This window comes from Pogona vitticeps, chromosome 2, assembly GCF_051106095.1.
Source record: "Pogona vitticeps strain Pit_001003342236 chromosome 2, PviZW2.1, whole genome shotgun sequence".
NCBI classification, from domain to species: domain Eukaryota; kingdom Metazoa; phylum Chordata; class Lepidosauria; order Squamata; family Agamidae; genus Pogona; species Pogona vitticeps.
Genome location: NC_135784.1, coordinates 70,957,594 through 71,231,624, shown reverse-complemented (window position 1 = coordinate 71,231,624; position 274,031 = coordinate 70,957,594). Strand labels below are relative to the sequence as shown.

General features: G+C 39.8%; 2 protein-coding genes and 2 pseudogenes across 7 annotated transcripts; 2 read left to right on the top strand and 2 right to left on the bottom strand.

The window, feature by feature from the left end:
- Positions 1-1,218: 1,218 nt before the first annotated feature.
- Positions 1,219-7,405, bottom strand: LOC144586712 (uncharacterized). Its single transcript, XM_078385361.1, has 2 exons — positions 6,263-7,405; positions 1,219-6,169 (listed from the first exon to the last, which is right to left on the bottom strand). Exons 1-2 carry the CDS (start codon positions 6,448-6,450, stop codon positions 1,912-1,914), a joined length of 4,446 nt encoding a protein of 1,481 aa, XP_078241487.1. The 5' UTR covers positions 6,451-7,405; the 3' UTR covers positions 1,219-1,911.
- A 26,830-nt stretch (positions 7,406-34,235) lies between these two features.
- On the bottom strand, positions 34,236-157,824 carry NUP210 (nucleoporin 210). 6 transcript variants are annotated; one of them, XM_072989672.2, is made up of 41 exons: positions 157,515-157,810; positions 142,171-142,307; positions 139,704-139,835; positions 136,667-136,763; positions 126,951-127,101; positions 119,009-119,141; positions 115,629-115,785; positions 113,902-113,972; positions 110,017-110,123; positions 109,273-109,413; positions 106,418-106,555; positions 102,486-102,641; positions 94,354-94,552; positions 93,963-94,108; positions 91,209-91,430; positions 86,223-86,396; positions 85,536-85,728; positions 85,139-85,245; positions 83,160-83,264; positions 82,916-83,017; positions 79,468-79,596; positions 78,667-78,794; positions 76,988-77,123; positions 75,591-75,653; positions 74,806-74,985; positions 71,342-71,422; positions 70,997-71,128; positions 68,878-69,036; positions 66,110-66,195; positions 62,426-62,600; positions 53,246-53,421; positions 52,355-52,572; positions 50,312-50,448; positions 49,621-49,744; positions 47,072-47,218; positions 42,991-43,241; positions 40,480-40,696; positions 39,642-39,737; positions 39,463-39,543; positions 37,013-37,035; positions 34,236-35,205 (listed from the first exon to the last, which is right to left on the bottom strand). In XM_072989672.2, the coding sequence occupies exons 1-41, from the start codon at positions 157,676-157,678 to the stop codon at positions 35,113-35,115; spliced, it is 5,664 nt and encodes a 1,887-aa protein (XP_072845773.2). In that variant the 5' UTR covers positions 157,679-157,810; the 3' UTR covers positions 34,236-35,112. The 6 variants fall into 6 exon arrangements, 5 of the variants coding, with proteins under 5 accessions (XP_072845773.2, XP_078241486.1, XP_072845774.2 ...); XM_078385360.1 differs by lacking the exon at positions 119,009-119,141 and having other exon boundaries at positions 157,515-157,824; XM_072989673.2 differs by lacking the exon at positions 37,013-37,035.
- A 13,963-nt stretch (positions 157,825-171,787) lies between these two features.
- Positions 171,788-179,252, top strand: LOC144586224 (protein FAM200C-like; annotated as a pseudogene).
- Positions 179,194-179,831, top strand: LOC144586223 (protein FAM200C-like; annotated as a pseudogene).
- Positions 179,832-274,031: the final 94,200 nt, after the last annotated feature.

Here is a 274,031-nt window from a genome sequence, read left to right as displayed (position 1 = left end):
CAAAGTTTTGCTATTAGCAACATTTATTTCCTGGGCATATCCTAGCTTTTAAGCAAGACTTCAAACAGAAGACGGCAAGAACCAACAGATTTGAATAATTTAGCTGACATTTCTTAATACATGGCCGAGGACTAGGTTTGCTGTACCTGAAAGAACAGAGCATGCCAAGTTTTCATTAAATGTTGTTGTCATGTCTTCTACAAGCAGTTAAGGCTTTGCTGTTAAGAAAATGTCAGCAATTTCCCTTTGAATCTACCATAAAATTAAAATTGTAAAGAATTTTTTTTACATAATAAGTGAAAGACAAGGAACAAGGGGGTGTGGGGGAGTAAATACCAACTTCACTACTGAGTAGCTGAAGGGCTTTACAATTTAGTTTTATCATCAAAGATTCTGCTTTTGTATAGTTTTAGATATACTTGGGGGGGGGGAATGGTTTTGACCTTTAGACATATTTTTGGTTGCAGTATTTTGATTCAGCATAAATCCAGGTGACCTTTATGGTCATGTTGCTCCATGAATCTTTTACTTCAAATGTCTTCTCCTGAGGTTGTACTTCAACTTTCTGGGTTCTTCTTTGGAATTAGCCAGAAGACAAGAAAGAGAAACCGATAACCAAAGCTTATAACAGTTGCTTTTTGGGATTAGAACTCCCAGAACTTCCCACCCAGCAGGGGCCAATGAACTTCTAAAACATATCAGTGTACCTCCTTCATTCTATGTATGCTGAAAATCTATATGGCATGTTTGAAGTCACACAGTAGCTCTGTTAAATACCTACAGTAGGCAAATGCATTACAGAGGACAGAAACAGACATTACAAATAAGCTGTTATTGAAGGAGAAAAACCCTCAATGACGGATTATGTGTGGGAGTCACAGCAGGAGCTTTTCTAACAGATTGTGCAAATTTGATTGCTTTACAATTAGTTTTCAGAACATAAACCATGGGATTCCTTTGAAGACTTATTACTGTATTTCTAAAACACAAAAGTGTGCCAGAATCACATTTCTCCAACACAGTGACTCCAAAGTTTCTTATTTTTATTCTTGAAAAAGGTTGAGGATATTTTCACCCTGTTTTTCATAATGAAAGTAGAGTCAATATATTTAGTAATGTTGGGGTAATTGTGACAAACCCAGACCTACTGGGACCTGTCACACAGTTACACTAAGCTGCCACCAACCATTCCCTATAATAAGTCACACAGACCAGGGATGGATTTTCAAACCATAAAAGAATAAGGTTTATTTTAAATACAAACAGGGTAAATAAAACAATTAGGTGAATAACATAAAGTAACGTGGCTTATTCTCACTCATACAAGCATACAGTTTGGTTCACCCAGAACCTTAACTTAAAGCCCAGACCCTGAACCTATCAGTTCTGGCTAACCAACAGACACCTGAACCTATCAGGTTGGTACTCTGACACACAGTAGTACCCTGTCTGACACACAGACTCCCACACCAACTCCTTCTTCCCAGCTGCTGCTTCGTCTGCTTAGCTTCTCCACACACGCATCACATATTTATACAGTACAGCCCCTCCTCCTGATGTCCCGCCTTCCACTCCCCATAGGATGGAACTTTCCCTCCAAACCCATGACAGACAGGTAACATCAGTGCTGTATGTAACACCTCCCCTCTTTAAAAGTTGTTTTGTAGGGGGAAAGCTAAGGTGCTTTTCACCAAAAAACAACCTGTATAAAATACACAAAAACAGTTATACATACCATATTATACTTACTCATACTTACACTCCAAGTTAACCATAGCAAATATGCATTTAAACATTTTACCATATACAGTACATCAATTTACCTTTATTAATACAAACCAAATTCAAAACCAGGTACATTTTACTTTTTATCAGCATTATATACACATAGTCCATGTTCTTTCGCCGTCTTCATTCTTCAGGTCTTCTTGATAAGGCGTCAGCAACACAGTTCACTGACCCTCTGACCACCTTCACTTCAAAGTCATAGTCCTGTAGGTTTAAAGCCCACCTCATAAGTTTGCTATTGTGGGTTTTCATTGTCTTTAACCATTGCAATGGTGAATGGTCAGTACACAGAATAAAATGTCTTCCCCAGATGTAAGGCTTGGCCTTCTGGATCGCGTAGACTATGGCCAAACACTCCTTCTCCACGGTTGCCAAATGTCTCTCACCTTTTTGAAGTTTCCTACTCAGGTAGGACACTGGATGCTGGTCACCATTCTCATCCTCCTGGCACAGAACTGCTCCTACCCCGCTGTTAGACGCATCGGTGTAGATGATGAACTCCCGGTCGAAGTCTGGAGCCCGCAGGACTGGATAGTTGATTAACGCCTCCTTCAACCTCTGGAACGCCGCCTCACAGTCACTGGTCCACGGGATGCGGTCATCAGCCGTCTTCCTCGTCAGATCGGTCAGCGGAGCCGCAATCTCGCTAAATCTCGGGATGAACTTTCTGTAGTAGCCCACCAACCCAAGAAATGATTTGACTTTTTTCTTGGTGTTGGGTCTAGGCCAATCACGAACAGCTTCTATTTTGGCCTCCAGGGGTTTTATCACTCCTCCCCCTACCATGTGACCCAAGTATTTTATTTCAGGGCTACCCAGCTGACACTTGCTGGCCTTTACTGTTAGCCCTGCTGCACTTAACCTCTGCAGCACTAACTCCAGGTGTATCAGGTGATCTTCCCAGGTATTACTGAAGATCCCTATGTCGTCAATGTAGGCCACTGTAAAGTCACTGAGCCCTGCCAAGGTCTGGTCCATCAGCCTTTGGAATGTGGCTGGTGCATTTCTGAGACCAAAGCTCAGGACTCGAAACTCATAGAGACCAAAAGGGCTGCAAAAGGCAGTCTTTTCTTGATCCCTGGGATCAATTCTTAATTGCCAATATCCCTTTACCAGGTCCAATGATGAGATGAACCGACAACCCCCTATGGTTTCAATCAGGTTGTCTAGCCTGGGCATTGGGTAGGCATCAGGAGTGGTTACACGGTTTAATTTCCTGTAATCGACACAAAACCTAATGCTCCCATCAGGCTTGTCCACAAGGACTATCGGAGAGGACCAAGGACTAGAAGAGGGGACGATTATGTTCTCCCTCAGCATTTCGTCCAGCTCCTTCCGCACCTTGTCCCTATAGGGTCCCGTTACTCGGTATGGGGATACTGCCTGCGGGGGTGCATCCCCTGTGTGGATCCGATGCATCACTCCCTTCACTATCCCCGGCTTGTTGGAAAACACCTGTTGATATTTACTGAGCAGCATTTTTAGTTCTTGCTGCTGGTCTTGGGTGAGTGCAGGACTAATCTTTACCTCCTCTGGGTTGTATTTTACTTCCCCTCTACCCTCCCAGAAGGGTAATTCAGCTTCCTCACTCTCAGCTGCTTTTATCGCGAATAAAACCCTCTGTTCCCCTCTGTAGTAGGGTTTTAGGGCATTCACATGAACCACCCTCCTTGCTTGGTTCTCCTCCTGCTCTATAAGGTAGTTCAGGTCTGACATCTTGGAAATGACCCTATATGGTCCTGCCCATTTGAGCTGCAGCTTATTCTCTCTGCAGGGCCTAAGCCAAAGCACTTCCTCCCCTGGGTCAAAGTGCCTCTCTCTAGCTTTGTGGTCATACCATGTTTTCTGTCTGACCTTCTGAGCTTGCAGGTTTTCTGCTGCCAGCTCTAGATTTCTCCTTAGGTCATTCATCAAGGTGTCTATGTAAGTCACAACGTCTTGTGGGTCATCCTGGGTGATCTGCTCCCAATTTTGTTTGATCAAATCAAGGGGCCCTTTCACCCTTCTCCCAAATAAAAGTTCAAATGGACTGAACCCGGTACTGGCTTGTGGCACTGATCGATAAGCAAACAAAAGGGATTGCAGCTTCTGGTCCCAATTGTTTGGATTCTCTGCCAAGTAAGCCCTAATCATGCGCATTAGAGTCCCATTGAACTTCTCAGTTAACCCATTACTTTCCGGATGATAGGCAGTGGTTTCCTTGTGCTTAATTCCACAGATTTGCCATAAGCGTTTCATGAGCTTTGATGTGAACGATGCGCCCAAATCTGTGATTATCTCTGAGGCAAATCCCATCCTGGACATATACCCCACCAAAGCATCGGCCACTGTGTTAGTTTCGATGTTAGTCAAGGGTATGGCTTCAGGATATCTTGTGGCATGGTCCACAATTGTTAGAATGAACCTATTCCCCCTCTTTGTGGCCTTGGGCAAAGGTCCCACAATATCCACCCCTATGCATTTGAATGGAGTGTCAATCACAGGCAACGGGCACAACTTTGCTTTGGTCCTGTCGCGGTTATTCCCCTGCCTTTGACACACATCACATTGTTTACAGAACTCCCTGATCTGCTTCCCTATGTCAGGCCAGTAGAAATTCTGTGTGATTCTCTGCTGTGTTTTGTTCACCCCTAAGTGTGCAGCAAACATGTCAGAGTGACCCCTTTGTAAGATCATGGGGCGATACTTTTCAGGTACCACCAGCTGACTTCTGATCCCATCTCCCCCTTTTGAGATATTCCTCAGGGTCTCTCTATATAAAATCCCCTTTTTCTCCAGGAATCTCACTGGGGTTTCAGGTGTTAGCTGGGCGTCAGTCACCTGTTCAAAACACTTTTGGAGAGTGGCGTCTGCCTTTTGCTCCTGTCCAAATCTGCTGTCTGTGGTTAAGGTTTCCACCACAGCTTCTGAACTCCCCTCTGCTACCGTCTCTGGCTCATCATTACCCCCCTGAACTGTCCCTGTGGTGGCTTGTGAGCGTGTAATCACTAGCACCCGTTTCACATGTTCAGCCAGGTCATTTCCCACGAGCACGGCTGCTGGCAGAGTCGATGAAATCGCTATCCGCCAATCTCCCCTCCAGCCTTGAAAGTGGACAGGTACCTCTGCTACTGGCAGAGAGATTACCTGCCCCTCAATCCCTGCCACCTTTATGCTCTCATTTGGGATTATAAACTCCCGAGGAATAATATCTGGATGGCACAGGGTTACCTGGGAACAAGTGTCCCGCAGCCCCCTATACTGACGGTCAAGTATTCCTACGTCCACCCCGGCTGTCTCAAACAACTGGGAATCTGTTTTCACCAACAAGCAGCGCTTTACCTCCACAAGAGGACCATTTTCCTCAGCCTGATCAGCAGAGGTAGCTGTTCCAGACTGAGTAGCCATGGCAACAGGCTCCCTCAGTGACACTGAGCTTTGCTCTTTCTGGACACAGAACACAGCTTTTGGCTTGGTCCCACTAGAATTCTGAGGCACCATTCCTTTTAGCTGCTTTAATTTCTCACACTCTGAGATTAGATGACCCTTTCCCTGACAGAAATAACATTTTCTGGTGTATTTTGATTCTCTCTCATCTTGTTTTGGTTTTCCCTCCAAAATCTGAGGTCTTTGTTTCATGTCTGAGGGCTTCCCTTCACCATGGGCCCCTCCCCCTTGCTGGCTTTTCCCTGGTCCCTGAGAGTACTTGCTGTAGGCTTCTTTGGGTTTACCTACAGATTTCCCCTCACCCAAGGGCTTTCTTATTTGGGAAATAAAATCTGCGATCTCTGCGGCTGCTGCCACAGATTTCGGTTTCCTTTCCCTCACTTGGAATTTCAATTCCCCATGCAGGACTGAATAGAACTGTTCCAGTGCTATCAAGTCTTTAAGCTGCTCATAGGTCTCTGTTCCCTCCTGCGATAGCCATTTCTCAAGCAGCCTCACCAATTGGGCCCCCACTTGGGTAAAAGTCTGTTCTGGTTTCTTGGTGAGGGACCTGAATCTTTGTCTCAGCTGCTCCGCATTTATCCCATGTCTGGCAAACACCAGTTTTTTAAACTCTGCAAAATCTTTCATCAGTTCCTCAGGCATCTCGGCATAAACCTCAGCCAGGCTACCACTGATTAAAGACCGCATGATGGTCATCTTCTCAGTTTCCCTCACTGAGAAGTCCACAAACGCTCTTTCCACTAAGGAAAAGAACACCTCAGGACAATCTCCCTTGTGGTACACAGGGAATTTCTTCAGGTCAGCTTTAGACAGTTGGCCTCCCTCAGAATCCCTATTATTATTATTGTTCTGGTTCATCAGTTCCAGTTTTTTTAATTCAAAGGCCATTCTTTCTTTTTCCAGAGCAATTTTCTCTCTCTCCCTCTCCATTTCCATTCTCTCTCTCTCCAATCTTTCCTCCCTCTCCATTCTCTCTCTCTCTCTCTCTAATTCAAATTGCCGTTGTTTCTCTCTTTCCCTTTCCTCCATTTTTTCTCTCTCTAACCTTTCCTCCACTTCAAATTGCCTCATCCTCAGTTCATGCTGTTGGGCTATGAGCAATTTTCTAAGTTCTGGGTTCTGCTCTCCTGTTCTGTCACCCTGCACTGAGCCAAATTCATCCTCAGAACCTTGATCAATCTGGGGGTCTTTCACTTCACTCATGTCTGCTATCTGGCTTCGAGTCAAGGGCATAATCCCCCCTCAGAACAGGCTGCTTTAAAAGTCAAGCCTCAAAATAAAACGACCACTTTTTTCCTTCTTGCCTCAGAACCAGCTCTCCCTAGAGATTGCTGCTGTTCTTCAGCACTAAACTTGCAACAGTATCGAGTCAGAGCCTACCCCCCTCTGCTGGGCCTCTCAGCTGGCAAGCTAGATCGCTGTTGCTACGCAGTTTTTCCTCAGCTTTTTCCCGCCAAAACTAGGCTGCCTCAGAGCACCTTAATCTAAGTCTCCCCAGTTGGCACGTTCTTCTACTAGCGCACCTCCCCGTGAGGTACACCTAGAAGATTACCTACGCGCCTCAGACTGTCCCTGACTAGACCCCCCTTGCTCTGGGCACACTTGCCAAGGCTTTGCTGGACCGCTGGACAACTGGACCAGTCGTATCCCACACGCTGGACACCAATCAATGTGACAAACCCAGACCTACTGGGACCTGTCACACAGTTACACTAAGCTGCCACCAACCATTCCCTATAATAAGTCACACAGACCAGGGATGGATTTTCAAACCATAAAAGAATAAGGTTTATTTTAAATACAAACAGGGTAAATAAAACAATTAGGTGAATAACATAAAGTAACGTGGCTTATTCTCACTCATACAAGCATACAGTTTGGTTCACCCAGAACCTTAACTTAAAGCCCAGACCCTGAACCTATCAGTTCTGGCTAACCAACAGACACCTGAACCTATCAGGTTGGTACTCTGACACACAGTAGTACCCTGTCTGACACACAGACTCCCACACCAACTCCTTCTTCCCAGCTGCTGCTTCGTCTGCTTAGCTTCTCCACACACGCATCACATATTTATACAGTACAGCCCCTCCTCCTGATGTCCCGCCTTCCACTCCCCATAGGATGGAACTTTCCCTCCAAACCCATGACAGACAGGTAACATCAGTGCTGTATGTAACAGTAATCACTCAACTTATGTAAAAGATGTTGCAGAGTTTTGAATTTTTGGTTAAATTCCTGTAGCTATACAGGAGACGTGCAGCGATCCATCGAGCAGAATAGCTTTAAGTTCCCCAGTGTATTCCATCCTTTTCCACATTAACTGGCACTTACAGTCTCAACAACTCACTCTGGGACAAGAATAGTAGGGAAAGTTATTTACTTACAGTTGTGAACAGATCAAGCAACAAACAAACAAACAAACAACAAACTGACTGTTTTCAGCAATAGACTTCAACAGACTCAAGAGAGAGAGAGAGAGAAAGTGAGCAGAGACACGTGACTCTCTTCGAATTCAAAGGCAAGGAAGGAATGATCAGTTAGTGCTGGATAATCTATCACCCTAACCTAGGAAAGGTCCCTCCCAGCCAAATCTACTAGAAACAGAATGTGAGGTTGCAAAAACTCCAACAAAAGAAAAAGCACAAACTATTAAGTATTTCATTCATGCTTGAATTGGATGCAGAATGAACAATTTCTGTATTGGACAGGCAGCTACAAGAGCTAGTTTAGAGATGTGACCAAGAAATTGTAAGCAAAGTAATATATTTTCCCTGGATGTATGAATCAATGAGCTTCTAGTACCTTCTTAGCCCAAGAGCCATAAAATATATACTAGGGCAACTAGGGGAGTGTTCTGACCTACATGCATGTGCCATTAAAGATCGGGATGTTCCTACATAGCAGACTTAGTGCTAAACAGCGGATGTTGAGCAAAGGCTGCCAACGTGCCAGACGATATTCTTTGATGGGGTCGCCAACAACCTGTCCCTTGAAGTGTGGCTAGAGCACATGTTACTTTAAACACCAACTTTCTTCATGTAGAAGAGTTAACATATATCACTGCCTTCTGAAACTATGTAAAGGGACCAAGAAGTGCCTGATAATGTCACCCACTGAGAGCACTGCATCATACATTGCTTCCAGTGTGCATTTTTGGGCTGAGGGTCTGCTAATATATAGTACACTCATGTAACAGGCCGTCTGCTTGAGGCCTCCTATGAGAGAGGTGCTAAGGATCTGGTAAACACAGAATCCTGAACTTATGGGACACTGTGTTTTTGTGCTACGCTAAATCTTTGAGTCTGCTTTCTTTCTAAACTTGTTTGATACTTGCCTTATTTTCCTCAAATCTTTTACAGTAAAGAAATGAATTTAAATCTGAGCTCAGAGTGATCATTTATGATTTTATATTCCTGAAGAAGCCCATACCCTGATTAAGTGCATTGGTAAAGCCTTTCAGGGCAGCTCTTAGAAAAGGGGATTTAAGTATGCTGAGTTATCTGCCCAGCATAGAGCTGGCTAAATACAGATGGCATATTTTGAGTCATTCTAAGGTATACAATTTGTCACAACTAACGTGCTTTCATCTATCAAGTTGGTTTGTCTGTGTCTGCCCTCAGCTGGTTTACAGTTCATGCTGTGTTGAACAAGACTGGAACTGGAAGAATTTGTTTATTTACTTATTTAAAATATATTTTCCCCATCTTTCTCCTTAGAAAAGGACTTAAGGTGGCTTACAGCATTTAAAGACAATATTTAAGAACAAAACAATGAGTATGCAAAGTTGGCATACATCATTAAAAGGAAATATTTAAAGCTAAAAAACACCAAGTATAGAAATATTAAAAAGGAACAAACAAAATACCCCTCTTAGAAATAGGAAACACAAGCAGTACTAAAAACACAGTCAAAGCAGAGATGCATAAATCCATCTAAAATGATCATGCTCAGGCAGCCAGTCATTGAGAGAAAGCTTGCCTGAAGAGAAAGGTATTCACTTGCTTACAGATAGACAACAAAGATGGGGCCAGGCCGGCCTCCTGTGGGAGGGAGTTCCAAAGACTTGGAGCAGTGACAGAGAGGACCCCCTCTTGTGTCTCCACCAAATGCACATGTGAAGGTGGTGGGATCAAGAGAAAAGCTCCCCCTGATGATCTTAGTACCTAAGCAGGTTCATAATGGGAGACATGGTCTTTGAGGTAGATTGAACCCAAGCCATTAGAGATTTATAGGTTAAAAATAGCACTTTTAATTGTGCCTAGAAACAGATTAGAAGTCTGCAGAACTGTTGAATAAGGAGGATTATGTGATCCCTGTAACACACCCCAGTCAGCAGTCTGGCTGCTGCATTTTGGACCCACTAAAATTTCCTGACACTTTTGACAGGTGGTCCCAAAGAGGACGCATTATAGGAATCCAGCTGGGATGTAATTAAGGCATGTGTCATCGTGGCCAGATCAGATTGCTCAAGAAATGGTCACAGTTGGCACACTAGTTTTAGTTGTGCAAATACATTCCAGGCCACCGCCCTAACCTGAGCATCTAAGCTCAGAGATGAATCCAGGAGCACCTGCGTTTTCAGAGGGAGTGCATCCTCTTCCAGTACAGGTTGCATCCGTATTCTTTGATCTGCCTTTTGACTGACTAGTACTTCTGTCTTGTCTGGGTTAAGTTTTAGTTTATTCATCCTCATCCAGTCCACAATTGATACCAAGCACTGATCTAGAGCTGAAACAGCTTCCTCAGATTTGCGTGGCAAGGAGAGATAAAGATGGATGTCATCTGCATAGTGGTGATATCAAACCCTAAAACCCCAGAAAATCTCTCCCAGTGGTTTCATGTAGATATTAAATAACATGACACATGGTAACGGACAAAATAAAGCAGATTACAGTTTCCGAGGACTAGAACCAGATGGGAAGGCCAACTCATTTATCAGTCTAACATTTATTGGTCAAAATCCTGTTGCTCAGTGCAATACACCACACTAGAGTAGGCCTATTGAATCAATAGGGATTTGGTAAGTCAGCATCTCTCAAAGTCCTTTTGATTCAAATGGGCCAACTCTTAACTGCAACTCACTGAGCTAATATGAGTTGTAATTAGAGTAGGCCCATTTTAATCAATGAAACTTGTGGAGGAGTTGACTCATCAATTGATTCAATGGGACTACTCAAGAGCAACTTACTATTAGTAAGCAACTGAGTAAGCACAGCTTAGCAACAAGATTTTGGCTAACATATCAAGGAAACCACTTTGACTGAAAGAGACCAGGGACAATATGAAAGATGTGGATCACTCACAGGAGATGTGTGTTTTGCTGTGCTGAGCAAATCAAAGGCATTTGTACTGATAGCCTTGAGCATCTCCAGCAGGCCATCTGGCCCTGCCCGCAAGCCCATTGGCTCCTGGGACAGAGTAAGTCTCCCAGGCCCTTGGCCAATGAGGACGTGCCACTGCAGGTGGAGGAAGGGCCACTGCCTGATGCAGGAGAGCTGGAGAGGGTGCAACACCAGGAATAAGAAGGCTGGAGCTGCAGGGATCATGATTGTCATTGTCAGCCATGTTGGGAGGAAGGGGAGAAGCAGGAAGAGGCAATCGAGCACTGGGACCCCATCATCTGCGGAAGTGCAAACAGCAATAGAGGGCAAGTGGAACCACCTCCTTCTGGACAGCCTGTTCGGCAAAGGAAAAGGTTGAGGAACTTTGGCTCTGGCAACACTGCCCTCAACTGGTCCAGCACCATCCCAGCCTTGGCAACCATGCCACCCAACAGGCTCCATGGCACATACCCCAACCCATCTTCATTGCTGGAGAGGCAGTGGGGAGCCAGGAGGAGCAACATTGCAGAGCCTGATCCCTATCACTCGACACCCTTCCATAAAAAGACTGTGCCGCTGCTCGGAACTCATATTTCCCAGCCACTTGTCCAGACTTGGACTCAGCTGGGGTCCCAGTCAGACCAACTGCAACCAGGGGGGGTTGGTGCTGGAACCTCAATCCCCTGGGAACATTGGGGAAGGGCAATAGGGCCTGACACTGTACCTTTAGTAATAGCTTCTGTGAATAACAAAACGAGGCTAGAGCCCATGGAACTTTTGTCTGGGGATTCCTCAGCTGCTGGACCCCTGGGAGGACCAGTGGGACTCACATCTTGTTGGACTATTGCTAACAGATGTCATACTCTTTCTTCCTAACCTGTAAAAGACATGGGTCTTGAATATTCTAAAGACCATCTTGCTCTACGTGCACTCGTATCAGAAGATGCATTGTTGTTTAGAGTTGTAGAACCCATTATGAGCCCCTACCCCCAGAATTGCCACCCTGGACAGTATTCCTTCATGGGAAGCTGCAGGAATTACACGGCACCAGGTGTGCTAATGTCAATTGCTTTCCGCACCTCCTAGAGAGCACAAGGGGCATTAAAAAGATGGTGGGGCATTAAAAAGATGCTATAGTTCTGGGGGCTGCAGTATGCTATTCATCGGCGACACTTTGGCCACCCTTGAGGTAGATCTTTAGAACTTTGAATGGGAACATGAGGGATTATTATTGTTTATAAAATAATAATATATCAAAGGGCATACATGTTAGGGTGCTGTGTGATGCTGGAAAATACAAATGGAGCACAGTTTAGAAACTGACCTTTAAGAAGACTGAATATGATGAGAAGCTGAAGCTATTCATAACTGAGCAGTGGTGCTCGGTCTCAGAGAATCATGCTTCTACTACTCAGTTAAAGATGGCTGCAGCATGCCATTATATTCATTCTTAAATGTATTCTCCTGGGCTCTGAAGGAAAGATGGCAGTTTTTGGACTCATCACATGTAACCAATCATAACCATTACTATTTTCCCTTGTGCTACTACTATACAGGGAGTACGTGGTAATGGGCACCATCCCACGTGTAGCTGGCAGGGCATTTCTCTTACTCTTCAGAATGGAAAGGAGTCCCTCTTCTTCCCCCCCCCCCATTTCCTGTTCAAAGGTTTACTACAATAAAACAAGTGGTATTAATAATGTAGAAACATAACAGGAAATGCTACGGCAGCATCAAGAACACCATATTAGAGTTAAAGTAGAAGGAAGTGGGCCCATTCTTGACAGCTGGATTTATTTATAGCTTCTGGTCATTTGAATTATCCGCACAGCCTGAAATCCAAAGCCTTATTGCACCTCACAGTCATACTGAATTTTATCCAGCTGAGATACAGTGAAGTCAAAGTGGCATAATAAAACTCTAATCATGTGCAATATTACATGACAGTAAATCCTGGATTCTGCTGTGTGCTGTTGGCCTTTTGTGTCTCCACTTGTGCCCTCCTTACAAGTCCTGTTGAATAATTTTTGACATAATATTATTCAAGTGGCCTTTGCAATTAATATATGGGGATCTAAATGTCTGTCTACTTTTTAAAAAAAATCTTACCTTGAAAGCATAGGTAACTTTTTAAACTGTACCTTTCCCCTGAGCTGTAGGATTCAAAATGAGCCTGCAGTTATTTGTAGGACAGCAACATGGGGAATGTGCAGTGAGTCCATCAAGCAGTCTCTGGGATGAGTTTCTGGTTCACTGTTTTGTCAGTCCCATGTTCCTGTAGCATCCTTCCCAGGGGAACAGTACGCTGTGTGTTTCGATTGTAACCACAGTGTTTGTTGCTATGTTTCGGTTGTAACCAAGGTGAATGAAGCATGCTTTATTGTTAAACACTGAAATGTAATTATATCTGTTGAACAATCCTCTTCACTAAAAAAGAAGAAGAAAAGTGGTGTAAATCTATTTCATAATGAAGTTGCTAAAAGGGTATGGTTTATTTTGGACATAACACTAGGCCACTGTTGAATGCTGCATAAGGAGGTGGTTCAAGTCTCAGGCTTAACAGCTAGCTCTTCTTCCTTCTCACATTGACATGTACCAGAAAATGATAGGAAGGGTTGGTTTCAGGATTGACCATGGTTGTTGTTGCAGCCAACACACACACACACACACACACACACACACACACACACACACACACACACACACACACACACACACACACACACACACACACACACACACACACACACACACACTCACTCACCAATCTGTGGTGAATATTAAACTGTGGTCTGCTTAAACAAGGTCTAATCAAACTGTGTTTTCTGATCTTGTCTTGTTCAATCGATTCATAAGCTAACCACAGATCATGGTGCAGACGAAATTAAAAACTGATTAGTTTAAAATAGAAATCTTTCCAATCTCTGTCTAGTACCTGTACTGGAGGGAGGGAAAGCACCTGAGCACAAGTCTTGAAATGGCTCAGTTATATTAATAGTGAACTATGCTTCAACATTGCATATGAATTAGGTAACAAACTGCCCAACTGGGTAGGAAACAGGCACTCCCAAGAGTCGTTTGAGGGCACAATTTACCATCTACAACTAATCCTTCTTTAGGGCTTAAAAACTTTTTTATAAACAGGAAATGAATAGTTGATCTCTTCTGGTTTTTAAAAAAGGTCTAAAATGGCTCTCGGGGCTGTGTGTCAGAGGTGGGTATGCCAGGCAAATCGTGCTCCTCACATGCTGTAGGGGTGTGACTTATGGGTTTTTGGTTGTTTACTGGGCTTGGAAAACTTGCAGGAGTTGCATGCAGTCATAATTCATCCGAACTGTAAGTTTAAATTGTATTAACTCCTGAAACGCCAGGAAGATACACATTTTTGAGGAATTTCTGGGGGTGGGTGGGGCAGGCCTTTTCATTTCTTGCAACAAGAGTCAAGAGTTTGGTGTCACCTTTAAGACTAACAAGACTCTTCATTGTTTTACAATGTCTGGGAAAACTGTCATAAATTTTATGGCACTTAAAGCAATTTAAAATGTTATTGTAATTTTAATTGCGATGCAGCTGTGCCACACGTGTCAAAGGGCAGGCCAGCATACCGAATTAACAGTGAAAAAATGCAGAAAAATCTATTAACTGAAGTACAGTTAACCTTGAATGTCACTTTAAACTTACACCTGAATCTGAAAGCAGAAAAAAGGGTGATGGGGGTTGTTCCTGTGACTTCAAGCATATACGGAATTGATAACCCATCTTCTTTCAAATGGGCTCACAGTGGCATTTTTCTTCTTCTGATTATTATTATTATTACCAGTTTTATATATTGACTGCCTCTCTCCCAATAAGGGGACTCAAAGCAGCTCACAGTATAAAAAAGAATAGAATTAAAAACACAGTGAGATATACATTTTTTTTAAAAAAAATAAAGCTATAAAATTGATCAAAATACATTGAATAAGTAAAACAGGCAAAACATTAAAAACTATCTTAACTAAAAAAAATGGCATTCATGATTGTTAAAGGCTTGCCTGAAAAGGTGGGTCTTCAGCTGTTCATGGAAGGATAGAAGGGCGGGAACCAACCTTAGCTCCCGAGGGAGAACATTCCATAACTTGGGAGCAGCCACAGAGAAGGCCCTCTCTCATGTCTCCATCTAAACATGCCTGTGCTGGCAATGGGACTAAGAGGAGGGCCTTCTCTGATGATCTTAAGTGCCAAGAAGGCTCATATGGGGAGATACGGTCCTTCTGGTAGCCAGGACCCAAGCCATGTAGGGTTTTATAGTTAATGAGCAGCACCTTGAATTGGGCCCGGAAATGGACTGGTAGCCAGTGCAGTTCTCCTCCCTGCTTTCTCCACTCAACCATCTTGTACAGTAAATGTTAGGCTGAGAGAGTATGACTGGCCTATAGGCACCCATTGAATTTCATGGCCATGTAGAGGTTTGAACCATGGCTCCTTAGACCTAGTCTAATACTTTAGCCACTGTACCGCAAATGTTTTCTAAGTGAATAAAATTAATTGATAAAGAGGTGCCTATGCCTTAGGCAATTTTGTATATCTTGATTCAACCATCAATCCAAATGGAGACTGTATCCAAGAAACTAGGAAAAGAATTAGACTCAGATGGGCAGCAATGAAAGAACTAGAAAAGATTGTCACGTGTGAGGATGTGTCACTGGAGACCAAAACCAAGACCATCCACACTCTTATATTTCCAGTCAAAATGCAGGAGTGTGAAAACTAGACAGTGAAGAAAGCTGACCCAAAGAAAATTTATTCGTTTAAAATGTGGTGCTGGAGGACAGTTTTGTGTGTATACCGTGGATGAAAGGTGAACAGGTGGGCCCTAGATGAAATCAAGCCTAAAATATCTCTAGAGGCCTGCCCACTGAAAAATAAAAAATGTCACAATTGCATTCTAATACAATCTGTCTGAAGAGTATACAGAATTAAAGAGAAGGGTGCAGTTCTACTAAGCAATATATGAATTAAGAACAGTTTAATGCTATGCTATTACACCCTTGGACTTGTTTCTATAAAAGACCCTGTCAGAATTTTTTTCCTTCTGCTCTCTTGTTATATCTTCTCATATGCAAAACACAAACTGCACTGTAGGCAGTATTGCATAGAACCTGCTCTCTATACCACTATTGTGATTGTTTACAATGTACACCGAGGACCTCTCCTTCCTGCTTTAGAAGAAAAACATTCAGTTGCCCATGATTCTATTGGCTTGGATGATAAAGTCTATTATTTTTACTGTGAATCTTCACATTTGGATGATACTTTTGTCTCCTGAAATCAATTCTGTTTTAATGCTGTTTTAATGCCAGTTAATAAGTACAACAAAACCTTCACTGCATTGCACTTTTGGTGGCCTTTAAATGTGGGTCTCCGTTGTGAGCATTTAAGTTAAAATGGGGCTCCTCATTGTGTTCTTTTCTTTTAGGACACTCAAAAGAGATAAATGATCAGAAAGAAGACAGCATATACCTATCCTAGACCAGTCTCAGTCAGGAATCGTGTATTGTGCCTATGTATTGTTCGCAGTCTAGTGCTTCTCTTACTGTGTTCTACCTAGGCTCCTAAACAATGCTCTCCATATGATTTGTTCCTATAGATCTAGGCTGTTTCCACTTGACGAGAAACCTCAGTGAGGATGTTTAAGGTTGTGCAAGAGTCCTTGCTTGCCAGCAGGAGTGTGAGACAAGAAGGGCTGTCTTTGCTTGTCAAGGTCTCCTTCATCAAACTAATATCCTTTCTCTTGGAGAAGCAAATATACATACAAAGCAAGCACAGGGTGGCAAGGTGTTTGTTTAAAAGGATGCAAACAACTCCTCTGATGCATCTTATCCTTCCTAATCCACGTGACAAAGTGGCAGCCATCAGCTTTATGCACATTTTGTGTTATTTACTTTAAAGGACTGGCCCTGATGCCTGGTTTACCATCAGAGTAAAATATGGTGATAGGCAAAGCTACTAGGGAAGAATAGAGAAAAGAGGTTAGTATACTAGTCCTGTTTGAGGCACCGGAGGTCAGACCTGTCACCTGCACCTGGGATAGCAGAAGTAATTCAGGAGGCAGGCCTCTCTAGTTGGAGGTTTGCCTGGGTCTCGTTAAATATATGTATTTATAGCTCCAAAACTCTCATGTAGCTATGAAAATAGCATGTCTTTTAGAAACAAATTCCTTCAAGAAACAGCTGTAGATAATAACAGTTGCAAACTGAACCACGCAGTTCAATAAGCAACAGATAATGTCTACAGTGATTTCAAAACTTCAAGCAGTTTACCTCCAAAGGTTACACCGTTTATGTCCTGCCACCATAACTATTCAAAACGATTTGGGCTTCTGTGTTTAGCGTGCACCTACTTTCCTGTCCTGTGTCTTGTGACAAATTGTCAAAATTTATATATATTTATATAAATTTCAAATTACAGGACTTATAGTATACGCTGTTATACGGCAGCAGCCATACTCCATAAAAGTGCACTTAAAAACAGATCTAAAATACCTGGCAGTTTGTATCTGCTACGAGCAAGAGAAGAACACTTGCTACTGGGCAAAACTATCAATGGGCAGTTGATCAGAGGTGAGGACCCATCTCTGGTCAAGATTCATATCAATTTATTTGTGATGGGAAATCCCTCAGGAGCTCTCCTGACCCTCCAAATCTTCCCTGGAGGTTTGGAACATCATAAAGGTGGGGGCTTCTGATAGAGGGAGAGAAGGGCCCTATATCGCTCCCTTCTTTTTCTCTCATCAGCAGAGAACACTGGTTTGAGACCACCCAAATCCTTCATAAAGGATTCAGTTTGTGCAATGGGAATATCCAGTGAGTTTCTTACTTTAATGTTTTCCCATTATAGCTTGGTATAGTATGGTGCTGTTTATTTTGATGATCCATTTAGGCCTTTATGGAAGGTAATTAAAACTTTGTCTTGCTGAGTTATTGAATGGGTTGTTTACAACTTTATTTTTATAACATCTCTGAAGGCACAATAATAGCACACACCACTGCCTCCGATGGCTGTGCTGTCTGCCTTCTTTGCCTTTTGTGTAAGCAAATGAACACTAAATTAGAATGCTCTCTTCTTTGGTGATAAAAAGAGCCATATCTGCTTAACCCTTTGCCTTTTTTTCTTGATGTCCATTTGTTGGTTCCAACACAATACTTCAAAAGCCTCCAAGAAATGGGGAATGCTTCAAGAATCAGCTGGAAATCCCCTCTGCTGTCTTAGACCTTGGCGATCCTGAGCATATTGTCTGTGTCACATTTCCTTTGTGCTTCCTGCCTTACCTATTGAGTCCAGAGATGCCACATAAGAGCAATTCTTGTTTTAGTGTTAGAGAAACAAAATGAAATGAAATGAAAAGACAATAATTTAAAAAGAGGAGGGTGGGGGGAGATCCCGATGGTATCTTTAAGGCTAACAGATTGATTTTTAGCATGAGCTTTTGTGGATTACAATCCAGTTCTTCAGATGCATGTTTGTTTTAAAGTAACATTGACTTCAGATGTAGCTTCTTCTTAAAGCCTACAGCCCTAAGAAGGACATGTATTTGAATTTCATTGTGATGAATAGTGGTAATTATCAAGTAATTGCTGTGATGCTGTCAAGAATTTTATTTGGCTGAGTCTCCCAAGTCACTCAGATGTTCTCTGCTTTTCACCAAGATTTGATCACCATAGAAAGCATGTGGAAATCAAGGAAATTTTGTGACAGGTGCTGGTCAGATTCTCTGCTGCACTGGTAACATCTGGATGAATGCAAAGTGACTCTTAAACTTATTGTCTCAGTAGTGAACACTTAAATCTCACCATAAATGCTCAATATTGCTGATAATAAAGGCCAAATCGAACTACTGGTCAGTCCCAGTTTAGAGCAGACCTGTTGAGTCAACTGCTGGATGGTGCATCAGCACATAGGCAAATCCCTGCTCTAGCTGGCGCTGGCAATTGGAGTATTTTAGAATCTTAGAACTGCACAGCTGGAAGGGACCCTCTGGATCATTGAGTCCGGAACCTGTCAAGGAATCACAGTGGGGAATTGAACACCCAGTCTCTGACTCCGCAGTCAGAGACCTAAGCCATGACACCTTTTTGTATAGGATATCCCATACAAAGAAAAAACAAGGCTCATCTCCCCTTTAAATGCAGATTTATTTAAAATAATATGTTTATTAAATGATCATTTTGTTTTTCAGATGGCTACATAGTTTGCTGACCTATCTTTCCATGCGTCTGAATTATTTTGGTAATGAAAATTGAGCAAGTAATTAATGATTAAAATATTAGTTTTAAAAGAGAAGCCACCCAAAATACTATTCTTACATAGGGTGAAACTACACTGGAGAAAAAAAATGCAGGAAATGTTGCCATTTTTGGTCAGGCTGATTCACATTTTTTCCCTATTGGCCACATTATTCAAAGAGAAATACAAATCACCCCAAATGTTTGCTTCTCAGTCTGTAGAAGGCACCACTGGGGCTTTTTTTTAAAAATGGATCAATTCTTATTGGTCTGCATATGTGACCACTTGAAATGATGCAGGAAACCCATCAAGCCAACACACACTTGGGGAATTGATAGCAAAGCCCATTGGCAAGATTTTTCTTTTCTTTTTTTGAAAATAAACTAAAGTCTCTCTCTCTTTTTAATCTGAGAGGAGGAAGCAAATACACATGTGCAAAACCTGTTGGAAAGATTTTCTCTTTTTTCTTTTCCTTTAAAACAAATAAGGGTTAGTGAAACTTCTTTTCCCCTCCCAACAACCTACAACAAAAGGAACAAAAGGAGGAAACCTTGTTTACAACTTATTAGGCAATTCCTTTTTAACCACTGAGCTCTGACTAGAGCTATGAACAGAGTAGCAAACTTCTGCAAACAATGCTTCCCCCCCCCCCGTGACCAGTTAATGCAAAGATCCAGGAAAGCATTTCCAGTGAGTGAGTGTGAGTGATTTCACATTTCTCTTGCTGTCACATCCATATCCACTCAAGGAAGTTACTCTTTCTTACTACTTTTTGCAGTTTACGTAGAACGCACTGCAGTGTGCTTTAGAAAAAAAAGCTACTATCATAAAGCTACACACATAATAATACAGTGCTACACACAGATATGATAAAACTTAAATCCAAGGAAGTGTTCATGTGAGCAATTTCCTTTTTTTTTTGTTTGAAATATTATTTGAGACAAAAAATGGAAATCGCCCACATGAACACTTACCGTGGTAATTTCACTACATACAGAGCCTGTGTAGAAAAAGTCACTGATAAATTATCTACAAACTGTTTATTAAATGATAAAGTGTGTCAAACAAAATAGAAGAGGAATGTGAAGAGATGGAATATGACTGCAGAGGCAAGATCAGCAAACTTGGGTTTGAAGATGATTACTCAGACTGGATCTTTGCCAGGAAGTAGCCAGGCTGAAAGTCAAGTGCCCTGTATAATTAAAATAGCTGACATTGTCAGCTACGAACAATGGGAAAAGCATTGCTGTCAGCAGAAATCTCAAAAGTACTGAACAGAACAGCACTGTTCCATAGGTGACGGTATCCAAATGTCTATTTGGCATGAAATACCAGGAATATTAGGCATTATTATGGCAAGATTTACTTGTTGCACAATGTGGGATTTCAAATATTTATTTCCTCACTTTTTAGAACTAAAGTAAAATCAGCAACTCCTAGCTCCCAAAATAACAATCAGAAATCTTAATTGCTATCCCTGCCTCTATTTTTGGATATATTTTTATTTGTTTTGAATAGTCAACTATATTACATTTACTTAAGAAATAACATTTTACAGGGTAAGTGTAAAAACACATCTGCTCCAATGGAAGCCCCATCTTTGTTATCCTTCTGCACGTAGGCAAAGACCTTTCTCTTCAGGCATGCTTTTCCTTAATAACTAGTGGTTTTTAAATTGATTGTTGTGCTCTGTTGTTTTAACTGTGTTTCAGTATTGCTTTTATTTGCTGTTTTTAATATAATTCTTGATTAATTCTTTAAAAATATTTATATATTTACTCTTTTTATCTTTTAAATATTTTCTTTTTGATGAACTAAGCCTCCTTGTGTCCTTTTTAAGGAGAAAGGTGGGGTAAAATATTTTAAATAAAGAAGTAAATAATAAGCATGTGTGATAAACTCTAAAACACTTTAAATAAAGATGATATAGACCTTTCCCACTCATTGAATCCAGATCTTTCCACCAAGGGTCCATGGAATCGTCATCTATTTTTGGGAATCTTTGTCAACTGCTAGCAATCCCAGGTGTAATTTATACCATACTGTCCTTTCTCAGAGTATGACTACATTGGCAAATAATGTGGGGAATGCTCCAGGACTGGGATAGTTTGCTGTGCATTATTTTCTGTTGGCCATGGATCACGTGTGATTTGTGTGAAGAAATTAGCATCACTCTTTTGGCTTAACCTGTGAATCCTTGGAGAATCTCTCTCCCCCCCCCCCCCATGGCTTAGAAGATGGTTCCCAAGTGAATGTGCTTGCTTATCTATCAATGTGATTGGCCAAGGTCACTTGAAGAAGTGTGCTGGTTGGAAAGTTAGTGTTGCTGGGGGTCCTGTGAGACCACAGCTGCCAGAGTTTCAGACAGTTCTAGCTTTTGTGGCTTTTGAGCGGTGCTGGATTTCATCTGTGTTTTTATGGGACATTGCTATAAAAAGCATGTGAAATTATCTGGTGTTCACAGTGGGTAAAACTACACCCTTGCTCTCCTTGGTGCTATCCTGTTACACTGTATATGCTTTGTTTCTGTTTGCTGACTCCTGCCCGATGAGGTTCATTACTGTTGTGTAACTATAGCTTAGGACATTAGCATCCTTATTTTGTTTGTGTTCTCAAAGTGAGTCTCTAACCCAACTCTTTTTTTCCTTTGTATTATTTGGTGCCTCCCTCTCTATCATTTTTTCTTTTTCTTTTTTTTAAAAAAAAATCCTCAAGAGCGTGTGTGTGTTTGTGTGTGTGCATGTGTGATGCTCATATCTTCTGTACTAGTAGGTGCAGCTCATCTGTGTTTGGTAACTGGATGGCAGTTGTATCTGGGATAGTTCCTACATCTCTCCTTGCTATTGTGATACTATATAACCCATGAGGCTGAAGAACAAGCCCCCCCTCCAAGGGATAGGTGACAGAAGATTAATTGAGCAACTGCACACAAGTTGAGCTGAGGGAGGTTTAAAGCCATTCATGCACTCAGCTGGAGTTTTAATATGCTAACAGAGTCCTAAGGTTTGGACTCAATGGCTGAAACTCTGGCTGAGTGCACTATATTATCACTGCACGAGGGTGCAGTGATATTATTGCAGTAGCAGAGCAAATAAACATTCTTTAAGGTAATTCTAAAAATGTGGGCAGTTCAAAACAAAAATTATAACTTCAGAACTGGACTTGAAATGAGGAACAAATGTGCCACAGAGGTATCAGTTAGTCTGCTTGTGATCTGTGCCAAATTTGGGAAAGGGCTTTAGAATTAGGACTTTTTAAAAGTAAAATTGTTTAAACCCCCACCCATGCAGAAACAAGCGATCTTACATATCCTACAGATTTAAAACAGACCAAATAAATTGAAAAGACCCATCTTGTTTATTTCGATCAAGAATAGTTGGTCCTCCTCACTTAGAAAAAGAGGAAGGAATAAACTACTCACTTCCATTCACACATGTTAAAAAGCCAGCCTGACCATTGCTTTGTGTTTGGGTGAGGAGTGATTAACTGATGGAAGAAAGGAGTAAGCTTCTGGGATTTTCCCTTGCATGGTGTCACTTTATGAATAGTAAAGAAGATATCATGTAGACCATCTTGACTGCTGCCATTGGTGTTGTCAATATTCAGGAGGCCATTTGCTACGCAAAGCTTTGCATCCTTTTTCCTGCTGGCAATGCAGCACAATATTGTGCAGAAATATCAGGCTATTTCCTGGCATTTTGAATTGTGGGTACAGATACCCAATATCTCACATTCATAAACTGGAGGTTTTTAATGAAGAATTTAATTCCTTTTGTTTCACATATGGAAGGAGGAGAAAAGCCGCTTGTACTACTCAGTGTACACTTAACAGGTGCTTCCTGACTCCTTACTTTAGAGAAGTCAATAGAGAGTATTGAATGGATATATTATATCCAGAAAACAAACATCTTAGCAAATAATCCAGTCCCTTTTCTTACTATTGGTTACCTTAAGAATGTATATCTAACTTGAGCCTCGTGGCACAGCAGTTAAACCACTGTACTGCAGCTAAAACTGTGCTCACGACCTGGGGTTCAAATCCCAGGTAGCCGGCTCAAGGTTGACTCAGCCTTCTATCCTTCCGAGGTCGGTAAAATGAGTACCCAGCTCATTGGGGGGGGGGCAATGTGTAGCCTGCATAATTAAATTGTAAACCGGCCAGAGAGTGCTTGAAGCGCTATGGGGCGGTATATAAGCAGCACGCTTTGCTTTTTGCTTTGCTTTTTGGCTACAGGATACCGACTGGAATGTAACTTATTACTTTTTTGAGCTCATATATATAACAACATACCACAGATAGCATTTTGTTAGAAGGCATTCTTTAAGTGTTGAGAATGTCTGATCATTACAGCATACATGTTTCACACCTCCTGGTGTTTGTAATTTAATTTGGTTTGGTTTGTGGTTGGCAGTGTCTGAGGAGAGGTCTGAGTTGACTATGTACCTGAAACACTAATGAATGTCTGCTTCTAATGATGGGCCCTCTGTAAGGTTGACTTCAGTCACAGGGATTAATGTTGGTCAACCCCATTCCTTTCCTTCACTCATCTGCTATATGGAAGAAATGGGCAAAAGCCACTTTGATTAATTTTCATGATCCCATGTTGGTTGATGTATTCTGCACCCTTATGGTCATTCAACACAAGAAAGAGAATGGAAACAGTGCAACAGAGATTTTGTGATGATGGGGAGTCATAACCTTCAAAAGATCAAACAGACCCAAATTCATTAATTCAGATAAATGCATTAAAATATTTTCAGTGCAACATAATCTCAAGATTTTTTTTCTTATATATAACAACAGCTTTGGTTTGCTTTGGTTCACTTCTACAGAGTCAAGAACAGAATATATGCATTCAGATGCCTGCAAAAAAGAGAGATCCTAATGTTTTAAGCATTCCAAAAGGGTTGTTAAAAGATAAATTGTACAGTTGTGCCAGCTTGTCTGACCTCATTACAAGACAAGGGATTTTTATTCAGTAGAGTTAACTTTGCTTAGATCTTTTTTGTCTGATGTCTAGTTAAGGTACAGACAAGCCCTCTGTGGAAAATCATGTCGAGATTCGATTAATTTTGTGATAAGTGTGAAATACATTTACAGCAAGGTCAGTAACAAATGCGTATTTAGAGCACAAGCAAGCTATAAATTCCTCCCTTTGCAGCTTAAGATTCTTGCTATGTTTGTTTCGACGAATGAGCAAGTAGCATCCAGTTTGTATTCAAGTATGGGCAGTACAGATCAGGACTGAATTGCCCTGAAGGATTTTTGGAGATGGTCTGAACCAATTTGTTCTTAAGGTTTGTATATGACATGCATATTTCTGGATGGTAGGGAAACTGTATGGGAAAACAAAGGGCTATGGCCAGGGATGGGTGTGTGCGCATGCTATGTAACATCATCCACTTTGAGATGGTGGTGGCGAGTCAGTGTTCCTTCCTTCCTTCCTTCCTTCCTTCCTTCCTTCCTTCCTTCCTTCCTTCCTTCCTTCCTTCCTTCCTTCCTTCCTTCCTTCCTTCCTTCCTTCCTTCCTTCCTTCCTTCCTTGCTTGCTTGCTTGCTTCCTCCCTCCCTCCCTCCCTCCCTCCCCCCAGTTGTCATACATTTTACAATTTGCCCAGCTCAACCTTAGGTGTGATGAAGACTCAGTATAGTTAGCTACCTATAAGAAAATTCTAGAAAATTGCCAGTCTGGTAAGTGAAGTAGCACTCTCTACTCAACGATCTCTGACATTCCCTAGATGTCGAGCTGAATAAATGCATTGGCAAAGCAGCTACCACATTCTCTAGACTCACGAAGAGAGTATGGCTTAATAAGAAGCTGATGGCATATACCAAGATCCAGGTCTATAGAGCCTGTGTCCTGAGCACACTCCTGTCCTGCAATGAGTCTTGGACCCTTTGTGCATGGCAGGAGAGTAAGTTGAACATGTTCAATATGCGTTGTCTCTGATGCATTTTTGGCATCACCTGGCCGGACAAAGTTTCAAATAGAGCAGTCCTAGAACAAGCTGGAATTCTTAGCATGTACAGTCGTGCCCCGCTTTACGATTATCCCGCATTACGACAAATCTGCTTCATGATGACGTTTTTGCGATCGCAAAATGATGGTCTAAATAGGTTTTTTTCACTTTGCGATAATCGGTTTCCTGCTTTGGGAACTGATTCTTTGCAAAACGATGTTTTTTTTAACAGCTGATCGGTGATTTCAAAATCGTTAAGTGAGGCACCACTGTATACATGACTGAAACAGTGGCATCAACATTGGCTTGGTCATATCGAGAGAATGGCTGATGGTCGGATTCCAAAAGATCTCCTGTATGGAGAATTATTGCAGGGAAATCGCCCCAGAGGGAGACCACAGCTGCAACACAAGGATATCTGCAAGCAGGATCTGAAGGCATTAGGAATGGCCCTCAACTGATGGGAAACCTTGGCATCTGAGTGTTTAGCCTGGAGGCAGGTGGTGCATCATGGCATCTCCCAATTGGAAGAGATACTTGTTCAGTAGGCTGAGGCAAAGAGGCAGTCCCGAAACCAGCAAAATCAGGGAGCTGGATGGGGGACAGATTGTATTTGTCTTCAGTGTGGAAGGGATTGTCACTCTCATATTGACCTTCTCAGCCACACTAGACAATGTTCCAAGACCTCTGTTCAGAGCATGTTACCATAGTCTCTCGAGACTGAAGGATGTCTACATTAACTCTCTGCTTTGCCATGCCAGGATGTCAATGGCTGCTTGTTGGGTGCTAAGGTCCATGTGAATCCTCCCCAGAGGCTCATGGTTGGAGCTTCCAGAAGTTTTGCGTTTTGCAAGAGCTTCAGCTAACCATCTTCTTTCACTTTGACCCTTACATCATTTGCAACTCATATCAATTATTCCACCCCACCCCCAAATTCAACATTTCTTTCTCTCCAAATACTGGAGCAAACCTTAGGAACCTGTAGAGCTGCATGAAGTAATCCACCAAGTGTAACTGGAGGCTTATTGATCCATTCTGCGGTTCAAATAGAAATGCACAAATATCCCTAGGCCATCCCCCATGTGGACCCTCTCCCAATGTGAACATTCTCTGATGGAATCCAGCAGAAACAAGACGGCTCAACCACCCATCTTGACTACATCCCTACTTGTTGATTGTTGCCAAGACGTTTGCCAGCACAGTGTTAGGATTCTTATACTAAGCTTTTCTTCCTCTTTCCCCCTGTAATTATCTGTGATTAAAATAATTTATAAACTGAATCCTTGTTTCCAGGCAATGTCACTACTTTAGCCTAGCACACATGTGATTAGCATATCTCCTCAGTATCTCTGATGGATTTGATATGCTTTGAATAGATGTATATAAAAGCCAGTCTGTGTATAAGTTTCAAAGAAAGATGGTGTGAATCCCACTTCTACTAACACTCTGTAACAAATTGTTGTCTGTCTTTCTGTAATTTGACTATCTATTCCGCTTGTGGGCCAGATATTTTGGCTTAAAATTAAATTGGTGATTCCAACTAGAGTGACACACTGAATAAATGGAATTGATTGACTTACCAATGTCCCATTGATTCAACTAAGTCTATTTGAAATTAGCTGTTGGAATTTTATTTGCAACCTCACATGCTGTCTGTGGTTTGTGTGACTAGGAGGGATTTTCCTGGGCTGGAGTGATTGTTTGTCTGTCCAGCATTAACCAATTGTTCCTACCAGCCTTTGATTTGAAAGAGAGCCCTGCTTCTTTGCTGAGTGCTTTCCCTCTCTCTTTGGTCTGTTGATGGCGTTTGTTTGCTGTTGATCTGTTTAGTAGTTGCAAATATGAATGCAGTGAAGAAAGCAGCTTACACAAACCTGTAATTTTCAAGGAACCACTTGTTAAGACATGCGGATTGTTGCATTCAGACTATATATTTTCCTAGTACTTGGAAACTAATGTACTTGTTCTTCATTGTTAGCAGGAAGTAGTGCATGAGCTCTTCTCCATGATTCGCTATTAGCATATCTCCATGAACAGAAACCAGAAGCTTCTTCATCCATGTTCAGGCTGCTTTTCCTGATTGTACTGAATGGATTTCTTGAAAAATAAAAATAAAACAGAAAAGTATTCTAGTTTTACCTAAATACCATTTTGTGGAATAGTTACTCCTGTTTAATATTAACAGTAAACTCGGTATATGCCAACTCTTCTGGTACATGGGCAAAATCCAGCATCAGATGATCTGATTATTCAGTAGAATTTCTACCTTCTGCCCTCCTTACAGGTTCACACATCCCTACCATTTGCTCAGGGGGGTTGTTCTATCCAGTGGAACAGATACCGAGGCACATAGGATGAAACAATAGGGGGAATCCATTCGCCCCTTCCCATGCTGCTAATGGAAGAGGTTCTGTTAGTGGAAGGGGTTAATTGGGCCACTCAATGACTATATACAGTATAGGCCCATTTACTGATCATCTTCATAGGTTGGGTGAAGGCTTCAGAAGGTCTGCTCCCAGTATTAGCTATATTTGAACATGATCCTCATCCAAAGGTAGAGCTTCATTACTGCTCTTTAATGTATTCCAAAATAATTATTTGTACTTTGACATCAACTATAGCAAAAGAAACTGTTCATTGTGTTTTTCATTACTTTCATTGAAAAGAATAAGGAAACACTAAGTGGGAAAAAGTTGGCTAAGTAGGACATAAAAAGGTTTATGTTACAAATGGAGTGGAGAAAAGTGGATGCATATAATTCTTTTTTATAATACAATAACTTGGGAACATGTGGTGACATTGATTGGCAGTAAATGTAGGGCAGACAAAAGAAAGGTACTTCTTCATAATATTAATTTGCTGCCACAAGATGGCTTAAAAATATTAGATATATTTATGGAAGACAGATCTACAGATGACTATAAGTTATGACAGCTAAATGGAAATTAGGAGTTCAGCAGGAGAAGTGTGCTGTTAAATGTGAAGTGCTAGAGACAAAATATAGGCCTTCTGCCTTCCTGACAAGTGAGAATGCGGATAGCTAGTTTCATAGTTGGAATTAGGTTAAGGGACTTTGGGATTTCTTGGACTTTAGCTTCCAAATACGTCAGGATTTAGCCCCAACCAGAATATTGGAAGCTATTGCTAAGAAATCAAAGTCCTTATCGGAGTTTTGAGTTATGCACAGGTAGATAATGAAGGCTCCATTAACCATTATGCCCCTGTGAAGACAAAAGAGGAAATGGATGGAAGTAAGTAAACTCTGTGAGAGAGCCAAATGGGAGACTAACTACCCCCAAATCCCTTGAAACTCCCATGGAGCTTAACCACTCCCACCCATTTCCATTTTTCTTCCTCACAGATACAAGATGGCTGACAGTGGCTTCATTTCCTTCTTGTGCATAACTGAAAATGTCTGTGAGGACTTTGATTTCATGGCTAAAGTTCCCAGAATTCTGACTGGTGGGGGGAATTCTAGTGAGTTCTGGGGACTGAAGTTCAAGGAATCCAAAAGTACCATGCTTAGTTGAAATAGAAATTCATTAATTTTTAAAATATCATTGGGATTTAGACAAAAGCTACACTTTACTTTTAGACAGGGTCACCAGGTAAGAGCACCCTGAGACTATGGAGTAAGTTACAGTGGTGCCTTGCACAACGAGCGCACCGTAGAGCGATGAATTCGCTCTACGGTGACGCTTTTGCGATCGCTAAAGCGATCGCACAACGATGGCCCCAATGGGTGAAAATCTCAGAGCGAAGGTCGGTAAGCTGCTCGCTTACCGACCTTCGCTTTGCGACCCGCCGATCAGCTGTTCGGCGGGTCAAAAATGGCCGCCGGAACAGCCGAAAGGGGCCGGGGCGCAGCATTTTCACGCCCTTGGTAAGCAAGGGGAGCGCGCGAAAACGCTGCGGAAGCCCCGAAATGGCTGCGCGCAACCATTTCGGGGCTTCCGGCAGCGTTTTCGTGCGCTCCCCTTGCTTACCAAGGGCGCGAAAACGCTGCGCCCCGGCCCCTTTCGGCTGTTCCGGCGGCCATTTTTGACCCGCCGAACAGCTGATGGCAGCCATTTTGGCGCCCTCGTTCTGCGAGGGGAGGGCGCAAAAATGGCTGCCGCCTATGGAGGAACTTCGCTGAACGGTGAGTTTGAAAGCCATAGGAACACAGTGAACAAAGTTCAATGCGTTTCTATGGCTTTTTCCCTCCCGCACAGCGATGTTTCCCACAGCGAACGTTAATCCGGAACGGATTAACCTCGCTGTGCGGGGCACCACTGTATTGTGATGTCACAGGACGGGGGGCTCTGTGATGTCACAAAGATAGGAGAGGCAAGGATTGAGAGGGTACCAAGAAAGACATATATGTTGATCCATATCAACAAGGCTAGTCTAACTGTTTTGATCTTCCTGAGGAGCAGATCTTTTGAAGTCTCCAGCACATTACACAAGCCAAATTCAATTGCTGAGTTTGGGGAAAGTGAATGGATCCCCTCTCAGGCCCTGAATCAAACTGAAGTGAGGAGCCAGTTTGTTATATATTATACAACGTATTAGAAAGGAGGAAAAAGCAAGAGTGGCAATTGCCCTAAAAAACCTCTAACAAAACAAATGGTTCAGTCAGTTTCAGGTTACTCTTAGAACTTTGTAAAGGAAACACGACAACTAATCAGTTTTTGTAGGAGTGGCAACAGGAGGTTTCAGGTCAGTTTTGGCTCAGTTTATAGCTCAGAGCATTCAAAAGGATAGAAGATACAAGTTCCTCTCTTTAATGCACATTTTAGCAAATGTATGTTGCCTCAAGTAAATGGTGCCATCGTTTAGTTCAGGCCACAAATCCTTTGCGACAGATCTGAACCATTTTGCCTAAGGGTCAGACTGAAATCCTGTACACTGATTCTGCCATGGTATGTGCCTGAAAAGCACAGTCAAAACCTGAGGGTAACTTTAATTGGGTGAAACAGAAATTTCAGAAGCATACTGACCCTTTACATATGAAGACTGGGAAAAGGATATCTATTACATCCATTTATATCTGTAGCCTTTTGATTGTCACCTTTCTGGAAATCATTTATTAATGCTGCTCTAGCTGTGTTCTTGACTATATGCCAGATATAAGTCAGTCAGCACCTTCAGCCATATTCCCATGATATTTCCATATGTTTGAGGAAGTAGATGCTTTATACCTATTTTGAAATGACCTATACCCATGTCTCATATTGTGATGTCACTAATGAAAAAATACTACAAAGATCAGACTCGAAACATCTGTTAACAACTGTGAACGAACATTGAATGCAATTTGCTGGCCATATCTTACACATGCCTGAAGACAGGGAGCTGAAAAATGTACTACAGTGGGTATCTCCTGGAGGAAAGAGAAGAGGCCAGTCTCAAAAAAACTGGCATAAAACAAACACTCAAGGAGGATCGCAAAACCATTAATTAATTAATAAATTGCAGGTGATGCCGTCCTGTCCCTCCAGCACTGCCTGGGGCCGTACAGCAGTGGATGCAGGAGAACGGGCTGAGGCTGAACCTGGACAAGATGGAAGTTCTGAGGGTGGGTGGCCCTGTGGATGGTGGCTTGGGAAACTCCCTCATGTTTGGGGGGGGGGTTGGCCCTGGCTGTGAAGAGTGAGGTCCGCAGCCTGGGGGTACACCTGGACCCGATGCTCACCATGGAAACGCAGGTGGCATCAGTAGTCCGCACCGCCTTTTTCCACCTTTGGCGGATTGCCCGGCTGCGACCTTACCTAGACACGGCGGCACTCACTACCTTAGTAGTTGCGCTCGTAATTTCTAGATTAGACTACTGTAACACACTCTACGTGGGCCTTCCTTTGAAGCTGATGCGGAAACTTCAAGTGGTGCAGAATGCGGCGGCCAGACTCCTTACTGAAGTGAGAAAATATCAACATATCCTACTCTGGCCATGCTGCACTGGCTGCCCATCCGTTTCCGCATTGACTTCAAAGTATTAATGCTTACATATAAAGCCCTAAACAGTTTAGGATCTCGATACTTGGCGGAACGCTTACTCCCAACTAGGTCTACCCGTGTCACCTGCGCGAGCCAGGAGGTGAGGCTGAAGAGCCTGACGCTGAGGGAGGCCTGGAAAGAAAGAACTAGAAACCGGGCTTTCTCGGCGGTGGCTCATCTCTGGAATAACCTACAGTACCTCCGGAGAATCACGATGCACCCTCGCTGGGTACTTTTAAGAACCAGCTAAAAACATGGATGTATAGGCAGGCCTTCCCTTCCAGTTAATTCCTGTCCTCTTTCCTTTTTCCCCCTCTTTATTTGATTTATTTTTATTTTTCCCATCTTATAGAATCATTTAATTAATTAATTATTATACTTTTTTTTAGAACTTGTTATCCTTATGTTGTAAGCCGCCTAGAGTGGTTGAAATGACTAGACAGGCGGGGTATAAATACAATAAATAAATAAATAAATAAATTAATGTTCCTTGGAACAATGTCAAAAATGTTACGGATGATTGAGTTCGTTGGAGAACATTTGCTGCCCAATATGCTCTGCACAGGACCTAATGATGATGATGCCCATGTCTCTTTTGCGATCCTTTGTAATGTTCAGTACCAAGTAAATACCATGCCCACAGAAAGCTATTTTTCGCACATGTGGTGGCTTTCATATTTGAATGTTTAAAAAAACAGTTCAGGAGGATGATTTTGGGTTATATGCACAATATCAAAAGAAAAAGATTAATACAGTTTCTTTGGGTTAAATGGACTTTCCAGCTGGAATTCTACCAACACGAGACTATGGAAACTCATGTAGTCCTTTTGAGAATCTGTCACAAGACACAAATGGGATAAATGAATATATATTAAATAGGCCCAAATCCTCTTGGCTAGTTATACTGGCATGACACAAATAGCACAGCTTTTGGAAATGAATGTGCTGTAAGAAATCACCACAGACACGATCTGCTGCATATTGAGTTATGTGACTCAGGACACAATTTACAAAATCCTATTTCACATGTCATAGCATAAAGTTATGCCAGTGGACGTTGATGGGGAGTTATGCCCTGACATTCCATATGTCTGATTGTGCATCTAGTTGCTCAACTGTGCTCACAGAACTGCTACCTGGTTATAACTTCTGACCTGGTTCAAATTTTGCAATGGTTTGTGTAGCTTTGGGTTATACAAGGGTAGCTGTGCAACAGAGTGATTAGTCAGACAGGTACATTCATGCAAGACTATAGTCTCCAGTATCCTTTTGTGTAGCTCTGTTTGTACAATCGGAGTGGCATCCTTGACTACAGCAGATTTCCCCCAATTAAAGAGTTCTTTTGATTTCAGGGTGTGCATGATTTTGTATCATTGTACACAAGCTGTACAGTTTCCTAAATTTGAAACTCTTCAATTAGTAGCAATCCGCTGTGACTGGTGACCTCAAGTGGACTGGGATACTGGCCAGTAGTTGTCATCTGCTATATAAAAAGAAATATTGCTACTGCTCAGCCTTAACCACTAACCTCCTCTCCTTTTCCCTAAATAATGTATCTGATGAGATGGTCATCTTCAAAGATAAAAAATGAACTATTACAACAATAAACTTACAAATCCATTTCAGTAATGAGACCCACCTATTTATTCTTGCCAGTTCATCAAACTTTTGCTGCTAAGACTGATTCTGATTAAACTTTCTGACTTTCTTTTAGGGTTCCTGACAAACTCTGCATCCTTTCAAGGCTCCTGCAAAGGATTATGCATGCTCCCATTCCTAGATATTTCCATTTTAATGGCCCATTTCCGATGCATATGGGTCTAATTTTTGCATCCTTTTTCCAACTGCAATTTAACAATTTTTCCACTGCACATTTTATGTCTAACCAAATGCTAAAATATACCTTGACATTCATCTTGACCTGATAAACTGGAATAAGTGGTTTTAAAATGTGGTTTAAAAGAATGCTATGAGAGGTTTGCTCTGTGGTATTCAAAGAAACAAATCTTGCTGCTGGAAGAAATCAAGAAACAAATTTGGGTACTAATATTCAAATATGAGGACTCATTGAACATTATGATATTTGGAATTTCATTATGTTAGACCCATTACAGGACTGGATAAATCCCAATCCAGAATTAAGATTGCTGGAAGAAATATCAACAACCTCTGATATGCAGATGATACCACTCTGATGGCAGAAAGTGAGGAGGAATTAAAGAACCTCTTAATGAGGGTGAAAGAGGGGAGTGAAAAAAATGGTCTGAAGCTCAACATCAAAAAAACTAAGATCATGGCCACTGGACCCATCACCTCCGGGGAAATAGAAGGGGGAGATATGGAGGCAGTGACAGGTTTTACTTTCTTGGGCTCCATGATCACTGCAGATGGTGACAGCAGCTACGAAATTAAAGGACGTCTGCTTCTTGGGAGGAAAGTGATGACAAACCTAGACAGCATCTTAAAAAGCAGAGACATCACTTTGCCGACAAAGGTCCACATAGCCAAAGCTATGGTTTTTCCAGTAGTGATGGATGGAAGTGAGAGCTGGACATAAAGTAGGCTGACCTCCAAAGAATGGATGGTTTTGAATCATGGTGCTGGAGGAGACTTTTGAGAGTCCCCTGGACTACAAGGAGAACAAACCTATCCATTCTGAAGGAAATCAACCCTGAGTGCTCACTGGAAGGACAGAACCTGAAGCTGAGGCTCCAATACATTGGTCATCTCAAGAGAAGAGAAGACTCCCTGGAAAAGACCCTGATGTTGGGAAAGTGTGAAGGCAAGAGGAGAAGGGGATGACAGAGGACGAGATGGTTGGACAGTGTCACCGAAGCTACCAACATGAATTTGAACAATTCCAGGAGGCAGTGGAAGACAGGAGGGCCTGTCGTGCTCCGGTCCATCGGGTCACGAAGAGTCGGACACAACTTAAGGACTAAACAACAACAACAAGACCCATTACATAGTCCTCTATTAATTTTTTTCATTACGTAAATATATACGTAAATATATTTGTAATTAATGGCCTATGGGTTTGCCAAGCTGGTTGGATAACTCAACAGTTTAGGTATCTGGCTGTGGAAACAGAGTTTGGGAAATCTGATTCCCAACTGTACCTCCTGGGAAAAGAGCCAGGCTGTGTGGCCTTGGGTAAGCTGCGCAGTCCCAGGGCACCCTCAGAAACAGGAAATGGGAAACCGCTTCCGAGTACTGTACTCTCTACCTGAAAAACCCTGAAAAGGGTAGCCGTAGATCAGAATTGACTTGACAGGACACGATGATGTCGATGAGTTTGCCTCCATCTTCATCCCCATGAGGTTAAATCCAAAGAAAAGAAAGAGATGAACGTTCTGATCTTCTAGGTTGTTACTTCCCCTTCCTTCCCTCATCTTTAATTTATACACCACTCTGGTTGGACTTCCATTATGAGAATGTGCAATGTTAAGATGTTCATAGTTACTTCAATAGAGGCACTTTCAAAGTACTCTTTATGTATTGAAAGACATCTTTATTTCTTAAGCATAAGGCAAATAAAATACAGAAAACCAAGTAAAAACATCGCTTTTATAGTAATACAAAAATGTTAAGTTTGACAACTATCTTTTGGTCAGCTTTTTAAATTTCTCATACCTTCATACCTTTAAATAATTCACCATTAAGCAGATTGTTCACAGCCACAACTTCCATAGTATTACAGTAAGGGTATAACCCTAATCTCTTGATGCTGATGACCGGAGTGGGAGAGGATGCCATACTGGTACCTCTGCCAGCCTTCACTTTCAGAAAGCACTACCTTTGTATGGAGGAAGGAGGAGGTTTCTTCTAGCAGTCCCCAGCTGCATTTTGGAGGAAAACTACCACCTGCATTCACCTATTGTCAGCAGCAAGTAGAAAGCTCTGAAGCCAAGACTTTCATGCGCTGGTTTGTGCCACCTTGGAAGCTGCTAGATCCTGTGCTGCTCTTCACTCCCTGATTTGGATGCCCTCAGCTATGCCAGCCTGCAGTTGGCAAAAGAAAATTCTGTTTTTATTTCAACAAATGAAATGGAAAACTTTCTGCTTGGTTAATAAGGGTGAGGCGGGGGCCCCTCACACTTTCTGCATCAATCCACACAGGACAGTTTACAGATGAGATGGTAGAGCTACCTACTCCCTTCCAGCCCTATTCTAGATTAATCTGTCTGATTTGGAGGTTTTCTATGTCCACCATTAGGGTTGGCAGGAAGAAGTATATAATACAGTCTCAAACAGCTGGCATTTTTCACTGCAAATGAGGAAATGTCTTTGTTGTAAGAGCAGGCACTGAGAACTTCCTCATCATAACATAAGACATTTTGAAAACAATTCCAACCTCTGCACACATTCTACTTCTGTATTGTCTTGACAGCCTTGTTTCCTGGTAAGTCAGCAAGCTTGAAATCCTGGATGGGCATGATTCTGCAAATGTATACCTGGAACTTTGAAACAAAAGTTCCACATGAAGTCAAGTTTCTTGTTACTACAACACATGCAAACTGTTGCAGTCGTTAAATGAAATATGCAGCTCCAGGAAACAAGGGCGGGGGAAAAAAAGAAGGTAAGAAAGAGAGAAAAAAGTCTGCAATAAATAATGTTGATAATTCGGATTTAACCAGAAGGCAGCTACAAAGTCAAGGCAATCCAACTTTATACCATACACAGTCACACACAGGCATCCTTTAGTCTCGAGAGACTATGGTAACATGCTCTGAATCGAGGAGTGTCCTCGCCAGAGCACACAGTAACATATCATGATTTAGGAGGTTATGGATGGCCATTATTGATAACATACCTAAGCATTCCTTGTACCAGTTGTATTTATAAATAGGAGAGGCAAGTGGTCTTTTTTGTTCTGTCTGAAATGAACTGTAACTTTATATTAACTTCAGCAGACCTGATTTTGGTATGTACTGCTTGCTGCTTGTGACTTTCAGCAACCCTAATAGGATTTTGAAGGTGCAGGAGATGATCGAGTGGTTTGCCACTGCCACCCCCGGCTCCACTGAATTTTCATGGCTGAGTGGTGATCTGAATGCAGATCTGTGGAGTCCTTTTCTGACACTATGCCACACTACCTCTCATCGGCATGGACGTGTGCTCATAATTACTGAAGAATGCAAAACCAAATAATAACTGTACCACGCTTGCCTTTGAAATCACATTCCAAGGCTATTTAGGCTTGTGCAGTGCTTCAATGATAAGGTTTCCTGAGCTGTGATATAGATGTTGGTCAGTAGATGCACAGGGACATTTATTTTGTCTGAGGTATAACACCTGCTAAGACCTAAAAAACAAGATGCACTTACTTTTATATTAACACATTCTTTCTTAAAAATTGTTTTTAAAAATTCTTCATGTAAAAAAGAGATCTGCATAGTCATATAGTAATAGCTGTCTATAATGGCAGGATCTTTGCTTTTCCAGCAGCATGTAGTGCCATCATACATAGCAATCCTGCTATAGATTCTGCACACACAAAAAGGCACGGCTGTTCCTAGTTATCACAGCACAACTACTTTCTAAATCAGAATATTCAAAGGGTTTATAAGTCTAAATTGTGCAAAAATGTATCAGTGCAGCACATTCCTTCCTGAGTCTGAAAATAAATTAATAAAATCTGAAATTAAACTAACATTTTAAAAAAATATATTCCTTCAAGCTTTGGGCATATGTTTTAATTATTATGACTCTAGTCTTTGATAACATCAGGTCTCATTATCAAACGATAAAAATGTAATTTCCACAGGAAGTAAATGAACAATGCAGTTCAATCCATCTATACTGACAATTAGGAGGTATAGCTGAAATTAACTGATGCATGCAAAAAAAGAAAAAAACAACAACAACTCAAAAGCTAGCTCAGCACAGATTCTGGATGTTATCCAGTGATTCCCCATTACTGTGGTAATACTCAGAATAATGACAGATTGTGCAGGAACAGAGTCTATAAAACCAGGTACTGTAAAGGCATGCACACCAAAATGTATACAAGAAATATGTTGCACCTTTGAAACAATACAATTTTCATATGCCGAACACATTTCTAAGCTTGGACGAACTTCCATTTGGTACTAAATTAGTTGTTAGCAAAGGCACTAGCAATCAGAATCTAAATAAAGAGTCTTTTGATTTTGAAAAAATAAAATGAAATAAAAGCTTTCTTTAATGTGAAGCATAACCAGGACTCCACAACCTGGTGGGAGAGCTGCTTTCACTGCTTGAAGATTTAGGACTGAAGGAACTTACAGATGTAACAGGAAATCCTACATCTGTTAAAAAAAAAGAAATGAAAGAATAGTATGATTATTCGTACCTATGATGTATTTCAGTAATGTTTCCTGTTTTTGTTTCGGGTCCTTGTTAAGGCTCTTTCCAAGGCTGTGGTGGCTTGTTTGAGTACTTAAATAAAAGGTGCAGACACAGAGAAAGCAGTCCCTTCTGCCTCAGAGACATTTATCAAGCACCAACCCTGATTCTTCTGTAGTTAACATGCTAACTTAGCACATTGTTTAGGGAGGCTGATTATGATCCTAATCCACCACAGATGGCAAACTGGCAGCATCAGCATCAATGCAATATTGGCAGTGTCTGTGTAACAGGGTGTGTGAGAATGTGGGTGGAGGGTTGATGAAGAGAGCCCTCAGCATCTTAAAGGAGAGTGAGATGTTATCTGTCTCTTCGGACTCACGGGTTGTTTTCTATCTACGGCAGAGGTTGCCCACCTTGGGTCCCCAAACGTTCTTGGACTACACAGTTAGTGGTGAAGGCTTCCGGGAGTTGTCGTCCAAGAATATCTGGGTTACCCAAAGTTGGAATCACTGATCTAGTGGATTTTCAAAAGGGGTGAAGGGGAAGTCCTGTGATTGCTAGATAGTTTCAGAATGGATTCTGCCAGCTCCAGCAACAGTAAAATTCCAGCAGGGAATGATCAAGTATTCACAACTGTTCCAGGTTCTCCTGAAAATCTCTTTCCTCCTCGTGGTTACCATTCTGACATATATAAGTGAGATGACAATTGTAAATAAATCAGAATATGAAATAACTTTTTTTTTTACATAGGAGGAAACTCACTTCAGCCAATTATTTTGCTTAACTGTGTTCTGTAAAGGAAACACAGGGAACCTTCAATTTCTTGGCCAGTTGGAGATGAAATGTTAAGAAAACTAGTGGCAATTCAAACTCTTGTCTCAACATTCTGGAAGACATCATATCTCAATGAGAATCAGTGCACACTTTCACAATACAGATTCAGTAAACAGCACATTTTTCAGAACTGGAACTTCCAAAGACTGATCCGGGAAAATGAAGGACATGTTAGCTTGACTCCAACTTATTATCTAAACTACAGTAGAGTCATTGCATGAGTGAGACTTACATAAATGTTTGTTTGCCATTTCATTTTCAATTTGTTACTTAGACCTTGCCTTTCTCCCAAAAATCCCAAGATGGCTAACCATACAGCAACTGATTCAGCAGGTCTACCAAATGGTCTTAGGCCATTCTCACATGCTTATTTGAAAGCACAGAATTAATTTACCAAAGCCTAAGGGTGAGTATACAAGGAGTTGAACAATTCCTGGATCAGATCTCAGCCAGATCTGGGCATCCTGTTTGTCTTTAAATGCAGAGACACAGAATTGAGGCAAACCATGGCTGATCCAACCCTATCCTCTCCTGGTGTTTTCCTGTGGTCTTGCCACTCCCATATTGCAACAGGGGCAACCGTGGATTCCTGCCCAACACTGGCCAGTTGGGAGAAAATCAGGGAAAAAGGATGGGTGGTGTTGGTAAGAATGGAATGTGTGACTTTGACTACCTTGTTGGCCACTTTTATTTGTCAGCCGTTTTTCTGAGTTGTATCTTAGCAACCCAAAACAGATGACAATTTGACATTAACTATCAATGTAGGCACTTTATATGTGTATGTGTGGGGGCGACTGTGAATCAGTTTTTAACTACAGAGATTATGCAGTGATTCACTATGTGAAAAGGAATTGAGAAAATAGCATGACGTAAATGACCTGCTGTACATATTTTCACTCTTACACATCTTTTCTTTGTGGAAAATTATGTGTATTGTCATTGTCCTCTGTTTTTATGCACTATTAAAGAAAAGAAAGGAAAAGAATTAAAATATTTGTTCTAGGGCTCATTAGGCATTTACTGACTTTGTATGAAAGTTGCACCATTAACATGACAGAATTTGATTTATAAATGCATCTCATTGTTTTTCCCACTTTATAATATTATTGTTACTATCATTTCCACTCCTATGAAACCAGTGAAGCAATTAAATAAAAAGACTTTACATCGAGTAATATTTGATACATTTTTATGTCCTACAAAATAGTTATGCCATTTACCTCATGGCATTTTCTGTGAGTGAAACACTTGCAGTACTATTCACTTAGAATATGTACTGTATGCTGAAATACTATTTCTTTATTATGCATGCAGAAAGCAAACTACATAACATTCAGTCACTTCTAGCTGGCCATTAACAAGTTGCTGCTAGGATTCTTAGGAGGCATGCATGGTGTGGTGTGCATTTGAGAATACTATCAGGGATTCATTAATTAGGTAGAAGCGACTGAATGTTATGCTGTTTGCCTCCCATGTGTTAACAAAGTAACAGGAGTTCAGCCATAAGATAATTCCCCCCCCCCCCACTTTTTAACTGATTAGCATCTGCTTACGTTGTCTATGCTGAGGACTTGTCCTTGGGATAAAAGCTGGATGAGTTTGTTGTTCTTTCGGTGAGAACACAGCATAGTGCACTGAAAGACATTACAGAATAAATGATAACATTGAATTTCATTGAATATCACAGCAGAAAATGTTGGAGAATCTTGGGATGAACACTTTATGTTCTTACCTATGATCATAACAGCCATTCCTGCCAAAAGGGCAAACAGTGTGAAAAACATGGCTTGATATGAATCAAGGAAGTGCTGGAATGAGCTTGAACCATCTGAGGAACAGATTGAAAAGAATGAATAATGGTATCGGTGATTAAAAACTAACCTAGGTTAGCTTTAAAAGTTGGATCTTTCCAATATGACTTGTTACTTTTTGTTGTGAACATTTATGGGAACTATGTACATATGTATGACACCATCATGGCTGCATTTGGTTATAGTAGAAAACTCCAAAACAATTGTCAAAATATGATCACCAATAAGAGATAAAAATGTATTTCAACATTAACACAAATTGACTTCTAAAGACTCCAAACACCAGTCTTCCTTTAAAAAATTCTATTATCCTAATAATTTAGTTACCAATTTCTCTGAAGTATTATTGATGAATATTATCATTTGAGTTTCTTATGAAATCTATGGTGGCTGAAGAATTAAATTCCCACCTATGCATGGATGCAAGTACACTTATGTCTATTTTGGTTCTTTCATAAATCACAGTGAAAAAATGTAAGGTTTTTAGCTCCTTTTAGGAGCTGTGGAAATGAGAGGTTCCAGAAGCTATCCATGATGCTGATCTTCTGAGACTTCCCAGACTGAGAGTGAGAGGGAAAAAGTCTTTATGCAGCAGAATCTCTATGCTGAAAATGCTACACGCACACATTTAAGAATGATTTAGCTTCCTAGAGAAAAGTTAAGCAAGTCCCACCCTCAGGATATCAAAATCTGTATTAATAACTTTGGTATTAACAAAATGAGGCTTACTCCAATATAAGACAAGAAAGAGAAACTTACATCTCACTGAAGGACTTCTATCTGATACATACATCATTGTCACTGGAATAGCAATGGATTGGTCAGTCGCTGTGCTGGTTATAGTAAGTATGGTAGATAAAGACCCTCTGCTTGCAAGTCTTGGGTCTGATAAGCTGACAGTATATGTCACATAACTTGGCAACCCATAGGATCTGTCCTTTTCCCAGGCCACCACCAAAGGTGACCCAGATTTCACCTTTAAATGTAAAGTATTAGTTACCAAAAGCATCCACTTTTTCCCCCTTTTGGCAAATACAGAATAGTGCCCAAGGAAAAAACTATACTGAAGGCCTTGTCCCGGCTTCCTGTCTGACAGATTTATTCTGTCATTTCAATATAAATTCCCTTTCCTGCTTTAATGCCGTTCCTCCTCCACAAAGAATCTGTTCCATGATGAGAGAGTGCATTCTTAGGGATGTTTCCCAACCACTTGAGACAACATAACATGGCAAACTAGACACATCGGCCTTTTCCTTAGGATGACTTGATTGTGTAATCTATGTATTTTTTTGTATGTGTGTTTTTAAATGTACTTTATAATATTTTATTTTATTGTAATTATGCGTTTTACTCGTGCTTTGGTTTGCTGTGATCAACATCTACACTGGAATACCATGTCTGTCATTATTTTCTTTCTCTGTACCTATTTCTAAAGTTTTAGTGCAGTGTCATAAACCATGGTTTTGTCTCATTGTTTTGTCCCATAACACCTGCAGTTTTCTATGGTGCAACTATAGGCATAAAAGACGTATTCCAGTGTGTCAGCTTTCAGGAATTACCATTTACTTCTTCAGAAATGTGGGCTCCTATCCTGTTGCCTAAGTGCAGAACAGATGGAATCTCATGCAAGTGTTTCCCTAGCCTGGCAGGCACTCAATTGCATGACTGATAATTGCAATCAGTGTTACAACAGGCACATGATGGGCCTGGAGTGGAGGGGATGCTTATGCAATTTCCCTTTCTATTTTGTCCGCAGGCAACAGGACAATGGGCATTGACTGCAATATTTACACTTAGGTTTTTATGCACAGTGTACCTGGTTGTGGATGTGTGTGACACAGAAAACAATAATCTTTTATTAATGTTGGTAATAGGTTTTCAATGAATTGATTACATAAACATTGTGGCAACAGGTAAATGATTAGCTAAAGCTAAATATCTGTAAACTAATACGTAACTATTTTGCTTTTGTCTTTGAAGTGCTGAAGCAATGTGTTCTTCTTTCACCAGCATTAGCTATGTTTAAACCAGTGTCTGTGAAAAAGAAAACATGTTTATGGCTATACACAACACTGTTGAGAAAATCAGAAAACATTGCCTTTATTTAACCCTGTACTTATAGACTGGGATTTATGAATACATCCCAATTCAGTTGTCATCCTTTCAAATCCCCACTGATGATGAATTTCATTTTTTTCCTCCAATGGTCTCTTCTCAGGTCTGTAACAGAGTATCCTGGGTGGTTAAGGTATCCTAATGCTGCCCTTTTTTCCTGTTGCTATTTTTGATATCACATTTGTGTCCATCTATTCTCTTGCGCAGATACCGTTCTGTCTGTTGGATGTAGAATGCACGGGGGAACTGCTAGCAGAGTTGGGCAGGTACCATGTTAGAAGAGGAAGATGTAAATGAGTCCCTAGTGTTCACTCAGGTGACACTGTTAAACCCTGAAATGGCACTGCCACAGTACGTACAGGTTTGGAGGCAGCATCTATGTTCATGGTAGGGTGATGTCGTTGACTCTACATCCACGTTGTATGCTCTGATGCGGGCAAGAGAATGATTATGTTTGCAAGAAAGTTATCTGTAAGGCTTGTCACCCTAAGCATCGGGACAGGGGATTATCATTATTCAGAATGCTGCTCTTATGGCTTGGTGGCTTTTGTGAGTGGTTTCAGTTGAGAGTGGTGTTACTGCTAAAATGCAGCTTAGGTAGGACAGTGAAAAAACAATTATAGTATGACTTTCCCCCCCAAATTTATGAAATAGGTATCTGAAATAGATAACACATACCCGAATATTTGTTTCCTCCAATAACATCTTGAATATCTACTTCATACCCATGAGTATGTTCACATAAAGCTGAAATTTAATTAATCTGATTTCTAATTTTATTAGATTGCTAATACAATTAACTCAAGGCCTATTTGCAATAGTTGGTCTGAAGTCAACCCTATTATTTGAAATTTAAACAGCAATAGTGTGAAACATCTATAGAGGCTGCTGCAGTGTATTTTACTAAAGCCTAATACCATCTAACCAATGATTACTGTATTTTGCCCTAATTTCAGTAACCTCTCTAGTGAATAAAACACATTACAAAGTGCTTGCAATTTTAGTTTAACTTTACATTAAGAGCCTGGCAATATGACTAAGACAACCCACCCCCAACTGCAGCCCAGGCTTCCAGCCCTATTAGGCTGGCATGCCTAGGATCCTCGCTACTAGCTAGCTCAAGACTGCCAAGAGTGAGCACTTGTCATGACTTACTTCAAGATTTTCAAGAATTTCAATGGCTCCAAAGATCTTCACGTCAGAACTTGTGTAATGGTTAGTCAGGACGATTTCAGTCTGATTAGCATAAAATCCTGGATTAAATGGCACTTCGGCACTGATCTCCTCTGTGGAGAAATGGCTGCCCTGGATGGATGCTCTTACGATGACAGACATTTTGCTCATGCTTAGCTGCTTTAGATGCTTCTCAGTCAGCCTATGTGCTGTGATGGAACAAGTGTAATGTCCTAAAAAAAGAGAGAGAGCCCAATCTGAATATTAGCAGCTTCTGCCTCCTCCTCTCATTTTCTAGGATGTGTTCCTGTTGGATGTTCTCTGCTCCAGTCCTCTGTGTGCTTGCTCAGAAATGAGTCCAATTAATGTTGGTACAAAAGCCCCAGCGTGAGAACGTCATGATCAATAACATATTTAGAGTTGTCAGAAGCCCTAGGAAACAGTGCTCTGTGCTTTTAAATGCAAACTGCTTCAGGGGAAGGACTCTTCTGGGTGAAACTCCTCTCCACTATTTTAAGCACTGAGACATGAGCATGTTTGAAGATATTAAAAATCAAACTTGCTATCACCTGCTGTGCTGTCTCCATTTAGCACCATGAATCTAGCCAACCTTCATCATCATCATTAAGCTAACCTGGCACATTTATATCCCCAGCTTGCTCATACCACTATATTACTTATTGACTGGATTATTACTTTTGCTTCTTTGACTCGTTACTTAGCGCTGTGTTAACAGGGCAAATTACAAAACCCCTGCATTGCAGACTGGAGAGCTGTTAGCGAAACTGTCATGCACCTAAAGGCCTAAATCACTTTTCACAAAACAAAACAGCAGAGACACATCCAAAACCAATAGGCACTTGCATGGTAACAGTTAGGAGCACTGATAAGACATTTCTGGAAAGAACAGAAGCCTGAACATAAAACTGAATTTGTGCTTAGTTGGGCTTCTTTTCTTGAAGAGGGTGAATAAACTGAAACTTAATCCGGACAAGATAGAAGTGGTCTTTGTCTGTTGATCACGGAATAGGGATACAGCCTGCGCTGGATGGTGTGACATTACCTTTGAAAACACAGGTGCACAGCTGGGGTGGGGTGGGGTACCTGGATTTGTCTCTGAGTCAGATTTTGGTGTTGGCCAGGAGTGCATCTGCACAATTAAAACCAGTGCTCCAGCTGCTCCCAATCCATGATCAGGCCATAGTGACACCTGCCCTAGTTACATCACGGCTGGACTAAAACGCAGTACCTTGGGCTGCTTATGGAAAGTGGCAGTGGGTCCAAAACGCAGCAGCCAGATTGTGAACTGGGGCTGGTTGTGGGAATCACATAACCCCCCCACTGGCTGCTGATCCACTTCTGGGCACAATTCAAAGGACCTATAAAGCCCTAAAGGGCCTGGGTCCAAGGCATCTCAAGGGCCGTCTCTTCCCTTAGGAGCCTGCTTTAGTGTTAAGATCACCAGGAGAAGCCCTTGGTCCCCTTGGTGCCAAGGGGGCATCTAGTGGGGATGCGGGCAAAGGCCTTCTCTGTGGCTGCTCCCAAACTTTGGAGCTCCCTATCACAAAAGGCTAACCTCATCTTTGCCATCCTTCCACAAGCAGAAAAAGCCTTGAGGGAGGCTTTCCCTGAGTGACTGATTGCTTCTGTGGGGTTATTAAATGGATTGGTGGGCCTCACTGCTTTGAATGTTTTTGGTGTTGTTTTTGTTTACTATGTTGTATTTGTATACTGACAGTTTTTAGGTTTAAATGTTTTCTTTTAATGATGTAAGCTGCCTTGGGGCTTTTTAAAGGAGAAAGTCAAGGTAAAATATTTTTAAAAAAACATACAAACAAATAAATATGTATCTGTATTCCAGTCATTTAATCACATAGATTTCCTAATCACTGTGGCCACTACAATTGTCATAGCTGAGAAAGTGAGAGAATCTTATGTAGTATTTACTACAAAGGCCTGCAGACCACATAATTTGACATCCCTTTGCAGGATTTTCCTGACTAGATTTGAATTGATAAAGAAGTCCAGTATGCACAGCATACAGGTCCTGACAACAAAAGAGACAGTGGAAAAGAGTATGAAATCTCTGCTGAAACCTCTGACACTTTCTTTAAAGCTACATTACATCAGACTAAACAAGCAAGGAAGCAAACAAATATATACAGTGGTGCCTTGCTTAACGATTACCTTGTTAAATAACAAATTCACTTGACAATGAGGTTTTTGCGATTGCTTTTGCGATTGCAAATGTTTTAATGGGTAAAATTTGCTTAACGATGATCAGTTCCCTGCTTCGGGAACTGATTTTTCGCTTATCAAAAACAGCTGATTGGCGGTTCTCAAAATGGCCACCCGCCGTGCAAAATGGCTCCCCCCTGTTTTTAGGACGGATTTTTCGCAAGAGAGGCACCGGAAAATGGCCGCCCTATGGAGGATTTTCGCTGGACGAATAGGCATTTAGCCCACTGGAACGCATTGAGCGGATTTCAATGCTTTTCAATGAGTTTTTTCCCCACTTGATGACGATTTCGCTCTACAGCGATTTTGCTGGAACAGATTAATGTCATTAAGCAAGGCACCACTGTATACTGTACATATGTGCATGGGAACTGTTGGAAGGTGAGAAAAGACCAAAAACGAAGGTAATGACCACTAAGCAGAGGAGAAGCATGAGAAGCCAGGCCTGGGCTGAGTGAGGAAGGAGCTGAAGATATTCATGAAACATGCAAAGCCTTCTTAGCCATCCACTGCCTCACCTGGGTGACAGAACAGAACATTCTCTTCTTCCTGGATCATGTTTTCATGCAGACTAATAAAAAAGGAGAGCACCAATGGCATTCATAAGGAGCATCTTAAAGTACTAAGAAGCATAGGTTACATCTCCTCCAGGGTGAATCTACTGGGCAGAAAGCAACTGGGAACTATATATCCTGTGTGTTCAGAGGCACTTGTTGACATAGGCAGTTTGGTCCTTTAAGCCAAAATGTACATGGCCACTGCCTGTACAATGTTTAGAAATGCAGGTTTTAGGGGGAAAAAATTTACAGCAGGAAGTTCCCCTGTGCCTTATCAATCAGGAGATAGACCTTGACCATGTAAAGTCTGACACATGAAAGCCATGAAGAAAGAGGGGGAAAAAACCAGGAAGAAGGGAAAGAGTAGAAATAATGTGTGTTCAGGTTATGTAGGAGCCATATGGGTAGGGGACAAGAACCAAGAGGTTGTGCCAAAGGCTTAAGAGAAATAATGATGTTGAGAAGGGATCTGAAGGACGTGTATATGTCATTCTATATGACTTGCCTTTACTAACATAAAATATTCATAACTATGAATCTATCTACCACCGCTATAAAAAAACAGGAAAAGACAGCAGAGTTTGTACCATAAAATGGCCAGTCATAAATTCCAAACCACTGCCTGAAGAAGGGACTGAAGCCACACTCTTTTCCCACAAGCTTCTTGCAGATGGCAGGTATCTCCATCTAAGAAGCTACACCTGGCCCCCAACAGTGGCCATGAAACTTTTGGGACTTTAATATAAACATATAATTTGGGAGATACATGTGAGAACTTGGTGCACAGCCTGAGGAAGATGAAGTATTATCGAAAGCTTGCTTATTTTTTTTGTTTTCTGTTTTAGTTTCTTAATGGTCCAATAAAGGTAGCACCTGTTCTTGCAGCTAGAAAATAGTTTAGGTATTAATTTGAAATTATGAGTCAAAATCCAGTGGTGTGCTTCTGTTAGATCCCATGCCTACCATCAACAGAAATAATGCATTCTGCCTAATTCATTCCTCTTTGCACTTTAAACCTGCTAAAGAGGGCTGTGAAATCCTTTTGAGCAGGGTTTTGTTTCTGGCACCATGTCCGGCTGCAGCAGGAGAGAACGGAAAAGGAAGTCTCCATCCTGCTGGCGTCAAATATCAAAACGCAACACCAGATCTTGGATCATGACAGTAGCACTCTAATGGTCTCGTTTCCCTGCACCCTCCATAACATTTCCAGGCTATTGCCATTAGAAATCAAGGTCGTGATCTTGGTCCAAGTGGTGCTTGCACCTTACCTGACGCTCCATCAAACTGAGGTTCCGCAGTAAAAATGTCAGAGGCTGGAAAATCAAAGGCACTGTTGCTGAAATGGAGTTGGCAACTGAGGCTAGACTGGGGTTGCATCTTCTCAATTGCTTCAATCTGGGAAGAAGAACATTCTCCTAAGGAAAAGTGGGTTAAAAGGTTGAGATACCATAAAGAAATCAGTCCAAGAATTAGCTACGGGAAAAAACTTCCCATCAAATTTTGAGATTTTAAACATTTTAAAAATTAGAGTGGTTGATTAAAGCAGTGAGACTTAACACAATTTTTCCCCATGAAAGATCTGAAAGTCTTTAACACTGAAAGCTTTACAGCAGTGATTATTGAGAGTGAATGAGGTATAAAGTGTTGTCAGGTGACAGGTCATACTGAGCTGCATGTGATTTCATTTCATTTAAACTTTGGATCAAGGCCTTGTAACCCAGTAAGCCTGGCTTATTGTGGGAGTCTCACTAATGTGTTTTCCTGAGGTTGTCAAGAAGATAAATTGTGTCATTTATTACTGAATTGAAATGGGACATTAGTTGCCTTGGAAATATATACAATACGTCAGGAACTGCTGAGTGCTCTCCACTGCATTGATAAAATAGACTTGGTTATAAATCATTAAATACTTGTCCCACAGAAACACTATTACTGATGGAACAATTTGAAACGCTCTTCTCTATCATTTAAAGATATATGAATTTTCAGACAAAATCAACTTAAGCTATTATAAAATGATGACAAGAAGTGAATTGGGGAATGACATGTCTGACCAGTTTATATCTTCACCCAGCTGGCAACTGCCCCTCTGTAGTCAAAAGAACAGGTGATCTCCAGTAATCATTTAAAGTCAATACTAAACAAGCACACTTAGACAAAAGACATAGGTAAAATATGCAGAACCCTGATTTTAATCATCAGCATTTTATTGAAGGGGAAAAATCATGCAGTCTGGGCTTCCATCTATGTGGAAACATCTAGTTGACCGATTTATTAATGTTACCACTTCAGCATATGCTATTCTGCTTTCCAAAAAGGCTTACATTGTGTAAGCTGAAACCCTACACCCACTTGCTTGAGTGTAAGCCCTACTGAACTAAATGGGATTGAATTTTCATAGAGTTGGAAGGGGCCTACAGTATAAGTGCCCCTGCTCATTGTAGGAATCCAAGTTATGGTATATCTGACAAAATAAAGATTTTGAATGAATGTATTCTCAAAGGATTTCACGGCCGGGATCTGATGGTTGTTGTGGGTTTTTCAGGCTCTTTGGCCGTGTTCTTCAGGTTTTTCTTCCTAACGTTTCACCAGTCTCTGTGGCCAGAATCTTCAGAGGACAGGAGTCAGAAATCTGTCTGTGCTCTAGTGCAGTTTGTTGGCTAGTTGAGTATTTATAGCTGTGAGATCAGCTTTTGTCCTTTTCAGGAGATTGGGTGATTATGGTGATCAGCATGTTTTTTGTTGTGGGTTTATTGTTGTGATAAGGGGGAGAGGTCGTTAGCTGGTCTTTTGTGTGCAGTGATCACCAGTCCTTGTTACTGGGTAGAGTATGTTGACCTTTTGCAGGCTGTATTTTTCAGTGCTGGGAGCCAGGCTTTGTTGAGTTTTAGACTTTCTTCTTCTTTGTTGAAGCTCTGCTGGTGTTTGTGAATTTCAATGGCTTCCCTGTGCAGTCTAACATAATGATTGCTGGTCTTGTCCAGTACTTCAGTATTTTGAAATAAAATTTCATGTCCAGCTTGTTTTAGGCATGTTCAGCTACTGCTGATTTTTCCGGTTGCTTTAATCTGCAGTGTCTCTCATGTTCTTTGATTCTGGTGTGGATGCTGCATTTTGTGGTTCCAGTATATATACCTGTCCACAACTGCAAGGTATCTGGTATACTTCTGCAGTGGTGAGGGGGTCCCTATTTTCCTTTGCTGACTGTAACATTTGTTGTATTTTTGTGGTGGGCCTGAACACTGTTTGTAGGTTGTATTTTTGAGTGAATCCTTATAGACACATATAAGCACAGGCATCAACAAAATTGCGAGAAACCTATACCAAAAAGGAAGTGGTATATCTACCAACGCTGTAGGCTGTAAAACACAATAATTTAACTATATGAAATGCTTAAAATAGTGTCCCTAGAAACAATGTTCCTATAAATGTGCTTTTTCTGTTCTATTTTATACTGCCCTTGAAGACGGCTGAAAAAGGCCAAACCAAAACACGTCGGGCTTCTATTTTGGAATAAAGTGCATACTTCAGTTTTTACATCCTGAGACTATAGTCTCGCCTTATCAGCAGAATTGTGAAACAGGTGGAAAACATGTTTGCATTGGGGCTGGAATGTTGGCATTTTTCCACAAGACATATTTTACTGCATTAAAACCTACCCAGCTCCCATCAATATAACTGATAGATTATACATACTGTACTCTACAACAATTATTTAGAGTCCTTCGCATAGTGGAACAGATTGATGTTATATAAAAAAAAGAAGACAATGACTTTCTAATGATTTCACAACTACAAAGAAAGCTAATAATAATACCTTTCATATTTTTGTTGCTGTTCCCAATTTTAACTACAACCTTTGAAGATGAAGTATCTTGCAAGCTTGTTTTCATGCCACTTATATGTGTTGCCACAATTCTTTGAGGTACGTTAATTAATACCTTAAAGGAAAAAAGAGATCACAGTGAGGATTGTAATCCTGTGCACGTGAAACCCACAAAACCATCAGGATCATATTTCTGTGCATAAGGACTGGTGATGTAATAGCTGGCAGATGGGTATTTCAGAAAAAAAAATACTGTAGCTTTGTCTCATCAGTATTTCATTTGAGCACACTGTTTCACCCAGAAATAAACAAAATTTAGCCTAAAACAATCAAGCATTTTGGCATGTTCTAGCCAAGCCAATGAGTGAAGTTTGCCACATAAGGATAAATGGATCCTTTCCCACAAAATATCTTAGGTAATATAGTTACTTTAACACAGATGATAGTTACAATCCAGAAAATGCACAGTGCCCACTAATTTTTTAAGAGCTTTTCATTTCAGTAGCTGTTTCTCAAAGTGTTTATAAATACCACATGTCCCCAAAGCACTCCAGTTGTAAGTTTTCAGCATGAAGAACATTGTAGAGATGTTTACAGATTCTAAATTGTATGGAGGGTATGCACAGACCGTACACTCCACCTAGAATAATACTGGGGCAACTAAAATTCAAAAGTATCTCACTTCTCTGTATGTCTTAAGTAGCCCACGAATCTCATAGTATATGGAGACAGTTCCAGAATCCCTTGCTATAGCTGCTCCTGTCTTTGGATCAATCTGCAGAATACTGTTTACAGAGGAACTCCATGTTCCTGACAAACCTAGGGGAGGAAAAGGCAATGTGAAGATACAACCAGATTGGTGTAAATAGAATCAGATTTTGACAGCTGATTTCAGGATACTTGGTGCTTCTTTATGCAGAGATATCTAACATGGAATACATATAGGAGCAAAGAACCAATTATGCTTACTGAATGGTTTCACATAGTAGAACTGGATGGGAATCTATGCCAGAGGGTTAAAAAAATATCCTATGTGTGGTATAGTAGATAGGGTGATGGATTAGGACTATGGAGACCAGAGTTTGTCCTTACTTAGCCATGGAAACTCACTGATGGATAAAAACTGATAAAACCACTCCTTTAATATCTAATTTATCTTGAAAATCCTATTAGGGTCGCATAACAACCTATAAAGATTGGTTCCAACTTGATGGCACACAACAACAACAACAACAACAACAACAACAACAACAACAGCAGCAGCAGCAGCAGCAGCAGCAGCAGCAGCAGCAGCAGCAGCAACAACAACAACATGCCTGCTCATTTGTATTCTTATTTTTGGCAGCATGCAACATTTCCTCTGTACCTTCACCTTTCCTCCTGCACAAAGCCCACTGTCTGGTTTAGTCACAGCAACCACTTTGGCAAAAGCCACAATACATGGCTGCTCTTCAAACCTGCTGCTGCTGTTTATCCAGGAAGCTAAAAGAGGGATTATTGCTAGCCACAAATGATGATGTTCTCTTTCAGGTTGAGCCAAAGGGGATGCTGATCTCAGTCATTTATCTCTTAACAGCAGCTAACATCTTGAGCAGTTTTAGTGGATTGCACACAAGGCAGTCAGCTTTCTTAGAACAGCTTTCATACACACCAGAAAGCTAGTAACCCAATTCTTGCCTTTTTAGGTTGCACTAATAAAAATTAAAAGGGAGGGGTCCAAACAGTATTAATCTTTTTTTATTTAGGATAATTGGTATACTGCTTCTCAATCACAAAAAGGACTTGTCCAAGCTTTAGCACCTAACCACCCTGAAAGACAAATATGGTGAGACTCGAGATAAAAACAGAAGAACTAGGAACACTTTCAAAATCACAATTAACAATTTGCACCCCCAAAGGTAAGGCAGTTCCTGGTAAACCAAGGTGGTTTTCCCACAGCACTGTCACATATCTAGGAGCAAGGACATAGCCATGGTAGGACTATTACCAGGCCATTTTAATTTGCATACTTTTTCAGTGCCTAGGTAAAAGAAAGCTGATGTTGAGTAAGCTATAAACTTCCTTATTTACCACTGACCGATGCACTTTCTTTCTGATACAGGGGGATTGTTCAGCATATTTTTGCTGCTCCCTCCACGTCTGTGTATTGCCTGGCCTTAGGCTACTGCCAGGCAGCCTGAGGAATGGCTGCACAGAGCATCTTTTAGCTCAGCAATCCAGGAGTCATAGCAAACACCACCACCAGCAACAAATAAACACTAACAAATGCTGCCAAACCTGCATGTGAACTCAATTAAAATCTACAGAACATATCTAAAAATACAGACAGTAAATGCTTTGGCTTCCAGAGAAATTTTCCTTCACCCTCATAGTTTACCTCTTCACCTACTTCGCATAAAAACTGGTCACGCTGTCTTTTCACTCACAGGTAACAAAATGCAATTATATTAAATATATTACATTAAGTATATTATTTTAAAGACCAGTGGAAATCACTCTTCACATAAAACGGCACATTGGTTTAATATACTTAAATAAAAAGGAGCCAACTGAATCTGTTCATCTTGTTGGGAAGAATAGCTGCCAACATTTGATAGTGGCAATATAATGAATAATGTATTTGGTGGTTTAGAATACAACAGCCCAAAGTTTCCATGGCAATCTAATGTTGCTGGAGACTCATTTACTCTTATTTAATGTCAATTATTATTCCAGGATTTCTTACCTTCTTGATTTACAAGTGAGGATGAGAAGCAAATGACATCGCCTACAACAATATCTCTGAGCTCTGGGCCAATGATATTTTGTACAGGAAGAGGGACATAATCTGCGATACCGTTGTGCTCCGAGTCCCAAACCTTAAGTAAACTTAGACCTACATTCATTGTTCGGATCATGAAAGTGTTGTTGGTGACTCCTTTCCCAACGTGTACAAAATCATCCCTGTAGGCAGTAATGATGAAAACAAAAATCAGTGGGAGCCGAGGGGTGAGAACAGATCCTTTATCCTTCTGAATGCAATGGCAACCGAAGGATCAAAGAGACAGCTGTTCAAAATTGTCACATGTCTAGCATGCACAGAGAGCTGCATCAACCAACAGAATCCCAATAGGCCAATCTTTTGGATAGTTCTGTAACTCCAGGGTACAGTTTAAGTAGAACTCCCAAGAACATTTCACGGAAAAAAATTATTCTGAACACTTTTAAGGGAAGTATTTGGTAAGTTGCCTTGGATCATTTTAAGGAGAAGGCGGGGTAAAAACATTTTAAAGAAACAAACAAACAAACAAACAAACAGATAGACAAAGGGACTTGCCAACAACACCAGTATTCCATTTTAGATCCAAACTCTTTGGTTTCCTAATCTGTTAATTCTAATTAACAGATTAATCACCTTACATCCAATTGATAGCCCCAACAAGAGTTAGGCTCATTGAATAAACAGGAGTTGCATAAACATTGATTTAACTATTCATTCCATTTAGAACTTACAATTGGTTTTTACCTTCAGTGTATTTATGTTTAAATAGCAGGGCTAACGAGAAAAACAGTTGCCAAGGCTTCAGAATCTTAACTCGGCACACACAGCATACAAAATTAAGCTGATATCCATTACCTGTTGACGGCAAACCCAAGCATAGAATTTTGTGAGTGAAAAATATCCCCAAAGTTGTCATGGAAATGGATGGTCAAAGTCAGTGTCACACCCAGTGGTAACGCCATTAAGGTTTCATGGTTGTGTGTGTGGAAAATGGGGTTCATAGATATTCTCAGGTAGGAAATAGGAGCCACCTGTATGATACATAAGAAAGCAGGCTAAAGTAGAATATGAAATCATTTTTCCTTTTGCAGAAGATGCATACAGGCAGTCACATAGATTCAAGTTCTGGTCCTGACTCCTTATTTGCATTACATGTTTGCACTTTCCCACAATACAGCCTACAGTATTGGTAGTACCAACTAAAGAAGGCTTATTAATTCAATGGGCTTTATACATATGTTGACTTGCCATTCAATATCTGTCTCAATGGGTCTACTTGTAGTCAGGATTAGCATTAGGATTCTTGCCTATTAGAAATTAATCATGCTTTTGTAAGTAATATTTTGGATCATGGCCGGCTCAACATACTGTACTTCTTAAGGAAGAGCAGAACATACCATAATACCCATGCTTTATCTTAGCATCCATGCAAGTCCCTACTCTTACCCGTGAGAGTAAAACTGGAACAATAATCAATCAATCAATCAATCAATAATTCCAAGTCCTTTCTTGAGAAACAAAATCAGCTATGCGATCCTACAAATCACAGAGTTTGTGTTCCATAGACTAGGCTTTCCTTTACTCCTTTTCTTTCTTTAGCCCTGATGCTATCCCCATCTGCTCCTGAAGGTCTGGAGATTCTCAGGAACAGCGCAGGATATTGTGCGTTGGGTTGCACATGTGAATAGGGAGGCAGTTTTAGGATCTAAGCCATTATGTACCAAATTCCAACAACTCCATGATAAAATCCCACATTTCTCTTAAGAATTAAACTATGTAAGAATACCTGTGGATGAAATAATGGGGGAAAAGACTAAATAAAATGGCTACATATTTCACAAAGGGAATGGGAAAGTATCAAAAAGTATATCAAAAAACAGGGTTGGAAATAACAATGGCTTATGTATGCTGGCTGAATAGCTCAGTGGGGTAGGTATCTGACTGAGTATCTATTATTTCAATACACTTCTATATCACTTTTTCTTTAAAACATTCCAAACAAGGTTTGCAATAAAAACAAAAATATACATGTATAGATATGTATAGACTGTCTTACATAAGTTACTTTATAATCATTTGCAACCCCTTTTATCCATGATTTCCACCTAGTATATATATAACATAAATCAACTTTCAAAAGTTTTCAACACTATCTTCAGTAGAACTTCCAACACACTTCATAAAAAGAAAAGGGGAAAAAAACCCACACAACTAAACACCACTGGTGATGGTTTTCCAATATGAAAGTAAAAGGGATCCCTAAGGAGTCTTGGAACCTGAAGCAGGGGAGATAGGAAGTTTTAATTTTAATTAAATTAAAGATTTCCTGATGACATCATCCTCACTGTGCAGTGTAAAGTTATGCAACAGGATTTTAGCCACTAAAAGTCTATACAAATATATATATTTGCCTGGCACAAACAAAAACAAAAACAACACCAACCACCCCCACCCCCCAATAACATTACTCATACCAGGAAGGCTTCTCTGTGGAGGAGTTCCACAAAGTCCCTCCACTAAAAGTTTATCTGGTCACCACTCTGCCTACTTCAGTGGTCAGGAGAGTTCAGTGCCCAGGCAAGGCAGGTATCGGAGCTTTTGTGGGTACCTGTGTCTGCACAATTGCACTCATTTCACACGCTAGCAAGGTTATGCTCAAAATCCTGCAAGGTAGGCTTCAGCAGTATGTGGACCGAGAACTCCCAGAAGTACAAGCTGGATTCCGAAGAGGCAGAGGAACTAGAGACCAAATTGCTAACTTGCGCTGGATTATGGAGAAAGCCAGAGAGTTCCAGAAAGATATCTACTTCTGCTTCATTGACTATGCAAAAGCCTTTGTGTGGACCACAGCAAACTGTGGCAAGTTCTTAAAGAAATGGGAGTGCCTGACCACCTTATTTACCTACTGAGAAACCTATATGTGGGACAGGAAGCAACAGTTAGAACTGGACATGGAACAACCGATTGGTTCAAAATTGGGAAAGGAGTACGACAAGGCTGTATATTGTCCCCCAGTTTATTTAACTTATATGCAGAATACATCATGCGGAAGGCTGGACTGGATGAATCCCAAGCCGGAATTAAGATTGCCGGAAGAAATATCAACAACCTCAGATATGCAGATGATACCACTCTGATGGCAGAAAGTGAGGAGGAATTAAAGAATCTTGTAATGAGAGTGAAAGAGGAGAGTGCAAAAAAACGGTCTGAAACTCAACATCAACAAAACTAAGATCATGACCACTGGTCCCATCACCTCCTGGGTAATAGAAGGGGAAGACATGGAGGCAGTGACAGATTTTATTTTCCTGGGCTCCATGATCACTGCAGATGGAGACAGCAGCCATGAAATTAAAAGACGCCTGCTTCTTGGGAGGAAAGCAATGACAAATCTTGACAGCATCTTAAAAAGCAGAGACATCACAGTGCCAACAAAAGTCCGCATAGTCAAAGCTATGGTTTTTCCTGTAGTGATGTATGGAAGTGAGAGCTGGACCATAAAGAAAGCAGACCGCAGAAGAATTGATGCCTTTTAACTGTGATGCTGGAGGAGGCTCTTGAGAATCCCCTGGACTGCAAGGAGAACAAACCTATCAGTTCTAAAGGAAATCAACCCTGAGTGCTCACTGGAAGGACAGATCCTGAAGCTGAGGCTCCAGTACTTTGGCCATTTCATGAGAAGAAAAGACTCCTTGGGAAAAAACTTGATGTTAGGAAAGTGTGATGGCAAGAGGAGAAGGGGACGACCGAGGATGAGATGGCTGGACAGTGTCTGCGAAGCAACCAACATGAATTTGACACAACTCCGGGAGGCAGTGGAAGATAGACGGGCCTGGCGTGCTCTGGTCCATGGGGTCATGAAGAGTCGGACACGACTAAACGACTAAACGAACGAACGAACGAACGTGTCTGAAACTAAGGATACTTTTAAAGTCTAAAGCAGCACTCTGAAATCACGAGAGATTCTTTCAGTACTGGCAAGAGGTGTCTCACCAAACCATCTCGGGAACTGCTTTTCAAGTTTCTTAATAGTCTCCCAAGGCAGCCTCCTCATCTATCACATTAAAAAATCTTGGAAATTATTAGAGCTTGGATAACCATGGTTGGACTATTTCTCTTCTGGAGAGACCAGAGCTGTGGCACCTAGGCCGGACTGAAAGGCACTCACTAATCACTAATCTGGGAGTATTCCTGAACGATGGATCAGACCATATAAGGCCAGTGCCCTCCAGGTATTTGGGAACACAAATGGCTACTGGCTACTGCTGCTGGCAGATTATAGGAGCTATAGTTAAGAAAGTATTGAGTGCACTACATTAACTTTACCTACTTTAAGGGGAGTACTGCCTCATTTGAAAAAGGCTGACTGTCTTCTCTGAAAATTCAATTGCCTACCTGTAGACTTTTTGTTGTTGTTGTGAAAACTAAGTTTCAACAATGGACTCAATAACCATTTTTCCCCACCTTCTTTCCCTCCCTCCCCCCATTTGCCTGGTACTGGGGGAAAAAAAGGTAAACCATTAATTGCAGGAGTTGGGGTGCCTTTGGTTCAGTGAGCTATGAGCCACACAGGCTTGATCCATCTGCCTCGTCCATATTTCATCCATTTTCTGACATTTTGCACCATAAGCACTATTTAAATCAGCTGCAGAGAATCTAAAAGAACATGCAGCAGTATTAATCTACAGGGAGTAAATGAATTTGCAAAGGGTTTATTATCAATCAAAGTCTGATTTATCTAGGTTAATTTATTAAAAGGGGGGTACACATTTCCTTTAGTACTGATTTGAAAATGAAATGAAGAACATATAAACGACAAACAAAAAACCTACACAACTTCCCCCTCCTTAAGAGTAGTATGGCTAATACTCCTACAAGCCAACCTTGTTACAAAGCCCTTTTCTTCCTTAAGCCTAAAAGGGTATTGATGGAGGTTTAGGTTTTATTTCAAAATGAACATTTGCTCTAAAAAGAATGGATGGGCCTGGCATGAAGCAAGCAGCAATTTGCAGGCTACAAAATGTGGCAAAAATATCGGTATATATAGTGTTCTTTATTACGTGATATTACAAGCTAAGCCAGCAGTACAAATTGCCTTTGATTCGTGGAGATAGTAAAACATGACTTCCCAAGAATGTTCTAAAGTTGGTTTTATATTTAGCTCCGTTGAACAAGTGACAAGTCTGACATTCCTACATCAATATTCCCAAGAACATCCAGATTTTGGGCAATTTTTGGAAATGGCAGAGTGTATCTCTTGCTCTTATTTATTTATTTATTTATTTATTTATTTATTTATTTATTTATTTATTTATTTATTTATTTATTTATTTATTTATTTATTTATTTATTTATTTATTTATTTATTTATTTATTTATTTATTTATTTATTTATTTATTTATTGCATTTATATGCCGCCCATCTAGACACAGTCTAGCTCTTGCCAAGCTGCAACATGATTAATTTTGTTCCTTACTTTTGTTACATTTAAATAAAATTCTATACTAGTGTTCTCAAAATGTCCTATAATTGTGGTATACATTTTCCAAACCAAAATATAAAGCAAACTTGGGGTAATGCACATTATTAGCCTCCAAATAGAAAAGATGTACGGTACTGAAAGAATGAGAGTTATGTAAGTGTTGACAAGTCCCATTAGTTCAGTGAGTCTCCTCTACTAGAAACAACTGGATTTAGTTCTTTATGATTTGAGTACGCCTAAAAGCTGCCACGCCCCAACCCCACAGGGGTAAGTATTGCTGCTTTCTGGAACAAGAGTAAAATGTTTTTAGTATTCAATAAGACAGTCAGAGAAGGGCCCATCTGTTCTTTGTGGTACCAGTATAGCTGAGGACAATCAGAATTATTGTTTGCCACACTTCGAATGATTCAGTGATCCAGACACAGGGTTCCTCTCTTCTTCTACAAGGGTATAAGATGGGTATAAGAAATGGCTAGGGTTGGACCATTGCAGAATTGAGGTGTACACAGGTTGGCAAGATGAGTCAGATGTCAAGAGCTAAGATCTGATCCTGGGTTTCTGAACTGAATGAACACGTGAAAGTTCATCCAGGAAACTCAGTTGCTCAGGTGAAAACTGTAACCCTTTCTATCTAGGAATCTAAGAATATTTTACAGGTTGGACAGATGACCCAACCAGCAATTCTGTGGTTCACAATATACCACTGCTGTACAGAGAATTAGAAGTTTCTAATCCTAGTTCTCGCTGTTTGTGAGAAGCTAGGAGGCTCTTCTTGCGTATATCAGTCTCTTTTCTCCATCTGCAGGTGTTCATCATTCATGGCCTACAACTGTCTCTTTCTCTGCAAGAGAATCTTCTTTTTTTAAAAGAAGGGCAATGATCGGGGAAAACAATACAGGTGGGACCAAGCCTTTTCTGTGTCTCTTGCTGTACCATGCCCCCCACTTCTCGGTACACCAAGCTGTCCTCACAAACTCTACTGTCTTGACTATAGATGAATTTTTTCAGAGCTTCTGAAGCCATGGTGGGGAAGCTTTTCAAAACTTTTTTCATATCAAATCTACTGCTATAGCAATATAAAATGCTTCATTCCTAAGTTATATTAAATTGTACTATTTGGTATTTTATCATTTAAAAACAACCATTTGATTTTGAATACGGAAAATTGTGTATATATGTTAAATTAAATTCTTTTTAAAAACTCCTCCAGTTTATGAATGTGGTATATTGTCATTCTGTACCCATGATTCAAAATGCCAGCAAATGGCCTGATATTGTTACAGGTGGCCATGCCAAGAGAGGTAATGAGGGTGTCCACGAGGAACTGCACCTTCTTGGTGTCACTCTGGAATGATGTCCCATTGGAGATTCATCAGGCGTCCCCTATACAAATCTTTAAGAAGTTAGTAAAAATTGAATTGTTCAAGGAAGACTTTAAGGATATTCCTCCCCTTAGGTAGGGATATTCTGTGTTATAGGATGTTGCCATCATTATAGGATGTTGCCATCATTTTGTTATTAGTTTGAATTTGCTATTTGTGTCATGAGTGCAGCCGAAGATCCGGAACCTGAAGGGTTAACAGTAGTTGAGGAGAATGCTGAGCGATTAGAAATACAAACAGCTGAATTGCCTCCAGATTCTCCTCCCCCAGTAGACAGGCTGAGGGCCAGGCTTCAGGGAAGGTCAGAGGCTCGCTGGAAGGCTGCCCGCAGAAACATCCAATCAACTAGCCCTGAGTTCTAACAGGATGAAAAGGCTTCCAGCAGTTCAAGGACTGTTTTTACTAAATAAACAGCTCTCAGACAGCTGAAAGTCCATGGAAGCAACAAGTCAAAACTTTGGCTTGCATCCATGTTCATGACAACCTTGAATCTTGTTCTCTGGACCCTTGGCTTTGTACTCTGACCCTGGACTACCTTGTGAGTTTTGGCTTTGTACTCTGACCCTGGACTACGTTGTGTGAGTTGGCTTTCGTATTTGGATATCAGCTCTGCATTCTCTGAATTTCTAACATAGGACTGGCTTATCGGACTCTGCTGTTGTAACCCCCGGGAACGTGACAATTTGTTTGGTTTTTAAAATTTGTTTCTGGAGGGTGGCAGTAGGTAGTGAAGGATGGGTTTTGTTTGTAAAACTGCCAAGAGTAGTGGATTTTCACTAAATAGGGTGGTATAAAATGTCATTCATTCATTCATTCATTCATTCATAAATAAATAAATAAACAAACAAACAAACAAATAAATAAATATTGCTGCACAATCGCGTGCCTGTGTTGCCAGTGGGAAAAAAGATCCTGAACTTTACATAGCAAAGAACAGCCTGAATGTTGACAACACCAATGTCAGCAGTCAAGATGGTCTACAGCAGGGGTGTCAAACTCAATTTACCTGGGGGCCGCTGGAGGCAGAGTCTAGGTGAGGCTGGGCCACATCAGATTAAAAAAAATCCCTCACAGAATTGCCTTGCCAAAGGAGAAAAGCCCCCATCGGTACCTGCTAGATTAAACAGAACGGGGCGCCCCCCCAGGTGTGCACACGCGCACGCACACAAACACATGGAGGTCAGCAACCTTCCTCTGAGGGCCCCCCTCAAAAAAAAGGTGCACTCAGCAGCAGCAGTCACTCCCACCACGACAGAGGAGCAAACTTTGTGAGGCGAGCCCAGGCAACCTCCAGAGCCAAGGTGGCTGAAGCAGGACGAAGAGGAGGAGGAGAAGCACTGCTGGGCGCTGAGGCGGCCACTGGCCAGGCTGGTGCTGGGGGTGCTGAAAGAGAAAGACAGCCAGAGAGCTGCTTCCCTGGAAGAGATGGTGGCGGTGGCAGATGCTGTTGGCGGTGCTGTTGGATGTGCTCTTCGAGGATGGGACGGGAGTGAGCTCTGCTGTCGGGCATTGCTCAGTGGTGGCTCAGGTGCTCGGGGAAAAGCCCGGCAGCATGCCTCACTCTCCCCCAAGACAGCGCCTCTTGTGCCCTCCATCCGGAACTGCATCGTGCCCGCCAGCCCGCCTGTCTGCTGGCTGACAGGCTGCAGTTCAGTTTCAGATGGACGGTGCAGGAGGCGCTGTCTTGGGAGAGAGACAGCGAGCGAGGTGAGGCTGTTTTTGACTCTTGACAGCAGAGGATGTGTGGGCACTACGGGAGGGCAGGCAAGGTGGAGGACACAAACTATCATCCGGCGGGCCGCATGTTTGAGACCCCTGGTCTACAGGAAACCCTCATATGCTTACTACCATTCAAAGAGAGCTATCAAGCAGGAGAAAATCCCAGAACCTGACTCCTTTATTTCATCAGTTAACCTCTCACCCAAACAATTGTGTGACAAGCAATTGTCATGGTTGTTTTTCAATAACACATCGTAACTGACTTGCTGATGATAACATATCTAACTTGAAAAAAAATTACAAAGCAATTATATAGTGAAAAGATGGGTGGAATGGTTGAACCACTAATTACCACCTGAAGATTATGACAAGATTCAGGCACCGAAGCTTGCTGACATCAATAAGACTGTCCACAGTCACAAAGGAAAAACAGTAATTTCACAGCTTAAAATAAATGAACTTTCGATTTTTTAAAAAAATATTTTTTACATTTTGAAAAAAATGTATTCATTTAATAGTTTTAAAAATATTCTTTCTCTGCATTTCTTTGCATTTTTATAACCAGACACAGAATCTCCTTGCAAGCACGAATCCCATAAACCTGTTTGAACAGGAAGGAGTTAAAAAGTTAGCTGCAAGTCAGCTAATTGGATCACCTTGTCCTAGGTGTGGAGCCGATTTCCTCTTTTCAAACTTTTAGAGGAGGACTGCTTGATTTCAGAAATCATGAGAGAATGTTTACTGAAAGTGCTAGAACAAACAGAACTGCTGTTTTTCTAACGTAAGGGGAAATATTTAGAATATTCTTTACAAAACTGTATGTTAATTCCCTGAAGGTACATGGCAAAATGTCCCCCTTTTTAACTCTTTAAAGACAAGCTGTCTTTTGACTCTTTCTATGACCTTTAGTTGCCCTGCAATCAATTATTGATTGATTGACTGACTGATTGATTGATTTAAAATATTTATATGCCATCTTTCTCCTGAACGCTCCAAGGTTGCTTACAGTATTAATAGAAAAAATAGTACAATTAAAATAACAAATTATTACAATATTAAAAAAGAATTAAACAAATATATTAAAAACTTACAAGTAACAGCAATATTATAAGTGCGTTAAAATAATAGAAATCCAATAGTCCCTTTATAAATGCACTGTAAGCCTTCTGAAGTGCAAAGATCTATGTCTCAGACATTATTGTCATGATCAAGTGAGATCTTTGCCTAATGCATAATAGTAAAGAAGTACATGCCATCTAATGACATTTATGTTTTGCCATCTTGTTAAAGGAGAATTCATGGGTATATATTGCACTTTATATTTCTGAGACCGAAGGTTCAGTTTCTTTCTCCCATTTAAATAATGAGTAATTACACTTTTAAAATGGTACAAATAGCTTTTATTCTGCTGGCATGCCAACTAAATTGAAAGGAATTGAAAAAAATATTACCTTGACAGTGACCGTAAGGGTCTGGTTGATTCCAAATGGTTCTCGTGAAACTATTTCTAGTGTTGATAGTCCTATCAGAGATCCAGAATTAAGAAGGCCGCTCTCATCAACCTGGACCACAGGGATTCTACCCTGACTATTGAGCACATGATAACTCAGAGAAGCAACTCTGTCCCTTGGAAAAAAAAGAAGTAGATGATTATAAATAAATCTATTGTAAAGCTTTGGAAGTGCAAAGATCTATGCTTCTGGCATTATTTTACATGAAACCATGTTATCGTTTGTCAGCATATCTCTGCTCTGTTATACACTCCAAAAACAGTTCCATCTAAGATTCAAATGTTCTGATTTTCATGCAAGCCTCTATGTAAGGTGCTTTATCTGTGCTTGCGAATATATTACAATCCACTTGCCATCTTGCAACATCATCATTCACTGATACAAAGCTGATTCAGAATACTAATGGTTTAGACTATAAGATGCCTTCAGAAGTATTTTTTTTTTTCAAAAGAGCCTTCAGAAATAGTCTGCCAGGCTTGGTGTTGTATTTATTAGAGATACAGAAAAAGGCATGACTAAGCAGATCTCAGCAGCTTTACAGAAATCATTTGTACACAAGATTGATTTTTTTTTGAAAAAAAAACCATCTCTCCATGGCAATATTGTATTAACAAGTTACAGAATATTAAGTGATGCACAGACTAGCTTTTTTCCTTCAGCTAGATTTTATACATTTAGGTAATTGTCTTCTCCTATGGATAATGTTAATTCTGATGGAAGACAAAGGATGAAGGTATGGAATTTAAGGAAACAAAAGAACAGAGGCTTTTTGCTTGCCACAGAAAGCATGTAACTGTCGGTGTTTTGACCAAAGTTTTACCATATATCTGACTACTATTTGACTTTTTTTTTCAGAATAACTTTTCTTCCTGTTATACATACCAAGCCAACTCATCTACACAGAGAAAAACAGATTCACAGAGTGCCTTGGAAATAAATATATTACTTCTATATTTTTTTAATTTCAAATTGAACACTGAACTAAGAGGGAAGGTAAAAATCAGTCTCAGAAACATTCATAGCCAACATTTGGAGGTATCTACATGTTAAATGTGCTTATCCAAACCACTTTGAGCTCCAGTTTAGGAGAAAGGCAGGGTGTAAATGGATTAAACAGATAAATATTTCAGAGGGGATAAAAATGAGGCAAGAGTAATTTTTTCCCTGGAACCTATAAATAGTTTTGAAGGAATGCAAGTAGAATTGTTACTCATCCATAGATGGCAGACTGCACTAGAATGTAATTTGAGATAATTATGCCTATATTTATTTGTTTGTAACATAAATTCATCTTTTGCAGAGTGCTTCAGCAATGATGTAAAGGTTAAGGTCTGTCTCCCATTTTATATGGTAATATAAATTGTATAAAAAATTTCATCGGGCTACAACCATGCTTAGTCATATTTCAAACAAAGCACGAAATTCAATGAGACTGATTATTAACTACAGTTCTATTAACTCCAGAGGATATAAAATTATGACTAAGTGTGGATTCAGTCTGTAATCAAAAACATAAATAAATGACTTAAAAATATTTCTGAGAATCTGTCCTTGAACAGTGGCTTTAGTAAACACTCATTTTATTTATTATTTCAGAATAGCATGAGAATTATTCAAAAAGCTGTTAATATGAATGAATGAATGAATGAATGAATAAATAAATAAATAAATAAATAAATAACTTTATTGTGGTATAAAGCCATAGGAATGCATCTAGCACAGTTACAGGATAATACCCTGGTTACATAAGGGAACACTTACAGAGAATTCAAAATTTAATTTAGAATTTGAACCTTCTAATTAACCCATCTTCTTAGTATGAAATTTAATCAAATATAAGAAAAAGTTAGCTATTTGTTTAGAAATAAAAGAGTTTTCATCATTTAAAAGTCTTTCCAAACCCTCTTCATTTGCATCTGCTATTTATCTAACCATGTGGTGCAAGGACCAATAGATAAATTATGTATTAAAAAGTATGTTCAGCTGTATTATTTACATTTTTCAGTAACCTTTGTGCAGACTTATGTTCCAATTAATTTAGAAAAGAGCTAAAAATTATAGTGGCTGAAATCCTGTTGCACTATTATGCTAAAGGCATAACCTTTGGAGATGAATTGCCTCAAATTAAGAAACCTCTGTGGACTTTATGCATTCCACACCAAGTCATGCAACTCAATATGCAACAAGTAATGGCTACAGAGATTTCTTAACTTGAGGCAATCCACTCCCAAAAGTTATGCTTTTGGCATGCTACTGCAACAGGATCTCAGCCACTTAAAACTAATTATCTCATTTATATTAAATAATATATATAAAGAAAATTATATCAAATAAATGTTTTATGTTAATTACAGTTTCTCACTCGGTCCCAATGAAATAGAAAGCAGCTTCAAAACAAACCACCATACCATATGAAACCTTGCTTTGATGAGTCATTGTAACAAGAAACTGCAAACCCTATTCAAGTGTTATGTCTAAACTGGTGAAAGCCGAAATGGGTGTTGGACACATGGGGATGCAGCTAATCCCCACCCTCCACATCATCCCCACATCCAGAAGGAAGACAGACCTTTGCATGTTTAAGGGTGAAGGTTTGCAGAGTCACTTGTAAGCATGTTCAGGTGAATGAGCTTACAGAATTCCAGTGACTGAGAGCTGAGCCTTGTCAAGACCTGCTCACAGGACTGCTGTAAGCACATTCATTTCAATGCATATATAATAGATATCCTTAGGCATCCTTCAGTCTCGAGAGACTATGATAATGTGCTCTGTATCGAGGACTTGGAACAGCATCTAGTCTGGCTGAGGAGGCCAATTTGAGAGTGGCAATCCCTTCCACACTGAAGACAAATACAATCTGTCCCCTTTCCAGCTCCCTGATTTTGTTGCTTCCGGGACTGCCCTTTGCCTTGGCCTGCTGGACAAGGGTCTCTTCAAATTGGGAGAGGCCGTGATGCACTGCCTGCCTCCAGGCTGAATGCTCAGATGTCAGGGTTTCCCATCTGTTGAGGTCTATTCCTAAGGCCTTCAGATCCTGCTTGCAGATATCCTTGTATCACAGCTGTGGTCTCCCTCTGGGGCAATTTCCCTGCACTAATTCTCCATACAAAAGATCCTTTGAAATCCGACCATCAGCCATTCTCACGACGTGCCCAAGCCAATGTAGACGTCATTGTTTCAGTAATGTATACATGCTGAAAATTCCAGCTTGATCTAGGACTACTCTATTTGTAGATATCCACACAACAGGAATACCCCTTACCTCCAGGTGGGACATGCATGGGGCTTACCGCCCATTCTATGCCCTTCCAAAATTAGAAATCTTTCACGATTCTATACACCTGAATAAGCCTATTGTTAGTGAAAGAATTCTTGGTTTGTGCACTCCACCCGTGAAAGGACCGGCAATGGGACTAAATGGTCAGCTGTAAGGTGCATTCTTGTCTCAGCTGAGTAAAGTGTGATGTTAACTATGCAAACAAGACCTTTGCTGCTGCTTTTCCAGTGTTTGCTTGCCTTTACTTAGAATTTTGTTACAGATACTGAAGCAAGTCACTGATAGTTCAGGTCATTTACCAGACGCTGCTAGAAAAGTACTGTGTGAAAAATATAACCATCACCTACCTGTTGGTCTGAACTTTAAAAACAGAGTTTGGTGACATTAAGATCTGTTCTACTTCGACTCCCAGAATAACTAGTTTTTCAAATACCTAGAAAATGGAACAATTTGATTTGCACATTTTAAAAAGAAAATTATATTTCATTTTCGAACAATTAAAATGATTCACAAAGAAACATGACATCCTTAATAGAAAAAAACACTTATTTTAACATAGGTTGATGACCTATCTCTATTTCAAAGTTCAGTTCAAAAGGGAACGGAAAGAACTTTCTTTTTGCAAGACAGCAGTTCTCTTATTTGCTAAATATATACAGTCTTTTGTAGGACTAAAATCCATCCTAGATGATTATTAACAGACAAAAGTAATAGTTCTTATTCGATTAACCTCTGTCCCATCAGTGTGATTCACCAGTGTTTTCCATGGCAGAACCTTGAGCAAGGGCAAGGAAAGAAATGTACACATGTTTAGTGAATTCCCCTTTAGGGCTCAATGAAATATTTCTATCCTAAAGGCCCTCTTGGGCTGTATGGTGAGATATAAATACAGCCATTAAAGTTAATGGGAAAGACTAGTCTAAATTTCCTCATGGAGTATTTGGATGCTTGCAATTCCCAAGGAGTGTACATTTGGCATGCAGTACAGAGGAATATATATATTTACAGAACTTGCAGGCTCATATTTCACAATGACTGATGTCCAGTTTTAGAATGTGTAGGCCCTAAAATGCAGTATTGTCATCCAGAGTGCTGTTAATATGGAATATTAAATTACAAGAGGCATTGTTACAAATGAGCAACCTGATTTGTGAGGTTTCCAGCTTTAGCACTATTGCCAATAGGAAAAAAAGAGAGAGCTCAAATTATACTCTAAAGCGGTAGTTCTCAAACTGGGGTCCCCATATGTTCTTAGACTGCAATTCCCATAAACTTTCACCATTTGCTGTGCTGGCCAGGATTTCTGAGATTTGCAGTCCAAGAACATCTGAGGACCCAAGTTTGAGAACCATTCTAGAGCAGTGATTCCCAGCTTTGGATAACCCAGGCGTTCTTGGACTGCAGTTCCCAGAAGCTTTCATCACCAGCTGTGCTGTCCGGGTTTCAGGGACTTGCAGTCCAAGAACACCTCATTTGCCCAACCACTGCTTTAGAACCAGGATGACCTAAAAAATCCCGAAGTGGCAGTTAACACAGACAAAAGTTTTAATGAAATAACCTCTATTTTTTTAAAAAAAATATGCCTTACATAAGTGGAAAGGCAACACAAGTCTTTTTTACTCATCAGCACAACCTGAAATAATTGAATCATAAGTCACATAGGATCTTAGACAGCAGATGTTAAAGCACCAACGACTCAAGAATTCTAAAAGATTATTAAGGCCTTCACTTTACAATTGGATTTTAATCACAGAACAATTGAATGTAAGATGCAATGCAGGGGGGGTTTCATTTCATCCAATGAGTGATTTTGCCTCCTATTATTCTTGCTCCTGGTTTCTAGTTCCTCGGCTATCTTAATCCCCTCTCTAAATACTGTATAAAATTGGAACTACTAGATACAGATACATGAATGCAGATAACTGAGCTTCTTCATGCTCTTTACCAAATAGGAAAGACATCTTACACATCCATATCTTTATTTAGATATAGCTAAGCATTTCACTTATATAATTGCCACTGGGAAAATACCTAGATCATAGACTTAAAATCTGAAGTTTCTAAATGTCTTTCATTTGAGATTTCCAGCATACAGTATGTGCTTAAAGGGATCTCAACCAGTTCTTTTGTCACCTTGAAGCAAGGGACATTCAAGATTAATATTCACATGAGTAAAACACAAATCCATTAACTAATGGACACGTACACAATTCAAAACTAACCCTGATAAATTTGTAGACAAAATGTGCGGACCTTTAAAATGATGGAAGCCACTCAGATTACATTTACACTTCATGACCAACTTTAATTATTTGATTTATTTAGCTCTGTGAAAATGCAATTTCAGATTTGTTCACTGCATTGCATTCCTAAATATAGTTTCTTCAAATTAAGATTCAGTGAAATCAACGGGACCTCTGTTGCAGTCAATGTTTTCAGACTGAGAATCCAGAGTCATCGAAGACTTAGCTGTTGAGTTTAATTTGATTATTATCTGAACAACCAGAAAGCCTCAGAATAAGTACTAAATGCCAATCCGAGGTAGAATTAAAAAGTTAATGTGAAACATCCTAACATAAACACAAACAAATGCAATTCTATACCAAATGTATGTGTTATACATAAAAAAAGGATTGAATAAATAATTCCCTGTCTTTTGCACCAAGTTCCTTTCATTGTATCACAGGGCTGTAGTAAAAAACTAAGTTGATCCTACAAGACATCTGCCCATCCCTGGACTACAGCATGGGTCATGGACAGAAGATTGCTGGCATCCAAGGAATGTCATATTTGGCTTATGAGTCTAAAGTGGAAAAAAGGACTCCATGCCATCAAAGACATTTATATTTCAAATGAGAATAGTGGATTTAAAACCACATACAAATTATGGATCAAATATCTGATCACATCCAGAACTGGTTGAGCAACACTAGCAGGATGAATGAACAGTTGATGGACATTACCTGTTTCTCAGATGGCCCCCCATCCAGTCGAGATCACTGTCAGGCATGTGGAATTAGAAGAACTTTAAAACATTCACAATACTGACAAAGCTATTCTGGTCCTTTCCCAGAACCATATGATTCCTCTGTACAAATTCCGTCATATTAAATACCTGTATTTGGATTTCATCCGATAATTCTCTTGCCATGTGGTAAAACTGCCCAGCTGAAGGATCAAGGGTCTTGACAACAACTTTTAATCCTGTTCTTCCTTTCCCTATACCATAAACATCCATAGCAAAATTATTCTGAGTGGAAAGCTGAAGGGAACCCTGAAAGAGATAACAGCATTCTATATAATAATAATAATAATAATAATAATAATAATAATAATAATAATAATAATAATAATAATAATAATAATAATAATAATAATAATAATAATAATAATAATAATAATAATAATAATAATAATAATAATAATAATAATAATAATAATAATAAAAACTTCTACTCAATATCTTAAATGGATCATTATCTTGATATTTATGTTCACATCCTTCAACTCATTCAAGTTTTATGCCTCAAATTACGACAACAGAATTTTACCATTACTAGAATTTACCATTATTATAGACTGCTAAGTCAGGCACAGCTGGACTCAGGAGACAGCTATCTAGTGGTCTCGTGTGCTCGCAGGGGCATCTGGTGGGACTACTGTGAGATACAGGAAGCTGGACCTGATGGGGCCTTGGCTTGATCCAGCAGGGCTCTTCTTATGTTATTAAGTTACCTCAAAGTCCATCTAGTCCAAACCCCTGCCAATTCAGAACAATCACTACTAGAGCACCCCTTATACTACTGTGTTTCCCCGAAAATGAGACAGGGTCTTATATTAATTTTTGCTCCAAAAACAGCGTTAGGGCTTATTTTCAGGGGATGTTTTATTTTTTTCATGTACAACAATCTACATATATTCAAATACAGTCATGTCGTCTTCTGTTGCTGCACAATGGTGGAGGGCAGGGTTTCACTTAACTAGGGCTTATTTTGGGGGTGGGGCTTATATTACGAGCATCCTAAAAATCATACTAGGGCTTATTTTCAGGTTAGGTCTTATTTTCAGGGAAGCAGGGTAGGTGGCCACTTGGTTCTCTGTCTGGTATTAAGAGTCTCTGCCAAAGGTGAAATTTCACCATTAAGGTGAAATCCAATGCCAACAGGCTAAACAGATCTGATAGCACCTCAATCAGTTACTAGCTTGACCTGTGCAAAATGTCCTAAAATCCTGAAGAAGCCTTGATGTTTTAAAAGCCTACTCTAGCATCTAAATCTCCCTCTCCAGACTATAGCATTGTGACTAGACTCTTTCTTGCATCAGTGCTACATGTGCTGTGATGAGAACAAAGTAGCATAAAACATTTCAAGGATGCTGAATGACTGCACATATGTAGAGAATCCAGGATTGTCAGCTCATCATTCAATTTGCCTCCTGCTACTATTAGTTAAGAGACATCTACTGCTGTGAAGCTGCAGGGACACCTACACCTACAGCCTTCACAGTAATCTTTAGATACCATTTTTGTGAGAATGGCATGCAAGCCAGAGAGTAATTAGGTGAACCTTGCCACAAGATTTTGCTGGCATTTTAGCAATGTTGAGTGACAGTTTAATACTCCAAGTGACTGAGCCATTGTGCCTACATATGTCTTAAAAGCAAACGGAATGTGTGTTCCAGATGTACACCAGGGAATTGATATGGCCTATGAAAACAGAAGGTAAAATAGACACAGTACTATTTGGGAAGGGAAGGGCACAAGATAGAAACTACTATTCAGGGGTTATTGTATCTAGAGTTGTCAGCATGGTTAGAGGCAAGTGGCTAGCCCCCCCACCCCCATTATGTTTTTCTCCAGTGTTTGAGTCCAAAGAGCAAGTTTATTCCTCATGTATAGATTTTCCAAGATTTTTGGTTTCCAGGGTATTCTCTGCATGATGCTGGGAAAAGTATGTTTGAAGAGGAAAGAATGATAGCCTCTGAGAGGAATAATAGTCTCTGGGAAGAAGATACAGTCTACAAGCACACATGAAACACAGGCATGGCTTGATCAATGGAACTGGTATCTTGGCAGGCTTCTTGGAAAATGTGGCTCAAAAGAAATATACTCAGAATCATGGGGTAAGGACACAAAGTATGCAACTCCCCCCCCCATTTTTCTAATTGCTCCCTGCCAAATTTAGTTTCTTCATAAAACTAATAAATGAAAGCATGCGCTGACAATATAAGCTCACCTCACTGAATCTTGATTTCACATCCAGGATATCCCTCTTAGTGACAGACCAGTCAAATGTTAAACCTGGCAGGGCACTGCCCAGTGAAAAAGGAGTCTGACTGCTTGTGATACCCATCACATAAACGGGCATCTAGAAAAAAGAAAAGCTTGGATTTACCTTGTTTTTAAAAAAGAATCAAAATGAAAACCCACCTCTGAAAGAACTTGGAATAAGTTAAAATATGCTAGTAAACAGGTCCCTTAGTCAAGTCACCAACAATACTATGTCAAAGTCCTAGTTTTTTTATTGTTATACACCAGTCAAAACAATGAATGAAATCCCTCAAATAGTAATTTAATTCACCTGAGTGCCAGTTTTCATTCGTGTAATGGGAGCATGGATTCTAACAGCTTCAAGCTGAATTACTTCAACTTCAACTTTATCCTAAAAGAGAAAGGCAGAAAGTCTCAATATCAAATCAATTAGTAGTATTCAAAAATATGTTGTCATTTCACTTCCTTAACTTTTGAGCAAATTATGTCACAGAGAGAAATGCAGAAACTAACTACCTTTAGGATACCAAGTTACCTTATTTTATGTTCTATCCTGCTTCATCCCTTGGGCTCAGGGCAAGTAACAATTATCAATCACTGAGAGAATTTCAAATGAGAAGAAGAATATGTACTTAGAGAAAGTAAACAATTAATATACAAGTTCAGTGCTACTCCTGTCCTCTGAAGATGCCAGCCACAGAGACTGGTGAAATGTTAGGAAGAACAACCTTCAGAACACGGCCAAAGAGCCCAAAAAACCTACAACGACGTTCCATTCAGGATACCTTATCCTTTACTCTGCACACTTTGAAGACTTAATAGGTATAAACTTAGGAAGAGTCATCCTGGCTTATATGAATATAGTGGTTCAGTCTCCCAATTTGTTCTATGTTGAGCAATCCCATTATGCAAAAGTCTAATATAACTGTTGGCCAATGCTGGCACAGAAGCATAACAAAAAAACATTAAATGCTTGGAACCCACATGTTTTAAAAATTACAGAATACTGTTACAAGTGGATCCTGTATACCAGAGAATATGACAATTGTCACTAAAAGGACAGAAGAGACGAGGAACAGAGAAATGCCCTTCATAAAATTTAATAATATAAGTAAGGCTTGCAGCATGATGTGAAATTTATCCCTATCTTCGAAGAGGGCCTCTCTGGTTCACAGCTCTGGGACAAGAGCCTTGTAGTTCCATTCAGGCCTGAGAAGAGGTGGGGAAGCTTCAGCAGGACTAGACGGCCTTCTGAAGCTTTCCCCTGTTGTGCTGGGTAGCACTAGACAGTTCAAAGCTGTGAATGGCTACCAACACCAGACTTCCACAGTATATCTATCTCTCTGTGAAGGGACAAAGCTACCTACAGTACAGGTAGACAAATGTTCTTTTAACCTCATGATCTCCCTAATATAATTTCCATGATACATGGAAGTTGTTTTAGATACATTTCTTCTTCCTTTTTCCCATGCCCTGCTTCAGCAGTCATGTGGACATTCACTAGTTCTCAGAGGCTTATTAAGACTTTATCTTCCTTTGTTTTTAACTTTCAGACAACTACATTTCTGCTCTCTCTCTCTCTCTTTGTAAAATTAATGCCTTTTGTGAAGCTACATTCTCCCCTGGCAGCAAGAATAAAAGGGCAGGCTGATTGGTCACAAAGGCCAAAGACCCCATACCAATATATAAACCAGGATGCACACAATGCAATGGTTACCACAGCTATGAATTTTGCATATTTTCCAAATATGTATGAATACATAAAAATGCAAAAAAATCTCTCAAAGACTGACAGTTCTAAAATAAATATTCTTGTCTCATATGTAAGGATGACTCTTTTGGGCATTTACATCCCTTATTTTTGCTTCATTGTAAGATGGATTTGCTGATTCACAACCTGACTAATAAAGCCACTAAGAGTCAAGGCAAGAATAGAGAAAATAACACTTGTACATTTGACAGCAGTTAATAGACTCCAAAAGAATAAGGCACAATGCAGATAATATCAACAGCCAAAACCAAATCACTTGCTGCCTATGTATCAAAGCCTGTAATATGTACACTGCACTGTAATTCTGATAGGTAAAAAGATGATTCACACAATAACAACATAAAAACCCCAAGCTCTATGTTAGTCATTGGAACAAAGGAGGCAGAAATCTTGATAAAAGTTCATTTTCCCATAATTATAGTTAAATGGAAAATAAGATAGTGTTATAAATCATAATATATAATTATATTTAGCTATTTCTCCCACTGTATTAAAAAACAAACAAATTCACAGTAAACTGGTTTTCAGATGAATTTAGCCTTAACCGGGGTATACCAATTCAGTAGATTAAACTACAGATGTGATATATAAATCAGGATACTATAAAAACTCAATGGCATATCAAAGTCAGCTCACTCTGAAGTACTTGTCCGTAAATGACACATCAGAATCTAGGCAAGGAAAGCAATCCATCAACAGAATGGAACTTACAGTATTTATTATGAAATGACACTTTAAGACTGAAATTCAGTTTCAGGAGCACAGGCTTATATAGGCATTTAATTATTGCTTACCATAAAAATTATATTAAACGGTATTTATGGGACAAAAGAAAGTCACAAAATAAAGATGAGATTCAGGATGGAATCTCAATTTGAGCCAACATAAAACATATCTGAAGTACTGGGTTACGGTCAAATGCTACCATAGTGATGGACTCCCAGGGCGACTTTGTTACAAAATTCCCTAACAATGCAACCTCTAATCCCATTTAAAATGGAATAAATATGACGTAACATATAAGATTGTTACTGAGATAGAAGAAACAATTATTGTTTATCCATGAGTGTATCATTTTATCACAACACTCATTGTCACTTTTTAAAAAATGCATTTTACTATATTTATAATGCAACTTAATTCAAATAACAATCTTGCATTGTGAAATCTATCAAACCATCAAAATCTGCCATCTTCCATATATTTGTTGAACAGATTTGGTGCTTAATATTCTAGTGCGTGTTTAATAATCGAAGCATAACAAGTTGTGAACAGTATGTTGAATGGTGCAAGTATAATCATGTATTTAGAAATGTAACAAAAGGGTAACAAGATTAAATAAGAATCCTGAATGTTATGTAAGTGATACATATGACTAAATCTAACATTAATTCCTTCCACAGATTTTCTGACATCGCCACATAAATAGTGCTTAACAAATTCTGTTTATTCTAAGGGATTTACTTTAGTTTGGATTAACACTGAATTTAGTCCAGAGTAACTATCACCCTCACTGTATTCTGTACTATTTGTTACCCCCTCCAAGCCTTCTGCAAGTTCTGTGACATTCTGCTTCATCATTTACACTAGTCAGAAAGACAGAACTCTCTCTCTCTCCTTTGCATTATGTCAATGAGCGATTCCAAACTTATTTTTATCTTGAACAAGATACTTCATTCCCTTGGGACAGGCCCAATCTAGACTTTTGAGGTATGGCAGCCGGAAACTGGCATAGTCAAAAATATGGAAACCCTACTTTTCCTGTTCCAACTGATGATAACTGGTAGGGCCTAGAATCCTGCAATGGATCTCCTGAGATATGTTCCGCAAGACCATGCCCTATTAAATTAGCAAACATACCAAACTGAAATATGTAGTATGTAAAAAATGTAGAATCCTTCCTTTGCCTACATTGAAAAATTATACTTACATGCAGTTTTAGACAAAAACAAAGAAAAAGCTTTAACTCAGGGTTATAAAATACACATATGGAGAAAAGTTACCTGAGACGCAACCACAACTTGGCCAGTCTCTGCATTAGCAGCTTGAACCATTCCTGTTACAGTACTGTTGCCGACTGAGATGCCTGTTATATGGCCACTGCTGTTTACAGAAGCAATACTGGTGTCACTCATGGAGAAGATTATGTTGGATTGAGGCTGTGGTCCTCCCTCAGAGAAAATCTGTGGTTAGTTATTAAAAAAAATTACCAAGACATCAGTGATAAATCATCTTTCTTTGAATGCTTAACTCAGCATAGGCAACATATCTTTGAAGATTCAGTTGGCTGCACTGCACAACTGAAAGATGATTCAAAGGTTTGCAAACACATTTTAAAGCTGTTTACAACCTTTTAAAAAAAAAGAACATTAAAAAGAACAGTACTTTCTCAGATTTGAAGAACAAATTTTGATTTTTTTTCTTTGCTGATTCTAACAATAAGGCAGTTAGGATCCTGGAAATGGTTATTAGGAATAACCTGGTATTTTTGTTCTAATATACTGCTAACAGAATTCTGTTCATTAGTCCAGTTACTCAGGCAGTAGCACATTTGTTCTAGACTTCCTACCAAGTGGTTGCTTAACCAGTTGCCTAAGACAACTGTCTCATTGCATAACTAGAAACTGTTGGTTTTACTCCACTTGCACATACACTGGGACCCCAAAGTGTGGCAGAATTTCCATTGCTGGAATAACATCACTATGGGGTGGTCAGTTTCTATTCAGTTTACAATATATTTTTTTCTGGAAATAATTCATTCAGTACAATACTCTTCAAACTGGCTCACTTGAATCAATGCGCCAATGAGCAAGGTGACTTTTCTAGGCATCAGTCTAAAAGGAGGAAAGACCTGGAAGCAAAAGGATACCATTAGTTCATCAATAAAATGAAAATAAAATCCATCTTTTCTCAGATTTTACAATGGTTTTCATCACAATAGTTCTACTTGCCCAGATTCTTTTGTACAGTTTTTTAATGTATTCCAGGGTGTGTAACTTGCAGGTATCCAGGGGCCCTTACATTAGATATCTGCAGACATCCTCCAACACTCCTGGTACAATACGTACCTCCTCTCAATTTTTAGCCCCCCCCCACATTTAAACTTCATTCTCTCCCCCCCATCAAGGTATCTGCAAGCACATGTTTCGCCTTATACTACTAATTTCCTGGGCCCCATTTCCTCGACCCTAGAACCCCATTTTCTTTTCAGAAACAGCATTTTAGAAAAGTCCCTTAAGACTTAAAACAGCATGCACATGAGCACATGTGCACACCCACACTCCTACCTAAGGAGGAATTGGTTTAAAGCTCAGATTGCAATGTCCTCTTGGGGACACCATTTGTATTTTCAGGACTGTCAAAAATTCCTATTTGGGTCTGAGGAGTCTTATGGGCAAAATGCTACTCATGGGCAAAACCCTTCCTATCTCTCTCTAGTATTTTTTCTTTCTGCAATATTTGTAATATCTTTCTTGAACATATTAAGCATAGTGCCTTCTCACTTCCTCCAATGTGGTCCTTCTTCTGCTGTCTGGCTTACTCCTTCTCAAAATAACTCCTTCACTGTTTCATTTGTGGTGAGGCAGGTGATAGTGATGTGAGGGAACTTTTCTCCACTGCAAAATTTTCTCATTCTATCTCCTTCTTCCCATACAAGATTCCTCCTTTGAAGTGCAATTCTTTGCAGCTATGCTCTCAGTTTCTTCCCTAAATAGGCTGTCTGATCTTTACTCCAATTCCATATAGCTATAACTCTGAAGTTTCACTGAAGGTCCCTTGTTAATTCTCAATGACTTTCTGTAAGTGTTACCTCGATCTTGTGTTTGTTCCTTGGACACAAGTCAAGCTCCATCTCTCTCTATCTTTGTTCCTTGATTGGTCTTAACCAAATCGAACCAGAGTAGAGCAGGCTATTGTACAGCAGCTGTACTGCTTCCTTTTTGATCATAGAACCTAGACTGCTATTGCTTCTAAAGGATTATTAATGCACAATTCCCCAATGAGAATGCTACAATGCTAGCCAGCACTTCTGCTTAATAGTTTTGATATCTGGTCATTAAAAGTAGCAATATCATTTTCAGATATTTTAATCAACTTGAAGGGTAAGATTTTTTAGAATATAAACAGCCCCTCTCCCTGTAAGTAATCCGGAAACCATTATCTCTTAGCAGTGAAAATGTTTACTTCAATCTGCTGTGGCGCCGAACTGATTCTTTCTCCGTATCTGTCAGTGACAACTGCTGTAAGACTGGTTTGACCTATGGCAATGCCATGAACTAGAAAAGCAGCAGTGTATTCATCAGAAGCTTCCTTCAGAGGTCTGCAGGGAAAAAACAATAACAACATTAATATATATACGTATATATAAAGGGGAAAAACAGGACTTTATCTATCTGGTGTCCAGTCTTTCCTGGAAAAATAATAAATAATCAGGTACTACAAAAAAGCAAAGCAAAGCAAAGCGTGCTGCTTATATACCATCCCATAGCGCTTCAAACACTCTCTGGGCGGTTTACAAGTTAATTATGCAGGCTACACCCCCCCCCCCCCAGCGAGATGGGTACTCATTTTAATGACGTCGGAAGGATACAAGGCTGAGTCAACCTTGAGCTGAATCAACTTGGGATTGAACCCCAGGTCGTGAGCACAGTTTTAGCTGCAGTACAGCAGTTTAACCACTGCACCACGAGGCTCAGTACAAGGGTTGTGGTTCACTGAACATAGAAATGATTTTGTAAAAGTCAGAAGCAGAGAAATTGGTGAACAATTTGCTTCTGCATGTTCCAGAAAGGCCAGACCATTTTCTCTCCTCCCTAATACAACATGGCCAATGTGCAAGATGGTGCAAAAGAGATAAGTGGCATCAGTATTTTCAAATGTACGTGAATTAGTTGTATGGGAAAGTGAAACACAACTTTCTCAGTGATGGTACCAAGATTCTGAAAACCCTTTCCTAATAAGGTCACCTTGTTTCATCTCTGAACAGTGTTCAAAGGCAAGTAAATGCCTTCTATTTCACACATTTCCCTTTAAGCAAATCAGTTACATTGATTAGTTTTAATAAGTGCAATACTGCTTTTATTTAGTAGTTTTTTTTTAAAAAAAGAAATCCATCCCACTGTTTTGTGTGTGTTTTTTAACTTTACCAACTGCAGCTTATTATAAACCTAACACATAAGGCTCCAAATAAATTCATACATAGATACTATTCAACAAAGTTTTAAAGAATCTTTCAAGTCCACCACAATAATATTACTGCTATTATATATATTAGTCTATTAATTAGTCTATTAATTTTATAATTTAAACAATAAGTCAGTGGCTGCAATCATATTTCTTTTTCACATAGGCAGAAGGCAAAAGGTGAAATATTCCAGTTGACAATTAAGTGCCCACTAGGAATATTGAGTGTGCACCCAGCCAGTGGATGGACTCCCCTCAGAATTGAAGCAGTGACTCTTTAATTGGATTGCTGGCTGGAAGCGACTGAATGTTATGCCATTTGTCTTCCATCTGCATAGGATTTCATGAATAAAAATAGAACATTAAATGTAAGCATTATACTAATAGCATTAGTAATGTGTCACAGAAGTATTTATTACTCTTTCCCTCTGAATGAAGATGATTTTGATATCTTCTTTTCACATTTCTTACAGCAGAGGAAGAGAAAGTACAGCCCTCCACATGTTTTTGGATTACAACAACCATCAGTCTTGGCTAGGACATCCAAGGGTGAGAAATGTTGGGGGTTGCAATGCCAACCACCTTTCGAAGGCCACACTTTGCCCTCTGCTGCCTTACAGTGTTATTCCTTTTGTTTCTTCTGCCTATAAAACAGCATAACAAGTTAGAACAGAACTTACATCAAGGAAATAATCTGAGATGCTGCCTGTAGGTTTAAATCCATGAAGGTGAAGTATTTCGCTGCAAAGTATTTCCTAGAAGCATCCAGTACTCTGACATAAGCTTTAACTTTTTTGCCAATTTCCACCTGCAATGCATTTATTTATATTTAGATTTCCTCTGAAAAATATGCTCCTTGCTTACTGTACAGTTGTCATGCTATGAAAGTTGGAACAAAACTAGATTGATGGGGAAAAGAGAGGTAGTAATTATTACTCTTTTGAAGCCATGTTTCCCTCTCACGAGTGAGGTTACCAGCGAGATTCCTGATGATCTGTCCTATAGTTAAAAATATGTGAAGCAGAAAACTATTTCTTCCATATATGGAGCTGAAGCCATAATTTCTTCAAAGCAGGTATTCAGTGGAAACCTCCAAACTGCTCTCAGTCCCAAACTTAATCTCACCAGCAATGCCTCCTGTGTCTAAGACTTTCTGGTGGAGCCTCAGAAATCTTCAGCCTGTTACATGAAAATCCTGGCCAGAGACCTCCCTTCAGTAAGTCTTACTTTTGGGCCAGGTTATGATCTAGATTACAATTTAGTAGATTAGGAAATCATGCACTTGCAATTCGCAATCCAGTTCATAACTCAGTTCTTTATTGATATGCTAGACTAGCTTCTGCATCTCTTAAATTGTGTGTGGTGCACGTAAATCTAACTGAATCATCAACCCACCGTTTGTAATTAATCCATCCTAAAAAGGTTTGTATCCTTACGGAGAAAGTCTTACATTCAACAATATCCTCAAAGTAAATACTCACCTTGTCAACAACTCCAAGATATACTTCTTGTACATCAGAAACATACACCTCAGCTTTAGCAAGAGCATTAGAAGGAAGACACAGGTCACGAATCATTATTGTTACTGCCCCTGGATATAATGGATATATCTAAAATATAAGAAAGGAAAAAGGCACAAAATGTATTTCCTAACAATTTTTAATTTTTCTCATTTAAAATGAAAGTTATTGCTCTTAGAACATACAAACCATGTAACACTGATTTAGTGTACAAAGCAGTTTTACACTAAGATTTTAAAGGGTTTTTAACCCTCCTCCAACTGAAGGGAAAGCTGACTTTTCTAAAATATGCATAAACAGTTTCATGCCACTGAATTACTGCAAACCTATACCATCAACTACATTAACACACTCTAATACACTGAGTAGCCTCTAGTATTCTCCCCTTGGCATCAGGGACACATAGGTCAGACAGAGAAGGAATTGCTTATTTTTTAAAAAAGACCTTATAAAAAAGATGATGCAGATACAGTGGGGTCTTGACTTGAGAACTTAATCCGTATTGGAAGGCGGTTCTCAAGTCAAAAAGTTCTCAAGTCAAATCTGCATTTCCCATAGGAATGCATTGAAAACCATGTAATCCGTATCTGCTTTTTTCCGTCCATAGAAACTAATGGGAAGCTGCTATTCCGCCTTCGACCACTAGAGGGGGATATTTTGTTTCTTTTTTTCTTAGGTCAAGAAAGGTTCAGGGAAGGCAGGGAAAATACAGTCCAGGCAGTACCAGGCAGTCCGAAGACTGTCTCCCAATCCACTCTCTAAACGCTGGGAGGAGTGAGGAAGCAGACAGGCACCCTTTTCACTGGCCAACAGTTAACTGAAAGTTCACATTTTGCACTTTCCCTGCCTCCCACGTGGTTTTTTTTTCAGTTCTTAACTCAAATCTAAGTACTTAAGTCAAGTCAATATTTTCCCATGAGAGTGGTTCTTAAGTCAAAATGTTCTTAACTCAAGCCGTTCTTAAGTCAAGACCCCACTGTAGAATTTCAGGATGAGAAAACTCAAAAACCATTGAACAATATTGCAAATATTCTTCTTGAAGACTCTACATGAATGGACAGCACCTTACTTTAATACAGAAGAATTTAATATTTCAGTAAACAGTGTTAATTGTAATGGAATTTGGAAATGCTTTGCCACATACTATCTTCTGTAATGGCACTAACTCATTTTCTTTTGTTTCACCTGTAACAATATTTGGGCATACCCATTTTAAACCATTTTGTCTGCTGAAGCATATATATCATGTTGAGGTGCTACACTTGGTGAATAGTTCTGTTTAATTTTACTACTAATATTCTGTATGAATTTTGTTGTATGTGTATACTATGTATATACTTACAATGACAATAAATTTATTTGGTTTGATTAAAAGCCAGAGAATATCAAATACAGTATGGATTACCAATCAATACTTATTACTGCATTTTCTCTCACTGAGCAGATAAATACTATCTTTGGAAGCAGATTATACCATTTTTTAATAAACCTGCCCTCAGGCTTTTAAATAAAAATACAAAACCCGCAAGAAGAGGTGAGTGGGAGGGAAGGGAGATCAGTTTTACAATCCCAGAACAAAGTGGTGAGTTTTAAAAGGCAATAATATCTGGTTGGAGTCAGCCTCTTATCCCCTTTTTGCTTGCTTTGTTTGGATAGATGTCCTGCAGCTCACTTTATTGAGCTTCAAATAAAAGAATGCTATCTTAATCCAGATCTTTCATAGAATGTTTCCTCTGAATTTTTAAATTCATTTCATTGTATTAATACTACATAATACTTCTGAAGTATTTTTGAACACATTTTTTCTTTTTTCAATCTTATCATCAGCTAATAAAATAATCAGGATCAGGAAGAATTTTTCAGAACTTAGTACGTTTAGTAAGTTTAGTAACTTATATAGGAGTGAATCAGGGCCCTGGGAACTAAGGAAAAGAAGTGACTTCTTTTAAAAAAATCCAGGCACTTCATATTAGCAAAATTTTGATTTCCACTTCCAAAGTATATGGTATTAGATGCCACATACTTTGGAAAGTGGAAGTCAACTGATGTTAAGAAATGCCTGGACTTTTCTGTGCATGTCACTGAGGCCAAGGACTGTTTTCCACAGAAATGAACCTGGGGAGCTCGGACAAGTTTTACTCCTTACTAGTGCATTTGTTCAAGGAATGGTGGGTCGAATGCATTTTATGTATTTATTTATTCTATTTATATCCAATAAAAAGTTAGGAAACTATAATTCAACACACAATTTAACCACTTATAATATTAAATTACACTTCACTCTTAAATTATAAAAACACATCACTAGAAAAATGCTTAATCGATCTGTTTAAAAACAACAACAACCATTTTTTTGGCAGCCACACAACTGTCCAAAGCCTTCTTAAATAAAAAGGTATTTGTCTTCTACTGGAAAAACAGCAGAGAAGTTCGCCAGCTTAGCAGCCACCACGAAGAAGACTCAGTGTCCAAACTATTGACAATTTAAAAGTACAGTGGTGCCTCGCAAGATGAGCGCCCCATTTGACAAAACTGCATTACGACGAACTTTTTGCTTTACGATGGTTTCAATGGGAGAATTTCGCTTTGCGATGATCAGTTCCCTGCTTCAGGAACCGACTCTCGCAAAACGACGATTTTCGGCCAGCCAGGTAAAAAAAAAGGCTCCCCACTCTTTTCTGGGATGGATTCCTCACTGCACGGGCAGCGAAAATGGCCGCGCTATGGAGGATCTTTGCTGGACGGTGAGTTTCAAGCCCATAGGAACGCATTAATCGGGTTTTAATGCGTTTCTATGGGCTTTTTTATTTCGCATTACGACGTTTTCGTTCTACAGTGATTTCGCTGGAACGAATTAACGTTGTAATGCGAGGCACCACTGTACATCTACATTGCACAGTTATAGGCATTTGATGGCATTACAACTGTCGTGGGATTTACAGTTTGATATGGCTCCTAGCAGACTTCTTAGCTAGAGAGCTCTCACACATGCCTCTGAAGTACAGCACTAGAGCATTCCAGCAGAGACCTGAAATGCCTCACCTAGCCAGAAATCCTAGGATTCCATCCAATGAAGCCAATTTAAAACAGTATCAAACTACTGTGACACTAGGATAGAGTGATAGTTTAGGACTCAGAATATTTGGGTTCAAATTCCCACTCAGCAATGAAAACTGACTAGGGGTGTGAAACTGAAAAGCCCTTGTTAGGGATGCTATACGGTGGTTCCCACTTGATGGTACAGAACAACAAGCACAGATGCACTCTTTGAGTCACCCTCACTGAGATTTTAAAGCCGGTTGACCGAAACATTATTTAATACTTTTCCCCACTCTACTTTACAAAAATCATTGTCTGTTAAAAGATTTCCCCTAAATTGAGCAGAAAATGTTTGCATAATAGTACTTACCACTGCCACACTTTGAGATTCATCATGAACCACTTTTACAATGTTGGCAACACTGGTATTAATTAAAAAATGTCCAGAGCCTTCCTTAATGAACAATTCAGCCTGCCAAAAAGAATATTTATTTATTTATTTAATTAAATTTATACCCCGCCCCTCTAGACCATGTCTACTCGGGGCGGCTATGCATTATATAATGTTTGTTTTCACATAATTTAAAGATAACCCTTCAAAGGGAGTCCTTTACCTTGATGCCCTGGTGATTATAGATGGTGACTTGTTTAGGACTCACGTTTACACCTTCCACAAGCATTAATTCAATGGTTGCAGAAACAGCTGTAAGAGGTCCATACTGCCAGAAATAATGAAGAAAACAAAAGACAGCAGTGTGAGATTCCTGGCAGGCATGATATGAAAAAAAATGTGTTGGAATACAGAAATATATAGATTGGCAAACAGACTATGGACGAAAAAAGTGCAGTGTGTGTCCTTCAAAGAGGAGATGAATCTAGTAACATGCCCATCCATCTTGAATTTCTCTATTTTCGCATACTGAATATATAATGGCAACCATGGAGAGCCAATGTTATTTGGTATGCCTCACTGTGAAAAACCTATTCTTTTGTTCATGTTTAAATCATATAACTTAAATTACATCTAACTGCATTTTCCACCTGAGTTCAAAAAGAAATGTAGACTTTATAAATTCCTTTCATTAGTTCTGCATTCTCAATCCAATTGTCTAACTTCCTCTTCAAGATTGCATCACTCAAGCTTGACTTTCAAAACACTTAGAAATAAATGAATGATATTGTATGATAAAGATGATTAAGGCTCTGCTCTCTAAGTGACAGGAAGAACCACAGGGTGAGATCCTGCTATTAGTTATGCATGTGTAAATCACATAGATTTTCAGAAAGCATATGAATGAGCCCTAGAAGCTGCAAATGACTGACTTACACAATTTGCATGAACACAGAATTGGTTATTAAACCAGAAGTTATACTTGTGATCCTGTTTTCTTGCTTTTATTCTATTAATTGCTAACACATTTAGGCCTACATCTGCCACAGAGTCAGGACACTTAAACTCTCTAATTCAGAGGACTTAAGCGTACCTAATTCTGTAAAGAATTTTTATTTTAGAGCACTCAAATATATTTTGCTAATACATTTACTATTTCGTTTAATAAATGAAATGAAATGACATTAAAAGGCACAGGGAGCTCCACTGTGTGTACATGTAAGTTCAAGAGAAGCTGTAAATCAATACATTTCCATCTATTGCACACCAAAGTCTCCAAGTTAATTTTCTGGAATCTGCAGACATGATGAGGAAGATGCTTGCCTGAGACCTAAGAGAATTATTGCTGTGTTAGGTAGACCAACAGTATGACGTGATATAGGAAATGCTCCTATTCTCCTTTCCTGTGAAAAGTGGATAGTGTTTGACAATAGAGAAGGAATTGTTTTATGATGGGATGGGATAGAGCTGTTTTAAGTGGAAATATAAACAGTGCAGCACACACAATTCTCATCTGGCTTGTCACAATCTGGATACAGGTATCTTAAAGGCAGTACAATTCACTAAATTCTGCAGAGGGACGAGAGGTTGTAAACCCCACTGGTGTCATGAAAAACTTTTGCTAATCCTATCCTGACTTCTAGGTAATAGTCAATGTATTGTGCTTTGGAACTGCATGAGCTGAACCATTCATCCCCCCCCCCCAGTGAAATCATAAATATATTTCCTTTACGTCTGTCTTACTAATGTTTAATATTACGAGCATTCATCATAAAAGAAAATAGAGACCAAATGTTTTTATTTGTGAAAAATCTGAATTCAGGTACTCAAGGAAAGTGTGTAATCAAAGCTCTAGATGTATTCTTGAAGGCTTTCATAGCTGGGATCCGATGGTTGTTGTGGGTTTTCTGGGCTGTTTGACTGTGTTCTTAAGGTTTTTCTTCCTAACGTTTCACAGAAGATGCCGGCCACAGAGACTGGCGAAACGTTAGGAAAAAAAACCTTAAGAACATGGCCAAACAGCCCGGAAAACCCACAACAACCAATTGAATTAGATACTTAAAATGTGTTCACAGGCATTTGAGGTGGGGAAAAGATATTTCAATGGCTCTAATTCTCTAGTACCTCTCCAGTGGATCATGGAAATGGTAATAGCAAATGTACATCACTAGGGCAGTATATCTTAAAGGACAACTGTATTACCGGTGTATTCACTTCATTGGCATTCAGATGAGAATCCTGATATCCAACTGCAGTAGCGGATATAGTTGTCGTTCCAGGTTTCTGATGAACTAAAATAGTTTGTAAACCTAAGAGAATGAGATAGATAAAATTGGAAAGCCAGTGTTTTCTGTATGATCGATCATCAGCACACAGGAACACAGAGATTAACAGTTCTTCAATATTGCATAGCCCCCTTCATTTGCTATATCTTTATACAAGTCTTTTTCCCCTCCAGAAAATCCAGCTTTCCTGTAATTGCATCCCAAGAAGCAATGGGTGGACCAAAAAAGGCTATCTTTTTGGACCTGGCACTAATACCACCAAGCAAAACCAGTCCTCATAAACAAACTGAACACATAAGGAAGTGGACTTGTACCTTGCATTTTTTTCTGATCACTTCCATAATCTCTCAGAGTCAGTTCCATTGGCATATTGGCCCCTATGCTGGCTAATGCATGATTTGTTGTTTCCCACATAATGTGAAGAGAACTAAAGTTGTCAAATTTACGCCCCTGTTGATCATAAACCTCCAGCTCCAACACGGGATTGTGATGAACTGAGACAGGGACCTGGAAGAAAAATAATTTTATTTATATGCACAGTCAAAGACAAGCCATAATAATAATGGCAGAAATCCTTTTTGTAGAGTTATGTGTGGAAAACTGATGGCAGCTGTGGCAGTCTTTCAGGGATCCTTTTCATCATGGAGAAGTCATTGGGAGCGACAGGATGGGAGCCGTGTTTAATTTATGAAAATGCCTCCAGGGGGAATATTTAGATATGAAAGACCTCCATCCATCCCATGATCCCCAACAGCTTCCTCACAGTGAGAGGGATACTACAGAAGCTTCAGGGGGAAAATGGAAATTTTTGAGTTCTGAAAAATCACAGTGTAGCTCAATGAATAGGATTTCAGCTGCTGCATTGTTCTAAGAGCAGTCTTTTAAAAGCCTTCAACTATTTTGTCAGCATTTCCAGATGAAGCAGCCCCTGTTATATCTGAAGGGTACCTAGGCTGCAAAAGCAGAGGTGAGTGTTCTGCCTTCATGTTTTAGACACTTACCCCTTGCTTGTTTTGGTGAAGAAAAGGGCAGGACAGACCCAGCTCAGGATCTGCATATGCAGGTTCCAAAGTGAACCGGGAGGGGCTGGCACAGATCAACTTCATAACAGCAGATTCAGCAGCTGGAAAGGGGTTAGTAAGAGTGGGCTTGTTTCCAATGGTTAATGATATTATCTGCATTAAAAGATAAGAACAATAATGAAAAGATGAAAATAATGCTATTTTTAAGAATGTTGCTTTGCTGATAATAAAAAAAGGGGGGAATCAACATGACTATATGTTCCATTGTAGCCTATACTTCTTATAGATTGTCTTGCAAGAATACTGTCCACTGTTAAATGATCTTAAGACCAAATAGAAGGATCAAATATTATAACCAGGTGGAATTCCATGAACCACTAGATCAGGTTTCACTGGCCAAAATGTAGCAATTTTGTCATCCTGTACTATGCAATCTTTGAGTAAGGACTCTACATCATTTTAAAGAATGGCTTCTTTAATTTTTAAATTTGGTATAAGTGATTTTAATCTGCTGTAAATTGCTACAATGTAGACTTCAGAATACGAAGTTAAAACTGGATTGGAGTCATAGCTTTAAAGATGTTATTTAACAAATAAGTTAAAGACAAAGGGCTAAATCTTTTTTGTTAGTTTCAACTAAAATAGAGCTATTCCATCAATATGTTTGTATAAATGTTGAAATAAAAGTCCCATTTAGCGGTACTATTCTATGAGGGACCAACAAGCAGATACAGCTCAGTTGTTCTTGTGTGTTTGGATAACCACTGAAGTTCCTAATGGATGCTGATTCTTTTTGAGGAGTGAAGGAAATTGCCCATAGATTTAAAAAATGTTGTACTGAACAATTTTATAATAACTTTCCCTAATCGGGTCTATGACCGCATAATAAAACTTTAATTTTAACTAATAACTTTCTCCTATTAAAGTTAGATCAGGTATTATAAGGTCACTGTCGGCATCGTTCAGTCTCGAGAGACTATGGTAACGTGCTCTGGATAAAAGTCTTGGAACAGCATCTAGTGTGGCTGAGAAGGCCAATCTCTTCCACACTGAAGACAAATACAGTCTGTTCCTTGTCCAGCTCCCTGATTTTGCTGGTTTCGGGACTGCCTCTTTGCCTCTTTGCCTGCTGGACAAGAGTCTCTTCAAAAGAGGCCATGATGCACCGCCTGCCTCCAGGCTGAACGCTCAGATGTCAAGGTTTCCCATCTGTTGAGGTCCATTCCTAAGGCCTTCAGATCCCATTTGCAGATATCCTTGTATTGCAGCTGTGGTCTTCCTCTGGGGCGATTTCCCTGCACTAATTCTCCATACAGGAGTGCTCCAGTGCACAGAATCAGAGCACAGAATTCTTAGTACCTCACTAAAGACTATTGTTCCCAGCACTTCACAGGATGAAGCTGTGGCAGATAGTGAAATCAAAATGTGCTCTAGATACATGGAGAGGACTTCTGGTAGACATTGAAAGCGACTGCTTTCTCTTGAGCTCCTTGCTCAGGGGGAGGATTTTTCTCCAAACAGGGGGTCTCAGATGAGACTGAAGACAGCCTGTTGGGCTGTTTAAAGAGAGGTATTTACCTTTGAGTCATGGGGCAAACCAGCAACTTGACTGGCTTGATTCAGAAGTCTACCTCTCCCCAGGAGGAAAGAATGGGATGCGCCATTACGCGTTCCCCTGAAGCTTTTGACACTGGACTAATTAAGGAGAATTGGACATTGGGTCGGAAGGTGTCCAACATACTACTGAGGAAGAGCGGAGGACAAGTACAAGTAGCTCCAGAGCTAATGAAGTGTTTGGGCCAAAGCTGAAAGGACGCTCAGCTGCAGACACTCTTGGAAGTGAAAGGAAAGCCCGATGCTGCAAAGAAACTACTGCATAGGAACCTGGAATGTAAGATCTATGAACCTTGGTAAGCTGGGTGTGGTCCAACAGGAGATGGCAAGAATAAACATTGACATCCTGGGCATCAGTGAACTAAAATGGATGGGAATGAGCAAATTCAATTCAGATAATTATCATATCTACTATGGTGGGCAAGAATCCCGCAGAAGAAATGGAGTAGCCCTCATAGTCAACAAAAGAGCGGGAAAAGCTGTACTGAGATGCAATCTCAAAAATCATAGAATGATTTCAATATGAATCCAAGGCAGTCCTTTCAACGCCACAGTAATCCAAGTTTATGCACCAACCACCGATGCGGAAGATCCTGAAATTGACCAATTCTATGACAACTTACAACACCTTCTAGAACTGACACCAAAGAAAGATGTTCTTGGCATTATAGGGGATTGGAATGCTAAAGTAGGGAGTCAAGAGATAAAAGGAACAACAGGGAAGTTTGGCCTTGTAGTTCAAAACGAAGCAGGGCACAGGCTAATAGAGTTTTGTCAAGAGAACAAGCTGGTCATCACAAACACTCTTTTCCAACAACGTAAGAGGCGACTCTACACATGGACAACACCAGTTGAGCAATACCAAAATCAGATTGATTATGTTCTCTGCAGCCAAAAATGGAGAAGATCTATACAGTCAGCAAAAACATGACATGGAGCTGATTGTGGCTCTGATCATCAGCTTCTTATAGTAAAACTCAAGCTTAAACTGAAGAAAGTAGGAAACACCACTGGGCTAGTCAGGTATAATCTAAACCAAATCTCTTATGAATAGACAGGGGAAGTGAAGAACAGATTTAAGGAACTAGATCTGTTGGACAGAGTGCCTGAAGAACTATGGATGGGGGCTCGTAACACGGTACAGGAGGCAGCAAGAAAAACCATCCCAAAGAAAAGGAAATGCAAGTAAGCAAAGTACAAGGTGGATTTCGAAGGGGCAGTACGGCCTGGATTTCGAAGGGGCAGAGGAACTAGAGACCAAATTGCTAACATGCGATGGATTATGGAGAAAACCAGAGAGTTCCAGAAAAACATCTACTTCTTCTTCATTGATTACGCAAAAGCTTTTACCTCTGTCAACCACAACAAACTATGGCAAGCTCTTAAAGAAATGGGAGTGCCTGACCACCATATCTCTCTCCTGTGAAATGTATATGTGGGACAGGAAGTAACAGTTAGAACTGGATATGGAACAACTTATTGGTTCAAAATTGGGAAAGGAGTATGACAAGGTTGTATATTGTCTCCCTGCTTATTTAACTTCTATGCAGAATACATCATGCGAAAGGCAGGACTGGATGAATCCCACTCTGGAATTAATATTGCTGGAAAAAATATCAACAATCTCAGATATGCAGATGATACCACTCTGATGGCAGAAAGTGAGGAGTAATTAAGGAATCTGTTAATGAGGGTGAAAGAGGAAAGTGCCAAAAATGGTCAAAATAAAAAAAAAAAAACTAAGATCATGCCCACTGGCCCCATCACCTCCTGGCAAATAGAAGGGGAAGATATGAAGGCAATGACAGATCTTACTTTCTTGGGCTCCATGATCACTGCAGATGGTGACAGCAGCCATGAAATTTAAAGTGGGAGGAAAGCAATGACAAACCTAGACAGGTTAAAAAGCAGAGACATCACCTTGCTGATGAAGGTCCACATAGTCAAAGCTATGGTTTTTCCAGTAGTGATCTATGGAAGTGAGAGCTGGACTGTAAAGAAGGCTGACCGCCGAAGTATTGATGTTTTTGAATTGTGGTGCTGGAGACTCCTGAAAGTCCCCTGGACTGCAAAGAGAACAAACCTATCCATTTTGAAGGAAATCAACCCTAAGGGCAGATCCTGAAGCTGAGGCTCCAATACTTTGGCTATCTGATGAGAAGAGAAGACTCCCTGGAAAAGACCCTGACGTTGGGAAAGTGTGAAGGCAAGAGAAGAAGAGGATGACAGAGGACAAGATGGATGGACACTGTCATCAAAGCTACCAAAATGAATTTGACCGAACTCCAGGAGACAGTGGAAGACAGGAGGGCCTGGCGTGCTCTGGTCCATGGGGTCACGAAGAGTCGGACATGATTTTATGATTAAACAACAATAGAATAATTTTGTAATCCAGTTACACCAGACAATTATTAAGAGATCACTATCCATAAGCAAGTACAATCATTTAAGAATAAACCTGGGTACATCTGGTCAGGAAGACTCAGTAAAATGTATACTATTTCCTGTGTAGTGCTGAAAATCTGAGACACTTTTGCAGTTAATCATGCTTAATTGACCTAATGTGGCCACACAAGACAAGATGAACCTCTGGAATATTTAGATGGCCACAACTTATTTCTTTGATTCTTCCTTCTTTCTTTATTCATTTTACAGTCTCGTGCACTTTAAAATTATAGAAGGATATGAAATACAGAAAAAGTTCAAAAATTTTTAAAATGTAAACATGAATAGATTATTTTTTTTACCATACACAGGTTACTTGAATAGCTTTATCTCGGCTGTTTACTATATGTTCTTTAGTACAAGTGGTTGGGCATAAATTGCATGAACATAAATACTCTTATTTGAAATTATAATTGCATGATGTATCTTTGTATTGTTGTACACTTCTTATTTACTTTTTTGTTTTGTTTTCTAACTATGTTTGAAGAATTTTAGAACTCTGAAGAAAACTTCACTCTTGAGAGCGGTAGTAGATGCAAAAGAGCATATGAAAAAAATAAACTATTTAAATGTTCCAGTTTCATTCTGTCTTTTTACTATTTGCAGTGCAAGTCTTTGAAGACTTATCTCCTCAGCTGTCCACTAAAGTTAGTCAAACTAACTTATAGTCACCCTAATAGCGCTTTCAATACAACTGAGATATTCAGGAGTGGTTTTATTAGTTACACACTCCCAATAAGTTTCTATAACCAAGTATGGATTTGAATTCTAATCTCCAGATCCTAACCCATCTTTCTTTTCAATACACCATACTGGGTACCTAACTATTAAATCAGTTTCCCTTAAGTAACTTTGGGCTCAGAAACATGCCCAGCAACAGTTATCATATACATCTTTCTTACTCACTTGTTCTCCAAGGGCTCTGCAAGATGCTGTAAGCCAATGCTGGAAAGGATTCCTAGTTGTAGGTGGTCCTAATATGGATAAACCAACATTCACGGGATATTCAGCACTGCTGTCCCTGAAGAACTTGGATGGCTCTTGAACCCATGGCCTGGGTCCACCTTCGAATAATACATCTTTGGAGGATCCCAAAGTTACCAAGGCTACAGAAACAGGATCAACAGTCTAGGGGGGGAAAGGCCATAATTTGAAATGCCGCAAACAATGCATGATAATAAAAAGCATTTCCTTTATAAAGAAAAATAAAACTGCTGCCCTGTCAATCTTTATGTTTAACCTAAAACAAGAATAGGCATCTTAGGTACTTTGATGAACTTTCTTTACTTTATTTTCTTACTTTATTGTATACAGTATGTGTGTTTATATTGTTTTTAATGTATGCTGTTCTGATTTCTTTATGGAGGATAAACAGAAAAAAATTCAGATATGATATAATGGAATATGGCATGAAATTATTCAAATTATGAAGGGTATATCTTAGAGGTTCTGAACTGTACCTAAATTAATTCAACATAAGTCATTAAGCAGCCACATTCAGTATACAGTCATGCCCTGCTTTACGATTGCCCTGCATTACGACGGAACTGCATTACGATGATGTTTTTGCGATCGTTTTTGCAGTCGAAAAACAATAGTCTGAATAGGCTTTTTTTGCTTCGCGATGATTGGTTCCCTGCTTCGGGAACTGATTCTTTGCAAAACGACGATTTTCCTACAGCTTCTCAGTAGTTTCAAAGTGGCCTCCGGGTAAATAAAATGGCTCCCCGCTGTTTTCTGGGACGGATTCCTCGCAAGACATCCACCAAAAATGGCCGCCCTATGGAGGATCTTCGCTGGACGGTGAGTTTTTAGCCCATTGGAACACATTAAAAGGGTTTTAATGCATTTCAATGGGTTTTTTATTTTCGGATTATGACATTTTCGTTCTACAGCGATTTCGCTGGAACGAATTAACGTTGTAATGCGAGGCACCACTGTAGATCGTTCTCATCAACTGAATGCATATTTAGCAGACACAAACTAAATAATCTTCTGTACTGAACAGCCTGATGTCAATACAAGATTTTATTTTTTTATCATTCTGTCACATCATCAAGTTAATCTGTTTTCCTGTGCTTGCTATGGAATGAGGTCCCTAGAAGTAGGTAATGTTAGCAGCCTCTAATGGAATCCTGGAACAAAACCTACATGGATTTGCTAGTTGTACTACTAAGCAATACTTTTTGGGATGTAAATCAGTACAGTATCTTTTGAGAGTTAACCTCACTGAACATAATAGGATTTACCACAGATAGGGTGACAGGAGAATTCAGTTTCATTGTCATTTTTAAACAAACTGACTCACTGCAAGTTCCTGGAGTGAAGGAGAGTATTTTCATATTATAATCAGGAAAATAAGTAAAAATTGTCTTTTTCTACACTGTTTAATTTTTTATTGAGTAATGCTAATTATTTTGTATTAATATTCCATTCATTCATAGTGTATATTATGTAATGTATACTGTATTTCTTTACACACAGAGATGTGTCAGTATGCTTATATATAGGCAGGATTTGTACTTTTTGAATTTTATTTTCCTCTAATCCTAGCTACATATGCACCCTCACGTTAATGTATAATAATATGGCAACCTGGCAAATTCTTTGCTCTTATCAAGTAGTCCACAACACTTTATGCCAAACAAAAATTTGGTCTTTAAGTGGAAATTTTTTTATTTTTTTAATTCTCTTTTGATGTCACTTGTGAAAATGGATCAATAAAAAAGGGTAGGAATCCACCCAGAGTTTTAGATACAGGTCCAACGTTATGTTTAAAACCAATCCTGTCCATATTGGACAAATGAAGGCTGAAATATGGGACAGATCCACATTCAGGCTCTGGAAATGACAAGCCATTTGCACTTTGTCAATGAGTGGCATACAGTTCGATTAAATATGATCTTGACCAGACTGCTTACATTCATACTAATCTGATCTTAATCACATTTTGGCAGAAGGAAATATGTTCTACTCTGTTTAATAGATGTATCAGGTAAATATGTTTAGAGATATCTGTCTGACTGTCAGGTGCATTCAACATATTTTCCATGTATTCTTTTTTAAAGAACTGTAAGTACAGTAAGACCTCCGTATCTACGGGATCTGTATAGATGGTTTCAGTTATCCACAGTTTACTGCAGCCCTATATACAACATACAAGGGGCAGACCTTGTGGCCTCTGTCTAAAAGTATGTGAAAAGACATTATCTCAAAGATGAAATAATGCTAACTTAGTTGAATTCTTAAAAATTACATACAGGGAGGTGCACCGACACAATTTCCTTTTTCTGAAGAGATGAATCTACATTTAGAAGTAATATGGTATCTATCTATTCAAGCAAATGGCAGCTAGAATTCTGCTCCACAGGAATTCAGGACACAGCAGATCAAACCTAATATGTACAAGGTACACTTATTAAGGACTCTGTATTATATAAACACTGTATCTTTCCAATTATATATTACAGCAACATTAATGAAAAGTATGTTTTATCTCAAAGGTTAGTTGTGGCTCCAACAGGCTGCACATTTCATAATCCTTAAATAATTAAACTAATAAATAAACTAATATAATTCTGAGTGGAAACTAAGAAGTTTTTGCTCAATTCATTATTACCTTGAAAAAAACAACTGAAACTGGAAACAAAAACCACTTACTTTTAATGGCAGGTAGGCAGCTATGGTGATGCTGGCACTGAGGTGTATATGATCATGGATGTAACTAACTATAAGCACTGTGTATCCTTGGGCTTCAGCCTTTACTCTGACCCCACTGCAGAACTCAGCAGTTGGCTTTAGTCTCCCTGTTAAGAAAAGCAAACAAGAACAGGACATTAAGATGTAAGGTGTTTGTGCAATGTTTTTAGAAGTGTGGGAGGGGAACAAGGTCTTTGAGTTCAGGCAGCCTTTCTTGTGTGATAGCTTAGCTCATCACTTATGTCCTATGTTTTTATGCACACTGCACAAGATTTCACACTGCTATAAACAGATATTTTTTAAAAAAAGCATTAACTTTAAAGCCAACATGGATGAATTCCTTTTAAGTCACCTTGTATTGGACTGAACACACCGGGGGTTTCAACATCAACAACGAGATCAAAATGTGAGCAGTCACTCAAGGTGACCACCTGAGTGGTTTCTTCATTCATTAAGCCATTAATCCTCAGAGGCAGCTCCAGTATTTCACCCACACGTGCTTCAACTCGACATGGTGTGAACTCCATGCCACTGGGTTCTGTCACATAGACCTAGAAAACAAGGAGGTAAAATAGAAAGGTCAGACAAGAGAAAATTAACAAAACCTGGATGGAAACATTCACACACTCCAAAACACAAGTTCCTTAGATTATCTCTTTTGAAATTTTTCAAAAAATTTACCTATGTTTCACTAAGTGTGAAAACTCTGTAATAGTCAGACGTGAATATGATACAAGCATCTACAGTTCTGCAGACTCTCAGTTGTACAAACATATGCACACAGCTCTGCTTACAAAGATGCATAATTCTTCTTTGTTCTTATTTATAGTCCAAATTATAGCACAAATGGCAAGTTACCTTTAAGAATATTAAACACAGTGATATATTGAAGTTGTATGTAACTGAGTGGTTGTAGGATGATGCTCTGGGGCTCAGAGCATCATCCCAACACTTTTCAGTTATGGATGGCTTCAGTGTGTCATCATGTTCATTCTTCTTAGAGGTAACTTTGCAAGCTATGAAAAAGGGAACCACAGGAATCTACCCAAAGGCAGATATATGGAATACACATCAGCATGTTTTAATGCACATACTGTACTGTATTAGGTATTTCAGGAAGACTGAGCAGACCATGGAAGAACAATGAATTCCTGAAGAAAGTCCTACTTTTTCCAAATTTTGGCCATAAACTGAAGTTCTACTTCTTTTCTGAGGTACAAAGAAGCAGGTAATAACTCAGTTCCTTTTTCGTCTCTAAATCGTCAGATCAGTATACCACTGACCACTGTTTTACTCTCTGCTTGTACTGATGGACAGTGTTACAGGAATGATAAAATGCTTCTCTTTTTTGACATTTTCCCCAAACCTAGAGTCACCAAAGAATTCCTAGTGGACCTCAATGCATGCCATGAACTCAACAGAATCTAGACACTTTCTTGTAATGTACCGAAAACAAGGATGTTTTCGTTTGTTTGCTATATATTTGGTAGCAACAGTAATATATTTCTGCACTTGTGAGAGTTCTCTGTAATTTAAGAACCTCAAATTTTATTTCTACCTCTAACTTTTCTCAAAATTTAATACAAAATTCCTAAATACTGCATATTAACAATATTATCAATATTTTACACCTTTGCTAATGTAACAGGCTCCCAGGGCTGATTTTCTTCCCAGCAAGATTTTAGTGTTCCCTCTTCTCTCTCTCTCTCTCTCTCTCTCTCTTTTTGCTGGTGTATGTCTTTTTTCATAATATGCTGACTTTGAAGATGCCTATGCTCAATTTCTATAATCAAAAGGAGTAACAGAATAATGTATTTCCGTTGCTTTATTCATCTCAGCTCATTGCTCAGAATGAGATTATGATGTTTTCTAGTAGGACTATGAGTAACACACACACTGATCTCTCTCTCTCTTTCAGAAATGGAAAAAGGAATGAAATATTTTTAAACACCTATGCATTCAGACTTATATAAGTTCTAATTTTGATGGCTTGTGCTCTGAACTGAGGAGTTTGGTCTGCCATTTTGGATGAAATCCCTACCTTATCTGGACAATTTGCTTCCTGGTGCAGAAATGTTGGCATATGATAGTGCGCATACAACCTGCTACTGGGTGTTATGATCTATGAGACAGGAAAGTAATCCCACAAACACAGTACCAGGGGGAAAAGGACAGACAGCAATCAGACTCCTTTCTGGAGCTGTGCAGAGGGAAATGTAAGGATAGTATAACAGCTCCTTGTGAACCGCCACATATCACATAGAAGACGCTAAGCATTTTGGATGCTGTCTATGCAAACTCGAGGCCCACTTATGAGGGCATATAATCTAGTTAACCAGTTTTGGCCAGTGGGGAAAGAAAACTTTAGCTACCAAAAGATCTGATTTCTTCTTTTATTCCTGTTATTTGTTTTAATTGTTTCTATATTTATTATACCTGGCTTTGAGACAGGTGGTATAGCTCAGTTGGTCAAAGCTTCTGGCCGCGGATCTAGGAAGGGAATCTGAATTCCTGCTGTCCCTCCTGGGGAAAAAAACCCATCTGGACCATGTCTAGCTGTTGACCAACCCCTGCCACCTGTGTGGCACCAGGGAAGCTGCAAGGGCCCAGATCACCACCAGGAAGTAAACGACTTGTGAGCACTTTAGAAAACCCTATGAGGGTTTTCTTAACAAGACATAACTAAATTTGGCTTTAAGGAAATCTACACACTAAAATCATAATTAAGATAGTTATTAACTATTATTAACTTTTTTTTTTAGTTTGTATCTTGTCTGTTGCCTCCATGTTGGATTCTTAGGAATGTTGTTCTCCTTTTATATTTTTATATTTGAGGGTTGGGTGGGGGGTGCGTTATTTATATTTATTTTATTGTTGAAAGCCACCCAGAGTAGTGGTAACACCACTAGATGGTATGAGACAGAATTTAAACAAACAAACAAGCAAATGTACAAAACCAGTTTCAAACAAGCAAACGAACCTCAAAACAAAACAAAGCCCGAGGGGAAAATACGTAAGAATACATGGGTGATTCTCAGATTAATCAGGTACATGCTGATGTCAATAGCTAGATCTTTAAAACATATTTAAAAACACACTATGAGAAAGTTAAATTAATTTCCTGAGGGAGATAAGTACAGTTAAGTACTGACAGGTCCACTAGAAATAAGGCCCTTTATTTAGCACCATAAAGTTAGTGAACTATAAACGCATGCCCAGAACAGCTCTTCAGAACAATTACTAATGGCTGGAAAGAACTGTATGAGTATATGTCACCGCTCATATGTGCACACATCTAAGCAAGGACAAAACTGGTGAGTCACATTGAATCCTACTGGTTCTGGCGTTTGCATGACATATACTAACACAAGGACTTTTTCTTCTGGTATAATTGAAAGGGAAAGTATCTGTGGCACTTCAAGGGCCATTAAAGTCCATGAGGATATTTGAGGGCACAGAGGAATTCCTGCACATACCAGTTGCCTGTGGACTGTGGGGAGAACTTCAAGACTGTATTTTCTACTTGAAGAAATACCATCTCAAATATAGGGATAAACAGATGCTTGAATGGTATGTTTGTATTTTATTCCTAAGTTATCATTAAATGAACTATCACAGATGGATAGCAATCATTTCATAACAACTGCTTGATCAAAGATTTCATTTGGCATGTCTAACTTTTCAAGCCATCTGTCTAATGCTTCAGGTTAAATTGAGGGCCATATGGTACGGTGTTAAAATTGTAATCCTCATGAAACTTATAGACTACTTGCATAACCCCTTAATCAAGGTCAGCAGACAGATGCTTGCTTCAAACGCACGATGCAAAGCTTGAGCAAGGGCAGTTAAAATCTTAAATTAAAGGTGCTCATTTCATTTAATGCTCATTCCTGTACACTCCTATTGCTGTGTGCCCTGACTCATGAATCTAAAAGTAAAGTTTTAATTAAACACATCATTTCTGAGCCTCCTGCAGGCAATGATAATTTGCTGAAAATTGACATCTCTGCGACACAGCTACTGTATGGTCCATACATCAGCATGAGACTAGAAAGGAACCATCATCTTGCTTCAATAATGGTTTAAGAAGGAGCAGAATATTATGACTTAATATTTAACCACTATGTTTAAAGTCCATTTAGACTACATTCGGGAAGCCAGATGTACTACTTAAAATAAATTGAGGAAAAGCTGTTATGGATTTCTAAGACTATATGCAACTGCTCTGGAGCAGTTATATTCATTTAGGAAGGTTTTTCCTAAAATTCCCTTTACTCTTTTTTTTAAACACCAAAGATAGCTGTTTAATGGATAATTTTTCATGAAGTTTATATCACATCCCTGAAAAACATACCACAGCAAAATGTTTTTTTAGAAACAAACAAACAAAAACAAACTGTAATACAGACTCTGCAGAATTCAAAGGATTCAAATAATTGACTAGGATGGCAGACAATGTTAATGTAATCATATGACGTTCTGGTATTTATTTATTATTTATTTATTTATTTATTTGATTTGTATCCCGCCCATCTGGTCTATGCAACCACTCTGAGCGGCTAGTAGTTCCTCTATTACCATGGTCCAGAAATGACCATTTTTCTGACAGAGAGATGTGCAGTAATTTACATGGAAAACCTATTTCTATTATTATATACATTAAAAATATAATGGATTCCAGATGCTAAAGAATCAGTTCTATCATGACTCAGCCAAATCTTTGTTTAAAGAAAACTGTACATATTAGAACCCAATCTACGTGAAAATTCAGCTTCTTGGGAAATCATGTGGACATTTGACGGGGGGGGGAGCTCTTTAAACCCCACTGTATGCCAACATCATACATGGGTATTTATCACAAGAGAGCACGTTTCGCAAATATGGTGTTTCACAAACATGGGGAGTTTGCTTGCTTGTGGAGGGATGTTTTCTTATGGGAGGGAGAATAGTGGGGATAGCCAGGAAGCAGAAACTGCAATTGTTCAGGGCAGGGTTAGATACGGTAGAGAACAGCAGCTAAAGCATCATGTGAGAGAGAAGGGTGAAAGGGTATTGGTTGCCACTAAGTTGTCCCTCAGGGATGTGGTGGTGCTGTGGGTTAAACCACAGAGGTGTCTGTGCTGCAAGGTCAGAAGACCAGTGGTCGTAAGATCGAATTCACGTGACAGAGTGAGCTCCCATCACTTGTCCCAGCTCCTGCCAACCTAGCAGTTCGGAAGCATGTAAATGTGAGTAGATAAATAGGTACCACCTCGGTGGGAAGGTAATGGCGTTCCGTGTCTAGTCGCGTCAGCCACGTGACCACGGAAACTGTATTCAGACAAATGTTGGCTCTATGGCTTGGAAACGGGGATGAGCACCGCCCCCTAGAGTCGAACACGACTGGACATTTGTGAAGGGGAACCTTTACCTTTACTTAAGCTGTCCCTCAATTTAAATAGCTAGGATAGCTTGGGTGTCAGAAACCCTGGGTTGAAAATACTGCTGCGAAATGCCAGGTTGGTCAATGGGAAAACAACAGCCATCTAGGACTTGTCCTGGATGAAAGGCTGATCTGGCTTGCATTACAGAGAGTTGGACAAGGCTGGGAGTGTCGCTCTCACTCAGCTTTGTCCACCAGGGATTTCTGTGGAGCAGCAAGCAAGACACATGGGACAGGAAGGTGGAGAATTGTACTGGTCTATCCCTCTCACCAGGGGTCACATCCCCGTTTTCTGGGTCTGAATGTTTGTAATTTAAAGACAGAATAGGAATTCCATTGGTTTACTGCCCACCGTGCTGCACAACAGTCTGCCTTCGTGAACTAGCTAAGCTGGTCTCAGAGGTGGTGTTGGAGTCCCCTCGGCTTATTGTGCTGGGGGACTTCAACATCTATGCTGAGGCAGCTTTGTCAGGAGTGGCTCAGGACTTTACATCCTCCATGACAACCATGGGCCTGTCCCAAATGGTATCTGCCTCCACTCATGCTCCAAGACACACTGGTTTTCTGTACTGGAGTAGATGTTGCTGATATGGGTGTGAAGCAACTCTCTGTAGTTCTGTTGTCATGTAAGATCATCATCTGATAGGGTTTAAACTCACTGGACCTCAGAGCCTCTGCATGGAGGGATGGGACAGATTAAGATGGTCTGCCCCAGGAGGCAGATGGATCCAAACAATGGCTCTTGGGAAAGTTTCCTATTACCTTGGCAAGTGATTCTGTTGAAGCTTTGAATGATTTTTGGAATGGGGAAATGGACAGGGCTGCTGACAGAACTGCTGCTAAGTGTCTCCTCCCATGAAGTAGGGTCAAACTAGCCCCTCGGTTTATTGGGGATGGTGACAAAGTGAAGTGACTAGAGCAACAATGGGAGAAAAATCAATGTTAATCCAATAGAACATGTGCTAGAAGCCCACTGGAAGGCCTTTTCTGTGGCAATAGCGAAGAAGTCATTCTTCTTTGTCACCTTTGTGTCTGCACAGTGTCAAGGGCTTATTATATGCTGGCCCCCAGGAAGATAATGCAGACTGGACTGTAGCTAGCTGTGATGAATTTGCATGGCACTTTGCAGGCAAAACTCCTTGGATCTCTCTGCCTTGATGTTCTAGCTAATACAGGTCCTGTGGATATAACTATAGCTTGTCCTATGTCAATGGATAAGTTTCAATTTCTTCAGCCTGATTATGTGGACAGGACCCTTGGAGAGGTGAAGGCTACCACTTGTCTGTTGGACCCTTGCCCTTTCTGGCTTATAAAAGAAGCCAGAGAGTGACTGGCCAAATGGGTAGGAGGAGAAGTTAATGCCTCCTTGCAGCAGGGTATCATCCCAGCATGCTTAAAAGAGGCAGTAATAAGACCACTATTGGAAAAAAAAACCCTGGACACAATGGAATCAGATAATCACTGGACACTCTCCAATATCCCAGTTCTTGGACAAGGTGCTGGAGTGGCTTTTTCCTTCTCAGCTCTAGGGGTTACTGGCTGAGAGGGATTATTTAGCTCCATTTCAGTCTGCCTTCAGGCCTTAATATGGGATGGAGACAGCTTTGGTCACCTTGGTGAATGATACGCTGGGACCCGAACAGGGGAGTTTGTCCCTGTTCGTTCTGCTGGACCTCTCAGCAGCTTTCAATGGTATTCTTCTGGGCTGTCTCTCTGGGATGGGACTTGGTAGGCACTGTTTTACAGTGGCTCCAGTCCTTCCTAGAGGGGGAGAACTCAGGGTGGTGTTGGGGGATTTCTGCTCAACACCCTGGCCATTATTTGTGGTGTCCCTGAGGGTTCAGCTTTGTCCCTTATGCTATTTAACGTCTACATGAAACTGCTGGGAAAACGGCAGCATGCAGACACCGAACTCTATCTCTTCCCATCTAAATCCAAGGAAGCCATCTCAGTTTTAGATCAGTATCTGATATTAGTAATGGGCCAGATAAGGGTGAATAAACTGAAACTTAATCCAGACAAGACAGAAGTGCTCTTGATCAGTCGAAAGGCAGCTTTGTGTGTGTGTGTTTGCATTTTTCCACTAGAGTATATCCAAGTCTTGCAGAAAGGATACAGAGCTTTAAATAAATAAATAAATAAATAAATAAATAAATAAATAAATAAATAAATAAATAAATAAAAGCAAAGCAAAGCAAAGCAAAGCAAAGCAAAGCAAAGCAAAGCAAAGCATGCTGCGTATATACCGCCATGTAGCGCTTCAAGCACTCTCTGGGTGGTTTACAAGTTAATTATGCAGGCTACACATTGCCGCCCCCCCCCCAGCAAGCTGGGTACTCATTTTACCAACTGCGGAAGGATGGAAGGCTGAGTCAACCTTGAGCCGGCTACCTGGGACTGAACCATGGGTTGTGAGCACAGTTTTGGCTGCAGTGCTGCAGTTTAATCACTGTGCCACGAGGCTCCTTTCAGTATCCTTTCCATTCTTTTCCACTTGGATATAGTAACAGTTAGCATTTACAACAGTGTTTGGAAATGTTGCTGGACTCTTAAGTCCTCTAAGCCCCAGACAGACTAGTGATGAGAGGTGATGGGAGCAGTAATTCATCAACAATCTGCAGGATCCCAGGGCTCCCCTGTAGGGTATACTTATTACAGACCCCAGCTGCTTTCAAAATGCAATTTTAATGTGGCAATCCACTTAACAGTATTTTAATTTTGTAATTTACTATAGATGTTTTTAATTGTATCTATTTTTAAATATTTATGTTGCCATCTGCCTTGGGGTTGTGATTTAGTTTGTTGGTAACATACCAACAAACTAAACCAGACCAAACTAAGTTTTTAGTGAGGTGTAAAGGTCTCAGTCTAGACTGCATCTGCCTTTAAATAAAACTCATGAGGAAGTTCCCTCTTGTGAAAAGAAAGCTACAAATAAAACTCCTTAGAGGCTGAAAAAAACTTAAGAGATCTTCTGCTTCTTGAATGAGAGCAAAGGTGGCCTTCTTTTCCATCCCTCATAATGGCTTCTTGCAAGAGAGAGCAAAGTCAGTCTTATTTACCTTCATTTCCCCGTAATGCAACAGATTCTGGACATCACTGGCACGTATAATGCTGACACCAATCTCACTTCCAGTTGTCATTACACCCTTGACAGTTACCGTAGCAACATTTTGGCTAGATGTAGACCAAGTGAAATTGCCACTTCCGCCGGAAGCCTAGACGACAAAAAACAAAGAAAATCAGAGTGATGAATTTACCTTGGTTGGCAAGATATAGCCTTAATTAGCCACTGTAGAAATAGGTCCAAGACTTCAAATTAGAACTACTAATCAGAAATAGGGAGATAAACATTCTTTGGCTAAACTAGAATCTCAAGATTCCACAGGCTGCTTTGTTTTAACCCCATGTTTCTTTCCATAGAAATCTTTTGCCCCCTTTTATTAAGGCTACAAGGCATCTCTCCAAATCTGGTAGTTCCTCTCCCGCAAAAATGTTTGATACATAAAGGTACTTTAGTGATTAATAGTGGCTGTAGTCAGCAGATCATTTCAAAAGTCAGCACAATAGGAGCCCCACTTGCTAGGATTACTGTATTTTTTTAAACAATTCAGATTAATTTCCTTTTACTGAAGTCTGCAAGACAGCCAACTGAATGAATTTAGGTCTCAGAGCAGCTAACCTGTGCACTCTGAAAGTGTTCCCTAACGATGGGAACTGCTCAGAAGTGTAAACAGCAAAAAAGAAAGAAAAGAGGGAGGGCAGCAGAAAGGCAGGAAATTGATTTCTTGCTGTCACCATGTCTTTATTTTTAGCCTTAAGGGGAGGTCAGCTGCGAATACTCCTGGCTCCAGAAATTCATCACAAGTCAGTCACTGACAACAACGAAGAGTGCCTGTATTCACGAGAATCCTCCCAGAAGTCTGAACAGCTTTGCAGCTTGGCATCTCTACAGATCCAGGAACTGTGTCATTAGGTCTCTTCTTTAAAGTCAAAATGGAGTCAGGAGAATTTTCAGAATGGTAACTTGATTTCACATTTGTGGGTGAAACAAGAAGATACAGTTTGGATTGTTTTTGTAACCACCGACTCTAGGAAGATGAACGGCCTTGAACATTAAGCAGCAGGGTAGCTCTGTATGCTATGGATATGAGACATGTATACCATCTGTTTCAGTTCCATAGTTGCATAAAAATCCAGAAGCACAGAGCTCTCTCCCCACAACAAACAGCATACTGCCAATGTCAACCAGATAGGTATAATTAATTACAGCAAAGACAAAAACAGCAAGAGAACAATCCAATACACCCTACCCCCCCCCCCCCCCGACAAATCCTTCCATTCTATCCATGCACTGCTTCGGTATGCAGATTCATTCTTGTGGGTCTCTTCCTATCCAGCTCACAGTAAGCCAGACAGATGGAAAGGTTGCTGTAGGAGAAGTAATTCTGTGTAGTATTATTCTTAGCAGCATTACATGGCAGGAAAGAGAAGTAGAGCTAAATTCCCTGGACATATTTTCACTATTGAAAGTAAACTTTGTTTTCCAGGTCTGAACTGCCAAATGCATTCCATGAAACTGAAACTATGAATAAAGTTAAAACTATACCTTGCAGGAAGGTTTAGATTATACATTTGACAGATTCTATGACAACCAATTTCTGTAGTACAGTACATTTATTTTTAAAATGAATAAACTCTTCTTTCATTGTAAAGAAGATCTCAAGGAGGTGGACATAAAAATCAGTCATTCAGCCAAATAAAAAGAACATAAAAGCTAAACATCACTACAATAAAACTAAGTAATAAAAACTTTCAACTGGCTGAAATATAAAAATCTGAAATGGAATATAAAAATCCTCTTCAGCTTGATATACTCAGCCAAACTGGGCAACAGGCAAGAATATGGCTAGTTGGTGAATCTCTCCAAACACCTTGAATTACATCTTCATTAGCATAATGATCCTCTGATTAGCATTCATGGTTCAAATACAGTTTACCATCTACATCTTGATTTGAGTTGGAATACATAAAGAGTTCACTGCAATTCAAGCTTCTAAGAAAACATATTTGAGTACAAATGTATTTTTTTTTAATGTCAGTTGTATAGATTGAGTTAGGTGAGCTTGGTATTTGGCTGCAATGGAGGTCAGGAGTTCGATTCTCCGCTGTCCTTCTTGAGGGAAGTCCCAACTTGCATATAGCCTTTGACAAGCTACATAGCCCCAGGCCTTCCTCAGAAGGGACAGAGAGTAGTCTATACCTAGAAAACCCTGGGGAAAGTTGCCATTAGTCTGAATTGACTTGACAACACACAATTATTCAAAAATAAGTCGGGCTGTGCTTCCTCACTCCTCCCAGCATTTAGAGAGTGGATTGGGAGACAGTCTTCGGACTGCCTGGTACTGTACTGCCTGGACTGTATTTTCCCTGCCTTCCCTGAACCTTTCTTGACCTAAGAAAAAAAGAAACAAAATATCCCCCTCTAGTGGTCGAAGGCGGAATAGCAGCTTCCCATTAGTTTCTATGGATGGAAAAGAGCAGATACGGATCAAATGGTTTTCAATGCATTCCTATGGGAAATGCAGATTTGACCTGAGAACTTTTTGACTTGAGAACCGCCTTCCAATACGGATTAAGTTCTCAAGTCAAGACCCCACTGTATGTCAAACAAACAAATAGATTGGCATTTTTCTCCTAAATAAGTGTCATGTATGAAAGAAATAATTTCTATAAAGGATGGACATCTTTGCAAGCAATATTAAAGGTTCATCCCTAGATGGAGTAACCTGTTGCTGTTGTTAAAATGATTCCATAAGAGAATCTGGTTTTCCCAGGAACATTTTATGTAAAAATAGTTCTGCTTGCCCTCCTTCCCATTGCAAATAGGATGCATGAAAATGCAAAACCAAACAAAACAAAACAAAAATGGGTCCAGAATGTGTGTTCTCTCTCTCTCTCTCTCTCTCTCTCTCTCTCTCTCTCTCTCTCTCTCTCTCTCTCTCACACACACACACACACACACACACACACACACACACACACACACACACACACACACACACACACACACACACACACACACACAGCCATGGCTGGAAGACCTGCTGTAAAGAAAACCATAGCCCAAAGACTTCCAGTCACAATATTACAGTATGGCAATTTAGTGTGGGAAAGTGACGTTTGTCATTGCCAGGGCGCCTGGGAGGGGGTAATTTTTCTCCAGAGCATCATCTCAACACTCAGTGGAGCTGCTGCAATTTATGGAGCACCGCATGTGGCAAGCCAGAACTACAGTGGTGCCTCGCTTTACGATCACTTCGTTTAACAACGAAATCACATAACGATGAACTTTTTGCGATTGCTTTTGCGACCGCAAAACAATGTTTCCTATGGGGGAATTTCACTTTGCGATGATCGGTTCCCTGCTTCGGGAACCGATTCTTCGCAAAACAACGATTTTCCAACAGCTGATTGGTGGTTTCAAAATGGCCGCCGGGTAAATAAAATGGCTCCCCGCTGTGTTTAAGAACGGCTTCCTCACAAGACAGGCAGCGAAAATGGCCGCCCTATGGAGGATCTTCATTGGACGATGAGTTTTAAGCCCATCGGAACGCATTAAACAGGTTTTAATGCGTTTCTACGGGCTTTTTAATTTCGCTTTACGATGTTTTCGTTCTACAGCGATTTCGCTGGAACGAATTAACATTGTAATGTGACGCACCACTGTATTTGTACTTGTGTTCCATTCATCTTTTCCTACTGCCGAAATCATGTTCTGCTGTTTTACTTAGTTTAAAAGGAAAGCTCCTTTATCTTAAGAGTTTGCCATAAAACAAAACGCTTCTTTTAACAGCAGGTGTCAAACTGTAGGTGAATGCGAAAGCTCCATTCCCTAATAGAAAGAATGTTGCTTTTGCAAAAGTTAACAATGCACAATAATGCACTCAATAGCCAGGCTGTTTTCCCCATTGAGACAGCTTTCAACTCTTACCTTTATTGTATATTGATAGGCTCCTGCTTTTGGCTGCCATGGAAACGTCAGAATGCTTGGCGAAAGAGAAATGGGAACATAAATGTCCACTTCTTGTTCGTTTTGAACGGGAACAGGTAATGTGTGAACGCCTCCATCCTATTAAAATAAATATGCAACAATTACATTTAGAAAGGTTACTCAGTTTTAAAAGATGCAGTGTTAGGAAAAACATAAGGTTGATTTCATCTGTTCTTTGGTGTACGGAGTAGAGGCATAGGTTTTTCTTAGGCCCTGGAGTCTGCTTTCTTCTGCACATCTGTTGCATATATCCACCCCAGTGGAGACTTCTTCCTTTCAGTGTCAGGTGTACATAAGGGTCTTCTTTGCTGCCACAGCTTATTTCTCATGGTGCCCATTTCCAGGTCCTTTCAAAGGTTATTTGAAGATATATATCTTTAATATCAGACAAATATCTTTCATATCCATCACATGCTTTTATTGGAAGGAACCACCCCCAAAAAACATGAAGATGGAGAGCACATTCAGGCATCTAATGGGCAACAACAGCATCCTGTGAGCTGATCCTTCCACCTTGTTCTGGCATAAACAAAGACAATAACACTTTTATTGCCTCTATTTGCTTTACTCTATACGTTGGTTCAATGTTTTAAATTTTCATGAGATGCAATTAGCATCATGGAAAAATATAAATAATTAGTAATTATTTACTAGCAAGTCTGCTCCAACTTATGGTCATCCTTCAAGGTTCCCCTGGTATAAAATACCTATATATGTTAATATTTTATGTCAAACACACAAAACGTATGAAATGCAGCTGTTATTTTAAAGTGTACTGAAAAAACACATTTGCCTCAACATATGTGTTGTATGTCCCCTTTAGGAGGGCGTATAATATATGTTAGCTCACCTCTTGAGCCTTAACACAGTTTAGGGACTCAGAAAGCAAAGAGCAGGCTACCACAAGAAGGCTAGAACAGCCTGAAACTGATTTACTTGAGAGGACGTCCCACTGAATACAGTGTTACATACTTTCAAGCAACATACTTACAAATATGCTACAAACTTGCAACTATAAAGAAAATAAGTCCTACTGTAATTAATGGGACCTACCTTCAAATATGTCAGTGACTTAGGAGTAGGATATTCTTCACTACTACTAAACAAGCTTTCCTATTTCCTTTGCTGAAGTCTGAATGTCAAATTATTGTATTTGTCATCAGTTAGACAGCATTCAGATCTAAGGCTCCAAGCTGAAGCAAATGCAAGTCATGAACTGTATTCAAGCATCATAGCCAGGGCTTGAAAAATCCACTCGTCCACTTGTCTGTGACGAGTGAAAAAACGCTGCTCGAGTGAAAAAATGAAGCTCGACAAGCCACAGCTCCCTCCGTCCTTGCCTCCTTACCCTCAGTCTCTCTCTCTCTCTCTTTGATCCTGCAGTCCTCCCCTCCCCCTTCCCACTGCAAAAGGAAAAACAGAGCAAAAGCAAAGCGTGCTGCTTATATACTGCCCCATAGTGCTTCAAGCACTCTCTGGGCGGTTTACAAGTTAATTATGCACGCAACACATTGCCCCCCCCCCCCAAGTGAGCTGGGTACTCATTTTACCGACCTCGGAAGGATAGAAGGCTGAGTCAACCTTGAGCTGGCTACCTGGGATTGAACCCTGGTTTGTGAGCACAGTTTTAGCTGTAGTACAGCAGTTTAAACACTGCGCCATGAGGCTCTTACAAATATGTTATAAACTTGCAACTATAAAGTTGCAAGAAGAGAGTTTGAGTGGCACATAGATATATAGCTCTGCAGGAGAATGTAGAGTAGTCCCATGCTGGAGAATATGGAGATTCCCTGCTCCCAATTTCAATCGAACTACCTAGTTCCTTAAGAGGTTGGGCACTTTTGCTTTCAGTTTTATTTTTGCTGTAGACATTCAAAAGAAAGGCATTTAAAATACAAGCTTCATGACCCCACAGGCATGCAGGTAATAAAGAAACTCAATTGTGAAGGTATATTTATTTTGGGTTTGTATGCATTGTCATGTAGAACGTGCCTAGTTTAAATTTAAATTCAAACATAAATTGCAAGGTTATCGTCCAGTCATGCTGACTGGTGAAATTTTTGACTGACTGGTCAAAAATTCTAAAATTTTTCAAGCTCTGATTATAACTGAATACAACTCTAAAAGGTTGGTAGGAACACAAGAACGTTGGTGTAATGGAGGCCAGGCTGGCAGAATGTAAGCTCCAGAAATCTCCCTGAGGTGTCCTGCTTCCCCTGATCTTCACAGACGCTAGGACTGAAACCTGTTTTTCTGGAAACAGTACATTCTTGCAATGCATTTCAGTTATAATGCATAACGTTTTGCTTTGATAGTTCAGAACCATTAAACTGCTTCTCATCTGCATTTTTCAACCTCCTTACAAAGAAACTGACTATGAGGACTATCATAATGGCTACCTGACTTCCAAATGTATCAAGAGACCACTATGCGTGATTCATGTAGATCCCATTTGAGTTCCTTTTACACCTAGAAGTCACCAAGACCTTTACATGAGCAATGGAAAGGTCTGAAGTGGGGACAGGAATGCGCTTATAAAAATACTCATGTGATCTGGAACACTCCCATGTCAAGGCTTCCATTTTCTGAGCACTTTGTGTAAGATGAGCCAGGCACATTTCAAATTTCTACTGCATATCTTCATGCTGCTCACATGAAGGTCCTTGTGACTATGGGTGGGTAGGAGACACAGGGTAGGGTGAACATCCATGTCCCATCTGTTCTTCCAGCCTTGAACATAGTTTCAGGTACAATGTCTGAATAGGGCTAAAGTGTTCATCTTTAAAGAAAAATACCTGATCTACAACAGATGTCAGTGTAGCACTGATAATGGTGTGTCCTTCCTTTATTGCTTTCACATGGTGATATGACCCATTCAGAGAAGACTGCAGGACCTTGAAATATTCGTTTGAGAAGTGTGTATCAATTCTGAGATTCTGAAATCAAGAAGCAAGTGTGATCAATGAACAGGAATAACATTCAGTACATTATTCAGTACACTTTCAGTTTCTGTTTTTCCTGTGAGGATCAATATGGGGCAGAGATTAAAGTACAGGAGAAGGCTTGGCAGACATGTAACTCAATGTACGTTATGGATAGAGTAGTAATAGATGACTTAACAGTAATAGCAGTTGATTATTACTCCTTTCTAAGTAACTAGCTTATCTATGGTTGCTTTCCCTTTTTTAGCCATATTCTGTAGATTTTTAATAATAACTGATACAAGGAAAAACTACATTGGTTAATTAATGTCTTAAAATGTCTTTATTAACATAATTATATTTGAGTCTGTTGTTAAAGACATGGGAGAAAGGCTAGGTAAATAAGATTGCAATCTTAACAAACTGGTAGCAGGGATTTTGGCTTCAAACAGTTTATTACTATCAATCACCAACTTTAAGACCCCCACCTCCACCCCTCACTAATTTTTTATTGTATTCAATCCTAATCTAAAGCAATAGGGAAATCATATTAATTTTGATGTTTCATCACACATGCAAACATATTTAAGAGAACAGGAATACCCATATTTCACTTACATCAGACAAGTAAATCTTATTGCTTGATTTATCGTAGACTTCAATAGTGATTTCATAGAGTTTCTCAGTTTCTAGGGCCCACCTGTCACCTGGACGGATCAAAAATCCTACAAAGCACAAAACCACTGAAAATCATACGTTGCACAATGTACAATATGACAACGTATATTTTATAAACAGCTGTCAGAATAATAACATTCTATTTAAAAGTTTCTCTCTTTCTAAGTATATTTTGTTAATGCTTACCTCCGCTGGCATGGATCCCTGCACTGGAGGGATTATTTGCCTGAGGGAGAGATGGGCAGGTGAAGATTCCTACGGGTGCTTCATATGGGGCAGGGCAGGGGGCAGGACTATGCCGGAGCTTCATCAGGTCTGCCCACCCCCAGCCAGCCCTCTTTCGCAATCGGCAACCCATTTCTATTTAGAAATTTTAGGCCCGTCTTATCAAATTGGCATAAATGGTTGATGGACATACTTTTGCCTATCCCATACCAGCGACCCATGGGTTGTTAAGGGTTGTTTGAGGGTTCGTTGATTTAAATAGGTCACATTGGTGGTATTGTGGAATTGGAAGTCAGTTTCAGTGAGTTCCTATTAGGCCCACAGGATGCTATTATGCACTGTATCTCGGCAACTAGGATCATGAGATTTGCTTGCCATGACAAGGGGTGCTTAGGGGGCCCAAACCAGCCTTTGGATCAATGACTGGATGGCTGGAGGCTGTGGAAGGACTCCCTGTTTTAGCTGGCTGGGTATGAGCTGCCATGGGGACAGCTCGGACCAGGGGTTTGGGACTTGCCTGTTGGGTGTCAGGAAAGCGAAAGTAGGTACCCCTGGAGCCTGCCTCAGGTTTCTGCACTACGTTCAGGCCCCTCTGCAGGTTGGGAGTGGCTAAAATATAATTAATAAAGTGGCCCTTTTAACTCCAACACCTTTGTCCATCTCTTTTTTCCAGGAGTGGGTGGGTAAAACCAAAGACAGGAAATGGATATAGTGTTGGATGAAGCTTTAAGAGATCTATTTGAATTTCCACTTTGTCATGAAATTCATTGGATTGCCTTGAGCAAATCGCACTCTCAAACTGGTGTATTGGGGACTTACCATGAGGATCTATTATGGTAGGTATAGAGGTAGAATATCCAAAGGGTTAATCTTTGCTACCAGCCAGATTGCGAGGCAGGAAGACATGATGATAAAAGAAGGTTGTTTGTATGTTATGTTTTGACTTTATTCAGGTATCTTTTCCAGATGTGTTTTTTCTATGTAAAGTTCAAGACAGAACCAACAAAGAATATAGTCTCACTGAAGAAAAGACCCTGGCTTCAGTTTTGAGACCGATTAGTGACGTTATTGATTGGGTGGACATAAATTCCATCTCGGCACCTACTAGAATGGAGCCTCATGTCAGTGTCCAGTGTACCATTCCTGGACTGCACAGAAGCAAACTCTACCAAGGCAGGGGGGGAATACCTAAGCAGAAGTATGCCTAGGAGGAAAAAGAACTCACAGACAGAAGTCCACGTGAGTCTCAGCCACCTATCTACCAAAAGCTGTCTTGGCGGATTGATATCTGTCAGTTTTAATGGATAAAAACTGAAGGTGCTTTAGTTGGCCACTTTGCAAATCTCTGCAAGGAGGGCACTGGCTGAGAAGGTGTAAAGGTACCTATTTCCCTTGCTCAATGGGCCAATGAACTAAGATTTGTCTTGAGACATTCTTTCCTAATTAGAAGGTGGTGGAAGTAAACAAAAGAGCTTCCAAAAACCCAACTGTTTTAGTCCAGGAGACATATATTTTCAGGTTGTTTCTGAAATCCACTTTACGCCAGGGCTTTTCTGCTAGGCAGCTCTAGCACATTCCCCTAAAACAGCAAAGAGACTTTTGTTCCTCACAAAACTACAAATCCCAGGATTCAATAGGAGGGAAACATGGCAGTTAAAGCAGAATAAAACGGCTTTAATTGTGTAATGCAGCTATATTCTAAGACTCCAGAACATCTAGTCAAACCATAGGGACAAGTAGGAGGTCTTAAAAAGGTTGTGGCAGAAGTTGGGAGGGACAAGGAACAAAGTAAGAAAGGCCAAAGAATCCAAGAACAGTGGAACCAAGTGTTGTTGATGTGACTTCGAGGAATTTACCAGAACCTGCTTGGATAGCTCAGTGAGTTAATTACCTGGCTGTTTGATTCTCTGCTGTGCCTCTTAGAAGAAGAGCCAGCCTGGGCAAGCTATACAGTCCTAAAGCACACCCAGAAGAAGGGAGTGTTAGATGACTTCTAAATTCTGCATGCATAGAAAATCCTGGAGTCACTATAAGTTGGAATCAACCTCATAACATGTAACTAACTAACTAACTAACTAACTAACTAACTAACTAACTAACTAACTAACTAACTAACTAACTAACTAACTAACTAACTAATTAATTAATTAATTTGTTTTTTTATGTTTTTAAGTTTTAATGCTGTACGCCGCCCAGAAGCCTCTGGCAATGGTGCGGCTAAAAATATTGTAAATAAATAAATAAATAAATAAATAAATAAATAAATAAATAAATAAATAAACAAACAAACAAACAAACAAACAAACAAACAAACAAACAAACAAACAAACAAACAAATAATAAAAGTAAATGAGTTAGGCCTCTGGTCCCAAGAGCATGTAAGAAAATTAAATTGTAAGCATAAAAAAGAAGGTTATTTGGGCACTTTTGACTTACGTATAATCTATTGGAGATGGGATATTTGTACTCATTTCTCAAGGGAGATGACTACAAATATCACTACCACAGGTGGCCAGGCCCTTTGGACCCACCCCCCAGAACATGCCAGTCCACTTACCACTCACTGTGCAGTGCTCATGGCAGTTGTCATCTGTCTTGCACCAATCATGCTGGTGGACTTTGCTCCGCCTCCCTGCACTGCTAACCATCCTGGTGAGGAGGCAGGATGAGCTGAGTCTCCCCACTCAGCTGCTGAGCAGTCAGCGCAGGGAGGCAGGGCAGCACCAAAGGACCCAGCCACCTGTGGTGGCAATATTCATATTTGTCTCCCCTGGGAGAGGAATATGAATGTCCCAACCCTACTACCTATACACTGCAAGTCATACTGTCATATCTGAAAACAGAGAGTCAGACAGTTAGAAACATAAGAAACTTAAATGAAGTGAACTAAAAGAAGCTAAAGGACATGAAGTTAAAGGACATTTTGAAACGAATCATGGCTGTGCTACAAATTAGCATCAGGCTCAGATAAATCTCATTTGGGCAAAAAGGACAGTATACATGAAGAAAATCTAGAAAAAGGCTTGAGAAAATGGAAAAGCACAGAATAGACAGGTGGTTCATAGTCAGCTCAATTTTATTACAGTTCATGCATATTTACTGATAATACGGTACCTGGATATTAAATATTTGAGAATTTAACTACGGAACATGACTGTCGATATGCAAACTCCATGGCCACTAATCAGCCACTCACAATTGCAGTAAATACACATCAATATACAGTGGACCCTTGACTTACAGACGGCTTGACTTACAGACTTTTTGAGTTACAGACTTTTCTGGCCACAAAATTTAGGTTTGACTTGCAGACTGAGATTTGACTTACAGACCAGAAAAAAACCAAAATGGAACCAAAACGGCCTGTTACAGGATTAATCGGTTTTCAATGCACTGTAGGTCAATGGAGACTTGACTTACAGACTTTTTGACTTGAGAACCGCCTTCCAATACGGATTAAGTTCTCAAGTCAAGACCCCACTGTATAATATTTATTTGCATCTGGAATTATTTAATGATCGTCACTACAAATGCTAATGAAGTTCTCTCCACACCCCCTTTCTTTTTGGAAAGAAACATGGTTGAATCTCCAGTACTAACCTAAGTATCCTGGCTGCACAACATAAATGGTGCCATTTGGTAACTTTGAAGCACCTTGCATGGAAATACTTGGAATTTAGTCAAGGACCAAAGATTCTGATAAAGATTAGAAGTTTAGTAAGCTACAAAGCAGTGTTAGTCAACTAGAAAATATTGGATAATAGAACTTTCAACAACAGCATTCAGTACCTTGGTCCTTCCTCCCATCCCATAAACGAGAATTAAAACCAGTGAGCAAGAAATCAGAAGCACCTGCCTTCCCTTTTAAATGTTAATATCCAAATCAGCACTGGCAACTGCAGCCCTCCATATGTTAATAGACTACAATTTCCAGCAGCCCTAGCCAGCAAAGGCTGATTGGATATATAGTCCCACAGCAGACTAGAGGCCAACAATGCCAATCCTGATTTGGATATAACAGAGTACTGAGCTTTGTTTTTTTAAAAAAGGAGATGCTTCAAATCTATTCCTCGCAGCTGTATAAAGAGAGAAGTGGTGACTGTGCAAATCTGGGGTTCATTAGGTGACAAATCATGGCTTTTCATTATGCCCAAATATTAGAGATGGGGGATATTCGTATTAGAGATGGGGGGGGTATTCATATTTGCGATCCGCTTGCCACTCTTCGACCTTGCAGCAAGGCTTGTTCTCCTGCCTCCTGCCAGGAGTGGCGAGCGGATTGTGCACTGTGCAGCCATTGGTAGAATTGCACTGTCCGCATCCGTAGCAGTGGACTGTCTGGCCCCATAGGGCTGGAACTCTTGTTAACACCTGTGCAGGGATAGTGGTACTTGTATATGAATACCTCCATCTCTACCAAATATATATATATTATACTAATATTTATCTCTGAAACATCCTGAATTAACAAACAAATGCGGAAGTAGTCTCTATATCTAACAGTACGTCACCTGTGGATGAAAAACAGTAGATACATTGTTGATACTGGTCTTTGCAGAAACATTGTGCTATGTGATGGCACTGTCAGGTTCACAGTAGTAATGCAAAAATAATGGTCTGGGTTTCACACAGGAATCACATCATCACAGTTACATTTATACAGTGGTGCCTCGCTTAATGAGCGCCTCGCTGAGCGATGAAATCGCTTAACGAGGGGCTCTGGGCCATCGCTGGAGCATTCGCTCAGCGATTGCCCCTATGACGTTTTTTCACTTTGCGATATTTGCTAAGCGATTCGCTTAGCGAATATCGCATAACGAAGCGGGGGAGAACAGCTGATCGGCGGTCCCAAAATGGCTGCCGGAAGGTCCGCACCGCATTTTCGCGCCCTGCCCTCGCTTACCGAGGGCGCGAAAATGGCGGCGCTATGGAGGAACATCGCTTAACGGTGAGTTTTAAAGCCATAGGAACGCATTGAACGAAGTTCAATGCGTTTCGATGGCTTTTTAAATTCTGTTTAGCGTTTTTTCGCTATAGCGAAGGTTAATCCGGAATGGATTAACCTCGCTATGCGAGGCACCACTGTACTGGCCTTAGCTATTTGATGGCAGGGGTATTTACTGAAAAGTAGGGGTGACACTGGGGGAGCTGGAAAGGGGCTCTCTGCAGATTGTGGCTTTGTTTCTGACAGCTGCTACAGTCACCAAGAGGCTTCTGAAAATAAGGTGGCCAGTCCTACAGCTCCTATGTAAGCCACACCATGTAATATGATCAAAAAACTAATGAGGAAAACTTTATCTGGAAAACATAATGCAGAAAGGATATTTTTGTGGGTAAGTACGATGTTTGTCTGTCCATGTCGTAACGCTGTAACTGTGGATGTTGCATAGTCCAGTTTGGCAACTGGCCACGCTGAATCTCCCCCAGGGCTGAGTGTGTGGTTCTGAAGCTGCAGTTCATAGTGATCCGATGGCATTATTAATCCTGCACAAAAAGTAAGAAGGTACAAAAAGCAGTGAAAATGAAATTGAAGAGGTGATAATATTTGGATCTTTTATTTTTCTATAAACGTCTATCTTCTATCTTCTATTTTTCTATAAATTTGTGTTTAGCACATGTTCAGTTAGTGGTTATTTAATTCTTTAAAAATAAACAAATGTTTGTGTCACACTTAAGCTTCGCAACTTATTTCACTTAACCAGGTCTTTAGGATAAAGTTCCAGAGCAGAATGGCTTATGAAATGATAGCACAAATTCTTAAGAACTTTTCATAGAGTAGGCATCCTTCAGTCTCGAGAGACTATGGTAACATGCTCTGAATAGAGGTCTTGGAACAGCGTCTATCAAAATTTCCATTGCCAGGCAAATGGCTTTAAAGAAACAGTACAACATAAATAATATCTGTGGGAAGCTCCTGCCCAAAGCCATTAAGTTATTATCTGTTACAGTGAGAGAAACTCTCCTGGTAGAGAAGCAGCAGCAGCTCAGTGGGTGGGGTGACCTCTCATTCTGCCTTTCTGCTTAGAGTTAGGGTGAACTTCAAAGACTTTCTCTGGCCAATCTTAGTGGTGATTAGATAACCAGTATCTTATCTAAATTCTCACAACATACGATGTAGCCCTTGCTAAGTTAATAAAAGAGTTATCAAGGCGTTGCCTTTAGGCTCCGCTGGCTCGGACATCTGCTTGTTGACTTCTTTGCAACCTCTCTAAAGGCTAATGGCCTTCCTATTGTCTGTGATCACCCACATCATTAGCCTTCCTTTTGTTCCGTGATCACCTACAATATCCAGTGTGGTGTAGTGGACAGAGTGATAGACTAGGACTCAGGATTCGAATTCCCGCTCTGCCATGGAAAGTCACTGAGTAGAACTGGCAAAGCCACTCCTTATATATCTCACTTATCTTGAAAGCCCTATTAGAGTCACTATAAATCAGTTCCCACTTGATGGCACAAAACAACGACAAGATTAAATGGACTCACAGGCGATTGATTTAAAACTATCAAAATTAGAATCAACATATTTAAATGTGTTTGCTATGTTCAGATTAAATTTATATTGACTATTTTTTCTAAATTCAGAAAACACTTTGCTTTGGCATGTTTCATTGTCTTTCCCTCTACAATAAAGGCCAGTATCCTAATTAGTATAAGGAGATCCAAATCTGTAAGCTGCTGTGTGATCTGGAGAATTGATGGACATGCGCTTGGACATGTCAGACTGAAACCATGTTAGATAGCTCTGGCAGCTTCCATAGTTGGAGCTTTACATGAATGAGATACAGACCAAAATAAAATAATAGATACTGCTCCTGCATGTGATGAGGTACAAATCTCTCAGGTACTGTTTTATTTGTTGCTTTTATCTAAAGATTGCAGAAATCTTAATCATCTCTCCTGATTATTTCAGAAATGGATTGGAGTCAGATTCTGCTGCTCTTAAGTCCAATTAAGTTCAAAAATAAGTAAGTGAAGTGAGACGGTCAGATTCCAAAAGAAATCCTGTGTGGAGAATTAGGGCAGGGAAGTCTCCCCAGAGGAAGACCACAGCTGCAATACAAGGACATCTGCAAGCGGAATCTGAAGGCCTTAGGAATGGACCTCAACAGATGGGAAACCTTGACACTTGAGCATTCAGCCCGGAGCCAGGCGGTGCATAGTGGCCTCTTTTGAAGAGACCCTTGTCCAGCAGGCCAAGTCAAAGAGGCAGTCCCGAAACCAGCAAAGTCAGGGAGCTGGACAAGGGACAGATTGTATTTGCCTTCATTGTGGAAGGGATTGTCACTCTCCAATTGGCCTTCTCAGCCACACTAGATGCTGTTCCAAGACTTCTATTCAGAGCACGTTACCATAGTCTCTTGAGACTGAACGATGCCGACAGTGCTTCCCTGTGCAGTCTGACGTAATGATTGCTGGTGTTGTCCAATATTTCGGTATTTTGAAATAGAATTTCATGTCCAGTTTGTTTCATGTCCACTTAAAACAAACTGGACATGAAATTCTATTTCAAAATACTGGACAACACCAGCAATCATTATGTCAGACTGCACAGGGAAGCCATTGAAATCCACAAGCACCAGCAGAACTTCAACAAAAAAGAGGAAAGTTTGAAACTCAACAAAACTTGGCTCCCAGCTCTCAAAAATACAGCGTGCAAAAGGTCAACGGACTCTACCCAACAACACAAGGACCGGGGATCACTACACACAAAAGACCAGCTAATGACAACCATCAACCACAGGGACAGATAATCTCTCCTTTTTATCACAACAATACACACAACAACACACTAGTCACCCATCTACAGAAAAAGACAAAAGCCCATCTCACAGCCATAAATACTTTACTCCCAAGCCAACTACACCAGAGCACAGAGTGCTGTCCTCTGAAGATGCCGGCCACAGAGACTGGTGAAACGTTAGGAAGAACAACCTTCAGAACACAGCCAAAGAGCCCGAAAACCCCACAACAACCCTTAGATCCCGGCCGTGAAAGCCTTCGCGAATACAACTGTTGTTTCATGAAGCGCAAACAGCACTTACTATGTGACTTGAATAAATCCTTTGCACAGTGTCACCCACCACACTCGTCTGCTTCTCTCTTGTGTCTGTTCCTCCATGCCTTTCATTCTCTCTCTCTCTCTCTCTCTCTCTCTCTCTCTCTCTCTCACACACACACACACACACACACACACACACACACACACACACACACACACACACACACACACACACCCCAATATATTTTGCCTGCATTCTTCTGTTATATCATTAAAAGAAAGCACAGGAGTTTTGCTGCTAAGACACAGTGGTTGAAATCCAGTAGTAAGTTGCCAATTAGAGTAGGCCACTGAATCAGTGGGGATCCGGAGACTCAACTTCTCCATAAGAGCCACTGATTCAAATGGCTCTACTCTAGTTGTGACTTGCTACTGGATTTCAGTCATCATAAATTTCTTTGTACAGACATGTACATGTTGGCATTTCTAAGAATTCATTGAGACTGACATGATGCCGCCTAATTGAAACCATCTTTTTAGTAACAAGATTTTAAAAGAAAATACTGCCAGACTGAGTATCAAAGGACACATCAAAATCTGACTCATGGACTCTGTACCAGTCTTATTGACTTAAATTGGGTCTAAACCAGCACACAGGTCTATGAAACAGTATAACATCAACGCTGGGGGTTGGGGGGAGAGACAAACCTGTAATTTTCCCTCGCCTTATTTTCTCAACTCTGTATCGCACTGACATTCCTACCAAAAGGTAGATATCATAAGCTGGATTAAGAATTATGTTTTCCAAAATAAACAATCTGACTTCAGCAGCAGGCACATTCTGTTGGTTAAAATGAAAATTTAAATAAAAAAACAGTTATGCACAGGTATTTCTGATGAAATACTGAGCTTCATTGTAAACATTTGTTAAAATAAAACTCTTAAGATTGTACCACCTAGAAATGCTTGTTTTGGAGCAACATTAAATCCATTACATTTTGGGACATGAAAATGAGCAAATCAAAATGATAATAGACAAAATGATGATACACAAAATAATACACAGCCTTCAAGAATACATAATACACAAACTTTGCAAGCCCCCCATTCTATAAATCTATAATAATAATTATTATAAATCTATACATAACAGTAACATAACATAACAGAAATTGCCAGGACTTGGTCAGAAGATAGAAGATAGTATTCTCTTGTTTAATATACAAAAAAAGTACAAAAAACACCTCTACACATAAACACACAATGTAGTTGTTAATACTCTAAAGGTAGCCAGAAGTATAAAACTACAAAGGACAAATTAAGTTGGTTATAAAAAGAGAATCTAATCTTTTCCAAGGTGTACAGTTCAATATTTTCTATTACTTTACAAGTTGGGTAAGGAGTTCTTGAACATATTTATGGGTCCTTTATCAGCCATGTTGCTTTGCTAATGATCCTGAATAGCATGTGAATGATCATATTCTTGTGGCACCTTAAAGACTGACAAGTTTATTTGGTACAAGCCAGAGTGGCCCAGACATTCCCATATTGACCCCAACAAGGGTTGTGGCACCAGCACCTCCTTTGCTTGAGGAGGAAGAGGAGCAAGTGGATCTTGCAGCAACCACACAAAGAGGAGAAAGAAGATGGTGCTTGTGGTGCCATCACTAGCTGTCCAAAAAGGAGGATACCAGGATAGTGGCAGTGACCATAGGGGAATACGTACTTGTGTCGAAGGAGTCCTTGAGCCAAGCACTGTGGGAAGGATGGCTGAGAAACTGCCCTGTGCTGGTGGTTTTCCAAACCATTCTTCCAGCAGTGCCCACCATCAGGACCTTTTGCAACATAGCATTGATATAATATTAATGCTGACCATACAAAGAGACATACAAAGAGACACAATCGGTCTCTGAAGATGGCAAGGGAGCAGCAGCTGGGACTGCCTTTTGTTCCTGCTACCACTTCATTCTCCTGGGGGGGTAGGAGAGAGAAGGGAAGCCGTGCCTGCTGAAACACAAGTGCCGCCCTGGAGATCTCTGCAAAAGAGCAAGGTGGATAGGGCTATGCCAGGGCTGGTTGAGGAGCGGAAAGGTTTTGCTGGGACTAGCAAATGGATAGAGCCTTTGTTCTTTTTTTACTGTTTCCAAAAAGGAAATGTTGCTGGTAATGGCCTGGAATTGTAGTCTTTAAATAGCTTTTTCTTTCTTTCTCTGGGCTTTACTTGCTTTGACTTGCGCTATCCCTCCTTTGAACTTAGATTACAATTGTTATGGTTGCTGACATCACTTCCTTTTCTTTATCTTGTCCCTCCAAGGAGGAGACATCTTCCCTTTGTGTTCCACAGAAGTGGAAAACTTCTCTGGAAGTTCTGTTCCTCCACAGTAGTGGTTCCCAACCTTGGCTAACCCAGGTGTTCTTGAACTGCAGTTCCCAGAAGCCTTTGCCACCAGCTGTACTGGTCAGAGTTTCTGGGAACTGCAGTCTAAAGAACATCTGGATTATCCAAGGTTGGGAACCACTGCTCTACAAGTACATACCCATGCTTTGAGAGCAGTGGATAATCAGCTTCTCACCGTCGTTACTTTCTGCATGGGGAATTTAGCATGTGTCCAGGAAATATGTTCTTGCCTATGTGTAGTCTCTAAACATAAACCAGGTAAAAAATTGAGGTTCTTGCCCATACAAAGAGCTTACATGTGAGCAGGAATGTCTCCACTGCAGCAACATCACATTCTTCGCAAAGGAAGTGTCAATAAAAAAAGAGGGAGAGTAATTCAGTGGAGAGGAGGTGAATGTGTGGAAGAATTAATCTTTTGAGGTTCACCGGTCAATCAAAATGGCGATTGCAGCCAAAAAAAAAATAAAACATTGAATCATGCTAGGTGGCAAAGCAATGATGAGTCTGAATCAAATATGGAAAACTAAGGATATCAGCTTGATGACCAAGTGCAGATTAGTTTGCACTATCATGTTCCCCATAACTACATATGGCTGTGAAAGCTGGCCAGTGAAGAAGATGGACAGAAGGAAAGCTGATTATTTTGAACTATGGTGTTGGGGGAGGCTCTTGTGCCTTCCATGGACTGGAAAGATAATAAAGAAGTGCTGAAGCACATAAAATAGGGCATGTCACTGGAAAGCAAAATAACAAAACTTAGTTATTTTGGCCTTGTCATGCGAACAACATTGTTGGAGAAAGATGTTATGCTCAGGATGGTCAGCGGTAAAAGACAACAAGGACACCAAAGACTACGTTGGTTGTATGTAATCAAAGCAGATACTGGTCAAATTATAAAGTAGCTGAAAGAAGCTGTATAAGATTGGAAATCATGAACATGTATTGCTTAGCTGATGTCTTCCCTGGTCTTGTATGGCTCAATTTTTCCCCTGGTGTCTTCTCATGTAACAACTGGTGAGGTGTCCATGGAAGGTAAAGGTAAAGGGTAAAGGTTCCCCTTGACAATTTTTGTCCAGTCGTGTTCGACTCTAGGGGGCGGTGCTCATCCCCGTTTCCAAGCCATAGAGCCAGCATTTTGTCTGACGACAATCTTCCGTGGTCACATGGCCAGTGCGACTTAGACATGGAATGCTGTTACCTTCCCACCGAGGTGGTCCCTATTAATCTACTTGCATATGCATGCTTTTGAACCGCTAGGTTGGCGGGAGATGGGACAAGTGACGGGCGCTCACTCCGTCACGTGGATTCGATCTTATGACTGCTTGGTCTTCTGACCCTGCAGCACAGGCTTCTGCGGTTTAGCCCACAGCGCCCATGGAAGGTTATTAATCAAATTCCAATACAGTACTGCCTTCTACTTGTTTCTTTATCACACACCAGTATATATGCCACTATAGCAATATATCACTTACAATTTTTTAAAAAATAAAATAAAATGTTAGGGCATCAGGAACTGAGAAAAAGGATAGAAAATGAACCCATTTATATTTGATGGTATATGTAGCCTACAGATTGGTACAAATAGCAAGAAATGCACCAATTTAAGTGACAGTCATGTGAATGGCTCTTGTGTGTGTATGTGTGTGTACACAGTCTGGACCCATTCACATGACTGTCACACCTAGTCAGGTGCTGTTTGTGCGTACACACACACACACACACACACACACACACACACACACACACACACACACACACACACACACACACACACCCTAATTATACATACAAATATATCAATATTAAAAAAGGAGAAAAAAAGAAATGATTCAATTGATTGTGATTAGGCCCTAAGTGGGGCACCTTTATGATGAGAAGGGCAGTAAGTAGAGAATTATTATCCTAACACATCCTTCTCCTCAAGCTCCATCCTGCCCATAAAGTAGCTGTGTTGGACACCGTGTGCAACACATTTGAACAGAGGAAGGTGGGGCACAGAGAAAGTCACTCCCATGGACCACCCTCTCCATCTAAAACAAGCACCTCTCTCTACACCAGGCTGAATAGCACCAGAAATAGCCATCCTCAGCACAGTACTGCTGGAAATGACTGTAAGTAAAGAGATCTTCATATGCAGGTAGTTTAAGTCCATCATTACTGAGAATAAAGGAGATGGGAATGTAATGTTTGTCCAATCACACTAAGATAAAGAAGAAAGAGATGTAGGGCTAAGAAGAGCATCAGAGCAAGCATCAAGTGTATAAAAACTTTCACCTCCATAATAAGACACAAGATTGGGAGTGTAGGTATAAGCCGACTTCAAGCAGATGTTCAGTGATTCATAGTTCATTAAACCTGAATTTTGGACAGCTGCCTAAGGAATTATAAAAAGTGAATCTTGAGATTTTATGCTTATTTCATTTCAATCAGCTTCCAGAATAAAAATGCTTAGTAGAAGTTTTATCTGCATTATACTTCATTCAAATTTGGATGTGAACACCCAAGTGTTTTATTTCTTGAATATGTTAACCTGTAGATAAAATGTCAGAACATCTGCTTAAACAATCTCTGTTCTAGGTTTGACTAAATGAGAACCAAACCATTCCTTTCACTCCTGTGCATTTTCCACTTGAGTTCCCGTTGATTTCTTTCAATTTTTAACAACTGCACATAGCCCATATACAGTATATACAATTCTGCTGATCATGTTCAACCATTGGAGAATTCTGCTGACTTTACCTCACTAGTGTTGGTGCTGCAAAATTCACAGTTGTTATGGATACTTATTTTTAATCTGTCAGGCATCTGAATACCCAGAGGAACTGTAATATGCAGAAAACATAGCATGATTTTGCAACTTTTGATTTCTCCAAAAATAGAAGCCTGTGTATGCTATTACTCACTTCTTTGATGTTCTGTACATAACATAGAGTAATGATAATAAGTAGTGATTAGTGAGCAAAATAATTGAACAGAGTAAAATAGACAGTAGCTCCATGAAGCATTCCTCTAGAACAGGTGTATGTTTCTTCTTGGCAAAAATAAAAAAATAGGGAGGAGGAAGCATCACAGTATTAGAGGTGGCTAGGTAAGCAATCCCCCCCCCCAGTTCCTAGGCAGAACATCTAGAATTAGTGCATTCATAACAGACTGCTTTTCAGCCTCTGCTTGAAGATGTCCAATGAGGAATAACCTGTCATCTTTCTAGGTCTGGGAGAGCAAGCACAGAAGACCAGGGCAAATCTATCTTTCCTTGGGGGAAAGTGGGATTTTCTCAATGGGGTTCAACACCAGAAAAATTTAAAAGCAGTAAATAAACTCCCCAGCCCTGACTCCTATTAAAACAAAGTTCTGAATCATGCTTTACAGATTTCCAGGAATGACAATTCTTTTTGATTCAAACGTTGGTGTGGAGGGGTGAATTCCCTCATCTCTGGCAAGGCACCTGAGAAGGATAGCATCCTGCTGAAGTGCTGTAAAGAGATTATCACCACTGAGCTGTATGAAATCTTTTGTCTTTGCTGGAGGGAAGGTGGAGTACCACAGGACATGAAGGATGCAAACATTGTCACATTGTACAAGAACAAAGGTGACAGGGGGGACTGCAATAACTACCATGGCATCTCTCTTCTCAGCGTTGTAAGGAAGCTGCTTGCCCGTGTTGTGCTGAAGAGACTCCAGGTGCTTGCAGACCTAGTCTATCCAGAATCACAGTGTGGATTCCAAGCTAACAGATCCACCAATGACATGGCATTTTCCCACAGACAGTTGCAAGAGAAATGTAGGGAATGGCAGCCACTCTTTGCGGCCTTCATAGATCTCACAAAGGCCTTTGATTTGGTTAGCAAGGACTGCCTTTTTAAAATACTTTACAAGATTGGATATCCACCTCAGCTCCTTAACATCATCAGACCCTTTCATGAGGAAATGAAGGGCACTGTAGTTTTTGATAGCTCAATATCAGATCCCTTTGACATTCAAATTGGAGTGACACTTTGAATGTCAAAGGGCTGTGTCCTTGTGTGGACTCTGTTTGGGATCATTTTGCTGTCATGCTGAAGCACGCTTTTGGAACTGCAACAGGTGTCTAATCTCCGGACTAGATCAGATGGAAAGCTTTCAAATCTCTCTAGATTGAGAGCAAAGACCAAAGTCCAGCTGAAATACATGTGGGAGTTCCTCTTCGCCGATGATGCAGCTGTTGTTGCCCATTCTGCCAAAGACCTCCAACAACTTATGAATCATTTTAGCAAGGCCTGCCAAGATTTTGGATTAACAATCAACCTGAAGAAAACACAAGTCATGGGGCAGGGTATGGACTCACCTCCCTCTATTACCATCTGCACACAAGAACAGGAGGTTATTCATGATTTCGTGTACCTTGGTTCAACAATCTCTGACATTTTCTCCCTAGATGTCGAGCTGGATAAATGCACTGACAAAGCAGCTACCATGTTCTCTAGACTCACAAAGAAGCTGATGGCATATACCAAGATCCAGGTCTATAGAGCCTGTGTCCTGAGCACACTCCTATCCTGCAGTGAGTCCGAGACCCTATGTGCATGGCAGATGAAGCTGAACACCTTCCATATGCGTTGTCCCCAATGCATTTTTGGCATCACCTGACAGGACAAAGTTTCAAACAGAGTAGCTGGAATGAGCTGGAATTTTTAGCATGTATACGTTGCTGAAACAGTGACGTCTATGTTGGCTTGGGCATGTCGTGAGAATGGCTGATGGTTGGGTTCCAAAAGATCTCCTTTATGGAGAATTAGTGCAGGGAAAGCACCCCAGAGGGAGACCAAAGCTGTGATACAAGGATATCTGCAAGCGATATCTGAAGGCCTTAGGAATGGATCTCAACTGAAAACTTGACATCTCAGTGTTCAGCCTGGAGGCAAGCGGTGCAGGATGGCCTCTCCCAATTTGAAGAGACACTTGTTCATCAGGCCGAGGTGAAGAGGCAGTCCTGAAAGCAGCAAAATCAGAGAGCTGGATAGGGAGCAGACTGTATGTGTCTTCCGTGTGGAAGGGATTGTCACTCTTGAAGTGGCCTTATCAGCCACACTAGATACTGTTCCAAGTCCTCTATTCAGAGCACGTTACCATAGTCTCTTGAGACTGAAGGATGCCTACTGGTTGGCAGGGGTTGGTGGCTAGAGGAGGTCATTCTTGTGGTCTGCAGAGCTTCTTAGCATCTGCACACTATCTGCAGGCTATGCAGTTCATAGCTCTGCCTCTCAGTAGTTGATTCAATTTCTAAGCTGCTTTTACCACTCATACATGTATGTGTAGAAATATCGACAACCATGAAATGGCAAGGGGCATGGTCACAAGCAGATGACAAAAGGACGATCAAGGAAGTGCAAGAAGGAAGGAAGAGCAAGAAGTCTATGGCAACTGGCCAACTTCTAGAGAATAAACAATAAGCCTGCATTAACTCTTGCAAATTAAAGGCTGTGAATTCTTAGCTGAATCAATCAATCCATATTAAGTCTGCTTTTTCATTCTACATTCAACTTTTCCTAGTACTTAGGAAAACCCTCAACTTTTACTAGAAGCCACAGTCACTAAACTGAGGCTACCATACATTTGATATACAATATGAAGACAAGACTTGAAGGGGAAAACATTAAAGTTAAGGAAAGCAGAAGACTTGGGAAAAGAGGAAGTGCTAACATTTGATGGTTAGCTTCCACACAAAAGAAACTATGCTATTTAGTTTGTAAGACCTGAGCAGAACTGGTCATGACAGAACCTTTCCTGTTGAACTGTATTCATTAATTCATTAGATGGACGGAAGCCAGAAACAGCTTGATGGTACATAACAAAACTAATCATATACTGCTTTTGTAGCTTACTTTACAAAACTGTAAAGGATTCTTCTATTCACAGTATCTGTGTCTATGTCCAGGACCCAGCTGTAAATTTCAACCCTGCACAACTGCAAAAGTAGCATCTGAAGAATAGAATACCTTCTAGAAGAGGTTTTTCAGATGCTACAGATGGCTGTCAGAGGGAGGAGAGCAGAACCCTTTGTTATGTTTGAGGATGTACACTAACGAAACCCAGAACATGAAATGTTGTAACCTAGCCTCCATATCCTACCTTTACTCTTTGTCTCATGCACAAAAGCTCATGCCTAAACACTGTTTTAGTCTTTAAAGTGCTTATGCCAAATACAACTTATTAGTCTTTAAGGTGCCAGAAGACCCTCTGTTGTTTTAAAATCACAATTTAAAGGTACCTTACCTTATAAACAGGTTCCTGTATTTTTGCTTTTAATTTTGAGCTCCCTGTTTTCATGCCAGACACTAAAACAATGTCTCCTTGTTTAGCAGCTTTCTCCATGTCTAATATATATGAAGGTGGTGTATATGTTGATTCCGAGAACTTCAGAATACTGAAAAAAAAATTACTAACATGTCATAATTTCATTTTAGTATCAGTAAGAAATAACATTATCTTGGAAATTTGAAGTGCTGATTCTAAAAATTGCTTCAGAACTCACATCATGAAAAAAGATGCAGGCCAGCAGTGGAAGTACATCATCTAAAAAATGCAGAGGGTGGACAGCATTTAAACCTGTCCTCCATGTGGCTACAGTCTCCCTTTCAGATGATGGCCACAGGTAACTTTCCTATGATCTTAAGCCAATTTGACTGAGATACGTACCATCTGGTTGGTCTTGATGGAGTTGTCAATGTCATGTTAATGACTAGGTTACATTACTACAGTGTATTAAAATTGGATTTCATGTATGAAATATGGCAACTTTAATTGTTTCAGAACATGGCAGCACAGTAATCTTGAAGATTAATAAAAATACACACTGGCAGAAGTCGGCTTTCTTTTTGTTTATTTTACTTTACAAAGCCTTAAACAACCTGGTAAATATCAATTTATGTCTGAAATAACAGTCTCCTCCTGTATCAGCTTCCGTGGCCTAAATCCAGCTGTTAGCTACAATAGACCCATTCAATCACTTGCTGAAGCAATCCTTATGTAAAATCCTCCAGCTGAGACAAGCAGAAGGATTTAGTTCCATAGATGTTACACACTTCAAGAAAGTCTTGCTCTGAGTATCTTTACCTTCAAAGGACAGGTAGGTGTTATTAAGAGAAATGTAGATTTTCAAATAAATGGACTTTCCATTTTGTATGGAAAAGCAACACAAAATACAGAGGACTGAATCTGACGTTTCTCCCTTAAAACATGTTATGTAACAGTAATCCAAATTACTGCTGAGCAGTAATCTCAATTAATTTGTCCAACTCTCACATCATGCACACTCTGAACTCCTCTCCACTTTTCCTCCATTTCCCTTCATTTCAAAGTCTGCTACAGTTCCCTACTAATTTCCTTAATCATATTCCTAATAAATATTCGTATGGATATAACATGATGACAAAGTACAATAAAGCTGTTGCACCAGTATAATTGTCCTGATGTATTCTGGAATTATGCTGTTTAAATTGTGTTCTTAAGTGATCCGATAACTCATCAGAAAACGAGGCAACATATAGCTTGGCACGTGGTTGTCTCTTTTTCCAGTTATCCCAGCTGTGGGATAGGCTCTCATTCAAGCATATTCTCTAGTTGCCGATTCTGTCCTTCTTTAGACACCAGACAGTAACACACTTTTTCAACCAAACCTTTAAATATATGACTTTTCCTAACGTTCTTTTAATTCCCATTTTTTACTTCAGTTTCCTTTATTTTACATTATTTTATTGTTCAATGTACTTTTTTTGAGCAGCACTGAAGAACGAATTCTGGTGGTAATTCAAGACAAAAATATACCAAATAAATTGCTCACCTAGATTTAAATACCTTTAAGTCAATGATTTCAGTGCAAGGGAATTCAGCACATGCTTAACTTTCCTACCGAAATGAAACTTAGTACCTAATTTTGGCTGTATCGTCCTTGTTTTGAAATAAAACAGGGGCCTTGAATTGGACTTCATATTTACTGTTCTTTTGTTTCCTGACAAACAATTTATTAATTGTCCATTTGGCCTTAATCTACAAAAGCGGTTTGTATGGGGAAAATTGATTTAGTGTTCTGTGTACTTCTTGAATACAATCAGAAACTTCAAAATGGAACAAAAAGCTACTTTACAAGCTCCTTGAAAATTAAGCAAATGGGATGCCTGCTGTTTCATTTATTATGATGGATAGTAACCAAATGGGGCTACACAAAGAGATTCGGCTTCATTGAAGATCTATTTTCAAAGCGTCAGTATCAATAAGAGAGCTATAGTAAACTTGAGAGACTGTTTCTGGATAGTATTCTGGGTTGATGAATTCTAACCAAAATGGAAACTGAAACACAATATTCTGTCTTAAACCAATGAAGTGCAGCTCCTTTTAGCAAAGTGCAACGGAGATGTGCTTCTACTTTCTGCAGCTTCACTCAGTTTAATGTATACAGACGATAAGGAAGACCATAATCTGCGGTGAGATACCTGAGTCACTGAGGTCAGCAATTCTTGCTGGTTTATTCCAGTTTAAAGCTTATTCTGTAAATGTGTTTAAGCAGACATTGTTTCACATCTTCCAAAGTAATTAAAGGAAATAATTGCTAGCCCTATTTTTGGATTTCTCACCCTGTAGCTCTAATTGGCAATAATAGACTTTATAATTACATGCTTGTAGAAAAACAGGGCCTGTTTTCCAACCCATCATTGCAGAGGCAGCAAAACAGAAGTGCCATGTACGCAAAGTTAATATGGCTTAGATCCTATGTACTGTATCTTAGAGGCTGCTATCTTCCCATATCTCACTGTCATCTCACACATCAATCTGGACTGCTCTCTTGTTTTTATACACTCCGAGTGCCAAGTTCAAACAGGCAGGCATTCTTAATGGCTTTCCTCAGCTTCAGGTTTGTTCCCTTCAGGAATCTGCCTGTATCAGAATCTGAGTACCTTCAAACTATAATAAAAAATAAATAAAACAAAAAGGTTTTCAACTTATAGTATTTTTAAATTTTGAGCCAGCAAGGGTCTTAAGACTATACTGGAGACACTGAAGTATGGAGACTCCTTGGAAAAGCAATGGAATTCCTTTACTAGGAAAAGAAGAATATTGCAATGCATGTTTAAAAAATATTTATACAAAAACACACACACAAACAAAAAGAAAAAAAAAACATTGAAAAAATGAACCTCTAAATATACAGTGCACTCCACCAGGGACCATTTGGGAGTAACATACTACTTATCATTCTGGAGCCCTATCTCCCTTCCGGAACTTTATTGACTCTTCCTAATTTTATTAATACAAATTTTAAAAAATCTCCCCATTTAATTATAAATTCCTCTCTGCTTGTTATTTCCCCCTCTTAACTTTTATATTATTAGAGTTTGGTTTGCAACCTTACATGCTGTCTGTGGTTCTCATGAGTGGAAGTGACTTGTCTGGGCTGGGATGATTTTCTCTGTCCAGCACTAAGCAATAGTTCCATCCAAATTCAAAGAGAGACCCTCCTCTCTGCTAAGTGTTCTTCGGACATTTCCAGAGTGAACATCTCTGAATTACTCTCAATGGAAAGAGTGGTTACAGTTTAATCTCAGAGCTTTAAATGTGCATGGTTGTTTGAAAAACAAAGACCAACAGAAGCACAAGCCAAAGGTAAATGGGAAGATGAAGATTCTATAGGAAAAACAATGATTTCATTAAGCCTCTCAGATAAACGGATGATGCATATTAAAGGCTGCAAAGCTACAATTGAAATGCTAGAAGCACTTCAGGGATCATATCCAGCTCTAAATAACAGACAATTTTTATTAGGGAACCTGTATGGTTCAATCTTAAAACAAACAAGATTGTGAAAAACACATTTCTGCTTTATTAGCAGTGTTTGACAGTTTAAACATACCTAGCTTTGAACTGACTGACAGACATAAAATAGGATTTCTAACAGAATCACTATGTGAATGTTTTGATGCTTTTTTATCTATCTTGTATAGCAAACAAGTAGGTTTCCATGAGTGTTTGTGTTGTCTGAGAGAAGAGTGCATAGACTAAATTTCATGTTGAGTGGGAAAGGCAATAGGAAGGGCATGGCTGACAGCCAATTGTGCAGCTGCTAGAGCTTTGGGAAGATGGGTCATATGGCAAAAGATTGCCCATTCCCAAAAGAATCCTCAACCAATGGGAGATGTACTCATTTTAAATCTGAAGAACAAAGGGATTGCAGAAAATATGTGAAATCTCATTCTAAGAGAAAAACAAAAGGAAAGGCTGGAAAGAGACTTAAAAAGAAAGATGCATGGCCCATAATTTTGAAAAGATATCAAATTACTGTATTTTTCCATGTATAAGATAATACTTTTCTCTAAAACAATTAGATTTAAAATGTAGGTATACATGGAAGTAAGGAGGGGGAGGGATCAAAGTGCTTTGATCCCTGCTTTTCCCCTCCATTTCTTGTGAAGAACATGGAGGGGGAAAGCACTTTCTTGCGAAGAAAGTGGAGGGGAAAAGCAGGAGTCCTCAAAGTGATTCATCAAAGTGATTCCTGCTTTCCCCCCTTCACTTTCTTCCAAAGAAAGTGGAGGGAGAAAGCACTTTCCTTGCTAGAAAGTGAAGGAGAAAAGCAGGAATCAAAGTGCTTTGATGATTCCTAGAAAGTGCTTTCTTGAGAGGGAAGTGGAGGGGGAAAGCAGGAATCATCAAAGTGATTCATAAAACCGATTCCTGCTTGCCCCCTCCACTTTCTAGCAAGGAAAGTGCTTTCCCCTCCACTTTCTTCGGAGAGCTTTGATCCCTGCCTTCCCCCTCCACTTTCTTGTGAATAAAGAAATTCTGGGTTAGAAAAGGGGGCATCTTATATGCGGTGGCCTATTATACATGGAAAAATATGGTACTGATTCATTGACTCAGGGTACACCAGTCATTGTACACATAAAAAAATCTTTATTTTTTATATATGATATACTCTATTTTTAAACTTTTCTTCTTCAGTTTTTTCCAAATTGGTTGGGATATTTATACCTAAATACTTAATAGTCTTTAATGTTAATATCCATTTCTTTTCTATTTTTCCCCTTTTCTTTGTTTTAAATTCCGATTTAATCTAATTGTCAATTTGATTAATCAATTCTGATTTAATCTAATTATCTCTCCAAATTCTTTTATTATGTAGTTTTACTATACTAAATGTGATTCTAAAGTTAATAAGGTATCATCAGTGAATAAACTAATTTTAATCAATAATAATGATGTGTCATAAAGTCAACTCTGACTTATGATGACTCTTTTCCAGGGTTTTCAAGTAAGAGAATACTCAGAAGTGGTTTAACATTCTCTTCTTCTGGGGGTGCACTGAGACTGTGCAGCTTGCCCAAGGCTGCACAGGCTGGCTCTAGTTCCAGTGGGGAATCAAACTCCCAGACTCTGGCTCCATAATCAGATATCTAAACCACTGAGCTAACCAGCCAGCTAAACTAATTTTAGTTCTATAAAAGGTTCCACTTTACAATTTGTCCAGTTGTGTCTGACTCTAGGCGGCAGTGATCATCTCCGTTTCTAACCCACAGAGCTAGTGTTTTGTCCTCAGACAATCCTCCGTGGTCACTTGGCCAGCGCGACTAGACACGGAATGCCGAGGTGGTACCTATTTATCTACTTGAATTTTTTGCATTTTGCATGCTTTCAAACCGTTAGGTTGGCAGGAGCTGGGACAAGCGATGGGGGCTCACTCCATCATGTGGATTCGATCTTATGACTGCAGGTCTTCTGATCTTGCAGCACAGAGGCTTCAGCGGTTTAACCCACAGCACCACTATGTCCCTTTAATTTTAGCTCTATATTTAATACCAATACATAGAATCCTTTATCTTCTCTAATAACATTCACTAATAGTTCTACAAGTAAAAGAAAATACAGGGGAAAGGAAGCATTGTCTAGTACCTCAGCTTAGAGATATTTCTTCCATTATTCCATCATTTATACAGCTGCCGTATTCTCTTAGAATAATTAATCTATTATTCCTTTAAAATGGTTATCAAAGCCTAATACTTTAATTATTATTTTTAATGTTGGCCATTCCACACAATGAAGTGCCTTAAAAATTACTAATGAAAGTATAGTGATGTCTCGACTTATGAACATCCCTACTTACGACCAGCTCCGGCTGCAAAATTTTGCTTCTACTTGCAACCGGAGCTTCCACTTACAAACAGAAAAAGGCAGGGGAAATTAAAATTTCTAACTGTAGGTGTCGACGAGGCTGCTTCTTTGTAGCTCTTTCGCCCCAGCAGTTAGAGAGAATGCGATTGGAGAAGGCTGCCTGCTAAGGTAAGGTAAGGTACTGTTTTCTGCTTTTAAAAAACTGTTCTGGGTGTTTTTGCAGCGTGGTTTAGGGCTGGGGGTTTTATGTTTCTGTGCTGTGAAGGATCTTGTGATTTGTTTGTTTTTCAGTTCCCCACCCCCATTTTTGATGGGTCTTGGGGGTTTGCTTGTTTTTTTGTCCCCCCCATTTCCTATGGGTTTTGGGGGGTTTGTTTGCTTTTTGGAGTGTTTTCCCCCCATTTCCGATGAGTCTTGGGGGTTTGTTTGTTGGTGCTCTGCTCTTTCCCCATTTCTGATCTGTCTTGCATGATTCCTTTGCTTTTTGCATTGCTCTTTCCCCATTTCCAATCTGTCTTGCAATCTTCATTTGCTTTTTGCATTGCTCTTTCCCCATTTCTGATCTGTCTTGCATGCTTCGTTGGCTTTTTGCACTGCTTTTTCTCCATTTCCATCTGTCTTGCATGCTCTGCTTGCTTTTCTTCCCCCCCCCACTTTGGCCGGAAGGGATTAATCACATTTCCGATGGGTCTTGCATTGATTTTTTTCATGATTTTTTTCTTTGGCCAGAACGGATTAATTGCATTTCAATGGGAAAGGTGCTTTGACTTAGGACCATTTCGACTTATGCCCATCTTCCGGAATGGATTAAGTTCGTAAGTCGAGGCACTACTATATACCTGTCTTTACTTTTTGTTTAGCTATTGCATTTATTACATTTAATCTCCTAGTTATGTTTGCGATTTGCCTTCCTGGCATAAAACCACTTGGATCTTCTTTAATATATTTAGTAATGAGAAGTATTCATTCTCTTTGCTAATATCACCATAAATATCTTAGTGTCTTGATTTAGTAGAGAAATAGGTCTAAAAGCTTCAGGGTCAGTAAAGTCTTTGTTCATTTTTAAAATTAATACAATTATCAGTTGCTTCAAGGATAACCAAAGCCTTTCTCTCCCCATTATTTTATTTGATTTCTTAATTATTAGCTCTATCTTCTCTTCTCTTATTGGCTGTTTCATTAAATATCTATCCATTTCTTGAAGCCTTTCTTTTGGTCCCACCACCTTCACAGGTGCATCTGGTAAGGACATGGGAGAGGGCCTTCTCTATTACTGCTTCCAGACTTTGGAACTCCCTCCCACAGGAGGCCAGGCTGGCATACCGCTGGCTATGCAACGCATGTTCTAAAGAATAGAATAATATTAGCAAAGTTATTTCCATAAGTTATTTCCTCACACCTAAGACTGGCAGAAAAATATGTGGAAAGAGCTATTGTATACTTAATATGATGTTTTATAGCTTTACTATCTTAGTTTATATATGTATGTAATTTATATTGGAGGTATGGCATCTGAATATCATAAATAAATAGATGCATAAACCTCATCGGCTATGGCAAACACTTAATTTATTTACTGCTATCTGAGCTTTAAATAAAAGGCAAACTTACAAGGTAAAATCCCTAAAAAAATTTAACTACCCTTTTGTTGTTTATTTTGAAATATTAAAGTGATGAAAACATGTCACAAACTAGGGTTTTCTTGATTTTTAGAGCTCATAGTAATTCCTCAAATAACTAGGGTTATTCATCAACATATCAAAGGAATATGTTTATTGCTACTCTGGGATTAAAGTAACAGACTATGCATTACTAACCTGATTCTACTTTAATTATGGTTAATTTTTAATAGAATACAAGTGTGCTGGGAATACCAAATGGAACATGTAGTGATTATGAATCTAATTTAATTAACTTATACATAGTTTAGATATGTTCACTTTTAATTGCAAATCAACAAGATAAAAGGCTCGTACAAAGTTTGACAGTTGACACCTGCACATTTTATGATCGAGTATCATGAACATAGTCTACCAGCTAAGAGTGCCAGCCCCTCAGTGTCTGTCTGTCTGTCTGTCACTTTGTGTGAGAGAGAGAGGGGGGAGAGGGAGAGAGGACAGACCTGTGTTAGCTATATAATGTGCTGGTTTTGTCAATTTGTCCCTTGTATTTTCAGGCCTCTTTCATCAAAACTGATGGGCAGTAATATTATGGAAGACATTTCACTCTTCACTCGGGAGGTGTCTTGCACCCAACACTGGAACTGAAACATGAAGCAAATATGTACTGATGACTAAATTTAATTTTAAAGAACCAGTATGAAACAACAGGGCCAAATTGCCAGTTAAAATTAGAGGAGCAAAACTGGTGTACCAGCTGCCAATATTACAAAGGTTTTGCATTCTGTTCTCAAATGTCCTGACAGAGTCTCCCTTCCTCTTTGGTACGGAGCTGGAGAGCATATGCTTAGGTGCTCTTGAGAATATAAGGAACCATTGGGCTATATAACAGGTTTGTAGAGAGATTATTAAAAATGTAGTGATATAGGGGGACACAAGAGTAACAATAGCTGCTACCTGAACATAGAATTACAGAACTTTGAGAACCACTTATGTGAAATCAATTATGCTAGCCTTTGAGATATCACAAAGCTCCTTGCTGTTTTTGCATTTTCTCCATGTTGTTCGTAAAATGAGTTCGTAAAATAATGGTTTTGCGCAGTAGCAAAGACTAAGCTTGTCACAGCTCACATTGGTATGTATGTATGTATGTATGTATGTATGTATGTATGTATGTATGTATGTATGTATGTATGTATGTATGTATGTATGTATGTATGTATGTATGTGTTCATTTTGTTTCATTTCTTTGCTGCCTTTCTCCTACTTAACAAACCCAAGGCAGTAATATATGGCTACATGGAGGATAGCAAGAGGTTGTGGCTGAGTGTCCCTCATGGGGAATGGACACTTGGGAGAGGTATGAGGAACAAAGTCAAAGGAAGGATCAGACAGGAGCAATGGACAGAACAAAGAATGAAGCAGGCAGCCTAAATTCTGCAACACTCTGATAGATAGATAGATAGATAGATAGATAGATAGATAGATAGATAGATAGATAGATAGATAGATAGATAGATAGATAGATAGATAGATAGATAGATAGATAGATAGATAGATAGATAGATAGATAGATAGATAGATAGATAGATAGATAGATAGATAGATAGATAGATAGATAGGAAGGAAGGAAGGAAGAAAGAAAGAAAGAAAGAAAGAAAGAAAGAAAGAAAGAAAGAAAGAAAGAAAGAAAGAAAGAAAGAAAGAAAGAAAGAAAGAAAGAAAGAAAGAAAGAAAGAAAGAAAGAAAGAAAGAAAGAAAGAAAGAAAGAAAGAAAGCCCTAGAGACAGCACAGCGAGTATACTGGAAGCTGTAGTTCAAAAAAGTAACTTTTTCAAACACCTGTCTCAGAATGCCTGTTGATTAATCTGCGGTGCTGTGATAACCCTTTTCAGTGTTTTTCTCTTCCCTGGAAATTCTGGGAAATTTTACTTGCCACCTGAAATCTTCATATTTTTAGCATGACTTTTACAGAATAGCTATTTCAAATAGTGTATTGTGAGCTGCAATGTATGTCATTTAAAGACAGCCAAGATATACATCCTCTTTAAAAATGAATGGACTAAAGGAGGCCTTGCAAAACTGTTGAATAGGAAGGTGTGGCAATGCCAACAAGTAACAGAAGCTGATAGACACAACTTTATCTCTTCCTTTAGTTACTACATGCATGAAGCAAGAACTCAAATAACTTAAATAATTTTAATAACTTACCGTAGGGCATTGTGGGCATCTGAGAATCCATTAGTTTCTGGGTCCTTCATGACTGTCCACTCAAAAGCGAGCCCCGCCAAGGTGCTAAAAGTGTTTCCTTTAAATAATTCAAGAAACTAAATATTAAGTGTTAGAATAGCAATCCAATTCTCCTCCCACCTTGGAAACTTTACATAAAGTCAATCCCAAATGCTTTGAAATTCCTAACAGGAAAAAGATAAAAATGAAAATGTAAACATGAAAAAGACTCATGCTTGATTTTCATGAGTCCTAATTTCTCCTTTTGCTTAGCCATCCCAGATCCACTTATACAAAAGATCCACTTATACAAAAGAAGATGGAGTGAATTAAACTCAAAGGAGAAGACACTTTCAACATTACTGTTAACCAATGTATTGAAGGTCTTAGGAGGGGAGATATCAAGTCAGAGCACCATTTACTTACCAGACACAGAGCTTAAAAATTATTCTTTTGTACTACACTTCCCTAGGGAATTCAGAGAATTCTGAGAGGTGTAGTAAATTCCCCCCTGCCCCCCCAAGCTTTGATGAAGCAGCAGGAAGCAATGTGTATTAAAAATCCTGTGATTTTTAACATTCGTGCAGCTGAGCTAATATTCATGTTGGATGTACCTATCAAGGAGCTCAATGCAGATTAAATTTTGAAAAATACAAGAATTGAAATGGCAGGTGAGGTAGTCAGAGCACATATTGGAAACAGAACCCGAATTATGTCTCATTAGTGACATCAGTTCTCATCAATTATAACATTTTAACTGTTTCTTTTTTGCAAGAGAAATCATTATTCAAGACCAACTTCTCATTCACAAACCCATGTTGGATTTGCACAAATGTTACTTCAACAGCTTCCACCAATGTTCGAAGGTACAGCTTTTTAATAAGAAAACATAATACTGCTCACCAGGGATGAACTGCAAAAACTTCTGACCTCCCCTGCCAGTTATGTTATCCCTTTATCATTTGGAATCACAGAGAAGTTTAGAACATGGCTGTGTGGCTCAAATTTTATACAGATGCCTATACACCATGCCACCAGAACCAGAATAAGGGGTGGAGGATAAAAATGGACTATAAGACTAAGGCTGCAATCCATACACAAGCACCTGGGGATTGCTCTCACTGAACTGAAAGGGAGTTGCATCTGAGGAAATGTATCAAAGGCTACTTCCTGTAAATCTAGAAACAAAAGTAAGAAAACTTTCTTGAGTGAGGCAGATCTAGAATATTACTGAATATTCGTAGTCTTTATCAACATTCTTCTGTAGCATTACTTTCTGCTTTCCATGCCAAAAACAGAAGACTCTCAGAGAGTTTCACAATTGATTGATAAATCCAGAAATCTAAGAGGTTTTTCTTAATCTGACAAAACACATGCTTATTTTCTAACTGTTTTAGGGTTTTTTTAAAAAAGCATTCCTGTCTTTTTGTCACTACTGAGAGAGAGAAACAACACATTAATTTCACTGCCCAAACCTTAGAATTAAAATGTTTAAAATGTGCCATTACACAATTCACACAAAATTTAGTCTATCTTTCATCATATTCTCTGGGATTGCACATCCATTTCAGTCCTGAGAGACTAAGACAACATAGAAAATGCTGAGTTGCTTTTCCATCCTTAAGCTTCATGTCTGAAACTACTATGTACCAGCAGAGGAAACAGATTTCATTATCCAAGGGCATGAAGGGTACAAGATGTATAAGCATAATAGGCTGTTTTTATGATACATGATTTTATATTGCAAAGCTAAGAAAAATCTTTTCTCCAGTGTTGTTGAAACAAAACAAAAATAAATCACTTTTTTTTAAGTGTACAAGATTGGAATGGTGCTGAAGCTGCAGGTGTGCAGCGCACATTCAGTAAAGGTTAAATTCCTGTTGTGACATTGGCTCAACATCCTCACAGCACAAGAATTACAAGAACAACATGCTCAGGAGACAGCATGACTCTCCTTGAAATCAAAGCACTGCTCCCTTTTACTTAGCTGATACCAGCATATGCCCATTAGTCTAATCCATCAGCAGAAACTTCTATCCAGGGTAGGCAAATATTGACATTATTGATCAGCTCTGAAAATGTTATTCCTTCCTCCATTTCTTTTTTCTCCTCGTCTTCAAGACAATGCTTCTAAGTAGAGATAGCAGCGCCCTTAATCACTTTCACTGTCTATGTCAGCTGTGAATTTTTCTTGGGAAAGCCAGATTCGGCTGTGGACATTCATGATTTTGTCACCTCTTGGCTAGTTATATGGAAGGTATGTTACTTAGGGCTTTCCTTGAAGACAGCTGAGATGTTTCAGACGATTTAAAATGTAGCTGCTAGGATTCCAACGGAAGCCTTGAACTCATACACTGTAGCAGCATCACAGGTTGCAACTTCATTTCTGGGCCAAATTCAAGGTGCTGCTTTTGAATTTTAAAGGCTCAGACAGCTAGAGACAAAAATATCTTCCAAATAATCCCATTTGAATAGCCCCATCCAATCTTTCATCCATCTGTGAGGCTAGGACGCTTCCTACACCAAACATACAACAGGTAGGCGTCCATGCACATACACTGTCCACCCACCCACCATTTTGCATGAAGCATGCAAGATCTGGAGTAGCACTTCAAGAAGTGTGTGCTTTTCCTAGATATTACTGCTGTCAAGAATTTTATGTGGCTCTTAATCTGTTGTTAACTCTTTTGGAGGTTATTCTTTACTGCTGTTTGTCATGTAATTTTGTTGTTTGTGAGACACCTTGACTGTATTTTTATATCGCAAGGTCTGGTAAATGATGTGAGAAGATGAATTATATAATTCCTACTATCACACATAGTTTCACATTTTTAAAAAAACAGTATGGTTTAAATACCGATCAATTCATGCACAAGCTATTTAGACAGTTTTTTTAAAAATCCAGCCTGCTTCGTGTGCAGCTACATATTTCAGAACAAAAACACAATGTCTGAATAGCAACACAAGGAGCTCTTATATGGATCATAGGGTATATTAAGTAGACAAGAAAGGTTCTCACCTTCAGAATCTAGTGCCTGAATTTTCAGCTGCAGAGGGGAATCCTCCAGATACAACTCTTTTGTGGTGGACACAACGTGAACTTCATGAATGATATCAACTATAGCATCACAACGAAGTACTAGACCCGTTACTTGATGAAATAAAAGAAAATGAATTGTTTGGTCCTACTGACATTTTAGATTTACAGCATTGTATACAGTAGATTAATATCTGATTTTGAGATAACAAGCTGTTACCTCAAAAAAAATGTACAGTAATGTTTTAATTTTCACACAGGAAAGATGTAATTATAATGTAATAGCAGAATGGAGTAAAATGGCATCTTTTTCAATATATATCCAGCAGAGAACGCCTCCTTCACCACCATTTTAGCTCTTTGTACCCAACAAGTGACGTCCTGTGAACATGGCCTTTTACTTACAGGCTTGGATCCAGAGAATCTCCAGTAGAGCTCTAGGGCAGTGATCCCAAACATTGGGCCTACAGATGTTTTTGGACTACAACTCCCAGAAGCCTTCACCACCACCTCTGCCGGCCAGGATTTCTGGGAACATCTGGAGGCCCAGGGTTGGGAACCACTGTTCTAGGGTCTTGCAGAAGGTGCCGTCTGCTGGCAACAATCTTCTTGACTGGAGTGCACTGAGGTATTAAGAGAGAATGCAACCACGAGCTCTGCCTATGAAAGAGATCTACACACATCATTTGCTGATTTCCCCTTAGCCCATAGTTCCACACGTATATCCCCACTATATTGAGGAGTGATCCTGGAGCTCCAGAGGAGGCTTTCTGGAAACGCACTTGAAGAAAGGCAGCATAAGAAATGTAATAAATTAAAAATAAATAAAAATATATAAACCAACTAGCACATGGGGTGAGAAAGTCACTTTATGTCAAGCCCCTTGGCAAGTTCTCCTCTAGATCAAAGCCATTTTGTTTTGTTCCGTTTCGGGGGAGGGGAGATGTCAGGGTTAAAATGTGCTTGGTAACAACACCTTTTGATCTGGAGCAACTTTCTCTCATCCCTGCCATGCAGGACTTATAGCAGTTCATAAGGGAGCAAAAAGTATTCTAAGCCTGCATTTACATTTGTTCATATATACTAAAGAGTTATGCACACAAAAACTGATGCCAAGCATAATTTTAACCCTCTTACTTAAACAGCAGCAATTCACTACAGATAATCATTGCATACGAATAACTCTGTACTTCAACTAATGGATTTATATGTTTTATTAATAACTGAAATAAACTGTGACATGCTTATTGCTTTACTGGAAGAGATCCAAAAGAGAGCATTTTGTGTGCAGAAAATTCCAAGGCCATACATGACGCTTCATTATTATGGCCCTCCAAAGTTGCCCCTAACCAGAACGGACTCATAGACAGATTTATTATAAAGGACTTTCAAGTATGTTAAAATATTGTTGGTATGTTTCCTATACTCCACGGTGTGTACTTTCTGTTGTGATGAGTCTGAGGAACTTTAATATCCCTTTCTACTAATATCTCTTACGCCAAAACGTGTGCATGCTTCCACTGGGATCCACACTTTTCCAAGGGAAGCTCATGCTCATGCTGAAGACATATCTCTACACAAACACAATACTGTTAGGCTGTTATTCTCTGAGCTGCATGTTCGGCACCCACAGTCACAGAATAGGCATTTACCAAGCCTGCCAGCTCTCCATGCTTCAGTCACTAATCAGCAAATCTCTACGAAATTTTTCCCATGTAAATGTAAGCTGTCACTGTCCCAGGACTTCTTCAACAGCAGAAGTTCTATGAGAAGGTTAAAAATGGTTAAATGTAATGTTTAATTATAAATATGCTACACATATTACTGATTTTTCTCTGTAAAATATTATCCCTTTTTCTTTTCATATTTAACCTTGCTTTGAATATATGTTCTTTCACCATCCTGCTTTTTCCCTCACTAAACAAAAGGCACTTTGCTTCTTTCTGCTATGTAGCAATAACCTCTCTGTTTCTCTTCCTCCTGTGTGCATAGATCAAGCCATCTCTATGCTTCCAATTCTATGGGTTTTCTCTATTTGTAGCTGAAAACATACTGTCTGTCTCTCAAAAGGTAAAAAAGTGATGTATTCAGATGCTTCCCCTTTAAAAAAATAGCAATAAAAAACAATAAAAACAATCAATCTACAAAGGAAGTCATGCAAGAATAAATGCCCAGGATGAACAATAAGCCTATTTCTAATTCTAGCTCTTTCAAACTCTGACACAAAAACACACAAGCAGAAGACTGTGTGTCTACCCTTAGAATCCAATCATATAAGCACCTGGGAATAAGCTCCACCAAATCCTTTTGAGCCATCGTGCGCACAATCAGTATATCCATTAAAAGTCTCACGGGTAATGGTGTGAAACACGCGAATGCTATAAAATTCTCAGAATAATAGCCTGTAAAACACATACAAAAGGTGGCAGGGAAGAAATATTGTACTTACAGACTTCTTCAGCCAAAATAACACTTGTAAGGCGTGTTACTTGCGATGATCGGGCTTGGACAATAGCCTTCTGTGAACACTGATGGTTATCCTCCACTAGAGCTTCTATACTAGCGACTTCTGGCCTGGTAGAAGACCTTTAAAGAGAAAGAGAGAGGGAAATATATATATATATTAGATTTTTTTGGAGTACCTGTCAACTATAGAATACCAGACCACTTTTAAACAAATCCATGCTGTTTTTACTTTACAGCATTAACAGCTCCCACCAATTTCAAAATTCTACTGTGAGAAAAATCAACTGTGTATAGACTAATAAAACAGACCAATAAAACTAATAAAAATCACTTGTGTATAGACTAATAAACTTCTGTCAGTTGGAATCCCACTGGTGTTCACATATGGTTTGCGTAATTAGTTATTTGTGACTAATTGATAAGGTGCAGTGGCACATCTCAGTTGTGCAATCAAGAGCATGACCAGACAGATGACTGAGAGGCATCCCTGGAGTTCATCAATTAGCCACAGCTGAATTATTTAAACCATACACAAACACCATTAGAATTCTGGGTGTCACATTTTGCTCATTCTGAAATCTTCAGACGAGCTTCTAAATCCTGTGAGAACTCTACCACAACCAATAATATCCATGCTTTTACAATTTCCCAGTTGGGTTATTGCAATGTGCTTTGTATGGCACTTCCCTTGAAGACAGTCTGAGACTTTAGTTAGTGCAGTGGACAACTGTGTTACTCCTGATGGGACTGAGCATGTTATATATTCTGAAACATTTACACTGGCTGCCAGTGAGTCACCAGGCCTAATTCAAGATGTTAATTCAAGCATGTGAAGCCCAACTGTGTTAATATTAGCATATTTATTCATATTTATTTTATTTATACGATTTTTAGCCGCACAATTACCAGTGGTCTCAATGGAGCTCAAACTTGCTTCTTCAAGTATCTGAAGAATCATTTTCTCCATACTGACCAACCTGAGATTAGAATTCACCTCGAAACCTCTGTTTGTGGTGCTCCAAAACAGTGTGGTTAACAGAGGTAGATTATCCAGCACGATTTTCCTGGTGGCAGCGGCACCAGATGGTGGAAACCTGGTTCTTACACATTCTCCTGTTCTTCAGGTTAAACATGTATCTGTTTGTACAAACTAAGACACAGGGACAAGCAATTGCTTGTCTTTTACCATAGCTTGTCTGTCTGTCTGTATTAATTAATTCATTCATTCAATTTGTATCCTGCTCTCATTAGTGTCAAGGCACTACTCTAATAGAAAACAAAAATAAGGATAAAAACATGAAAAGCAACAGCAATAACCCTAAAAACAGATGGCACTGACTAATCATATAAACCCAGAGTGGATGGAGGAAAAGGAGGGGGAGAAGGGGGAAAGGTGGTCAGTTAGGTGGTGTAGAAAGCATCCCTGATATCAATACTTTTAGACATTTGTAAACCATGATTATAAATATTTGTATCTTCTAATCCCTAGGTTTTGACCATAATCTTCTAGACCCTGAGGTAAATTGCTACCTACTCTGCGCTCTTACAAAGAATGGTGGAGTGGTATGAACAGAATAAGGATTAGGATGAGGGACTAGGACAAAATCAAATATACACATGTTGGAAGACCCTACTTTTAGCACCAAATGAAGCACACAAGGGATGCAAGTAAAATCTCATCCTTTCCTCCTCCTCTTGATCTCTTTGCAATGTGTATGTTTGCTCACTGTAATGCTGGAGCTGGGCTAAGCAGGTAATTAAAACAGAGGTATAAAGAAAGGTAGGGACGTGGTGGCACTGCGGGTTAAACTGCAGAAGCCTCTGTGCTTCAGAGTCAGAAGACCAGCAGTCATAAGATCGAATCCATGCGACGGAGTGAGCTCCCATCGCTTGTCCCAGCTCCTGACAACCTAGCAGTTTGAAAGCATGGAAATGCAAGTAGATAAATAGGTACCACCTCGGTGGGAAGGTAATGGCATTCTGTGTCTAGTTGTGCTGACCACGTGACCACGGAAACTGTCTTCGGAGAAATGTTGTCTCTATGGCTTGGAAACAAGGATGCACATCATGCCCTAGAGTCGGACACGAATGGACTAAATGTCAAGGGGAACCTTTACCTTTATAAAGAAAGGTAAGGCAGGGAGCAGGCACACTCCACTGTAATGTTGTCCTTCATGGGAGGGGAGCTGCCCAAAGAGGACCATTGCTTTGGACATAAAAGTCAGAATCAAAATTTCTTCTGCAATTCAAAGTTAATGGACAAATCAACGAAGTAACTACAAACTACTCTAGCAATACCAATCCCCCAGCAGTCCATCCTGACCTGTCTGCTATCGGATGCTCCTCAAGTCCGGAGATGCGAAGTAGTTACTTCATTGTCCCCATGCAACCCTTCAGAGCGTCAGAATTGTCACCATCTCCGCCCTCTGCCACAGGAGGAGGAGGTCATCCACTGAATCTTTTCTATCTTGGCCTCCAACTGTTGGAATCGATTGAATTCTCTCTTGAATTGCCTCCTCCAGTGCCACAACCAGATGGGAGTTGAGGACATGGGCTGTTTCTGTGGGTGGTTGCTGGCATCTCCTTTGCACAACAGCAGATCCATATCTAAAACTTGGGAAGCTGTGGTTGAGGCTACTCCAGCGCTTGTACTCAGACCTCTTCTTTTTTCCCCTTCCTCCTTCCTTTCGTCTTTTTTGAGCTGCCACTACTAGCAAATCCCTTTACTGCCTTCTCCCCCCCCCCCTCTTTTTTTATAACCTCAGGACTGCATCACTACATATGAAATTTCTTGGCTTTTAAGATCATCAGGGGAAGTACTTCCCTCACTTTTACCACCTTCCCAGGAACCTTTGGAAAGGATACGAGAGTGCCTTCTCAGAGAGTGATCATGGGCTTTCGAATGAGCTGGCTCACGAAAAGAGGTTGCCCCACTTCCTCTTGGCCTTCTCTAATCCATCAAAGACTTTAATTTTCAGGAAGGGTTTTAAGAAAGAAGTGTGTGTTTCAGGAATTTCTATATTTATTGAATGTAATAATTTTTTAATTTTTTAAAAAAATTTAAATTTGTTTTTATTCTGGTTTTAATATTGACTGATGTTTAATTGCTTTTAGTATACTTTTTATGAGGATTTTAAACTCTTCTTATTTGTATGACTGGAAGACTGTGCTTCATTTTGGCTTAAAGCAAGAGTGGGCAAAGTGCAGCCAATGAAGTATGCACTGCTCACTGCACCCACCAACCATTTCCACATAAAAAGACCTCTCGTACCACAAAAGGTGGCAATGTAATCAAATAATCTGCAGATTTGACCTGTTTTATGTTTTGGTGAGAGGTCTTTCCCCAAAACTAAAAGAGACATTCTGTCACTTCTGGCCTTGAAAAAACAACAGACCTAAAATGGGGGGTGTTGGTGTTGTCACAGCGGTGGCAAAACTTCCCTTGTGTCCTCTGTAGGAACACAGGAACATCTACCGTCACCACCAGATCCTCTCAGGCCATTCTTCTACTGGTCGCTACACTGAAGGAGGCCAGGAAGACATCCACTAGAAATTGGGCCTTCTCACGTGTAGCACCAGCCCTTTGGAACGGATGCCCACACAAGCTTCACCTGCTCCCCTCCCTTTAAGAAGATGTTCAAAACACAGCTCTTTATAGAGGCCTTTGAAAGCCATCTCACATGAACTTGCTGCTTGCCCTGCCCATGTTATAATGGGTAACATCCGTGTTGTCTGTTGTTGTCTTGGTTTTGTGATGCTAGTTGATGTGATTTGTTCTTTTGACTTTATTATTGTTTTGTTTGATTTATTGTCATTTCTGTTTGATTTTATTGATTGTTAACCACCCAGAATAGTGCCTCACAATAATGGTGCAGGAAACAAACAAACAAACAAGTGGGAAGTAAAGGGCATTTCAGAAAAAAAAAAAAACATCCTCGCCAGGAAGGTTCTACCACCACAACAGTATCATCTTAATCATTATTCTCAAGAGCTGGGTTCTTCTCCAACACTGTCAAGGTGTATTCGAATCTAAGCTAAAGCCTTGCCACTGTCTAATAATTATTATCCATTATGATCACATTATTTTATTATTGACCAATATATTATTCATAGTTCTATTCCCTCCCAAATCTTGTGCATTTATTGTTCTCCGTATGGGAAAGTAAATGTATACTTCTGTTTCCACATGATTATTATGGCTTTTAAATAATTCCCTATTATCTTGTAAACCAGGAATCTGAAGCTGATGCCAAAAGCTTTTTGATATAATCTTATAAATATTAATAAATCTGGAGATCTGTTAAATTTACTTGTTTATTTAATTTACATTCCATCTTTCTCCCGTGGAAGAGACTCAACACAGTTTTCAGACTACAACAGCAAAAAAAAAACACATGTTCAAAATAACAATAAATTAAAATATAATATTAAAATATGATTAAGCAGTGTTATCAACATCTTTAATTAAAATAAATTAAAACATCTGATAAAAATTATGCTGTATCCCATAAAACTGCAATCCTGTAAATGCATTTAGAGATCAAGGGCTGTCTTAAAAAGAAAAGCTTTCACCTGCTGTTGGAAGGACTGTAGGGAAGAGGTCAATTTAACTTCTGAGGGAGTGAATTCCACAGATTGGGAGATGTCACCAAAAATGCCCTGTATTGATTTTTCACTAAATGTGCCTGTGATGGTGAAGCCACGTCCCCTGCACTGGAGGCCGCCATGATGATTACCAGCACTTCCAAATTTACTACTTCACCCCAACTCACAGGAATCAGACCAGTAAAAGGAAGTTGCTTGCTCATACAACATGATAAACAACTGTGAAGCAAAGCTCTGTGGTTTGTTCTGGCACTGCCACTGCAGATGGGGGTGGGGGGTGGGGAACACAGCAGTGTATATCACCATGCCACTCAACCAGGACAAGCTAAGCTTCATGTGCATCCTGGCTTGTCATGTCATATGTGAGAATATACTCAATCTTCCTCTTGCCCCCAAGAAATCCGTTCTATACGTCTTTCACTTCGTTCCAGCAAATATATTTCCCAATGCTGTCTTTTTAAAAAAGCAGTGTCTTAATCACCTTCCAGAGGACAAAAGAAGGGAAGTAAAAGGGTGCTTTGAAGCTGCTTGCTGAATTACACAAATCAGATATACAATGAAACCAGAGCAAACAAAAATAAATGTTTTTTTTAAAAAAACTATTTCTAAAAATTTAAATAATTTATTATTAAAATACCATTTACAAAACCCTAGTGACTGTTGTAGCTCAAAGATCTTATTATGTAGTAGGCATTTATTATTCTAATCCTATTGTATAAGATAATGCAGTCATATGTCTTTTCTTAAAGTTTTTTTTAAAATAGTGCCCAATAGCTTTTGGATTAGGGCCTCAGGTTTCTTGGTCTCCATAGGTGGCATATAATATTTAATATTTAATATTTCTGTCTCCCAAATCACTCAGTCTTGCAGATAACCATCAGAAAAACTGCCAATTCTCAAATGAGGTTGGTATCTCCAGAGATACATACTTGTTAACAGCAATACATGGAGATGTCTAATAATAGACCTGATTATTGTCCAGAATTATTGTCCAGTTCTTAACTAAATTTTATTTCTGGAGCTTTTAAATTTTTTCAGTATGCTAAACTGATGAAGTGTTATTAAAAGCTCTAAGATTGCTTTCAACACTTTCCCTCAGTAAAGTTTGGGTTTTTTAAAGTGCAAATCCTATCAATAGTCTTCCACAACTTTGTATACAAAAGTCAAATACTACTCTCTTTGAAATGAATAATTCCAGATACTACAAGTGTCAATGAACAGAAGATTACTAGAATTAAAATCCATCTTGGCAAGGAGATTGTGTAAATATCTACAGTAGGACCCTGTATCTGTAGGATCAGTATCCATGGTTTCAGTTATCCCCTATACAATATACAACATACATGGGGGTGGGCCTTGTGGCCTTTGTCCCATCTCGTTATATGTTGAATATACGGTTTGCTACTATCCGCAGTTCCAGGAATGCACAACACATTGTGGAATGGATCCCCCATTGATTCCAGGGTCCTACTTCGTTATGAAAAATACTCATTAAGGTTGTTACAAGCAAGATTGTACTTTTAGAAGAAAAAATTACACAATTAAGTCAATGCTTTCTGAACAGTCATTGAAATCACCATGTAAAAGGACTGCATTAATTAAAATCTATCCTCTGCAAAATATATTTAAAAAGCAAGATATTGGAGAAGGCTGCTCTAAACTACAGTTTGGTGTTGTGTCTGAACAAGACCCTGGGAACCAGGTCACTGATACCAGATTACACTTATTTAACAAGTTAGCCTCTAAAGACTTATTCAGGTTTGCAAAGAATGTAAGACTATTGTAGAAGATAATCAAATAGTGTGCTTGTTGGTGAGATATTTAGGTCTCTAGAACTGGATAATAAGTCTGAAGTTCAGTTTATGCTCTTTCCTATCCCATGCGTATTAACAGAACATAGGTCTTTTCATCTCAACCTTTAAAATCCATCCAAAATTAAAGTGTGTGTGTGTGTGTGTGGGGGGAAATAAAACTACTTGTTTGTGTTTCTGACTTATATTTTAAGATGAGCAGAGAGAATTTGAAATTTGTACTGTTTCTTATTGTAGGTTGTTGTTATGTGCCTCATGTCACACTGTTTAAACTGCTGTACTGCAGCCAAAACTGTGCTCATGACCCGGGGTTCAATCCCAGGTAGCCAGCTCAAGGTTGACTCAGCCTTCTACCCTTCCAATTTACCCAGCTTGCAGGGTGAATGTGTAGCCTGCATAATTAACTTGTAAACCATCCAGAGAGTACTTTAAGCACTATTGGGTGCTTTTTTGCTTTCTGCCATCAGTTTAGAGCTAATTTTTAACAGGGTTTTCAAGGTAAATGAGGTATCTGAACTTCACCAGCACCATCCCTCCAATGGTAGAGTCAGGTCTCCTGATTCCTAGTCCATTGCTCCATCAACTATATCATTCTGGTTACCTGTCTTATTGAATAGAAGCAACAAAATGTAATGTTCTGTTCTGCAGCAAAAAATACTGAGCCCAACATGCAGAATCAAAGCATTCACCAGCTGAAGAATATACTGCTAGATAGACCACAAGAGTCCTGTAAAATAACACCGGACAAGTTGGAAGTTTGGTCAGTAGGAGGAGTTGAGTTCACAATTCAAACAATAGGTCTGGAAGATATAAGGGACTGGAAATCTACAGCAGAAAATTCTCTGTAAAACAGCAACTGCAGCTCCCAAGGTTATTCTTCAAGGAAATGATTAATAGTCAGACTGAAACAAAATAGATTTAGGTTTGTTGTACAGATATGCTAGTAACCTTTTATTAATCATCAACATCCTCTGTTTCATTTATATGCTACCTTAATCTGCATAACTGCCAAACTACTTGATCTTGTCTATTGTTTAAGTAAAAATGGAAATAGAAAAAGGAAGATAGACTGGCAGATTGATTTAAGCTGCCCTAAACACAGGAGGACTTAACTTCTAAGCAAACATGCACAGGATTGTGCTTTCAGCAACATTAATCTCTTCCCACATCATTTAAGGAAAACAGAGTGTATCACTTACACATACTGTACTGCTCTATCAGTCCCAAGATAGAATAAAAATATACATCACATTGTGTTTGAAGGAATAGTCTAAAATCTGGATCTCAATGTAGCAAAATGTGCTCAGTCTGAAGAGAGAAAACAGGCAAGCTTAAGGTCGGAATCCAGAATCCTGTAGTTCTGCTGGTTCCCACTGTTTTCACCAAGATAATCAGCTTCCTCTGCTTCCTGCAGCCCCCTCTGATTCAAAGTGTTGGGAAACCCTTTAGAGACACCATGCATTACAGCAGGAGGTGCCAAGGAAGAAAGTCCCTATTCTGCTGGTACTGCACTATTAGGTTTGGGCCAAAACACAAGATTGATGTAGATTAATGGCCAGAGCCACCACATCAGGAATTATCATCTTCCCTTGATAAAAAAAAAATATAAGCAATTTTCAAAAAATAAATTATGGATATTCCAAACACAGAATGACCTTTACTTTCCCTGACCACTTTTTGAAGACTGAATATAATGCCATCTATATTCTTTGTGCAACATACACACATAGTCTAGTGAATTTGCCTTTATTCTGTGCTTGTAGTTAATGTCATGTTCACATTGTTAAACCACTTTATATTACCAACTGTCATGCAAAAGCAAACACAAGCATTAAAAAGATGTGGCTTGATCTAGTTTAAGTATACTGCATCAAATGATTCAACAGGGTCTCCAAATGTGATATGTGTTCACTTCAGCCAATTCCTTCTTCCTAATCCAACAACCAGCAGAATAGTGCACAATTTGTTCAGAAGCTGGTTCTCAACTTTGTTTCCATCTTAATATGTACAGATCACAAACACAGTCATGACACTTAGATTTACTATAGGTCTACATGAGTTCAGCACAGGCCCAGTTTGTATATCCTTGGCCATGAAACTGAAGGCAGGAAGACCAAACAATGGAAGGTCAAGTAAACAATTACACATAATTCACAAGTCTTCTCATTAGCAATTAGCAACACAGACTGAGTCTGTTGCAAAACTCTAGATACAATTAGTGGTAACAAGAAAATCTGATTTAGGTTGCAATCCTATAATCATTTGCATGGGAATAACAAAGCTTACTTCTAAGCCAGTTTACACAGCATTGGACAGGTTACACTTCCAGATAAAAAGGAACTTAACCTACACCTGTCTTCTGATTGAATTTTGAAAAGCCACATTCCAATTTCATTTCTACACAGAGAATACAAGATTTAACAGGTGAATTATGCAACTCTGTTTGTTCTTTTTCTGTTCCTTTTCCTTCTTCTTTGCAGCAAAAGCCTTTGAAGCAGTGCTACTGAACACTTGCAAGCAAAACACCAAACCAATAAAGAGTGAATATCAAAATAAGGGCAGTGAACAGAGACTTGAAGTTTACCAACCAGAAGAAACTATAGCTTCTGGGATGTATTTATGTCATGTCCAAAATGCATTAGCTAAAAATCTGAAACTGGTACAGTGGACCCTTGACTTACAGACGGCTTGACTTACAGACTTTTTGAGTTACAGACTTCTCTGGCCGCAAAATTTAGGTTTGACTTGCAGCCTGAGAATTGACTTACAGACCAGAAAAAAACCAAAATGGAACAAAAACAGCCTGTTACGGGATTAATCAGTTTTCAATGCACTGTAGGTCAATGGAGACTTGACTTACAGACTTTTTGACTTGAGAACCACCTTCCAATACGGATTAAGTTTTCAAGTCAAGACCCCACTGTATAAATGTCAACAATATTTTGAATACTGAAGATATGTCGAGTAAATACAGTGGTGCCTCGACTTACGAATTTAATTGGTTCCAAAACTCCAGTTGTAACTTGAAATGGTCGTAAGTCAAAGTGCCATTTCCCATAGGAATGCACTGAAATGCAATTAATCCATTCTGGCCGAAGAAAAAAATCACTAAAAAACCCAACAACCCTGTAAGACCCATCGGAAACGCAATTAATCCCTTCCGGCCAAGGGGGGGGGGGGAGAAAAGCAAAGCAAACAAGCCATGCAAGACCCTTCAGAAATGCAAAAAAGCAAAGCAGGAAGCAAACAAACCCTGCAAGACCCTTTGGAAATGCAAAAAAAAAGAAAAGAAAAGAAAAGCAAAAAGCAAACAAACTCTACAATACCCATTGGAAATGGGGGGGGGACCCAAAAAGCAAACAAACCCCGCAAGACACATTGGAAATGGGGAAAAAACCCAAAAAGCAAACAAACCCACAAGAGCCATCAGAAATGGGAAAAAAACACACCAAAAAACAAACAAATCCTGAAAGACCCATCATAGCATAGAAACATAATCCCACCACCTAGCCCAAAACCACACTGCAAAACCCACCCAGAACAGTTTTTAAAAAGCAGAAAACAGCACCTTACCTTATCAGGCAGTCCAAAGACTCCTCTGATTGCACTCATTCTAACTGCTAGGGCGAAAGAGCTAAAAAGAAGCAGCCTCTTCACCACCAACAGTTAGCAATCTGAATTCCCCGGCTTTTCGCCCTGCCTTTTCCATTTGCAGCTGGAAGCTCCGGCCGCAAGTTGAATCAAAATTTTGTGGCGGGAGCTGGTCATAACTCGAAATGGTCGTACATCAGGATGTTTGTAAGTTGAGGCCCCACTGTAGCTGCCTTTCCAGGAAATCTTATATATATGATTATGATTCAAATTTCAGAACACATTTTCAGTACAGCACTGAAGGTATTCAGCAGCAACTTCACAGATTTCTCTTTGAAAAAAAGACCAGATTCAAAATACTCAATAGAAAACTTAAATGGGTCATTTAATTTCTGCTACGTTGATAAACCAGCAGTAATATAATGACCTTTCTTTTCTTTTATTCCCCCCTCCCTTTCTTTTTGCACTAGGGATATAAGGTTTCTTTAAGTCCAGGTTCACCACTGTCTCTGCTGCCACATTCTTTTTTGCTTCCTGATCTTCAGATCCCTCTTCCTAAATCTATGAAAAATTTAAGGGACATCATTTGTATAAAGACACACATTTTTCATAAACGTTTCCTATCTTTATGGATCTAGATTTTTCTGGGAAGATTCTGAAGTCTGATTAAGTCCCTTTGTTCACAGCCATGGCTATAGCAGATCATAAGAGGTTTTTAAACCACAAATTCCACATTGGGAATATCTATTTGCAATGAAAATATTGACAGATTGAAATAATACTAACATCTGTTCACATTTTAGAAGTCTGTTGAATTCACTGGGTTTAATTACGCCTCTTGTATTCAATTGATGTTGTCAGGTGGCACGTATTGTTTAGTCAAGTACATGCTTAATTCTCTCCCACTGACTCAGTGACACTTCAGTTGCTAATTTTTGTTTGGACCAAAGCTCATGTGCAATCGTGAATGTTAGCAATATTTGGTATTTAAGGCTCAGCCTCACTAATTGGTTGAACCTGTTCTTTGATTGTTATAGATTTACAGACACTGATACATTTACCATTGTCCATATGCGCACCTACGCCTCTGCTCAAGGCAGGAGACAGATCTCTGAATTGCTCCAGTTAAACTAACTGGAACTGAAAGCTTGGTGGTGGTGCAGAGAGGTCACTGTAGCAGCCTCTTCTTGAGAAATCAGACTTGAAAGGAATCCCATTCTTAAGTCATAAAGCCCTGACCAAAAGAAAGCAATTTGCATATTCCTGGAGGTGAGAGAAACTCCTGCTGTGACACTCAGGTGTTGCAGTAGTTAAGTGAGCTATCTGTAATGTCTGTTTCTGGCCTTAGACCCAATTACAGTAGGCTAACTGAATAAAGTCATTATTTGTGTAAGCCCCAACAACAATAACCCTGACCAAAACCAAAAGTATTGTGGCACCTTTGAGTGTTTGATTCTTCAGCTTGACAGGGTACGGACCAGAGATGGGCACGAATGGGCAAAATGGTAGTTCATGTTGGTTCATGGTTTATCAAAGATCATGAATTTCCAGCTTTACTGATGGACCATGAATCAGTTCATCAGTTCATCGGTACTTTTTAAAGACAGCCCATGGCTGACAAAAAACAACCCTGAGAGCCCTGACCCCTTCCCACTGCTCCCATCACCTCCCTACCTCCTCATCTGCATCCACAGCCTCCACCACCTGTGCCACTACCTGTCCTGCACCACCTTTGCAAATAGCGGGCGGCTTTCCTTCCAGAAACCTAGCCTGCCCTGCCTGCCTATGGCCCACCAATCAACCGATTGCTGATTTGCAAAGGCAGAGGCAGCAGTGGCAGTGATGGCGGTGGAAGAGGGGGTAGGCAAGGGGCAGGGGAGCAGGAAGAGTGGGAGGCTGGGCGGGCAATGAACCATGAGGTTTGTAAATGGTTAAAAATCAGTCTTCATGTTAGACTGATATGGGAACTCCTTTGTGACACTGAAGGAGTGTTGCAGTCTTAATCAATCTGCCTCTTAAGAAGGTTGAATTTAAATCATAATTTAAATTTTAAAAAATCAGATTTTTATAATTAAATTTTTAAAAAATGATTTTAAAATTTTGAAGCGATTTAAATCAATTTGATTTTTATCCACCCTAGAGCTGTTAAGCTGATTCATATGCCATGTTTTCTCAAAGAAGTAAATCACACAGTAGCATCCACATTATTCTCCTAGTGAATCCAAAGTTACTTAAAAACTAGTATCTCTAAATTACCATTCCAGTTAAATCCATGTCCATTACAGCTTCTGAGACAGAAAGGAATGTGCTGAGACAAATATGGCTGCATAATAAGTCTGTGGCATGACCTGATATTAGATGGATAAATACCTTCCAAATTATAACTGCAGGTACATGGGTTTACTTACATTCTTTCTTCATACTTGTGTGCTTATTGTTATTTCTGAAGATTTTATAACTGTTAGAATGAATCATTTTAATGAATGTTACATTTCATAAGTTTGTAAATTCTGAGTGACAATGAATGCAACAAAGTACCAAAACTGCAGACCACGAACAGTCAAAGCAGGAAGCCAGAAACACAAATGCATTTTACTGAACTGAGTTAAATATGTTTCTAAGTAGACATGCTAAGCACTGCATTATTAGACTTTTACAACTATCACACCAAGCTTACAGTCCTATGATATGTTATATTGAGGCTTGGAATAAGCCTCAATATAACAATGGAACTTACTTCTGAGAAAAGCATTTGCACTCTGATTTTGTCACCTCTTTACAAAAAAGAATGAACTTTTTATGATGCTGATGCCACTGGGATCTGAATGAGGGCTATATTCAATTAATACCGGGACAATTTGAACAGTTTTTATCCTAGAGCTTTAATTGCACTAAATAAGGAACTTAAGAATTACCAGCAGTAAGTTGTTGGACTGCATTACTATTACTTGGTCTGTTGTGTTGTATGTTGTGTGGATACTATGAGTTTTCGGTGGAGTTCTGGGGTTTCGGGATTGTTATGGGGGTGTGTGTGTGTTTGGTCTGGTCTCTGAGTGTTTCTTGTGAATTTCGTTGTATGTGTATATGGTTCAATGACAATAAATTAAACTTTGATTCAAAATTACATCTCTCCTCCACCCCAGTTTAGGAACATAAGTATATAATGTTGCTATTACCACAGTGTGCAAAAGTAGCCACTTCATTTGCTGCAGGGACCGTGCTTTCAGGAAAGATAGGAAGTTACTATTGTTTAAATTTTATGTTACATATTAGAACCTGTTCTGGCAGGGTTTTTGTTAAAGGTGGTCAATAAACAAGAACAGAAATAAGTGGTGTATAAAAGGACCACTAAGTTACAGAGCTCAACTTTATATTATGAACAATATCATGCTGTACTACCGTTTAGAGATAAGTTGGTGTTTAAAAACATGGATTTAACTTTAGGAATTGTAAAGGAGCATATCCGTTTATATTAAAAAGGAGAATTAAATTGAAATAAGTGAGCCCTAACCAGGGTAAAGATGTAATATGGTGGGTTTTCATTTTAGGTAAATTAAACTAGATATAAAGTTGGGGCATGGATCTGGAACCATTTTTATTAAGAATGTTATTAGAAAATCGTCAGAATATTGTATACTATGAAAGTAATATGATAGTAGTCATATTATATACTAAAATATGTACATGAATGGTTTGAATGTTTGAAAGATGTCTGGAATTTGGGGGGACAATTGGGAAGACATTGAGATGTAAAAAACAAACAATTGTAAAAAACAAATAAGTGTAAGCAAACCATGTAACACGATGTTTGACAAGTACAAACCAATGTAGATAGAGTGAAAAACTAATAAAATGTTTAAGAAAAGAGATAAGTTGGTGTTTCATTTTGTGTGAGAAAGGAGACTAGTCACAAGAATCTCCAAAGATGCTTTCTTTTTTTCAAGTAAATCCACTGATTACTAGATTACCCTAGATTGCCCTGTGCATAATATCTACTGGACTTTCATGAGTTCGAAAGAGCTTCTTCTGCCTTCCTGCTTCACTATCAAAAATGTGAAGAAAATTCGCAAGGGGTGCATAAGATGAAATCAACTACTTTGGAGTTTCAGTCGCATCACAGTATTGTTGAGCATCACAGTATTGTTGAGGGCACCTTGACCCCTTTATACCCTGTGCTTATATAAACAGAAAGAACAAAGGCCTTACAGTCCCCAAGATTACAGGCATGTAAAAGTGGGTGGTAGCTTTTACTGAGCCACTAAATTTTTTCTTTAAAAAAAAAATCAAACAAATGGTAAGGTTTTGTGGAAGAATCCCACTTCTTCAGGTTCGGTGTGACTGCTTCAGAAAAAGTTTAGAAAGGAGTCCAAAAAGTGATGGTCGATGTCTGAGAGAGGTGATCTCAGTCTCCAGTTTCAATCAATTAATGCCTCATGCAAAGCTCTCCCTTCACGACTGCTTTTTAATGCTGAACAAAACCTCACTTCTTGAATGTCTACTTTCACAAGTGCCAAAGAAAAACGACCACTCGGGCCTGAGGAAGAGAATAAAGCTGCCCATCCTAGGATGTTGGTACAGTATAACAGCCGTGCCGCTGCTTTTGCTCACCAAGCGCCACACTGGCCGTATTTTTTATTTTATTTTATTTTAGGAGAAAGCACCGTTTATTTCATGGGGCTGTGTTTTTCAAATCGACCGTCCTTCTGGCGCTGGGAAGATTCCCACCCACGCGAGGCTACTGGATCGCCGCCGTCTGTGGCTCGTGGCGGGAAACTCAAGAACAGAAAAAGTTTTCCGGACAGCTCGCCGCGCCGCGTAGACGACGACGGCCCACCTCCCCCCCCCCAGGATGGCAGGCGGGGGCTCTTTCGGCCCGGTCCCCGCACCCAACACCCCCTTTCCCAGGTCACCCGAGACGCGTCCTTCTGCCTGACAGGGGCGCTGCAAAGGTTCAAGTTCAACCTCCGCTGCTTCTCCTGTCACGCTACAGAGGCCCGGGAAGGTGCGATGCACGCGCCCGAGGTGTGTGTGTGTGTGTGTGGGGGGGTTGAAGCAGCAAACCCTCAAGGGAGAGGAGACGCTCCCCCCCCACCGCTTCGGCCCCAGCCTCCCTCTCGCCCCCTCAACGGCCCCGCTGCGAGCGAACCCGAAGGACGGCCTTCTTTCCGGGAATGGCAGCTGCCTTCCCCACGTGTTCGGGGGCGCGCAGCTCCCCGCACCTGCGCCACGTGTCTCCCCCTCCGCTGGGTCCGGCGCGTCCCAGCCTTTCCCCGACCGCCCCCGCCGCCCTCCGTTGCCTCACACGTTCCCGCTCACTCACCAGCGGTAGCAGCCTTCGCTCGCCTCCAGGGTGAAATTAATCCGGGTGCTCCGCGAGAAGGGCAGCAGCACTTTGGGGATGTTGAGCCTGGAAGGCACCACGGCGGAAGGCAGGAGCAGAAGGAGCCACAGGGGCGCCCGAGGTGCCGGGGCGCCGGGGGTCATGCCGCTCGCTTGGAAACCGGGAGAGAAGCCCCCCCTCACGCCCCTTTCACCTGGCCCTGGGGCAGCGACGAGGAGTCGGCCGGGTGTCCTGCGCCGCCTCCTCGGGTCAGGGACTGCGCGCCCGGCCGCTGACCCGCGTTAAGCCCTTCCTGAGCCGAAAGGGGAAGCTGCTAGTGCCGCCACGCTCGCGGTCCCTCCAGCCTCCCCACATAGGAACCCCCCCCGCGCGCGCGCCTCGAGCTGCTCGTCGGGAAACGTCACAGCGCGGGCAACCTGAGGCAAAACCCCCGCGCTGGTGGCTGGGGGCCGGGCGCTAGAGGCGGGGAAGGAGCGGAAGGCCCTTTAGCCGCAAACGGAGGAAGAGGAGCGGCAGCAGGTGGCGAGCGCAGCGGGCCTGGCGAGCGCCGGGTGCGCGGCCGACCTGTTTCCTCTCGAGCGCGGCTGGGGAGCCGCTCTCCTCTGGGGTGGTGTGTCAACACGGCTCGGGGGGGGGGGGGAAGCCCCGCGGGGCCTCCTTGAACCCCAGCGCCAGCGGTGCTTGCCTTCCCTCCACTTGCCACCAAGCCTAACGTAGCCTTCAGGAAAGACTTGCAGTGCAAGATCCTAAAGTCCTCATATGAGTTTTAAAAATACAGTATACTGTATATGTAATACTGAAACTGATTTTTTTTTTAATGCTGCAATTCAGTTCCAGTTCTGAGTGTATCAGGCTTTTACAGACATGGTGCCCGCTGCCACTTCTGTCAGTGAAAAGCGTAATTTAAACGTGTGCCAAGTTTTCATATGCATTCAAGGTCGGGTAAATAGAGTCCTCTTCCAGTGAGGTTTAGTTCTCAGAAGGCACAGTGGCAAACATTGTAGCTTAATTCTCGGTCATGCAGTAGATCTGCTGCATTGGTGTAGCAATGAAAAGGAAACTTAAAACTACTACCGGTATGCAAATTGAAATTATGAGTGTTATATTTAGATGGTGATGGGTAGATAGATGATACAGAATTAAAAGTCTTGTGGCATGTAGAAGACTAAGAAGCTTTACTGAGTACAGACTTTTTAAATATATTGCTATCTATTGGTATCTTCTGAAATATAGATTCAAACATTTGTGGGAAGGTGGAATGTAAAAAATTTGGTTCATTGAAGCTATACTTGAATAATTAAAATAGGATGCAATTAAAAGCTTCCTCTTTGATGCTCCTCAAGGCTCTTGGGGTGTGACTATGATGCAGTTTAACCCATGCATTCTATCAGAGTTGGCACAGTTAAAACGGAATTGTTTCCTGTTGCCTACATGGCATAAAGTTAAGCACAAAGCAGATGATCTTTTTCCATGGGGGGTTGTTTCTTTTTGTTCAACCTGCAGACAGTGATTTATTCTGCACTGATTCAGTTGGCTGGTGGTGACAGTGATGGTGACATCTTCAGTAGGGGCAAGGTATTACAGCAGATAATTCTCCCCGTCTCCAAACTTTTAATTTTTTTTTCCAAATTAAAGCCTGTCAGATACAGTGCTGTGCTGTATCCAGTAAGTGCTATGTCATTTCTGAAACACTGAAATTAAAAAGTAGGACAAAGAGGTGAGGAAGAAAGCAGCCTTAAGAGAATGGAGATTAATTCCTAGTAGAAATTGAACCAGCTAGGAAGTGTAGTATAGACTTTTGTAATGGGATAACTAATTTTATTGGTATGGACAACTACAGAAATTTCAGTAGTGTAAACTACCAGGGATCTCCTGTAAAAAATCTTGAAACAAACTGGATGTTCTATCCTGTGTAGCGAAGATATGAAAGCTAGAATGGTTGGTTATTTTGCAACAAGCAAAGCTTCCCAGCCAGAAATAATAACAGTTGTCACCAGCAATAATATGTATGAATATTACCATTATACTTGTTTCTTGTAACTTAACCAGACTACCAGGTGAGCCATAATATGAATTTGTTACCTCTGTAATATAAAAAGTTCCTTGTTCTGTCAATTAGTTTAAGAAAGGGAGGGGAATATGGGAATCATTTCAGATGTACACATAATAAAACCCGATATACCATATTTTCCCGTTTATAACACACCCCTTTTATAAGAGACCCTCCCACTCTTCTAACCCCCAAATTAAGAAAACTTAGCTTTGAGTATTCAGCTTCTGGGCTCAGAATGTTGGACATTAGGAGTTCCTGTTGAATCTGAGCCTACAGGCTCCACCTCCAATGAGGTGTGTTCCAATTGGTTTGTACAGCATCAGCTGACATCAGTTCCACAAGGCTCATGATTGGAGGAAGCCAAGTCTGCTGACTGGAGGAAGCTAAGCCTTGTGACTGAGGGAATCCTGTTTACAGAGGCAAGATATGGGCTGTTTTGTTCTCCTCAGCTATCTAAGCTTACTTCCATGTAAAAGACACCCCTCAATTTTTACTGTAATGATTTTAGGAAAAAGTGGTGTCTTATACATGGAAAAATATGGTAGCCCAATTTATGACTTACCCCAATTTAAGGCTTTATTCTACTTCTGTCTCATAGGGTAATATTAGATTATAAAAAGCAGGCCTAGATATCACAGAGCAAGATGGTACACGGAAAGTAGTATATTCCGCTGGAAAAACAGTATGTAGGAGTTCAACTCTTAACTGCTGATTTATCATTCCATATCTCGAACCTGCAGCTGTTTTTTCCTGCCACAAGGTTCTGAAGTTTATCTCCGTTGGAAAAACAGTATGTAGGAGGAGTTCAACTCTTAACTGCTGATTTATCATTCCATATCTCGAACCTGCAGCTGTTTTTTCCTGCTACAGGGTTCTGAGGTTTGCAAGGCTGAATGAATATCTGGACACCCCTTTCCCCCAAAAAGGGAAAGCTTCTGGGATTAAGGAATTTGCAACGGAAAACTTGATAATAAGGAGTGTAATGGATTGTGTAGGAAGGGGCTTTTGTTATGATGCAAAAGCTTAATGTTGTAAATTACAACTGACAGATCTTAAAAATTGCCTTTCCCTTTTCACCTGTGACTTTACCTTCAGTTTCAAGTGTGCAGGAATGAGCTCATCTCTGTTCAATATATAGTTTTAAATATAAACTATTGGCATGATAAACTGTAAGCAGAGATGATGTCATTATTGCATATGTTACTTGAAAGTAAGGGGGAAAGGTAATGGATGAGAAGGGGAAGGTGGTAATCCCTGTTATTGGAATCATTCTGACATATGAATTATTTATTCATGGATTTAAAATATTTTTATCCCACCTTTCTCCTTAAAAGGACCTATTATGATGTATTTTACAACATTACTGTTCATATTTTTGCTTTTCTGTGCTCTTAAACGGTTAAGTACCTTTCCATGTTATTTTTCTATAGAAACGTTTTTGAGAAATATAATAGTGTGATACTTTAAACGAGAAAGCAGTTTCACAGAGAACCATAAAAGGTGGGATCAGAGAAAGGAAGGAAAGAAGGGCTGTGGGCTGGAACTTGCGTTTCATCCAATATGAATAGTGAATTCCCAAATCAATCTGAAGCTTCTGTGTGAGCATTGTTTGTGATTTCAAATGTAATATAGGCTGCGAATCAAATCCAGAGATTTCTAGTGTTTTTGCACCCTAGATCAGGAAGGAGGCACTGAGGGGTTCCTGCTTCCCCATAGTGGGCTTGTGATGGGGGTCAGTATTCTAAACATACCTACATGAAACTGTTCAGAAAGATTTTCAGGGATTTAAAGCTGTTGTCACAAACACTTGTATAATGCTTTGTTTATAATCCATGACATTCTGTGGAAGCTGCGGAAGTTCTGAACTGTTATATAAAGCTGGCAATAGTCTGCATGTGGGCTAATATTGAAATACAAACTTGCAGGAATGCAGGAGTGTTCTCAATAGCGAATCTAGAATCGGATTCAGACTGAATGATATCACATTCCTTTGAAAGCATAAGTTCCTAGTGTCATGTTTCTTAAGAACTGATTCTGCAGCTTGGATGCCAGAGTTGATGCTTTTAGCCTTACCAGAGGGACAGATGTTTGGACCCACTAGGACTGATCCCATAAGTATTTTTATTTTATTTCATTAAAAAATAAATGTCACCCAATATTCTGAAGAGCAGCACTGCACTGTAATAGCCAGTGCCATCTTTACTCTGCTAGAATGCCCTTGTTCCTCAGCATAGACATTCCAGGTTAATAATGTTGGCTGGTTTAGTTGCTTTGCACTGCTTTTCTAAGGGCCTGTCCAGACTGGTCACTTCAAGTGTGGGGTGATTGGGCTACAAAGGGTCTGTTGGGGTTGGGGGGAGGAACAATGTGCTATTTGCATGCTCCTCCCAGCTGAACAGCAATCAGCTGTCACTTAAGTGCTTCCCCTGATTGTCGAGGGTCAGAGGAAGTGATTTTTTTTAAAAAAATGTTGCTTCTCTTTCCTTCTGTCAGTACCATTCCATTTTCTTCTCCCTGCTCCCCCCTTCTCTTTCTTCCCTCAGAGTCTGAAACTATAATGGCAGAGGCTGCTGTGGGCTGCTCTCTCCATGCTAAAAAAGAAATACTGTTGGGCCAGAAAGGTGTGCAAAAGCTCTTAAAGGGGAAGGATGGATCATTCTAAGAATAAACACTTACAGATGAGGTCTCCCCCACTACCACCTGATCCAAATTGTGTCATCAGCAACTCATATATCTCTATGCTGGTATGGACAGGCCCTAACACTTTTGCTGCTTGAGACAGAAGGCAAGATGTCACTTTTTCCTAAGCGTGTTATGCTGCATATTGAGTTCTGTCCTCCAATGCCAACTGTCACAGGGAGCTGTGGAAAGACTACCACTGATACATGCACATCTGCCACGTGAGAAAAATTGTCTTATGCTGCCTAATCTTATGGTCAGTTCTCTTTGTTCCACTGGGCTGAGCTCCACTGGCATCTCCGTAGGTCTGGTAATCCTACAAAGGGATGGACAGTGGTACTCCCCCTCCCCCCCAAAAAAGTGGCTGCAGCAGCTTCTGCTTGCTAAAGTTTGCAGCATTTTCTTGTAACTGGTAAAACGGCCCTTTAAGTATCTCACTTATCTGGAAAACACTATTAGGGTTGTTTCTGAATCAATAGCACATAACAACATTCCTGTCTATACTGAAAATATGCAGGCTACTGTCTGGCTCTACAATTTTTTGCTAGTACTATTGTTAGTTGCTATGAGTCTTTAGGCACAATATACATTTGTAAAATAAGGTACAGTAAAGTGAATTGCACATTTAGAAAATCACAAAGGTCTTAGCGCTGCTGTGTGCCCTCTAGATGTTTAAAATTGTATCAGAGATGAGCAGGAACATTTGAGGCTTACTTGTGCCTCTTCAAGGGAATGCACTGTTTCAGTACTGTGCCACACTCTAATCCCAATTGAAATGGATCCAGACTAGCAATGTCCTTCAAGAATGGTCACCTACCATCCCCTCAATTAACTTGCCCAAGAACAAAATATTTCTGATAAACAGAGCTATAGCTTGGCCAAGAACAGCTCTGAAGTTGTTTAAATCATCCTGCACCAGTTTAGGCTTTCTTTCTTTCTTTCTTTCTTTCTTTCTTTCTTTCTTTCTTTCTTTCTTTCTTTCTTTCTTTCTTTCTTTCTTTCTTTCTTTCTTTCTTTCTTTCTTTCTCTCTTTCTTTCTTTCTTTCTTTCTTTCTTTCTTTCTTTCTCTCTTTCTTTCTTTCTTTCTTTCTTTCTTTCTTTCTTTCTCTCTTTCTTTCTTTCTTTTTCTTTTTCTTTTTCTTTTTCTTTTTCTTTTCTTTGCTTCATTACATCCAGGCTCCTCCTTACCAACCAGATTCACTTTTGAAGGGGATCATTACCTGTTGGGGCATGGGTGCCATGAATCCAATTGTCCCCAGCAGTAAGCTTACTATTTTCCTTTCACCTGTCCATTACTGCATGCCCAGTGTCTGCAAGCAACAGGTTCTGTTGAAATAATGTTTATTAGATATCTTCAATCAAATGTTAAATGGCAGTTCCATGAGCTGAATATGAGCCAACAGCGTGATGTGACTGCAAAATACGTAAATGCAATTTTAGGATGCATTAAGAGAAGTATAGTCTCCAAATGCCATGAGGTCCTAGTTCTCCTATATTCGGTATTGATTCAGATTCATATTGAGTTACATTAACTATGTTTATATAGTTTCATGATTCAACAGCTTTTATAATCTCTAGTGCTTCACTTATGTCATTTCTTTCACAAATATTTATTATGGTCTGTTGTTATTAATTTTCTATCACTTTGGGGGAAATTGTCCTGGCTGGCAACCTTCCCGTCTTATGTATGTGTCCATGAATTATGCTCAACGGAGGCTTATAAATTCTTTTATTATTTGCATATGATTCCATTTATTGATATGCTTCCAGGTGTATTTCTCTTGACTTATAAGGAAGAATGTTCAGCTCTCTGCAAGATATCTCTCTCCATAAATATATATTTTAGTTATTATTGCTAAGGGACTATCACTTTGCCTCTTCTAACTTTGTTTCCACCGCCATCTTTTGTAAGTAGCTGTGTTTGTAAGTGGACCTTCTTGGCGGTCGCTCCCCAAATCTGGAACAACCTCCCACCTCAAATCTGTCTGGCCCCCCTCACTGGAAACTTTTAAGTGACTGCTAAACACATGGTTTATTTGACAGGCCTTCCCAGACCTCAAAACATCCTGATATAATGGTGGTCTTAAAATTTATATTATCAGTCCTGCCGCCTGGCTTTTATATCATTTTAATTATTATTAGTTAAATTTTGTTGGGAAAAAGTTCATTATAGATATCTATCATTACCTCCTCAGCTTTCATTATGTAGTATCTTCCAAAACCTATTCAGTAATTTTAGCTAAGGACCTGACTATCGCTCAGCCAATGTTTTGAGTAAATCTGTAGATGACACTGCAGGGAAACGGAAAGTTCATTCAGAGTGTGATTCTTGATCTTCAGTATAAACTACATTGCATCTGTAAAGCTATCATAAATTTCTTTCTCTGTCCCATGGACTTTATGTTATTACCATCAAATCAATGAACCCTAACAGACTCCTTGTGACAGAGCACTTTGCAAGTTTTTAGGTATGGAATACCATCAACAAAGTCTGGCCAGTCTTATTGTATTTTGCTCAAAATGCTATAAGCCCTTCCTTATACATTTGTAATAGCAGTGGAAGGAAGAACTAGTAGCAGTTACACTTACAGCTTGCTTCATTAAGCATTTTCTATCCTTCTTCCCTTGTTAATTTGCCACATGTTCTTCACAGAATTCTCAGATCAACCCATCTAAAAGCACTGCAAACAGTGGGGTTAGTTTTCCTATCGTTCTGCTGCAAAGATATTCCTTCCTGGCTGCGACATCAAATCTTCATACATACTTCAAGCAGTACTGAGAATCTAGTGATAATCAAATAGCCCCTATGTGTGCAGATAGCTTTCTATTGGAAACAGAATATGCAGTTGTCATAGTTTTAAAAAGTCAGGATCGAGAAGCACAGTGTAATTGGTGGAAGAGACTGGAGCTGCAATTGGATGCACCCATAACCAGGGAGCAATTCTCAAGGGGACTGACATCTGACTAGATATGATAGGCTTGGACAATGCAACTATAATCCTAATATACTTAGGAGAGAGCAAGCCCCATTGGACCTACAAGAGATTGTGGATGCTCATGTGAATTCTTTACATCAACCAGAGATATTTAGAGTATGAACTTACGTTCACCAGGTGAAAACATTAATCTGTCTTTCAATATGGCACAATTAGCTATTTCTATCTGGTGAATGAACCAAACTGTGGGCCCTTAATTGTGCTGGAAGCTACTGTGTCTTTGTGTTTTCTTTCACCACTGCCACAGCCAAAGGAAACTTTGATTTAAGCAAGCAATGTGAGTGTGTATATGTGGTGTGATCACAGGGCAATTCTCAGCCTTTTGGTCTCAAGAACCAGGGAGCATGAGAGGCACAGCCTCACAAGAACTGACCATCTATAAAGCAAAGTGTGCTGCTTATATACCGCCCCATAGCGCTTCAAGCACTCTCTGGGCGGTTTACAAGTTAATTATGCAGGCTACACATTGCCCCCCCCCCCCAGCAAGCTGGGTACTCATTTTACCGACCTCGGAAGGATAGAAGGCTGAGTCAACTTTGAGCCGGCTACCTCAAGGTATGCCAGATATGTAGCATCAATTTCTGGATAATTTTTCTACACCATCCACGAAGGGATGTGCTTGTAGCCTGATGAAGTGGATTTCATTGACAAAAGTTTGCTGTTTGTTTTATTTTTAGTGGTCCTATAAAACATAACACTTACTCTTGCATTTGTGTAACCTTTGTGACTACACCGGCTCTTTCCTTTTTTGCCTCATTTTAATCTTTATGAAAGTAGAAGATAGAAATTAGAAGATAAGATGAGCCTATGTTGTTGTTATACACCATCAAGCTGAAACTGACTTGTTGCAACCCTAATAGGATTGTCAAGGTAAGTAAGATATTTAAGATGTGGTTTACCAGTCTTAGACCTCCAGTACATTTCCATGGTCAAGTGAGGACTTGAACCCTGATATCCAGTCCTAGTCTGCCGCTCTGTCCTCCACACCACACTGGGTATATAACTATATAGAATTATATACGCAGAGAGCTATGGTAGTACATGTATTCCAGGAAAATATGTCAATCTGACTAGCACATAGTGATAGTGAAACTGCAGGAGATGTAATTTATATTTTGGAAGCCTGTTAGTCTTGACTTTCCAGAAGCTGGGAGCATTACTAAAGCAGTTCCTGTGCTATAAAAAGAACAGCGCTTTTTCTGCATGGCTGGATTATAGAAATCAATAGTGGTACATTTTCCTCACACAGTGGAAGTAGGTTTCTGATCTCAGTCATGCCACCTTGTAAGAGATAAAGGCATTTGGAAACAATGAGATTTAAGTGGAACAGTTTCTCAAAATGTTTTCCAAGAAAAGTACTACTATTTTTTCCAAAATCCTTAAAGGTTCATAAAATGAAGTCTGTGCAGTAGCCACAGAGAGGAAATAATTACACTTTGTATACTGTGCACTGCTGTATCTCACTATCTGTAATATTAACTTGTGTGAAGGGAGAAAAAAATCTCTTTCATTGACAATGTGATGAAAAACTGATTTTAATGCCTAGTAAATTCTCCAACACAAGGTTTAGTTAGTATCATAAGCTCATGAATTTCTGAGAGTAGATTCTGATTTCTGTTGAAGTAAAATAATAATTTATCTAGTTCCTTCAGTTTTGAATTACTGAACTATTCCACTTAAGGCTATACTTCAATAATATCTACATAAAAAGCGCTGGAATGATTGCACTTTTTCAATTTTTTGAGAAAACAGCATACAGTACTTAAAGATTAGAGGGTAAATCATATTTGTGACTGCAAGGATTTTCTTATGTAAACTTATTTGTATTCTTACTACCAGTAATAATATATCATTAGTACTGGTATTCTTCTCCACAGTTCAAGTAAAACACAGCAGAACAATAACAACAAACCACAGAATAAGCATAAGAGTAGATATGAAATTTAACACAGATGAAAGAAAACTATTCAAATCCATTAAAAGGCTTGTGAATCGGTGGCAAAAATGCAGTTGTCATTTAGTTGTTAAATCTTGTCTGACTCTTCATGACCCCATGGACCAGAGAACGCCAGGCCCTCCTGTCTTTCACTGCCTCCTGGAGTTTGATCAAATTCATGTTGGTAGCTTCGGTGACACTGTCCATCCATCTCATCCTCTGTCATCCCCTTCTCCTCTTGCCCTCACACTTCCCCAACATCAGGGTGTTTTCCATGGAGTCTTCTCATCAGATGGCCAAAGTATTGTAGCCTCAGCTTCGAGATCTGACCTTCCAGTGAGCATTCAGGGTTGATTTCTTTCAAAATGGATAGGTTTGTTCTCCTTGCAGTCCAGGGACCTCTCAAGAGTCTCCTCCAGCACCACAATTCATAAGCATCAATTGTTCGGCGGTCAGTTTTCTTTCTGGTCCAGCTCTCACTTCCATACATCACTACTGGAAAAACCATAGCTTTGACTATGCGGACCTTTGTCGGTGTGGCGGTCAACCCTTTGTGCCCCCTATTTCCTTGGGTCTCACAAAGGTACACACGCCCTTTTTGTTGCCATCAGGTATTCTCCTAATACCAATTCATGTCATACACAGGTGCTGCCAACCCAAAGGGAGCAGGGGTTTTGATTAAGTATTCCTTTATTGAACAAATCAAAAGGAAAATCACAATAGAACTGTTTCAGGTGTTAAAGTATATTGGATCATGTAGTCAATCACTTTTATTTTATTGTTGTATGCTTTAAATCAATATCCCTCAGGTAGTGTTTATACAGTCAATCCTGCTTGTTCAGTGTGTTCTAAACTTTTCACTTTCCTCTCCTAACCCTCTTAGATCTATTCCTAAACCCTAACACTCTCTCTACATCTTCTGGTCCCTGACTCTTTCTATCTTTCTCTCTCATTCTCCAACTGTCTGTCTCTCTAGCTCCTCCCCTCCTGCTCTGTCCTTGGCTCCTCCCCCCTAGCTGCTGTGATGGACAGGCAGGAATGACGTCACCTTTTTGCATTCCGCTACAGTCGGCAAGGTGATGTCCCTGCTTTTTAAGATGCGGTCTATGTTTGTCATCACTTTCCTCCCAAGAAGCAGGTGTTGCTTAATTTTGTGGCTGCTGTCACCATCTGCCATGACCATGGAGCCCAAGAAAGTAAAATCTGTCACTGTCTCCATATCTTTCCCGTCTATTTGACAGGAGGTGATGGGACCATTTGCCATGATCTTGGTTTTTTTTTTTTTTAATATTGAGCTTCAGACCATTTCTTGCACTCTCCTCTTTAACCCTCATTAAGAGGTTCTTTAATCCCTCCTCATTTTCTGCCATCAGAGTGGTATCATCTACATATCTGAGATTATTGATATTTCTTCTGGCAATCTTAATTCCAGTTTGGGATTCATCCCGTCCTGCCTTTCACATGATGTATTCTGCATAGAAGTTAAATAAGCCGGGGGACAATATACAGCTTTGTTGTACTCCTTTCCCAATTTTGAACCAATCAGTTGTTCCATATCCAATCCATACTGTTGATTCCTGTGCCACGTATAGGTTTCTCAGGAGATCAATAAGGTGGTCAGGCACTCCCATTTCTTTAAGAACTTTCCATAGTTTGTTGTGGTCCACACATTCAAAGGCTTTTGCATAGTCAATGAAACAGAAGTAGATTTTCTTCTGGAACTTTTTGACTTTCTCCATAATCCAGCGCATGTTAGCAATTTGGTCTCGAGTTCCTCTGCCCCTTCGAAATCCAGCTTGTACTTCTGGGAGTTCTCGGTCCACGTACTGCTGAAACCTACCTTGTAGAGTGCAACTGTATGGTAGTTGGAGCATTCTTTGGCACTGCCCTTCTTTGGGTTTGGGGTGTAGACTAATCTTTTCCAATCCTCTGGCCACTGCTGAGTTTTCCAAACTCACTGGCATATTGAGTGTAGCACCTCAACAGTGTAATCTTTTAAGTTTTTAAATAGTTTCACTGGAATGCCATCACCTCCACTGGCCTTGTTGTTACTGTGCTTTCTAAGACCCATTTGACTTCACTCTCCAGGATGTCTGGCTCAAGGTCAGCAACCACACTACGTATCTGGGTTTTCCAGGACATCCAGATCTTTCTGGTATAATTCTTCGGTGTATTCTTGCCACCTTTTCTTGATGTCTCCTGTGAGGTCCCTACCATTTTTGTTCTTTATCATGTCCATCTTTGCACAAAATGTTCCTTTCAATATCTCCAATTTTCTTGAACAGATCTCTGGTTTTTCCTTTATATTCTTTTCCTCTATTTCTTTGCACTGTTCGTTTAAGAAGGCCCTCTTGTCTCTCCTTCATATTATTTGGAAGTCTGCCTTCAGTTTTCTGTAACTTTCTGTATCTTCCTTGCATTTTGTTTCCCTTTTCTTCTCTGCTATTTGTAAGTCCTCGTTGGACAGTCCCTTTGCTTTCCTGCATTTCCTTTTCTTTGCGATGGTTTTTGTTGCTGCCTCCTGTACAATGTTACAAGCCTCCATCCATAGTTCTTCAGGCACTCTGTCCACCAAATCTAGTTACTTAAATCTGTTCTTCACTTCCACTGTGTATTCATAAGGGATTTGGTTTAGATTATACCTGAGTAACCCAGTGCTTTTTCCTACCTTCTTCAGTTGAATTTTGCTATAAGAAGCCGATGATCAGAGCCAGAATCAGCTCCAGGTGTTGTGTAGGCCTGTTGAATCACTAGGGATTTTGTAGTTCAGCTGCTCCAGAAGTTCCTCTGATTCGATGGCTCTACTCTTTTTGTGACTTACTAATGGATCCCAGCTAGTGCATTGGTTTAAAATTCAAGTAAGAAGTGACCAACCTGACCTCTGTGGAGTCAGAATTCCCTAGCAAGGAAAAGACCACATTTTGTTGTTATCTTTGGTGTTGGGAGATACTGATCACATATTATTGTCTGCCTCATTCAGGAGGAGGAAGTAGTCTGTCAGGTATTCTGATCATTGATCTTTATATCAATAGGCTACCCAAGGAGCTGGTATCACAGGATATTTCTTGCCTATCCTGATTTGCTTGCCATCCTTTTCTGTTTTCTGTGGCAGATTTAGGCTGCAATCATATCTGAAATTGAGAATAATTGCCGAGTCAGGCAATTAAATATCTACAGCACTGTAGTCTTTGTTATTTAGGTCCAGTATTATATACACTAAAAGCCACGGTTACATCCATCATCTAAAACACCAATATTGTTTTGTATTATGCTAATTTAATAACAAATGGCATTATATATATCTGAAAAGAATTTCAGTCAAAGGGTACATTACTCTACAAATTACATAAATATTTAATGTTTGCCATGTGTACACTATTGCTAGATTGTTTTGCTGTGATTTAGATTTTTCTGAGCTCCTGAGGACGTCATAATGCCCATTATCAGCGTGAAACATAAGAAGCAGTTGTACTGTGCTGAAAGCCACAGAGATACAGATTTTTTTATTTCAGATCACTGTTGTTCTCTTCAATCTTGAAAATAACTGTGGCATTCAGCTCTGCTCTCACCTGTCCATCACAGTTGGGCAGGGAAACCTCAGCCAATGAGAGGACGGAGGGTGGTGCAGAAGTGGGTGGAGCTGGGTTATATAAGGTGTGTGTGAGATGTGAGTGGAGATCAGATCAGTTTGAGCGATGAGTGATTAGAGAGATTGATAGAGAGAGTGAGAAAGAGCCTGTCAGTGAGCGAAAAGTCTATGTGAGCTAGTGTCTGAGAAACAGTGATTGACTAATTGATTTTATACCTGTGATTCACCCTTTTATTTTGTGTAATCAATAAACATATTATTTGTTTGAAAGAAAAACTTGTCCTTTTGATTTTAAGGATAGGTTGGTGGCAGCAGTTTTGGTGAGAGGTAGTGAGCACTCTTATAGGCCTGGACTGGAAGAGGCTTGAGAGTGGCCTGCTATAAATAAATTGGTGTCCAGCGTGTGGGATACGAAGTGGTCCAGTAAAGCCTTGTACTGGAAAGGTGCCCAGAGTAGGGTATTTTAGTCAGGGACGTCTGAGTGGACGCGTGGGTAACCTCCTAGGACTTGTCTCATGGGGTGAAAGTCTAATAGGAGGGTGCTGAAGCTCAGATTGGGGACTAAGATAGGGAGGCTCTGTAGAAACCATTTCTGGGAGAGAGTTGCCCAAAGCAGAAATCTGTGGCAGTTTGGCTAGCTTGTCCTGAGTTCAAGGAGGAACTCTGAGGAGACAAAAGTGGAGTCAAGGGCAGATAAGCTGAGGGGACTCAAGACAGCTAAACCTAGGACAGGGTAAAGCTGTGGGCTTGAGTGATTTTGTTGCCTGAGGCAGAGAGAGAAGTTCTGTCTGTGGCGGGAGGCCTAGCTGGAGACAGAGGCCTAGACATTGTAGCTAGATTACCAGTGCTGGTGAAGCAGCAACTTAATAACACAGACTATCACTGACAGAAGGGAAAAAGTGTACTTTTTAAATCGAGGCTTGTAAATTGGATCAGAAGCCTGAGGAAAGGAAAATGCCTTTGACTAGGGGAAAGAAAACTGAGCAGGTGCCTTGTGTAATGGCAGCTGGGTCAGATGAGAAAAATGGAGATTTTGAGGAAGGTTTTACCTCAGATCGGGAGAGAGAAAACTCCTCAAAGGAAGACCCAACAGAACTCAGAAAGTTGGAATTGGGTCAAGCACACGAATATACGTAGGTTGAAGGAGCTAGAAATGAAGGCCAAGGCTGAGGAAAGGGCCTTAGAGATGGAGGAAAGAATGAGGCAGAGAGAAATGGAGGCCCAATTAGAGAAAGAGAGAATGGCTTTTGAGCTTAGGAGACTAGAGCTGGCAGCTCAGGCCAACAATAATAATAACAACACTGGCAGAGATGATTCTGAGGAAAGACAGTTGACAAAAGTAGATCTAAAGAAATTCCCTGTCTTTAGAAAAAGAGATGATCCAGAATAATTTTTGGTGATGTTTGAAAGAGCATGAGAAGATTTCTCTGTGAGGGATTCTGAAAGAATGATAGTGTTGAGATCCCAAATTAGTGGAGGCCTGGCAGAAATCTATGTGGAGATGCCTATCGAATTAATTAAAGATTATGATGAGTTCAAAAAGTTAGTGTTTGCCAGGTATGGCATAAATTCAGAACAGTTGAGACAGAAATTCAGGTCTCTGACCAAGAAACCTGATGAATCTTACTCACAATTAGGGGCAAACTTGTCCAGATATTTAGACGGCTGGTACAGGAAAAAGCTGAGACAGTAGAAGACCTTAAAAATATTTTTGGATTGGAACAGTTCTATTCTCTCTTGCCTGGAGATCTGAAATTTTTGGTCAAGGACAAGAAACCAAGAAATTTGAGAGAGGCAGGGGAGTTTGCTGATTTTATTTCCCAGATCAGAAAACCAAGTGGTTATGAGGGAAAGGTTGTGAGAAAAGTGTGGGAAGACTCCAACAAATACCCCAGAGGACAATTTAAGAACCAGCAGAAGGTTGGGGGCCATTTTGTGGGCAAGTCCTCAGACCAGAACCAAGCCAGAGGCCAAAATTTGGAGGGAAAAGGAGGTAAAAGTGCTGGGAATGATCAATGGAACATTAGAACTTGTTTTAGGTGTAATGAAAAGGGCCATATTGCATCCCAGTGTGGTAGAAATAGAGAATCTGTACCACAAAAAGTAAATTTAGGTAAGCCTAAGGCAGTATACTGTGTGCAACAAGAGCAGGACAATCCACCAAGGGAGGAGTCAGTCGCCATGGCAACACAAGCTGAACTTTCTACACAAGCTGATAATATTGAACCTGATTTCCCTTTGGTGGAAATTAGACATTGCTTTTTAATTAAAACAAACCAAGAATTATTTCAAACGGCTGAGGAACATATTTATATCTTTAATAATAAATACATGGCTTTGAAGGACTCATGTTTACAAGTCACTCTATGTCACCCTGATATAATACCTCAGAAATACATCTTAAAAGGGGAAAATATGTTTGTGACGGGAATTGGTGAAAAAGCAGTCAGTTTGCCTGTGGCTGAGGTAAATCTTAGGTACCAGGAATGGGAAGGACCTTGGAGAATTGGGATTTCTTCACAGGTTCCAGCAGCGGTTTTAATTGGCAATGACCTCTCTGAACATGTGAAGAGGGTTTTAGTTTTGACACGTTCCCTACAAGATAAAGCAGAGGCAGCTGAGGAAGGGAGTGAAAATCAGAGGCAGGGAATACCTGACAATGCTAACGCAGCTGAGATATTTCCTCTTAATATTTCCCAAAGCAATACGTTCAGTCAAGAACAGAAATCAGATTCCACCCTGAAACAATGCTTTGAAAGTGTATCTGAAGCAAAATTAACCCCTGAAAGACCTGAGAGGTTCCACCTTGAACAGGGCTTATTGTACTGAGAGTCTCTAAGGAACCCCAAGAAAGGGGGGGACAGTCTTCAAAAACAGTTAGTGGTTCCTTTAAAATATCGCTAGCAAATATTAGAAAGGGGACACTGAGATATATTTTCTGCTCATCTAGGCATTAATAAAACCAAGCAAAGAATATCACAGAATTTCTACTGGCCTGAGATGGGAAGGCAGATTAAAACTTTTTGTCAGAGTTGTGATGTTTGCCAAAGACAGGGCAATAGTAATGATAAAACAAAAGCGAAACTATGCCCTTTACCAGTGATTTCTACCCCATTCCAACGTATTGGCGTGGATATTATAGGACCATTGCCTAAAATCACCCAAAGGGGGAACAGATTTTTCTGACCATTGTGGACCATGCCACATGATACCCTGAGGCCATTCCTCTGAGGAATATTGAGACTCATACTGTGGCTGATGCCCTGCTGAGTTATATAAGTTGAATGGGCTTCGCGTCAGAAATAGTAACTGACCTAGGGACATCTTTTACTTCAAAACTCATGCAGAGACTATGGCATGTATGTGGGATCAAACATTTAAATACTTCCCCATATCACCCGCAAACTAACGGGCTCACAGAGAGATTTAATGGTACCCTGATGCGCATGATTAGAGCCTATTCTGCTGAGAACCCTTACAATTGGGATCAGAGAATACAACTTCTGTTATATGCATATAGGTCTGTACCCCAAGACAGTACAGGATTTAGTCCTTTTGAACTGCTGTTTGGGAGGAAAGTGAGAGGACCCCTTGACTTAATTAGACAAAGTTGGGAGAAGATACCAGAGTCTGATCCTGAAATGTAATATCGTATTTAGACAACTTGATGAACACTTTGAAAAGAAATCTAGAGATAGCTGCTGAGAATTTACAAGGGCAGAAAAATAAGCAAGAAGTATGGTACAACAGGAAAGCCAGGGAAAGAAGTTTTAATCCTGGAGATGAGGTGCTGGTGCTAAGACCTCTCAAAGGGAACAAGTTACAATTAAATTGGGCAGGACCATTTAGATTTATTGCCAAAATGAATGACCTTAATTATGTCATTAAGGAAGATGGAGAACCAGGCAGGAGGGTGGTTCATGTTAATATGATAAAACCATATTATAGGGAAGAAAACAGAGTGTTGTTTGCTATGAAAGAAGCTGACAATGAGAAACATGACTTACCCTATTGGGAAGGAAGGGGAAAAACAATATACAACCCTGAAGATGTCAGAATCAGCCCTGTACTTTCCTATGAGCAACAGTGTGAATTGATGACCTTGATTACCAAGTACCGACAGGTTTTCTCCAGCAAACCTGGGTTAGCCAAGGGAGTGGTGCACAAGATTGATACTGGAGATGAACCCCCACAATCAGTTACTCCATATAGAGTCACTGGGCCATATGTTGAGAAGGTGCGCAAGGAGCTAGATGATATGATGAAAGAAAACATCATTGTTCCGTCATCCAGCCCTTGGTCTGCTCCTATAGTCTTGGTCGACAAACCAGATGGCAATGTTCGATTTTGTGTAGATTATAGGAAGCTGAATCATGTCACCAAGCCAGATGCATATCCTATGCCCAGATTAGACAACCTAATAGAGACAATAGGGGGATGTCAATATATTTCCTGCCTAGACCTAATGAAAGGATTCTGGCAAGTGAGAATTGACCCCAAAGACCAGGAGAAAACAGCTTTTTGTAGTCCTTTTGGTCTATATGAGTTCCGTGTTTTGAGTTTTGGTCTAAGAAACTCACCGGCAACTTTCCAAAGACTTATGGACCAAACTTTACAGGGACTTAGCGATTTCACAGTGGCTTATATTGACGACATAGGTATTTTTAGCCACACCTGGAGAGATCACCTTTGTCACCTAGAAACAGTGCTGCAAAGACTAACAGCAGCTGGGCTAACAGTGAAAGCGAGCAAATGCCAGCTGGGTAGCCCTGAATTGAAGTATTTAGGTCATGTAGTAGGGGGAGGTAGGATTAAACCCCTGGAAGCTAAAGTAGAAGCTATAAGTAACTGGCCTAGAAGAAAGTTAGATCATTTCTTGGGCTGGTAGGCTATTATAGGAGATTTATTCCTAGGTTCAACGAGTTAGCAGCTCCTTTGACTGACTTAACATGCAAGAAGAGTGCTGACTGTATCCAGTGGTCCAGCAACTGCGAGGAGGTGTTTGGGAAGCTGAAGGAGGCGTTGATAACCAACCCAGTCTTGAGAGCTCCTGATTTCCAGCGCGAGTTTACCATCTTTACCGATGCGCCCAACTCCAGGTTAGGTGCCGTGGTGTGCCAGAGTGACGATGGCGGAGACCTTCATCCAGTGGCGTACCTGAGTAAGAAGCTGCATGGAGGCGAGAGACATCTGTCCACCATCAAGAAAGAGTGCCTTGCGATTGTGTATGCGGTGCAGAAACTTAAGCCGTACATCTGGGGAAGGCATTTTGTCCTGTGTACTGGCCATTCCCCACTATTGTGGTTAAGGACTATTAAAGCTAACAACAACAAGCTGATGAGGTGGGCTTTGCTTCTACAGGACTTTGATTTCGAGGTTCGAGTGATTAAAGGGACTCAGAACTGTGCTGCAGATGCCCTCTCTAGAAGACCAGACGACTGAAGAAGGAAAATGGACTCTTAGAATGGTTAAAGTATTTAAAAGGTTGTTGTAAATGTACCTACTGATATATGTTATTTGTTGTATATGCATATGAAAGTGAATGTAAGTATAATTTTCATGTTAGAGTCTAATATTAAGTGTATGCATGAATGATCGTGGAAAATGTTAATGAATGTATGAGTATGACTTGCAAGTAAGATGTTTAATGTTTATGGAAATGTTTATTAAATGTAATATTGTTATTGGGTTAAATGTATTATTGTATTGCTCCTCGTTGTTTATGAGAGGAAAGCACTTTAGCTTTCCCCCATAAAACAACTTGTTAAGGGGGGAGATATTGTGGCATTCAGTTCTGCTCTCACCTGTCCATCACAGCTGGGCAGGGAAACCTCAGCCAATAAGAGGATGGAGAGTGGTGCAGAAGTGGGAGGAGCTGGGTTATATAAGGTGTGTGTGAGGTGTGAGTGGAGATCAGATCAGTTTGAGAGATGAGTGATTAGAGAGATTGATAGAGAGAGTGAGAAAGAGCCTGTCAGTGAGGGAAAAGTCTGTGTGAGCTAGTGTCTGAGAAACAGTGATTGACTAATTGATTTTACACCTGTGATTCACCATTTTATTTTGTGTAATCAATAAACATATTATTTGTTTGAAAGAAACACTTGTCCTTTTGATTTTAAGGATAGGTTGGTGGCAGGATTTTTGGTGAGAGGTAGTGAGCATTCTTATAGGCCTGGATTGGAAGAGGCTTGAGAGTGGCCTGCTACAATAACCGAAGCAGAAGTCTCTTTGGAGAGTATCCAGGGAAGTGCTTGTACATGGTGAGGCTTCCAGTTTCTTCCTCACAGCCACACTATATTGCATACAATTTGGGAGGGTCACAAGCAGATTTTAAGGATCAAGGTACATAAGAGGGGCTGGTGAAAAAAACTTGTGTCCGTGGAAAAGCACTTGCCACTAGCAAAAGTCCACCACTGGCTTCAAGCCTTCAACATCAAACAAGAACACGAATGACAGAGTGAGCGAGAAAAGGTTAAAACACTAGCTTAATTGCCAATGTGTTAAAAATGCAATTGTATTTACCTTTAAAGAGGAATATTTTTTAAAAAAATATATATTAATTGGTTGCCAAATTTACATTACAATGTTCTACTTTAAAATCTTATCAGAACAACAGAGAAAAATCCCACCCATGATTTTACTCATTTTATTCTTCACAAATTGAGTACAATAAGTACAATTGGACAAGAAAGTTAAAAATATGCATGCACCAATAGCTATATATATCAGTTCTTCTTAACCAGCAGTGCATTCACCTCTGGGGATGTGTGAGAAAGTATTTCCAATGATACAAGTGGTAACAATTGGGTTTTTTTTTACTTCTAGATTTATAATATAAAATTTAAAGCTGTCTTTATATAAATTTGGCTTGACTGTACTATGTACACATGGTTGATGTGAGTGCATACATAATGGCAATCACGATGACCAGATTTTACGATATGATTCCCCCACTACCCACCCTACTTTTGTCACTTTTCTTGCACTCATCAGTACCACAAGAAATTGCTCAAAATGTGCACTTTGTTGTGCACAAATGTTCATGAAGCAAGCGCACAAACAAATGCCAATTTTCTTTGCTTTCAGCAAGAATTATAATTAATTTTAGTTTACACAATATTTTATAATTTATTTAAAATGTGTAGTTAAAATAATGTTTGAATATTAATTTATTATTTGTAGTAACCCTTGCCATGTCAAAAAACACCAATGGAAAGACAATTATGTTGCTTACAGAATCCCTTGTACAACAGAGAAAGACAGTACCCAACAACCACAGTGCATTTTATGTTGCAAGATAGTTTCAAACTCCTATCTTAAACCATTGAAATTGTTAGAACATTTCAACGAGCAGCATGATGGTGACACTGCAGGACATACACTTAATATCTTGAAGTCTCAGAAGGCACAATTTTATACCGGCAGTACTATCACAAAACTTGACTTTGTGGCAGCTCAGAAGCCTTTCTTAGAAGCTTCTTATCAAGTGGCATATCTGTGTGCTGGTGGGGAATTGATAGAACCATCTGCATTAGAAATTTTAAAAATTGTATTAGGTTCTAAAGCACATAAGAAAATTCAGCAGATTCCACTATCAAATTATATGATTCAATCGTGCATTCAAGATATCGAGATATTTTACTGCAAGTAGTTCAGGACATTAAAGCCAGTCCTCTGAAAATGAGTATTCAATTGGACAAGTCAACTGATGTTGATAATTGCAGCCAGCTGTTGGTATTTAGAAAAGGACATAAAGGAAAAGGACATTTTAGAAGAATTTTTATTTTGTGAGTGACTGGAGTTGACAGCAAAAGGAATTGATGTTTTCAATCTCATTAATGAATTTTTTTTGAAACATCAAATACCAATGGATGTAATTGGTTCAATTTGCACTGATGGTGCTCCTATGATATTAGGCAAAAAATCCAGTTTTTTGCACATATGAAGAAAGAAGTACACACTGCATGTTGCAGCATCATGCACTTGTATCAAAAACTTTGCCACAGAAGTTAAAACAACACTTAGCTACTGCAGCAAATGCAATAAATCATATCTGAGGACAGGGATTTAATCATTGTATCTTTTGTGCTTTTTATGGTACTGATCATACTGTGCTTCTTTATCACACTGACATAAGGCGGCTCTCCAAGGGAGGTATGCTAAGCAGGGTTTTTGAAATACACAAGAAAATTATTCAGTATCTTACAAACCAGAAGTGTAATTTCGTAAAAGATTTTAAAGAAGAAATGCAATATGGACACAGTTCTGACTCCAGTCCTGTGAAGATGCCAGCCACAGAGACTGGCGAAACGTCAGGAAGAACAACCTTCAGAACATGGCCTAAGAGCCCGAAAAACCCACAACAACCATTAGAAATGCAATACCTCGACTAACCTACTTAGCAAACAGCAACTCACCTGAATGAATTAAACATATCAATGCAAGAATATGGTAAGAACATAATAACAGCTACAGAAAAATTATCTACTTTTATTAAAAAAACCTAAACATTTGGATATGTCGTGTTGAAAATAGTAATTTTGCAAACTTTCCTTTGCTTGATGAAATCATTCTGGAAAATGAGAAAATCACAATTTTACCTGAACGTGTAATACATTTGCAACAACTGAGTGCATCTTTTAATGAATATTTTTTCCTCGGGATATACAGTATTGGCAAAGAGCAGAGATGGATACTGGATCCATTTCTTTTTTAATTTTCTAGATGACAGTAATTCAATAAAAGACGATCTTATTGAAATATTGGCCAATGCATATAGCATTCGAATAGAAACTGGACCTAGAACAATTCTGGTGTGCTCAGTTAGGACCATTTCCACAACTGGTGAAGGTAGCAATGCAGGCACGTCTACCATTTGCTACCACCTATCTGTGTGAAATGGGATTTTCATCACATTTGCATGTTAAAAGCCAAAACCAGAAATCACTTAAATGCAACTGATGACATATGCATATATCTTTCGAAAAAGGAACCCTGCTTTCAAAATATTATTATGAATAAACAACAACAAAATAGTTCATAAAAATTTAGACATTATTTAAATTTTATGTCAATACATATATGTGTGTCTATTTTTTTAGTAAATCTTTTTGCAGTAAATGTCATTTTCTAACAAATCAGAACACATGTTTAGAAACAAATCAGTTTAGAACACATTTTTCAAGGGGGCACAAGAATGTCATTTGAGATTCAATGGGTTGCCGACCACTCAAAATGTTAAAACCTGTCTTATTACACACAGAGAAAAATAATTTCCAGCAGGGTAGCCCTGTTAGTTTATAACATCAAACAAACCAACAAACCTGTTCTGAGACATCTTAAAGACTGTGAAAACCATGTGTAGCCCATTAAATCTTATGTGATAATACATTTGTCAGTCTTTAACCTGCTAGAGTGCTAGTTTTTACAATAAAAAATGAAATAAAACTATAGTTAGCAAAACAAAAACTAAGTCAGCAGGGTAAAAACTGTCACTAGACAAGATCTGCTGTTCTGAAGTATTGATATTACAAATAACCATGAACAGAGATATTAATTAAAAGATAATGTCAAAGGAACAGAATATATTCAGGGGATAATTGTCCCCTATTGCTAAATAAATGCCAAGGTGAAGTCCAGGCATCCATCAAAACTACACAGCAACAAAAAAGAAAGACATTTTAAATTGGAAAACATTTATCTGGGTCTGTCATAGCAGAATATCATTTTTGGTCCTAAAGGAAAATTGTAATGTTTTCCAAACACTGGTTTGATGGATATTGTCAGTGCCTTTTGGTTACAGCGTACTTTTATTGATAAGCTGGGCTTATAGAAGAGAACTTTCCTCTTTTTTTAGTATATATGTGACAAGTTAAACAAATTAATAATTGGAAAGTGTTCTTGGAAGAAACTGATAGTCATTTCAGTTTGGTTTCAGGCTGAGACAGGGTACTAAAAGAGCACTGGTCGTCAAGCAGGATGATCTCATGGGGGAGGTAGACAGGGAGAACATACCCTGTTGGTCCTCCTAGATCAGTGATTCCCAACCTTGGTTCCCCAGATGTTCTTGGACTATAGCTACCAGAAATCCTGGCCAGCACAGGTAGTGGTGAAGGCTTCTGGGAGTTTTAGTCCAAGAACATCTGGGGAGTCAATGTTGGCAGCCATTGTCCTAGATCCTTCTGCAGCCTCTGATACTGTCGACCATGTTATTCCTCAGGGATGTTAGATTGGGGGCTGTGTTCTCCCCCTGCTTCTAGGTTCTTTCTAGATCGACAATCCCAGATGATCAAGCTTGGGGATGATATCTCTACCACTTGGAGCCTCTGTTATGGACTTTCACAGATTTTTAATGATTTTTCCATTTTTCAATGATTTTTAACATCTATATGAAGCTGGTGGGAGAAGTCATTCAGAGATTTAGGATCCATTGTCACTAGTATGCTGATGACACACAGCTCTAGCTCTCCTTTCTTTCATCTGCAGGTGATGCTGTACAGGTTCTTGAGTGCTGCCTATTGTCAATAATAGACTGAGCAAGGGCCAATGAACTCCAACTGTATCCAGATAAGACAGCGATCCTACTAAGAGGATTGTCAGACCACTTAGAGGGAAACTTACCTGACATTGATGGGGTTACACTTTCCCTGAAGAATCAGGTCTGCAGCTTGAGGGTACGCTTGGACCTACCACTTTCTAGAGAGGCCCAGATATCTGTCTTGGCCAAAAGTGGCTTTTATCAACTTTGGTTGGTTGTCCTGTTGCACACATACCTGAATAAGAAATGCTTAGCAACAGTGGTTCACACATTGGCAATCTTTCAGGGTGAATGTCTGGATAGAATTATATAAGCAGTTGAATTGTAGATCGAGCATAGGATACTAAAAAAAAGTTATTTGATTGAGAAGGTGATGTACAAAGAAATATTAACCTGGGTGACCAAAGACCAAGAAATAATAAAGCACATAAATCACAGAAAGCTGCAATACTTTTATTATACCAGGAGAAACAAGTAGTATGGATAGCCAATGCTTATCATTCAAGGCAAAATGTGTGTGCGTGTGTGCACGCGTGCATGCATGCGTGCACGCGTGCCCTGATAAATAGGTAGGATGGGGTGAGTAGCTCATCAACATCTGGAGAACCAGGTGCTTTTTTAATATACGTATAACTTTCACACATTTACAAAATTGTTCATATGTTGAAGCAACTTTGTTGTTGTTTAGTTGTTTAGTCATATCCCACTCTTTGTGACCCCATGGACCAGAGCATGCCAGGCCCTCCTGTCTTCCACTGCCTCCTGGAGTTGGGTCAAATTCATGTTGAAGCAACTGCACTACAATTAATATAGCCAGCAGCAAAGGTTTGGGACTAAACACAAGTCAACTTTAGTGTGAGATCTCTCTCTCTCTCTGTATATATCTCTCTGTGGCTACATGTCTGTCTGTTTCTCTCTCTCTTTTTCCCTCTCCCTCTCCCTCTGTCTGTTCGTGTGCATGGCAGTCTTCCATTACACAGATGCTGTCTGGTGTGTGTAGGTTTTACTGCCCTCTGCTGTTCGCTTAGTTTTCTTATTTAACTCCCAAATCCGAACTAAAAACGAGACAGATCTGATATACCTTAAAAGATGAGCAAATGGAACCTTAGAGTATTTAGATGAAAAAGCTAAAACATGAATGTTTGGGAACAGTGCCGTTTTATGTATCTTATCTTGGATGTAAACCACACCAAGTTCAACAGGACTTATTCCCAAGGAAGTGACAACAGTACAGGGTTGCAGCCTAGATTCCATAGAAATCTGGCCAGTTCTGATTCAGTTCAGCTTGACTAATATTGCAATATCAGCAAGCCTTCTTACTTGCTTTCACACAGAAGTATTTAGGCTTGGGAAGTGTTAAGTGTCATTCACTGCATGCATGTCCCCATATATCTTGAAGGTAAATCTGTTGAAATACAATTAAAGCAGATATGAATCACTTTTAATACTATGTGTGACCATTATTCTTCTCCCAGCAGGAGACTACACTAGAAGAATGCGAATGAATCCAGCAAACTACGGAGTCCCTCCAACTTTAGCTCTCGCCTTCACAGAAAGTTATGAAGCATCTATCATTTTGAAGTACTTCATATGCTACCTACTCTGCATAGAAGAAATGTAACCTTCCAGATAAATAGGATGCAGTAGGTGTTCAAAGGGTTCAATAGGATCACACTGCCATTTTAGCATAAACAAGGGAATGTTGTATTGGCAATATAAGTAGAATCCTAAGAAATTTAAACAATAAATTTTAATATTGCAGAATGTCCACTCTTGTGTCTTCTGTCGATGAAAGAAAGAAAATAGCTTTTTGTCTCCTAAAGAGTGTATGAGTCAGCAACTCTGAGGAAAAAAACAACCACACAACCACAATGTACAAACAACTGACAATCATTTCACTTGTCATCTGTCATGAATACAGTCAGTTACAGCTAGTCCTAGGATTGTTTACTTGAAACCAAGCTCTACTGAGTTCAGGGATATTGGCTCTTAAATAGCTGTGTGCATGACTGAAGCCTGTGATAGATAGTCTTTCCATCCCAGATTGTAAAGATTGAATGTTATGATAATCTTCACCACTATTTTCATTTATCTTATTGATGAGGGATTCCGACATTGTGTCCTTTATAGCAGATACTGTTATTTTCTTTTCCTCTTTGGTAACCCTTTACTGAAGCATAAGTACTGTACTCTTTTTCCATCTTGCAATCTTTGAGAGCATGAGGTCTCCACTGGTGTCTCTTTTTCAGTGGTCAAATGTATGGTGGAATTGGTGGTATCACTCTTCCCCTGCATAGGGTAAGACTAGCTTTGGCTGATTCTGGGATGTGTCTTCCTTGGGCAAACTTTGGGCAGCACAGCAAAAGCTCACGGGATGGAAAGGAGGGGAGAAATTTAAAAGTAACACCTTGAAATAAGCAGCAGCATTACTTAAAAGCAAGGGAGAAAAACACTTAATAGCTAAAATGGAGATACAATAGATCTAAATACAAAATAACAATAGTCCAAAACAAAAAAACAGAAAGGAAAGAAAAGATGGTAAAACAAAAAACAGAAAAAATGTCTATAGGCTTCTATAAAAGGTTTCTATATAAAAATATAAATATAAATATATATATTGATGTGTAGTTTACTCAACTGTACCTGGACAAAATGGAAACTTTGTTCCTGGCAGGCTCCTGGGACAGGCTAGGAAGATGGAATTTTCTCTAGACTGTACAGCATTGTCCTTCCAGTCAGGGATCAAGTTCATAATCTGGGGATGCTCATGGACCTAGCTCTATCTTGGGATTCCCAGATGTGTCCAGAGCTGAGATGTATTGTCCACCACATCCATCCCCTTCCTGGATAAGGAGTCCCTCAGGACATTGGCTCATGAATTGATCATTTCCTGCATCGACCACTGCAATGCTCTCTACATGGGGCTTCCCTTGGATCTGACCTGGAGATTGCAATGGGTCCAGAATGCAGCAGCCAGACTGATGACTGGTGTGTTCAGGTTTGACCACATCTCCTCAGTCTTGGCTCGCCTGCATTGGTTACCTGCTGTCGTCTGGATCAGATTCAAGGTTTTGATTATAACCTACAAAGCCATTCATGGTTTGGGACCACGTCACCTATTGGAGTACCTTTTCCTACGGTCATCCACCCGACCCACTATGTCCTCCCAGGCCATGATCCTCTGGGTAGCCACTCCAAGGGAGGCCAGCTAATGTTCTACTAGAAGTAGGGCCTTCTTTGCTGTGGCTCCAAAGCTATGAAACCAACTGCCAGTGGAACTGCCCCTGCCTCCTCCCTCCCCTCTATTAAAATATAATTGAAAACATTGTTTTACAGAGAAGCCTTTTCTGGCAACCGTGCATGACCTGTTCTGGCTGCTCTATATGCTTATGTGTCCATGCCATTTCTCATTTTATATTTCTGCCATTGGATGTTTTGACTTTTTTTTTGTTCTTATTCACATTTATTGTTTTAGTTGACTGTAAACTGCCCAGAGTAGTGCTTTTGCATTAATAAGGGTGTATTCAAATTTAATAAACAAACAAACAAATAGTTGCCATCTATACATCATATGTTTGCATGTTAATAACATTCTAAGGTGTTCTGTTCACTGGATTATTGGTGGACATTTCTCTTCCCAATGTTGCAAAAACCCTAATTATTGTTGCAGTCATAAGGGCACAGTGGGTTCATTTGTGCTGGCTAGGGGAGGGTTTAATCTCCAAGAAGCATGTATATAATATAAAATTACATGAGCAGCAACAAATTTCAAAGATTGGTCCAATATAAATTAATGCAAGTAATAACTCCTCTCAAACGTAAGCTTATGACTGGACATGACCATATAATATGACCAAGAGATACATCAAGAGAATAGCAGCACTAATATTTAGATGATGTGTTCAAACTCTTTCTTAAAAGGTATTGTGATATCCCGTATGATCTTTTGTTGTAGCTTAAGATCTGTAGATAGCTCAGGTCTACTGGTGGGTGCTGTCTTCCAGGGCTTCGACGGAATAACACGATCCATTTCCCTGTTCCATTCATCTTTGAGACCTTGTGTATCATATTTATTAACTGACAGTAAATAGTTATAAATAAATAATGTGTGTTTCTTTTCTTGGATTGATTCAATAAGCAGTTCCAAAAGTGCAGGAGACCCTGAAGCTGCTTTTCCATGTTTAGATGTTTACAAATAGTGCATCTGTAAATATTGCCATTCAGCTGAAGCTGGCAGATCATTACTTCTCAAGTAAGGAAATGGCAAAAATTTGTCACCCTGTCCAATTACTTGGTCTAAGGTGTGAATTCCTCTGTCTACCCACACTCTAAATAAAAAGGGCTCCTTCCCAATTTTTAAATCCAGATTACACCATAAAGTTAATATAATATGTGAAAATGGGTTGAATTGGAACTCTTGAGACAATATGCATCATAATTCTCTTACTTCAGGGACTGTTGCAGGCAACAGGAGTCTGCTTTGGCAGGGAATAGAGTCTGCTTGTTGATGCCGAGACCATCCACTTAGATATAGGTGCCAAATAGGTTTCCCAAAAGGTCCAGGATGGATAATTCGACTGTAGAACACATTTACAATAATTAGTACAGTTTAGCAGATATGCCTGGTGATAATCAACTAAAATAAAGGAAAACCAAATCGACCTCCAGTAAATGCAAGCTTCATTCTTTGCAGAGAAATTAAGAGTTGGTGTGGAGCCCTATATACATTTCTGAGACTTTTCTGAATTTGAATATGAATGTCTAAAACTATTTAAAGGCAATTCACTATTAATTATAATTTACAGAAGTATGATAAGCCTGTCAAGTGTTTAGCAAAAGGCGAGCCGTAGTGAGAAACATTGAACATCCCTTTTTAATTGTTAGTATGTGGGAACCAGAAAACCTGCTGAAAATTACCAAGAAATTTACCAGTGGATCTTAACCCATTAGGAGCCCCGTGGGGCAGTGGTGAAACTGTAGTTCTGCAGTCAGGTCTCTGCTCATGATCTGAGGTCAGTACCAATGAGTTCAGGTAGCCAGCTCAAGACTGACTCAGACATTCATCCTTCTGACTTCGGTAAACTGAGTACTCAGCTCACTGGACGGCAAAGGATTCCTTGCACAAAAGCAAAGTGTGATGCATATATGTATAGCTCCCCGTGGTATTTAAAGCACTCTCTGGGCAGTTTACAAGTTAGTTATATGCGCTACACACTGACTCCCCTGTGAGCCGGGTGCTCAGTTTACTGACCTCGGAAGGACGGAAGGCCAAGTCAACCCTTTTTTAAAAATAAGATTTTATGAGTTTTTCACTATATCTACATTCAGTATGTGCTTGTTAAACATCATGTTGCATGGCTTTTCTAATAATTATCCATTTTCACATTTTGGTGATTTAAAAAGTGTACAATGTTCTCAAAATCCTCTAGTAAAATACCTAATAAAAGCCATTCTAGTTTCACATTTATATAGTTTGAAGGAAATTTAAGTTTGTATTTTATACCAATAATAACTACATAAATTCCTAACACATAGTAAATGTTATCTAAAGCATTTTATATAGATTTTCTTTATATAATCATTTAGCCATTTCTATCTCCACATTTTCTGTCATGTCTATCTCAATATCATGTCTAATATATGTTAGTTAAGTACTATTTGTTTTACCTCACCTTAAGAACCACCGTGTTATGCCTGTACCATGATTAGTGATCCCTTATTTCAGTTTAATTCCATTTTCTAATATATAAGGTATGTCCCCTTACAATTCCAGAAGTTAGGTGTATGCATGCTTTCGACGTTGAGGGCCAACTTAATATTTTCCCCTTTACATCTTTCTAAGTAACTCCTTCTCTTGTTTGTCTTTTCCCAATTCTTATTTCTCTCTCTCTAAAAATTCTGCTATCCCTTGTATCGTCTGAGATAATTTTATGCACTTGATCTATCTCCAATAGATCTTCTGGGGTATTTTTTAATTATCTGCTGTTTCTCTCCCCTTATCTTTCCTTAGCACAACTAAGACTCTCCTCATCTCCAGGGTTTGAATCAGATCTCCTAATTTTTTCCCTCTTGATTTCCTTCAGCACCTCCCTTGGTTGGCATACATTATCCACCACCCTCACATTTCCTTGTTCATTGTTCCCTGTATGTTGAATATAGTGGAAGGCCAAGTCAGTCTTGAACTGTCTACCTGAGCTTGTCAGGACTGAACTCAGGTTGTGAGCAGAGTATTATCAGCAGTACTGTACTGTAGTTAAACCATTGTGCTACAAAGCTCCTATTAATTATGTTGTAAACTGCCCAAGCAGATCCTGAAGCTGAGGCTCCAGTACTTTGGCCATCTAATGAGAAGAAAAGACTCCCTGGAAAAGACCCTGATGTTGGGAAAGTGTGATGGCAAGAGGAGAAGGGGACGACCGAGGATGAGATGGCTGGACAGTGTCTGCGAAGCAACCAACATGAACCTGACACAACTCCGGGAGGCAGTAGAAGACAGGAGGGCCTGGCGTGCTCTGGTCCATGGGGTCACGAAGAGTCGGACACGACTAAACGACTAAACACAAACTGCCCAAGAGTGCTTGGGGCAGTATATATGTCAAAGCAACAACAATCTCTTGCTCATCTCTGCTCTATTTGTGTATATAAAACTTCTGACCATTATTTCTTCAGTCAGCAGAGAACCTGTTACTCAAAATGTCATATAGCTTGTCACAGCGTTCATTGTCTGTGGCAGGATATGACAGATCATTGAGTTCAAACTCTCCTTATTAACTTGCATGTCATGGGTTGGAATACTCACAGTCACTGTGCTCTTTGGACACAGGTGCTAATAATCCAGTTTCTGCAGACTTGAGGATATAAATTAGGGAAAACAAACATTGTAAAGCTGTCTTTAAAATTCTTTAAGCTTCATGCAACATATAAAGAAATGAAGTCTTTAATATCCAGTCCATTATTTAGCCGTTATCTAAAGCCTCACATTTCTCATCTTTCTACATGCCTTTTCTAGCACAGAGCAGAGACACAATGAAGTGCAAATTCATACATTTTTCCCCTAATAGGCTAATATTATATTTGTTGCTTTTGCTGCCCAGTAAAATGTCATCCATAAATGTTGTATTCTAAAAGTAATTAAGGGTTGTACCACCCTATATGAGCTTTCTTGACTTTTAAGATCTTCTTAGGAGCAGGGTTCTCTCAGTTCCACCACCTTTCCAAGCTCATTTGGTGGGGACACAAGAGAGGGCCTTCTCAGTGGCTGCTCCCAGGCTTTGGAATGTGTTGCTCCAAGAAGCCAGGTTAGGCCCCTCCCTCTTTTTCTTCTGTCATCAGACAAAGACCTTCCTTTTCAGATAGGCTTTTAAGTAGCAAGTTACATCAGGAATGCTGCTTTTTTAAAAAAAAAAATTAACAGGTATTTAAATGCTTTAAATTTGTTTTTGATCTTCATTTTTAATCTTAATATATGTTAAATTATTTTTGATATCGTATTCATTCAGCATTTTTAAAACTGTTGTTTCTTTTATAGTTTTATCTGTTGTGAGCTGCCTTGGGTTCTCTATGGAGAGAAAGGAGGCAAATAAAATAAAATAAATACACATAAACAAACTAATTAATTAATATTATTATGTATTCCTATTCCTTCTACAGATAGTAGATGTGTTATATAACGGCGAAGCACCTATACACTTCTTATAAAGTATTTAACACTAAATAATTATATGTTCAAACCTAACACTCCAAGCTCTGCTCTAGAACCCAGATCTCCAGAGTCTCAGTCCAGTGCTCTAACTACTGTATGGCACTGCCTCTCCAATAGATCTAGGATGTGATTTAATGTAATGCACATTAATATATCAAACTCAGCTAGGCTCTCATCTATTGTTCCTAAAGTTTTGAGCCCATCACATACTAATCTAGGAGCAAGTCCCACTGAATTCACTGAATTTCTCAATAGATAGATTGCTCTGATAGTCTATCTTGAAGGCAGTCAGTGCAATAATGTAGGATAGCATAATATTTTGATTCCCTTGGTTTGAAAACAGATGAGCTGTCTTTTGTGCAAACACGGCTGGAAGCTTATGTAAGAGGAGATTAGAAAAATGGAGCTATAAAGACAGGCAAATTGTTATAGTATCAGCTATAAAGGATATTGGAATGTGACAAATAGTCCTCCACAGAAACACACTGTAATGAGATCTCTCTGTTTAGAAAACTGTTATGTCATAAAAAAGGTTCACATTAAGAGAAAGTAACAAAGTCAATGATCTTTCTCTTTGTTATTCCTCTCTCACTTCAGTTTCTTTTTCTTTCACTCCCCTGTAACATAACTCCATGTATCTACTGTCCTAAAAGATAAAAATGTAAACATAAAGTGTATGGTATTTGAGACTTTCACTTATCCAGTGATAGTATTTATAAACTACATTGATCTATAAATATGTGTCTAAATTTAGAAATAAATTATTTGAAGCATTTATTTTTTTCTGTCAGTGACTGTAATCCTGTTGCATAACTTACTACTATAAAGGGCAATGATGACCTTGGCAGAGGGCAATTTTTAGTAATTAGAAACTTCCTGCTTTGGTCACCTGGCTTTTTTTGACTTTGGTGTAATCCCTTTCATGCATAGAAGCTGTGGGAGCCATGGAATGGAAAAAGGAAGCCATTAATTATGGAAATCTCCCCTTGCTGGTACTACCATCCAGCAGTAGCAATTTTCTGTAAATAAAAATGATTATGTCCTCCCTGTTTCATAATCATCCTTCCACAAACATAAGTTATACAGTAGGATTTCAGCCAGTAATTTTAATCTGCAATGTCTTACTCTTTTTTTTAATTGCTCAAAAGACAAAACTATTTGTCTGGGACTGGTTACATGTGGTTTGTGGTTACATGTATCGAAAATTGAGCAGGACAGTGGTCTTTGCCTATTAGATTTGCAATAGTAGTAGAATCAAAAGTTAAAATGTAGTTTTTACAGGTGGTTTTTTAAAAAAGCAATGTAATTGCAATGGTATTCATTTATGTGTGGGATTCATCTTTGCCTTTGATGCTGTGGAGCTTAGGAAAAAGTGACATTAAGAGATCATTTGGGGCTCCCTTTGGGCCAAATATACTGTATCCGGTTGGCTGTCACTGCAAAGAATGACATGTTCAGTATCACAGTGACAGGTAACTTGCAGCCACTTATGAACCAGTCACAGACTAAAGAAGTTGTCTTTTTACTCCCACAGGCCTTCAATAAAAAGATCTTTGTTAGGTCTCCAGTGACACATCCATCATCCACTTGATGATCTTTCTTAGTTCCTGCCCTTTCTGCTCCCGGTCTTCTGATTTCTTGGCTACAGTCTCCATTAGGATTGATGACTGAACCAATTACTGTATACAAAATCTCTATGCTTAAATAAGTCACAATTCGAGTAAGCACCTTTTGAATCAATGTAACTCACAGAGGAGTTGACTGACCAAATCCCCATTGATTCAATGGGCCCATTCTAATGCAGTTTACCACACCAAGCAACAGGATTTCGGCTGATGTTTCATAGACTATAACACAACTGAAAAATTGTGCCCGTGTTAACGCCTTTGGCATACATTTTATCTGCTAGTTGCACAAGTTAGATGTCTGCATAGGGCATTTGGTATTGTATGCTGAATAAAATGTAGTAACTAATAGTATTCTGAATAGGATAGCTCTGTCAGGCAGTTTAATTACCAGCAGCATAATATTTGTCATCTGTTTCATCTAAAGTATTGTAGGCATCAATAGCATATAGATATAAAACATTATTTCTTCTGTCCCAGAAGTTTACTATTGCTAATGGTTGTTCTTATTTAGATGCCTGCTTTAAAAAACAATTGGATAGAGATAGAATTTGACATTATTATGGTACTGATCTCTTTCTAGCACAGAAATTATTGTCTGAACTTGCAAACATAGTACATAAATATTGTATCTCACCATTGATATGTTGAGCTTCACTGTAGCAAAATATTTATCTTCCTCCCTAGTATACCAGATGACCTTCTCCTGTTAATTACTTCCATGTAGTTCAGTTAACTATAATTCATTTGATTTATGATGAGGTTATTAAACAGTATTTGCAATGCTAGATTAAAACGTATGGGATGGCACTGAATGTAAAAGAAAAATGCAACTGCAGCGTCACCTACCCAAATGAAAGTTATTTTATTTTTCTTTCCACTCTGTTGTAATAACAGTCCAGAACTGAATTGTAACACAAGCCTAAACTAGTAGGAAAGATTTTTAAAGGATTTGGGGGATACCTGCTATAAGTGACACTGTTAATGTTATCTTTTTTCCTGTTGCATAGGCACAAAGTTTTGGTGCACTTTTGGATATCTGGGTTTTCCTCAAAAAGTTATGAAAATACCATGATTTCCTAGCTCTAATATAGACTTTCCAATTGCTGTGTGAATGAGACACACATACTGGGTTTTACACATTCTCAGACTTGCTATGCTATACTGTATTTCTGCAGAAAAAACTCAATGAAACCATCAATAAATGTAGGTAGTATGATTTTTGACTACACTGGTAGTCTGGGCCATATTTATCAATTCTAGCTTTGTCTCTTCTGATACCCACTGCACTCAGAAGGAATGATAATGCCATCATATAAGACATCATATAAGAGAAGAGGTTGGGTTGGCTGAAGGTAAAATGCAGTGACAGGTTTTTATTTCTCATTAGATAACTCTTCCTTTGAAAACAGGTGCCTTTTGTATTAAAAACAAAAAGAAGATCAATAATTTTACTTAGAGAAGATATTCTGTTAACCCATTGAGTTGATGACTATGAATGGTAAGGGAAGAAGGAAAGTCTGTTAGGTAGGCATCCTTCAGTCTCAAGAGACTATGGTAACATGCTCTGAATTGAGGTCTTAGAAAAGCATCTAGTGTGGCTGAAAAGGCCAATACAAAAGTGAAAATCCCTTTGACACTGAAGACAAATACAATCTGTCCCCTGTCCAGCTCCCTGATTTTGCTGCTTTCAGTACTGCCTCTTTGCCTCAGCCTGCTGGACAAGTAAAATGTGAGAAAAGTTATGAATGCACCACCTGCCTCTAGGCTGAATGCTCAGATGTCAAGGTTTCCCATCTGTTGAGGTCCATTCCTAAGGCCTTCAGATCCCGCTTGCAGATACCCTTCTATCGCAGCTGTGGTCTCCCTTCTAGGGCACTTTCCCTGCACTAATTCTCCATACAGGAGAACTTTTGGAATCCAACTGTCAGCCATTCAGGTGATACGAAAAATGCGTCGGAGACAACGCATATGGAACGTGTTCAATTACCTCTCCTGCCACTTTATATACAGAATGAATATCTTCTTTGGACAGAGCTTGTACTTTTGGTACCTAATGCTCATCACTAAAAGCACATCTGAGCATGGCTGTATCTACTCTTATTTTAAAACTTATTCCATCCAGGTATTCTCCTACTGGCCAAAAGGCATCTGATATAAAAACCCTGTTTAGCTAGAAGGCACAGCGAGACAAGCAAAAGGGAAGGATCTCCCACTCGAGCTCCATGGTATTGTTTTCACCTTTCTCAAAAACTGTAATCTGTAGTTAGGCAATATTGTAGCTAAATTACACAAGAAATGGGAAGTGCACTTCAGAGTTGTTTTCAAGCTTTTGTAAATTAAATATCAATAGGTGTTTGACAATGCTAAATGTTCCAATTAATCCTAAATGTTTGTGCATCATCACACCTATTTAAGTAATTATTATTCCTTGAATTCTGACTTTTTTCTTCTTCTAATGTTGTAGTGGATTTAAACTCTAGCATTTGACTGTGGATTTTAATTTTTATTTATTTATTTATATTTGAAGTGAATCACAATAAAAAGCTGGGGTAAATAATTAAGGCTGTGAGGCTGTAATCTTCTATCAATTTATGACTGGTGTATTTGTGCCCTTCGATGTTTATACTTTTTTAAATTTTAGGTGTTCTCTTGATTGCATAATGCTTTCCTGCACTGCTTTAAACTGAACAGTGTTATAACACACCAGATATTAACTATTTTAATATTTATGTGTACATACACAGTATATTTTTTGTGGTAGTGTGAAAATGGTCTGTTTAGTATTCAATATTATTTAGTATTCAGTATGCATTTTAAATTTTACTGGAACTTACTTCTGAGTAGGTATGTGTGGAATTGAGCTCGGCTAAGCATGCCTTTGTACATTGTACTGAATGTCAAACTAGGACATTGTATTACCTGCAATCAATATTTTTTTCCTCCATTGATGAAACTTTCCTCACAAACGCATGCCTTAACAAGCTGATTTGCCACATAAAGTCACAAATACCTTCCAGTGAATAACCACAAAATGAAGCATGGTAAAATGCATCTTTTAACCACTTTTATATACAATGGACCCTCTACTTACGGAATTAATCCATATTGGAACGGTGGCTGCAAGTCGAAAAGTCTGTAGGTCGAATCTCCATTGACCTACAATGCATTGAAAACCGATGAATCCCATTACTGGCAGTTTTTATTCTATTCTTGTTCCATTTTGGTTTTTTTCTGGTCTGTAAGTCGATTCTCCGGCTGCAAGTCGAATCTAAATTTTGCGGCCAGAGAAGTCTGTAAGTCGAGCCGTCTGTAAGTCGAGGGTCCACTGTACGTGGTAAGTACTGCTTCTAAATACACAGTAAGCATATGATCTACTTTGATCCTGAGTGTCTTACCTGAGTAAAACTGAGTAGCACTTTGCACGCTGAAAAAAGCAGTTGCACCAGGATTCACCTTGGTGTAAACATGCATAGAATTTAGAATTGAGCTGTATGCTGCTTGTGAAAATGTCCAGAAAGCTAAGAAATACATTCATCTACAGGTATGGTTGGCTATGTACTTATGTTATTTCCCCTGCACCCCATAATGTAATCCAGCCCTCAGTGCTAAAAATCTTGTGCATTCATGACTCGTAGAAAACTTAAAGAATAAAGAATAGTTCTCTGTTGTCTGCCCCAGACGCACTTAAATCAATTAAGGGTGTGTTTGGAACAAATGTTATCTCCTCCCCCTTGTTCTTACTTCGTCTCTCCTTTCACACACACACGTGTGTGTGTGCACACACATATACATATGTGCACGTACGCATACACAAACACGTACATACAGAATCCAGAGCCCTCTTTGCAAATTTGAGCTAGGTAGCAGTGTCAGGGCCACAAGTCATTTCCTCTCTCCCTTTAGGCCTCAGGTATCCATAAGGGTAATACTTCAGAAAGCTGGAGATGAAGTTCTCAATTTTACAATGAGAATTATCGTGGTTGCCAGGTGGAGGGAGATATTGAATAGAGTGTTCAAAAAAACCCCTCTGCCACATGATGTGTTCTTCTATAAATACAAAACCTGAACCCATTAAGCAATTATTATGTAATTTTAGAAGGGCATTTGTTCAGGATTACTTTGCGGCTGTCTCTTGAAAGGAGAGGTTTTATACTTCAAGACACACAAGTAGCAGCAGAATACAAAACAAGAGGAAACCCAAACTGAATGCCCAAGGGTGAGACAGACCTTAATTACAATCTTGCATGCCATCTGTATTTTGGAAGCTTGAAAGACCAGCGGATAGATCTCTCCACATTACTGTTACATAGAAAACGCTACCTGATTCATGTTAATTATTAGAGGGGCTTCTTGTTGAAATATTATATTATACTGCATGCACATATTAAATTGACTCATTTAGCTTCAGATTAATGCAGAAGACCATTCCCTTAAAATCTGGATTTTAAATCCCTCTTTATTTATACTAAGCAGAGAAAAGGGTCATTGGAAAATCATATTGATCTTGAAGTCTTTAATTCAGAATAAACTATTCAGTATGTGTTACCTCAGCCATACAGTACTCTTCCCTAAGTATTTTTTACCTTTTATTACTAATCCTCATTTGCAGAGTCAAACAGAGTATGCCTTCATTTTAACCCCTGCGGCACCTACTCGGTGGTAACACCTATAGTAATAAATAGCTGCAATAAGGAGAAGACATTTGCAGTGATGGGCTACAGTTCTCTTTGCACAGATAAACATCCCTGTGTCTGAATTGGTCCTGAAATGAACACACCATTATGTAATAGTTAACATTAGGTGAACTTGCAAAAAAGATGCTGTTAATATTGTAGTCAGATAATCCAAAATGATGCAGCCATTGTTGCCCACTCTGCTGAAGACCTCCAACAACTCATGAATCGTTTCAGCAAGGCCTGCCAAGACTTTGGACTAACGATCAGCCTAAAGAAAACACAAGTCATGGGCCAGGGCGTGGACTCACCTCCCTCTATCACCATCTCCACACAAGAATTGGAGGTTGTTCATGACTTTGTGTACCTTGGCTCAACCATCTCTGACACCCTCTTTCTGGATGTCGAGCTGGATAAACGCATTGGCAAAGCAGCTAGACTCACAAAGAGAGTATGGCTCAATAAGAAGCTGTTCTCTAGACTCACAAAGAGAGTATGGCTCAATAAGAAGCTGACAACACATACCAAGATCCAGGTCAATAGAGCCTGTGTCCTGAGTACACTCCTGTACTGTAGTGAGTCCTGGACCCTTTGTGCACGGCAGGATAGGAAGCTGAACACCTTCCATATGCGTTGCCTCCGACGGATTTTTCGTATCACCTGGCAGGACAAAGTTCCAAACAGAGTAGTCCTAGAACGAGCCGGAATTTTCAGCATGTACACATTACTGAAACAGCGACATCTACGTTGGCTTGGGCATGTCGTGAGAATGGCTGATGGTCGGATTCCAAAGGATCTCCTGTATGGAGAACTAGTGCAGGGAAATCGCCCCAGAGGGAGACCACGGCTGCGATACAAGGATATCTGCAAGCGAGATCTGAAGGCCTTAGGAATAGACCTCAACAGATGGGAAACCCTGACATCTGAGCGCTCAGCCTGGAGGCAGACATTGTATCACAGCCTCTACCAATTTGAAGAGACCCTTATCCAGCAGGCCGAGGTGAAGAGGAAGTCGCAAAAGCAGGGAGCTGGACAGGGGTCAGATTGGATTTGTCTTCAGTGTGGAAGAGATTGTCACTCTCGAATTGGCCTCCTCAGCCACACTAGACGCTGTTCCAAGTCCTCCTTACAGAGCACGTTACCATAGTCTTTCGAGACTGAAGGATGCCTAACTAACTAAACTAAATCCAAAGTACCATCTTTGGCTAACTCCTGTATTCATAAGGTTTAAAAATAAATTTCAGATAAATGAAACCTTTTAAAAATAGTAGAAAATAGGAGAAGACTGAGTTATATTTAGAGTGTTGTTATAGTCATGAAGCAATGACGGCGGTTTCCCTGACAGCATTCACTTTTGTGTATTTCTTCAGAAGTTAAGTCCTCCTGAGTTCAGTTGAATGGACACGCAGATAAGGGTGATAAGATTGCAGTCTGAGTTATATGTCCACAACTGGAAGTCCAGTTAGTATGCTCTCTAGAAAATATTTTAATGAATGCTGAACTAAAACTTGTGTCTTCAATTAAAAAGCCATTAAGATTAGAGATGGGGAGGTATTCGTATATGAATACAAATACAAATACGAATATATGTATATGATTATGAATACGAGCGCTGGAGCTTGCGATGGATTAGCCACTCTCCGACCTGGCAGAGAGGCTCGTCATCCCGCCTCCCGCTAGGAGTGGCTAAGCCATCGCGAACTCCAGAGCGATAGAAAAGGAGTGTAGAGCCTGCGGCAGTGGCAGAACAGTGAGTGGTCGGTCTGGCCCCAGGGGGCGGGACCCTCATTATCTCTACCTGGGGGGGTTGTTATTTGTATATGAATACTCCCATCTCTAATTAAGATCTTAAACTTCGTGACAAATATCCAGGAGATTCTAATAAAAAGCTTTGGATTTTGCAAAAATGGATAAATGCAACATAAGGATAATGCAAGATACAATTGCTAACTACAGTACCAGTTTATAGGTAGGGACACTGACAGTTTCTGACCCCTTTTTTTTCGTGGTATGCTACTAGTTACCTTGAAAGAATAAAATAATTATATGGAAACAACACTCCTTTCCATGGTTTCCCTAGCTATAATTTTTCCCCTTTCGACTTCAAACACATGTTGTAATAGTTTTTGCACTATATTTGACAATTCACATAAATCTCTCAATATTTTGTCTGTATGTACCTATGTTTGGGAGAAAACTTAACAATATTCTTGTACTTTTTGTTTACAATAGAATATTAGAGTCACAGAAATATCAGATATTCATGATAGTTTAGCAGACTATGAATATTTGGAATCATAGAATAAATGAGAGGGAATCATAGAATAATTGAGTGCTCAGTGCAGGAATACAAATCGAAAGCAGACCTGACCGATGGTTATCTAACTTTCCTTTGAATGCCTCTAGCATTGGAGCACTCACCAATAATTGGTTCCATTATTGTACTGCTCTAACAGTTAAGAAGTTTTTCCTGATTTCAGCCTAAATCTGACTTCCTGTAACTTGAGCCCATTATTATGCATCCTGCACTTTGGGATGATTGAGAAGAGATCCTACCCCTCGTCTGTATGACTATGTTTCAAGTATTTAAAAAGTGCTATCCTATCTCCCCTCAGTCTTCTTTTCTCAAGGCTAAACACGCTCAGTTCTTTTCCCATAGGGTTTGGTATCATCCTTGTTGCCATCCTCTGAACTTGCCTGTATGTTGGCATCGTTTACTTGAACTACTGCTATTAGATCCTGTCGAATTTGAGCTATCTTGATTGGGTAAGAGACCTTGATGAGGATTTTGAAGTTCCTTGCTTCTATTGAAGAATAATAGAATTATTCTCCCCTCATCCGTTCCCCTCATCCTCCCTCTCTTCCTAAGGTCGTCTTTTGTGCAAAATATGCTTAAAACAAGTACCATGTCTCTTTGAGAAACAAAGCACATGTGTATAGCAGGACTGCTAATTGTTTTTAATAAAATTGTAAGCAATACATCTGAGGTGTAACACTTTTTGTTTTCCATACATTCAAGAAGCAGGCATTTTATCATTACAATGGAGTGGGCAGAATCAAGAGCAGCAGCAGATCTTACAGAGCCCATATAGGCATTTCCTCACATTCGCCTGCAAGGATAAGAGAAGCAAGGCGTTCCTAATCAATTGAAAACTGAGCATGAAGTAAATATTGACATGCAAACAGGGAACTAGGTATTAATTAACAGTTAAGGAAAAAAAATGATGCAAATCAAAATGAAGGCGACTGCAGGGTAAGGAAGCATGGACATAAATAGCAATTGGTAGAAAAAATGCACGTACAGTACTGTATTTTAAAGGCAATGCCACATATGCACATTGGGAAAGGTGGGGCCTGAAATCACCTCTCAGTGTCATGCCTGGAGTGCCGGGCCTGAGCTGACAAGGAGCCATATCACTGGGCTCTGCACTGCCAAGGGTACTGAGAGAACTCTTCCTCTGGCTGGCTCCCTAAGGCCCAGCAGGGGTTGAGGGGCAGTACCATGGCAGGAAGACCAGAATGAAGCAGACTTCACTCTGGTCTGCTTTGACACCTTTCACTCTTGCCCACACATTTTGAAGACGCATTGGTACATGCACTTACTGGTATGTAAGGGTTCATGAATAAGGTGGTAGGGAGTCATTGAGTGGCATATACCCCTATGGTCTCCAGTGCACTCTCAGTCCTGGTTGGAACCCAGCCAATGATTGGGTCAATACTGAACATCAGGATGGCATTTGGGTCTTATTGGTGCCACATACTTAGATTGTGGCAGTTTATGACATGTCCTAAAACCAGTTGCTAGTTCCAGTTAAAGTTTGCTATTGTTATGTGTCATCGTTATGTCTGACTTATGGCAACCCTATGAATTAAGGGCTTCCAAAACGTCCTATTGTCAGAAGCCCTGCTAAGCTTGTAAACTCAAGGCCATGGCTTCCATTATTGAAGCAATTCATCTCTTGTTTTGTCTTTCCCGTTTTCAGATGCCTTCCGCTGTTCCCAGGATTATCCTGTTTTTCAGTGTCTTTTCATCATGTGCCAAAATTTGGATAGCCTTAGCTGAATCACTTTTACTTCCAGAGTAAAATCAGGCTTTATTGGATCAAAGACAAAATGTCTTTCTGGCAGTCCATGATATCTGCAAACATCTCCTCCAGCACCATATTTCAAACAAATTGATGTTTTTTTCTGGCAGCTTTCTTCACTGTCCAGCTTTCACATTTGAACACAGTAATTGGAAATGCAATGGTGTAAATAACCTTGTCTTTCTTCTCCAGTGACACATCCTTACACTTGATGATCTTTTCTAATTACTTTGTAGCTGCCCTTCTGAGTCTTAGTCTTCATCTGCACTTGACTGCCATATCCGTTTGGACTAATGAGAGAACCAAGTTATACAAGTGCAATCTAAGCTCAAAGATATGCTGGTTATAGTGGGTCTGGAATAGACAGATGTCTCTTGCCTTCTGCCATACAGAGAACAGACCCTTTACAAAATGACTTTGGTTAGTCACGATGAACTTGTCTCATTAAAATCTGCTCCAATGAAGGTGCCCGCTAAGCTGAGCATCTGCGCAGGCATGCATCCTCCTCCATGCAGTGATCGTGTTAGGTTCTGGTCATGACAGAACCCAGTGTGTGTATGTGGGAGCTGTGCATGCACACAGGGGTGGAGCTGCAAGAGAGAGAGAGGAGGAGCCCTGCCCAGCGGGGTTGAAAATTAGAGAGTATGTCCAACTGTGACTGAATCTGGACTCAATGTTTTCATTGGACAGGATCCAATGAAAAGAGGAAATAACAGTAAAAGCTACTGGAAACCACATGTGACAATCCTCTACCCATTGCAGCTTGTTATCATTGCAGCCTCCATGCCCTCCCCACAGTTGGTTTTGTAATGCTGAGAAACTGCCCAGAACTAGTTTTCAAGCAGTGTGGAGAGCTGCAGGAAGACAGAAGAGGAAGGAAGTTCTGTGGTGGTACTGCAGTGGAATTAGGCCTTTATCTTGTTTACTCCTCATAGTGTTGTTAATTGCTTTAAACTTGCAATGGCGATGTAATCTTGCCCTTATTAGTTGTATTACAAATTCCTGTTGACCTATGTATTACAGAAGGGACAATCCTCTCTCTATCCTGGAAAGAATTAATTGATTTTCTGTTTTGATGAAAAGGGAAAAATCTTAACTTGGACATCAATACATTTAAATATGAATATCAGTGTTTATAGGACATGTCCTTCCAACCAAATGGTATAAGAACATTTTTGGTCTGGAATAGAGAGAAATATATGCAGTGATTTTATCATTAATGTGCATATAACAGTTTTTAAAATAATATTTTATATGGAATTTCACCTGACTTTTTATTAACTTTGCTGATGATTCGCAGGGCAAATATGGCCACATTAACCACTTTTCAAAGAATGATAATTTAATTTCTTTTATCAAAATAGCAACTGCATTTCTGAGATGGTACCAGTGGCAATGTAGCTTTGTTAAAATGAAATCTACTTTTTAAGCTACTTTTCTATCACATTATTCTAGTCTATAATAGTATTTCCTATAATAGTTTAAAGGAATCTAATGTATTTAAGTTTTTTCCTATCATTGTTTGTGTGTTTTGTGTATGGTGGGAGGGTGTATGTTTTAATTCATTGTGAACCATACAGAGTAGTGGCTTGCCACTAGATGGGCAGTAAACAAACAAACAAACAAACAAACAAACAAACAAACAAACAAATAAATAAATAAATAAAGCCTTTCGCAAGTTGAATAGGAAAACAGCAATCATTTGTGCCCAAAACAAACAGCTGTTATAAATGCATGTTCCAACCATTTGCAGATACTGGGGAAAAAACAATATATAACACACTTTTCAGTTTCACTACTAGGGGTCAGTGTTCAACTTTAGAGAGCATATTTAACATTAATTGTGAAATAATAAATTATGGTTGGAACACTACAGAATTATTATTCTGAAGAGCAGTATTACTTTACCTTACAAATACTTTGTTTTTACTTGAAAAATACTTTACTGTTGTATTAAGTGGTTTAGTTTAATAAAAAAAATTATTCAGTTCATAAGAAAAAGTTGGATTGACAAATATATCAAATGTCTCATTATTTGCCCATTCTCCTAAATCTATATCCTACTCCTCTCCGATTTTCAAAGACAGAGACAAATAATGGGCAATTACTATTGGTAAGTAGCAATCAAGTTCAGAATCGACTTATAGTGACCCTAACAGGGCTTTCAAGGTGAGTGAGATATTTAAGGAATGGTTTTATCATTTCCACACTTTAATGAGTTTCCATGGCTGAGCAGGGATTTGAACCCAGCTCTCCAAGTCTGTAAGCCTACCAACTACACCACAGTGCATATCTGAGCAGTATATATACGAATGTAAGAAGCAGAGCCATATTCATCTCATTCATACAACTTCTAGACAGAGACAGGCAGGGACCACTGAACTGACGGTTCATGCCGGTTCGTCCTTCGGTCAAAGAGATTTTCAGTGCACAGACAGTGTCTTGGTTTCCCTGCCCCATCTCCTCTGGACACTGCCTCTGGGCGACCACTGGAGGAGGCGGTGCTGGGAAGTACCAAACATCTGTTTGGCCAAAGGACGAACTGTACCAATCTCTACTTCTACAGTAACCTTTCATTTAATACATGCTGCAATTTAAAATATCAGAGGGGAAAAAACCCCACACTCTTACTCCCAAGGACTTATCAATTTAAAGCTATGTTTCCCACCCTTTTGGCAACTGAAGCAGGTTGCCTCATCCCAGGGGATTAGTTCTGGAGTAGGCGCTCCAGTCACTTGTTTTTCTGTGGTTCTGCATTAACCACTTCTCTTAGAACTTGAGTAGACTGCTTTGCTATATCAGGAACAAGTACATAATCCAATCCTGTTTGATGCAGCATAATGAATAAGCATCACTTTATGGAAACAGCTGTCCAAATAGGAACAGAACCACTGCATTGTCTATTCCCAAGGTAGATGAGCCAGGGCAGCAGGATACCATGGCTAATGGTGCTGGAAGCTGTTGAAAGTTGCAAGACAAGAAGCAGAGCCATGGAAAACTGTTTGTTCCTTATGTAACGTAAGCTACATGTTCTTAGAAAGGAATCTCAAGACTTGCAAAGATAACCTATGATGTTTAGGGGGTGACAGATTTTGACAGAGAGTGATACATATTGCTAACCTTGTAAAATTAGAGGACGGAGTTGGTGGTGAATGGTTGAGAAGCATCTTGCAGTCAAAAATGGCCATATGGGCTTGAGCTCAACTCAGTTAACATAGTTTTGACACTTAAAGCCTGGTATGTTCAACACATAGCAAAGGGCAATCCTGACAGATAGGTCATTGACACCTTGCAACAATTCAGGAGGTTGTAAGCAAAAGTTATGCTGTAAGTCAACATAGTACTCACAGGATGAAAATCCCCACCAACAAAGTTGTGCTAATTATACTATTGACCAAAAGGTTGCACGGCAGATTCTTCAAGCACTTGTGTGGCCACTGCCTGTATAGCCTCCTGCACTACTGTATGTGCAGCTTCTTGTAGATGTGTCTGCACCAACAATACCGTCCTCTTGCACGGGTGACACTGTTGGACACAGGCCAATGAATGGGAAAGGGTTTCCAGTGTGATGATAAATCATAAGAGTGGAAATCCAGCCTATGAATACAGGATTTATTTATTTATTTATTTATTTATTTATTTATTTATCCTGCTTAACTAATGACAGCGCCACTACTCTGGGCGGCTAACAGTGCAAGATCAATGTAACATAATAAGAGAAACACCAATAAAAATACAGATAAAACATCATTCACAGCATGATCCTTAAAAATACAATAACTTTTAAAAAGACAATAAAATTACAAGAATAATAGGCAGCCGGCAGAGAGAGGTTCATGAATCCAGGACACAATTAATCAAAACATGGAATTGATTTGGGGCAAGGCTATAAAAGCCTCGTAAAAACAGCCAGGTCTTGAGTTGACTCCTCAAACCAAGGCGGGATAGGCCCAATCACACCACAGATGAAAGGGAATTCCAAAGTAATGGGGCCACCACAGAGAAGGCTCAGTTTCAAGTGACAGATTTTCTGGGCCTCTCTCGAGGTGGCCACATGAAGCATCCTATTATAAGAGGTGTGGGTGGGATAGTTAGATGTTTTGAGGGAGAGGCACTCAGACAGCTAGCAAGGTCCTAAACCTTTAAGGGCTTTAAATGTCAACATAAGCATAAGAATGAGGCTGAAACAGGGCTATGACTGGATCCCTATATATCTCTTTCTCCTTTTATATGATTCTGCATCTCCTCCTCTTCCTTCTCCATCTTAGAGACAGGCATTCTGTTCTCTGGTCTTGGCCCACACGTTCCCTCATTAAAGTGAAAGCTATTCTCTATTTAGTATAGCCATACCCAGGGGAATGGTAGTGCTGAGAAAGTGATATAAATCAAATGTTTTTTTCTTCTTCTTCATGACTATCTTTTGCCCCACATATGTAAATACTTCTTTGGACTGCAGCCAAATACTTTTAAGTTTCTGAGGCAATTTTCCTTTAAGTTATTTAGTCAAATATCCTGAATGCTTCAGAAATGTAGCATGAGGTGTGGGTGGGAGGCAACAATCCTGACTTGAATGTTTTTCCTTACTTCAACGGTTTATCTGTAACTTCCCCTCCCCCATTCTGCACTTCTGATTCATTCAGCTTTTGTGAATAAAGTGTATACAGGAAAATTGCTTTCATTTTGATATACAGATTATACAGAGTGTTCCAGCCCGTAAATTGTTGATTTTTAATATTCACATGAATGATGCTTTTAAAGAGATTGGTCTTATTGTATAGAATGATCCAGATTTTTCCCCCTTTCCTTTTCAAAACATGCTGTAAGGCTTTTTTTTTTTCTTGAACTGCCTAAAAGAGATATGGTCTGCATTCTATTAAGTTTCAAAACTATTGCATTGGAAGGACCATTTTACCTCTTTTTACTCTGAGAAGAAGAATCTTGTTACTTCATTGTACCTCACAAAAGGCCATTTGTAATCTTAATATGATTCAAGTATGTTTGATGGAATCAGGAAGTTTTCATGTGAGCGATATCCCACTACTTTTATTCTCACAACTGTGCTGGAGTGACCTTTATGAATGAAACCAATAATTAAACCTATCAATGAATGAAACTAATTTAACCCTTATTGCCAAATTCTAACAGCTGTCAACTACAATAACCATTTTCCTTTATGCACATTGACTGAAACCTACTATTAATTTGAGTACGCTCATTGAATCAATGGAACTTATAGAGTATTTTACTCATCAAATCCCCACTGATTTACTGCACCTACTCTAGCAGTGACTTACTATTAGCTACACATTATGTTTCCTTTGCAAAAGGTACAACCTACACTCTGGTGGTATCTGAAACTGTATTGGTGTAGGCATTTGATGATAAAGAATATTGAGATTTTCAGGAGCAACACTGGCTGTGAAAGGATACAAGAAAGATAGTGCGTACAGGTTTTTTTTTTTTTCATTATCACTTTTATGGCCCTGGCTAATGGAGCATGGCTAATGAAGCAATATGCTTAGTAGCCGCATAGTTACAGTGCCAATGATATTTTCCACAACACCTGGCTTCTCACTAAGACTGCTGTCTACCTATATGTCCAATTCAACTCGGTAGTGCTTACTCCTGAAAAGACATTATTTGTCGTTAACCGTATTGAATGGGTATTGTAGTCCATGAAGTGCCTTTTGTAGATCAATTAGTTTGAAGTTCCTATCTTGTAGGTCTGAGAGATACAGTTATATCTAAGGGCTTGGCTGTAGACAATAGATTTTATGGTGTTCTCAGAATGGAAGCTGGAGTCATCCTAGTATGTAGATTGGTTGATGGGTTTTTGATGATATTATTATTATTATTATTATTATTATTATTATTATTATTATTATTATTATTATTATTATTATTATTATTATTATTATTATTATTATTATTATTTGCCACATTTCGCCCAACAAGGGAGTCAAAGCGGCTCACAACATTAAAATTCACACAATTTAAAATACAATAAGTTAAATATTTTAAAAATTAAACAATATATGATTTAAAACACAATAAAAAGATTAAAACATGAAAACATAAAAAAGATTAAAATTATCTACTAAAATGGGTTTCAGGGATTCAGTTATGATTGTTAAAAGCCAGCCTGAAGAGATGGGTCTTTAGCTTTTTCCGGAAGGATAACAGGGGAAGGGGCCATCCTGATCTCCCGAGGGAGAGTGTTCCATAGCCTGGGAGCTGCCCCAGAGAAGCCCCTCTCCCGTTTCTCCATCAGCTGTGCTTGTGCTGGCAATGGGACCGAGAGGAGGGTCTCCTCTGCTGATCTTAATCGCCGAGAAGGCGCATATAGGGAGATACGGTCCTTCAGGTAGCTTGGACTCAAGCTGTATAGAGTTTTATAGGTAATGACCAGCACTTTGAATTGGGCCCAGAAATGGAGTGGTAGCCAGTGCACGTCTTGTAACAGGTGTGTTATATCCTCCCTGTAGCTGGCCCCAGTCAGTAGTCTGGCTGCAGAGTTTGGCATCCGCTGAAGTTTGCAAACCATCTTCAAAGGCAGCCCCACATAGAGAGCGTTACAGTAATCCAAACAGGATGTAACTAAGGCATGTATCACTGTACCCAGATCTGACATCTCAAGGAACAGGTGCACCAGCTTTAGCTGTGAAAATGCACTCCTGGCCACCGCTGAGACCTGGGCATCCAAGCTTAACCATGAATCCAGGAGTACACCCAAGCTGCGAACCTGAGTTTTCAGGGGGAGTGTAACCCCATCCAGCACAGATAGTATCCTTATTCCCTCATCTACCTTCCGACTAACCTGGAGCATCTCTGTCTTGTCTGGATTAAGTTTCAATTTGTTTGCTCTTAGCCCATTACTGATGCCAAGCACTTGTTTAGAGTCAAGACAGATTAGCTGGAATTTGGTGGAAAGGAGAGATACAGCATGTTGATATGGCATGTTGCTAAGATGTCCCTGTTGTAGCTTCACAGTGTCCAGAAAGTGCTCCTGTTGTGTAGATTGACCCAGGCTAAGGTTGATGTTATGATGAAATTCCAGTGCTTCTTTTTCTGTGTGTCTAGAAAATGAAAATGTCAACTCAAACAGAGGAATGGAGTTTTGGATACAACAGTTAAGAAAGTATTGCTCCAGGTCAGTCAGAAATATATTTGCATATTGTGGTGCCATATGAGTACCCATGGCAGCTCTGTTAACCTGGAGATAAATAGTGCTGTTACAGGTAAAGTAGCCGTGTGAGAGCATAAAGTGACAGAGGGCTGTGTTCTTATTTCAAATGGTATTCGTGATGGTCTATAGTCTATCTCTACGCTGGCGTAGAGGACTCCTATATCCATAGTGTCTAGGATGATGGTTTCAAGGAAGTTGTGAGTAGACTGCAGTTTCCTAAATAAGTCTGTATGGTCTTGTACATAGCTAGGTGCATTGGTAGCTTATGTGTGGGCTCCTTTTTTCTTGCAATCTAGTAAAGAATTTTCACTAGTAAATAGACACAAGATTGTGATATATTCAAGAACTCACAGAGATACCCACTAGTGATGCTCCAAAATATCTGGTTAAAAAAAAAAGAGCAAAACATGCTGCTTATATACCACGCCTTCGTGCTTAAAGCACTCTTTGGGCAGTTTAGAATTTTTGCATTATACATGGTATACATTCCCCTCCCCCCCCCCAAGCTAGGTACTCAATTTACCAACCTCAGAAGGATGGAAGCCTGAGTCGACTTCAAGCCAGCTGTCAGAATCTGTTGGTGTCAAATGCTGACAAACAGCAGAGTTTTGGATGCAAAACTACACTTTAACCCCTGCAGTATTATATGAAACTTGCAGCTGAGAGACCTCAGAGACAATATGGAAGTGTTATACCAGTCAAGCCTGACCTCTAAATACTGGATATGGTTCTCACAACTGACATGAAAAAGAGAAGACCAGTAACAAAGGAGGTGCTGATTTCTGCCAATTCCCCATTGTTGCCACTGCCTCACTTTCCTTTCCTGAGGATGGGCTGTGTGGAGTGACACCCTGCTCTGGGAATAAAAAGTACAACCACACCACCATGTTTGGCATTGCTGCTAAAATATTATGAACATCCAGCATACTGTGAATATGATACTAATGGCATACTGTATAGGCTGTGATACAGAAACGAAAGGAGTGGTGACATGTTTTGATCTATAATAAAAGAAATAATCCATAATTGAAAATGATGCAATGGTCAGTGATTGGGTTTGATCATTACATCCACTTTGCAGTATTCATTTTGTGGTTTTAGACTGTGGGCATTCCGGCTCATTAAAGAAAGGCTATGTGTTACAAATTAGTTTGCCTTGTGGCTCCATCATGTGGCTGGAATGTAAAAATATGTTCTGATTCGTAACTGAAGTATGGGAATACTTTAGGCATTCTTGGTATCCTCTGGAAGCTCTGAAATAGAATTGTAATTAGCTCAGCAGGCACAATCACTGCAGCATTTCTGATGACAGATGACTTTGACCTTCAGTACAGGAGGGGAGACTCTAGGCCAAAGGATAAACAGTCCATCTAGTTTTCCCAGTGTACCGTGTGAAATGAGTTGACATCCAGTATTTTTTATTTAAGTTCTATTGAAGAGTTAAGAATATTGTACTGCACACTTTATTGCTTACATTTATGGATAATTGCTGGGTTGGCAGTTCAGCTTTCAGAGCCAAAATATTTCATTTGCAAAAACAACTTGACTGATTTAATGAGCCATTCAAGGATGTATATTCTCCAAAACTACTTCTGAAGCACTTTTATTGCTTAAATGACACAAAGATCGGCAAAAAACTACCGCAACTCTTCTTTACAAAACAAAAGGTTGAAAGTGATTCCAACACATGTTATATACCCTGTGTTTCAGACTGAAAAGCATTAAAATTGATTTCTGGGTGCACAATTTTCCTTTATAAGGCATCACACCATCATTAATTAATGTACTTCCCAGGTAGTTTATGACCTAACAGGTGTCATTAGTAATCTACAGTGTGGAGGGTAGAGAACCACTACAATAAAATAATACACTAGAATTAAAAATTATGTTAGAATCATATTTTTAATCTGACACCTCTACTGGACCGTACTACAAATGGGACAGAAATAGCTTCTTTGTCCCATAAAATGTTTTTTTTTGGCCATCTTTCTGGAATTTTTAACTTGCAGAATTTTTATGACCCTAGAAAAACTCAAGCCAAGCTTGAAGAATCCACCATTATAGAAAACCTCTGAGAAATAAAGATAAGGCTTGCAGGAAATTTGGAGAAATGTCACTTGGGCTGTAGATTGTCTGCAGACTCACTATTGCAAAAATAAGTCAAAATCTCTCTCCTCTTCTCCTTCTCTTCCTCTTGACTTTCTAAAATGAAGGCAGAAAAAAAGATCCCTTTCAAAGGTTTTATTTTGAGTCCAGTTTCATTGGAATCTCTTTAGAAGTGTAAATATTGTAGTTAAAGAAGATCCAAAAATATTCCTCAGAGAATAACTTTAAGGGTAAACTTGTGCATAACTATATTCACCTACATTAATCTGTGGTGTCCTCTATCTAAGCCACATTCACTGGATAGAAATGCAAAAAATAAATGTCTACAGTGACATTAACTTGTTTTGATAGTCCATAGGTCCTGAATTTCATTAACTGGTTGCAATTCTCATATCGGGAATTGCTGTGGCCGAGACTTTACAGGAGTAAAGGGCATACATGCTGGGGGTTAAAATGTTCCTTGCATAATTGCACTGTAAACTGCCCTAAGTGTGCCTGAGTAGTATGGGGCAATCTGTAAGTCAAAACAGTAGTAGCAGCAGCAGTTATTTGCAACTAGACTCCAGCAATAATGAGACAATGACTTGGTTCAGTTTTCCAAGTGTACAAATAGTTTGAGCTGTGCTATGATGCTGAATCCCAAGTTCTCTCCCACTGGTGAACATTCCTATTCACCTCAAGTGAAGGAACCTTTTCTTTGTATTTTCAGACTCTGGATTGACATCCCTTGGCCTTGAGTCTCTCATGCCTTGACTTTCCTAGACTGTGCTTCACTCTTTTGCGGGATTAGTATCTGTTAAGCTTGCCAACCTGGGCTACTGAGCAACAGAGAAAACCTACAAAGAAGGCATGCCTACACTCAGCTGTTAGGTGGACAGTCAAAGCTTGATATTTTGTATAAGTAAAGTGTATTTATTTATTTATTTGAATGTTTACCCCACCCATCTAGTGGCCACTGTATGATTAAGGGTATAATAATTGTAAATGTGGAAATGTGAAATGTAATTATAATATGGAACTTTGAACAAGAATGAATGGTTGGGTACTTCAGGACAAGGAGGTGTATAAAAGAAAAAGAAGAAAAGAGAAAGGTTTAAGTAGCAATGTACTAAATATCCGTTGAGGTCACTCCAGAATGATTGAAGAAATACTATCTAGTCCCACGCTATCTGCACGAATGTCGAAGTCCATGGAAAGTTAGGTCTACAACTGTAGCAGCTCCCATAGATAATGCATGGTGTTTGCTACCAAAGCAGACTCAGTGGGGAAATGCATTCAATTTGCTAGCTTAGGACAGAATGAAATAAAATTAAAGTTCTGGTATGTAATTTTTTTTCAGCTAGAAGCTTCTAACTGAAATATGTTTGTCTGACTTAAATATTTGCCTACAACTTAAAAGTTCAGTCTTCATATATTTCTAAGCATTTGTACCTACAGTTTTGTTCATAGCTGTAAGAACGATATTTAAAGGTCACATGTTGTTGCGGTTCCCTGGTCAAGCTCCCCTCTTCACAGATATTTAGCCACACTGCTCTTGCTCACCTTGCAGTGAGAGTACCCTGGGCGAGTCAAATATGCTGAGGACTATGGAAGATTGACTGGAAACATCTCACTCCCAACACTTGCCCTGTCTCCCAGACTATTAACACTCTCACACACAAACACTGAAAAAAAAAATACTAGCAGCTTGTTGAGGCAAGGACTGATTTTAGTACCACAAACCATGTTAGTCAAAATCCAGACAGTTACGTGAAAGGATGTTTGTAGTTTATTAAAAAGAAAGAAAGAAAAAGAAAAAGCATTATTTTCTTGACATGTTAGATTGTCACAATCCTTTCTATATATGTACAGTAAATGGGCCATTTACACACCTGTTGCCAACCATATCTTAAAGTCATTTCATGTTGTGTCAGGACAATGGGAAACTTCCTGACCTCCTACAATTCCTGCTGCTCAATCTGCATAACTCTCTAGGAAGGACTGACCCCTTTCAAGTCAGGGCTACAGATAAAGCATCAGTGCCATTGTGGGGATGCTTTGATATATCCTCTGATAAAGATGAGCATGGAAGCATCTGCTCCCTTGCTTAGTCCTTCCTTTGCAGTGTTCAGCTGGAGGTGAGATGAATGTGTGAACTGTCTATTTCCACACTGGCCTCTGCCTGTGAGTTTAGCTTCCCAGGCTCATAGAGACATGGAGGAGCTCAACAACTTAATTTCATATTCCATACACTCCAAATTCTCAGTCTCTGTCACATGCCTTTGACTTCTCAAAAAGTTAAATATTTTTTGTATTTTTATGTTTAGAAGCAATATGGATGAACAAATATACAGAATTATCTAATTTTATGAGTTTTATTCAATTTCACTGTGGCTTAGATTAATTTTTCTCTGTTAACTTCACCATGAGTGAAAAACTGATTTATTTTCATCCTCTGAAGAGAGGTGGAACAAGCTTGGAACCTATGTTCCTGGTAAGCCAGGCTGGAGCAAGTAAATGATTTATAATTTGACACCCAGAGGAAAGTTGATATGATTGTCTTGATTATCTGGTAGGCACTGTTTTAACCCTTTCAAGGGATACATGTTATCTGTGATGGACCACCACAGACTTAATATACCAAAGGATGTTACAAAATTCTATAGTGGTCTAAGGGTTTTGTTAAAGTGTCATACTTTTGACCTTTACGTATCTGACCACCTGCTGAGCCTGTAGCCATAGAATGGGAGAGCTGGAAAGACTTTAAGTCAGGGATGGGAGTTACAAGGTATTTTTTTGAGCCTGCTCTTCCAATCAGGCCATCAGAGGGCTGCAAGCCACCTAGAGTGGTCCTCGCTTGACCAGATAGGTGGGATATAAATAAAATAAATAAATAATAAATAAATTCCCCTTCATGCTGCCATGAACTGGTGGCTCCTGAGCTTTTGTTTAGTTTCTTTTCCTTTCGTCACAGGTTGAAATGCACTGATTCTGGCTTTCCTCAACAGTCCCAACAACACATGGCTCAGTAAGGTTTCTGCTGTCACAGTTGGTCTTGAAACTTTCTGTGCACCTATTGAACCCTGGGCTTGCTGCAGCAATGGAAAAGCCATGTCTGACCTGTATTCATAGCCATGTCAACCCTCATGGGAGCAGTCTGGTGGTGGTGGGGGCTATAAAGAGAATCTGAAATGCCTGAATCAGTGAACGTTCCAGCTGGAAACTGCTGAAGGTCACACTGAACCTGGTAGGATTAGAATATTTAGCAGACGGTTAGAGGATGTGTTTGCATACTGTTTGCTAACTTGATTGATTGCAAATAATTATGCTCATACTTGGCATCCTTTGAAAATCAAAACAAAGTTTCCTCTCCTTGATCTTGAAGTCCTCACTGTTCATTGTTAATGAAACAACAAATAGGGGGAATGAACTTGTGTGGCGGCATGGATTTAAATCATGCTCCTAAATGCATGCTTAAACCAAAACTGAAGGTGCTGTACTGGAGCTACATAAGAGGGAGTGAGTGACTTCCGTTCCCTTTGCTGTCATTACTCTCCTCAGTGAAGACCTTTTAATGCTGTTAAATCCTAATTCCTTTCAGTTCTTCTTAGATCCTTGGCAATAACATTATTTGCTTTTGTTGGTTTTAATTTTCTTTTATAGTGTTTGCTGCATTCCTATTTTATACTGTTCTTTCAATTATTTGTAGGGTTATGTGCCAAAATAATGTGGGGAATTTGGTCTTCTTTGTTCTTGTCAGAAGCACCGCAGTATGATTAATAAACATATCAGATTTTTTTGTGGATAACAGGCAACATCAAGAGCATTCATGGATCAACAGTATTCCAGTTTTCTTAGTGCTGTATTCTTTCTTGCATGTTTTCTCAAACACATTGGAATCTTCATAAGTAGTTCCAATATTTTGTCTAACGTATATATTTAGAAGCAGGGAATGCTTGCAAGAACACTTTTTAACTTTAACTTTTTAACTTTGTGACATATAGTACCAAATATTAGGAAATACTTATTATTCCATTTCTTCACTCCCAGTCCCCATGCCTGCCTGACTTGTACCATTTCTGTAATAGCTTTTAGAAGCTATGAAGTAGAAAACTGAATTAGACTATGGCACAAAAGAAACAGAATACTGTCAAAAAGTCAAAATGCATGTGGAACGTGCATAAAATGGAAAGTAGACACAATTAATGCATTTTGGAGGAGGAAGCCTTGACAAATCTATTTTACATCATGTTTGTATCTCATAGTATATTTTTTCTCTCTTACTAATAGAAGTGCCTATCTTTGCAAGGTTTAGAAACCCTTCATTTCCCAGTCCACTACCCTTTTTTTTGCTTCTCTTTCTCTCCTCCACATTTTCATTCCTTTCTCTCCAATCTTTGTCAACTCCTGTGCTCCTTCGTAGCTCTCCATCCAGAGGTGGGATTCAGCAGGTTCTCACCTATTCTATAGAACCGCTTCCTAAATGTACTATTGGTTCTTAGAACCGTTTGTTGGCCTGAGATGAATGAAGGAGGAGGGGCCAGGTGACCAGCGACAAGCGAAGGGGAGGGGGCACAATTAACTGCCTCCCTTCCCACTCCACACTGAGCCGTCTGAGGTGGGATATGGGTGAGAGAGATAAAGCCCTGGAAAGAGCAGAGGTGTCACTGGGGGAAAAGGGGGGAGGATGAGTCCTTGATGTCACTGGAGGAAAGCTCATGGCCTCGAGGCAGAGGGTGTGTGTGATTGATAAGGCATGAGGGCAGGACACAGAGGGAAAAAGTTTTGGGGTGAGACCATTTCAATCAAACAAACAACCGTCCTCGTTTTACTATGATTTTTTTCAAGTTAAAGGTACCACATAAGACTGTTGCTCTGCCTAGAAACATTTTTTTTAAATCCCAGAGAATATCCAATGCATGAACCAGTGACAGTCTCACTGATCCACGCAAGCAAGGTATGCAATAGAAAAGTCACTCACACCACAAAGAGATGAAACTTCCAAACCTCATTTAGAGTAACAAAGAACTCTTCCTCCTGCCCCAAAACTGACAATTTCGGGAGACAAATGGCACACAGAGATGGCCCACTCTGTTAGAAGGAGGAAGACAGCTATCAGTATTTTAACACTAGTAAAACTTACTATTCTTGAAGGCCATATATCCAGGGCCAAGAAAGGAAAACACATAAACATATCAATAGATAAGAGGAATTGAAACTCTTCTCTCCAGACATTCAGACGCATCTTGACCACAGGTCAACATGGGGGGTGGGTGGGGGCCGGAGGGACTCCAAGGGGGAGGGACCATCATGAGAAGGCAGCATTCTCCAGAAAAGACATACATGAGAGCATACTAATCAAGCATTTGTTGATATTGGCTGTTGTGGGTTTTTCGGGCTCTTTGGCAATGTTCTGGACCGATTGAGGTGGTGGGGTTGAGGTGGAGTGGCAACAGATTGAAAAGAGACCATACCTTCCAAGCCAGAAGGAAGCGGGGGGGGGGGGGAGAAGAACTCCTCAACAGGTGTGCAAAGGCAGCCTCCAGGTAACAACAAGCAGGGCTATCAGTCATTTCAGGAGCAGGAAAGGGGATGGAAGCAATTTTTATTGGTGAGCTATAGGGTGAAATAGGAGGTAAAGGGAAGGAGAGATGTGTCAGTTCTCTGTCAAACCTGGTCATAAGCACCCACTGTGAGGTGTGTGTTTGTGTGTGTGTGTTTGGCACATGCCCATGGTGAGGTTAACAGCAGCGGCATGCCCAAACAGATACACTTATCCAGATATCTTAATCATGTGAGAAGTAGTTGTGATGATAGGCAGTAGGGAGACCACTGTAGAAGAAACTCTCATTGGATCCCACTGTCCTGGGCATTTATTTATTTATTTATTTATTTATTTATTTATTTATTTATTTATTTATTTATTTGCCATTCGGGCATAGAACCTGTTGTTAATTTATTTGAATCCCACCACTGTCTCCATCTGCCCTCTTTGCTCCCTGTCCCTTGCCAAACAGCAACGTATCCCATCCATAACTGGGAGTTTGGGGCCCTGCAGAGGGATAGGTTCGATCAGCCTGCCTACAGGTCTCTGAGAAATTAATATCTAAGATGTGTTTGCAGCTTTATGTTTGGGGAAGGTTATTGATTTTCTTCTTTTACTCTATTCTTTCAATTCTTTTCTCTGCCACTTTCTCCCCCCTTATCACTTGTTTTTCTCTCTGAAGGACCTTACAAGCCCCATGAAGAAAAGAAAATCACAGACTTGCCATCAGTTTTGTCTCTAGGGAAAGTCTGAGACATCTTCTTCTAAGTAACTAAATAAAATAAAGTGGTTTACATGCTCCAATGAGTCTAAATTAATAAATTAGGAGGATGACCAAGAAAGAATAAAAACCATGAAAAAGAAAATTCATAAAATCCAGAAAGTCAGATTATTTCCATCATGCAATGGCAAATAAAAATAAAAATTACTACACCTCATCATTTAAGAGAAGAAGAAGAAGAAGAAGAAGAAGAAGAAGAAGAAGAAGAAGAAGAAGAAGAAGAAGAAGAAGAAGAAGAAGAAGAAGAAGAAGAAGAAGAAGATATTGGCTAAGGTATAGCCATGTTGCCATCCAACCCCCAATGAGAGAAACAATTTGAAGAGCTAATAATTTTAAAAAACAAAATAACCAGTACATCTACATCCCTATAGTCTATTTTATATTTATCCCATGTTTTTCTTTGTCTAGGTTTTCAGCCTTAATGCTGCAGTGAACATGTACACATGAAGGCATACATATAAAACGTACTTAATTTTAGTAATAGGTACAGTGAACTGCATAGACTATACTCTCAATGTGAGCATAATCCAGCGTCTGATATACTATCATGTCTTCTGATATAGTTGCACAGATCCATTTTATTTCTATATATACTTTATCTTGTTTTCCAACCTTGTAATCTCAGACGGAAAAGAGCTGAAAACTCCACCTAATAGTTTCAGTACAGTTTTCCTTTGTATGTATTTTCCTTTAGGAATTTGTTAGCACTTTATCTTAATATGAAACACAGATTTTAGCCTCTGTGAGCAAAGTAAGAATACCAATGTGGATTCTAAATGAATTCCATCTGTTTCCTTAATCACAGAACCCCCTACTATTCCCAACCAGTCTTTCATATCACAAGTATTTTGAAAATCACAAGACATCCATCCATAAGCATTGATGGAAAATGTTTAGCTTGAATCTAATATAATGCAAGGGAATGAGAGAATTTATTTTTTTTTACTGTTGGGTTCTTCTCAGCACAGTAAATATTTTTTAGTGAAATCAAATTTTTGTAAGATAAAAATAACCCCGTCAGTTGTGTTTCCCACAAAATAAGAAAAATGTGTAATTGGGAGGAAAAAATCCATATGATAGATATGTCATGCCTAAAAACAAATTAATTATCTATTATGCTTTCTATACTACCTTCAGTTTCATAAAAGAAATTTATGTCCTTTATTGTCAGTGTTATCTTAAATTTATGCTTGCCTTCTAACACCCCTGGTGTAATTAGTTAAATGACAGGACAAAGCAGCTTTAATTATAAACAACACCGAACTGAGGAAGAAAAACAGCCACCCACAAATAAAGTATTTCTGCCATACATTAAAGGGATCACAGACCGCATGGAGAAACTTTTGAAAAAATACAACCTACAAACAGTATTCCCGCCCACCACAAAAATACTACAAATGTTACAGTCAGCAAAGGACAAAAGGAACCCTCTCACCACTGCAGTATATTGGATACTTTGCAGTTGTAGCCAGTTGTATGTTGGAACCACAAAATGCAGCATCCACACCAGAATTAAAGAACATGATAGACACTGCAGAGTAACATAACTGGAAAAATTAGTAGTAGCTGAACATGCCCTGAAGCAAACTAGACATAAAATTCTATTTCAAAACATAGAAGTACTGAACAACACCAGCATTCATTATGTTAGATTACACAGGGAAGCCATTGAAATCCACAAACATCAGCACAGCTTCAACAAAAAAGAAAAAAGTCTACAACTCAAGCTTGGCCTCCAGCACTGAAAAATACAGCCTGCCAAAAGGTCAATGAACTCTACCCAGCCACGAGGAGCCACTGCACACAATAGACTAGCTAACGACACCCATCAATCACAGTGACAGATCATCCCCCCCTTATCACAACAATACACCCATAACAAAAAACATCTGGATCACCATAATCACCCAATCTCCTGAAAAGGACAAAAAGCTGACCCCACAGCTACAAATACTCAACTATCCCACACACTACGCCAGAACACAGACAGAGTTCTAACTCCTGTCCTCTGAAGATGCCGGCCATGGGGACTGGTGAAACGTTAGGAAGAAAAACTTCCAGAACACAGTCAAATTGCTGGAAAAACCTACAACAACCATTGGATCCCGGCCATGAAAGCCTTTGAGAATACATTTAATTATAAAGTTTGAATTACAGAATGTGAAGCTAATGTGCTAATGTAAATAAAACTTATAAAAAGCTGGAAATTTCTCCCCCCCCCCTCTCTCTCTCTCTCTCTCTGTGTGTTTGTGAGTTTGTGTGTGTGTGTGTGATGAACTAACAAGTCAGAACTGTTTTATAGTAACCTTAATAGGTTAGTGAGATATTTAAGGACTGGTTTTAGCAATGACACACACACACACACACACACACACACACACACACACACACCCCTGTGATATTTCATGGCCAGATGAAGATTTGAACTCAGATCTCTAGAGCCATATTGTGTCACTACACAACACTTTATCAGTCATATAAAAAAGGAGGTAACGAGCCATGGTTAGTTGCTCATGTCTTCAAAGCTTTTACATTTTTAATTTTTTTTTTGCTACACCTCCCATAATCCTCTCACTAGTACAGCCATTTCCCTTTTGTTTTTCAGTGCAATAAGGCTTATGGTCTCAGGAAGAGAATAATAGTTTTTATTAATATGTCTTTTTGCTGGAGATGTTGGTTTATTGACTCTGTAAATACTCAGATTTATGGAGAATCTGGTTAGGATTTCAGTTGAATTTTCCAAAGTGGAAAAAATTACTAAAAAGTAGAAAAATATGGCAAATAATTCCTTCTTAATTCAGTTCACAAGCCATCCTTCTACTTGCATTGCAGAACTGTTAGATTATAAAGAAACAGAACCAGCGAACTCTTTGGTTGTACTAGACCTGCTCTTATCTGTCTGTCTAAGAACCAGGAACCGCCTTCTCAAATAAATGCTCATTAAAGTCTTCTCCCTTGAGACAACCAATTCCTTCAGAGTATTGTGTCTGATCAAGCAGATTTGCAAATGAAGTCCTTGTTTGGTTCCTGATGGCTAATCAGAAAGCAAAGGTGTCTAATTTGAAATATTAAGAATGGGGCAAGCTTGGGCTTAGCAAAAACAGAAAGCAGTCCATGTGATCTTGGAGATAATATATTTCTCCTCCATATTTATGTGCTATGATAAGAAGTTTGTGATATTGGCCTCTTGCGATCATTTCATCCACTTTCTGAGAATGCACTTTTATTTAAATACAATCCAGGTGTAGTCTTTCAATGCACGTCACTGCTCCTTAAGAAATAACTCATTAAAATGCCTTTTTATGTCATATCTTTTGAAGTAGGTAAAACATATTGTTCAGATTTGTGCAAACTAGACTGCAAAGGAACATACAGAAAATAGTGAAACGTGGAATATTTTCTGTTTGATATATTTTAATCACCCTTCTGAATTCACAGTGAGAAAGCTGATATGGAGGTGTTAAGATGGAGAGCAGTAGCGATTTGAAACCAATTTATACTATGCTGCATGATGTGTGCGTGCATGCATGTGTGTACATGCGTGCACATGTGCATGAATGTAAAATTTCCTTGTTATACGCTGGAAATTGACCAGAATTTAATCTAAAACTGAAGTTTCTGGTATTTACTTGGAGTATCAAGGAAGGTGAGGAGATACTTAGATGGTTTGCAATCATGGACAGCAAATGTAAAAAAGAAAGAGAATAGAGCTGAGGTCTCATTTAGACCATTGAACTAAACCAAGAGTTGGCAGGATGTCATCATAAGGCAGACATATCATGGGAACGCTTTAGAAAGGAAGCAGTTGTATCCCAGTGGAATTTTTACCCTGGCAAAAAGTCCTTTCTGGATGTTCCATTCATCCACGATTGTGTTCAGGCAAAAGAATAGCACCACTAGCTGAGACTTGGCGAACGATGAATTCAGACACAGTAACAGCTTCTGCTTTTGATTCTTGCAGCTGTTCAGAAGGCCGAAGTTGCCAAGGGAATGTGTTAGAGAATGGATACTGCTGTTTCTTACTTCTTTGCTCTTGTTTGGGCTCAAGAGTTTTGTCCACATGCCATAGCAACACAGATGTACTGAATGAAAGAACTGTAAGATGAGTCCCTTAGGGTACATTTTTATTTCCTATGAAAGGCACCGAGTGGAAATAATGATAGGACTCTGCGCTGGGGCAAGATCGTGAAGGAAAAGCAGAGGCTGTTTCCTCTCCCAGCCACCTTATACGGAAGGCTTATCTATCGCAAATCACACATTCCACTGGTCCAGTAAAATATTTGAACTACACAGAGTGGGTTGAAGTCTGTGTGGAACAACAATTATTTAAAATAAATGGTACTTTATGGGGACTATTTGATGTTCCACTGTGGCACAGGAGTAGGGCTCCTCAGGCTCACAGTGCTGGGTATTGTTGTACTTTCCTTGATCTCCAGAAGAGGAGAGAACGCTCAAGTCAAAGCTATGCTGGAGGAGTCAAAACTTTGACTATTGTTTTTTTTTAAATTGCCCTATCTTCACCCCCTTTGCAGCTGCTGGCAGCACAGCTCACTGGCTCTGGGTAAAGACTGGCATATGTGTTGCATTTGCATAATGTTGGCATGCCAGACAGGGGAGACATGCAAGGGAGAGTCACCCTGATGTTTGGAGGAGGGCAGGAAGCACAGTGCCAGTGTTTTGACTTGCAAGGACATACTATAGGTATAGCTATGCAAAATATGACCTCTATGGAACCCATGAAGAGCACATTTTGCCATATGCCCAACTGTGAAATAATGTGCTCCTCCCCTTCCCCCAATTTTTGGGTACCCTAATACCTGGTTTGGCTGGATTGCTCCTGAATTCAGGGCCCATTTGCCTTGATTCTCTTTGCCTGTGTATTCACAATCAGCTGGCTCAGAAACAGTTCCAGAGACACCTTACTAAGCTTTGACTGAAACCCCAGGAAATGGGATGCTGTTGCCCAGGCAACCCCTCAGTGAAGGTTGGTGGGAGGAAGCTTATCACTGAAATTATGCTACTTGAGAGTTCAATCGTCCATTATATATGTAGGTCTTGTTTATGACTAGAAACCTGTCCGCATTTTTTAATCATTATATGTCTATATAAAACTCTTCACAATTGCTGCACAGCACCTTCTAATATTTTGCTGGTGTATGTATTTTGAAAAAAAAAATCTAGTCTAAATATTACAACGCCTAGTATCCAAACGATTACACTTTTTATTTGAACTCAGACGGTAACCTGTGGGTCACTTTTTAATTTCTCCCCAAGTCGGTGTTGGATAATACTTTTTGTGAGCCACCAAAACCTCTTATATTCCCCAAAACAAGCTGTTTTCTTTAGAGCTCATCATCAGGCTGAACATTACACAACTTGGATTGCAAAGAGAAACCTAAAAGTCCAAAAGGCTCCCTCGCCAGTTGTTCTGGCTGTTGTATGCAAACTTAACCTAAAAATCTCGAATCAGAGAATCAGCCTGAGGCATGATGGGATTAGGCTTCACTGCTGCAGATGCAGAATCATTTGTCTTTTGTTCATCTCTATAGACAAATGGTTGCCAGTCTTAGTTAAGCATCCACTGCTTATATGTCTTTATTTCTTAGTCTCTTCACAAATTGTTGTGACATATCCACTCTTCTAGCGAAGGAAGGACGAATGAGATGAAAAGACTTTAAGGAATTAGAATGGAACATCAGCTTTCAAGAAGCTAAATATCCGGTGAATGTTTTCAGGGCCTGTATAAGACAGCAGTTTTAAATTTCTCCAGAGGGTTTTTTTTTTTTAATTTGAGTGCTGCGAAATGCGGCCCCACCCATTTAAAGGCAGCATGTCCAAAATGAATAAGTAGCTAAATAAGTAAAAATAATTAGTCTGTTTTTTTTAAATCAGGAAATGAAATTACATGCCAGACTAAATAACTATAGCAGTGCTTTCCAAACTTTTTTGGACTCATGGCTCCCTTTACAGTGGTGCCTCGCTTAACGAGCACTTTGTTTAATGACAAATTTGCTTAGCGATGGCTTTTTTGGAGCGATCTTGCGCTCCGTTTAACGATGTTCCCTATGGGTGATTTTCACTTAGCGATGTTTGGGACCATGCTTTGCATAGCGATGACAGTTTGGGTCCCCCTGTTTCGCTTAATGATGATTTTGACAGCCTCATGTTGGCTGTTTTTTATATGTTTAAAAATGTTTAAAAAATGTTTAGAATGCTTGAAATCATAAGTGTACTTAATAAACCCTTTGTTAAACTAATTTTACTTTGTTCCGACTCTTTTTAAATTTGTTGTAATTTTTTCCCCCCATTGAGATGCATTGAATAGGTTTCAATGCATTTCAATTGGGGAACCGCGTTTCGCTTAGCGATGTTTCCTATGGCGATTTTCGCTTAAGGATGGCAATCCGTTCCCATTGGAACAGATTATCCGGTTTTCAATGCATTTCTATGGGAAACCGTGTTTCGCTTAGTGATGTTTTCCCATAGCGATGATTTTTTTTAACCAATTAAAATCATTAAGTGAGGCACCACTGTACATATTGGCCACAGGCTGCAGCTCCCCAGTAAAGTAGGACTGTCATATCCATGGGATCAGTACGCACAGTTTTACTTACCCACTGCCTGAAAAACATAATACTGTAAAATAAATTTTCCCTAGATGTATTACCAGAACTGGACACTAGAAGTAAGCACAGGCTATGTGATATTTGTTGTTGTTTAGTCGTTAAGTCGTGTCCGACTTAACCCCATGGACCAGAGCACGCCAGGCCCTCCTGTCTTCCACTGCCTCCTGGAGTTGGGTCAAATTCATGTTGGTAGCTTCGATGACACTGTCCAACCATCTCGTCCTCTTTCGTCCCCTTCTCCTTTTGCCTTCACTCTTTCCCAGCATCAGAGTCTTTTCCAAGGAGTCTTCTCTTCTCATGAGAGAAGCTATGTGACATACAGGTGGCTTAATAGAAACTCATTTGTGGCCTGACTTCTCCAAGTGAAGCAACCTTTTTCTGGGGGGTGGGGCTGGGGGACAGCAGGGAAAACTCTCTTGGGGAAAAGAGGACAGGAAATCCAGTTGTTTAACAAGACTGGGCCAGGGTTCCCTCTCTCTACTATGCACAGACACCAGAGAAACTGCAAGTAAATGCTGTAGGATACTACAGGGGGGATAATGGAGGGAGGAAGGATGAGAGGATTCCATGGTGACCCGGGGTGGGTTTCATGGTGCCCCATGGAGCCACGGTGTGTAGTTTGGGAACCACTGATATACAGGATATTCAAGGCTGTTGTGTACTGTGAGAATGCCAACTTCCACTTGAAGATTTTGTAATGCACAAAATATTGCTATGTTGATTAAGGACCTCCTCTGTTGTGTTGGGGAAGTATTTACATAGCACTATCCTGGATTATTTGGCTATTCATTAGCTCAGGTAGGGGACAGTCTTCTCTACACTCGTTTAGGGTGAGTTGGACACGTAATACAATTAGCAGTTTTCCTGCCAAAGAACCTAGCTTAGATGCTTGGGTGGGTAAATGGTTGACTTCAGCTACATGCTCTTAAATACTAGGTATTTACAAAGCAAGTAAAACAAATCTTAATAGGAACACCCGAGGTCTTGATGTTTTAAAAAAAGACGGATACATTCTCACCCAGTACCTGTTTTTATCTTTTAGAGCACAAAGCGCACCATAATTTCAATAAATAAGTTTTTCTAGACAGTAACTGCTTTTGCAGATGTCCTGGAAATCAATGCATTTGGCAGTTTTAGCCCTGAAAATACTGCGGTTCTGCAAGATGGATTCCAGAGCTTATCCCTGTCATGTTACAAGGCATTTAGCTGATCATCCATACTGTAATAAACACGAAAACACAGACGTATAAAAAAGTGGAAGTAATAATTCTGGATTCCTCTGACTTATTTCAAAGATCATGGGCATGATGATTTGGAATTGATTGTTGACTTACTGGTCGGAATACTACAGTGGAATTGTGCTGGCAGAAAAATGATGGCATAACTCTCAGTAGCAAAGTGTCTCTAATTAACAAGACACCTCTTGGATTTCTCATTGCACAGCAGTCAGGTGGCATGGCACACAACTAGGAATCCAAGTGGTGACTTGTGAACTAGTGTGAATTTTCCACTCTGAATTACACCAGCGCCTTTCCACAGCCTAACTCTGTAACAGAACTCAAGCCACTGATTGTTCCGAGAGTTTCAGTAGCCTTGTTTTGGGAAAAGGGAATGTCATCTCCATTGTTTGAGCGCTTGGCCACAACACGACATGCTGTTATCACGAGGAAAATGACATTCCCAGTAAGTTCATGGAGAATAGGATTGAAAATCAGTTCATTGAGCAATTGAGGACTTTTGTTGCTTTCTGAATTGCTAAAGTAGTGAAAACAAACAAACAAAAAACACCCAATGCTTTGTTTTACTTTATGAAAAGCTGAGTTCTTTAATGTATATAGTTATGTTTCTACATATGTTTTGCACTAGATCTCACAACACTAATCTCACATGCTTCTCTATATTATGTGATGCTGATGCACCAACAAATATACTGTATAATGAAGAAGGCATTTTTGTGACTCACATGGCTGCTTCATGAATCAATGAGTAAAAAGATGTAGCCAAGGCAGAAACAGATGTTGATCGTATAGTATTCCAAAACTGCTATGAGTAACATTGATTTGATTTTTAAAAGATTTGGTCCAGAGTCATTGATTCAAAACATTTGTAGGAATCAAGTTATTGTTAGCACTTGACCACAAGAGAGGCTTGGTCCCAAAATATATAATCAGACTTACAGTGGAACTGGCAGGCAATGACACCACTTCAGAGAAGTTTAGAGAATGCTCACAATTGAAAGCCTAATCTTCATTAAGGTGGCAAACCTTGGTCTGGGCTGTATTATTCCAGATTGCAGGGGCTGCGGGCTGGGATCTCTCCCTCCCTCTCTAAAAATTCCTTCCCTGTAGAAAGCCAGCCATGAGGGAGAAGACTGGCAGAAAGAAGGAAAAGAACGTAATCATGTCAACTCTATGTTGCAGTGCTCTAGACATAGGCTGACACTTTCAGTGGGAAATAGTTTGAAATCCACAGGAGATGTACTAAAGTGCACTGCAAAAGTATGCAGTAGAAATGATCTTTTCTTTTCCAGCATCCTCAATCATTTAGTTTTACACTAGGATACACCCCATTTAAAAAAAATATTTTTTTCATGACCCCAAAAGCACACACACTTATTTGTTTTGATTCTCTGCTGATCACAGTCAAGACCTAGCCTGTCTTCTCATACCTCAATTTGGAGCTTCTCCCGCTAAGTGGAATCATTTGCCATAATGAACAATTCCCATTAGGCATCAGGCATAATTAGACAAGGGCTCCCAGTTTCAGGTGGGCCTATTAGCTCTGTGTAACAATCCATTTGGGATTCTTTTCATACTCCTTTCCACACACTCCAAGATCGCCACTCCGCACAGGACGCTGGACAGAATGCAATGTTTATGGTGACTTTCAGAAGACTCTCTTTCAGGAGGACAAATATGGAAGAAACATCATTCATTTCCATTTTATTGTTTATTTTCCATTGAGTCTGAGGTGCATTTGTTTTCTTTTTCATTAATTTAGGAATGAATGCATCCCATGATGTTTAGCGATCCAAACTGCTCATATTAGAAACAATCGGAGCAAGAGACTGCTGCTTTAAAAACCAAGACATTATTTGTCAGTAATTAATTAGAGGAGTAACACGTTGCTTGCAATTTGTTGGCATGCATAATGTAACACATTATATGAATAATGTAAAGATTGCCTCATGGCACTTTGTTTTCCATAGGCCGATGAACTTGATAACAGCTTTGAGTCTGCTGTAGGAGACTTAGAGTGTGCTCATACAGGGAAATAGATTGCCGTTTGGATTGTGTGGCCAGCTGTCTGGTCCTGTTGATCACATGACACATGGAAATAAGTGCTCCAGCCTACTTTTTGGGGCTGGGCTGGAGTTATTCCCCATCAGGCAGAAGGGTCACTTGACAGGAGATAACTCCCATTAAAGCAATGCTTTCTAGTGTTCCAGAAGGATTTTAATTGAAATAGCATCTACTGTGGATCCTGATGGCAATTTTTTAGAGTATCTATTTTAATTGTATTTTAATCGTTTTATCTTTTAGTGTATTTTAATTGTATTTTAATTGTTGTAAAGCTGCCCAGAGACCTTTGGGTAGAGTGGGTGGCATATAAGTTAAATAAAATAAAATAAAATAAAATAAAATAAAATAAAATAAAATAAAATAAAATTAAATAAATAAATAAATAAATAAATAAATAAATAAATAAATAAATAAATAAATAAATAAATAAATAAATAAATAAATAAATAATTAATGTGATCAGATATGCATTTTTGGCACAACCTGATCACACCTTTGCATTGTGTAAAATGTGAGACCTGAAATTTCCAAGTGTGCAGATTTCTGTGAGTCTGTGGGCACCCTGATGCAAGATTTGACACTGCTATATCACCTCCTGTGGCATGTTCCCTTTTCTTTAGTATCTCTCCTATATTATTACATCCTTACTGCCTGAAACTACATGCAGACAACAAAAGCTTAAGATCCGATTTTCCTCCCTGCTTCCACTTGTTGCCCCTCCCACTTTTAACACCTTGTTAGATGAACAGAGAGCATGCCTGAAAGCCTGCTCATTTTTTTGGTTATTTTTGGTGAATTTTGGGGGGGGGGGAATTATGCCATTGTTTGTTTTGTGCTTCTGTTTGTTTGTTACATTATTGATGCTGTCACTGTCAATGCCATTTTTTTTTAAAAAAAGCAGCCACAACTTATTGACCTCAATCATTTGAAATGTTCAGATGTAACAGTGTTGCCCCTGTTTATTAGAGGAAGCAAAAGTAAAGCAACATGATAACTTTCAACATGTTACTTCCAAACGTACCCAAATCCTAAGGGCAATTTTTATGCACTTAAGCAATACTGAGTAAGTTGCAGGGGCAAATTTCGGCTATTTAATGAGGTGCTTAGTTGCATTCCTGTTTATGTATGCCAGTTATGCCTCCAGCATGCAATCAGGAACCTGACTGACATCTCCTTAATTAGTGGTAATTTGTTCCTATGACTTAAATGATTTCACACACATGTAAATCACAAATAAGGCTACAGCAATTAAGTTTAAAATCAGTCCATACTGGACATATCCAGTAGTTTTCATTCAATCCTTTTTACCATCTTTCCAGTTGTAATATGTGATCCGTCGCCATTTAAAAGTTGACCAATCCTAGTCAAGCAGACTGAATTGATCCAAAAAATATAACAGGTTAAGCTTCCAAGTAAAACCTTTAATACAGCAATAAAAGATTAAGTTTTCAGCAGGAAATCACATCCTGCCAGCTTCAGGATACAAATGGCATACTAACTACAATTGCACATGGCAATATACTCTCATTGTGATTACACACAACATTCCAGGTAGACTAGTTGCTTAGTCAACTTACTGCTATCCCAGAGAGATCAAGTAATGAAAGCCACGAGTCACAAAGTCTTTATCCTTCCTCACAGTTCACCACATCACTTCTCACACGTATCTCTAAAGACTCTTAGTCTCAAACTTCAGGAGTGTGATTGAAACAAGTTTTTTTTGTTTCGTTAAAGTGGATACTGTGCCCAGTCTCCCAGTCACGTTTTGCTAATGCAGACTTTTGTTCTTGGCCCAATCTAAGATAACATTGATGTTCCTTGCATCAAATTTCAGTGCTTTTTCCCTTCTGTCCAATACATGTCAAACCACATGAACATGGCATCTCATAAACACCAGGCATTCCCAAACCCTGAAAATCCTTCACAGCCTGCATGTACTAATCCTTTTAAAGGGTCTAAAAACTGTTTTAATCCCAATGTTCTTTCAAGATGATTAGCTACCGTGCTGCAGTAGGACAAAACTGCAACACCTCTTATCAGCTTCTCTTCCTCGTCTTCCAACGTCCCTCCTCCCACCTTGCAGTGCTGCTGAAATATCTTTTCGTATTTAGCCATTCAACTAAAATGCTTGCCTCAAAAACCCCAAATATTTTTCTATATGATCTTGATCCAATATGGTTCTTGCTCTATGTGTTAATGTATACATTACTGAAGTTTTTGCATTGGATAATGATGATGGGTACTGTTCAAATACAGGTTAGTATGAGTTGGTTTCCTATATTCATTTCTATCTAAATAAACATCTTTATTCCTGTATACCAGAACATCCAGAAAAGGTGATCTCTTTCCAGTTCTACGGTAAACTGTGTATTATGATGGATCTTATTTAAATGTGCTACAAGATCATGCAGTTTTTCCTCTCGATGTGGCCAAATCAAGAAGGTATCATCCACATACCTCGTATAAAAAGATGCTTTAAAAGGTGTGGATGCTAAAGCCTATTTTACAAATGCTTCCACATAGAAATCAGGTACTACTTGAGACAAAGGGGACCCCATTGCTACTCCATCTATACCTGTCCAAAAAACTTCACATTAAACATAAAATAAGTTGATCTAAGTATAAATGTAAACAATTCTACTACAAGTGGAGAAAATAATGGTTCTAATAATATTACTGTAGCTTCCAGTGGGATCTCTGTAAACAAAGATGTCACATCTATATTTACCCATAAATCATTTTTCGATCCCACTGTGTCTTGAATTCTTGTGCAAAGGCCCTGCTATTTTTTAAATGAAACTTAGTTTGCCCCAACCTGGCCTTTAGGAAACCTGCAATATACTTTGCTATATTATAGTCACTGTTTGTTTGCTGTAAGGTACCGCTTGATTTTACAAAAACCCTTCAACTACCAGTAGTAGGCGTGCTTTAGAAACAACTCTTCCTGGGTGCCCTTTCCTTTGGCTTATTATTGCTGTAGTTCTGTCATGAAGCCATATTATCAAGTGACAAAGCTTCTACAGTTGGACACTCAAAAAGCACATGTTCTATGTGATAGACAAGGAGTCACTATCAATAAAGTTATTATTTAACCTTATAAAATAAAAAAAAATATTTTAAAAAAAGCACAAATGCATCAAATGCTTTGACAGCTACTACCAGTGTTTCTGTCTGTGTTGCCTTCTGATGGGAAACATTAATAAAGTGTTGGGGAGAGAGTGTTTGCTTCATCGTGTTCATAATAAATCACTGTACCAATACACAGTGTGATGATAATTTTATCTCCCCTTCGTTTATTATAGATGTGCTGTTGTGGACTAAATCTCACACTTTCCCCACAGCAGACATATAATGAGACTGGTCTTGACAGTTGCAGGTACCGCCGAAACCTTCCTGCAGCCAAGAGTTTCATTTGCCTCATTATTGATCCTGTCCGATGTGGTCCTTACATAAATTGCCTTGGTTTTTTGCTCTGCTGGTGTTTTAGGTTTATTGGTTGCTAACAAAGAAGATTATTGCATAGGTGAAGAACCTGATAGCAAAGAAATAAACACTGTATCTTGCTCCTATCCTTTCCTGTGAATCATTTCTGATTGCTTACCTGCTGTGTATTTTAGTTGATATATAGCTTTTCGCACACACACAGGACTCCACCATGGAACATGAAAAATCTGCAGAATTCTTATTAGTGAAACATGTTTGAAGCTTTATGTATAAATTGATAAGCAGAAGTGGTTTAAAACCTTACATTAATTTTATTATTTCTTTTTAATAACTGTAATTCCTTGAACAAAAAGGATGCTTCCATAAATCTTGTCTAGACTGTAATATGAAAAAGTTGACTTGGACAATGAGCAACTGAGCAGTAGAAATTTTGCAGTAGTCAAACCTAGATTGTCTCCAAGCCAGACTCCCACCGCATAGCTCATGAAAATAGTCCAACTTTTAGGGTTTCACTCAGTAGAAAGAGACTTCTTTCTAAAATAACAAATAATTTCTTGAAAGCCATCTACAATTCCTTTGTAATGCAATTTAGAGCATTATTTCTCCTAACAAAATAATTTTAAAATGTACTGACATTTAAAATATGCAGAATATTTCTTTTGCATATATGTAATTTTATGCAAACACATTTGGAGGGGGGAGCCAAAATGTTGAAAATGGCACAAGTTGTCTGACCGGCTGTGCATTGCTTTATGCACACTACTCAGCATTTATTAAGCTTCTTAATGGACTCAGATACAAAGATGAACAATGCTGTATATTTGAGGAAAAAAAACTATACAATTCACATGTATAATGGAAAGGTTATTGACATATCTATTGTCAGAAACTGAGCTTAATCTAGGCCACCTAGTAAAGAGCTTACAAAACAAAATCTGTATCCCTGAGGAATGCATAATGGATATCTTTCCAGATAAAAATGCACTTGAGAAGACAGAGGTGGTAACACCAACTCATGAAGACATATTGTGGGTTCCTCTGTTTCGAACGTGTAGGTTTACATTGATTGTAGCATGTCTGCATCTTTCAATGCCATGGCTATTACAGATGTCCAATACTTGGAAACATATTAACTGCTACAATGACAAATGGTTCAATGATACATGATGAAACTCTTTATGGTCCATCCAATTCAAAGAGAAGTTTGAACATCAGACTGCATTGCCTCCAGGAGACTTTGCCCGTATGGAGGTTATTCTCTTTAAGCCCTGATAAGAGTTAGAGCACAGAAAATGCTCTCCACTGAAATCTGAAGTGGGTATAGCCTTTTTGAAAGGCAATCTTACAAGCAGTGTACCTGATTGATCATGCAGTGCCTTAGCAAGAACAATGTTCACCAGTGCGAATATGATTTACCAGTCTAAGAAATAGAGATATTGGCTATAGACACATTGCTAGGGAGAATGAAATACAGTAGATTTGTACCATAAAGTCATTCTGGAACTGTGATAAATTCAGAATAGTTACACCAACAAAAATATATGCCTCTATTAGTTTGGTATGAAATGTGCCAAGACAATATTTTATTGGTCACGTGAGATTTTGGTAGAAGATTAATTTCAAATTGAAAAACCCATGATATATCTGTGCTGGTTGGTATCAACCATCTGTAGGCTAAACATGGATTCTTTATCTGAAAGAATGGTGGTCAAAGCCAGCTTGCAGGCAGAAAGTCATTACTTTATTTTATCTTTGCTTCTGCATGTTACTGTATAGCCCAAGACCATCTTCAGAAAAATCTTGTGGCTCTTTAAACACTTGCAAATGTTATTTAGGATAAGCTTTCATGGGCTTCAGCTCATGTCTTCACATACATGGAGTGTGGCTTTGGTAGATATATGTGTGCACAAGTGGAGAATAAGGTATGTGAAATGAAGCAATAATACAAACGGTTTCTTCCTTCCTTCTCTTCATGGAGTGCACCCAGAGAAAAACAATAAGGAAGGTAATGGATCTGGAAACCAAAGCCTGTGAAGTAGGGTTGTAAGAGATTCACAGCTTTAGTCTTAAAAGATTAAGATTAAAATTATATAAATAAATAAATAGAAGCGGTGGACAACAGTCCAAATCTATAGGCAGGAGTTCAGACTGACAAAATGTAAGGAGAGCTAGAGCAGAAAGCGATTGCAAATGTGTCTTCTATCTGTCTGGATTTAGCTGGGATGGCTATATTTATTCTCCTTGGCCTGGGATTCCACGCTTCTTCAGCTGGCTCTAATTAGTTATTTTCTCCAGGTATCTGACTTTGAGAATGCCTACAATGTCTTTATTGATTTCTTTGTTCTGACACCAAAAGTTGCCAGTGCCTCTAGAGTCTGGGGGTTCTTCATTCATTTAGGTGGCAGCATCTCCTGGAGGGAGGGCTCCTTGGGAGAGCCAGATATCTTCTCCATCTCTTCTGCTTCTAGGAGAAGATTGGCAGCTGGGGCCTCAAGAGCTTCCTCAGCCCTAATCTCCCCCTGAAGGAAGAAAACTTAACTAGGTGCAACATATCACTTGTACCAACTGTGGATGTGACACATCCATTAACCTTCTGGAGCAATCCTGAGAGTCCATAAGTCAGCAGGAAGCAGGTCAGGGCAAAGTAAAATACAAGTGCTCAATGATTTTAAAAGTGTAATATGAAAATACAGTGGTGCCTCGCTAGACAGTTACCCTGCATGACAGTTATTTTTTGCTAGACATTGACTTTTTGCGATTGCTATAGCGATTCGCAAAACAGTGATTCCTTTGGGGGAATTTTGCTGGACAATGTTTGGTCCCTGCTTCGCAAAACGATTTTCGCTAGACGACGATTTCGACAGCTCCCTCCGTGCTTGCAAAACAGGTGTTTTCGGGACCTAAGCTTCGCAAGACAGCGATTTAAATAGCTGATAGGCAGTTCACAAAGCTGCTTTCCTATGGCCGATCTTTGCTAGACAACGATGATTCTTCCCCATTGGAATGCATTAAACAGATTTCAATGCATTCCAATGAGGAAATGCTTTTCGCTAGACAATGATTTCACTAAACAGCGATTTCAGTGGAACGTATTATCATCGTCTAGCGAGGCACCACTGTAATAGTACAATCAAACAGGAAAATTAAAATAGGAATGATAAATCCAGCAGTACAGGCAGACTGAGATGTTATAGGAATTTAAATGAGTGGACAAAATGATATCCTCATAAGAGACCAAAAATGATGAAGTAGATAGAGTGACTGGCTAGGACTCAGCAGACTTAGGTCTGAATCCCCACTCAGCCATGGAAACTCACTGGAGGTGTTGAACTGGTAAAATCACTTCTTACATCTCTCATTTACCTTGAAAGCCCTATTAGGCTTGCTAAAAGTCATTTCTGACAGCACACAACAACAAAATAATATGTCCTGAAGTAAAAAAAAGTTGCAAATTAGGCAAGCGTTAAATGGGCAGAATTTCAAAGCTTGAGTGCCACTAGATGGAGTGCCCTCTCCTCTTCCTATTCACCATGTGCTCCTCAAATGCCTTGATGGAAAAAAGTACAGTATTTTTCCATGTATAAAACACCCCCATGTATAAGAACACCCCCCACACTTTTCTAATCCAAATTTAAGAAATCTAAGTGGGGCTTAGCAAGTGTAGGGGAAATGGATCAAAGCCCTGCAAGATCACGTTGATCCCTGCTTTCCCCTCCACTTGCTTGTGGTCTCTCCTCAGCTTACTTCCATGTATAAGATGACCCTCAATTTTTAGTCTAAAAATTTTAGACAAAAGTATAGTCTTATACATGGAAAAATGTGGTATTTGCCACTGGACAATGGCCAGTGCTCTGATTAGCATTTGTACAGAACTCTCAACTGCAGAAGCTGCCACAGAGATCTGTTGGAGTGCCCATCAGGTTCTGTTCCTGCAAGACCAGAAGCTTGTCAAACCTCCAGAGCAGATTGTCCAATTGGAGCACCATGTGGATTACGAGGATCCCAGACGTCTCACACAACTGCCTCTTTCATGGTGGTTGGGACCACTCCTTCTTGCAAGGAGGCATTAATCACTTCCTGGTCCTACTTGTGCAGTACTCCCATTTCCAGCTAGAGGTACTTAAGCAAGATCAGCAAGACTCAACAAGGAATATACATAGACAGAAATCCAGTAATAAGTCCATAGTTAAGCCCATTGAGTCAATGTAAGTTACAGATAAGTTGAATTCCAAATTCCCTATGGGCCTAACTCTAGCTGTGACTTATTATTCAATTCAGCCTTAGTTCAGTGGTTCTTAACCTTTGTTACTCGGATGTTTTTGAACTGCAACTCCCAGAAACCCCAGCCAGCACAGCTGGTGGTGAAGGCTTCTGGGAGTTGCAGTCCAAAACTCCTGAGTAACCCAAGGTTAAGAACCAGTGCCTTAGTCAACCAAATTACTGCAAGTATGTTGCCAACATATTCAGGGTACTTCAGCTGAAGCTGATCCTATACAGTCCAGTGGATGCCTTGTTCAGCATGAGTCTTAAAGTTGTGTCTCGTCCAAGCCATGCGAGGGCAGATATAAGCCATTTTGTTCTTGAAATACATTGCAAACATGTACTAGCAGACTTGACTTGCACTTGAGGCAAAAGATGTCATTAAAGATTACCTTTTCTATATTTGTACTGATTAAATTATTACACGGGGGCACCATGGCTGAAATCCTATAGTTTAGCACAAGAGAATTCATAATTTTTTGTCTGTTAGTAACCAGAAAATAAAGAATCATGATTCTCGGGGGTGGTGGTGGTAAATTGAGTATGCTAGCTTGGGGCATGGACATGCGTCCCCTCGGAATCAAGGCGAGGACTTTTTATTTGTCAACCAAAAATGGACTGACAGCTACAAATTTCCTTATGCTAACCAACAGGAGTTCAGCCAGCACTTTTAATCTGCTAACTCACTGGAGAGACCCCTGGAATTATAAATTGAAATCTAAAATTAAAAATGACGACAATGATTCAGATAACCTGTTGCATAAGATATGGTTAGCATAAGGTATGCTAACCATATTTTTCTCCCACATGTCTGTACCTGGGAAGGGAGAAACAGGTACTTATCTGTCATGAATATTATTTGATATTTAGAATACAAGTTAGATACATCAATATATAAAAACCCTCACCCCTGGAATAACTTTTGCTGTTACTCTAATTCCTTCTTCAGCAGCTGAATTAGTGCCATTTAGTTTGTAATCCTATGCTTCTTTACCAAAGTGTAACTCTACCTGGACTCAGTACGGCTTACTTCTGTGCAGACACAGACAAAATGGCACTGCTGAGTGAACAATTGCCATGGGGACAGTGAGGGACATGTATTGCAATAAACTTAATTTGATGAGTGACTCTGCTCTTGGATAATTCAAAAAGGCAGGAATAAAGGTCAACTATTAATTAATTGCATTGTGAATAAGGAAAAATGTAGCGATTGCAGGGTAAATCAACTATGATGTGAAGAAGATACTTGGATAGTATGGTGATGTAGTTGTAGGATAATTATCTTTTCCATCTGTTTGCTAATAGCAATGTGTGACTCAAGGGTTTTAGAACTTCCTTTTTTGTGTGTATGTGCATGTTTTGGTTTTCATTTCACAAAAGAAGCCCCAGGCTTCTATTCCAAGGCCTGCAATGCAGCCAAGTACATTATGCTAATAAATCTCTATTTATTTATTTCTTTATTTATTTGATTTTTACCCCGCCCCTCTAGACAATGTCTATTCTAGTGAGACAACACACTTGTTTATTTTGGATAAGTACAGTTTTCTCCCAGTCTGCATGTTAAACAGCTTTGTGTTTGGATTAATTAGTTAGCTCAAGTGGAAATGGCCTGTGAACCTGCATGGTTTTGTAACAGGTTGGAGCGATGGGAAGACCTGAGGTTGAAATCTTAAGAATGCAGACCTGTCAAAATATTGGCAGTGAAGGAAAATTTATGATTTAGCGTTTCCATTGTCCAAGAGGAAATAACAACATATTACTTCACTCAAACAATAAATTCATTTTATGATATACTCCTCCAAGGTGGATCACATATGAATGAGAAGGTTAGATAAATTAAAATAACCTCCAGAATAGGCAATATGTATCAAAGTTAGTTCAAAGCATTGCTTTTACTTTAGTCTACTTTCAGCATTTCACATGTTCATCAAATGAAATCTATGGACAGGCATAAGCTTTTCCAAACATATGCATTCCAGATTCTTGTGGAAAGTTTGACGAGTTAAGGGCAGAACAGCCAGTATATAGAGCCCTCCTTTATCCCAGTGTTGTGGGCAGAGTTTGGGGGAGAAAAAACAAAGGACCTTGTGGACTACAACTCCCAGAATTTCTAGTCAACATGGCCCCTGATACATAGCAAAATAAAAGTAACTTTTTCAAGCTCTGGTAGTTAGTGCCATTCAGGGGACTTTCTTCCTCTAATTCTAAGGAATTACTTCTGTATTTATAGAAATAAATCAACTCCAAAATGGCCCCTCACAAGAATAAACACACAAAACATTGAAACCATTGCAAGTGCAACCTGTCCTGACACCTAAGGTGGATGGAGAAGTGCCACTGTTGTCTTCTCTCAGTCACGACCATAACGCCACAGTCATGCTCACACCACAATTGAGAATGGAGGCAGGAGCAGCAGCGTTGGCAACAGTACCTCCTTTTTCCCAGCTACCTTCACATCTCCATAGTATGGATTCATTTTGGTCAGTATAATGCCTAGCATGAAGATTTCTCTGTAGGTTGCAATGACTGCCTGCTGGAGAAGTCTCAGTAGCAGACCCTTCGACCTGCAGCCACCAATAAAGGGCAGGCAAGCAGAAACAGAGTTTGAGATATCACATTGCAGGAGAAATAATGTACTGAGTTACTCAGTCATGTTGCCCTTGGACATTATCCTGTCCAGGACATTATCCTGTCTGCAATCCGGCAAACCATTTGCTGTGCTTTGTGTTATTGACCCACTGCATATTCTTTGGTGGTCAATTCTGATATCCCATCTTGAAAGTATTCATAAACATGGAAAACACAAAAGCTAAGAATACCCCCTTTCCCACTTGGAATGGCAGGGAAATGGCATGATGCCTGAAAGATTCCCATCAAAATGCTTCTAAAATGCCTTTAAATGCTCTTCTGAAAAAAAAAAACCCTAAGCAATTTAACTTTGTCACTACTCATTATATTACACCTTGCTGCAAAATTAGTTACACATAACTATGTTTTTATAACTAGTTACTTCAACCTCTGAGCTGATGGGAGTCAAGCTGCTGCTGGATAGATCAGTGATTTCAGCATCTGGTTGGGAGTTCGATTCCCCCCTGTGGACTCAGTGATCCATAGGGTCTCTTCCGTCTCTGTAGTTCTAATATTTCCTTAACATGTGACTTAGTAGTCACTTAGCAACTTAGACCTGTTCACACTGAAGGCAATTTTTTTTTGTAATGTGTAAGAAGGCTTTAATACTATGGGGGCAAAAGATCCTAGCCCAGGATTCAATTTTTCTATGCCAGGTCAAACAATTCAGAGCCTATCACCTTTGGCTGACACAAAGCAATCTGGCATGAATTGCAACCAGTATAAGATTGCAGAAACATGCACTTATAGGAACTCCCCCTTCCACTACTTCCAGCCGTCACAACATCAGTCTAAATGCACGGTTAAGCTTTTATTATATTTGGCTCTGCCTGGAAGTAAATTAGTTTAGGGCTAACTCGTTTGTATAATCCTGAGCTTAGGTAGAAAAAGAATCCAGAGAATAATAATATTGTAGGCCCATTTATCACTGGAGTTGAATAAGAAAAATATGGTAGCTGAAAATGTTCTATGTACACATGCAAAAATAGGAATCCTTTTATAGGAGGAGATCATAATGACTGGATCATCTCTGGAAAATGGTTTGGCTACTAAGCTGTAGACTTGAGTCTGTAGTCATTGACCAATATGCAGATTTTGCCACACAGGTACCATCAAGAGCTTTGAGTTAATGGACAAATTTCACAGTTCTGTCAAGTTGTTGCCTGTTGCTTTTAGTGTCTTAAAATATGAGAGAAATTGGATACTCATTTTTACAAGCACATATTGTGAAAGTTAGCTACATGAAACCCCAAAAAACCGTCTGTCAACCCAGTCCTTGTCTGTTGTTGTTGTTATGTGCCTTCAAGTTGCAACAGACATTTACTTACTTACTTACTACATTTCTGTCCCACCCACCTAGTGATCAGGCACTCCTCTGGGCGACTAACAGCAATAAAAAGAAACACAACTACCCCAGCATCCCTAACAGGGCTTTCAAATTAAGTGAGATGAGTGCGAAGCAGCTTTCCCAATTCCACACCCCCGGTGAGCTTCCATGGCTCAGCATGGGGATTCAAACCCAGCCCTCCTGAGTCCCAGTCCATTATGCTATCCATTACAGCTCACTGAACATTGATTCTTGTTTATATGATTCAAGTTACATTTTAATAATTTTTTAACCATTATTTTCACAGCTTTGAGGAACACAGGAAAATTTCTTATGACACTTTTTCTCCATGTAACAATGCTTTTTCCTTGTAACAAAGCTGCAGACCCCTGTAAACCCCCAGGTCCTCCATGAGGAAGAGGGTGTCACGAGCTGTTCAAATGATGATATTTAACCAGAACTCTGCAAAATTATTATTATTATTATTATTATTATTATTATTATTATTATTATTATTATTATTATTATTATTATTATTATTATTATTATTATTATTATTATTATTATTATTATTATTATTATTAATAATAATAATAATAATAATAATAATAATAATAATAATAATAATAATAATAATAATAATGATAATGATGATGATGATGATGATGATGATGATGATGATGATGATGATGATGATGATGATGATGACAACTCCTCCCTGCCCCCCTTAGTCCTGGGCTGTCCTTTTGGGGTGCAGCTACCCAGCAGGGCCCCTCTTCCTAGATTGGCATACAGGATCTCAGTACAAGGGCATAAACTCTATCATACCCTCACCCATGGCCATTAAACTTTAAATGGCAAAGCATGTCAATAGCATTCACTTGATTAATGTAACATGCCATTTGACCCTTGTTCCTATGGTTGAACTATGTCCTATGAGAGTTTTATAATACTTTCCCCACAGAAATACATTTTAATATCTTTATTGCCTTGCATATGCATAATGTTATCTTTTAAAAAGCTGTGGAGTTGTTCCCAGCTCTAATTGAAAGTTAAGCCATAAAGCACACGAAGTACATGCTTTAGAAGGCAGCTTGAGTAGGCACATGTTTGTTCTGCTGGTGAGTTTGTGGCTGATGTGTGTGTTGGACTTGGCCACCGTAGCGTTTTGCTATATGGAGTGACATGTTCCCAAGAGTCACTCTGGCCTACAATGTAATGCTGCTAAAGATAATGAATACCAGTGTTTTGGGCTGCCATGTAGGCATGAAACATTTATTCTGGCAGCGAAATGTGCCCAGAATTCTTTCCCATGGTATCGTTACTATGGTGTGTTTTGATCCTGGTGTTATGGGGTATTTCTAAAATACATTGTTAGAGGGAGCGACCCTGTGAATTGATATTTTCACTGGAGGAAATCTCTCTCAAATCTGTGTGGAATTTGGAAGGTCAATCTGGCTCAAATGAAAAGAGAGGAGAACTCCTGTCTCCAGAGCAAATGCCCAGGAGAACCATTTAACAATGAATGAAGCCTGCTGATTTTGGCTGAAGCAGAAATGTGGAAATATGTGCCATGGTCTGAAAAATTCCAGGACTCCCAACGTGTCTGAAAACGAAAGAAAGAAAAATCTCCGGACTGTGGTTTTTCATTGAATTCCGCAGTAATACGTTTCCAGTGCAGCAAATTGATTAAAGTTTGGACAACCACCATATTTTACAATGAGTTTAAATTTTAATTACAAGCATACGTGCCATACAGTATTGTGCATAGACAATATTGAACAGGGCTGAGTGTCACCTTCTCCGGTTTCAGACTGTGAGCTTCGCTCTGTATTACATTAAAGGGTTTTCTTAAACCTTATATTAAACATATGGAGACTGATTCTACCTTCATTTAGAGATTTTCAGTTTTCCTCTGTTAACCATATTTGAAGTAGCTTTGAATATCTGAACTCTGAAGCTGCCTGTGTTAAGTCTAGACTGAGCTTTATAAATGACATGATTCAAAATAAGACATAAAGAGAATATTGAAAAATTCTTGAGCTTATCAATCAATAGCAATGGAAGCAATTTTGAATTCTCTTATGATTTATCACTATCTGGGTGTATTCATTCTTAATTTATGGAAAGTCTTATTTCCTGGCCTTTTAAAAAAACATGAAAACAAAACAGATTGTTGTGTCTACAGATGGAAGGATAAAAATGTGGTATTTCATTTGAACCTCAAGGACTATAGGGCACCTGGTTACAGGGGTGCCGTTTGATTTAAAGCCAAGGAAGCAGTTGGCTCTTAAAAACTTACTACAGGGTGGGAAATGATTTAGGTACTAGTAATGGGACCCCTCTGTTTTTTTTTCCTGTGATTGTTGAGACAGCTGTTGTTAAAGCAAGTGCTGATATATATTCAAAGCACAGCTTCTGTACAGAAATAAAACAAACATAGGATTTAAGAAGAATATACAGTAATTTACTCTGTCTGAAGTATTCTGCTAAACAGTTGGAATAATTTATAATAAATTGTGCAGACAGTGAGACCTGGTATTTCATGGCAGTGAACTCTAGGGCAGGTAAGAATACAAGCAGCTTTTAAAAAAAATCAACAGGTTTTCAATGTGTTCATGAAAATGACATTAAATGGTTGCTGTGTCTTTCATGATTCATAGCAAAACTATCTCTCCCCCCCCCCCCATCACCTGGGAAAGAGGGTTCATTAACATTACAAGGCACACTACTTTGGAAGTCAGGAAGAGAGCAGGAGAATGTCTGTCAAAACACCAAACTCCTACTGAGGGTAGAAAAATGGGGTAACATTGGAGGACAGCCATCTCATCTCCTTGATCAAGCATTATAACCAACAGTCTGCTTGTCTAGAATGTCTTTAGTTGGCGTTGACAAGCCAAGCCAAGATATGGATTCTGCTGAGGCATCAGTCACTCTGACAAGGTAAGAGGTAAAGGTAAAGGTTCCTCTTGACAATTTTTGTCCAGTCGTTTTCAACTCTAGGGGGCGGTGCTTATCCCCGTTTCCAAGCCATAGAGCCAGCGTTTTGTCCGAAGACAATCTTCCGTGGTCACATGGCCAGTGCGACTTAGACACGGAATGCTGTTACCTTCCCACCGAGGTGGTCCCTATTAATCTACTTGCATTTGCATGCTTTCGAACCGCTAGGTTGGCGGGAGCTGGGACAAGCGACCGGAGCTCATTCCGTTGTGTGGATTCGAACTTACCACTGCCGGTCTTCTGACCTTGCAGCACAGGCTTCTGCAGTTTAGCCCGCAGTGCCACCACGTCCCTCGCAGCACCACCACGTCCCTCACAGCGCCACCAAGTCTTGTCACCACGAACTGACAAGAGCTGGTTTCGAATATGGTATTCATCCCCTATCCTGCCTGCCCCCCTCCCCCGGAAATTCTTGGGATCTGATGGCCTTCTGGCAGATCTGAGCATGATTTCAAATAAGTACAGGGCCAACACACAAGGCAGGACATCTATACTGGCACAGGGAAAAATGCAATACGGCTGAGGAAATCTGTTGTACTGCGTAGACCTGAGACGTTGCAACTACCTTTAAGGTCTGTAGAGTGGTACTCAGGTGTTGAAGATTAATAGATTTCTATGCTTTTCTGGTGTCTTTAGGTAATTTTCATGTACATTTAACTAGTGGCCCTCCTAAGACACTTGCATTCACATAAAAGTAGAGAATGAAGTGCATTGACAAGATGGCTGCTACCAAATGTCTCCAAACCCAGGCTGTCAATATGGCTGTCACCCAATACCTCAAGTTGCTTACAGGAGCAAAGACTGAGAATTTCTCCTCTGCTGGGATATAATTTTGGGCTCTATTTGTCTCCCACCCCGCCCCCTTTAAAATGTTCATGAATTTGTTGGGAGGCATTATCTGTAGGCTTGGGCAGTACTCAGATGGCATGCATCTAAGTGTCTGGGTTTCATCCCATCTCAACTCAGGGAAGTTGTAGAACTCGGGAACTAGTGTCTGCAGTTGGTGTCGAGGTGAATATATACATGATATTGAACACCTGTTAATAATCATGTATTTATTTCAATAGGAACTCATTAACTGACTCAGTTAAGAAACACTCTTGACTTCACTGTTCTGCCAAATAAAGCAAAATAGCAGAGCAGAGAACAGAACACAGGATTGCTGGAGCCAGTCATTACTATCCTAGAGAGAATTTCTATGTTATGGTTCAGAAAGACCACATTTATTTATTTAGCTTTGCTGGTAGAACAAGGAACTGAAGCATGAGTATGAAGTACCCTTAAGCTGCATGTTCAACTGCAGTTTGAAGGACTGAGTACAGCTCAGTGGCAGGCCACATACTTTGTCAGTCCCTGGTGTCTGCCATTAAAAGAGGGCCCAGAGACCAGAGGATGTGAAAGATCTCTGTTGGAAACTCTGCTGCCAATCAGAGCAGAAAAGACTGGTCCTCGTGGACCAAACTTTTGAGTTGTTATTGGGCATGTTTCTCCCTGTTGTTCTTCCTGTCTATCTGACCCTCCCTCTTAAGTTTCTCTGCTTCCATGGCCAACTTTTTTTGAAACCACTTAATCAGCAGAAGGGGGGAAAGAGCATCATTTCAAAGTGATCCAAAGTGCAAGAAAGAGTCGCTCTTTCACCATTGCCACTTCATGTGACAAAGCAGTATGGAATGGTCCCAATTTTCCATCACATGTCATAATACCATGGGGATTTTTTTACAGCCTCCCCCTATGGACTTTATGAAATGGGGACTGGGAATGCTTCTCTGAATAGTAATATCATTCACCCCTGCTCTCAAAAGAAACCCTCTGAATAGTGTAGCAGCTCAGCAGCTGGTTCCTATAGTGTAGGCATGGGATGAGTCCAACCCTACAGACAGGTTGGTCCAACAAACAAAAATAGACATTTATTGAAGGATTTGCTTATGAAAAGAAATAAAACATCACTATTTGCATATTAGGATGAGAATGCTTAAATATATGTAGATTATCTATCTAAGATGGCCGCGCATTCAGGTGCTGCAGCTCAGTGCTCTTCGACTTGGCGTTCTTTATGGATGTTTTTGTGTGTATTATCTTGTGTTGTGTATACCTCCGGCGGAGTGAATATACTCTACAGCAATTGTGAACTTATGAGGATTGGACTGCAATGTAAACAAGAGATAACAGCTAAGTTTATTTGGAAACATGGCATACCGTCAGAGATTGCAAGGTCCCCCGGCTCTCTGTGGACTGTAATTCCAGCAAAAGCGAGAGTGAGAAGGAAAAGAAAACGAAAGGAGAGGAAGAAGAAAAGGGGCTGCAGGGCTGGTGTTTTGTATAGGCTGCAAAAACAAACGAAGCGGCTACCACTCCCAAGTCTCTTTCTGACTAATGCCAGATCAGTGGCAAACAAGATGGATGACTTAAGGTTACAGGTCTCCTCAAGTAAGTTTGTGAAAAACTGTTGCGTGTTGTTGATCACTGAAACCTGGCTGAACCCCACTATTCCAAACACTGTTATTGATATGGAAGGTTTTTTATTACATCGTTTGGACAGGGACAGGAATGTGGGGAAGTGCAGAGGAGGAGGATTGTGCGTGTTTGTTAGAGAGAGCTGGTGCACAAACTCAGAGATTATAACACGTCATTGCTCTTTGGAGCTGGAATATCTGTCTGTTAAATGCAGACCTTTCTATCTTCCACGGGAATTCAGCGTTGTTATTATTCTTGTTGTTTATATTCCACCGGATGCAAACGCGGATTTGGCGCTGGGTCATCTGGGCGATGAAATTGGCAACTTGCAAAGTAAATTTCCGGATGCTGTATACATTATTGCAGGAGACTTCAACCATGTAGACCTACATGCAGTCCTCCCTAAATTCCATCAACATGTAAGGTGTGCTACTAGGGGGTTGAACACCTTAGATAAGGTCTACACGAATATTGCAAATGGATACAGGACATTACAATTGCCACATTTGGGCCAGTCTGACCATATGTCCCTGTTACTAGCTCCGGAGTACATTCCTCTGAGAAAACTGTCAGGGCCAGTAGTCAAGATAGTGAAAAGCTGGCCGGAGGGAGCAATGGAGCAGTTAAAGGACTGTTTTGAACAGACGAATTGGGAAGTTTTTGACCATCCTGACTTGGAAGAACATACAGCTGCAGTGTTAGGGTATATGGCACACTGTATTGACACGGTCACAGTGGATAAACGTATCCGGGTTTATCCCAATCAAAAACCTTGGATGACCGGGAAGGTTAGACGCCTGTTGTATGCTAGAAATAAGGCTTTTAAGTCTGGGGATGATCTAGACTACAGTGCAGCAAGAACGAACTTGAGGAGAGGCATTAAGCAAGCTAAGGCCGAATACAAGAGGAGAATTGAAGACTGGTTTCTCAGCAATAACATGAGGCAAGTTTGGCAGGGGGTTCAACAACTAACAAACTACAAAGCAAAAAAGGTTTCCTCGGGCGGAGGCGTGGAGGTGGCTGAGGAGTTGAACAACTTTTTTGCTCGATTCGAGATCGATCAAACTGAAACTGTTCGTTTGCCATCATTTACTCAGCAGAGTCCCCCCTTCATTGTGAATGAGCAGGATGTGAGACAGACTATGAAGGTGGTTAACTCCAGAAAAGCAGCTGGACCCGACTTAATTCCTGGTCGGGTGGTAAAAGGCTGTGCTGATCAGCTAGCCGGGATATGGACTGTAATTTTTAATCGATCCCTGACATCATGTGCAGTTCCTGTCTGTCTCAAGGCTTCCATCATTGTTCCACTGCCTAAAAAGTTGCCTACAAACAGTCCGAGTGACTATAGGCCGGTGGCACTAACTTCAATCTTAATGAAGTGCTTTGAGCAGTTAGTTCGGAAATATATTATCTCCTGCCTTCCTGATTCCTTTGATGGGCTTCAGTTTGCTTATAAAGAAAATAGATCAACTGAGGATGCGATTAATACTGTGCTTTATATGGCTCTATCCCACTTGGAAACACAAGGGAATTATGTAAGAATGCTGTTTGCGGACTTTAGCTCTGCTTTTAATACCATTATACCCCGCAGATTAATAGTCAAACTGAAAGATCTAGATTTTCCAGATTCTATCTGTCTGTGGATTTTGGATTTTTTAACAAATCGTCCACAAAGGGTTAAATTGAATGATTACATCTCGACTGACAAGATTCTCAGCACTGGCACTCCACAAGGTTGTGTCCTCAGTCCACTACTGTTCTCCATTTATTCATCGGATTGCACCAATAACCATCCCAGTAATAGAATTATCAAATTTGCAGACGACACTACACTGGTAGGACTTATTTCTGGGGATGATGAGTCTGCGTATCGGGATGAGGTATTACAGCTATCCCGCTGGTGCAAAAAAAACAATCTTCTATTTAACATCCAAAAAACCAAGGAATTTATAGTGGACTATAGGAAAAAAAGAGCAGACATTCAGCCACTGTATATAGATGGAGTTTGTGTGGAACAGGTGGTTGAATGTAAGTTTCTTGGGACCATCATAACAAATGACCTGACTTGGAGTGCAAACACCGCTGCGTTAATCAGGAAGGCGCAACAACGGTTGTATTTCCTAAGGACACTTAGAAAGCAACAATTGACTGAGAGTTTGTTAATCACCTTCTATCGGAGTTCGATTGAGAGCATATTATCCTACTGTCTCTGTGTATGGTTTACGAGCTGCACAGTGGCAGAGAAAAAGGCAATTCAAGGGGTGATCAAGACGGCCCAAAACATCATTGGCTGTTCACTCCCCTCTTTGGAAGAATTGTATAAGAACAGATGTAAGAGGAAGGTATCTAATATACTGAAAGACTCCTCTCATCCGGGACATCAGCTCTTTGAACTATTGCCATCGAGAAGGAGATTCAGGGTATTGAAAGCAAGGACAAGCAGATTCAAGAACAGCTTTTACCCAAGTGCAGTATTGAGTTTAAATGCGGGGTCATAAGTTTTTGGTGGAATTTTAATTGCTGGGAGAAACGGGGTATCTATATTTGTATGGTGAGTGTTGTGTATATTTTTAACTTTTTTTGTAGTGGTGTTGTCCAGTTTTACCTTGGGGAAGAGCACCTCATTTCGTTGCACCCACTTGTGAGTGCAATGACAAATAAATTTCTTATCTTATCTTATCTTATCTTAATATATATGCTGATAGACTGCCATACTGACCACTGCATCATATTTACATCAGGCTATACTTTTGAAATGTAAAAGCCTTGAACATATTTTGAGGGAACACTACATAATAGCTGTACACTTGTCAGCTATTAATCAGGAGTACACCATAGGAAAAAATTATTTAGATGCTGGAGGAGACTCTTGAGAGTTCCCTGGACTGCAAAGAGAACAAACCTATCAATTCTAAAGGAAATCAACCCCGAGTGCTCATTGGAAGGACAGATCCTGAAGCTGAGGCTCCAGTACTTTGGCCATCTCATGAGAAGAGAAGACTCCTTGGAAAAGACTTTGATGTTGGGAAAGTGTGAAGGCAAGAGGAGAAGGGGACGACCAAGGATGAGATGGTTGGACAGTGTCTGCGAAGCAACCAACATGAATTTGACACAACTCCAGGAGGCGGTGGAAGATAGGAGGGCCTGGCGTGCTCTGGTCCATGGGGTCACGAAGAGTCGGACACGACTAAACGACTGAACAAGCAAACAATTAAACCAAAGACGTGAAAATCCGAGAGTTTAATTTTCATTGTATTTCTGAGAATTCCACCAGCATTCACATCCTATCCTGGTTCCATGCTGGATTGTAAAACTTTTTATTCCCTTCCCACAATGAAATTTATCTTTATATTTGATATGCATTTGTGACTGAGTTCGATGTTTGTCGTATGCGACTCCTGTGTTGGCACGGGAAGGAGAGTCGGAAGCTGTTCCTTATTTTTAACATAACTTGATTTATTACATAACAAACTCAACCTCATTGGTTCAAACGGGTCCATCAAACTAAGTTCCGGTAAAAGACGATAACTTCGCACCTTGACTTCAGGTGTCTTAATATCTCTTCTCACTGAGGGGCTGGACCAAATAGCTCCCTGTCGGTCATGGGCCTCAGCGGGGTGCTCCTCATGGCACACACCGTCCCACAGCAGGGGTGCCTCACCCAGTCCCGCTCTCGTTGAGGCTGGAGTAAAGAGGGACTGGGATGGATCACCCTCCTCCCCCCACTTTGGATGCGAGGATACACAACTACCATCCATTCCAGCGGCTCTAAGTCTTCTCCCCTCGTGCGCAAGTCTTTAGGATCTGGTAATAATCCTTCTCCAGCCTGGAGGTTCGGGAATTCCTTAAGGAGTGTGGCAAACCCTTCCTGCCCAGCACTCCATTCTGTCTGCACTGACTGGTCTCTCTTATCCGGCGGCAAGCCCGTTACTATTCTGAAACTTCGGCCACCTTTTTCCTCTTTTATATCCCCCTCCCACACAATCAAATCTAGCTCTTCCCCTTTCTTGTCAGCCAAGCACACTTCCAGAGACTCCCTCTCTTCTCCTTCCTCCTGCTCTATCTCCACTAGTATGCCTTCCACACATCCATGTCCTTCCTCTGTTCTCTGCTCCACAGAGGACGGCACACTGGTTCTCTCTTCTTCACATGCCCCCCCCTTCCGAGTGGGCCATCCTCTTTCCTTGCTTGTCTCCTCTGCCTTCCTGTTGGGAAAAAATAATCCACATTAGCGTGAGTGCTTCCCTTCCTATATTGTACCTTGAACATGAATGGCAATCTTGGATTAGTATCCTTCATTCTATTAAGCCACTGTAAGGGAGCATGGTCAGTAATTAAAGTAAAGGGGGCTCCTAATAAATAATACCGTAAGGTGTGAATGGCCCACTTGGCCGCTAGAGCCTCATTCTCTATCGTGGCATACTTCTGCTCCGTCGGGCTAAGCTTTTTACTCAAATACACTATGGGGTATTCCACTTCCCCTTGTCTTTGGGATAAGACTCTTCCTATCCCCCGGTCTGAAGCATCAGTTTGGACCAAAAATGGAAGTGCAAAGTCTGAGCATAGCGACTTGGTAACTGAGCTAAAATCCCCTTCAGCATCTCAAAGGCTTGTTGTTCAGCAGGGCCCCACAACACCTTATTTGACTTCCCTTTTCGGGTGAGGTGTGTAAGGGGAGCTGCTATTTTGGCGTAATTGGGAATAAATTGGCAATAATAGCCAGCCAGTCCTAGGAATTGTTGTACCTCTTTCTTTGTTATGGGAGGGGTCCATGCTGTGACCTTCTCTACCTTATCTGACACTGGCTGGATTCTCCCTTGTTCTAATCAAAATCCTAAGAACTGCACTCCCCGTCTTGCTATAAAATGTGATTAATTCCCACCAAAATCATATGTGTAGCAGGTGCAAAATCATATGTGTAGCAGGTTGCTGTTGATATTAAAAATCACCAAGCTTTTTTTAAAAAAAACCTTTTCTATTCTCTGATTCTGTTTCTTTCATTCTCTGGATCAAACTCGATAAACTACGTACATCAGCTGAAATCCAATATGACGTTGCAAGCAGAGTAAGCCAATTGAATCAGTGGGGAATTAGTAAGTCAACATGTTTTATAATTTCCATGGATTTAATGGCCCTTCTCTACTACTGGATTTCAGCCATTAAGTGTACATTATTTGCATGCATTGTGTGTGTGTGTTTGAGGGGAAGGGGAGATAGAGAAAGGAAGGAATAATGATTGGGAGACTGATTCCTCCTCCACCAGTGAAAATGCCCATTTTAAACCTACCAATTGTTTTGGGAACGAAGTTTCTGTTTGGAAGCTTCCCTCCCAGCAAAAATAGAATGTTTGTACCAAGGGGGGGGGGGCTTCCTTTCTTCCTTGCATGCATATCTCACAATTCCTCTGTGTAGCTCGGTACCATGGCATTAACACATCCCTGACCAATGTTTGCTCTCAGAACAATTCTGCAAGGAAGATTAGACCAAAGGAGTGTTGTTAGCTTTCGAGGTCAGCCAGTGGTTTTTATGGTTGACATGGGATTTGAATCTGTATCTCCTCAGTCTTAGGATGACATGATAACTGACTGTGAAGGGGAGCATGAGGGAGAGGACTTAATCCTTTTCTACGTGCTGCATAGTTGCTATTTAAGAATAAATCTAACTCATTAAATCCATCCATAATGTTCATGTTCCATCTTGTCTCTCCCTCAAATACATTTGCAGTCAGACTGATAACTTGGCATGCCAATTAAAAAAAATTATATATTTCCATGATAATTTGTTGTTATTGTTTAGTCGTTAAGTTGTGTCCAACTCTTTGTGACCCAATGGAGCAGAGCACGCCAGGCCCTCTTGACTTCCACTGCCTCCCAGAGTTTGGTCAAATTCATGTTGGTAGCTTTGACGACACTGTCCAGCCATCTTGTCCTCTGTCGTCCCCTTCTCCTCTTGCCTTCACACTTTCCCAACATCAAAGTCTTTTCCAAGGAGTCTTCTCTTCTCATGAGATGGCCAAAGTACTGGAGCCTCAGCTTCAGGATCTGTCCTTCCAGTAAGCACTCAGGGTTGATTTCCTTCAGAATTGATAGGATTGTTTTCCTCACAGTCCAGGGGACTTCTCAAGAGTCTCCTCAAGCACCACAATTCAAAAGCATCAATTCTTCAGCTGTCAGCCACCTTTATGGTCCAACTCTCACTTCAATACATCACTACTGGAAAAACCATAGCTTTGACTATGCTGACTTTTGTCGGCAAGGTGATGTCTCCACTTTTTAAGATGCTGTATAGGTTTGTCATCCATCTGCAGTGATCATGGAGCCCAAGAAAGTAAAATCTGTCACTGCCTCCATGTCTTCCCCTTCTATTTGCCATGATGCGATGGGACCAGTGGCCACGATCTTAGTTTTTTTGGTGTTGAGCTTCAGATAATTTTTGGCACTCTCCTCTTTCACTCTCATTAAGAGGTTCTTTAATTCCTCCTCACTTTCTGCCATCAGAGTGGTATCATCTGCATATCTGAGGTTGTTGATATTTCTTCCGGCAATCTTAATTCTGGCTTGGGATTCCTCTAGTCCTAACTTTCACATGATGTATTTTGCATATAAGTTAAATAAGCAGACAGACAATATACAGCCTTGTTGTACTCCTTTCCCAATTTTGAACCAGCCATTTGTTCCATATCCAGTTCTAACTGTTGCTTCCTGGCCCACATATAGATTTATCAGGAGATATATAAGATGGTCAAGCACTCCCATTTCTTTAAGGACTTGCCTAAGTTTGTTGTGGTCCACACAGTCAAAGGTTTTTGCATAGTCAATGAAGCAGAAGTAGATGTTTTTCTGGAACTCTCTGGCTTTCTCCATAATCGAGCCCATGTTAGCAATTTGGTCTCTAGTTCCTTTGCCCCTTTGAAATCTAGCTTGTACTTTTGGGAGTTCTCGGTCCACATACTGCTGAAGCCTACCTTGCAGGATTTTGAGCATAACCTTGCTAGCGTGTGAAATGAGTCCAATTGTACGGTAGTTGGTGCATTCTTTAGCAATTCCCTTCATTGGAATTGGGATGTAGACTGATCTTTTCCAATCCTCTGGCCACTGCTGAGTTTTCCAAACTTGCTGGCATATTGAGTGTAGCACCTTGACAGCATCATCTTTTAAGATTTTAAATAGTTCAACTGGAATGCCATCACCTCCACTGGCCTTGTTGTTAGCCAAGCTTTCTAAAGCCCACTTGACTTCACTCTCCAGGATGTCTGGCTCAAGGTCAGCAACTACATAGTCTGGGTTGTCCGGGATATCCAAATCTTTCTGGTATAATTCCTCTGTGTATTCTTGCCACCTCTTCTTGATGTCTTCAGTTTCTGTTAGGTCCCTCCCATTTTGGTCCATTATCATGTCCATCTTTGCACGAAATGTTCCTCTTATATCTCCAATTTTCCTGAACAGATCTCTGGTTTTTCCTTTTCTATTATTTTCCTCTATTTCTTTGCATTGTTCATTTAAGAAGGCCCTCTTGTCTCTCCTTGCTATTTTTTGGAAGTCTGCATTCAATTTTTTGTAACTTTCCCTATCTCCCTTGCATTTTGTTTCCCTTCTCTTCTCTGCTACTTGTGAGGTCTCATTGGACAGGCACTTTGCTTTCTTGCATTTCCTTTTCTTTGGGATGGCTTTTGTTGCTGCCTCCTGTACAATGTTACCAGCCTCCATCCATAGTTTCCCTGGCACTCTGTCCACGAAGTCTAGTTCCTTAAATCTGTTCTTCACTTCTACTGTGTATTCATAAGGGATTTGGTTTAGATTATACCTGACTAGCCCAATGGTTTTTCCTACTTTCTTCAGTTTAAGGTTGAGTTTTGTTTTAAGAAGCTGATGATCAGAGCCACAATCAGCTCCAGGTCTTGTTTTTTGCTGACTGTATAAAGTTTCTCCATCTTTGGCTGCAGGGAACATAATCAATCTGATTTCGATATTGCCCATCTGGTGATTTCCATGTATAGAGTCGCCTCTTGTGTTGTTGGAAAAGAATGTCTGTGATGACTAGCTTGTTCTCTTGACAAAACTCTATTAGCCTTTGCCCCGCTTCATTTTGAACTCCAAGGCCAAACTTCCCTGTTGTTCCTCTTATCTCTTGACTCCGTCCTTTAGCATTCCAGTCCCCTATAATGACAAGAACATCTTTCTTTGGTGTCAGTTCTAGAAGGTGTTGTAAATCTTCATAGAAGTGGTCAATTTCAGCCTCTTCAGCTTTGGTGGTTGGTGCATAAACATGGATTATTGTGATGTTGAAAGGTCTGCCTTGGATTCGTATTGAAATTATTCTATCATTTTTGAGATTATATCCCATTACAGCTTTTCCAACTCTTTGATTGACTATGAGGGCTACTCCATTTCTTCTATTGGATTCTTGCCCACAATAGTAGGTATGATAATCATCTGAACTGAATTTGCCCATTCCCATCCATTTTAGTTCACTGACACCCAGGATGTTTATTCTTGCCATCTCCTGTTTGACCACATCCAGCTGACCAAGGTTCATATATCTTACATTCCAGGTTCCTATGCAGTATTTTTCTTTGAAGCCTCAGAGTTTCCTTTCACTTCCAGGTGCGCCCATAGCTGAGCATCTTTTCGGCTTTGGCCCAGCCACTTTATTAGCACTGGAGCTACTCATGCTTGTCCTCCACTCTTCCTCAGTTGGACGCCTTCAGATACTGGAGTGGCTTGCCAGTTCCTGCTCCAGGTGGATCACGTTTAGTCAGAATTCTCTTCTATGACCTTTCTGTCTTGGGTGTCCCTGCATGGCATAGCCCATAGGTTCTCTGAATTACTCAAGCCCCTTCACCATGACAAGGCAGCAATCCGTGAAGGGGTCCATGATAACTCCAAACTCCAAAGTATTTAGGGATCATTTCTTAGGAATCAGACAAACTCTTTTCTTCCTTATTGGGGCTCCTAATATTGAAAGCTGCATGCTGAGCACTCTGCTAGACAGAAATAGACCACTCACTGGCCTGAGTCATAGAGCTGGCTTTATTCAGTCCTTGAGAGTTGCTGAGAGGGGCTCCAAAGCCTGAAGCCAACATCAGGATCATGGAGAAATATGATCCCTCAAAGAGTTTCAGCAGTCAATACAGATGCAACAATGCATTGCATTGGGAGAGCCATATGTGTTGCATCAAGTGCACTTTTATGTTTTACTGTAACATCCTTTGTTGTTGATATGCAGCAGCTTCCCCTTGGAATAGGTTTAATAATCAAGGATACCCTGGGCAATCCATAAAATATTCCATGTTGTGATTTTTTCCCCCTCTTAAAAAAGAAAATGTTTTAATATGAAAAATCTGCTCTGGCTGTGCTAGCAATCTGTAGCCAAATAATGTCTGAAATTCTGACAAAGGAGGAAAAACAACACAGTTCTCTTGAGATGGAAGAACTTACACAATCCTGAAAGCATGATCTTGATGGAAAACTGCCAAGGAGAACAGTGCCTTGAAGGTAAATCAGCCCAAATATAATATATTGTGGGAATTTTTCTAGTATGTATTCTATTAAGAGACAGTGCATTATATAAGTGATATGCGTTAGTGCCACCAGTTTTTTTCTTTATGATGCATAAATGTGAGATCCATTCTTACAATAGTTGAAAAACTCCTCTAGTAAATGGAAGGGCATTTAATACAAAGTTTTATTGTATATTGATCTTGAGTAGAACACATCTGCAAGGAAAACATGTTTTTGATAGACAGATGCATGAGATTTGAGGCTGCAAAGCATGGGAAAGAAGCACAGTGTTGGTTGGCAGCAATAAAATATAGAACACAACTGGATGATACAGTGACAGAATCTGAGTTAAATATTGTTGCAGGATGGGACTGCATGTTTACCGCAACAACTTGAGGTATGTAATCTCACCTTGGGCAATATACAATTAATAGTCTTTCTTCTTCCCTGGAGATAAAGTGTTGCCACTTGCCAGTCACGAGGCACATTTCCATTGTCTCTTGTCAAGGCATTTAGCTCCTGTTTAGCTGGGAGAAGAGGCACCCAGAAGCATACATATTTGATACAAGTAGCTGAAAGGAATAATCATGTCATGTAGGAAGGAAGATGAAGGGGAGAAGAATGGTATGAAAGAAGGGTATCAAGAATAAACTCCATATGTTCTTCAGTATCTTGTTTCCTCTGTGTTCCGTAATGTTTTCTGTCTTTCTCTTGCCTGCAGGTCTCAATCATTTAAATGGTCTTGAAAGTAAGGGACATAGAATGGTCTTCTAGCAAGACTTCATAGTTTGCAGCTGAATATTAGCTTACTTTTGTCTGGTGATTAGTATTCAGGAGGTAAAAAGGGGGCTTTGTGTTTATGATTGTGCAAATATGACAACTTTGAAGAGTGATCCTTTGGAGGGAAATGTTTTATTACTTTCTAATTGCAAAGCTGCCTTTATTTATTTGTATTAAATATTTTTACCCCACCATTCTCTGTAACAAGGATTAAAGGTGGCTTGAATCATTAAAAAGACAATATTTTAAAGCTACAACCAGTATATATATATTTTAAAAAATAAACAAATACTATATTTAAAACAGTAAATAAAATCAATGCTAGAAACACATTTAAAGGCAACAAGACAGCAATTGATTTTTTTAAAAAGCCCTGTTAGACAGACAGTCACTAAGGGATAGCTTCCCTGTACAGAAAGGTCTTCATCTGCTTGCGGAACTACAACAAAGATAGGCTCAGCCTGGGCTCCAGTGAGAGGGATTTCCAGAGTCTGGGAGCAGCAACAGAAAGGCCTCTGCCACACTCAGTATCATATCAAATAGTACACATTCACTCAGATAATACAAATGGTATCATGGGAAGGCCACACATCTGTAAAGATCTCTATGTTATCATCTTCCTATCTCCAAATGCAAATCTAATGGGGAAAAAATCATGAGATGCATGATGTTTTCCACATATAGAAAGCTCCACTCCTATTTGTTTTTTTTCAGGTAAGTTTGTAAAAGTTTTATTTATTTATTTATTTATTTATTTATTTATTTATTTATTTATTTATTTATTTATTTATTTATTCATTCATTCATTCATTCATTCATTCATTCATTCATTCGTTCGTTCGTTCATTCATTCGTTCATTCGTTCATTCATTCATTCATGCATGCATTCATTCATTCCCCACACCATCTGGCAACCAGGCCACTCTGGGCGGCTAACAACAAAATAAACAGCACAATATCAAGACACGATAAAAAACAACAACAATGCATACATTCAAACAAATATAATAACCAGCAAGATAAATTAAAACAGATGGCAGTGAAGGTGGCCCATCACCACCATCAGGGAAGTGCAAAGATGGAAGGGGCCCTATGGATCATCAAGTCCAGCCCCTCTCAAAGAGGCACAGTGGGGAATTGAACTCCTAGTCTCTGGCTCTGCAGCCAGATGCATTAAACCACTGAGCTAACCATGTTACATTCTGTTTTAGAGTGTAATAACCTAGGTTCAAGTAATGATTAATGAATATTGACTCTGGTGATTGTGTGTGGGAGGGGATGAGGGGAAGAAAGAGGGAGAAATAGAACACTCCCAGTCAAGGCTCTTCTAATGTGAGATAAATTGCATCCTAGTACCAGTCGGACCTTGCAAAGAAAATCCGCTTTACCCTAAAACTGTTTTAGTATGTTAGCAAATAATTTTTTGGGTGCTATCTTAACCTCCATAATATTCATATTCTATCCTCCTTCGCAAGTTGCCTCAGGAATGCCAGCTGACTGTTGAAGGGTGGCAGAAATATTTCAAGAAAACCAGTGTCATTGTGAATCCACGATGTGCAGTACTGTCACTGTGTACTCCCTTCACTCTGACAGAGGATTCTGTTTCTTGAGCCCCTTTCACTCAACAAGTGGCACTAACATCAGGGGGAGCATCTACAATGTGTGGCTTTAAAAAAAACACAGACAAAGTATTACTGTGAAATCCCAGGATGTATAAGCAGCACATTTTATGAGGTCTAGCTTATGCCATCATAATGTTTTGCTTTCCCTTGCCAAGTTGCTGAAGGATTTGCAGGGCTTTTTCTTTTCCCCAGTAATGTATTTTCTCTGCAATCTGCTCTCCGATATCTACAACCGAATCTCTGCCATTCTCAAATGTGTGAATAAGTGCTATATCAATAATTGGCTATGACTGCATTGGGAATTTGCTTTTACATATCCATGGCATTTTTCTAAAACCCATCTACCACAAGAAGATTTATTGTGTTTCTCTTATCTTGATGGACTTGAATGGATTCTCAGTAACCCATTTTGTCATATAACCTATCTTTGCCAAAAATTGCTTGTGAGAGGATATTTTTAATTAATTAATTAATTTCCCCCTTCAAATTTAAAGGATATGGTCAGTATCCTGCTGGGAAAAACATGTAATAGTCATGTAGCAGCTTTCCTCCCTGCGGCAGCATCTCTACTATTCAGCTAATTTTGTAGCCCATCTTGAAGAGTTGAGTATTCAAAAGAGGCCCTGCTGAAATGCTTAGGTGATGGTCCTTCTGCCCCACCTTCCTTGCATTTGATATCAGACAATGGTTGTATGCACTTTTTTCACTGTGTTTATTTGGGGCTTTAGTTTCTGTGATTTGTGCACCTCTCCTAGCTTGGGCGCACCATGAGAAGGCAGGATTCCCTCAAAAAGACAACTATGCCGTGAAATATGGAAAGAAGCAGGGAAAGAGGTAGACCGAATATGAGATGGGCTGACTCTCTAAAGGGTTGACTCTACAAGAGCAGAGCAGGGCTGTTGAGGACAGGACATTTTGCAAATCGCTCATTCATAGGGCCACCATAAGTCGGATGCAACTTGAAGGCACATAACAACAACAAACACAATAATCCTAATCCTCACCCATGAGAATTTCCCATAAATGTCTCCTTCTTTGGTTTATTTTCTATTACATGGAATGAAAACAGTGGTACTAACTATTGGAGAACTTGGACACAGCACTAAAGTAAAATGTTCTACTGTGTAATGTTAAACTTTGAGATTGGCAGTCATTGGTCGGATATAGCCATGCATCCACCCATGCACCTTTGGGATTATAGGCTCCCCAGATGTCCCACAGAGAGAGGCTTTGCATGTTTTGGTGCCAGTCTCTTTATTTCCATATTTACTTTTTTGGCAGAACCCTTCTAGGCTTGAGTCTGGAATCTGCTTTCAAAAGATGACTGCATCCTAGTGTATTAAGTGAAAATACCTCTTTGCATGTGTGAAGTTTCATGTGTGGAGGATATCTTAGCCTTTTTTGGAGGTTCACAGAACTGGTTATCTTAGGTGGAGGTGGGGACAAAGAATGCACCACTTACACAAGTAAGAGGATATGCTTCCCCCCCTTCAAAAAAAAGGATAAAAGAAAACACTGAATTGCAGAATATACACAAATTTTAAGTAAAGATTTAAAAAAGAAGTGATTTTTATAATTGCAACAGACTTGCAATAGATCTCAGTCAAGTGGGGAAGACTGTTTGAAGGTAACCTGCATCACCTGCCGCAGGGTGCTTTACTAAATATGGGCAAGCAACTTCAAAGCCCCCAATCTCCTTCCTTTTGGTTTTTTTCCCCTCTTTAAATTAGACTTAGTCTGTAAATGGGACACTCTTTCAAAGATAGGACACCTTCAAAAGGAGAATGGTCTTCTGGCGGCCTTTAAAATAGAGGACTGTCCTTTTCAAAAAAGAACATGTTTCCACCCTACATGTAGCCCCACCCCCAATTTCGGGAGCATGACAGAGGACACCCCTAGAGATCTTTATATGTTTGATGCAAATAGCTCACACAATTGATGCCTACACAGACAGTACTTTAGGTGGGTTGCGTTCCATGAGAACTGGGACCCTAGCAGTGAGGACCCCTTGCCTACATGGAGGCTGACACATGCATAGCTGTATATGTGTAGTCTTTCTTTTGTAGATATTCATGCCATAGGTCCTGAGGAGTCAGCAGGCCCCTCCTCCCAGTTTCCATCATCGTTGTCACTACTACCTTCCTATTCCTAGTCTTGATTTCCATGGTTCCATGTGGGTGCAACTGGGCCATCCCTTTATCAGGCCAGGCTACAGGATTGTATCAGTCAAATTTGGGTGTCAGAAAAGGCAGCAAACTTTTATTTTTTCTGCTTACTATGATTGCATAAAGTGACAATGGTTTGTTAACAGGGGAGCTGGTTTATCAAGCTGTTAATTAGCGGATCCTAGTAAAGAGATAAGCTAGGTAGACATGACTGTCACAGAAATCGTTTATGGGACAGAGGTCATAGTCTGTCAAGGAAGGTAACTAATTTATACTCTTATGGGTACTACACTGGACCTTATCTATGCAGCCAGGTTCTGATATCTCCCTCTGAAGTCTCCCTTTGTAATTCTTTTTTCCCTCCTATAGTAGCCACTTTGAGATCCATAACAGAGTGTCGTGGGAGGCTGAAGTTTTCTGAACTGGTTTCTTCGTATTGCAATTCCTGATGCATCCAGTCATTCTTTTGCACAGGGTTTGTCCCGTTCGTCTTATGTAGCAAGCAAAAGGGTACTGCTGGCAGAAATTACTTAAATCACATTGGGGGATGAAGAAGTAACTGAGCCCCAGATATTGCAGCTAATCTTGTTCGGACCCTTGATGCTAGTGTAGATATGATGGCACAACAGGCATCACAGCTGGTGACAGGGTCTTGTTCCCATCTTCATCTCCATGTTGTTTTGCCTGTTTTGGGTTAGTAGCTGTCAAATGCTGAGGAGATGTCTGCCAAATGTGGGCAGTCCCTTAAAACACAGGAGACAGATGTATTGTTGTCCAGAATGGGCGGCAGGCTGCTAATGATATTTCTCATTTGGGAGCTGATGCCCAGGCTCACAGGGACTGTTTTACTGGTTGAGTGGCACTAAATTCACACTTTTGTTTTCTCTTTTTTAATGTAATACTGCCTGCTTTTGGAGCATATTGATTCTCTGTTGCCTTGCCTCTGCTTTTTTTTTTTGGAACACTTTTTAAGGGTTCTTTAGGGCTTTAGTGGTGCCAGAAAACATGAATGAGGAAACAAGAAACCAATGAGAAATCCAAAGAGGTTTCCTCTTTCTTATAAAATGAAAGGGCCAGCATATGAAAATTGTGAAAACAAAAGAGGCACCACCCAAAATAACCTGAAATGAAAGAAATAACATTTTCATAACACACATTTCTGTTTGTGCTGAAGTTCTTTAGACTTCATTAACGAGTCTCAACCATGAAATTAAAAGACACCTGCTTCTTGGGAGGAAAGCAATGACAAACCTCGATAGCATCGTAAAAAGAAGAAATATTACCTTGCCAACAAAAGTCCACATAGTCAAAGCTGTGGTTTTTTCCAGTAGTGATGTATGGAAGTGAGAGCTGGACGATAAAGAAGGCTGACTGCCGAAGAATTGATGCCTTTGAATTGTGGTGCTGGAGGAGACTCTTGAGAGTCCCCTGGACTGCAAGGAGAACAAACCTATCCAATTTTGAAGGAAATCAACCCTGAGTGCTCACTGGAAGGACAGATCCTGAAGCTGATGCACCAATACTTTGGCCATCTCATGAGAAGAGAAGACTCCCTGGAAAAGACCCTGATGTTGGGAAAGTGAGAAGGCAAGAGGAGAAGGGGACGACAGAGGACGAGATGGATGGACAGTGTCATCGAAGCAACCAACATGAATTTGACCCAACTCTGGGAGGCAGTGGAAGACAGGAGGGCCTGGCGTGCTCTGGTCCATGGGGTCACGAAGAGTTGCACACAACTTAACAACTAAACAACAACAATTGGTCTCTTTCATCCCACCCCATGGAAGGAATGCATGTAGGAATCTGAACCTGGGCTGTCTCCACACAATGTGTGTGTTTGATCCCTTGCCTAATATTCTCCTGGCCTTGTTTCTTTGCAAATGACTGTCAAGTATCATCACTTGCTTTTCTCAGAAACTGGCTACTAAGGCTTTGCAATGCAATGGGAAACTTGCAAATTGGCTGGGATCCTCAACACAAATTGAATTTGTTGAGGTACAAATTACTTTGGATAGAAATTGGATACATTTCAAAAAAACCCAATTGGCCTCCAAACTGGATCAGGAAATTTCTGCAAAGCCCCACAGGCTATGCAGAAAGGGCAAATCTTTATGACAACACAGCTAGCATTGTGCTTTCCAGAACGAATTCTACGCATGATCATATGCGTGGAAGTTCTCAAAACAGTATTTAAATGAAACCACTATCAAATATCTTTTGTTCCTGAGCTACCTTCAATCCCTGTATTTTTCTAGGATGCAAGCATAAAAATGTAAATGTTGTGCTATGAAACACTGAAATAATTTTACATTTCACCATTGGAATAATATAAGCTATTGCAAATATATACTTTTTAATATACCTTTTAATAACACAGATGTTTTACAAGTGATCAGTGATTTAGTGTATTAACATTTTATTAGGTTATACATTGTTGTGTGTCTCTGACCCTTTTCCCTTCTCCTTTCCCATTTTTACAGTTAACACTACCTTTACTTCCCTCCCTACTTTGGTTTGTTTGCAGCTTCTAGTAACCATTACAATCCATCATTGCACTGTAGCCTCAGACAAGGTTCAAGTGTGTTCCCTTAAGAACTCACTGAATTTACTTAGGTCAAAATCCCAAATGATTTCTTTAGTGGAAGAGCTGGCCTGAAATACAATACAGGTTTATGTCAGCTTGCTTTGTGCTAAGCCTCTCATAGCAAAGCGTGCCATATTTCACTGAGAGAAAAGAATCTCTGCTAGTAATAATGGGGTCTTTTAAAACCTGGCAGAGAATCCTCTCTGTGTGCTGCTGATGCTGCAGCTGTTGCAGCATCAGGAATAAAAAAGGGACCTTTAGCAAACTTTTCTTGACTTTTAATGGAACTCAGGCACTTGCGTTGTGGTTGTTTTTCTTATCTGCTGTGAGAAACCATTGGTGGGAAGGGTCCAAGGTATCACTGGCAAACTGAGAGCCACAAGGTAACAGCTTTCATGCTGCTGAATATGAGAAGAGGAACTTCTTCCATTTCGTATCAGAGAGGTTAAAAAGTGGCAAACATGTAGGTTTTCCTGGCTGTATCATCAATGCATACCTGCAGCACAGAGTGTAAATTTTTGAATAAAGATATGATAATAAAATGTGGAATAAGAAATAAAGAACAATTGGAACTGTGATTTAAAATTTGAAGTTTGATATATATCCCCATTTAAAATGAATTGCCTTAGAATGAATTAATCTGGATCTTCATATCTCATTATCTAGATAGCATTGTGGACTCCTTTACTGTGGAGATATAAGGATGCCAGATTCCTTGAAGAAGAATCATGTGATGAAAAGCCTGCAGTTTTAGAAAGTGAAGTGAAAGCCACTCTCAAAACACTGAGAACAAAGAAGGCACCAGAAGCAGATGGAACTATTTCTAGCTATAGAAACTGACTCTATCTAAATCTTAACAAGAATATGCCAACTAATAAGGAAACAAAACAAAAAATTGGAAACATTTAATATATGTTCTCAGGGACCATTGCATTAATTTCCCATACAAGCAAAGTGAAGCTAAAGGTTTTCCCACAAAGACCTTCAACCTGTATTGAGAGGGAGAAATGCCTAATTTTCAGGCTGGATTCAAAATGAAGAGGCACTAATGATCAAATTACAAGTGTACATTGGCTACTGAAGTGTATTAAACATTTCAGAAGAAAGAAGGCTTGTGACAGCCATGCAGCCTTGGGAATGGTCCAATTCTTGGAGAATTCTGTGAGTTGAACACCCACCTCCATGAATGGGTACTCTCAACATAGAAAACCTTGGAAAGGGTTGCCACGACTCAGAATTGACTTGAGGAACGGGACATTGAAAAACAAAGATGAACTAATGACGCTGGGATTTGATATAGATTGGTGGTCACATTCTCAATTGATTTCAAGATATGGTAATGATAAACAGCAAGGTTTTTATGTAGACAATACTCCCTTTTACAGAGTCCTCCTGGATACCAAATACTGTACAAGCATATTCAAGCATTGTAGAATTTTTTATTAGATTTTGATACCCAGAAGGAATTGGTTAAAGAATGTATGATAAGGTGGGCACAGAATATTTGGATCCGTGGAAACAAATATGGAAAAATAATATAAAATTCACTGTCAGTAGCTTTTAAAGAAAAATATATATAAAATGTTTTATAGATGGTAAATACTGTAACTCCCACAAAACTAGCCAAATGGATGCTAAAATTTCAAATCTTTGTTGGAGATGTAAGCAAAAAGAAGGTTCTTTTTATCATATGTGGTGGACATGTGGGAAAGGCCAAAAGTATTGGAAAGGGTTTGAAATGCTTTTCTAAGAGGTTTTAGAGATTCCGATAGCTGTAACCCCTGAATTTTTTCTTCTAAATATAATCCCGGATTCAATAGACCCAATGGAAAAAATATTTAGTTATTCATATCTTGACAACTGCAAGAATTCTTTTTGCTAAACATTGGAAAGACCAGGAGAATCCATCTCAAGATGAGTTAATAGCAAAAATCCTGGATACGGCGGAAATGGATAAACTATCAGAACGGCTAGATTCAACAAGAAAGACGAATCACGAAGATTGTTGGCATAAATTTTATGACTGGCTTAGAAATACTGTAGAATGCAAATTAATATTTTATCATTGAAAGACTAAGATCGATTTAGAAATAGATTATGTATTATAAATTAGTTAAACCAGAAACTTATGTATCTTTGAAATGTCATAGATAAGAATGAATATTGTAAGATGTTTGTGTTGATTTACAACCCCTATTCAATCCCAGATCCCCTATCCCCTATCCCTACACCTAACCTATATAATAACAATAACAATAACAATAATAACAATAATAACAATAACAACAATAACAACAACAGTCATCATCATCATCATCATCATAAATACTACTACTACTACTACTACTACTACTACTACTACTACTACTAATAATAATAATAATAATAATAATAATAATAATAATAATAATAACAACAACAACATAGAATTGACTTGAGGACATGCAATTATAATTATTGGAGTATACCAAAGAATTTCAGGAGGTGGGGGATCCATCTGTGTTTTATAGATGACAGCAGTGCCTTTGACTGTGTGTATCATGCAATGCTAGGAATTCTTCCAAACCAAATGGGTGTGCCACAATATTGATTGTCCTGTAGTTTAACTAATGCTACAAAAAAGAAGCTACCCTTGGGACAGAATATGAAACAGACAAGGGTGTATCCTATTTTCTTATCTATATGCAGAACATATCATATAGAAATCGGGATTAGATTCAGATGAAGGAAGGTCGAAAATTGATGGAAAAATAACAATTATTTAAGATAGGCAAAAGGCAGCTGAAAACAGCAATGATATGGAATGGTACCCGGTGGATGTGAAAGAAAATGCAAAAGCAAGACTGTAGCTCAGTTTTAAGAAGATAAAAGTCATGTATGCAGAAGGTTTACATATCTTCAGTGTTGACAGTGAAGAAATTGAAATGCTAAACTGTCACCCATCCAAATGGAGGTTGCACCCCAAACTCGAAAAATGCAAGGATATGTCATCGGAGACCAAGAAAAAGATTATCTGTGGTATACATAGCATTCTATACTATGAATTGTGGATTATTATGTTTAGACAGGTGCAACATTTGGAGGTGCTGCAGGAATTGTATGAGTCTGGGTGCCCAGGCTTAAGCAGTGTGTCTGCTGTGCCCATTCCTGGAGAAGCCTGATCTGGCTTCTCCAGGAATGGGCACAACCCAGCTGGTTTATGGCAAAATGCTCAGTGTGGGTATGCATTTGGAAAGTGTTTGGAAACTTGCAGCCAGATGGTTAACTGGGGATGGTTACAAGTATCACAGAACCCCTCTGTCAAAGCAGCTCCGCTGGCTGTTGATCCATTTCTGGGTGCAATTTAAACTGATAAAGTCCTACATAGCTTGGGTCCAAGCTATTTCAAAGATCACATCTCTCTTTATGCATCTGCCCAGGTGTTAAGGTCATCAGGGGAGGCCTTTCACTTGGTGCCACTACCCTCACAGGTGTGTTTGGTGGAGACATGGGAGAGGACCTTGTCTGTTCCTCCTCTCAGTCTCGGTGTCTCCCAGGCCGGCCCTGTATTTGCTGTCCTTCCACAGGCAGACAAAGCCTGTTCTCTTCAGGTGGGTTTTTCCTCAGTGACTGTCTGGAGATTTTAAAACTGGCTGACAAAGAGATGGTTTGTATTTTTGTTACTTTTAAATCTGTTTTAGTAATATTTTACCTAACATTTTAAATATAATTGTAGCGTTCTCTATTTATTAGGTCTATGGTTCACGTTATATTATGTAACGGTTCATGTTTGTTATGTAATGGAATGATTCATGTATATTAATATTGCTGAGAGGCGGACCCGACAGAGATGCTATAAGAGGCGGAGTCAGAGAGTCAAGGGGTAGATTGAATAATGTAAGAGGCAGGCAGTAGAGAGAAAAGTCAGAGAGAGTAATAGAGTGTGCAGTTTGGGAAATTCTGAGGCGTGATTAGCTACTGAAGATATTAATGAAACAATCTCTGTAATCAATAAACCAAAGTTTTATTTTAAAAGAACTTGAAGTGTGGACCTGAATCTTTCTGAAGTAATGGTGATATAGAGATCGCCTGGTGGCAGCAGTGAAAAGAGGAGAGTGTTTGCCTTCGGGTGCTCTGAGGCTTGATGGTCAAGCAAGGGGCACAAGGATGAACGCCACAATAATGTTTATTTAATTCTTTATATATTTGAATAATTTACCAGTATTAGCTTTTAATATTGTGTTTTTAGTGTTGTAACTTGCCTTGGGGTCATTTTAGGAGAAATACGAGATAAAATATTTTAAATAAAATAAACAGATTAAAAAAAATAGATGTGAAATCAAGACAATGAAGAAAGCTGGGAGGGAAAAATGATTTATTGGAAATATAATATAGGAGGAGAGCTTTAAAGATATCACAGACCACCAGAAAGACAAATGTATGGATTCTAGGTCAAATCAATACAGATCTCCCCCTAGAATCAAAAATGACTAAACTGAAGCTGTGGTGCTTGGGGCACATCATGAGAAGACAAGACTCACTGGAAAAGACAATAATGCTAGGGCATGTTGAAGGCAGCCAGAAAAGAGGAAAGCCAAATATGAGATGGATTGGCTCAATAAAGGAAACATGTCCTTGACTTTGTGAAAGCTAAGCAGGGTTGTTAATGACAGGATCTTTCAGGTTGCCATAAGTCAGCAGTGACATGATGGCACATAACAACAATTGTGGACTGCAACTATTTTTGCCTAACTTTTGGGATATATACAAGGAAATGCTTAGAAATATTCCATTTAATTTGTGCCTGTGGGTCTCAGAATATCCTAGCCAGTGTGCCTGCTTGACTGTAATCTAGATGTTAATCTTGAAAATGTTCAGGATGAAGTTAAAGCTGCTTCTCTCCCTCAAAATATGCTTTACCACCAAGGTTACTTGATAAAGAAAAGAAAAAAAGGAGATCTGCTCTCACATCTCTTTTGTCTTATTTGATCTGGCCCTGAAATTCAAATAGAGTCCAAGTAGACCTGACATTTGTGATGTCCATATACCCCAGGGCGTTACTCAAAAAACTAAGGTATGCCATTAAATCATTCAGCATTATAAACAAATGTTGCTAGGTACAATTTTGTATTAAACACAAGAATATTTTAGGTTCTAGAGCAGATCAGCCATGTGTTTATATATTATGCATGCTCCTTATTACGTGTATCTGACACAGATATTTAACTAGTCAATGATTAGATTTATAATTTCAGATTTGTCTGTATGTTTTAGATTCAAGAAAGTGAAAGAAAATGATGTGTATTATCTTGGATAATACAAGGCTGTATATTGTCCCCCAGCTTATTTAACTTGTATGCAGAATACATCATGCGGAAGGCTGGACTGGATGAATCCCAAGCCGGAATTAAGACTGCCAGAAGAAATATCAACAACCTCAGATATGCAGATGATACCACTCTGATGGCAGAAAGTGAGGAGGAATTAAAGAACCTTGTAATGAGAGTGAAAGAGGAGAGTGCAAAAAACGGTCTGAAACTCAACATCAAAAAAACTAAGATCATGGCCACTGGTCCCATCGCCTCCTGGCAAATTGAAGGGGAAGACATGGAGGAAGTGACAGATTTTATTTTCCTGGGCTCCATGATCACTGCAGATGGAGACAGCAGCCATGAAATTAAAAGACGCCTGCTTCTTGGGAGGAAAGCGATGACAAATCTTGACAGCATCTTAAAAAGCTGAGACATCACCTTGCCAACAAAAGTCCGAATAGTCAAAGCTATGGTTTTTCCTGTAGTGATGTATGGAAGTGAGAGCTGGACCATAAAGAAAGCAGACCGCCGAAGAATTGATGCCTTTGAATTGTGGTGCTGGAGGAGGCTCTTGAGAATCCCCTGGACTGCAAGGAGAACAAACCTATCAGTTCTAAAGGAAATCAACCCTGAGTGCTCACTGGAAGGACAGATCCTGAAGCTGAGGCTCCAATACTTTGGCCATCTCATGAGAAGAAAAGACTCCTTGGAAAAAACCTTGATGTTAGGAAAGTGTGACGGCAAGAGGAGAAGGGGACGACCGAGGATGAGATGGCTGGACAGTGTCTGCAAAGTAACCAACATGAATTTGACACAACTCCGGGAGGCAGTGGAATATAGGAGGGCCTGGCGTGCTTTGGTCCATGGGGTCACGAAGAGTCGGGCACGACTAAACGACTAAATGAACGAACGATCTTGGAATTTAATGGGGCAGTTTAAGAATGACAATCATTTTGGCCCTGTCAATTTTTCTGTGAAGATTTCTTTGCTATGATTATTAAAGGAGGGGGGGGGGGAATCTCCCTGAAGTTTTATATTAAGGTGTAGTGATTAAATTTTGTACTAAAGCTGTAGGAAATATGCCCAAAAAACTTTGGTTTCATTTAAAGAGATAATTTTAAAACTGATATATCATCCACATTTCCCCCCAGCTTGCATTAACTTTAATGGATTTCAGAAATTAGAACATCACTGCCTTACGCATGACTGGGTATAAATGAATCAAGAGTCATTGAACAAAGCATGAGGTTTGGTTTCCTTATTTTTTTTTTTCCTCTACAAAGTTCATGAATGAGAACCAAATGGTTATACATATACACTTCGGATGTTTAGCTTCATGCATTGGATTAAATTTTCTGGTAGGCTTCATGTTGGGATACAATCCTCTCAGATGTCAGTCCCCAGAAGGTGCCACACATGCTTTCAAACATCTGGATGATTCTGGGGTAGTAAAATCAGGAAAAATGGTAATTTTTTTTTTTTTTTGGTAGGGTAAGAAGTGCACAAAGAGCATGAAATACATCCTTCCTTCCTTCCTTCCTTTAAAGAGAGGAAGGGCCAAATTGGATTGCTTGAGGTCCGGTCTGGTTTCCTGTGGACTAGATCACTGAATGACTTAGTCTTGTTAAGTCATCAACAAGTGCCATTCATTAAGTGGGTTTGTTGACCAGAATATTATTGCAGTTCCTGGAATAAATGCAATGGTGTGTTTTGCAGCAGCAGACGTCTGTCTGTTAAGAAGTGTGCATTTCTTGTCATGCCCAGAATCATGTGGCCGATGTACCATAATAGTTAGAAGTGCCAACTTCTTAAACAGTGGCAATTTGCTTCTAAGATTTACGGTGCTGGATTTACGCCTATGGGCATGCAATAAGTTATAGTCTGCCCTACAATTATAGTACTTAAACCCAATTAAAGAGATTATCATACTAAAGTAACTAAATCAGAAGCAATTTAAAAGCATATCAGAAAGAAAACACAGCACCTTTTATTAAAATGTCCTGGCTCAGCAGCCAAGCAATTGCCAAAAGCAAGTCTTGACAGAAAAGGGTCTGCATTTCCATGGAAGAACAATAGGAGGTGAGATTATCTCATCTCCCTTGGAGGTAAATTCTTCAACATGAGGGATTCTTCAGCCTGAGAAACATACCTTTGTGAACTGCAGTTTATAATTGAGTTTGATTGGTCTTATATAAGTGATTAATTTTTAAAAATCTATCACTGATTTAGTTACAGAGATGGCATAGCCGAAGAAGCAAAGTGCACTGCTTATATCTCACCTCATAGCTCTTAAAACTCTCTCTGGGCAGTTTACAATTTACACAATTGTCTCCCTTCACTCCAGTGAGCTGGGCACTCAATTTGCCATCCTGGGAAGGCTGGAAGGCTGAGTCTGTTAAAGAGTTTTGAATTTTGGCTAAACTTATCTAGCTGTGTAGCAGAAGTGCAGAAACTTACACAGCAGAATTAGCTTCAAATGTTCCCAGAGTAGACCACTCCTCTTCCACTCATCAGCTGACACAGTGTCAAATACATTGGTAACAGAAAGAATAAAAAAAGTTTCATTTACTCACAATTGAATAGATTGAAGAAACACCATACTGTACAACATGGCTTTTTACAACAACAGGCCTCAACAGACTCACAGCTTGATTCCAGCAGATACCTGCAGACTACATTATAACTGCACACCAAATTAAAAGAGAAGAAGAAGAAAAAACAATTAAGCATGGATCTCTTTGAAGTCAAAAGGTAGGGAAGGAACAATTGATTACTGGTGGATTAATTGACAGTCAGCAGAGCCCAGAAAGGTCTCTCCCAACCAAACCTACTGAAAGCAGCATATGAGGTTGAAACAACTCCAACATAGTCAACCTTGATCCGGCGACACTGGAATCAAACTCAGGTTGTGAGCAGGAGCTTGACTGCAGGCCACGAGGCTCCTATGATAAAGATGAAATGGTAGAAGATTTAATCCTGAATCTTTGCAAAAGGTAGATTGGCATAAAAGATTCGTATGCTAATGCAAATATTAAAATAATTACTAGAATTTTCAATAGAAATACAATCTATTTCAACCCAGCAAGAGAAGAAGACTATAACTGGGCTTGTGGTTTGTGGCAGCTTTGAAGTTTATAAATATAAACTTGCCCCATTGCTACCCTGTTCACACATTCAGCACTGAGTCTGAAAGGAAGAGGATCCTGCTTGTGCAGAGGCTTAATTAATTAAATAAACTTTTATACCATCCCATTAGTGCAAAGCACTATTCTGAGTAGTTAACAATCACTAGATAAGACAATAAAACAATTAATCAACAGCAACAAAATAAAATGAAGCACATCAAATCAATTAAAGCAATACCAGACAACAATGTCACTACATTAACCCATAAAAGGGGAGTCAGGGCAAAGGCAAATTCATGCAAGATGCTGTAGCGTTCTCCATTTATTAGATCTATTGTTCTTGTTGTATTATGTAATGGTTTATGAATATTCATATTGCTGTGAGGCGGAACCAAGAGAGATACTATAAGAGGCAGAGGCAGAGAGTCAGGAGTCAGATAGGGAGTTAGAGAGAAATGTAAGAGTCAGGCAGGAGAGAAAAGCCAGACAAAGTAATAGAGTGTGTAGTTTGGGAAATTTAGGTGTGGTTAGCTACTGAAGATGTTTATGAATCTTTGTAATCAATAAACCAAAATTTTATTTTAAAGAAATTGAAGTGTGGACCTGAATCTTTATGAAGTAAATGGTGATTTAGAGATCACCTGGTGGCAGCAAGTGTAAAAGAAGAGAGTGTTTGCCTTCGTGTGCTGTGAGGTTTGAAGGTCAAGCACAGGGGCACGAGGGTGGATGTCACAGGTGCCCTCAAAGACCTCTGTAAAAAGCAGTATGAGCAACTTTCTGAATGTGGGCAGGAAGGGAGCCAGGCACAGCTTGACCAGGAGCTGGATCCAAAGGGCTGGTGCCACAAATAAGAAGACCTGTCTTCTGGAAGATGTTTTCCCAGCCTCCCTTGGTGTGGCATTGTCTGGGAGGATCTGGTGGCACAGGTTGAAGTTCTTGGAGACAGACACTTTAACAAGTAATGGGATCCTAAATCATGGTGGGCTTTATAGGTAAGTACCAAAACCTTGAACTTAACAGGCAACCAGTGCAGGTGAGACAAGACTGGGGAGATGTGATCAAATTTGCTCATATGCTTTACACACAAGCAAGAATCCTGCTTGCATAAAGAGTTTCCACATGAGTACGAACCTCTCCTTTTTAGACTCAGATATGAGAGTTATATGATGACGGAGGTGGGCAGGGCTAGGTGTTCCCCTCTAAGCATGCCAAAACCTCCCAATTCTGTAATGCCGGGATAGGGCTACTATATCCACTGTGGTTGGGATTACCAGTTTGCTTCAGACCTTGATTATCCTACATTATGAGGCTTGGGGTGAGTAGCACACTTCTAAAAGATATTTTTAACACACTTCTTTGAGTAGTGGGCAGTTCTAGGGTTGCCATGTTGGGCTGGAGCACAGTTTTGGCTGCAGTACAGCGGTTAAACGACTGTGTTAAAAGGCTCTTCACTAAGACATTTGTCAGAGCTTAAAGTGAACCATTTGAGGTGACCTGGGCAATTCTGGTTTTCATTTGTTTTCCTGAACTCAGCTTTTCTTTCAGCCAGAGTAAGGGTTCTCTTTCCTTGTCTTGCACAACTGACCTGAAGATACACAGGGTTCAGTACAGACAGAAAGCACAGAAGCCCTATTCAAGAGTTAGTGGGAGAGTTAATTCTGACCCATGTATATAGACAGCAGACTGGCCCTAAACTCCCTTGTCCAGGCACGCATTTATGGAGTGCTAAATGTGAAGAGGAGAATGGGCTGTACCTGAGGGGCTCCTCCACCCTACTGGAGAATTTGATCAATCAGAGCAAGAGTAAGACAGCCCTGCTTCTGCTCAAATTTCTATCTCCATACGTGACAGCTAGGACAGAGAGGACAAGGACCATCTTGCCTTCTCTACTCTCAGGTTAAGATTGAATGCCTTCATTGAACTAAAATGTCTAAAGTATGTAAATCCCAATACTTCACCCTGATATTTAAATTTCAGAAGTTCTTTCCATCGCAGCCATAAAGACATTTGTGAACGTTCATGCACTCCTATCAAAAGTATACTGAATTAAACTTCTCTCCTACTTGGGAATATCGGGATGCCCAGGTGTGTCTAGATACGTCAGACTGCTTTACAGTGGTGGCACATTCTTGCTGGTCTCTAACTGTGCTGGGGTTTGAGTATCAGCACTCCTGTTTCTAATAGATAATCCCCCCTTTTTTTCTATCTGCACAATAACCTGATTATGGTATCGACGAAATTAAAACACAGTAGCAAAAACAAGGGCGAAGGTGGGGTACTCTTTTCTTCTGGACTGCAACTCCCAAAATTCCAGAGCGAGGATGAAGGGAAGAGCTTCTTTGGTCATGGAAAACGGAAGAGGGTGGTAATTTTTTGCACATTCCCTTTCCGACCTTATGAGCCATCTCCCAAGCTACAGTATTCTGAAAGGCCCTCAATTGCTTCACAGAACATTCCTCTCTCTGCTCATTTCATGAATTGAACTCTTCTCATAGACTGTCTGGATCTAATCCAGTCTTTTCTTGATCTGCTGCTACTTCAGATACCTCCCCTATCCAACTTGACTCCTGCATCTTCCATTTTCCTGAGAAAAAGAACCATATGAATAGTCCACGTCCAATGGGGAACCATATAGTGAACTTATATGAATGTAATCAATCTGATCTGTTATGAGTGGTGAAGGGTCCCTCCCCCTGCACACAATTGAGACAGAAAGCAAAAGAATTAACGAGAGAATATATAGGCAAAGTTTTCAGAAGGCGGGGACATTTTTGAACTCAATTGTTTTACTTTTCCTATCCTAAGTAATCTTTTCTTAGCACTTCAATAGATTCTAAGTAGCTCATATATACCACTGTCTTTTCTAGTTAAGACAGAAGAATACATTCCTTATTCCTAGCATAATTTATTATTTTAATTTTAAAAAGTCATATCATAACAGATTTGTTATTTCCTCCTCTAAAATGCTATGATTATTTATATGACTAATTTTATTGACAGGATTTTCATGGTAGTATGAAGAGTGTAAAGATTGTTGTCATGTGTTTGCACTGGGGTTTGGGTTTACAGTTTCTTTGCTGTTGATGTTGATACTTGTGCTTGTTTCTTTTTCGTTTGTCACAACTTGTTGGGCACTTTTAGGCATTGGTGTGGATCCAACAGGTTGTTTGGGCAACAGGTGGGGACCTACAGGTGCAGGTGGGGAAGAAATTCCCACATGGGATCTGGAAGGGCTTGGTCTCCACAGCTTGGGCAGGGGATAATTGCCCCTACCCCTGGATGGCAGTAGAGTCAGAGAGCGATATGCGTTCGCGTAGTCTCCAGAGGGAACTGCCAACCCAAGTCATCTCTCAGGGAGATGGTGGTCTGCATTGGGGGATATGTGGCACTCCTGATGAGCTGGATTCAGCCCAATGCTTGGCCAGAATAACTGCTGCTGTGATCAATAAATTTGTTGCCTCTTTTATCCCAATTATGGTGTGCATGTGAGTTATTCATAGACCCAATTGGCTTAGCAGTAGCCCATCAAATAGTTTCCCTAGTGTTTTTCAAAATATCTTAACATTTCTTTTACCGTCTGCTGTTCACTGAACCCATTATAGCCATCTTTTAAGAAAAGTTCTTCATTTTTCATTGTACTGTTAATATGTGTGTTCAGATTTCCATGATAAGTAATATAAATTAATATTCAGCTTTTGATTGTAGATTTTTGTTAAAAAATGCGTTCTCTCCATTTTTCTCCATTTGCTTCATTTTACTTCATTTGCTTTAAAAATTACTGCCAATTTTGTTTTAATTAAAAAGACCCAAGTTGTTTTAGTTTGATTAGAATGAAGATGTACAAGGCTGATAGAAGAGCTGAACCTTTGAAAATCATCTGGCTGTCAGTCTCAATTTCATTTGAGAAGAATCTCATTGAAAATACCTTGCCTTTGCTCCTGCAAAAGAAAGAGAGTGGAGTTATATAAAGGTGCTTATTTCTAACTATGGTTTGGATCAAGACTGAGCCATTCCTGGGACAGTCTTATTAAAATCAATAATACTTCACCTCGCGACCAGCTTCTGATCCTCTTGGTTTCACTGAATCTGTTTAGAGCCAGTAGCATGCATACACAAAATTAAAGGCCTGATCTACTATGGCCATTTTCAAGTACAGCTTGTCATTGCTGCACAAGGTTAAATTCACACCCTATAGCTTTTGCCCTGCTTGCTACTTCTTAATGAATTCCAGAACATTACAGGACTATCTTATAAATGAACGAACAAATGAACGTACAGACGGAAAGATGAACAAACAGACAAACAAACAAAGCAAATGACTGTTCCCATGATTTTCCTCACTCTCTTATGTATTTATATTTGGATTTATGTAAACGACAGATTGCAGACCTGCTGTCTTCTAAATGGAAAGTGAATATTCCACTCCAGTGCTATTTGCTTTCTTCTAACGCTTCCTGGGAGCTGATGCATGTGAGGGCAAATGGTCCTTCCTCTCATCCTGCTAGCAGATAGTTTTTCTGGGTTTTGTTCTACAAGCTCCTGCCACCCTGTTGCGCCACTCAGATTCTGTCTGCGACCACTATTATTATTATTATTTGCAGAAAAGCGATGATCTACTGTACCTAAACTGCAGCTTGCCCTTTTTATTTCCCTTCAAACAAAGATGTTGGGGAAGCAATTTTTTTCATGCCTTCTGCCCTTATTGAGCTCTCTTGTGAAACAGGAATAGAACACTTCAGAAAATGTCAAGGCTGCTTTTATGTCAGGGGGTTCAGAGGTTTATAATGGAACTGAGCACGGTCCGTAAATCTTGAACAGAATCCTGCTACAGTGGATGCAATGACTGACACCATGTTTTGGGAAGAACAATCCTCAAAGGCAAATCATTTTAATATTTTAGAGAGCTCTTTCCCCTGCTCGTATTTGAACATGCGAGCTGCTCAGCAGCGAACTTCTAAAAAGAAATTACATACCCAAGCAGCTTCCATTTCGATTAAGATCATGTTGTGACTTGTTGGGTAGCACAGTAATATATTATGTAATCAGAGAATCACAGAATTATAGAACCGAAAGAGATCTCAGGGGTCATCTAGCCCAGCCTCCTGATGAAGCAGGAAATGCAGGAAGTGCTAAACACATGGCCCTTTGACCTCTGTTTAAAAACCTCAGTTGCAGATGAGTCCTACCTTACAATGGAGTTCATTTACCAGTCAGAATGCTCTCACTGATGGGACATTCTTCCAAAAGTTTAGTTGAAATCAATGGATTGCCTTTTTATACATGTATCCCTGAATGTAAATGGCAAGTAGTCGGAGAATTTCATCATTACTTACAATGCCTGGTGATGACATGAGCCTGATTATATAATTCCCTCTTCAAAGGGTTTACGTTCCAGACTGAAAGGAATCAAACAGTGTGCAGATCTTCTAACACTACTGGCCACCACTGAAAGAGTGGTGGCCAAAGTGTGGCACGTGGTTGCATGCAGCTCAGCCCAAATGTGGCTCCCAGCTCCTGTATTCTCCCAGCATACTCTCACATTTGCTATGTCCTCTCCCTCATGTTAGAGTGTTCGACCCCACCAAAGAACCCCTGGAGTTTGGTTAAAACTACTCAGAAATAGGGCAGGGGGGGGGCGGAAGCAAAATTGCTCCTTACAGCCACTAGAATTTTTCCTGGGAAGCAAAGTAGTTTTGTTTGGGTTTTTTAAGGGGAAGTAGGGGTTAAAAATATTTTTGGAACTGTAGCTTAGTATATGACTGGACCTCTTGCAGGTGGCCTACCCATAGCCTACAACGACTAATGTAATTGCATTATAAATAATGCATAAATAGGTAAAGGTTCCCCATGACATTATTTAGTCCAGTCGTGTCCGACTCTAGGGGTCGGCGCTCATCCCGCTTTTCAAGCCATAGAGCAAGTGCCTGTCCAAAGACAATTTCTGTGGTCACGTGGCCAGTGTGACTAGGGAATGCCGTTTTACCTTCCCACCGAGATGGTACCTATTTATCTACTCGCTTTTACATGCTTTCGAACTGCTAGGTTGGTGAGGAGCTGGGACAAAGTGATGGGAGCTCACTCCGTTGCGTGGATTCGATCTTACGACTGCTGATCTTCTGACCTTGCAGCACACAAAGGCTTCTGAGGTTTAGCCCAAATACAAATGAAGGGAGCCCATCTTGGAGGTGCAGCCTTTGAAAAATTAGGAAAAGCCCTGGAGAACAGTGCTGAAATAGTTGCAATACATTTTGATACTGATATTGATACATGATCTGCTGGGAGAGATTGTTGTGGAATTTTGGGGTTTGGTGCCACCAGTATGCTGATAACAGCCAAATGTATTTCACCTTATCATCTAAATCTAAGGAAGCTGTTTCAACTCTAGATGAGTGTCAGTAGTGGACTAGATGGAGGCGATTTCAATAAAAGCAGCTTAAACCTTGAATGGCACCAATCTGGTCCCTCTAATAAAATTAAATAGGTTTTTTAAAAAATCATTAAAGTGGTAAAAAGAAAAGAAAGTCAATTGATTATACGTTTTTGATGCTTTTAATTGTAATATATTGTGTTGTATTTCTGTCTCCACTGCATTATTTTGTTATTGTACTTTGTTGTTCTATCCAGTTGTTGTAATCTGCCCAGAGTGGCCTTTGCTGCCAGATGGGCGGTATATAAATCAAATAAATAAAAATAAATAAATTATACCTCCCTCCAAGTCTAGTTTCTCTTCCTTCAGAGCCTGTAAATCATATCATTAAACCTGGTCTGTAGAGGCTGAAGTGAATTCTGTGATCAGGTGATATGCTGAGGGAACACAAAACAAAGTCTTGTCAACTTTGAGAAATGAGGTTTTTTTTTAAAGGTGGAGGTGTGTGTTTTTTTTGGCTTATACCCAGATCTCCCTTAACATCTA

Coding starts and splice junctions, on each gene's coding strand:
- NUP210 (XM_072989672.2), bottom strand. CDS start 157,678: ATGACCCCCGGCGCCCCGGCACCTCGGGCGCCCCTGTGGCTCCTTCTG. Junction 142,308..157,514: donor AGCGAAGGCTGCTACCGCTG/GTGAGTGAGCGG, acceptor TTCTCTTTAAAG/GTCTTCTACCAGGCCAGAAG. Junction 110,124..113,901: donor TGTGCAGCCAGGATACTTAG/GTTAGTACTGGA, acceptor TGTGCTTTGTAG/GATTTTTGATCCGTCCAGGT.
- LOC144586712 (XM_078385361.1), bottom strand. CDS start 6,450: ATGCCCTTGACTCGAAGCCAGATAGCAGACATGAGTGAAGTGAAAGAC. Junction 6,170..6,262: donor CAATTTGAAGTGGAGGAAAG/GTTAGAGAGAGA, acceptor GAGGGAGGAAAG/ATTGGAGAGAGAGAGAATGG.